General features: G+C 44.4%; 3 protein-coding genes across 3 annotated transcripts; 2 read left to right on the top strand and 1 right to left on the bottom strand.

The window, feature by feature from the left end:
- The first annotated feature begins 57,297 nt into the window (after nucleotides 1-57,297).
- Nucleotides 57,298-139,045, top strand: entpd6 (ectonucleoside triphosphate diphosphohydrolase 6). Its single transcript, XM_067989315.1, has 14 exons — nucleotides 57,298-57,384; nucleotides 76,796-77,087; nucleotides 90,034-90,110; nucleotides 97,263-97,406; nucleotides 109,930-110,005; nucleotides 112,308-112,343; nucleotides 113,760-113,848; nucleotides 119,260-119,339; nucleotides 124,352-124,416; nucleotides 125,731-125,832; nucleotides 130,531-130,671; nucleotides 132,059-132,115; nucleotides 136,370-136,482; nucleotides 136,573-139,045. Exons 2-14 carry the CDS (start codon nucleotides 76,820-76,822, stop codon nucleotides 136,654-136,656), a joined length of 1,332 nt encoding a protein of 443 aa, XP_067845416.1. The 5' UTR covers nucleotides 57,298-57,384; nucleotides 76,796-76,819; the 3' UTR covers nucleotides 136,657-139,045.
- Nucleotides 139,046-143,136: 4,091 nt separating this feature from the next.
- On the bottom strand, nucleotides 143,137-143,709 carry LOC137324230 (barrier-to-autointegration factor-like). The gene is made up of 2 exons (XM_067988374.1): nucleotides 143,571-143,709; nucleotides 143,137-143,371 (listed from the first exon to the last, which is right to left on the bottom strand). The coding sequence occupies exons 1-2, from the start codon at nucleotides 143,694-143,696 to the stop codon at nucleotides 143,225-143,227; spliced, it is 273 nt and encodes a 90-aa protein (XP_067844475.1). The 5' UTR covers nucleotides 143,697-143,709; the 3' UTR covers nucleotides 143,137-143,224.
- A 27,348-nt stretch (nucleotides 143,710-171,057) lies between these two features.
- On the top strand, nucleotides 171,058-286,858 carry pygb (phosphorylase, glycogen; brain). Its single transcript, XM_067989313.1, has 20 exons — nucleotides 171,058-171,444; nucleotides 195,639-195,740; nucleotides 199,998-200,076; nucleotides 201,417-201,520; nucleotides 219,115-219,246; nucleotides 220,648-220,759; nucleotides 231,850-231,932; nucleotides 233,602-233,745; nucleotides 235,946-236,038; nucleotides 238,328-238,474; nucleotides 241,570-241,733; nucleotides 252,820-252,934; nucleotides 255,139-255,240; nucleotides 255,815-255,962; nucleotides 261,603-261,661; nucleotides 262,827-262,968; nucleotides 271,473-271,680; nucleotides 274,284-274,418; nucleotides 278,001-278,067; nucleotides 286,088-286,858. Exons 1-20 carry the CDS (start codon nucleotides 171,202-171,204, stop codon nucleotides 286,238-286,240), a joined length of 2,532 nt encoding a protein of 843 aa, XP_067845414.1. The 5' UTR covers nucleotides 171,058-171,201; the 3' UTR covers nucleotides 286,241-286,858.
- Nucleotides 286,859-288,358: the final 1,500 nt, after the last annotated feature.

Raw genomic sequence — 288,358 nt, 5'->3', positions numbered from 1 at the left:
TTCTTCCAGTTCTGATGAAAGATCATCGACCTGAAAGGTTAACTCTGTTCCTCTCTCCACAGATGCTGCCTGACCTGCTGAGTATTTCCAGCATTTTGTGTTTTTCTTACAAGCTACTTTAATGTTGCATGAGATGTGTGTCAGGACTGCCACAGGTCTAGCACAGCAGTTGGTTACCCCAAAGGTTGACTCAGTGGTAGCACTCTTGCCTCTGAGGCAGAAGATAGTGGTTGAAGCCCAACTCCAGACACTTGAACACAAATATCTAGGTTGACACTTCAGTGAGGGAGTGCTGCATTGTTGGAGGTGCAGTCGCTCAGATAGGATGTTAAACCGAAGCCCCATCTCCAATATTTTGTATAACTAATAAATAAAAGTTTTCAAAGAAAATCACACAATTGCTTTATTAACACCCCGCGATTTTTCTCCCGGGTTTGCTCACAGCAATGTTCGGGAGAATAATTTTCAATTCCTGGAGTCTCCAGGACAATCCTGGAGGGTTGGCGTCCCTCAATGAGACTGGGCCAGCCTAATTCCACCAAAGTCAAATACAAGAGAATGGCACCATGGATATGAGTGGTCTATCCGAACTAATATTGTATGTGAGTTAAATTAAAATTTGATTCACATGGTCGATAAGCTGCAGTGCCCACCGGTCGCAGAAGGCTTGAACTATCCTGGTGGGCACCACGTGATCTCTTCCAGGGTCATGTGAGCACACACAAGTCCTCGGAAGAGTGGCAAGCAGTCAGAGCGACCCTCCCCACGGATCCTACACACTCTGAACCTGTGAATCAGATTCTCTCAGGCTCGCTAATGAGAGCCTTTTTTTTTAACCGGCTCTTCCTGGCAGCTGGCTGTAGCGAATCCGGCAATTCTCACCTTCACCGCTTGGGCACTAAACTGGTGGTAATGGATCGGCCCATCGTACACTCGGTCTGATTGGCCTTTCCGTTGATGTCAACGCTCTCCTCATAACTATAGGTTCTCATCCTTGAACACTATAGCCTTATTGTAATTTCTATATCAGTCAAAACTGCACACAGTACTCTAATAGCAACCTAACCAGCGTTTTATATACATTCACCATTGCTTCTTTACTCTTGTACTCTACGTCCTTATTTATAAAAGCCAAAATACTGTTAGCCTTTGTTATGGCTTTATCGACCAGCACTCACACTTTCAGTGAATGATGCATATGAAGCCCTAGGTCTCTGTGTTCCTCAACACCCTCTTTCCTGTGGGTCTTGTGCAGCTAGTTGCACACACAATGCCAACCAGCCAGCTTGACTAAGGCAGTTGCCCGGAAAACCAGTACAAATCACATCTACCCAGCCACTGACCTTGGGAAATCCAACAAGCATATTCATATGGCAGATGCCAGAGCCACTAGCCTAGTACTTAACCCAATATTACATAGAATTACACACAATTTGCAGTACATGAGTCTCCTCCCTCCTTACTTCATCTCACCCTATCAACATATCCTTCCATTCCTTTCTCTCTCATGTACTTATTCAGCTTCCCCTTAAATGCATCTATGCTAGTTGCCTCAACTGCTCCTTGTGGTAGCGAGTTCTACATTCTAACCACTCTCTGTAAAGAAGTTTCTCCTGAATTCCTTATTGGATTTATTAGTGACTATCTTATATTTATGGCCCCTGGTTTAGGACTCCCCCACATGTGGAAACACCTTCTCTACGTCTACCCTATCAAACCCCTTCATAATTTTAAAGACCTCTTTCAAGTTGCCTCTCATTCTCCTCTTTTCTGGAGAAAAAAACCCCAACCTGTTGAGTCTTTCCTGATAGTTATAACCTCTCAGTTAAAATATATAAGCACCTTGTTGTTCTGTATGAGAGAGAGAAAAGAAGGAAATTTCTACCTTTGAACAGATAAAGCCAGACTAATAATGAGGCATCGTGGCAAACTTTAATTATGTAATAATAGCCACTCCCTGTTCCTGAAGTATTTCTATTATAAAGACTGTTACACTTGCAATGACCATGCACCATAGCAATCTGAGTAATAAATAACAAGTGTGCTACTGACTGAGTCCAAAGTTACACTTCTCTGAAGTTGCGCTCAGAAACAAATTCACAAAATTTTCTGCTTGCTGAGGAACTCTTATGGATGTTTATTGATCACGGTTGCAGACACAATAATACAGACACACACACACACAAATGGAACAAGGCATTATAGAAGTGAATCTTTCCAGGCCTCGCTAACAAACCAACCATTGTGTGCATTGTTCTCTAACTCATCGCTCTGTGATCTGCATGACTAATGTTTAATGGTCGGTAATGAGACCAACAATTGACAGCTAATTCTGTATTCCTGGAAACCCCTGCAGGTCCACTTGTCAAACTATTTCACATCACAGATACATTATTGCAGGCCCATGAGCAGAAAATCAGAAAAGAATTATCACCGATTATTAGAACCATTCTATACCTTCGGGAATAATTAGAAAATTTTTGGTTACATAACCTGAATTCAGAAAAGCATCTTACGTGGACATTTTGGTCCTGGCACAGTTTACAAATGTTCTGTTGTAGTAATGTTCACAGTCTCCAGGTTTAGATAGTTCTAAGAACATGTGCATGCAGCATGTATATTATCGTTATGAACGATTGGTGAAATGCTTCATGGAGCCTGGAGTTCATAACACTCTCACTGAATTCAAATGATTTTTTTTTCCACTCTTCAGAGTCACTCAGAGTTACAATACTTAATAAAATGTTCGCCGTATTCGAAATTTGTGCTACTTTGTTCTCCAAAACATTTATTCGGTATGGAATACATGAAATGTGTTAATTAATGGGCAGTGTAATGGACAGTCCAGTAACTCATTAAAAGGTGCTGTAATGGACAGTCCAGTAACTCATTAAACGGTGCTGTAATGGACAGTCCAGTAACTCATTAAACGGTGCTGTAATGGACAGTCCAGTAACTCATTAAAAGGTGCTGTAATGGACAGTCCAGTAACTTATTAAAAGGTGCTGTAATGGACAGTCCAGTAACTCATTAAACGGTGCTGTAATCGACAGTCCAGTAGCACACTAAAGCGCTCTGTAATGGACAGTCCATTAGCTCACTGAAGGGCTCTGTAATGGACAGCTCAGTAACTCAATAAAGGATGCTATAATGGACAGTCCAGTAGTTCACTGAGGGCTCTGTAATGGACAGCCCAGTAGCTCATTAAAGGGTGCTGAAATGGACAGTCCAATAGCTCACTAAAGGGCTCTGTAATGGATAATCCAATAGCTCGCAAAAGGGCTCTGTAATGGACAGCTCAGTAGCTCATGAAAGGATGCTGTAATGGACTGTCCAATAGCACACTAAAGGGCTCTATAATTGGCAGCCCCATATCTCATTAAAGGGTGCTGTAATGGACAGTCCAATGGCTCACTAAAGGGCTCTGTAATGGACAGCCCAGTAACTCATTAAAGGGTGCTGCAATGGACAGTCCAATGGCTCACTAAAGGGCTCTGTAATGGACAGCCCAGTAACTCATTAAAGGGTGCTGCAATGGACAGTCCAATAACTCACTCAAGGGCTCTGTAATGGACAGCCCAGTAACTCATTAAAGGGTGCTGCAATGGACAGTCCAATAACTCACTAAAGGGCTCTGTAATGAACAGCCTAGTAACTCATTAAAGGGTGCTGCAATGGACAGTCTAGTAGCTCATTAAAGGGCTCTGAAATGGATAACCCAGTAGCTCATTAAATGCGCTGTAATGCATGGCCCAATTCCTCAATAAAGGACTCTGGAATGAACAGTCCAGTAACTTATTAAAGGGCATTGTAATGGATAGTCCAGTAGCTCACTAAAGGGCACTGCAATGAACAGTCCAATAACTCATTAAAGGGCAATGTAATGGACCACACAATAACTCATTAAAGGGCACTGTAATCGATAGTCCAGTAACTCATCATAGGACTCTGTAATGGTCAGTCCAGTAGCTCACTAAAGGGCTCTGTAATGGACAGCCCAGTTTCTCATTAAAGGGTGCTGTAATGGACAGTCCAGTAACTCATTAAAAGGTGCTGTAATGGACAGTCCAGTAACTTATTAAAAGGTGCTGTAATGGACAGTCCAGTAACTCATTAAACGGTGCTGTAATCGACAGTCCAGTAGCACACTAAAGCGCTCTGTAATGGACAGTCCATTAGCTCACTGAAGGGCTCTGTAATGGACAGCTCAGTAACTCAATAAAGGATGCTATAATGGACAGTCCAGTAGTTCACTGAGGGCTCTGTAATGGACAGCCCAGTAGCTCATTAAAGGGTGCTGAAATGGACAGTCCAATAGCTCACTAAAGGGCTCTGTAATGGATAATCCAATAGCTCGCAAAAGGGCTCTGTAATGGACAGCTCAGTAGCTCATGAAAGGATGCTGTAATGGACTGTCCAATAGCACACTAAAGGGCTCTATAATTGGCAGCCCCATATCTCATTAAAGGGTGCTGTAATGGACAGTCCAATGGCTCACTAAAGGGCTCTGTAATGGACAGCCCAGTAACTCATTAAAGGGTGCTGCAATGGACAGTCCAATGGCTCACTAAAGGGCTCTGTAATGGACAGCCCAGTAACTCATTAAAGGGTGCTGCAATGGACAGTCCAATAACTCACTCAAGGGCTCTGTAATGGACAGCCCAGTAACTCATTAAAGGGTGCTGCAATGGACAGTCCAATAACTCACTAAAGGGCTCTGTAATGAACAGCCTAGTAACTCATTAAAGGGTGCTGCAATGGACAGTCTAGTAGCTCATTAAAGGGCTCTGAAATGGATAACCCAGTAGCTCATTAAATGCGCTGTAATGCATGGCCCAATTCCTCAATAAAGGACTCTGGAATGAACAGTCCAGTAACTTATTAAAGGGCATTGTAATGGATAGTCCAGTAGCTCACTAAAGGGCACTGCAATGAACAGTCCAATAACTCATTAAAGGGCAATGTAATGGACCACACAATAACTCATTAAAGGGCACTGTAATCGATAGTCCAGTAACTCATCATAGGACTCTGTAATGGTCAGTCCAGTAGCTCACTAAAGGGCTCTGTAATGGACAGCCCAGTTTCTCATTAAAGGGTGCTGTAATGGACAGCCCAGTAGCTCTTTAAAAGATGCTGTAATGGACGGTCCAATAGCTCACTAAAGGGCTCTGTAATGGACACTCCAGTAACATTAAAGGACACTGTAATGGACAGTGCAGTAGCTCATTAAAGGGCTCTTAACGGACAGCTCAATAGCCCACCCAAGGGCTCTGTAATGGACAGCCCAGTAACTCATTAAAGGGTGCTGTAATCGACAGTCCAGTAACTCATTAAAGGGTGCTGTAATGTGCAGCTCAATAACTCACCCAAGGGCTCTGTAATGGACAGCCCAGTAACTCATTAAAGGGTGCTGTAATTGACAGCCCAGTAACTCATTAAAGGGCCCGGTAACGGACAGCCCAGTAGCTCATTAAAGGGTGGTGTAATGGTCATCACAGTAGCTCATTAAAGGGCGGTGTAATTGACAGTCCAATGGCACACTAAAGTGCTCTGTGTTGAGGAGCCCAGTAGCTCATTAAAGGGTGCTGTAACAGACGGCCCAGTTGCTCATTAAAGGTGCTGTAATTGACAGTCCAGTAACTCATTAAAGGGCACTGTAATGGACAACTCATTAACTCATTAAAGGTGCTGTAATGGATGTCCCAATAGATCATTAAAGGACTCTGTAATGGACAGTAGCTCATTAAATGTGCTGCAATGGATCGCCCAATAACTCATTAAACTCTGTAATGGACAGTAATTAGTTAATTAAAGAGCGCTGTAATGGACAGTCAAGTAGCTCACTAAAGGACACTGTAGTGAACAGCCCTACAGCTCATTAAAGAATGATGCAATGGACAGTTCAATTGCTCACTAAAGGGCTCTGTAATGGACAGCCCAGTAGCTCAATAAAGGGCACTGTAATGGTGGGCCCAGTAGCCCATTAATGGGTTGTGTAATAGACAGCCCAGTAGATCACTAAAGGGCATGGTAACGGACAGCCCAGTAGCTCATTAAAGGCCACAGTAACGGTGGGCCCAGTTCTCATTAAGGGCTGTGTAATGGACAGCCCAGTAGCTCATTAAAGGGCTCTGTAATGGACAGCCCAGTAGCTCACCATAGGGCTCTGTAATGGTCTGTCCAGTAATTCATTAAAGGGCTGTATAATGGTCAGCCCAGTGGCTCATTAAAGGGCTCTATAATGGACAGTCCAATAGCTCACTAAAGGGCTTTGTAATGGACAGCCCAGTAGCTCATTAAAGGGCACTGTAATGGACTGCCCAGTAGCTCATTAAAGGGATCTGTAATGGACAGTCTGTTAGCTCATTAAAGGGATCTGTAATGGACAGTCCATTAGCTCATTAAAGAGAGCTGTAATAGACAGTCAAGTAGCTCATTAAAGGACAATGTAATGGACTGCCCCATAGTTTATTAAAGAAAGCTGTAATGGACAGTCCAATAGCTCACTAATGGGCTCTGTAATGGACAGTCCAATAGCTCACTAATGGGCTCTGTAATGGACAGTCCAATAGCCCACTAAAGGGCTCTGTAATGGACATTCCAGTAGTTCAGTAGAGGGCACGCAAGGAACAGCCCAGTAGCTCATTAAAGGGCACTGTAATGGTGGGCCCAGTAGTTCATTAAAGAGCTGTGTAATGGACAGCCCAGTAGCTCATTAAAGGTCTATGTAATGAACAGCCCAGTAGCTCATTAAAGGGCACGGTAACAGACAGCCCAGTAGCTCATTAAAGGGCTGTGTAATGGACAGTTCAGTAGCTCAATAAAGGGTTCTGTAATGCACAGCCCAGTAGTTCATTAAAGGACTCTTCAATGGACAGCCCAGTAATTCATTAAAGGGCACTATATTGGACGGCCCAGTAGCTCGCTAAAGGGCATTATAATGGACAGCCCAGTCACTCATTAAATGGCGCTGTAACAGGATGGCCCAATAGCTCATTAAAGGACTCTGTAATGGACAGCCCAGTATCTCATTAAAGGGTGCTGTAATGGACAGTCCAATAGCTCATTGAAGGGCTCTGTAATGGACAGTTCAGTAGCTCACTAAATGGTGCTGTAATCAACAGTTCATTAACTCATGAAAGGGTGCTGTGATGGACACTCCACTAGCTCACTAAAGGGTGCACTAATGGACAGTCCAATAGCTCACTAAAGTGTTCTGTAATGAACAGTCCAGTAGCTCACTAAAGGGCGCTGTAATGGACATCCCAATAGCTCACCATTAAAAGGATGCTGTAATGGACAGTCCAGTAGTTCACTAAAGAGCTCCATAATGGACAGTCCAGTAACTCATTAAAGGGTGCTATAATCAGCTGTCCAGTAACTCATTAAATGGCGCTGTAACAGACAGTCCAGTAACTCGTTAAACAGCAATGTAATGGACATTCCAGTAGCTCATCATAGGGCTCTGTAGTGGACAGTCCAGTAATTCATTGAAGGGTGCTGTAATGGACAGTCCAGTAGCTCCATAAAGGGTGCTGTATTGGACCACCCAGTAACTAATTAAAGGGTACTGTAAGGGACGGCCCAGTAGCTCATTAAAGGGCTGTGTAATGAACAGCCCAGTAGCTTATTAAAGGTCTGTGTAATGGACAGCCCATTAGCTCATTAAGGGGCTCTGTAATGGACACTCCAATAGTTCATTAAAGGGCTCTGCAATGGCAGTCCAGTAGCTCATTAAAGAGCTCTGTAATGGGCAACCCAGTAGCTCATTAAATGGTGCTGTAATGGATGGCCCAATAGCTCATTAAGGGCTCTCTAATGCACTATCCAGTGACTCATTAAATGGCATTGTAATGGACAGTCCAATCGCTCACAAAGCAGCTCCATAATGGACAGCCCAGTAGCTCATTAAAGGATTCTGCAACGGACAGTAGTTTAATAGCTACTAAAGGGATCGGTAATGGACAATCCAGTAACTCACTAAAGGGCTCTGTAATGGACAGTCCAGTAACATTAAAGGACACTGTAATGGACAGCACAATAGCTCATTAAGGGGCTCAATAATGGACAGCCCTGTAACTCATTAAAGGGCTCTGTAATGGACAGTCCAGTAGCTCACTAAAGGGCTCTGTAATGGACAGTCCAGTAACATTAAAGGACACCGAAATGGACAGCACAATAGCTCATTAAAGGACTCTGTAATGGACAGCCCAGTAGCTCACCTAAGGGCTCTGTAATGCACAGTCCATTAACTCACTAAAGGGCTCTGTAATGGATAGTCCAGTAATATTAAAGGACACTGTAATGGACAGTCCAGTAACTCATTAATGGGCACTGTATTGGAGCACCCAGTAACTCATTAAAGACCACTGTAATGGACGGCCCAGTAGCTCATTAAAGGGCTATGTAATGGACAGCCCAGTAGCTCATTAAAGGGCTCTGTAACGGACAGTCCAATAGTTCACTAAAGGGATCTGTAACGGACAGTCCATTAGCTCATTAAATGGCTCCAAAATGGACAGCCCAGTAGCTCAATAAATGGCTCTGTGATGGATGACTTAGTAGCTCATTAAATTGCTCTGCAATGGACGGCCCAGTAACTCATTAAAAGGCTTTGTAATGGACAGTCCAGTAGCTCCTTAAATGGCGCTGTAATGCATAACCCAAAGCTCATTAAAGGGCTCTGTAACGGACAGCCACGTAATTCATTAAAGGGTGCTGTAATGGACAATCCAATAGCTCACTAAAGGGCGCTGTAATGGACAGTCTAGTAACTCATTAATGGGCACTGTAATGGTTTTATTTCCAGACCCTCTAGAACATTCCCATCATAGAATAACAAAGGCAATAGAAGAGAAGACCTTGGAGTGTAATTGCTATAAGGTGCTTATTCCTATCATGGGATTATTTACTGTTCTGGTAGCAATATGCAGGTATCATATATATCATCATCAATGTCAGTTATCAATATGAACTAAATGGTCATTTCCAGCATGGAGGTGGAAAAAAGATTAACTTTCCTTTTAAAACATTTATAATGGCACAAAGATTGTAAGTATCATAACGTGCTTTATAATGGCAAATAGGCTTTTGGTAATGTGCTTTATAGCTGTTTTCCTTCTCAATGAGTTAGTTTTTTCTATAAACCATTATGGAACAATGAATGTCTCCTGCTGCACTTCAAGTAACTCTACATTCATGCTGACCTTGTAATCAAATCTGTAATCCTCTGCTCCACTTTATTCAATGGAACATATTCATAATATAAAATGGGGAGAAGTGTAGGATGTGTGTGTTTTATTATACAAACTGCCAAGCCATGTCATATTCATTTCTTTGGGCTGTCATTTCTCTTTATTTCTAATAATATTTTTCTATCCTGCAGCAACTCGTTTGGCCATCCCATAATTAACCTGAATTAAGTTTACAAACATATTTAATTTTTCAGTTAGCCTACCCTAGTTAGTTCTGATTCGTCCAAATGCAAATGAGATAGATTTCTTTCAGAAAATAACTTTTCGGGATACAGTATACGAGTAATTTGTGACATGACATGTGATAAGCATAGCATGCTTGGGAGGAACAGGTGACTTTGGACCTATGGGCCCCGATATTAACTTGGTGCTGGGAAGAGAGCCGGGCAGAGGGGTTTGCAGATGGGAAACCCAAAAGTAAGGGTTTCCCGCAGGTCCTCTTGAATTTAATGGTAGGACCTGTTTTAAAATTTTTCAAAAGGTTTCCCGCATGATAGCCAGCTTGATTGACAGGCTGGCAGCCTATCGTGCGGGAAAGCAGTCGGGAGCGGATGGAAGATAAGTCGGAATTTGGATGGGAGGGTCGGGGAGCGATCGGGGTCTTCAGGGTTTGGATGGGGGGGGCAATTGTGGGGGGGGTGCGGGGGAAGTCGGACATTGTTGGGCGGGGTGAGCAGTTGGATATCATGGGGGGGTGAGCAGTCAGACATCATTGGAGGGGTGAGCAGTCAGAGATCACGGGGGAGGTTGGTGGGAGTCGGAGATCGCGGGGTGTGTAGAGAGGTTAACTTGGGGGTGCTGGGGGAAGCACTCCTGCTCCTTTTGGCCCACAAGCATTGATATAAATGCACTTACCTTAGGGATCCGGCCATTCTCACCTCCTTTTACCTGCCGGGAATCCCGCGGCCCAGGCAACCCAGCCTCCATCGGTTAAAAATAAATATTTTGGCAAAATGGAGGCACGCAGCCTTTTTAAAAGATTTCACTGACCGACCAGCCTCCTGAGAGCGGTTTGCTCGCCCACCCCCACCTCCGACCTGCCCCGCCCCCGTACCCATTAAAGGCGCTATATAAATGCAAGTTGTTGTTGTTGTCCCAATACGCTTTACAGCCAATGAAGCATCTTTGAAGTGTTGTCACTGTTGTAATGCAGGAAACATGACAACCAATTTGGGCACAACAAGGTCCCACAAACAGCAATGAGATGAATGACCATATAAAATGCTTTAGTGATGTTGGATAAGGGATAAATATTGGCCAGGACACCTGGAAGAACTCCCCTGCTCTTCTTCGAAATGGGATCTCATGGGATCCTTTACGTCCACCTGAGAGGACAGATGGGGCCTCGGCTTAATGTTTCATCCAAAAGATGGCACCTCCGACAGTGCAGCAGTCCCACAATACTGCACTAAAGTGTCAGCCTGGGTTATGTGCTCAAGTTTCTGGAATGTGACTTGAACCCACAACCAACTGACTCAGAGGCAAGAGTGCTACCACCGAGCCACGGCTGACACCTAAGCCGGCCTCATTGGTTTACTATGACTGAATAAGTCAGATTCTGTTTTAATTATGGATGATTCTGGGATGTTTACTCCTGGTTTGGGGATTGCGTTCCATAATTCTTTCATTTCCATGAAAACTACAAACTGGTGACATGGCTGCTAAGGCGTTTTGGGCAGTAAATGTGGGTTAATCATCTGTACTTAACCCTCCGATTTAATGCACTTATAAATGTTAATTTTATCATCGACGAAATGAGGACACATTAACAGTAATTGCTTTAAACTGCTTAATGAGCAATAAATTAGGCCGCTGGTACCTATAATTACTGAGGGATATACAGCCAGTGTTTATGTTGTACAGGATGACATCTCTGGCTAAAATAATTATAAAAAAACACAAGATTTACAGAGTAAGAAGTTGAACTGATTTTGAACGAGATACTCAGGAGGTAGGATTCCACTTTCAGAGCTGCCATGAATCCACCAAACCCTCGAATCCGTAGAAATAAAAAAAAACTAGAAACTGGACAACCAGAAGATCCATCAGAGTCCATTGGAAAGGGAAAAAAGTCAGGTTAACCTTTCCCGTCCTGGCCAATATTTATCCCTCAACCAACATCAACAAAAAAAACCAGATTATCTGGTCATTATCTCATTGCTGTTTGTGGGACCTTGCTGTTTGCAAATTGACTGCCGCATTTCCTACATTACAACAGTGACTACACTTCAAAAGTACTTCATTGGCTGTAAAGCATTTTGGGACATCCTGAGGTCGTGAAGTGGGGCTTGAACCAACAACCTTCTGACTCAGAGGCGAGAGTGCTATCACTGAGCCTCGGCTGACATGAGGGAACATCTAGCAGTTCATCTAAAATATTTGAAACAATTTAATTTGTTCCCAGGAAGGCACCATGACATTCAATTGAAATATAAGTATCCTGTGGATTTTCTAAAGTATATATTTGATTGGCAGCTTTATTTGGGTTTAAGAGATACATTTTTAATTTCCTTTCTTCCTGTCTATTTTCAAAAGATGTGAAAGGGCTGGTTTTCTCCAATGCCGCAGTCCTTCTGAAGATAGAAAGAGAGAGAGAGGTAGGTAGGAATGTCCATCCAGCAGATTAACAGCACAACAACCACATCAGGTTATGGTCAGGGTACAATCCACACTGAATTCTAGCACAGAAGATGCAACTGTTATTTTCTGTTTCCAAGCGGGAATAGTTAAGTCTGTAATTACTGTAAATCTACTGCTTGGCTTTGCTACTGCGTACTTATCTATTTACCGTTAATAAATCTGGTTGGTACTTTATACGCTAAGCCACAGTTTGATCGAATGTTTACCGCTTTCCAAAGTCAAGATCATGTGATATATTGAGTAAACCAAAATACAATGACAACTGTTTCTATTCAACACCTGGGCTCGCTACAATTACCCAGATATCAGGCAGACAAAGGCGCACTCCAGTTTTTAGGAACTTAGGGCTCGCTTACGACAGTTGCCTTTGTCATTGAGCACAACAATCATACCTGAGATAAAAGCCTAAAAATGCAACAGTAATAAGAGGTATAAAGATCAATTTGGCTGTCATATGAGCTGAGCTGTATTTATCATACGGGAACAAACCAGGGATGAGTCACATAGAGCTAGAAAAATATCATATGTCTAGGCAAATAAAAATAATAAAATTCAGGTATTTTCATTATATTACATTAGTTGCAAGGCACAAGTGTGCTATCTTTCATCAAAGTGCAATCAGTCCTGTAACACCACAGGGAGAAGTGGGATATAGCAGAATAAACAATTGAGATCTCACTGATGTGTGACTAATGGGTTGGTAATTTAGTTGTAATACTTTAACATCTGAATCATGACATTATGTAATGTAACAGTACTGGCAGATAACCAGTTGATAAAATGTAACTGGTTGACACAATAGTAAATCTAAGCGACAGGATTTGGACGATAAGTTCTAGTTGGCTTGGTGTGTTTGGTGCATTATGTACATTGGCCTCAATTTCCCGCAGAACCTCGTCCACTACCAGCCCATATCCAATGCATTGCCTGAGATCTACCATCCATTGACATCTAATGGATGAAAATGCTCCGTTTTCCCAGATATGTTGGCAGGAGATGAAATTCCTTACCTTCACCGCGTATTCAGAACATTTCCCCCATTGGTAGGAAGGATCAAACCAGTATACAGGGACACACATCTATATAATTATTTAATAGTCATTTCAAATGTCATACTATACGAACATATGAAAATAGCGGGCAGGAAAAGACCAGCTAGTTCATCAGGCCCGCCCCATACTCATGACGGCTGGAGCATCGTGACTAGACATTTCCCATCCCCTCACACTATATAATCTCCTGGGAGAGGCAAGAAAGAGAAAAAACCCATGGCCAAAAAGGGGAAAAGAACTGGAAAATTGCTCTCCAAACCCCTCAGGCAATCGAAACCAGTCCAGGAGATAACTTGGATCATGTGTTCGTTATCTGTTAATCCACTTACCTTATACATGATGTGATCTCGATCCCAGCCAAGAACCAGCCCAGCTCCCACTTGAAGGCGTGCAGAAAGTCAGCACACACAGCACTAGCCAGCAATGCATTCCAGAGACTCACTACTCTCTGGGAAAAGAAGAACTGTCTAACAACTAGCCTATTCCTACTCTAGCGTAGTTTAAATGCATGTCCTTTGGGTCTCCCCAATGCCAAACTGGAATAATCTATCAATAGGCACGCAATCCAGCCCTTTCATTATTTTATATCAGGTCGCCTCTACGTCTGTGCTGCCCTAAAGTAAATAGATCCAGCTCTTTGTGCCTATCTGAGCACCTGAGGTTCTTTAAGCTAGGAGTCATTCTTGTAGCCCTCCTCTGAACCTTTTCCATGGCCACTATATCACCCACCATGTGAGAGGACCAAAGCTGGGCGCAGTACTCTGGATGCAGTTTAACCAACGACCTGTATAATGACAGAATGATGTCCTTTTATTAATACAACCCAATATGCTGTTTGCTTTAGCTACAGCTTCTCTGCATTGGTCGTGAACCTTGAGTGATCTATGCACAATAACACCTAGATCCTTTTCTCTCTCAATTGTCATTTTCTGAGGTGACATGTGACTTCCTATTGAATCCTATTGATTTTCAGGACAGATACGAGCTTTGCTCCAGTAGAACTGAGTGCCCTTTGCAACTTTGATTTTCTGCAGATGGCTTATTCTAGATGAGTAAGTATAAAAACCTGAAACGGGGTGACAATTCTTAAGACTAATTGACTTGAAATTGATATAAATTGTTAGTGGTGTAATTCTGTTATTTAAAAGATCTAAAAATATATATGTATTTAGAATATTTGGTACATGTTTCTTGAAAGATAAAGGCTTAAACTTTATTTTTTTGAAGTAATAAAACAAAAATTAAAGCTGCTGATTGATATGTGTGTGATGACTTAAAATGTTTCCTTCAGAACAAAACAAAACAATCTTAATATCTTTTAAAAATGATTAGAACCATTTGCTCACATGGAGGGTGAATGTCGACCCATCTGGTTGGGTCCAATGATCTGTTTCGTTGTAACTTCTATGTATTTCAATGATTAGTCTGGAAATTACTGTAGAGACCTTAGTACATCAGTATCAAGTCTCCTGACTGCTATTTTAACAGAGAAGCTGACCCATTCGAAATTAACAGGGTAATAGCAGCCAGAGGAACTTAACCTGAACTTCCTAAACATAAATCAATAATATCGAATAGTGCAATTTTCAGGCTTTTGTACAAGTTTTTTTTTTAAAAAAGCTTCAATTTATGGTGTTTTATGATGTACAAAAAATAATTTTGCTTTAGGTTAATTTTCATGGAATAATGCTGCTGTAGTCTGCAAAGGGTTTTGTACAACTAGAATAAACCACATGTAAGGAATCTTACAATACCAGGTTATATTATATTAACCTGGTGTTGTAAGATTCCTTACATTTGTCCACCCCAGTCCATCACCGGCATCTCCACATCAAGAATAAACCACAGTAGTGATCCCTTTTTACTTCAGCATTTGCAATTCCAAGCTCGCTAGACGTGATAATACTGGATGGTTCATCTCCTGGAAGTGAATATGCAATGACAAGGGCAAAGTGGTGGAAGCAGATTCAATAATAACTTTCAAAAGGGAATTGGATAAATACTTGAAAAGGAAAAAATTGCAGGGCTGTGGGGAAGAACAGGGGATTGGTACTAATTGGATAGCTCTTTCAAAGAGCCGTGCAGGCCCGAACAGCCTCCTTCTGCACTGTATGATTCTATGAAGTGTCTTTGCACTAGAAAAGAGTTATAATCAATGGCCTCGGAGTTGCTTTCTGATAGGCAATGCTTCTGGCCCTCACTGGTTTTTCCAGCTCGTTAGGGCTAATTGATGCAAACAAGGTTGTTGCCTTGCTTTTGGAGGAGTCGAGGAAGTCCTGGGCACATGGGTGGACATGTCCGACTGTGAACAGGCACAGAGCTGCTGGGGGAATGTCCACATCGATTAGCTCCACAGAAAGGCTATTATTTCACTGCAGCATGTTTGTCTGCTTCACTTTGCTCGGTCGTTTGGAATAGCCTGGCCACAAGCGTGCTAATTAAACAGAAATCATCAAGTCAATTAGACCAACACTCATTAAGAAAAAGGAGGGGGAAAATAGCACAGGGGAGCTGTGTTTACTAATTTCAAAACCAAACTATTCGAGCAGCTATAATTTGACATTTGTGGCAAAATAAAGTATGCAAAACATTTTTGTATTTTTTTATATAGAAAATGGTCAAACAGTTCAATATTTCGATGCTGGAATGATTCCCAAGTCAATTAGGTGCCACAAATCCGGCACTGTTCAAACAAGCTGAAAGAGGTGAAGAATTTTACATTAACTTTTGAGGAATCTTTTGAACCAAGATTCAAAAAATAAACTGAACAGGATCTAAGGTTTTTTTTATGAAGTTCATTAAGAAAATGCTGCTAACTGAATGTTTTCTGGATTCGGATGAGACGTTAAACCAAGGCCCCATCTGCCCTCTCAGGTGGATGTAAAAGATCCCACGGCACTATTTCGAAGAAGAGCAGGGGACTCTCCCTGGTGTTCTGGCCAATATTTATCCCTCAATCAACAGCACTAAAAAAACAGATGATCAAGTCATTTATATGATTGCTGTTTGTGGGACCTTGCTGTGTGCAAATTGGCTGCCGTGTTTCCTACATTACAACAATGACTACACTTCAGAAGTACACCATTGGCTGTAAAAAGCTCTAGGACATCCTGAGGTCGTGAAGGGCTCTATATAAATGCAAATCTTTTCTTTCTTTCTCGACCTGCCTCCTCTTTCTACGTTGATGTAGCTGGTGCCAGATCCAGTTAAGTTCCTTTGGTCACCTGCCATCAAAAAGTTGAATCATGTTCAATAAAGCTGTTGCAGTAAAAAATGAGCAATAAACACATCAAATGGTTATCTATCGAATAGAGAAATGTAGCAGGTATTTTGCTACTTTAAAGTGAAAATCCTGTGGCAATAAATTACATCTGTAAACTGCCCAATGATTAGAAATAAGGCTAAATTTTGGACAATTTTTCAGGGTGAACCATATCAATTCATTTTCGTCTTATTCCTTAGCTCATTCTACTATTAGCTATTTAATGGCAGAGAAACCCATTAGACTGAAAGTCTATTCCCATCCAGCATTAGGTTATGTTAATGTTGATCTGCATTTCCCAGTGTTCTCTTTTTTTTTATTCGTTCACGGGATGTGGGCGTCGCTGGCAAGGCCAGCATTTATTGCCCATCCCTAATTGCCCTCAAGAAGGTGGTGGTGAGCCGCCTTCTTGAACCACTGCAGTCCGTGTGGTGACGGTTCTCCCACAGTGCTCCCACAGTAAGATAACATGAGCATGTTTGCACTGTGAATTATAAAGGACTTGCATTTATATAGTGCCTTTCATGATCTCAGGGTGTCCCAAAGCGCTTTATAGTCAATGAAGTACTTTTGAAGTGATGTCATGTTGAAATGTAGGAAACACGACAGCCGATATGGACACAGCAAGGTCCCACAAACTGCAATAAGATAAATGACCAGACAATCCATTTTTTTTAGTTTTGTTGGTTGAGAAATAAATATTGGCCTGGACACTGGGGAGAACTCCCCTGCTCTTCTTCGAATAGTGTCGTGGGATCTTTTATATTAACCTACGATGGCAGACAGGGCCTCAGTTTAACATCTCATCCGAAAGAGGGCATAGCCGACAGTGCAGCACTCCCTCAGTTGCTTGATACCCCATCCCACCCCCATAGCCAAATAGCCTGCTGACTCTCACTGTCCAATCTTAGACCTGGGGAACAGCCACTTGGGTGAAGTAGGAGGGCATCACCAGGCCCATGAAACCATATCCTAGCAGGCCGTCGCATCTTTTGAAGGAGATAAACTTGGGAGGAAAGGAATGTAAAAGGCAAAGGTGGTACCTCAGAACCAGAGAGGTTCTAACGTTCAAGTGAACTCTGATTGGACGTAACAATGTATCATTCTGTACCATCTCCCTTTGTTATCCTGGCACAGGATCAGCCCGAGTTTATTTCAAACTGCAGTAAGCCAACTATATTCGGAGCCTTCAGTTTCTGAGATATAATCAGTTTCATCCCAAGTTGACCTACTGAAAAGGCTTTTCTCTTTGGCGTTTATTGTTATTACAAACCGCAGTCATCATTTCGGGGGCCTTTTAATATCCTGGGTTTTAATCGGCTGTCAAATGCACAAGAAATTTGCATAGAGCTGCAATAAGCACTTCAACAGCAGTGCTCAGGACTTTTCCAAGTGATTGTAGGGTCCGAAATATGTTTTTTGTTGCGAGATCCATTGTAGTCTCAATCAGTGATTAGGACAGTGGCAGATGTCTCATGTTAACATTGAATGATTAAAACCCATCTCGCAAGCCACTCCTTCAGCCCTGTGACACTGTGCTCCCTCCTCCATACAATCTGTCTTCAATCTGTCCTTCTTGCTGAAAGCTTTCACTGTCGCTGATTCTAAGCAAGCTGCAGTAATTCACCAATCTGTACCCGCCCAGGCCAAATGTTCCAGTACCGCGAAAACTTTTAATGGAATTGGAGTGACTCACATGTAATCCGTGGGTAGCTTCCTTCACATAGCGGTGGAGAAAGTCTTAAGAATTACTTTTCTTTTTTCATGAAGCAAAGGTTATATTTGTGGAAAATTTTCTGGTCATTTATAATCTAATGTATTGCCATGTGGTAAATGGTACTCTAAGGATTAAAGTGTATTTAGGTGGTATTAACGCCAATTCGCAAATACATTGGGTTAACACATCACTTAACTTTCTATACCTGTAGATGAGAAAAAAGACTTGCATTCCAAACAGTGCCTTTCACAACCTCAGCCAATGAAGTAGTTTTGAAGTTTTTAAAAATTCTTTCATGGGATGTGGGCATCGCTGGCAAGGCCGGCATTTATTGCCCGTCCCTAATTGCCCTTGAGAAGGTGGTGGTGAGCCGCCTCCTTGAACCGCTGCAGTCCGTGTGGTGAAGGTTCTCCCACATAGCTGTTAGGTAGGGAGTTCCAGGATTTTGACCCAGCGACGATGAAGGAACGGCGATATATTTCCGAGTCGGGATGGTGCGTGACTTGGAGGGGAACGTGCAGGTGGTGTTGTTCCCATGTGCCTGCTGCCCTTGTCCTTCTGGGTGGTAGAGGTCGCGGGTTTGGGAGGTGCTGTCGAAGAAGCCTTGACGAGTTGCTGCAGTGCATCCTGTAGATGGGACACACTGCAGCCATGGTAGGGAGTGAATGTTTAGGGTGGTGGATGGGATGCCAATCAAGCGGGCTGCTTTGTCCTGGATGGTGTCGAGCTTCTTGAGTGTTGTTGGAGCTGCACTGATCCAGGCAAGTGGAGAGTATTCCATCACACTCCTGACTTGTGCCTTGTAGATGGTGGAAAGGCTTTGGGGAGTCAGGAGGTGAGTCACTCGCCACAGAATACCCAGCCTCTGACCTGTTCTTGTAGCCAGAGTATTTATGTGGCTGGTCCAGTTACGTTTCTGGTCAATGGTGACCCCCAGGATGTTGATGGCAGGGGATTCGGCGATGGTAATGCTGTTGAATGTCAAGGGGAGGTGGTTAGGCTCTCTTCTTGTTGGAAATGGTCATTGCCTGGCACTTGTCTGGCACGAATGTTACTTGCCACTTATCAGCCCAAGCCTGGATGTTATCCAGGTCTTGCTGCATCGGGCACGGACTGCCTCATTATCTGAGGGGTTGCAAATGGAACTGAACACAGGGCAATCATCAGCAAACATCCCCATTTCTGACCTTATGATGGAGAGAAGATCATTGATGTAGCAGCTGAAGATAGTTGGGCCTGGGACACTGCCCTGAGGAACTCCTGCAGTAATGTTCTGGGGCTGAGATGATTGGCCTCCAACAACCACTACCATCTTCCTTTGTGCCAGGTATGACTCCAGCCACTGGAGAGTTTTCCCCCTGATTCCCTGATTGACTTGAAATTTTACTAGGGCTCCTTGGTTCCACACTCGGTTAAATGCTGCCTTGATGTAAAGGGCAGTCTCTCTCACCTCACCTTTGGAATTCAGCTCTTTTGTCAATGTTTGGACCAAGGCTGTAATGAGTTCTAGAACCGAGTGGTCCTGGCGGAACCTAAACTGAACATCGGTGAGCTGGTTATTGGTGAGTAAGTGCAGCTTGATAGCACTGTCGACAGCACCTTCCATCACTTTGCTGATGATTGACTGAAGGGGCGGTAATTGGCCGGATTAGATTTGTCCTGTTTTTTGTGGACAGGACATACCTGGGCAATTTTCCACATTGTTGGGTAGATGCCGGGTGTTGCAGCTGTACTGGAACAGCTTGGCTAGAGGCGTGGCTAGTTCTGGAGTGATGTAAGAAACGTAAGCTTCCATAAACAGCAATGTGATAATGATCAGATAATCTGTTTTTAGTAAAGTTGGTAGAGGGATAAAAGGACACAAGGGTGAACTCCCCTGCTCTACTTTGAATAGTGTCGTGGGATCTTTTACATCCACCTGAGAGGGCAGACGGGGCCTCGGTTTAACATCTCATCCGAAAGATGGCACCTCCGACAGTGCAGCACTCCCTCTGTACTACACTAGAGTGTCAGCCTAGATTTTATGCTCAAGTCTCTGGAGTGGGACTTAAAACCACAATCTTCTCAGAGGCAAGAGTGCTGCCATTGAGCTACAGCTGACACCAGCCTAGTCAGTTACTGGAAGGGGGTTGTCAAATTTTGAGGTTTTTTACCTATTTCGCTTAGAAGGGATTTTTGGGTTAATTTGTATTATGATGTTGCTCTGAAATTAAGTTCAGTTCACAGGGGGTTAACTCCCAGAAACACACAAGCCATCTGCGATGTTGTTTAGGGCAAATTTACTGGGATACCGACCATCTCTGGATTGTGTCTCTCGCATACCAAATTAATTTGAGATACCTGTGATGTTAGAATAGTTTCTATTCATTGAGCATAGCAGGGATCTTAGCTAAACAGGCAATTTACATGTCATGCCTCTCACAGTGAGCCAAGCCAAGCAGAGTGAGCTGGGGGAGGGGCAGAGATTATCCTCTCTGCAGAAAAAATACAATTTATCATAGAATCTTACAGCATAGAAGGAGGCCATTCGGGCCATCATGCCTTTGCCGGCTCTTTGAAAGAGCTATCCATTTAGTCCCACTGCTCCATTCTTTCCCCATAGTCCTGCAAATTTTTCCTTTTCAAGCATTTGTCCAATTCCCTTTTGAAAGTTATGTTGAATCTGCTTCCACCACCCTTTCAGGCAGTGCATTCCAGATCATAACAACTCGCTGTATAAAAAATATTCTCCTCATCTCCCCTTTAGCTCTTTTGCCAATTATCTTGAATCTGTGTCCTCTGGTTACCGACCCTGCCGCCAATGAAAACAGTTTCTGTTTCTGTCGGAGTTTTAAATCCAGAATAACATGAGAGGCAAAAGGGTCTTGATTTCCAGCCACAGGAAGACTGTGAGAGACGTGTAGAGGCACGAACATGTGACCTGTAGTAGTGCCAGTTAGTTCAAGGATCGCTAACCTGTAAAGTGAGCTTAACCTGTTAACAGGAATGGATCAGTACACTTTATTTTCCACGTTACAAAGAGCAATATGAAATTTATGTAATTCATTAGAACTGGATTCTGTTCATGCATGTATTTTGTGTAAAATAAACCAGTTTGTCGGGTTAAAGCCGTGCTTTATCTCGCAAGAGTGCTCATCAGTCCATCTTCCGAAGGTTAAGAGAAACACAGGTGGGGGCATGTGTGAGGTCATGGTATAAAGTAAATACAAAGGGTCATTGTTACAGCCCCTGGGTCGCACTATCGTTCAACCAGATATCTGGCACTACTGCTACTCTGCAGACCATAAGGGATGCAAGGTCTGCTTATGGGAGAGATCGGTGACAAGGAACCGAAGAGAGTAAGTAGTGCAGACCCAAAATATGCAATAGATATTGAGTTATCATGCTGAAAATCCCTGTCTGTGTTGGTACTAGCTCCAGATTGAAGCTATTTATTCTGGTCTAATATCCTTGTTCTTTCCCTGTACACTTAATACTTTTCTTATTCAAGTGATTATCTAAGTCACTCCTAAATGTCACACTTGACTCAGTTTCAGCAGCTTGTAGAATCATAGAAGGTGCTAGAATATAGGGATAATCAGGCACACAAAGTGATGCAAACCCTCTGGATTCTTAAACAACAATTTCACTGTTTTTATTACTCAGGGGGGCTTTGTATTATGACCCATCCAAAGTGTGTTGCGTGCTGTGCAACCTTGTCATTCAGAGGTGCATCCACTAGTAACGCTAATGAGAAACAGTCCTATGCCATGGTAAAGGATGAGGATGAATTCGCACAGCTTGTGCCTGCAGAGGGTGAGTGGGCATCAACCAAGGAGGTTTGTGAACCTAACCTATTTCAGTTAAGAGCAAGTTAAGATTCTGGATATCTGAATTTACAGTACAGGAGGTAAGTGAAGCATTAGCTGCTGCTTAACTAGCCAGCGAACCTTTAAGATGTCAGTCTTGGCTCAGTGGTAGCACTCTCGCCTCTGAGTCAAAAGGTCGTTCCACTTCAAAGATTTGAGCACATAATCTAGGCTGCCACATCAGTGCAGAGTTGAGGGAGTGCTGCAATTTCGGAGGTGCAGTCTTTCGGATGAGATGTTAAACCAAGGCCGATGACTGCTCTCTCAGGTGGACGTAAGTCCCGTGGCACTATTTCAAATAAGTTTTCCCGGTGTCCCGGCCACTATTTATCCCTTAACCAACATCACAAAAAACAGATTTACTGGTCATTGTTAAACTGCTGTCTGTGGGACCTTGCTGTGTGTAAATTGGTTGACACGTTTCCTACATTACAACAGTAACTAGACTTCAAAAGTGCTTCATTGGCTGTAAAGTGCTTTGGGAAGTCCTGAGGTCATGAAAGGCATGATATAAAATGCAAGTTCTTTTCTGCAAGATCCTTGTAACTGTGATGCTGAAGAGCTGTTTAGCATTGAAATGCTGAGAAAATGCACAAGGAGACCAGCTACATCGAGTTACAATGAAACTACAGCACAGAAACAGGCCATTCAGCCCAACTGGTCTATGTCGGCATTTATGCTCCACACAAGCCTCCTCCCTCCCTACTTCATATAACCCTATCAGCATACCCTTCTATTCCTTTCTCCCTCATGTGCTTATCTAGCTTCCCCTTAAATGCATCTATACTATTCGCCTCAACTACCCCTTGTGGTAGTGCATTCCACATTCTTACCACTCTTTGGATAAAGAAGTTTCTGCTGAATTCCCGATTGAATTTATTAGTAACTATCTTATATTTATGACCTCTAGTTTTGGATTCCCACACAAGTGGAAACATTTTCTCTACATCTACCCTATCAAACCCTATCATTACCTTAAAGGGAGATGTACAGTGGTGTTCCCCAGGGGTCGGTGCTGGGACCACTGCTTTTCTTGATATATATTAATGACTTGGACTTGGGTGTACAGAGCACAGTTTCAAAATTTGCAGATGACACAAAACTTAGAAGGGTAGTAAACAGTGAGGAGGATAGTGAGAGACTTCAAGAGGATATATGAGGACAGGCTGGTGGCATGGGCTGACACGTTAAAAATTAAAAATACAAAGTGATACATTTTGGTAGAAAGAACGAGGAGAGGCAATATAAACTAGAGGGCACAATTCTAAAAGGAGTACAGGAACAGAGAGATCCGGGGGTATTTGTGCACAAATCGTTGAAGGTGGCAGCGCAGGTTGAGAAAGCGGTTAAAAAAACATTCGGGATCCTGGGCTTTATAAATAGAGGCATAGAGTACAAAATTATGTGAGTCATGATGAACCTTCATAAAACACTGGTTTGGCCACAGCTGGAATATTGGGCTCGATGTTACCAGGGCTGCGGGTTCGCGGCGGGGGGGCTATTGGGCGCGTGGGTAATGTGCCCGGTGAAATTAGTCTGCCCCCCGCGCGATCGCAGCCTAATTGGATCCACTTACCTTGTTTTCCGGGTTCCCCACTGCTGATCTGCACGTCGGGCAGACTGTGCATACGCAGTAAGGTCTGTCAGCTGGAGGAGCTCTATATAAAGGGGCAGTCCTCCACTGACTGATGCTGCAACAAATAGAAAAAATTACAGCATGGAGCAGCCCAGGGGGAAGGTTGCTCCCAGGTTTAATGAAGCCTCACTCCAGGTATCATTAGATGGGGTGAGGAGGAGAGGAAGGACAGAGATCTTCCCCCTGGCAGGCGGGAGGAAGCGGCCTGCCTCTGCCACCAGGAAGGCCCGGCTCGAGGTGGCAGAGGAGGTCACCTGCAGCACCAACATATCGCCCACCTGCATACAGTGCAGGAGGCGCTCCAATGACCTAAGTAGCCAGCCAAAGTGAGTACACTTACTCATTCCCCTACACTCCATCTGCCACATCACCACCCCCACCCCACATCTCCTTCTGCACTGCCAACACTACTCAGTCACATCACCCCTCATACCCACTCAAAGCTCATCCTCATCTTACCAGCACTTACTCACCTCGCCAGCACTCATCCTGCCACTACCGCTCAACCCAATCCTCATACAATCTCATGGCTCTATCTCATACTCACCCTCTCGTGCATCTCTTTCACAGTCAGCCTCACTCAACCTGCCACTACCTGTGCTGCAGCCACAGGGCATGCATCACATATGTGCAGTAGGCAGCGTAAGGCAAACGTGTCGTGAGCATGAAGGGGATGCACAAGGGTGTTTGAGGGTTTGTCATGGTTTTTACTTATGTTGAATTTCTGACCAACTCACATTACATATTATATTGGCACCACTACTGCCACGTCTTTGCGAATCTTGTCTGGTTTGTGCAATAATGTCCTTTCCTGAGGATCACAATGAAGACCCACACCTGATGCCACCCATTGTGTCACTGCAGAGTGGTGTAGGTGTATTTGCAGGGCAGAGACGTCGGCGATGTCCCCGGTGGCACCCTGGAAGGATGCGGAGGAGAAGTTGTTGAGGGCGGTGGTGACTTTGACAGCGACAGGTAAGAAGATGGTGCTCAGGCCAACCAGGAGCAGCTCAGCATGAAGGAGGCTGCAGATGTCCACGACTACATGTCAAGTGACTCTGAGCCTCCGTGTGCACTGCTGCTCAGAGAGGTCCAGGAAGCTGAGCCTCGGTCTGTGGACCCTATGGCGAGGGTAGTGCCCCCTGCGACGCATCTCTCTCTGCGGTAGCCCTCCCTCCTGCTGTACAGGTGGATGTGTCACAGCACTGTGTTGTGGAGCGCCACGTGTCAGAGGTGGACGGCGTGGCTGGCGAGGCTGGTGAGGCTGGTGATGCTGCTCGCCCTCCAAGGAAGTCATGACTGCAGCTAAGGCGGCCCCCATCTGGAAGATGTACATCTGAGGGGGTCCGCAAGGTCTCTGGATCCCGGGGTAAGTGTGCAAGTTGGTGAATTTTCTTGTCAGGAGGAGGGTGGTGGAGGCCAAACTTTGTGCCAAGTGACAAAGTGGCCTCCTGGAATGAGTGAGGGTCTCTCCCCACCACCTGTCAAATGGACCTTTACAGCTGCCACAGGCTGACAGCTGCAACACGTCCATTTCAACTGGGAGTGTTTCCCCCAGTATGGGAAACAGTCCCAGTTGTCTATAAAATCCCACCCCTCCTCACATATTCACTTAATCAGGTCAGTTAATGACCTGAAATACCTACGTAAATACTTTTAAGTGGCATCCCGCTGGCTTTAATTGCCTGCAGGATTCTCACCTGCGGGGGCTGCGCGCGCACGCCAGTGCGTCTGTGGGGAACCCGGAAGTGGGCGGGTTGGAGCCGGGCTCCGGACCCGCTCCGGGATTCCTCGATTAGCGGGTGCTAAAATGAAGCCCATTGTGTCCAGTTCTGGGCACCGCACTTTAAGAAAGATGTGAAGGCCTTAGAGAGAGTGCAGAAGAGATTTACTAGAATGATTCCAGGGATGAGGGACTTTAGTTACGTAGATAGACCGGAGAAGCTGGGGTTGTTCTCCTTGGTTGAGATAGAGGTATTCAAAATCATGAAGGGTCTAAATAGAGTAGATAGAGAGAAACTCTTCCCATTGACAGAAGGGTCAAGAACCAGAGGACATAGATTTAAGGTGATTGGCAAAAGAACCAAAGGTAACATGAGGAGAAACATTTTTACACAGCGAGTGGTTATGATCTGGAATGCACTGCCCGAGGGGGTGTTGGAGGCAGATTCAATCACGGCCTTCAAAAGGAAACTGGATAATTACTTGAAAGGAAAAAATGTGCAGGGCTACGGGGATAGGGTGGGGGAGTGGGACTAGCTGGATTGCTCTTGCATAGAGCCGGCGTGGACTCGTTGGGCCGAATAGCCTCCTTCCGTGCTGTAACCTTTCTATGATTCTATGATTCTATAAAGATCTCTGTCAGGTCACACCTCAGCCTACTCTTTTCTAGAGAAAAGACGCCAGCCTGTTCAGCCTTTCCTGAAAGGGATATCCTTTCAGTTCCGGTATCATCCTTGTGAATCTTTTTTGCACCCTCTCCAATACCTTTACATCCTATCTATAATATGGAGACCAGAACTGTGCACAATACCCCAAGTGTGGTCGAACCAAAGTTAACATAACTTCTTTGCTTGCTTGTTTTGCCTTTTTTGTGGCCTTATTAACCTGTGTCATTACTTTCAATGATTTGTGTACCTTACCCCAAAGTCCCTCTGATCTTCTATCCCGTTTAGACCCTTTTTATCCAAGCAGTACGTGGCCTCCTTATTCTTCCTACCAAAATTCATCACCTCACATTTATCTATATTGAAATTCGTTTGCCAATTACATGCCAATTCTACAAGTTTATTAATGTCCTCTTGCATTTTGACGCATTCTTCCTTTGTATTAACCACCTTCCCCCCACCCCCCCAATTTCATTGTCCGCAAATTTGGAAATTGTACTTCCGTTTCCCGAATCCAAGTCGTTAATGTAAATTGTGAACAATAGTGGTCCCAGCACCGATCCCTGGGGTACACCACTTCCCACCTTTTGCCAGTCTGAGTAGCTACCCTTAACTCCTACTCTCTGTTTTCTGTTTTGTAGCCAGCTTGTTATCCATTCTGCTACTTGTTCCCTGACTCCACATGCTCTGACCTTAGCCATGAGACTACAATGCAGTACCCATTTGCCTTTTGAAAATCCAAATATATTACCTCTACATTACCGTTGTCTACCCTTTCTGTTATGTCTTCAAAGAATTCAATAAGGTTGGTCAAACATGATTTTCCCTTCTGAAATCCGTGCTAACTATTCTTTATTATATTTTTGGTTTCTAGGTGTTTTTCTATTACATCTTTGAGTAAAGATTCCATTATCTTTCCTACCACCAACGTTAATTTAACTGGTCTATAGTTCTCTGAACTTGTTCAAGCTCCCTTTTTAAATATAGGAAGAACATTAGTTGTCTGCCAGCCCTCTGGCACTATTCCCTTTTCTAGTGAATTATATATATGTAATAATGCCTCTGCTAGCCTCTTTCTTTTAATATTGGTGGATGCAATCCATCCGGACCAGGGTCTTATCCTCCCTTAGTTTGATAAGTTTATCAATTATCTCCCCCCTTTCTATCTTAAATGTTTTAATATCTTTTTTGTTCTCTTCTTCTAATGTCCAGCCCAACTTGTTAGCCTTTCTGGTAAATATGGAGTCAAAGTAACTATTCAATATTTCTGCCATTTCGCTGTCATTACCTGTGAGTTTATCTTGTGTATCCCTTAGTGGCCCTATCCCTATTTTTATTTTTATTTTGTTATTTGTGTGTCTGTAGAATACTTTACTATTTCTTTTTATATTCCTTGATAATTTAATCTCGTAGTTCCTCTTTGCTTTCCTAATTTTTTTTTGACTTCTTTCCTAACCTCTTCGTATTCCATTTTGTCATCCTCTCCTTTATTGTCTATGTACTTAGAGTATGTCTTTTTCTTTACTTTAAATTTCACCCCTATCTCTTTATTCATCCATGGAGTTCCATTATTGGCTAGTTTGTTCTTGCTTTTTAGAGGAATGTATTTCTTCTGAACTCTATTGATCATCGTTTTGAATATTTCCCACTGCTGTTCTATTTCTTTGTGTGTCAAAGTGTTTTTCCAGTTTACCTGCCCTAGTTCCACTCTCATCCCCTCAAAATTAGTTCTTTTCCAATCTATTATTTTGGTCTTTGCCTTACTTCTGTCTTTCTCAATCATTATTTTGAACCTAGCGACTTTGTGTAGGTGACAGCTCCAGCACTATATTCCTATTTATTCTACACTAATGTTTAATCGTGTGTATGTGCTAACATCAAAAAGAAGAGGTCCTAAACAAGAATATTCATATCTTAATCATATTCACATTATGCAGAAATAAAAACAGAAAATGCTGGAAATACTCAGCAGGTCAGGCAGCATCTGTGGAGAAAGAAACAGAATTAACGGTTCAGGTCAATGATCCTTCGTCACATTATGCTGACTCATCAGTGAAAGTATTTTTTTCTGGAAAATTGAGGAAAGTAAATCTTAGAACCACAGATGTTTATAGTGCAGGTGAAAGCCATTCGGCCCATAGTGTATGTTGGCGCTTTGAAAGAGCAATCTAAACTAATCCCTCTGCCCTGCTCTTCCCATAGCCCTGTAAGTTCCTCTGGTTCAAATGTATATCTGCTTTCCCTTAAAAGATATAACGGTCTCTGCCTCAACCATTCCCTGTGGCAAAGCATTCCATGCTCCAACAACCCTCTGTGTCAAGAAATTTCTCCTAACCTCTCTCCTCACTCTCTTAATATCAAGTTTAAATTAATGATCCTCACCACTAACTCCCTAACCAGAGGAAATAATTGTTCCTTCTTCAGCGTATCAAAACCTTTCATGATTTTCAGAGCCTCTATTAAATGTCCTTACATAGAATGTACAGCACAGAAACAGGCCATTCAGCCCAATTGGTCTGTGCTGGTATTTGTGCTCCGCATGAGCTCCTCCCTCCTACTTCATCTGACCCTATCAGCATATCCTTCTATTCCTTTCTCCCTCATGTGTTTATCTAACTTCCCCTTAAATGCATCTATGCTAATCGCCCCAACTATTCCTTGTGGTAGCGAGTTCTACATTCTAACCACTCTCTGGATAAAGAATTTTCTCCTGAATTCCCTGTTGGATTTATTAGTGACTATCTTATATTTATGGCCACTAGTTCTGGTCTCTCCTGCAAGTGGAAACATCTTCTCTACATCTACCCCATCAAACCTCTTTGTAATCTTAAAGACCTCTATCAGGTCACCCTTCAGTCTTCTCTTTTCTAAAGAAAAAAGCCCCGGCCTGTTCAATCTTTCCTGATAGGTACAACCTCTCAGTTCTGGTATCATCCTAGTAATTCTTTTTTGCACCTTCCCCAGGGCCTCTATATCCTTTTTATAATATGGAGACCAGAACTGTTCACAGTACTCCAAGTGTGATCGAAACAAGGTTCTATACAAGTTTAACATAACTTCTCTGCTTTTCAATCTTATCCCTCTAGAAATTAATCTCAGTGGTTGGTTTGCTTTTTTACAGCCTTATTAACCTGCATCACTACTTTTAGTGATTTGTGTATCTTTACCCCCAGATCCTTCCGCTCCTCTACCTCATTTAGACTGTTATTATCCAAGCAGTATGTGGCCCTCATTCTTCCTACCAAAATGTAATACCTCACACTTATCTATATTGAAATTAATTTGCTAATTACACACCCATTTTGCAAGTTTATTAATGTCTTCCCATATTTTGTCACAGTCCTGCTTGGTATTAACTATATCCCCCAATTTGGTGTCGTCCGCAAATTTTGAAATTGTACTTCCGATTCCCGAGTCCAAATCATTTATGTATATGGTGAACAACAGTGGTCCCAGCACCGATCCTTATGGAACACTACTTCCCACCTTTTGCCAGTCTGAGTAACTCCCTTTAACACCTACTCTGTTTTCTATTTTGTAGCCAGCTTGCTATCCATTCTGCTGCTTGTCTCCTGACTCCACATGCTCTGACCGTAGTCATGAGTCTATTGTGCTGTACCTTATCGAAGGCCTTTTGAACATACAAATATATTATATCTACTACGTTACCCTTGTCTACCCATTCTGTTACTTCTTCAAAGAATTCAATAAGGTTGGACAAGCATGACCTTCCCTTTTGAAATCTGTGCTGACTATTTTTTATTATATTTTCCATTTCTAGATTTTTTTTCTATTACATCTTTGAATAAGGATTCCATTATCTTTCCTACCACCAATCTTAAGCTAATTGGTCTATGGTTCCCTGGACTGGTTTTATCTCCCTTCTTAGACTTCTCTGCCCCCATGGAAATAATCCCAGTGTCTCAAGCCTCCCCTCATGACTATGGTTTCTTATCCACAATATTATCTTGGTGAATCTAGGCTGTGCACTTTCTATGACTTTAATGTCCTATCTACAGTGGGATGCCCAAAACAGTACACAATACTGTAACTGTGGCCTAATCATTGCCTTGTACAATCCACAAAAGATTCATTTAGAAGCAGGATTGGTCTGATATAAAATATAATTTAATTAAAAAACGGGAACCAAAACTTTGAACATTCATTATTTAAAAAACACTTTTATTGAATGAAATTATTACTGGCATGCTTTTATAGTTTATTTATTACTCAATAATTTTTCAAAAATTATTAAACTTAAAAACCAAGGTTTAAAGGAATTTCCCATCTCTGGATACAATTTATTATCTTTCTTTTAATCCAAAAGAATCGTGTCATTGTTCTACATTGTTGATCCCATTTTTTCCTCCGAGTTATGATTAATTAAAGCCCTGTTCTAGGAGGTAGTGGGTATATGACTAGGAGTTGGCGATGACCCCTAACACATGGAGTGTTCCCCCATCCATGTCTAATATCTCTCTAACTGTGTGCCTTTCTCTCTCTAAACCTGTTTCTCTCTGATGTACACATAAATACTCTGTAGTGGACTTGCTGAGATTAATGAAAGCGTCAGTGTAAGTGTAAAGTGAGCGTTCCTGCCTCATGTACACGCTGCCTTTATTTGTTAACATTAAATAGAGGAAAATCTACGTGTGTGTGTGTGTGTGTGTGTGTGATTTTATCTATGTCTCTCTTACATGGAAGTCAGTGCTGTATATCCATGCAGGGCCTCCTGGGTAAATGGGGATTTCTGCAATTGCCATTGAGTCATTTAACAGAAAAAGTGCACCCTCCACAGCTGTGTTAATGAACCATGGGATATTTACAACAACAATAACTTGCATTTATATAGCACCTTTAATGTAATAAAACATCCCAAAGTGCTTCACAGGAGTGTAATCAGACAAAAAACAATTGACACCGAGCCAAAGAAGGAGACATTAGGACAAGTGACCAAAAGCTAGGTCAAAGAGGTAGGTTTTAAGGAGTGTCCGAAAGAAATAGGGAGAGAGGTGGTGAAGCAAAGAGGTTTAGAGAGGGAATTCCAGAGCTTAGGGCCTAGGCAGTTGAAAGCACGACCGCCAATGGTGGAGCGAAGGAACAGGGGGATCCACAAGAGTCTAGAGATGGAGGAACGCAGAGTTCTCAGAGGGTTGTAAGGCTGGAGGAGGTTGCAGAGATAGGGAGGGGCGAGGCCATGCAAGATTTCAACACAAGGATGAGAATTTTAAAATCAAGGCGTTCAGGGACCGGGAGCCATTGTAGGTCAGCGAGCACAAGGGGTGAAGGATGAAGGGGACTAAAGTGATTCAAAAGCTACTTGAGAAGCGTTAAAGGAAGGATCTTTATCACACATGCTTTGTAATTGACTGACATTTGGTCATTTCTGCTAACAAAATCTTTTCCTCAGGAATCACACATCTCAAAAACATGCATTTCCTCGATTTTCATTAGCAGTTTGTCAATGTATAATCAGGTGGGTGAAATCCAAGCCTTTAGATAACAAAACAATTGTCCAGGTTACTAATTCAAAACTTTTCTTTAAAGATCCATCATTCATCTACCTACCAGCTCCCAAATCGGTTCAAAAGCAACAGATGGCCTGGTAGCTCAAGTGGGCGCCTGCTTGACTCTCAAACAGGAATGAATGAGTTGAGGAGTCCCAGTGCTGTCTGTCATTTGAACTCGCTTGTTTCACTTGGCCGATTTTAATCAGCTCCAGCCTGGCTGCCGCACTCATTGGAAGACCAGGCGAGACAGGGCATAGCACCTCACTGGGGGCAGTGGAATGGAAGGAGAAACAAAATCATCCAACTGCCCCTTCCTTAAGTCAACAGCTCCTGGTGTCTGACTATAGCAGCTCACTGATACTACTCATAGTGGCCTCCAACTGTCCCAACCTATTGCAGAAACAAAATGTATATTGGGAGGTGGATTCCAGGAGGGAGACAATTAATCTAATCGTTAAACTCAGGCTCATCTTTCTATATGTTGGAATACTTGAGAAGGCCTATAAATGAAAATATAGATTACTGTTAATGAGATGCAAACAAGGACAGGAATCATTGGAATGAAAGCAGCACTAGAGTATGAAGAACAGAAAATGGGGCTGATTTTCCTGACCCATTGCCCCTGGGGCACAAACAAGGTCAGGAAAAAGAAGTGGGTTTTGCTGGATCTCCACTCACAATTTGCTCCAAAATTTCCATCACAGAGATATAACTGAGGCAGGTAAGGGCGGTCCTAACCTCCCACCTCATTTTCCTGTATTACAGCTGTGTCAGTCTTGGCTCAATGGTAGCACTCTCGCCTCTGAATCAGAAGGTCGTGGGTTCAAGTCCCACTCCAGAGACTTGAACAAAAAATCCAGGCTGACACTTCAGAGCAGTACTGAGTGAGTGCTGCACTATCGGAGGTGTCGTCTTTCAGAAGTGACGTTAAACCGAGGCACTATTCAAAGAAGTGCAGGGGAGTTCTCCCTTGTTTCCTGGCCAATATTTATCCCTCAACCAATATCACTAAAACAGATTATTTGGTCACTATCTCATTGCTGTTTGTGGGACCTTGCTGTGTGCTAATTGGCTGCCGCATTTCCTACATTACAACAATGACTACACTTAAAAAGCAATTAATTGGCTATAAAGCGCTTTGGGATGTCCCAAGATTGTACAAGGTGCTATATAAATGCAAGTCTTTATTTTTTCTTTCTCTCGGGACTCTGCTCGCTGGGCAAGCCAGCATGGGGCACCCAGTGAAACCTGGCACTGTGGCCTGCCTGGCTCCTGGAGCTCTGCCAACTGGAAGGTCTGTGGGAATCCCTGGCGTGGGTTGAAGACAGAAGGGTAAGTTTTTTAATTGAAGTTTAAGACCCCACCCCCGCCCTCCCAAGGGCCCTCTGGTTACTGCTGTCCATCATCACCCAAAAGGCTCTGATCTCAGAGGCCCAATGAACAAATGCAGGCCTGGAATTTGCATTTGAATTTGCTGCCATTTTTCAGGCAAAAGGCTCAGACGGGGGGGGAAAGTCTGCTCCGTGGATGTCCCCAGGCTATGCTAATAGGGCTGGCCAGGAAGCAGCTGCACCCCTGGGCCTAGACGGTCACAGTGCACTTTGAGTGCAGAGTAGACAAGGAAAATTGGCCCCAATGTATTTTGGAAGTTTGATGGGTTTAAGGGAACAACACTGGGGTAGATCTCAGATTGTTGTAGATTTGAAGCAGATTCTCAAATTGATACTTAATAGGGGGAGTGTTGGCATTTCCTACCTGGGCTATGAAATGGAACACTGCACTGTAGCACAATGCCTTATTAGGAAAGAAAGATCTTGCATTTATATAGCATCTTACATAACCGCAGGATGTCCCAAAATGCTTTACAACCAATAAAGTACTTTTGAAGTGTAGTCGCTGTTGTAATGTAGGAAACGCAGCAGCCAATTTGCGCACAGCAAGATCCCACAAGCAGTATTGAAATAATGATCAGATAATCTGTTTTAGTGATGTTGGTTGAGGGATAAAAATCGGCCAGGACACTGGAAAGGATTCCCTTGCTCTTCTTTGAAATAGTGCCGTGGGTCTTTTACCCCCTACCTGAGAGGGCACACGGGGCCTTGATTTCACGTCTCATCCAAAAGACGGCACCTCCAACAGTGAAACACCCCCTCAGTATTGCACTGGGAGTGTCCGACTAGATTCTGTGCTCAAGTCTCCAGAGTGGGACTTGAACCCACAACCTTCTGATTCAGGTGAGAGTGCTAACACTGAGGCACGGCTGACACTAGAGGGCGAAGGAGGAACTGGAAGGGCAGCCGAAACCCATGGCTCAGTTGATAAATGCACCATATGGTACACACTGAAAAAAGATTGATCCCCGAGTCTATGGTGAGTCAGGCGATCTCAGCTGGGGTACAGTAGAAGCTCACAATGGGCCTGGGTTAAAAGAACACTTCTATGGTTTCGCCTGAAGCATCAATCAGAGGAAATCTCCACTAACACATTTCTGATGCATTGTAACCAGAGGAGTTCTTGCCTCATTATTAGCAAATTACCCATAATATCAACCGCAATTGCACAACTACCACACTTTTGAGAACAGTACATTCGATGCCCTAATTCTTGATTCTCTCGGCTGGTACTGCAGGCAGTGACCTAGTCCTGTGCGTACTTGGCTTTTTGTAATCAGCTTTACCCCACTTTCATTCTAAGCTGATCGGAACAGATTTCCAACAAAATCTTTTATTATCATTATTATTAGTAAACAACGGCAAAACGGAGACCGGCTGCATTAGAGGGAAGGTATCGGCCGTGGAATATCGAGCATGAGTTGGGAATTCAGGCGGTGAGGAGAAATGGCAGTCAAAGGGAGATGGCCAGCACAAGCCTAGTTGTGCTGTTGAAATGATGCTTACTATCATAATGCAACCAAATGAGAGGAGAGCTGAGGAGAATTTTTTTAACGTAGAATGTTGTTTTGATCTGGATTGCACTGCCTCAAAGAATGGTGGCAGCAGATTCAACAGTAACTCTCAGAAAATAATAGGCCTCGATATTAACCCTGCCCCACGCAGGCGTGAGAGGGTTGGGGGGTGGTTTAAAGAGTTAAATATGAGGAACGTGACCCCAACACTGCCTTTTTTATGGCTGTGGATATTGGGCAGTCCTTGTGTCCCACCATGAAGAGACAGAACACTTAATTAACATATTTAAATTGGGAGCCCAATTTAACATTGACTGTTGCTGCACAGGTTTCACAGGAGTCGGGTAACCTGACGGTGAAAGGGAGGCGGGAGCTGGCAGCACCACAAGGTAAGTGCCTGTTTCAGCACTCCTTGTGGGCCAGGAGTATGCAGGCTTCCCCCTGGCCTTTGGCCTCCCCGAGCCCCGACTGCCAACCTCACCAGCCGTCCCGATCGCGGGCTCTCTCCCACCTCCCCAGTCGCGGGCTCTCTCACCCCTCCCCCCCCCCCCCACCGCGATCATGAGCTCTTTCCCCCTCCCAATCGCGAGCTCTCTCCCACTTCACAATCGTGAGCTCTTGATCCCTTCCCAATCACGGGCTCTCTCCCCTCCCCTGATCGCGGGCTCTCTCCCCCCTCCCAATCGTGGGCTCTTGACCCCTTCCCATTCACGGGCTCTCTCCCCCCTCCCCAATCACGGGCTCTCTCCCCCTTCCCAATCATGGGCTCTTTCCCCCATCCCAATCAGGGGCTCTCTCGCCCCTCCCCAATCGCGGGGTCTGAGCCCCCCTCCCCGATCATGGGCTCTTTCCCCCCTCCCAATCATGGGCTCTCTCCCTCCTCCCAATCAGGGCCTCTTTCCCCCCTCTCAATCAGGGGCTCTCTCCCCCCTCCTTCATCATGAGCTCTTTCCCCCTCCCAATCGCGAGCTCTCTCCCACTTCACAATCGTGAGCTCTTGATCCCTTCCCAATCACGGGGTCTCTCCCCCCTCCCAATCGTGGGCTCTCTCCCCCCTCCCAATCGCAGGCTCTATCCACCCTCTCAATCACGGGCTCTGTTCCCCCATTCCCAATCACGAGCTCTCTCTCCCCCCTTCCCCAATCATGAGGTCTCACCCCCCTTCTCGATCACGGGCTCTCATCCCCCCCTCCCCGATCGTGGGCTGTCACCCCCCTCCCCGATAGCGGGCTCTCACCCCCCTCCCCGATCGCGGGCTCTCACCCCCTCTCAATCATGGGCTATCTTACCCCTCCCCAATCGCGGGCTCTCTCCCCCCTCCCAAATGCGAGCTCTCTCCCCCTTCCCGATCGCGGGCTCTCGCCTCCTTCCCCCTCCCCACCGCCCTGATCACGGGCTCTCTCCTCCCTAACCGATCCCAGGATCTCACCCCCTTCCCAATCGCGGGCTCTCTCCCCCTTCCCGATCACAGGCTCTCTCCGCCCTTCCAATCGCGGGCTCTCATCCCCCTCTCCAACCTCCTGATTGCTCCTGTCCGCTGCCCAGGCTGTCTATTTGGCCTGCTGTTGGGCAGGAAACAGAGCTCAAAAATATTAATGAGGTCCTGCTGTTTTTTGGCCATATTCGACTTCCCCCACACCCTCCCTGCTCCCCATAATTATCGGGTCCATAGAATCATACAGGACAGAAGAAGGCCGTTTGGCCCATCATGCTTGTGCCGGCTCTTTGGAAGAGCTATCCCGTGAGTCCCACTCCCCTGCTCTGTCCCCATAGCCCTGCAAATTTTTTCCTTTTCAACTATATATCCAATTCCCTTTTGAAAGTTACTATTGAATCAGCTTTCACCAGCCTTCCAGGCAGCGCAATCCAGATCATAACAATTTGCTGTGTAAAAAAAAAATTCTCCTCATCTCCCCTCTGGTTCTTTTGCCAATTACCTTAAATCTGTGGTTATCGACCCTCCTGCCAGTAGAAACAGTTTTTAACTATCTGCTCTATCAAAACCGTTCATAATTTTAAACACCCTATTAAATCTCCCCTTAATCTTCTTTGCTCTAGGGGGATCAATCCCAGTTTCTCTACTCCCTCCACATTCCCTTTCAAAAGATGTGCACTAGACATCCGACTTTTCTACACATGAATGCATGTGGAGCTTCGAAAACTCAGTCTCAATCCCTTGCTCTGATTCTTCCATCTTTTCTTGTCCTTGGTTCATTAATTTCTCCTTTCCTCATTCAACCTGGCTCCTTCTCATGCCTTCTTTCCACATTTACTTACTCGCCAAGGGGACATCAGAGTTCTGCTATGACTGGCATTGCTTACATATGCCTCTTTGGGGTGGCAAAACACCCCTAAAATCTTATACAGCTAGCATCAAGGAATACTGATGTACCTTGTACATCAAGGGATATTGTTACATCCACTTCCCACAGCACAATCCTAATTCATTACCTGTCTAAGAATATAACAGACAATGGAACAAGAAAGGGCCACTTGGAGCCTTAAGCCTTCTCCTTCCAAAAGATGACATTAAATGTGGACTAATTTAACTGATCCCCTGAGGAAAGCAAAAAGAAATTTCTGTATTTTCTCCCTGATCTCTAAACGTAATAATTTTTTTTAAATCCTGGAATTTGCATTTATATAGAGCTTTATCACATTTCTGGGAAATGTCTCCAAGCACATCACACAAGTTACTTTTGAATTCAAATCACTGTTGTTACATAGGTAAATGTAGCAGCCACTTTGTGCACAGCAAGATCCCACAAACACTAAACCAGATGATTGACCAATCAATCCGCCAGTGGTGGTGTTGGTTGAAGGAAGAATTTTGGTCAGGACACCAGGAGAACTCCATGTTCTTCTCCATATTGCCATGGAATCTTTAATGTCTTTAATGTCCATCTAAATAGTCAAGAGGACCTTGGCTGATTGTTTCATCTGAAGGGCAGCACTTCTGACAATGAAGCACTCTCTCAGTGGTGCACTGAATTGTCAATCTCAGTTATGTTCTCAAGTCCAGGGTGGCATTATTTAACTTGGCCAGTTGAACATGCTTGATCTGATGGTCCATCCAAAACTAGGACCAAGTGTTCCACAGATATTTGATCGCATAAACTAGTACTTAACCCTACAACCTTCAACCCCATTTTATAGCCAGATTCACTAATTTAGTCGCCTCCACAAAGAATTCCAGTACATTTCCGCTATTGAATAGCGTTGCCCCTAAACTTTCTTCATGGCTTTTCTTATGTCTTCACCTGACTGCACCTGAAGAGGGTGTTAACAGTTTAAATTACAAGCAAACAAATGCCCGATTGGTTTGCACATGGATTTGCTCTAGTAACGCTGGATGTACGTCAGATGCAGAGTCCTGCTTTAAAAAACCTGGTGCTACAGCTTCCTGAACTGTCAGCATCGGTATTATCAAGAAGGGCTGATTGAAGCTGAGGGAAGGTTATTGTGAAATCGAGGTGTCCCAAAACATGCAAAAACAGCTGCAATCTCTTTCCTGGTTCCAGAATGGCACTAGAATCTAGCAGCCGCTGCACACGAAACCTTTGTATTTGATCATGACAGCTGACAATTTTAACTCCTTTGACAATGTACTGCCAGTAGCTGTAAGTAAAGAAAGAAGGAACTTGCATTTATATAGTGCCTTTCATGTCTTCAGGACGTCCCAAAGCGCTTCAAAGCCAATGAAGAACTTTTGAAGTGGAGTCACTGTAGCTATATAGGGAAAATAAGGACTGACTAGAAATGTTTTCTTTACCACTGCAGTATATGTTCCTTGCAGTTTGTTTGTAACATTGTACAAGTGTTGGAACATCCATTTCTGTGTGGGCATGCATCCTAAAGTTCACCCCCCCTTGTGCCCAATGCTTGCCTTCATTATTTCAATCAGGCTCGAGAGGAAGTTTGGACACTGAGCTTGTGGTCCGGTACGGTGCTCTGTCCAAATTGCACCTGGACAGGAAGGAAATTGGGGTTATTGCTTCTAATACCATGCTGAGTACCCTTTTATGTGTTCCATTCTCTTTACATGAATGCTGAACATAGGAACAGGAGATGGCCATGCAGCCCTTCAAGCCTGCTCCGCCATTCAATTAGATCATGGCTGATCTGTACCTCAACTCCATTTACCTCCCTTACCCAACAAAAATCGATCGATCTCAGTCTTTAAGGCTCCAATTGACCAGCATCCACAGACTTTTGGGGAGAGTGTTCCAGATTTCTACTACCCTTTATGTGAAAAAGTGCTTCCTGATTTTGCTCCTGAATGGCCTGGCTCTAATTTTAAGATTATGTCCCCTCGTTCTTCATTCCCCCACCAGAGAAAATAGTTTCTCCGTATCTACTCTATCAAATCCTTTTAACATTTTAAGCACCTCGATCTGATCAACCCTCAACCTTCTATATTCAGAGGAATACAAACCATGTTTTATGCTTCCTGTCCTCATAATTTCTCCTTCTAAGCCCCGGTATCATTCTGTTGAAAGCCTCCCATAAAATGATCTGGAGTATTTTCTGAACTACTGATGTTAGACTAGCTGTTTTATGGTTCACTTACTGTATTTATGCTGCAGCATCAGGCCATTAGCTGCTGTGTGGAATTGAGACAGGCAGTGTCCCACTTATATCAACTGGCTGGAACTGCAGTTCTCCACACAAGCGCAGAACTCCTCTCCCTGCCATTAACATTTAAATGTTTAGAGAGCACAAGGGACAATGCTCGCATGCTGTAAATATTTAAGTTAACTGCGGCCAGGTTTAAAAGGTGCCCAGGAAATTCAAGAGACCCGCTGAGCACTTTTTAATCCCATTTGAAACCAAAATGGAGTTTTAGACTCCATGTAGTATCAAAACCAAGTGATGAGACCACCTCCGCCAGAGTGTCTCACTCAGTTTCTCTAGGCTTAAATTGCAATTTTAGCCTGGATGCAACTTTGCAGTGACAATCAAGTTGCACCCTCTGATGTTAGCCATGGCTCAGTGGTAGCACTTTTGCCTCTGAGTCAGAAGGTCGTGGGTTCAATCCCCACTCCAGAGACTTGAGCACAAAATCTAGCCTGACACTTCAGTGTGGTATTGAAGGAGCGCTGCACTGTCAGAGGTGCCGTCTTTCAGATGAGACATTAAACCTTTCTGCCCTCTCAGTTGAACGTAAAAGATCCCATGATACTATTTCGAATAAGAGCGGGAGAGTTCTCCCTGGGGTCCTGGCCAATATTTATCCCTCAACCAATATCACTAAAAACAGATTATCTGGTCACTATCTCATTGCTGTATGTGGGATCTTGCTGTGCGCAACTTAGCTGCCACGTTTCTTACATTACAACAATGACTACATTTCAAAAGTACTTCATTAGCTGAAAGCGCTTTGGGACATCCCAAGGTTGTGAAAGGTGCTACATAAATGCAAGTCTTTCTTTTCAAGACTTTCTGATTAATTTCTCGTGAGCTTTTTGGAAGATTACAATTATTTGAACTATACTGCAGTCATCAGGTACTTTTTTTTTCATTCGTTCATGGAATGTGGGCGTCGCTGGCGAGGCCAGCATTTATTGCCCATCCCTAATTGCCCTTGAGAAGGTGGTGGTGAGCTGCCTTCTTAAACCGCTGCAGTCCGTCTGGTGAAGGTTCTCCCACAGTGCCAATCAAGCGGGCTGCTTTGTCCTGGATGGTGTCGAGCTTCTTGAGTGTTGTTGGAGCTGCACTCATCCAGGCAAGTGGAGAGTGGAGAGTATTCCATCACACTCTTGACTTGTGCCTTGTAGATGGTGGAAAGGCTTTGGGGAGTCAGGAGGTGAGTCATTCGCCACAGAATACCCAGCCTCTGACCTGCTCTTGTAGCCACAGTATTTACGTTACAGAGCTCCTGAAAATATTAACCAGCTCTTCGTCTGTGTTCTCACTCCTGCCGTGGAAGATGTCACTCCATCTGGTCCGGTGCCCTGTGGACTTTTTAATGCTTTGAGTTTCTTCATCACACATGCACGGCTGACCCCTACATATGTTATGGACTCCCAAGCCAGCTTGGCTGCATAGAGCAAGCAGAAGCTGAAACAGAATGCAAGAATCGGGAAGAGCGAGCCTAGAAGGTTAATATGTGTTTGGAGAAAAAGGGGCTGGAAGAGGCAGGACAGGAAGGCATTACACTTGCATTTTGATATTTGTATACAGCATAAGAATGCTTAGAGTTGATGTGGGGCAGGGGAGGCCAATAGTTAATGTCATGCTGAACATTATACATCTGGGGTCAGGGTGAGAACATCTGATACCATCCCCTAAGTACAATCAGTGCATTCTAGGGCTTTTGTTATATGGTCATGGGTCATTAATGAGTGATTAGGGAGCGAACAAAAAGGTATAGGGGCATCTCATGCTGCAATTTTACACCCTGTTTACTTTGCAGGGTTGCCTCCAATGGTAAGCATGCTGTCAGAGACAACCCTGCAAACAATGGCACCAATTCTCCTGGTCTGGACCTCTGGAGTCTGGTGGTGGCAAGAACAAACATCTCCAAGATCAACTCTGCACTTCTGGTCTAGCCTAGCCAGACACGCCCAACAGTGCACTTTTTGGCATTGCTGACCTGTATTGATCTACCCACCACACCGGGGAAAACCCTGCTGGACTGAGCAAGCAGCAAATACTACAGTAGTATAGAGGTTATGTTACTGGCTTAGTAATCCTGACACCTGGATTAATGATCCAGAGAATGAGAGTTCAAATCCCACCATGGCAATATGAGAATTTGAATTCAGCTAAAAAATAACTGGAAATAAAAAATATGAAGCTATCAGATTGTCATAAAAACCCAACTGGTTCACTAATGTCCTTTAAAGAAGGAAACCTGCTGTCCTTACCCAGTCTGGGCCTATAAGTGACTCCAGTCCCACATCAACGTGGTTGATTTTTAACTGCTAGGTGAAGTGGCCTAGCAAGCCATTCAGTTGTATCACCATCTTCTCAGAATAATTAGTGGATGGGTAATAAATGCCAACCTTGCCAGCGACACCCACATGCCAAAAATGGATGAGGTAATTTCTGTAATTTAACCCAATTTTAACTCAAGGTGTTCCATGATCAGAAAGAAAAATCCAATAATATGATACATCATGGACAAAAATGTTGGTCAACATTGCTCATGGGCTGATGTATTTTAACAAAAACACAAATGTTAAATGTTAAAGTACAACGATCCACGAGTAATGTTGACTAACCATGTGGGTCCATGATATACTTAATGAGCCCAGTGACAACAGTGTATTGAAAGCAAGTCTTCTTTAATAAATTTAAATTGCATGTCATCAATTAGGTGGTAAGAATTGCCCCATATTTAAGACTCAAAAAGTCAGAACATTTCCATACTGCACAATCCCAGCACGTTTTTTTCTACCCCCTCTTCAGGTTCCTGTTGTGCCATGAGCCAGCTCCCTAACAGAAAGCGCAGATAGGGGTCCTGCTCCTACACCTCTAGTAATGCAGGTGTACGATCCACAGGATGCACTGCAGTAACTTGCCAAGATGTCTTGGACGTCACCTCCCAAATCCACGACCTCTATCACCTATAATGACAAGGGAAGCAGGTGCATGGGAACACCATCACTTCCAAGTTCCCCTCCAAGTCACACACCATCCTGACTTGGACATACCATCGTCATTCCTAGGTCAAAATCCTGGAACTCCCTATCTAACAGCACCATAGGAGCACCTTCACCACAGGGACTGCACAATTCAAGAAAGCGGCTCACCACCACCTTCTTGAGGGCAACTAGGAATGGGCAATTTATTCCGGCCTTGCTAGCGACACCCATATCAGAGAATGAATTTTTAAAAATGCCACAGGTAAGTGTGTAGGAAGGGTCCAGCAACATAGACCATCTTTTCCCACTCCCTCCCTGTGACATTGTGAGTGTGAGCCCACATCCAAAGAGCAAATACACCATGCCAGTATATCAGGCATCTGACTCTATTACCCTGTACTCTCTGAAAATGAGGTCCTTGTAATACATTAATAAATGGCATTTAAGATATGGAGCTATTTTTCAAATCTTTAGACATAATTGAATTCAACCTGATCTAACCCTGAACAGATTTCTAAAAACTTAGCTCTGAATTTTAAACACACTCCAGAGGATTACGTTTATTACTAAAGGAACAATATGCAGGCACTAGCATTCCCAGATCATGATTCCACTTTTCTTGTACAATATATACTTCTTTCCTGTATTTTCATTTCTTATATATGTTCCTGTACACAAATCAATGGTTATGAATGGTTAGACTGCTCCAAAATATGTTGATTCAAGATGTGAGCAAATGAGAAAATCAACAAGGAAACATAGGTGACAAAGAATGGCAATTTACACACAACACATTTTATATATTGTGTAGCACTGCATGGTCCCTTTAAGAATCCCTGCTTTCATTATTTCTGAAATTCAAACGCTGTTCTTAGAATGCAGGATTTTGTCAGAGATTAATACCCGCTCAGTACCAATCGAATCACATTATTTATATAACCTATCCGCTAATAGAAAATATTTTTAGAAATGACTTTATCTCCTAAAGCTTTACAGGCTAGCGGAAACTGATTGTTAAAATGAAGAGGTACAAATTGAATTTTTGTTATTTAACGAATAAATCCAATAAGGAATTCAGAAGAAACTTCTTTGACCAGAGAGTGGTTAGAATGTGCAACTTGCTACCACATGGAGGGGTTGAGGCGAATGGCATAGATGCATTTAAGGGGAAGCTAGATAAGTATATGAGGGAGAAAGGAATAGAAGATTATACTGATAGGGTTAGATGAAGTAGGGTGGGAGGAGGCTCGTGTGGAGCATAAACACCACCAGTTGGGCCGAATAGCCTGTTTCTATGCTGTAAATTCTGTGTAATTCTATTTAAATAATGCCATGATTGGGGGGGGGGGGGGGTGCGGTTTGCTTGCTTTGACTCACTTGTTGGCACTGATGAAAATGATTACCCTTAAACCTTTTCAATTTACACGGAATGTTACTGCCTCACGCATGCAGAAAGTTGGAGCAAATCTTCGACTAAATTTTTGAGGCATTCGCGAAGCTATTCTCCAAATTGCATAACACTGACTTAATAGCAACAAATGTCATCTGCAAGCTTCCAGGTTTAGATATTAATTGCAGTCGACAGTATGCATTTAGGATTCCTTGTGCTTTGGAGCTGCAGCCCTTTCTTTCTCCATGTTTGCTATGACTGTTAATGAGCAGATGTAATGACCTGTAGGGGAACAATGGAATTACTCAAGTGTGCAGCTATTTAGGGGAGGCTGTCACGCCCACTGAGGGTGGCTACAGTTTGATTTCCCCCCAGCTGCTCCACACGGCCGCAGAGAATAGACAGGCCGTGAGGATCTGACAACTCACATTATAACCCAGCAGTACCATGTACCGGCAGCATATGGCACCTTCAGGCTTGTGATGCTCTATCCATTCAGTTTAAGGACACGTTGAGGGAAGAATTCTTTGTTTTGCTATCTTCCTGCTACTCCGTGGAATTCCCAAGACGCATCGATAAGGGGATATTAATTGGCTTGACCAATAAATATTCCACGCGCCCCAATCATACCTCTTCAAGAAACAGATTGGGCCCTGTGCAGGCCCCAGCGCTTGTTAACTGACATAATGAATAACAGGCTGATTGATCCAGACTGGTAAACGTTAACAAAACAATTCATAACCTGTAGCTCAGGCAGACGCAGAGAAAAAGGCAGTGTGTCTGACATTTGCCAGTCTTAGAGCAACCAGCTGGTGCCATATTGTCAAGGAGTACAAAGTGCTACTAATTACTGTTTTAGAGATAAACAGAAACGCTTCAATGTAACGAATGGAAATGTGATGGTCCAAACAGACACCCACCTAACTTTTCCATTTACCGGTCCACGCTACATAATTTAACAGAGTTTGGCCACAACAGAATCCTCCAGTCTTTCAGAAAGGCAAAAATATAATAATTAGAGGAGTTAAATAAGGGGGGGGAGGGATCAGTCATTTATTGACTAACCAGTTGTACCAGATAGCTTGCATCCATGTGAAGTGGTTTTGACTTTGAATTGGTACAAACTGTGTGATATGTCTTGGGTACAAAGTGGCCAAACTGAATTGAGGCCAGCAGAGTGAAATTAAGCCACATCAGCTGCAGTATAACTACAAACCGTGCACAGGCAACTTTTAAATGTTATTTTTAGCCTTTTCAATGTAAACAAAGGGCTGACTGTCCTGCTGGGTACTTAGGAACATAGGTTCAGAAGCAGGCCATTCAGCCCTTCGAGTCTGTTCCCCTGGGGCTAACTTCACTAAGATTAAAATTCAACCAGCATTGGATGCTTGTACGCTCCAATTCCAGCTGGCCAGTTACATTAGTAACTGACTACCACAAGGGTGCACGAGCTGAGGTTGGCTCATTCCCCAATCTTTCCAACCTGCTTGTGTTGAAGGGCCTTACCACAGGAACTGTGAAGGCTTAAACCTGCCTTCTCCTACCCGAGTGTGCCACTGTACTGAAGCGCAAATCCTGGCAATTCGCCATTTTTTGCCTTTATTAATTAATGAACTTAAACACTGACACTATTTAAGTCACCAAGACAGGTGGTAGACACAGATTTATCTGCTAATAGGACAACAGATTAAAATTATCTCCTTAAAGAAGGTATTATTAGAAGTGGAGAGAATTTAAAATCTTTACTTTCCATAAAATGTTGATCTCTGGGCATGGGATTAACCCGTTGTCTTACACCAAAGGAGATTGCCTTTTCAAACAGCAATTAGAACGATGAGGGCAAGGATTAGGTAAAACAAGGATAATGCCTATTGCAGTGTAGAAGTGAATTAACCGCATTGTGCTCACAAGTGAAGTAAAAACCAAATTTAACCTGCCAGTCACCTAGTTTTCTGTTCATTATCTCTAAATGAAATGTACAGGCCTGGATTTTCCAACCTGCCACACGCTGATAGATTTGTGACAAGAATGTGTCATTCAACACATTTTCCGTCATTAACATCTTAGCAACACTAGGCGTTAGGAATAGCCTTGCACTCCTGGCACCCAGGATTGCTAAGGTAGTAGAGGAGAGTTTAATAATTAAAGGGTTACCTTACCTAGTACAATCTATTGTAGAGAAGCGTGATCAACTGCATTAGACAAGGTGCGATTTTTTTAAAACAAGTTTAATTTTTTTTTAAAACAACCCCAGGGGCTGCTGGCCACACCATACACTACAACAGGTATCCCAACGGTTTCCCTCCTCCCCACCCCCTTGTAACAGGCAAGCCGGTGGCAGTGGAAATTAAATTTGCCTTGCCTCGGAAGATGGCCAGCCCTGGGCTCGTTACCCTTCACTAGATCTAGTATGGCCTGTTGCCTTGTCGGTTCTACATTTTGTTCCAACAAAACTGTCCAGAATACATTCTAGAAATTCGCTGCCATTACTACTTGAGCTATTCTGCTTCTCCCAGTCGATATGAAAATTATAATCACCCATTATTACCACATTGTTTTTGCTACATGCTTCTCTGATCTCCGTATTTATACATCTCACCGCTACTTCACTACTATCAGGTCTGTAGACGACTCCTACTGGAGTCTTGCATCCTTTGCTGTTCCTTAATTCTACCCAAAGTATCTGATCACCCTTACTGAAATCCCTTCTTTCTACTGCTGTAATTGTGTCTTTTATCAATATTGCTTCTCCTCCTCCTTTCCCAATTTCCCTGTCCTTTCTAAAGATCTTATAGCCTGGAATATTTAGCTCCCAGTCATTGCCAGCTTGTAGCCTAGTCTCTAATGGCTACTACATCATACCCTTTAAGCTGAATTTGTGCTTCTAACTCACTTGTTTTATTCCTTATGCTACATATATTCATGTACAGAACTCTTATTTGGATAACTGTCCCTACCATGTCCATATACCTCGGCAGTGCACTTTTTGACTTATTACATTTTTTGTTGCTGATGCTCTGTACATTACTGGCAATTTAATATGTTCTTATTTTTCATCTCTCCTGCTTTATTTTTAACAGATATTTTATTATTACTTCCTATAACCTTTTCTGTTTCCTGAGTGTTTATGTTATCTTTATCACTTTTTGTACTCTGACCTTTGCTCTCATCCATTCTTTTTCTTATCTTTAGGTTTCTATTAGAAAGCTATAGCACAGAAGGAAGCACAGAAGGAGGCCATTCGGCCTGTGCCGGCTCTGTGAAAGAGCTATCCAAGTACCAATCCCCTGCTCTTTCCTCAGTGCCCTGCAAATTTTTCCCCCTCAAGTATTTATCCAACTCCCTTTTGAAATTTATTACTGAATCTGATTCCACCACCCTTTCAGGCAGTGCATTCCAGATCATGACAAAAAAAATTCTCCTCATCTCGCCTCTAGTTCTTTGGCCAATTACTTTAAATCTGTGTGCTCTAATTACCAACCCTTCTGCCACTGGAAACAGTTTCTCCTTATTTACTCTATCAAAACCCTTCATGATTTTGAACACCTCTATTAAATCTCCCCTTAAGCTTCCCTGCTCTAAGAAGAATAAGTGCAGCTTCTCCAGACTCTCCACATAACTGAAGTCCCGCATCCCTGGTACCATTCTAGTAGTCCTTTGGTGTTGTAAAATTGTTTACAACCATTCTAGTAAGTCTAGGAATGGTGGGGGTTGGGGCTGGGTATCGTGGGGTCGAGGCTGGGAATCGTGGGGGCCAGGAATTGCAGCCGGGGATCGGGGGTCAGGCCAGGAGTGGCGGCAATGGGGTGGGGAGCGAAACGATGGGGGTAGGGGTCGGAAGCGGCGATCAGGTCCTTTAATGTGGGCTCCACATTCCGGAAAGTTACTTCCCTTCTTTGTTGCAGGCGATCCCTGCATTATTTCTACTATCATATCTATCTGAACCCTCCCCCACCTTTATTGGTTTAAAATCCTTTCTACAGCTCAATTTATCCTTTCCGCTAGGATCTTGGTCCTAGGCCGGTTCAGATGCAGGCAGTCCCAGCGGTACAGCTCCTTCCTGTCCCAGTACTGATGCCAGTGTTCCATGAAGTGGAATCCCTCCTTCCCACACCAGTCTTTCAGCCACGCATTCACTCTCCTGATCAGCTTGTCCCTATGCCAACTAGAACATGACTCAGGTAATAATCCTGAGATTACCACCCTTGAGGACCTGCTTTTTAATATACTCCTAGCTCCTGATACTCCCTCAGCAGAACCTCCTCTCTGTTCTTTCCTATGTCATTGGTTCCGACATGGATCAGGACAACTGGTTCTTCCCCCTCCCTTTGCAAGTTCCTTTCCAACCGCTTTTAGATATCCCTTCCCCTGGCATCGTGTAGGCAACACACCCTTTTGGACTCTCGATCGTGACTGCAGAGGATAACCTCGTTCCCCCTAATTATCAGAAGAAGAGCTGGGGAGTTCTCCTCGATGTCCTGGTGACTATTTTTTCCTAAACCCATATCACTAAAATAGATGATCTGGTCATTATCAAGTTGCTGTTTGTGGGACCTTGCTGCCGCGTTTCCTACATTACAACAGTGACTACACTTCAAAAAGTACTCCATTGGCTGTAAAGTGCTTTGGGACATCCTGAGATCATAGAATCATAGAAAGGTTACAGCACGGAAGGAGGCCATTCGGCCCATCGAGTCCGTGCCAGCTCTATGCAGGGGCAATCCGGCTAGTCCCACTCCCTCGTCCTATCTCCGTAGCCCTGCAATATTTTTCCTTTCAAGTACTTATCCAGTTCCCTTTTGAAAGCCACAATTGCCTCCACCACCCGTCCTGGCAGTGCATTCCAGATCCTAACCACTCGCTGCATAAAAAAGTTTTTCCTCATGTCACCTTTGGTTCTTTGCCAATCACCTTAAATCTATGTCCTCTGGTTCTTGACCCTTCCGCCAATGGGAACAGTTTCTCTCTATCTATTTTGATTAGCCCCTTCATGATTTTCAATGCCTCTATCAAATTTCCTCTCAACCTTCTCTGTTCCAAGGAGAATAACCCCCGTTTCTCCAGTCTATCCATGTAACTAAAGTTCCTCATCCTTGGAATCATTCTAGTAAATCTTTTCTGCACCCTCTCTAAGGCCTTCACATCTTTCCTAAAGTGCGGTGCCCAGAACTATGTTCGAACCAGTGTTTTATAAAGGTTCATCATGACTTCCTTGCTTTTGTACTCTATGCCTCGATTTATAAAGCCCAGGATCCCGTATGCTTTTTTAACTGCTTTCTCAACCTGCCCTGCCACTTTCAACGATTTGTGCACATATACCCCCAGATTTCTCTGTTCCTGTACCCCTTTTAGAATTGTGCTCTCTAGTTTATTTTGCCTCTCCTCGTTCTTCCAACCAAAATGTAACACTTCGCATTTTTCTGCGTTAAATTTCATCTGCCACGTGTCTGCCCATTCCAGCAGCCTGTCTATATCCTCTTGAAGTCTATCACTATCCTCCTCTCTGTTCACTACTCTTCCAAGTTTTGTGTCATCTGCAAATTTGGAAATTGTGGCCAGTACACCAAAGTCCAAGTCATTAATAGATATCAAAAAAGCAGTGGTCCTAGTACCGACCGCTGGGGAGCACCACTGTACACCTCCCTCCAATCCGAAAAACAACCGTTCACTACTACTCTCTGCTTTCTGTTACTTAGCCATCTTTGGATCCATGATGCTACTGCCCCCTTTATTCCCTGGGCTTCAATCTTGATGACAAGCTTATTATGCGGCACTTTATCAAACACCTTTTGAAAGTTCATATACACCACATTAACTGCATTGCCCTCATCCACCCTCTCTGTTACCTCATCAGAAAACTCTATCAAGCTAGTTAAACACGATTTGCCTTTAACAAATCCATGCTGGCTTTCCCTAATCAATCTGCACTTGTCCAAGTGACTGTTAATTCTGTCCTGGATTATCGTTTCTAAAGGTTTCCCCACCGCTGAGGTTAAACTGTAGCCTGTAGTTGCTGGGTTTATCCTTACACCCTTTTTTGCACAAGGGTGTAACATTTGCAATTCTCCAGTCCTCTGGCACCACCCCTGTATCTAGGGATGTTTGGAAGATTATGGCCAGTACCGCCACAATTTCCACCCGTACTTCCCTCAGCAACCTAGGATCCATCCCAACTAGGCCAGGTGACTTATCTACTTTAAGTACAGCTAGCCTTTCTAGTACCTCCTCTATCAATTATTAGCCCATCCAGTATCTCAATTACATCTTCCTTTACTGAGACTCTGGCAGCATCTTCGCCCTTGGTAAAGACAGATGCAAAGTACTCAATTAGTACCTCAGCCATGCCCACTGCCTCCACGAATAGATCTCCTTTTTGGTCCCTGATCGGCCGCACCCCTCCTCTTACTACCCATTTACTGTTTACATGCCTAATGAAGACTTTTGGATTCCCTTCTACGTTTGCCGCCAGTCTATTCTCATACTCTCTCTTTGCTCCTCTTATTTCCTTTTTCACTTCCCCTCTGAACTTTCTATATTCAGCCTGGTTCTCACTTGTGTTATCAACCTGACATCTGTCATATGCCCCTTTTTTCTGCTTCATCTTACTCTATCTCTTTTGTCATCCAGGGAGCTCTGGCTTTAATTGCCCTACCTTTCCCCCTCATGGGAATGTACCTAGACTGTACCTGAACCATCTCCTCCTTAAAGGCCGCCCATTGTTCAAATACAGTTTTGCCTGTCAATCTTTGATTCCAATTTACCCGGGCCAGATCTGTTCTCATCCCATTGAAATTGGCCCTCCTCCAATTGAGTATTTTTACTTTAGAGTGGTCCATGACCTTTTCCATAACTATTCTAAACCTTATGAAACTATGATCGCTGTTCCCTAAATGTTCCCCCACTGACACTTGCTCCACATGGCCCACCTCATTCCCCAGAATCAATTATCATGAAAGGCGCTATATAAATGCAAGTCATTTCTTTCATTGACTGCAGCTAGAAGTACATTGCTATGGAGACCAGCTATAGTTTGCCATTGCAGAAACAATCCTCAAATCTCAGTAAGGCTGATCAGTTTATTGTGTATCAGATTGAACTGTTTTCCTTTCTCACTATTTCAATCATAGAACCATAGAAAGTTACGGCACAGAAGGAGGCCATTCGGCCCATCGTGTCTGTGCTGGTGAAAAAGAACTATCCAGCTTAATCCCACTTTCCAGCACTTGGTCCATAGCCGTGTAGGTCATGACACTTCAAGTGCACATCCAAGTACTTTTTAAATGAGTTGAGGGTTTCTGCCTCTACCACCCTTTCAGGCAGTGAGTTCCAGACCCCCACCACCCTCTGAGTGAAAAAATTTCTCCTCAGCTCCCCTCTAATCCTTTTACCAATTACTTTAAATCTATGCCCCCTGGTCACTGACCCCTCTGCTAGGGGAAATAGGTCCTCCCTATCTGCTCTATCTAGTCCTGTCATAATTTTATATACCTCAATTAAATCTCCCCTCAGCCTCCTTTGTTCCAAAGAAAACAACCCCAGCCTATCCAATCTTTTCTCATAGCTAAAGTTCCCCACCCCTGGCATCATCCTCGTAAATCTCCTCTGTACCCTCTCTAGAGCAAACACATCTTTCCTGTAATGTGGTGACTAGAACTGTACACAGTATTCAAGCTGTGGCCTAATCAATGTTTTATTTTTGCTTATGTGAACTGATCGACTTAAAACATACTGGATTTCATTTACTACAGATCACGTTAGCCACTAGAGGTCAGCCTAGTAATGATTAAACCAAACAGATTCATCTAAATCACAAGTCAGATAACAATGCCCAGAATTTCCTGGAAACTTGCGCCATTAGAATGGCCCATCTACGGCATCAGGTCCAATTTCCAGTGCAATTGTTCCAAGAAATTATGGCATAAGTAAGTTATGACGATCTACACCCCATAACTTCCTGGGGCTTTTGCGCTGCTCCGCAGATACCCTCACTGGAATCGTGACAAGTTGATCATCATTAGCTCCGCTCCCCCAATTCAAGTCAATGGCGATCGCGAATTTCCTGGATTTACGATAGTTTTCAAGCCGCAGCCACTTAGATTGAAAAATAATGGTGCAGGTTGGCCCTTGATCACCTGCTATCGATGTGATTTATGGCTCCCATCTGATTCTGAGCCTGGGAGGACCATAAAAGTTGTGAAGCTTCATGTCTGCAGTTTGGAGTTAATCTCTCCAATTTTGTTCTCCACTTCTTTGTTATCGAGATCTTCCGTTTTGCCACCCAGGGTCCCATGAGGGTCTGAAGGCAATACTTTCAAGACCGGCATTCCTCTCAACGCATTCGAAAACAACGGCCTTTCCACTGGGCATTCCAATATTCTGCATTGATATGGATGACAGGGATGAAGGGCAGAGGCAAGAGGCCGGGTGCGTGAGGCACCATGATCGGAGAATGCACCAAACTCACTATTACCCCCCCCCCCCCACCCCAAGAGTCTACAGGAACAGAAATGCCCAACAAAACATCCTGCATGTAAACGCTGAACATCGGGGAAGCTGTCATGATAGCTTTGTCCTGCGCCACTCTTCCATCCATGACATATTCAGCACGGAGAGAAATGGAGGCATTCCCTTGAAATGTGTGCATGAGTATGACCATCATCTGGTTATAGAATCAATTATGTCAAGTTAGTGGCCATGGTTTGGGGTGCAGCTTTGCCTTTAGTAATCTATAACTTGTGTCCTTTTTGTTGGATGAACTTTGACTTTCAATGTCTGGAGCTGTAGTCACTTAAGATTTGCATTACCTGCACCATATTAATTACCTCCCATGCTGCAAACGCTTGTATTTGTAAGGATGTGGATTTCTCTTCCCCTTTTCCTTCATTTCAACAGTGACTGCACTTCAAAAAAGTACTTCATTGGCTATAAAGCACTTCGGGATGTCCTGAGGTCGTGAAAGGCGCTAAATAATTGCAAGTTCTTTCTTTTAGACTGTTCTCAAAATGAGCATTCTGCCTGGGCTTCTCTATTTGAAATGCAAACTTTCACTGTTTATTATATATCCACAAAATTAGATGCAAACTCATCTAGTGCCTTATCATGCTAGAGTCTGATCTATGGTTACTGTAATCTATAGTTTTGGACGTCAATTGCAACCTATTATGGACTGGATATCTGTGGGTGGTCCATGTCCATGGGTGGAAATAGTGCAGGCACTTTCCTCCTTTGTCCCCATTTCTCACCAACCTTTCTTTTTAGGCTCTTCAATTCCTGCAGCTGTTCATTCAGTCATTGGGACAATTGTGCTAACTTAGTGAGATATTTGTCCTTAGATTTTTAGTGGATTGTATAGAGGATACACTTATTTCCAGTTTTTTGCAATCTTACTGATACTGAGCTTGTGGTTGTGTGTGGTTGTGTGTATCAGAAAAGAGCACCGAAATGTCAGAAGAGGGAAGAGATCGGGTTGGCAGCACCGAAGATCTCAATTGGGGTTGAGGTTAGGATCAGATCAGCCATGATCTTATTGAATGGTGGAGCAGGCTCGAGGGGCCGTTTGGCCTACTCCTGCTCCTATTTCTTATGTTCTTATTAATAATCAGTTGCAAAAGGGACAATTTAAGCTCCTTTATCGCACTTATACTACACTAGCTTGAGTACACCGCTGCTACTCAGAGCTTTCTCAGTTATGTTGGATAGGTTGCAGAGGAATTAGTGTTCTCCCACATTTTTTTGACCTGCCATATAATCCAAAATTTCTGGGCTAAGATTCTAATGGAGATGAAGACCATCAAAGGATTTATAAATAATGCCAGCGTTCTTCACTGGGTGTTGGAGCTCCTGGTTGAAGTCTGCTTGGACTCTTCTCCAGGTCATTCTATTGATCTTCTCCTGTATTCAGCTAGGAGTTAGATCCCATTCCTTTATAGGAACATAGGAACAGGAGTAGGCCATTCAGCCCCTCGTGCCTGCTCCGCCATTTGATAAGATCATGGCTGATCTGTGATCTAACTCCATATACCTGCCTTTGGCCCATATCCCTTAATACCTTTGGTTGCCAAAAAGCTATCTATCGCACATTTAAATTTAGCAATTGAGCTAGTATCAATTGCCGTTTGCGGAAGAGAGTTCCAAACTTCTACCACCCTTTGTGTGTAGAAATGTTTTCTAATCTCACTCCTGAAAGGTCTGGCTCTAATTTTTAGACTATGCCCCCTACTCCTAGAATCCCCAACCAGCGGAAATAGTTTCTCTCTATCCACCCTATCTGTTCCCCTTAATATCTTATAAACTTCGATCAGATCACCCCATAACTTTCGAAACTCCAGCGAATATAACCCCAATTTGTGTAATCTCTCCTCGTAACTTAACCCTTGAAGTCCGGGTATCATTCTAGTAAACCTACGCTGCACTCCCTTCAAGGCCAATATGTCCTTCCGAAGGTGCGGTGCCCAGAACTGCTCACAGTACTCCAGGTGCGGTCTAACTTTAGCTTAGCGCATGGTTGCTTCATTGCTCTACCAGGATTGAAAGACTTTGGAAAATAGCACAGTCAGAGAGAATTATGATCTCTCTTTAGATGAACCAAGTAAATTTTTATCTTTTTTAGGGTATTGTTTTGGTTCTTTAGTTGTTGAAACCTGACCATGACCCTGTATTATTCCTTACTTGTTGTCGTGGACTTTTATCATGTGTGCTTTAAAAATGCTAAATTAATCTAATATAAAAATCTTGCACACACTTCAAACAACATAGTTCGGTGTTAAAAAAGAAAAATAAAGCTAGTAATTTGCTGCTTTTTTTCTAACCTTGATAACCAGGATTCTCTTGAATGACAGGAGCTAAGGATTTAGAAGCAGCTACTACCACCCTCTAATTAACCCCAGGTTTTGACCATTTGGATCACTTCCCTATAGTAACTCAGCAGAGGCCTTAAAGGGGTAGACCAGGTTAAACACAACTCTATCTTAGCAACTAATCATCGCAATCAGTTTCTGGACACCAGATTAAGGTTTGAGAAACTCCACGCGACATCAGCTAGTAGTTAAAAAAAGCTGGAAGGAAAAGAGTGACCAACACTTCAATTTTCTGTCACTAAGAGGTGCACTGTGGTCAGCCGTACCATGTACATATTTTCTACAAAGACAAACACTCTTCAATTTGGCAAATTTCAGTTTTCTTAATGATAGAACTGTGGTTAACCACAATTGCCACATACAGTACTGATATTGTCTTACAGAAAATTATGATTTGTGGATGTGGTGGCGAGGCTTAAAGCAAATTTGAAACGTTCTGACTGAGACTGTAGGAACAACAGCAACAACTTGCATTCATATCGCGCTTTTAACGTAGTAAAATGTCCCAAGGTACTTCACAGGAGAGTCAGCAAACAAAATTTGACACCGAGCCACATAAGGAGATATTAGAATAGGTGGTCAAAAGCTTGGTCTAAGAAGTGTCTTAATAGAGGAGAGAGAGATGGAGAGGTTTAGCAAGGAAATTTCAGAGCTTAGGGCCTAAGCAGCTGATGGCATGGCCACCAATTTTGGAGCGATAAAAATTGGGGATTCGCAAGAGCCAGAATTGGAGGAGCGCAGAGATCTCGGAGGGTTGTAGGGCTGGAGGAGGTTACAGAGATAGGGAGGGGCGAGGCCATGGAGGGATTTCAAAACAAGGATGAGAATTTTAAAATCAAGGCGTTGCTGGACCAGGAGCCAGAGTAGGTCAGTGAGCACAGGGGTAACGGGTGAATGGGACTTGGTACAAGTTAGGATACGGGCAGCGGAGTTTTAGATGAGCTCAAGTTTACGGAGGGTGCAACGTGGGAGTCCAGCCAGGAGAGCATTGGAATAGTCAAGTCTAGAGGAAACAAAGGCATGGATGAGGGTTTGAGCAGCAGATGAGCTGAGGCAGGGGCAGAGACAGGGGATATTATGGAGTTAGAAGCGGTCTAGGTGATGGAGAGGATATGGGGTCAGAAGCTCAGCTTAGGATCAAATAGGACACCAAGGTTGCGAACGGTCTGGTTCAGCCTCTGGTGACCAGCTCTGAGATGCCCAAGTCCTCTTGCTTAGACTAGGTAGAAACTACATAAAGTATGTTCTTCATGGTCATGATTTGCTATTTTAATCTAGTTACAGATTGAAATTTATCACTATGTTTTTATATTTCATGTTCACTAAGAAACTTATCAAATCTCGCTAATATGTCTGTTACAAATTTTGTTCTGTGCTAGATATTCTTTGAAATTCAGCATTATCTGTCACTCCCTACTTCAACCTGGCACCATTCCCTTCTTTTCCCAATTCAAGGTGACCCACTTCTTTCCTCTACCCCACCCCCCTCCAGTTCATACTGGTACTCTTTTGCCTCCCTCAATTATAGCTGGCCCTCATTTCCCCTCTTCGATCAGTTCATCCTTTCTCATCCCCAATTCACTCTCATTTCCCCAACACCACCCCCTTACCTGCCACCATCTTCTACTTCTTAAGGCTTCAGAGGACTGCCAGCCACTGCCAGCCATGCATGAGAATCCCTCATCTTATCCACATCATGAGGTCTATAATCTTTTGGAGCAATTGGCAGGAATTAGGGACCAAGAGCAGAGTTGGAGGGAGAAACTAAGGGGAAAAGAGCCAGGTATTGGTGCTGTAAGTGGGGTTGCCAACCATCCAGGATTGTCCTGGAATTTCCATGAATTAAAAATTAATCTCCAGGACGCTGCTGCGAGCAACCTGGGAGAAAAACCATAGGGGGCCTTAAAAAAGTTTTTTTTTCATTTTCTTTGAACACTTTTGTTTATTAGTTATAAAAATATTGGAGCTAGGAAAAAAATGTTGTTTGATTGGATGATTCTTGACTGTCAATCAGGTAACGAAGAGTCTGTTCGCCTTCCAATTGACATAAGAAGGTGGTGTACTGCGAGGATGGACGTGTCGGGCAACCAATGACTGGAGCGGGGTGGGGGGGAAGCAGTTGGAGGCGGGAGGTCATGTGATGAAATCTCCAGGAATAGGTCCAACCAGTGTTTTTCTTAACATAAAATAAAAATAGAAAATGTTGGAAATACTCAGCAAGTCAGGCAGCATCTGTGGAGAAAGAAACAGAGTTAACGTTTCAGGTCGATGACCCTTCATCAGAACTGGAGCTACGCTTACCCCAAGTCTCAGGCATAATGGTTATAATGGCCTTAAAGGGAAACTGCCTCTCCCCGAGTTGCTGTAGGTTACCGGGAGAGGGGCTTCCTTGCTTTTTGAATTAAATTAATCAGACTCTCAACAGAAAAGGAGAGCGAGAGGGAAGGGGAGGAGGGAGGTTGCAAGGGTGGGTTGCTGCAGAAGGAGGTGGAAGTGGGGTGGGGTTGCACCTTTCAGGTGATTCCTGGAGTTGATGGTGGTCTTCTTAAATGGGTAGGTAGGGGGAGGATCCAACCAGAATTGGCAACCCACGCTGAGAGGCTGGCAGTGAGTGGGAGCAGTTGATTTTTGACAGGGAACCAGGTGGCACTGCCCTGAAAAATAGGTGGCTGCCATAGACGGAGCCACAATAGAGGGCAAAGAGGAGTCACCGAGAAACAAGACCATTTTAGCGGCTTTCCATGAACCGTGGGCACCGCAGGGACTGAAGTGCATCGTCGATCTGAATAATAAAATTATTATTTGCATCTGGTTATTTTGATTTGTATTAAAAATAAAGATGACACCCAAACCACCCCACCCCATTTTGTTAAAGGGGCTTAAATTTTTTAAAAGACCATTTTAGCTGGAATAACTGAATTTAAAATGGGGGGGGGGTGGGAGGAAGGAGACACTGATTGCTGATTAGTTCAATGTTAAATTTGTTAATGAATTTCGTTAAAACACGCATTATAACACAAGTGGCGGTTATTTTAAATATTCAAACCGTTCCTATCCGTTGGTGGTCGCGCGTGCTGTGATGTCATGTATCCATGCAGCTGGTTCCATGGTTGGTGACGCAGGCGCTGTTGATGCACGCCCGGGGGGGGGGGGGGGATGAGCTGGCGGGAGCGCGGATTCCGGAAGCGCTGTCGCGCGTACGCGCACCGCAGTGTCGCTGAAGGGACGAGCGGCCGGGAGGCCGGGTTCGGTGTCACGTCCGATCGTGGAGAGTTTCGATCCCACCGCGCTGGGGGATTGCGGGAACCCGACCGACAACGGTGGGACGGTAAACGGTATGTTGTAAAGCCCGTGTGTGTTTTGACTTAACGGATTTAAGTAGGTGAGTGTGGGGAGTCCGGTTGCTGCTGATTGGTGCCCGTGTGACCAGGAATAACCGCCCCCTCCGGATTCATCCCCCTACAAAGTTTCCCCGAAATACATTCACTCCAGGTGTAACCCTTGATTCCCCCCCCCCCCCCCCCAACCCTAGATCCGCACCTTAACTTGATCCTCACCTTACTACAACAACAACTGTCATTTATATAGCGTCTTTAACGTAGTAAAACGTCCCAAGGCGCTTCACAGGAATGTTATCAAACAAAATTTGACACCGAGCCACATGGGGAGATATTTGGACAGGTGACCAAAAGCTTGGTCAAATATGTTATAAGGAGTGTCTTAAAGGAGGAGAGATAGGTTTAGGGAGAGCATTCCACAGCTTAGGGCCTAGGCAAGTGAAGGCATAGCTGCTAATGATGGAGCGATTAAAATCAGGGATTTCTTTTATTCATTCATGGGGTGTGGGCATTGCTGGCAAGGCCAGCATTTATTGCCCATCCCTAATTGCCCTTGAGAAGGTGGTGGTGAGCTGCCTTCTTGAACCGCTGCAGTCCATGTGGTGAAGGTTCTCCCATGGTGCTGTTAGGTAGGGAGTCCCAGGATTTTGACCCAGTGACGATGAAGGAACAGCGATATATTTCCAAGTTGGGATGGTGTGTGACTTGGAGGGGAACGGCAGGTTCCCTTGTTGTTGTTCCCTTGTGCTTGCTGTCCTTGTCCTTCTAGGTGGGAGAGATCGCAGGTTTGGGAGATGCTGTCGAAGAAGCCTTGGCGAGTTGCTGCAGTGCATCCTGTAGATGGTACACACTGCAGCTGCAGCGCGCTGGTGGTGAAGGGAGTGAATGTCTAGGGTGGTGGATGGGGTACCAATCAAGCAGGCTGCTTTGTCCTGGATGGTGTCGAGCTTTGAGTGTTATTGGAGCTGCACTGATCCAGGCAAGTGGAGAGTATTCCATCACACTCCTGACTTGTGCCTTGTAGATGGTGGAAAGGCTTTGGGGAGTCAGGAGGTGAGTCACTCGCTCAGCCTCTGACCTGCTCTTGTAGCCACAGTATTTATGTGGCTGGTCCAGTTAAGTTTCTGGTCAATGGTGACCCCCAGGATGTTGATGGTGGGGGAAACAATGATGGTAATGCCATTGAATGTCAAGGGGAGGTGGTTAGACACACTCTTGTTGGAGATGGTTATTGCCTGGCACTTGTCTGGTGCAAATGTTACTTGCCACTTATCAGCCCAAGCCTGGATGTTGTCCAGATCTTGCTGCGTGTGGGCACGGACTGCTTCATTATCTGAGGGGTTGCGAATGGAACAGAACACTGCAATTGTCAGCGAACACCCCCATTTCTTACCTTATGATGGAGGGAAGGTCATTAATGAAGCAGCTGAAGATGGATGGGCCAAGGACACTGCCCTGAGGAACTCTATGCTTCCTGCAGCAACGTCCTGGGGCTGAGGTGATTGGCCTCCAACAACCACTACCATCTTCCTTTGTGCTAGATATGACTCCAGCCGCTGGAGAGCTTTCCCCCTGATTCCCATTGATTTCACTTTTGCTAGAGCTCCTTGGTGCCACACTCGGTCAAATGCTGCCTTGATGTCAAGGGCAGTCACTCTCCCCTCACCTCCTGGAATTCAGCTCATTTGTCCATGTTTGGAGCAAGGCTGTAATGAGGTCTGGAACAGAGTGGTCCTGGCGAAACTCAAACTGAGCATCGGTGAGCAGGTTATTTGTGAGTAAGTGCCGCTTGATAGCACTGTTGACAACGTCTTCCATCACTTTGCTGATGATTGAGAGTAGACTGATGGGGCGGTAATTGGCCGGATTGGATTTGTCCAGCTTTTTGTGGACAGGACATACCTGGGCAATTTTCCACATTGTCGGGTAGATGCCATTGTTGTAGCTGTACTGAACAGTTTGGCTAGAGGCTTGTGACTAATTCTGGAGCACAAGCCTTCAGCACTACAGCCAGAATGCGCAAGAGGAAAGAATTGGAGGAGCACAGAGATCTCGGAGGGTTGTAGGGCTGGAGGAGGTTAGAGATAGGGAGGCCATGTCGGGATTTGAAAACAAGGATGAGAATTTTAAAATTGACCACACTGGGAGCCAATGTAGGTCAGCGAGCACAGGGGTGATGGGTGAACGGGACTTGGTGCAAGTTAAGTTATGGGCAGCAGAGTTTTGGATGAGCTCAAGTTTATGGAGGGTGGAAGATGGGAGGCCAGCCTGGAGAGCATTGGAATAGTCAAGTCTAGAGGTAACAAAGGCATGGATAAGGGTTTCAGCAGCAGATGAGCTGAGGTAGGGGCAGAGACGGGCAATATTATGGAGGTGGAAGTAGGCGGTCTTAGTGATGTAGCAGCTACGTGGCCAGAAGCTCATCCCCAGGTCAAATAGGATGCCAATGTTGCGAATGGTCTGGTTCAGCCTCAGACAGTGGCCAGGGAAAGGGATGGTGTCGGTGGCGGGGACTGAAGACAAAGGCCTCTATCTTCCAATCATTTAGTTGGAGGAAATTTTTGCTCATCTGGAGCTGGATGTCTGACCTGCAGTGTGACAAATCAGTGACTGGTGGGGTCGAGAGAGATGGTGGTGAGGTGGAGCTGAGTATCATCAGCGTACATGTGGAACCTGATGATGTGTTTTTGTATGATGTCACCTTAATGATAGCTCCTCTCCTCAACCCTAGATCGCCACCTTAATGCTAACTCCTCGTCTCAACTTTAGATCCACACTTTAATGCTAAATCTTCAACTTAACCCTATATCCTCATTGTAACCCTATTGACATTAATATAAGCGGCAATACAACATCCCAAGTCTTGCCAACCTCTCATACTGCCTTGATAACTCGCTGCTTAAGGATACTATTCAGGTGCTTGACCATCCCATCTGCCTGAAGGTTATATGGAATGTGAAATTTTTGCCTGATTCCTAAGTGCTTTAGTGTCTCTTTAATAACCTGACCAGTCAAAGGAGTCCCTTAATTGGACTCAATTGTCTTTGGCAGTCCCAAGGGAGTGAAACATGCTCAATAAGTACCTTTGTGGTTTGTGTAGCAGTGGCTCGTCTCTCAGGGATTGGCTCGTCTCTCAGGGATAGCCTCAACCCAGTTAGAAAAGCAATTATAACCAAGACTCGAAAAAGGGCCAATGTAATCATAGAATTATAGCAATTTACGGCACAGAAGGAAGCCATTCAGCCCATCATGTCTGTGCCAGCTGAAAAAAGCTATCCAGTCTAATCCCACTTTCCAGCACTTGATCCGTAGCCTTGAAGGTTATGACACTTCAAGTGCATATCCAAGTACTTTTTAAATGCGTTGAGTTTCTGCCTCTACCCCCCCTTTCAGGCAGTGAGTTCCAGACCCCCACCACCCTCTGGGTGAAAACATTTCTCCTCAGCTCCCCTCTAATCCTTCTACCAATTACTTTAAATCTATGCCCCCTGATTATTAACCCCTCTGCTAAGGGAAATAGGTCCTTCCTATCCACTCTATCTAGGCCCCTCATAATTTTATACACCTCAATTAAATCTCCCCTCAGCCTCCTGTTCCAAAGAAAACAACCCCAGCCTATCCAATCTTTCCTCATAGCTAAAATTCTCCAGTCCTGGCAACATCGTCGTAAATCTTCTCTGTATCCTCTTTAGTGCAATCACATCTTTCCTGTAATGTGGTGACCAGAACTGTATGCAGTACTCAAGCTGTGGCCTAACTAGTGTTTTATACAGTTCTAGCATAACCTTCCCGCTCTTATATTCTATGCCTTGGCTAATAAAGGAAAGTATACTGTATGCCTTTTTAACCATTTTATCTACCTGTCCAGTTACCTTCAGGGATCTGTGGACATGCACTCCAAGGTCCCTCTGTTCCTCTACACCTCTCAGTATCCTCCCATTTATTGTATAGTCCCTTTCCTTGTTTGCCCTCCCCAAATGCATTACCTCACACTTCTCCAGATTGAATTCTATTTGCCACTTTTCTGCCCACCTGACCAGTCCATTGATATCTTCCTGCAGTCCACAGCTTTCCTCCTCACTATCAAGCACACAGCCAATTTTTGTATCATCTGCAAACTTCTTAATCACGTCCTCTACATTTAAGTCTAAATCATTAATATATACCACAAAAAGTAAGGGACCTAGTACTGAGCCTTGCAGAACCCCTCTGGAAACAGCCTTCCAGTCACAAAAACACCCGTCGACCATTACCCTTTGCTTCCTGCCACTGAGCCAATTTTGGATCCAACTTGCCACTTTTCCTTGGATCCCATGGGCTTTTACTTTTTTGACCAGTCTGTCATGTGGGACCTTGTCAAAAGCCTTGCTAAAATCCATGTAGACTACATCAAATGCGCTACCCTCATCGACTCTCCTTGTTACCTCCTCAAAAAATTCAGTCAAGTTAGTCAGACACCATCTTTCCTTAACAAATCCATGGTGACTGTTCTTGATTAACCTGTGCCTTTCTAAATGACAATTTTTATACCGTCCCTCAGAATTGTTTCCAATAATTTGCCCACCACTGAGGTAAGGCTGAATGGCCTGTAATTACTCAGTATATCCTTTTCTCCCTTTTTAAACAATGGTACAACTTTAGCAGTCCTCCAATCCTCCGGCACCACACCTGTAGCCAGAGAAAATTGGAAAATGATGGTCAGAGCCTACGCTACTTCCTCCCTTGCTTCTCTTAACAGCCTTGGATACATTTCATCCGGACCTGGTGATTTTATTTACTTTCAAAGATGCTAATCCCCTTAATATTTCCTCCTTCGCAATGTTTACCCCGTCCAATATTTCACACTCCTCCTCCTAAACTACAATCTCTGCATCATCCCACTCTTGTTAAGACAGATGCAAAGTATTAATTATGAACCATGCCCACATCTTCTGCCTCCACACATAGGTTACCTTTTTGGTCTCTAACAGGCCCTTTTTTCTTAGTTATCCTCTTGCTCTATGTATTTATAAAACATCTTTGGGTATTCCTTGATTTTACTTACCAGTACTTTTTCATGCCCCCTCTTTGCTTTCCGAATCTTCTTAATTTCACCCCTGCACTTTCTATATTCCTCTAGGCTTTCTGCAGTATTAAGCTCTCGGTGTCTGACATAAGCTTCTCTTTTTTGCCTTATCTTACCCTGTATGCTGCTTGACATCGAGGGAGCTCTAGATTTGGCATTCCCACCTTTTCTTTGTGGGAACATATTTGCTCTGAACCCTCACTATCTCCCCCTTGAATGCTTCCCACTGTTCTGACACTGATTTACCTTCAAGTAGCTGTTTCCTCAGCTGAAGTGCTGTTCTTTGAGTTTCTGTTGAGCTTTATTGGAACAGAGTAGCAGGCTGGGGACAGAGGTCAGAGTGGGAGTGGAGTGGAGTGGAGCGGAGAATTAAAATGGCAAGCGACTGGAAGCTTGGGGTCACGCCTGCGGACTGAACGGATTTGTTGAACAAAGGGATCACCCAATCTGTGTTTGGTCTCCCCAAAGTAGAGGAGAACGCATTGTGAGCAGCGAATACAGTATTGAAAGAAGTACAAGTAAATCGCTGTTTCACCTGGAAAGGGCGTTTGGGGCCCTCGACGGTGGGAAGGGCAGGTTTTTTTTTATTCGTTCATGGGATGTGGGCGTCGCTGGCAAGGCCAGCATTTATTGCCCATCCCTAATTGCCCTTGAGAAGGTGGTGATGAGCCGCCTTCTTGAACCGCTGCAGTCCTTGTAGTGAAGGTTCTCCCACAGTGCTGTTTGGTAGGGAGTTCTAGGATTTTGACCGAGCGACATTGAAGGAACGGCGATATATTTCAAAGTCGTGATGGTGTGTGACTTGGAGGGGAACGTGCAGGTGGTGTTGTTCCCATGTGCCTGCTACCCTTGTCCTTCTAGGTGATAGAGGTCGTGGGTTTGGGAGGTGCTGTCGAAGAAGCCTTAGTGAGTTGCTGCAGTGCATCCTGTGGATGGTACACACTGCAGCCACGGTGCTCCGGTGGTGGAGGGAGTGAATGTTTAGGGTGGTGGATGGGGTGCCAATCAAGCTGGCTTCTTTGTCCTGGATGGTGTCGAGCTTCTTGAGTGTTGTTGGAGCTGCACTCATCCAGGCAAGTGGAGAGTATTCCATCATTCCATCACACTCCTGACTTGTGCCTTGTAGTTGGTGGAAAGGCTTTGGGGAGTCAGGAGGTGAGTCACTCGCTGCAGAATACCCAGCCTCTGACCTGCTCTTGTAGCAACAGCATTTATGTGGCTGGTCCAGTTAAGCTTCTGGTCAATGGTGACCCCCAGGATGTTGATGGTGGGGGATTCGGTGATGGTAATGCTGTTGAATGTCAAGGGGAGGTGGGTAGATTCTCTCTTGTTGGAGATGGTCATTGCCTGGCACGGTAGGCAGGTGTAGTATCTCCTGCGCCTGCATGGAAAGGTGCCTTGCGAAGGGGAGGGGGTGATGGAAGAGTGGACCAGGGTGTCGCAGAGGGATTGGTCCCTTCAGAATGCTGAAAGGGGATGGGAGGGGAAGATGTGTTTGGTGGTGGCATCGTGCTGGAGGTGACGGAAATAGCCGAGAATGATCCGTTGAATGTGGAGGTTCGTGGGGTGGGACGTGAGGACAAGGGGGACTCTATCATGGTTCTGGGAAGTAGAGGGAAGGGGTGAGGTCAGGCGTGCAGGAAATGGGACGGACACGATCGAGGGCCCTCAACCACAGTGAAGGGGAAATCCTCGGTTGAGGAAAAAGGACGCACTGTTGTGGACGGTGGCATCGTCGGAACAGATGCGATGGAGAAAGTGGGAGAATGGAATAGAGTCCTTACATGAAGCTGGGTGGGAGGAAGTGTAATCAAGGTAGCTATGGGAGTCGGTGGGCTTAGTTGATATTGGTTGACAGCCTATCCCCAGAAATGGAGATAGAGAAGTCGAGGAAGGGAAGAGTCGGAGATGGACCATGTGCAAGTGAGGTAGGGGTGGAAATTCGAAGCAGAGTTTTGAAATTTTCCCGTTGGGGGTGAAAACAGGAAGCAGCACCGATACAGTCATCAATGTACTGGAAAAAGAGGTGCGGGAGGAGACCTGAAACAAAATGTTCCACATATCCCACTAAAAGCCAGGCAGGCGTGACCCTGAGCTTCTGGGCGTTTGCCATTTTAATTCTCCGCCCCATTCCCACTCTGACCCCTCTGTCCTTGGCCTCCTACACTCTTCCATTGAAGCTCTGAATAGCACCTCATCTTTCGATGAGGCACTTTACAACCTTCCGGACGCAACATTGATTTCAATAACTTCAGATCATAACAACTGCTCCCATTTTTTTTCGGACTGCAGCTGCTGGTAATAGTTCTGCTGTTGCCATTTACAGCTCCTTTAGATCCATCTTTTGTTTCTTGTCCCATTATCACCTCATTTGCCTTGCACTATCATCCCTTTTGTCAAATAATCATTCATGCCCAACCACCCTATCACAGACCTTCCTGTTTGTTCTTCCCTCCCCTACCCTTTTCACTGGCTCTGTACTTGCTTAAAAACTACTAAATCTCTAATTTCTTCTAGTTCTGATGAAAGGTCATCGACCTGAAAAGTTAACTCTGTTTCTCTCGCCACAGATGCTGCCTGACTTGCTGAGTATTTCCAGCATTTTCTGTTTTTATTTCAAATTTCCAGCATCTGCAGTATTTTGCTTCCAATTAAAACAAAGTGCTTTGTGCTTTTAACAGTGGCATAATGTATATTTCAGTTGAAATAAATCCACACCAGCATCTTTAACTTAAAATGTAAAGCACAAGTGTTTTCCTCAAGTCTCCCATATTCTGGGGGCACAGTCTTAAATTGAAATGAACATACTCAACAACTACATTCACACTTTCATGCACCTTTAAAAATATTGATCCCTGTAATTAGTTATGAACTCAAAGTGCCAAATTTTATGTTGTAATCCCAAGTCTTGAGCCCAAGGAATATAGTTTAAATAACTGGTCTGTGCTGGCCACCAACAGAAAACCAGTTTCATAATTTGATAATTTAATGAAAGACTCAATCTGTCAATTACTCAAACAGTTCAAAACCAAAAACAGAAGGACTCAATATCTCAAAAATAATATGCTTATAGAAAACACACTGATTTAAAATTCTTAAAATACTCTCAACATCCAAGACAAGACAACAGAGGGTTAAACTGCTTTTAGCTCTGTGAAGAGAAGAGGCTGGAGCTGACACTAAAAACAAACATCATACCGATACATTTTTGAGACTTTCAAACAAAAGAAATGCTGTAGCTTGTTAAAACATTCGTAGCATTCTTGATGTTAAGCCATCAATAAACTTCCACACATTCACACACCCTTTCACACAATTTTTGCTGTGAGCTTTTAACTTCTTTCCCTTTTTCCTAATCCTTTTGTTACACTTCAAGTATCCAACCCAGGATTTTTTAATGCAACTCTTTCACAGCCTTTGTCTGCTGTGAAAGGACTGATATTAACCTCTCCTCCTCCTCCTGTGATTTATCTTTCAGAATCTTTTCCTCCTTAGTTAACTCTTTTATGTTATCCTGCACCTCACACAAGGTCTGACAGTTTTTAACTAATAAAGCACAAGATCCTAGTTTCTCCTGGATATATTTCTTTGTTTTATCTGCCAGGGTGTTCACTGGTGGTTCTCCCATCTTCTCGCAAATATCAACCTCCTTTGCCATGGCTAAACATACTCCTTGTTTTTGCAGGTAACATTTGCAACAGACAAGTGCCAGGCAATGACCATCTCCAACAATGATGTGGAGATGCGGTGATGGACTGGGGTGTACAAATGTAAGGAATCTTACAACACCAGGTTATAGTCCAACAGTTTTATTTGAAAATCACAAGCTTTCGGAGGCTTTCTCCTTCGTTAGGTGAGTGTCGGATTCCTTGAAAATTACCGCATATATAGTCAGAGAACAATGCCTGGTGATTACAGATAATCTTTCCAACTGCCCATTATCAAGGCAATCAAATGAATTGAATAGTGTTCAGACAGAGAAACATTGGAGGACGGACGGGCGGGCACGCACGCACGCGATCCCGGTGGAGGCTGCCCGCATGGGTGCAGAACGTGGCACCAACATCCGCCCGACGACTGTGCGTTGTCGCCCCACACGTAACCCCACCAGCGGGAACAACAAGCTATCTGTTTTGAATACAACTGGCCATGCTCTCCCTTTCTCCTCCGTTCGGATGTTTCTCTCTCGCGCTCTCTCTCTCTCTCTCCTTGGTTCTGGCCGTTTGTATATTCAGTAGTCTGGTATCTAATGTTTCTCTGTCTGAACACTATTCAATTCATTTGATTGCCTTGATAACGGGCATTTGGAAAGATTATCTGTAATCACCAGGCATTGTTCTCTGACTATATATGCGGTAATTGTCAAGGAATCCAACACTCACCTGACAAAGGAGAAAGCCTCCGAAAGCTTGTGAGTTTCAAATAAAACTGTTGGACTGTAACCTGGTGTTGTAAGATTCCTTACACATCTCCAACAAGAGAGAGTTTAACCACCTTCCCATGACATTCAACGGCATTACCATCGCCGAATTCCCTACCATCAACATCCTGGGGGTCACCATTGACCAGAAACTTAACTGGACCAGCCATATAAATACTGTGGCTATGAGAGCAGGTCAGAGGCTGGATATTCTGCAGCGAGTGACTCACCTCCTGACTCCCCAAAGCCTTTCCACCATCTACAAGGCACAAGTCAGGAGTGTGATGGAATACTCTCCATTTGCCTGGATGAGTGCAGCTCGACATTCGAGAAGCTCAACACCATCCAGGACAAAGCAGCCTGCTTGATTGGCACCCCATCCACCACCCTAAACATTCACTCCCTTCACCACCGACGCACCATGGCTGCAGTGTACACCATCCACAGGATGCACTGCAGCAACTCGCCAAGGCTTCTTCGACAGCACCTCCCAAACCTATGACCTCTACCATCTAGAAGGACAAGGGCAGCAGGCATATGGGAACAATACCACCTACACGTTCCCATCCAAGTCACACACCATCCCGACTTGGAAATATATCGCCGTTCCTTCATCGTCGCTCGGTCAAAATCCTGGAACTCCCTACCTAACAGCACTGTGGGAGAACCTTCACCCCCCCGGAATGCAGCGGTTCAAGAAGGCGGCTCACCACCACCTTCTCAAGGGCAATTAGGAATGGGCAACAAATGCTGGCCTCGTCAGCGATGCCCACATTCCATGAACAAATAAAAAAAAATTTGGGCGAGGATATAATCTCTTGCCACGTTAAACAACTCGCACTAGTACTGTCCCTGGACTCTTACACAGGTCTCTCACAACCAAAAACACGTAATCCCCACTTTTGCTCATCAAAAGGTACAATAACCCACATACTTGTAATTCGTACAAAGCTGCACCTCGCAGCCCCATGTTGGAGGGCCAAATGTAAGTTCTGTTTAATAGTTCGGTCTCTTATACCAAGAGGCTGCCAGTATGTCTTGTCCCAAGCAATGGTTTTATTACAGAAGTTTACAAGATAAATAGTAAAAGATGTTAAAATACAATAGTACAAGTTATAGCACACTAAGTAAGACGTTGCAATACAATCAGGCAAAAGGTTTACACCAACAAGGTTCCCGAAGTGATCAAACTCGAATGACCCTATGAGGACGATATTGAGCAGTCTAGTTGCTCTGAGATTATTTTAAATACGTTTTATGCTCCTACCTATATACCCGCAATCACACACCAAAATCAGCGGTATCCCAAACCTCCTTTGTGTTCACACGTCAAACAGTTTCTCTAAGCCAAATACCATCTGCTGATCCTTATACATTCCACAAGAAGATACTAACGGTCCCCATGCCATCGTGTTTATAAACATCGATAGTACTCGGAGACGCAAGAACATAAGAAATAAGACAAGGAGTAGGCCATATGCTCCCTCAAGCCTGCTCCGTCATTCAATAAGATCATGGCTGATCATCTACCTCAATTCCACTTTCCCGTCCTATCCCCATATCCTTTGATTCCCTTAGTGTCCAAAAATCTATCGATCTCAGTCTTGAATATACTCAATGACTGAGCATCCACAGCTCCCTGGGGTAGAGAATTCCAAAGATTCACATCCCTCTGAGGGAAGAAATTTTTCCTCATTGTGGTCCTAATTGGCTGACCCCTTATCTTGTGTCTATGACCCCTAGTTCTAGACTTTCCAGTCAGGGGAAACAGCCTCTTAGCATCTACCCTATTAAGCCCTCTAAGAATTTTATACATTTCAATGAGATCACCTCTCATTTTTCTAAACTCCAGAGAATATAGGCCCATTCTACTCGATCTCTCTTCACAGGGCAACACCATCATCCCAGGAATCAATCTAATGAACTTTCGTTGCACCCCCTCTAAGGCAGGTACATCCTTCCTTAGGTAAGGAGACCAAAACTGTACATAGTACTCCAGGTGTGGGTCTCACCAGAGCCCTATATAATTGCAGCAAGACCTCCAACCCCATTGCAATAAAGGCTAACATACCATTTGCCTTCCTAATTGCTTGCTGTACCTGCATGTTAACTTTCTGTGATTTGTGTACAAGGACACCCAAATCCCTCTGAATACCAACATTTCTAAGTCTTGCACCTTTTAATAAATATTCTGCTTTTCCATTCTTCCTACTAAAGAGGATATTTTCACATTCCCCCACACTATACTCCATCTGCCACCTTCTTGCCCAATCACTTAAACTGTCTATATCCCTTTGCAGCCTCTTTGCATCTTCCTCATAGTTTACTTTCTCACCTAGCTTTGTATCGTCAGCAAACTTGGATACATTACACTCTGTCCCCTCATCTAAGTCATTGATATATATTGTAAAAATGTAAGGAGTCGCACAACACCAGGTTATAGTCCAACAGCTTTATTTGAAATCACAAGCTTTCGGAGCTTTGCTCCTTCATCAGGTGAAGTGAAGAGTTACATAAAGGCACAGCATATATAGTCAAAGAACAATGCCTGGTGATTACAGATAATCTTTCTAACTGCCCTTTATCACACCTCAGCAGAGAGATAAATCACAGCAATCAAAGGAGTCAATGGTGTTCAAACAGGTTAGTCAGGGAAACATTACATCCAAGAATACTGAGGTGGGGTCACCAGGGGTCAAATGTAGCAGATGCTAGGGTTTGTATTAAAAACAGTTAACTTTTTTTTTGCAGCAAAAAACTAACCTGTTTGAACACCATTGACTCCTTTGATTGCTGTGATTATCTCTCTGCCGAGGTGTGATAAAGGGCAGTTAGAAAGATTATCTGTAATCATCAGGCATTGTTCTCTGACTATATATGCTGTGCCTTTATGTAACCCTTCACTTCACCTGACGAAGGAGCAAAGCTCCGAAAGCTTGTGATTTCAAATAAAGCTGTTGGACTATAACCTGGTGTTGTGCGACTCCTTACATTTGTCCACCCCAGTCCATCACCGGCATCTCCACATCATCATATATATTGTAAACAGCTGATGGCCAAGACACGGGGTCTCTTGACGTTATCAACCAAGGATCCTTTAGTCAATGAGGTTGGAACAATCTTGAATATATGCAAACAATATCCAACGAAGACCGGTGAATAAATACTGTTTCTTACATCCACCTTAATGCTAACTTGTCGCCTCAACCCGAGATCTTCACCTTAATGCTAACTCCTTGCCGCAAGCCTAGATCTTCGCCGCAACGCAAATCCTAAATGTTACCCTTATCCCATACGCCTAAATCGCACCGGAGGAGATTTACATAGAATATACAGCACAGAAACAGGCCATTCTGCCCAACAGGTCCATGCTGGTGTTTGTACGTCACATGAGCCTCGTCCCACCCTTTTTCATCTAACCCCATCAACATATCCTTTTATTCCTTTCTCCCTCGTACTTATCTAGCTTCCCTTTAAATGCATCTATGCTAGTCGCCTCAACTATTCCTTATGGTAGCGAGTTCCACATTCTAACCACACTCTGGGTAAAGAAGTTTCTCCTGAATTCCCTACTGGACTTATTAGTGACTGTCTGTCTTATATTTATGGCCCCTAGTTCTGGTCTCCCCCCTCAAGTGGCAAAATCTTCTCTACGTCTACTCTATCAAAACCTTTCATAATCTTAAAGACCTCTATCAGGTCACCGCTCAGTCTTTTTTCTAGAGAAAAGTGCCCCAGCCTGTTCACTCTTTCTTGATAGGCATAACCTCTCAGTTCTGGTATCATTATAGTAAAACTTTTTTGCAACTGCCTCTATATCCTTTCTTATAATAGAGACCAGAACTGTTCACGGTACTCCCAAGTGTGGTCTAACCAAGGTTCTATACAAATTTAACATAACTTCCCTGCTCTTCAATTATATCCCTCTAGAAATGAACCCCACTGCTTTGTTTGCTTTTTTAATGGCCTTATTAACCTGCATTGCTACTCTTAGTGATTTGTGCATCTGTACCCCCAGATCCCTTTGCTCCTCTACCCCATTTAGATTCTTATTTTCCAAGGATATGTGGCCTTCTTATTTTTCCGACCAAAATGTACCACCTCACATTTACCTATATTGAAATTCATTTGCCAATTACACTTACAATTACATTTTACTCAGAAATACAAGTGCCAGGGAGTGGATTTTATTTTGCATCACTTGAACCACTCTCAAGTCCTGTAAATTTTGTTTGGAAAAAATCTTTGGGTATTCATACTGTGTCACAGCAGCTTACAGCTGCATCTGTCTCTTAAGCAATTGACTGTAAAGCCATTCATAGGAATGCTGGGCCTCAGAAACCCCAAATAATTACTAAAAAGCCAGGAATTCTGTTACATTGCTTGGATACTTTTCACAGTCACTATTTTTTGGGATAGGATAACACTGTCAAATTGTCAAAATTTGCAATCCCAGCTGCAGAGAAACTCTGGAGGGAATAAACTCAATTAAATATATGTAACCTTTCAATGTTTCCTCACTTCATCTTTTTAATGTAAAGGAAACAATTGACAACATACTACAGGGGTTACAAATTTTACCCTGAACTGTTGTCGTACAATTAAAATATTTACTGTGAGGTTGACTATAAATCATGCCGTAGCTTTGCTTATGCAGATATTTTTCATGTTCAATGTTAAGCTGCTTCACGTTCTCCAGATTTTGTCCGTTGCAGCAGAATTCTATATTAATTCACGTTATTGCTCCAATTCCTTCTTGTTTTTAAAGTACCACTGCTTAGTTTAAAACCCCTTCTTTTATAATTGAACATGCATTATGTCATTATGCTAATATTATAAAATGGTGCATTCTCTGACTCACCATGAACAGGAAATACATTAGTATAATTCTTCCATAGTTCTGTGCATAATTTTCTGTCTTTGCACCATTATGTCAGCCGTGGTTCAGTAATAATACTCTGGCCTCTGAGTCAGAAGGTTGTGGGTTCAAGTCCCACTCCAGAGACTTGAGCATGTAATCGAGGCTGATACTCCAATACAGTACTAAGGGAGTGCTCCACTGTCGGGAGTGCTGCTTCTCGGGTGAGACATTAAACCGAGGCCCCGTCTGTCCTCTAAGGGGATGTAACAGATCCATGGCACTGTTCAAAAAAGAGTGGGGATGTTCTCCCCTGTGTCCTGACCAACAGTTAACCCTCAACCAACATCATTAAAAGAATTTATCTGGTTATTATCATATTGCTGTTTTGTGGGACCTTGTTGTGCGCACATTGCTGTGTTTCCTACATTACAACAGCAACTACACTTCAAAGGTATTTCGGAAGCTGTGAAACACTTCAGGACGTCCTGAGGTCATGAAAAGCACTATATAAATGTAAGTTCTTTCTTTCTGTTGTGTTGATTCTATCTTGTCTCCAAAATGTGGTTAACTGTTTGAAAAACCATTTTTTTTTATCTTGACTTCATAGTATTTTCTTTTTGCAGTAAGGTTACCTGTACTAATAAAGAATTCAGATACTGTATAAAATGTAGTAAGCTTTTCATGATTGCAGATGAAAGAAAGACTTGCATTTATACAGCGCCTTTCACAACCTCAGGACGTCCCAAAGTGCTTCACAGCCATTGAAGTACTTTTGAAGTGTGGTCACTATTGTAATGTAGGAAACACAGCAGTTAATTTGTGCACAGCAAAGTCCCACAACTGCATTGAGTTAATGACCAGATAATCTGTTTGTGATGTTGGTGGAGGGATAAATGTTAGCTAGGACACAGAGGAGAACTCCCCTGCTCTTTGACGAACATAGGAACAGGCCATTCAGCCCCTCGTGCCTGCTCCACCATTTGATAAGATCGTGGCTGATCTGTGATCCAGCTCCATATATCTGCCTTTGGCCCATATCCCTTAATACCTTTGGTTGCCAAAAAGCTATCTATCTCACATTTAAATTTAGCAATTGAGCTAGTATCAATTGCCGTTTGCGGAAGAGAGTTCCAAACTTCTACCACCCTTTGTGTGTAGAAATGTTTTCTAATCTCGCTCCTGAAAGTACTGGCTCTAATTTTTAGACTATGCCCCCTACTCCTAGAATCCCCAACCAGCGGAAATAGTTTCTCTCTATCCACCCTATCCGTTCCCCTTAATATCTTATAAACTTCGATCAGATCACCCCTTAACCTTCTAAACTCCAGAGAATACAACCCCAATTTGTGTAATCTCTCCTCATAACTTAACCCTTGAAGTCCGGGTATCATTCTAGTAAACCTACGCTGCACTCCCTCCAAGGCCAATATGTTCTTCCGAAGGTGTGGTGCCCAGAACTGCTCACAGTACTCCAGGTGCGGTCTAACCAGGGTTTTGTATAGCTGCAGCATTACTTCTGCCCCCTTGTACTCTAGTCCTCTAAATATAAAGGCCAGCATTCCATTAGCCTTCTTGATTATTTTCTGCACCTGTTCATGACACTTCAATGATCAATGTACCTGAACCCCTAAGTCCCTTTGAACATCCACTGTTTTTAACTTTTTACCATTTAGAAAGTACCCTGTTCTATCCTTTTTTGATCCAGAGTGGATGACCTCACATTTGTCTACATTGAATTCCATTTGCCACAATTTTGCCCGTTCACCTAGTCTATCAATATCCCTTTGTAATTTTATGTTTTCATCTACACTGCTTACAATGCCACCAATCTTTGTGTCATCAGCAAACTTAGATATAAGACTTTCTATGCCTTCATCTAAGTCGTTAATAAATATTGTGAATAATTGAGGCCCCAAGACACATCCCTGCAGGACTCCACTCGTCACATCCTGCCAATGTGAATACTTACCCATTATCCCTACTCTCTGTCGCCTTTCGCTCAGCCAATTTCCTAACCAAGTCCGTACTTTTCCCTCAATTCCATGGGCTTCTATCTTAGCTAACAGTCTCTTATGTGGGACCTTATCAAATGCCTTCTGGAAGTCCATATAAATAACATCCATTAACATTCCCCTGTCCACTACTTTAGTCACCTCTTCAAAAAATTCAATCAGGTTTGTCAGGCACGACCTACCTTTCACAAATCCGTGCTGGCTCTCCCTGATTAACTAACTGAAAATTCTCGAGGTGTTCAGTCACCCTATCCTTAATTATAGACTCCAGCAATTTCCCCACAACAGATGTTAGGCTAACTGGTCTATAATTCCCCGGTTTCCCTCTCTCTCCTTTCTTAAAAAGCGGAGTGACATGTGCAATTTTCCAATCTAGAGGGACAGTTCCTGAATCTAGAGAACTTTGAAAGATTATAGTTAGGGCATCTGCAATCTGCTCACCTACTTCCTTTAAAACCGTGGGATGGAAACCATCTGGTCCTGGGGATTTGTCACTCTTTAGTGCTATTATTTTCTTCATTACTGTTGCTTTACTTTGTTAATTTTATCGAGTCCCTGTCCCCGATTCAATATTAGTTTTCTTGGGATTTCCGGCATGCTATCCTCTTTTTCTACTGTAAATACTGATGCAAAGTAATTATTCAACATGTCTGCCATTTCCCCATTGTCAACAACAATAGCCCCACTTTCAGTTTTTAAGGGGCCAACACTGCTCCTGACCACCCTCTTTTTCAAATATAACTATAAAAGTTCTTTGTATTGGTTTTGATATCCCTTGCAAGTTTCTTTTCATACTCTCTTTTTGTAGCTCTTACTATCTGTTTTGTGACCCTTTGTTGATCTTTGTATCTTTCCCATTCGCCAGGATCTGTGCTATTTTTTGCCTTTTTGTATGCCCTTTCCTTACGTCTTATACTGTCCCTTAGCTCTTTAGTTGTCCATGGCTGTTTTTTTTGGCAAGTAGAGTTCTTGCCCCTCGGGTATAAACCAGTTCTGTATCTCATTAAAAGTTTCTTTAAACATTTCCCGCTGATCATCAGTCGTTTTACCCATTAACAGATTTGCCCAGTTTACTGTGGACAGTCTCTGTCTCATCCCATTGAAGTCGGCCTTACCCAAGTCTAGAATCTTAGTAGCTGACTCACTTTTTTCCCTTTCAAACACTACATTGAACTCGATCTTGTTATGATCGCTATTGGATAGATGTTCATGTACAGTTAAGCTGTTAACTAAATCTGGTTCATTACTCATTACTAAATCTAGTATGGCTTGCCCCCTTGTTGCCTCTAGGACATACTGCTATAGAAAACTATCCCGGACACACTCAAGAAATTCACTACCTTTCTGACAGTTGCTAGTCTGCTTTTCCCAATCTATATGAAGGTTAAAGTCCCCCATTAAGACCACTATGCCTTTCTTACACGCTTGTCTAATCTCTGCATTTATACAATCTAGCACTTCAGAACTGCTGCCAGGGGTCCTATACACAACTCCCACTATAGTCTTAGATCCTTTCCTATTTCTCAGTTCAACCCATAAGGTCTCTGTTGGCTGCTTACCTCTCATTATATCCTCCTTTATCATTGAAGTGATTTCATTTCGAATCACTAAGGCTACTCCTCCCCCTCTTCCATTTTCCCTATCTCTCCTGTAGACCTTATAACCCGGTATATTTAGTTCCCAATCCTGACCATCCTGCAGCCATGTCTCAGTGATAGCTATCATGTCATACCCTCCAATTTGAATTTGAACCTGTAGTTCATTTAATCTATTCCTTTATACTCTGTGCATTTGTATATAGAACTTTTAATTGGGCCACACACCCTAGCCTGACCTTCAGCTTTGATGCTGGGATAATCGCCTTACGCCTTCTAGTTTTCACTTTATCTGTAGTGTCTAAAGTACACTTTCTTTCTGCTGCTCTACGCTTTTCCCTTTCACTTGAACAACTGTTTCTACTATTTGTATTGTAAATTTCCACTGGGTCTTCCCCTCTCTTGCTGCTCTCAACTTTACTCCCTTCTGACTCCCCGCTAAGGTTCCCATCCCCCTGCCACTCTAGTTTAAACCTTCCCCAACAGCACTAGCAAACACCCCCGCGAGGACATTGGTCCCGGTCCTGCCCGGGTGTAACCCAAAATAACGGGATCTTTTACATCCGCCTGAGAGGGCAGACGGGACCTTGGTTTAATGTCTCATCTGAAAGACAGTGCCTCTTTCAGTGCAGCACTCCCTCACTACTGCACTGGAGTGTCAGCCTAGATTTTGTGCTTAAGTTGCTGTTGTGGGTCTTGAACCCACAACCTTCTGACTCTGAGGTGAGAGTGCTACCAACTGAGCCACAGCTAAGATAGTCATGTTAAATCTTTAGGTTGTTTGTCATTTAAATCTGCCTTATACTTTTGGTCTATACCAAACCAGATGGTTTAAATAGATTATCAATTTCCCCAAGATACTAATCAAAAGATCAAGAAATTGGCCATTCCCACTCACTACCACTTGCCAATGCTGAGTACACCCTGGGACATGCCTCATCAGTTTTGCCTATGCAGGGCCAAGTCTTTTTTTCTTCTTTATTCATTCTTGAGATATGGGCGTCGCTGGCAAGGCCGGCATTTATTGCCCATCCTGAGTTTCCCTTGTACAACTTGGTGACTTGCTAGACCACTTAAGTTAAGAATCAACCACATTGGTGTGGGACTGGAGTCACATTTCGGCCAGACTGGATAAGGACGGCAGGTCTGGTTCCCACAGAATCATTTTGGTCGGTTGCATTATTTTGCCTCAGCACTGCAGCACATTCTTCCACGGCTTAACTTTTAGTGCACATTACTGTTCATGTGTGGTCCAACACTGACTGTCTGGGACTATTGCCTCCTATGTATCTCAAGCTGCATTTAAAATGTTGTCATCTTGATGATGAACTTTGCAAAGATGCACTGTACTTTGTTATTTAAGAAAAAAAACAAAATCTGCTTTCCAGTTTGAGAAATTAAGTCTTTTCTATGTATGTGAAACTGGTTAATTGTTTAAACTGACTTTTATTACAGATTCCATACTGAGTTGCGCATACCATGCATGAATCTGCAGTAAAGAAAATATGTATTTTACCATTGGGAACCATGAAGGTACCAAAAATAGCATATGTGTTTGTCCTTTTCATATGCATATTCATATACTTGTATCAAAAGAAACCTTTTCAAAGAACACAAAATGGACTTGGATTCACCGAGCAGGCAGCACTCTTACAACCTGCGCCTCGAGGCTTCTATGGAATTATGTTTGATGCTGGCAGCACAGGGACGCGCATCCATGTCTTCAAGTTTACCCAAATGCCAAACGGTAGGTTTTCGTTTCTGGTTATTTTGAGAAATAGCTAAGATACGGACATTGATGATACTGAGAAACATAATCCCTCCTGTAATATTTGCCACTGCAATGAGGAACTGCAGTTTATGGTAATGATGCTGTATGTCTGTATGGGCTTTGTATTTTATCACCTTGGTCAGGTTAAGGTAATTTCCAAAAGAACCAGATGCGACATGAGGGAAGTTTTTTTAGGCATTGAGTTGTTATGATCTGGAATGCACTGCCTGAAAGGGTGGTGGAAGCAGATTCAGGAGTAACTTTCAAAAGGGAATTGGGTAAATACTAGAAGGCGAAAAATTTGCAGGGCTATAGGGAAAGAGCACGCAGGTGGGACTAATTGGGTAGCTCTTTCAAAGAGCAGGCATGATGGGCCAAATGGCCGCCTTCTGTGCTGTCTCATTCTATGATCAAGAACTTTGCAATGATGCACATGGTACAGTTTTAAAGAGGGTGCAGGGACAGAGAGACTTGGGGATTTACATGTACAAATCTTTGACAGTGGCAGGACAAATTGATACAGCTGTTTTTTTTCAAAAAAGCATACGGGATCCTGGGCTTTATAAATCGAGGCATAGAGTACAAAAGCCAGGAAGTTATGCTAAACCTTAATAAATCACTGGTGAGGCCTCAGCTGAAGTATTGTGTCCGATTCCAGGCACCATGCTTTAGGAAGGCTGTCAAGACCTTGGATAGGGTGTGGAGGAGATTTTCTTGAATGGTACCAGTTATGTGGAGAGACGAGAGAAGCTGGGATTGTTCTCCTTAGAGCAAAGAAGGTTAAGAGGAAATTTAATAGAGGTGATCAAAATTATAAGGGGTATAGATAGAGGAAATAATCATAGCATCATAATATGGTACAGCGCAGAAGGAGGCCTGTGCCGACTCGTTAAAAGAGCTATCCCAATTAGTCCCACTCCCCTGCTCTTTTTCCATAGCTCTGTAAATTTTTTCCCTTCAAGTATTTATCCAAATCCCTTTTGAAAATTACTGTTGAATCTGCTTCCACCACCCTTTCAGGTAGTGCATTCCAGATCATCATAACTCGTAGCATAAAAAAATGTTTCATGTTGCCTCTGGTTCTTTTGCTTATCACCTCAAATCTGTGTCCTCTGGTAACCGACCCTTCTGCCACTGGAAACAGTTACTCTATCAAAACTGTTCATAATTTTTAACGCCTCTATCAAATCTCCTCTTAACCTTCTCTGTTCCAAGGAGAACAACCCCAGCTTCTCCAGTCTCTCCACATAACTGAAGTCCATCATCCCTGGTTCCATTCTAGTAAATCTTTTCTGCATCCCCTCTAAGGCTAAAGTGTAGTGCCCAGAATTAAACACAATACTCCATCTGAAGCCTAACCAATGTTTTATAAAGGTTCAGCATAACTTCCTTGCTTTTGTACTCTATGCCTCTACTAATAAATGTAAGGAATCTTACAACACCAGGTTATAGTCCAACAAATTTATTTTAAAATCACAAGCTTTCGGAGATTATCTCCTTCGTCAGATGATTGAATGAAAAGGTTCTCAAATCGCATATCTTATACGATGTTGGGACAGCATCACACCAATCAAAAGGTGTCGTTGTTATTCAAACAGGCCAGTCACGGAGAACAGCACGTCCCAGTACACTCGATATACATTGTGTCTTTTACACAGGCAGGCAGAAAGAAACTTAAAATGGCAGAGAGAGAGAGAGAGAGAATTTTAAAAAACATATAAATTTTTTCCCCCTTTTTGCTGGTGGGGTTACGTGTAGCGTGACATGAACCCAAGATCCCGGTTGAGGCCGTCCTCATGGGTGCGGAACTTGGCTATCAACTTCTGCTCGACGATTTTGCGTTGTCGTGTGTCTCGAAGGCCGCCTTGGAGAACGCTTACCCGAAGATCGGTGGCTGAATGTCCTTGACTGTTAAAGTGTTCCCCGACTGGGAGGGAACCCTCCTGTTTGGCGATTGTTGCGCGGTGTCCGTTCATCCGTTGTCGCAGCGTCTGCATGGTCTCGCCAATGTACCATGCTCCGGGGCATCCTTTCCTGCAACGTATGAGGTAAACAACGTTGGCCGAGTCACAGGAGTATGAACCATGTACCTGGTGGGTGGTGTCCTCTCGTGTGATGGTGGTATCCGTGTCGATGATCTGGCATGTCTTGCAGAGGTTGCCGTGGCAGGGTTGTGTGGTGTCGTGGACGCTGTTCTCCTGAAAACTGGGTAACTTGCTGCGAACGATGGTCTGTTTGAGGTTGGGTGGCTGTTTAAAGGCGAGCAGTGGAGGCGTGGGGATGGCCTTAGCGAGGTGTTCGTCGTCATCGATGACATGTTGAAGGCTGCGGAGAACATGGTGTAGTTTCTCCGCTCCAGGGAAGTACTGGACGACGAAGGGTACTCTGTTGGTTGCGTCCCGTGTTTGTCTTCTGAGGAGGTCTATGCGATTCTTCGCTGTGGCCCGTCGGAACTGTCGATCGACAAGTCGAGCGTCATATCCCGTTCTTACGAGGGCGTCTTTCAGCGTCTGTAGGTGTCCATCGCGTTCCTCCTCGTCTGAGCAGATCCTGTGTATTCGTAGGGCCTGTCCATAGGGGATGGCCTCTTTGACGTGGTTGGGGTGGAAGCTGGAAAAGTGGAGCATCGTGAGGTTGTCCGTGGGCTTGCGGTAGAGTGAGGTGCTGAGGTGCCCGTCTTTGATGGAGATTTGTGTGTCCAAGAAAGAAACCGATTCTGAGGAGTAGTCCATGGTGAGTTTGATGGTGGGATGGAACTTGTTGATGTTATCGTGTAGTCTCTTCAGTGATTCTTCGCCGTGGGTCCATAGGAAGAAAATGTCGTCGATGTATCTGGTGTATAGTGTTGGTTGGAGGTCCTGTGTAGTGAAGAAGTCGTGCTCGAACTTGTGCATGAAAATGTTGGCGTATTGGGGTGCGAATTTGGTCCCCATGGCTGTTCCGTGTGTTTGGGTAAAGAACTGGTTATTGAAGGTGAAGACATTGTGATCCAGGATGAAGCGGATGAGTTGTAGGATGGCGTCTGGAGATTGGCTGTTGTTGGTGTTGAGTACTGAGGCTGTTGCAGCGATGCCGTCATCGTGGGGGATACTGGTGTATAGTGCCGAGACGTCCATCGTGGTGAGAAGTGTTCCTGGTTCAACTGGTCCGTGGGTGCTGAGTTTTTGTAGGAAGTCTGTAGTGTCGCGACAGAAGCTGGGGGTTCCCTGTACGATGGGTTTCAGGATGCCCTCGACGTATCCAGAGAGGTTCTCACACAGGGTTCCATTGCCTGATACGATAGGACGTCCGGGTGTGTTGGCTTTGTGTATCTTTGGGAGGCAGTAGAAGTCTCCCACGCGGGGAGTACGTGGGATGAGAGTGCGTAGGATGCTTTGAAGGTCTGGATCGAAGGTCTTGATCAGTTTGTTGAGCTGGTGGGTGTGTTCTTTGGTCGGATCTGCGGGTAACCGTCTGTAGTGTTCCTGGTTGTCCAGTTGTCGGTATGCAACCAACAGACGCAACCAACAGAGTACCCTTCGTCGTCCAGTACTTCCCTGGAGCGGAGAAACTACACCATGTTCTCCGCAGCCTTCAACATGTCATCGATGACGACGAACACCTCGCTAAGGCCATCCCCACGCCTCCACTGCTCGCCTTTAAACAGCCACCCAACCTCAAACAGACCATCGTTCGCAGCAAGTTACCCAGTTTTCAGGTGAACAGCGTCCACGACACCACACAACCCTGCCACGGCAACCTCTGCAAGACATGCCAGATCATCGACACGGATACCACCATCATACGAGAGGACACCACCCACCAGGTACATGGTTCATACTCCTGTGACTCGGCCAACGTTGTTTACCTCATACGTTGCAGGAAAGGATGCCCCGGAGCATGGTACATTGGCGAGACCATGCAGACGCTGCGACAACGGATGAACGGACACCGCGCAACAATCGCCAAACAGGAGGGTTCCCTCCCAGTCGGGGGAACACTTTAGCAGTCAAGGACATTCAGCCACCGATCTTCGGGTAAGCGTTCTCCAAGGCGGCCTTCGAGACACACGACAACGCAAAATCGTCGAGCAGAAGTTGATAGCCAAGTTCCGCACCCATGAGGACGGCCTCAACCGGGATCTTGGGTTCATGTCACGCTACACGTAACCCCACCAGCAAAAAGGGGGAAAAAATTTATATGTTTTTTAAAATTCTCTCTCTCTCTCTCTCTGCCATTTTAAGTTTCTTTCTGCCTGCCTGTGTAAAAGACACAATGTATATCGAGTGTACTGGGACGTGCTGTTCTCCGTGACTGGCCTGTTTGAATAACAACGACACCTTTTGATTGGTGTGATGCTGTCCCAACATCGTATAAGATATGCGATTTGAGAACCTTTTCATTCAATCATCTGACGAAGGAGATAATCTCCGAAAGCTTGTGATTTTAAAATAAATTTGTTGGACTATAACCTGGTGTTGTAAGATTCCTTACATTTGTCCACCCCAGTCCATCACCGGCATCTCCACATCATGTCTACTAATAAAGCCCAGGATCCCATATGCTTTTTTAACAACCTTCTCGACTTGTCCTGCCACCTTCAAAGATTTGTGTATGTGCACCCCTTTAAAAGTGTACTATTTAGTTAATATTGCCTCTCCTCATCCTTCCTACCAAAATGTATCACTTTACACTTCTCTGCGTTAAATTTCAACTACCATGTGTCTGCCCATTTCATCAGTCTGTCTATGTCCCCCTGAAGCGTGTTACTATCCTCCACATTGTTTACTATATTTCCGAGTTTCGTGTCATCTGCAAACTTTGGAAATTATACTCTCTATACCCAAGTCCAGCTCATTAATATATATCAAAAAGAGCAGTAGTCCTAATACTGACTCATAGAATCATAGAATCATAGAAGTTACAACATGGAAACAGGCCCTTCGGCCCAACATGTCCATGTCGCCCAGTTTATACCACCAAGCTAGTCCCAATTGCCTGCATTTGGCCCATATCCCTCTATACCCATCTTACCCATGTAACTGTCCAAATGCTTTTTAAAAGACAAAATTGTACCCGCCTCTACTACTGCCTCTGGCAGCTCGTTCCAGACACTCACCACCCTTTGAGTGAAAAAATTGCCCCTCTGGACCCTTTTGTATCTCTCCCCTCTCACCTTAAATCTATGCCCCCTCGTTATAGACTCCCCTACCTTTGGGAAAAGATTTTGACTATCGACCTTATCTATGCCCCTCATTATTTTATAGACTTCTATAAGATCACCCCTTAACCTCCTACTCTCCAGGGAAAAAAGTCCCAGTCTGTCTAATCTCTCCCTGTAAGTCAAACCATCAAGTCCCGGTAGCATCCTAGTAAATCTTTTCTGCACTCTTTCTAGTTTAATAATATCCTTTCTATAATAGGGTGACCAGAACTGTACACAGTACTCCAAGTGTGGCCTCACCAATGCCCTGTACAACTTCAACAAGACATCCCAACTCCTGCATTCAATGTTCTGACCAATGAAACCAAGCATGCCGAATGCCTTCTTCACCACCCTATCCACCTGTGACTCCACTTTCAAGGAGCTATGAATCTGTACTCCGAGATCTCTTTGTTCTATAACTCTCCCCAACGCCCTACCATTAACGGAGTAGGTCCTGGCCCGATTCGATCTACCAAAATGCATCACCTCACATTTATCTAAATTAAACTCCATCTGCCATTCATCGGCCCACTGGCCCAATTTATCAAGATCCCGTTGCAATCCTAGATAACCTTCTTCACTGTCCACAATGCCACCAATCTTGGTGTCATCTGCAAACTTACTAACCATGCCTCCTAAATTCTCATCCAAATCATTAATATAAATAACAAATAACAGCGAACCCAGCACCGATCCCTGAGGCACACCGCTGGACACAGGCATCCAGTTTGAAAAACAACCCTCAACAACCACCCTCTGTCTTCTGTCGTCAAGCCAATTTTGTATCCAATTGGCTACCTCACCTTGGATCCCATGAGATTTAACCTTATGCAACAACCTACCATGCGGTACCTTGTCAAAGGCTTTGCTGAAGTCCATGTAGACCACGTCCACTGCACAGCCCTCATCTATCTTCTTGGTTACCCCTTCAAAAAACTCAATCAAATTCGTGAGACATGATTTTCCTCTCACAAAACCATGCTGACTGTTCCTAATTAGTCCCTGCCTCTCCAAATGCCTGTAGATCCTGTCCCTCAGAATACCCTCTAACAACTTACCCACTACAGATGTCAGGCTCACCGGTCTGTAGTTCCCAGGCTTTTCCCTGCTGCCCTTCTTAAACAAAGGCACAACATTTGCTACCCTCCAATCTTCAGGCACCTCACCTGTAGCGGTGGATGATTCAAATATCTCTGCTAGGGGACCCGCAATTTCCTCCCTAACCTCCCATAACGTCCTGGGATACATTTCATCAGGTCCCGGAGATTTATCTACCTTGATGCGCCTTAAGACTTCCAGCACCTCCCTCTCTGTAATATGTACACTCCTCAAGACATCACTATTTATTTCCCCAAGTTCCCTAACATCCATGACTCCTGGGGAACACCGTTGTATACTTCCCTCCAGTCTGAAAAACAACCGTTCACCACTTCTCTCTGCTTTATGTCCTTTAGCCAATTTTGTATCCATGCTGGCATTGTCCCTTTAATCCTATGGACTTTAATTTTGCTAACAAATCTATTATGTGACACTTTATCAAATGCTTTTTTGAAAGTCCATATACACACTATCAACCACACAACCCTCATCAACCCTCTCCGTTACATCATCAAGGAACTTAATCAAGTTAGTCAAATACGATTTTCCTTTTTTTAAAAAAAAACCACGCTGACTTTCATTGATTAGTCCATACTTTTCCACGTGCCAATTAATTTTGTCCTGGATTTTGTCTCAAAGTTTCCCCACCACCGACATTAGGCTGACTGGCCTGTAATTGCCGGGTTTATCCCTCTCCCCTTTTTTGAACAGGGGTATAACATTTGCAGTCCTCCAGTCCTCTAAAGAGGATTGGAAGTTTGTGACCAGAGCCTCTGTAATTTCTACCCGTACTTCCCTCAGTAACCTAGGATGAACCCATCTGGACCAGGTGACTTGTCTACTTTGAGTACTGCCAATCTTTTAAGTACCTCCTCTTTATCTATTTTTATCCTATCCAATATCACGACTACCACCTCCTTTACTGCTCCAATGGCACCATCCTCTTCTCTAATGATGACGGATGTGAAGTACTCATTTAGTGCCTCAGCCATGTCCTTTGCCTCTACAAGATCTTTTTTATCCCTAATCAGTCCCACACTTCTTTTGACTACCCTTTTAGTATTTATATGTTTATAAAAGACTTTTGGGTTCCCTTTTATGTTCGCCACGAATCTATTCTCATACTCTCTCTTTTGCCCCTCTTATTTCCTTTTTTAGATCGCCTTAGTACTTTCTATATTCAGCTTGGTTCTCTGCTGTATTATGAACCTTCCATTTGTCATAAGTCTCATTTTTCTGTTTCATTTTATCTCTATATCTTTAGTCATCCTGGGAGCTCTAGCTTTGGATGCCCTTCCTTTCCCCCTCGTGGGAATGTGTCTACTCTCTACCTGAACCATCTCCTCCTTGAAGGCCTCCCATTATTCAATCACTGTTTTGCCTACCAACTTTTGATCAAATCCACTTGAGCAAGACCCCTTTTTAACTCACTGAAATTAGCCCTCTTCCAGTTAAGTATTTTTATGCATGATTGGTTCTTGTCCTTTTCCATAACTATTCTGAACCTAATGATATTATGATCACTGTTCCCCAAATGCACCCCCACTGAAACATGCATAAAGAGAAACAGTTATCACTGGCAGGAGGGTCAGTAACCGTAGAACTCAGATTTAAGATAATTGGCAAAAGAATCAGAGGGGAGGTGAGGAGAAATTATTTTTTGGCAGCAAGTTGTTGTGATTTGGAATGCACTGCATGAAAGGGTGGAATCAGGTTCAATAGTAACTTTCAAAAGGGAATTCGATATATACTTGAAAAGGAAAAATAATGCAGGGTTATGGGGAAAGAGCAGGGGAGTGGGACTAATTGGATAGCTTTCAAAGAGCTGGCACAGTGGGCTGAATTACATAGTATTTGCAGCACAGAAACAGGCCATTTTCGTGTATGCTGGCGTTTATGCTCTGCATGAGCCTCCTCCCACCCCTCTTCTAACCCTATCGGCATATCGTTCTATTGTTTTCTTCCTCATGTGTTTACCTAGATTCCCCTGTTTGCCTTAACTACTCCTTGTGGTAGCAAGTTCCACATTCTTACCACTCTGGGTAAAGAAGTTTCTTCTGAATTCCCTATTAGAATTATTTGTGACTATCTTTTATATTTATGGCACCTAGTTTTGGGTTCCCCCACAAGTGGAAACATACATGGCCTCCTTCTGTGCTGTATGAGTCTATGGTACTAAATTGGGCCCGTTGTTTCGGTGCCGGACGCCATCTTGGTATAGGAGTTCGCACAGGCGCAGATAACGAATGCTTGGAAGTATGTAAAGTAAGGAGAAAATGGATACAATCGGTGTGCAACACTGATTTAAAGTGATAGACACCATTTTGGGACTTAATGCACAACTCAACCCATCATCTTAACTCCGACCATCTGAACGTGGCAGAGTGCCTGGAGGATCACAACCAGCACTATTTAATGGGACCATGGAGGATTTACATGTTAATGGCTGGATTATTGCTTCTGGCTGCCGAGACATTTGTAACTGTTTCTGGAGGTCTCCTATACTTGAATACGAAGACGCGGGGAGATAGCCTAACATTTAGAGCCAGGACGAGCAGGAGTGAAGTTAGGAAATGCTTCCATATGCAAAGGGTGGGAGAAGTTTGGAACGTTCTTCTGCAAACAGCAATTGATGCTAGCTCAATTGTGAATTCTAAATCTGAGATTGATAGATTTGTGAACCAAGTGTATTAAGGGATATGGGGCTAAGGCGGGTATGTGGAGTTAGGTCACAGGTCCACCATGATCTCATTGAATGGCAGAACAGGCTCAAGGGGCTAAATGCCACTGCCACTTGCTGCCTCCTGATATGCACCACCTTCTCCTGCAAGAAAGCGAGACGTGTGTCTGGATGATGTGCATGTCATGGTTGAATAGCTGCCAATGTGTTTGGCCTGTGAGTTGTGGGTGGGCGGCTTGCAACAGTGGTAATGTGAAAGGATGAGAGGAAGCATCTGATTGAAAGAGTTGAGTACTGATGGAAAGAGTTTGTTGGTATGTGGGTGATAGGGGTGTAGTGCGTGGATCAGTGGATGCGGCTAGTGGTGTAGTTGGTAGGAGACACCACTTGACAGTTGACCTCACTCACCTTGACCACTCGTGTCAAAGCATTGAACTTCTTCCTGTACTGCATCCATATTCATGATGCTGTGTGCCTGGCATTGACTTTGTCCCCTGCTGCCTCCCACTGCCTTTTGAGTATATGTCTGGAGGGCCTCTTGACCCCACCCCCCTGCAGATACAGGATGTTGCTCCTTCTGTCCACCTCGTGCATCAGCAGAGAGCCTTGGTGCATGTACTCTCGCAGGCACGGTACCAACTCAGATCGGCAGATTGGTGAGGTCTGGCGTGCAGATTGGAGGATGTAGGATTTAGTAGTGCGCAACCTTTATCAATGTTTTAACATAACTCATCAGTTTTTTTTATTTATTCGTTCATGGGATGTGGGCGTCGCTGGCGAGGCCGGCATTTATTGCCCATCCCTAATTGCCCTTGAGAAGGTGGTGGTGAGCCGCCTTCTTGAACCGCTGCAGACCGTATGGTGACGGTTCACCCACAGTGCTGTTAGGAAGGGAGTTCCAGGATTTTGACCCAGCGACGATGAAGGAACGGCGATATATTTCCAAGTCGGGATGGTGAGTGACTTGGAGGAGAACGTGCACGTGCTGTTGTTCCCATGTGCCTGCTGCTCTTGTCCTTCTAGGTGGTAGAGGTCGCGGGTTTGGGAGGCGCTGTTGAAGAAGCCTTGGCGAGTTGCTACAGTGCATCCTGTGGATGGTACACACTGCAGCCACTGTGCCGGTGGTGAAGGGAGTGAATGTTTAGGGTGGTGGATGGAGTGCCAATCAAGCGGGCTGCTTTATCTTGGATGGTGTCGAGCTTCTTGAGTGTTGTTGGAGCTGCACTCATCCAAGCAAGTGGAGAGTATTCCATCACACTCCTGACTTGTGCCTTGTAGATGGTGGAAAGGCTTTGGAGAGTCAGGAGGTGAGTCACTCGCCGCAGAATACCCAGCCTCTGACCTGCTCTCGTAGCCACAGTATTTATATGGCTGGTCCAGTTAAGTTTCTGGTCAACGGTGACCCCCAGGATGTTGATGGTGGGGGATTCGGCGATGGTAATGCCGTTGAATGTCAAGGGGAGGTGGTTAGACTCTCTCTTGTTGGAGATGGTCATTGCCTGGCACTTATCTGGCACGAATGTTACTTGCCACTTATGAGCCCAAGCCTGGATGTTGCCCAGGTCTTGCTGCATGTGGGCTCGGACTGCTTCATTATTTGAGGGGTTGCGAATGGGACTGAACACTGTGCAATCATCAGTGAACTTCCCATTTCTGACCTTATGATGGAGGGAAGGTCATTGATGAAGCAGCTGAAAATGGTTGGGCCTAGGACTCTGCCTTGAGGAACTCCTGCAGCAATGTCCTGGGGCTGAGATGATTGGCCTCCAACAACCACTACCATCTTCCTTTGTGCTAGGTATGACTCCAGCCACTGGAGAGTTTTCCCCCGATTCCCATTGACTTCAATTTTACTAGGGCTCCTTGGTGCCACACTCGGTCAAATGCTGCTTTGATGTCAAGGGCAGTAACTCTCACCTCACCTCTGGAATTCAGCTCTTTTGTCCATGTTTGGACCAAGGCTGTAATGAGGTTTGGAGCCGAGTGGTCCTGGCAGAACCCAAACTGAGCACCAATGAGCAGGTTATTGGTGAGTAAGTGCTGTTTGATAGCACTGTCAACGACACCTTCCATCACTTTGCTGATGATTGAGAGTAGACTGATGGGGCGGTAATTGGCCGGATTGGATTTGTCCTGCTTTTTGTGGACAGGACATACCTGGGCAATTTTCCACATTGTCGGGTAGATGCCAGTGTTGTAGCTGTACTGGATCAGCTTGGCTAGAGGCGCAGCTAGTTCTGGAGCACAAATCTTCAGCACTACAGCTGGGATGTTGGCGGGGCCCATAGCCTTTGCTGCATCCAGTGCACTCAGCCATTTCTTGATATCACGTGGAGTGAATTGAATTGGCTGAAGACTGGCTTCTGTGATGGTGGGGATATCGGGAGGAGGCCGAGATGGATCATCCACTCGGCACTTCTGGCTGAAGATGGTTGTAAACATAGGAATGGGAGCTGCATCTGTGTTTTGTTTGTGCGATGTCTGATCTCCGTTCAGACTCCGTGCAGACAGCAGATTGTTATTTTCAGCAAATAACAGGTACCATCTACCTTTAAGAGGTTTTTAAGAGACAGCCTGCCTTTAAGAAATTGGAGCTCACCCTGCTGGTGGAAAGTGCGACTTGTTCAATGCTGATTTGCAACACAGATTGCAGGTAGGTTCTCAAACCTGATGAAAATCTCGTCCTGCCTGCACAGGGGTCATTGGGCACAGGGTAATAGCGGATCGCGCTACCCCTGCCCGATAACAGGCCCTGTCCAATTTTTTTCCCCCACTATCTGTTAATTCTGAGGTCAATAATTACTTAATTGTTTTATCAAATTGAACTCTAGGCTTCCCTTTTAAATGTTGTTATACTGGAACTAACTTGCCAAATCGGTAACTTTTTAAAGATGCTAGTTAAGGATGTTCAGACTTCATTAGCAGCTGCTTTAATGAAATCCTGTTTTGCGTGCTTTAGAAAAAACAAACGGGAAACTGTCATCCAGTGTGTATATCACGTTTCTTATTATTCAAATGCAATGATTTATTTAAATCTAGAGCTACTGTGTTTTTAGTTCAAGGTAATTTTTCAGGGTAAAACTGTCATATGTACATATGATTTAGTTTTCAAAATTTTGCTTCTCATTTGAAGTGTTTCCCCAATCGTGCTCAAAAGGTGTTCCATGTAAGGGGAAAAAGAATAAATAAACGTGCACCATACATCAGACAAGGATATCCCCTTGGAGCATTCCTGCTTCTCGGTGCATATTGTTAAATCAGTAGGAACTGAGTTTATATTAAAAAATACTACTCTAATTTACTCAAGGGCAAACCAGACTCCTTGACCTCCCTTGGGGTTTCTCACAGACAATAAAAAGTTCTCTCCCTCTCGTCCTTCCCTTTTAAATTAGCTTTTGTGGTATGTGTTTGTGAACTGTGTCTCCACTTCTCCCCCTCATTGCTGTTGTTCTGATGTATTCTCTCTTTCCTCATCTCAGACTTCATGGAGTCTACAGCACAGAAACATGCTATTCGGCCCAACTGATCCATGTCGGCATGTATGCTTCACTTGAACCTCCTCTTTCCCTACTTCATCTAACCCTATTAGCATACCCTTCTATTCTTTTCTCCCTCTCGTGCTTATCTAGCTTCCCTTTAAATGCATCTATGCTATTTGCCTCAACTACTCCTTGTGGTAGTGAGTTTCACATTCTTACTACTCTATGGGTAAAGAAGTTTCTCCTGAATTCCCTATTGGATTAAATAATGACTATCTTTTTTTGTGACCTCGAGTTTTGGACTCCCCCACAAGTGGTCTGTAATTCTATGATCAATTGACTAAACTTCTGTCTTTTTAAAGATATTCAAGTAAAGCAGTGGTTATTACATATTGCTGTATGTTCACATAATTGATATAGACTTTTCAAATTTACTGTTCATATCATTCAGTTTTCTAAATTTGTGTTTCCTTTCAACAGAATCTCCTAAACTTGCACATGAAACGTTCAAAGCCTTGAAGCCAGGATTGTCAGCATATTCTGACAAGCCCAACTTGGTATTACTTTTTCTGAATTTCTTATTTTTTCTTATTAGAATGAATATGATGTTACCAGCCACTCCTCTTTTGAAATAAAACAGAAAATGCTGGAAACACTTAGCAGGTCAGACAGCATCTGTTGAGAGAGAAACATGGTTAACGTTTCAGGTTGATGATCTTTCATCAGAACTGGAAGATGTTAGAGATGGACAGCTTTTAAGCAGCGCAGAGCCAGGGGAAGGTGGGGGGGGGGGTGTGCGGAAGGGAGAGGTCTGTGATAGGGTGGAAGGCAGGAGTGATTAAATGACAATGGTATAATGGTGCAAGGCAAGAGGGGGTGGTAATGGGACAATTAAAGAAACAAAAGATGGGTCCAGAAGAGGTGTAAATGGTTACTGTAGAATATCAGAGGGGGAGGGAAGCATAGAAAATATGATAAAGTGAAGGTTTCTGTGTCCCAGGAACATGGCAGAAGAAAGGTAAGTAGTCCCCATGGGTGCGGACAGTTCCACCCCAGGCACCAGTCCACACCTCCTCCATACCCAGAATCGCTGGTGCAGCATCCTCCATTACCAGCACCAGTTGTCTGAGAGAACATGGGAGTGGTGGTGAAGATTTTAAGTTGTTAAACTCAATGATAAGGCCAGAAGGCTGTAAAGTGCCTAATAGAAAGATGAGTGATGTTCCTCGAGCTTGTGTTGAGCTTCATTGGAACAGTGTAGGAGGTCAAGGACAGAGGTGTCAGAGTGGGATGGAGAATTAAAGTAACAAGTGACCGGAAGCTCAGGGTTGCATGTGCGGACTAAACAGAGGTGTTCAGCAAAGTGATGAATTTGGAGCTGTAAAATAGTGCATTTAGTGCAAAAATGCTGAGTAACTTCTAGATTGAGAAGTTTCTTTTCAGTTGAGAATCCAAAATCCATTGTGCAGAGCACCATAAAGGTCGAAGAGAGTGGAGAAGACTGAATACATCAGAAAGTAGTTGGGTTATGTCAAGTTTTGGCTGTAAACACCTGAAGATTATAGGATGAAGGAAAGACAGGGAGGCAAGGATTTCCAGAGTTTTGATTTCAACACTGGAGGTGTCGGGGGAAGTATAGATGGCGACAAGAACAACAACTTGGATTTATATAGCGCCTTTAACATAGTAAAATGTACCAACGCTTCACAGGAGCATAATGAGACAAAAGTTGACACCAAGCCAAAGAAGACATTAGGACAAGTGACCAAACGCTTGGTCAAAGAGGTAGGTTTTAAGCAGAGTCTTAAAGGAGAAAAGAGAGGTGGAGAGGCAAAGAGTTTTGGGGAGGGAATTCCAGAGCTTAGGGCTTAAACAGCTGATGGCACGGCCACCAGTGGTGGGGTGAAGGGAGTGGGGGATGCATAAGAGGCCAGAGATGGAGGAACATAGAGTTCTCGGAGGGTTGTAGGGCTGGAGGAGGTTACAGAGATAGGGAGGGACGAAGCCATGGACAGATTTATCACAAGGATGAGAATTTTAAAATCAAGGCGTTGGTGGACCTGGAGCCATTGAAGGTGAGCGAGTACAGGGGTGATGGGTGAATGAGAGTTGGTGCAAGTTAGGATACGGGCAGCAGAGTTTTGGATGAGCTCAGGTTTATGGAGGGTGGAAGATGGAAGACCTGCCAGGAGAGCATTGAATTGGAACTCAGAAGGAACAAAAAGTTCAAAGATGCACTGACGACAGTGGTACAGACAAAACAGAGAAAGACAAAAAGAAATATTGAGATGGGGATGGGGAGGAAGTGAGAAAAGTTGGGGGTTAGAGATGGGAGAGGAATTGCCTATTAGACAATGAGCTTTCTCTTCTATCTGTCCAAGGGTGTGATGAAGGTCCTGGAAGACCAGTACTCAAGTTTTGGACAGACTTGAGCTTTATAGAGGGTTGAGTTGTTGAAGGGGTGTTTTTAAAATACTGTTTTCTTTTTCAGTACTTGTACAATACTTCCAGGAAGCAAACCTTGTCCCTCTCAAGCTGCTCTGAAAGTTCACTTCTTAGCAACTCAGCCTTCACAGAGGCTGTCATGGTTGCATTAATTCAACTGTGGTAAAGTGCTTACTGAAATTTACATTGTGTCCTTTAATCTGTTTAGAATAGGAAAATACTACAGACACAATCAGAATTTTACAGGCTAAGCTGCTATTTTGTCACAAATGAAACAATGAAGCTTAAGGAAAAACAATAACCAGTAACAAAAGGGCACAAACTTAAGATAAATGTATAGAATAAGGAGAGGTAGATTTTTTTTTAACATTGAAGGTGGTTAGTGTGTGGAGCTCTCTGCCACAGACTAGTTGAAGTAGAAACCACAAATTCTTAAAAAGGGAATTAGGTAGTCACTTGAAAAAGAGGGATATGAAAGAGTACAGGGAGTGAGAAAGGTAGCCAGGTGGCTTTTTTCATGTTCTGACATCCTATGATTCTAACTCCGATTATGTTACTTCGGACCACAAGGTAGTATTCACTTACACACAACATTAAAAATCTATCAAAGCGCCAATCTGCTGAAAAGCCTTTTCTCCAGCAGAAAAATCTTCTTGGTTTTAAAACATACCCTCTGTTAGACAACTTGTTTTCAAAGATGTTTTCAGGAGATCTCTTCCCCCCCCATAAGCAGCAAAGCTTCCAGTATATAAACCATATTTCCATTTGAAGTCTGTATTCCAGCCAAACTTTGGCTAGATTAACTTGCAGTGTATACTTAACAGTAAATTAGATGATCAGGTGAACTTTGACAAGGTTACACAGTTGAAGGACAGCACTGTTAGCCTGCAACACAGAACACAGCTATAATCTTCTAACCATATAAAAATCAAATGAACTGAGCAAAAAGAGCATCAGCATAAAGGATGGCCAAGGGATAAATTGGTATTTTATACTTGACACAGATAGTGTGCCCCAACTGAGCTATGGTCGTATAATGTGCACTTTGACACTGTCATGCAATACATTGCCTGCATCAAAACAAAACTAGGTGCCTTCTTGAGTTGGATCAGCATGCATGCTGCAACATCTGTCAAAGTCTTTAACTGTTGGACAGAATTCAATAGCACTTTCATGATGGCTGACACTCAGGTCATTGTATAAAGTGCCGTCTTGAAAATTTGGCACTTGCCATCTTTGCATCAGGATCACTCAGGACCCCCATAACGAACAGCTGCAGCGTCTTGCCACATCATTCCAAACAAAATCAACAAGCACAGTAAACTTACAAAATCCAGCCATGCCCAGTTGCATATTGCTGAATGTTCATCAGCACTGGACTCAACAGTAACTGATATTGGTTTTTTCCAACGATGCACTGATACCAGTTAGCACCGAGGACCTTCAAATGCTACTCAGTGCTGAGGACCTGTTAGCAATGGTCAGCACAGAACAGCGTATAAGCCACAGTGTCTGATCCTTCCAAGGAGGGAACCATTGGTCTAGCAGCTCTGGACCTCTCTTGGATAAGGACACCCCAGCAAAAAGCTGTGGGTTATCAAGGAAGATATCACAGAAGCTGGCCCCAGCGACTTATCAGGTGCCTTTCACACTGTACTTCTGTTGGGATAGTCCAAGCACAATATAATAAAAACATCTCTCTGAGGAGGGAATTAGAGAGGCTGCCTAAATCATGTCCTGAGAAAGTATCACTTAAGCCAGCCTCTACTTTCAGACCCCCTTTGTTGGGTGGGTACTTCACCATTAACCACATGAACATGTTGGATTGTGGTGAAAAGTTATTTAAGAATGTTAATTCTGATAGCGCAACCTTTGTGGTCCTCGAACGCCAATCTGTTTGATATTTCAAGCACAGAGCTCTCCCTTTCCAACCAGTACACGTTAACGAGGTGTTGGCTTTGGATTTTGCATGATGGTGTCCTGCGGAGGAGTCCCTTGCAGTTGACAGGGGTAATGGATGTGTGTCTGACGAGGTGGGGTGCCCATCTGCAAAGAGACAGTAGAATGGTCCGCCTTTAGTTTTGGAATGTTTCTGGATAATGCTACAAGACAAATTGGTATGTGTGTAGCTGGGCAACATAGTTTATTATATTAACTGGTGAGGTGAGACTCATTCCTGCTTTTTGTACCAGGACATGGTCCTACTAGCATGCTGGTGTCTGATTCATGAGGTTATACTCCTGGCTCAGCACTTAGCTGAATTAGATAGCATAGCAGCAAACACTCTTGTTTCCTGAATCAGTATCAAGTGGGAAATCCTGTGGTTCATGTAATTTCAGGATTTGGGATGCCCTGTTTGGCTTGCTGGATAAGAACTGTTTCCCAAATTTCCAGTCCACGATGGGAGCCAAGTCAGCCAGATGGTATCCTTTTGCTGGACACAAAGCTTTCCTCTATTTTCACCAGCCCTGTGATCATTTCAAAAGATGATAAGCAGAAGGGCCAAAAGTTAGGAACTAATTTTCAGATATCCTGAAAATGAGCAGGGACTAGATCCCAGTGCCTCTCAGGAGAGATCTCTTCTAACAGTTGACCAAATGTTGCATACAGACCTGGAGATGTTCCAGCTGACTGTTCGAACAAGCCCTCCTGTAATCAACTGGTAGATACCTTAGGACACCCACTAACAGAACTTACAACATCAAGTAGAAAATCTTTGCACGTTGGAATGATACTGTCAATTACTCCTATTTTGTGTGATGTCCTGCACATTCTCGTGTGCCACTGACATTTGTTTGAAATGATTTTAAAATCTGGTTCTATCCAGGTTCATGATCCAGTTGCCTTTGAATCATTCAGCGATTATCCATTGGTGTCCCATTTTATGCAGGTTATTTGATTATTGTGCCCAGTTAGGTCCTCACTGTTTCATTTTGTTCTTCACAAATTAAAATGTCCACTGATCGAACCTCCTTGAGTAGGAGCTTAAATTTCTTGCACGAAAAGCTGCACTAATAGCATTAGATTAGACTTGGGGTTAATAAAGAAAGAAAGAAAGACATGCATTTATAGAGCACCTTTCATAACCTCAGGAGGTCCCAAAGTGCTTTACAGCCAATGAAGTATTTTTGAAATGTAGTCACTGTTGTAATGTAGGAAGCATGGCAGCCAATTTGCGCACAGCAAGGTCCCACAAACAGCAACGTGATAATGACCAGATCATCTGTTTTTTAATGATGTTGGTGGAGGGATAAATATTGGCCAGGACAAGGGAGAATTCCCCTGCTCTTCTTTGAAATAATGCCATCGACCAAAAGCCCTTATTGTAGATTAATCATATTTGATTTGACATTGTGATCACCTGAAGTTTTATCCTAAATTTGTTTTCCAGTTTTGTTTGGCCATATAATTTGTTAGAAGTGTACAATGACTGACCTTGTCAAAGGCTCTGGTAGTTCAAGGCAGTAACGAGTTGTTCTGATAGAGAAATACAGACTTCCTCTGAAGGACAGGTTACTGGTCACTTCACTTTCTCTCAGTGCAGAACAGACTGACTAGAAATGTTTCAGTAGTAAGATAGTCAGTCTATTGCTACTTATAGAATCATAGAATGGTTACAGCACAGAAGGAGGCCATTCGGCCCTTCGTGTCAATGTCGGCTGTCTGAAAGAGCGATCCAATTAGTCCATTTCCCCTGCTCTTTCCTTTATGGCCCTGTAAATTTTTTCCTGTCAAGTATTTACCCAATTTTCTGCTATTGAATCTGCTTCCACCACCCTTTCAGGCAGTGCATTCCAGATCATTACAACTCGCTGCCTAAAAAATGTTTCCTCATGTCACCTCTGGCTCTTTTGCCGATCACCTTAAATCTGAGTGCCCTGGTTACTGACCCTTCTACCACTGGAAACAGTTTCCCCTTATTTACTCTCAAAACCATTCATGACTTTGAACACCTCTATCAAATCTCCCCATAACCTTCCCTGTTCAAAGGAGAACAACCCCAGCTTCTCCATTGCTCCAGATGACTGCAGTCCCTCATCTCTGGTACCATTCTAGTAAATCTCTTCTGCACCCTCTCTAAGGACTTGACATCGTTCCTAAAATGTGGTGCCCAGAATTGAATACAATATTCCAGCTGAGGTGTACCAGTGTTTTATAAAAGTTTAGTATAACTTCCTTGCTTTTGTACTCTATGCCTCTAAATTAATAAAGCCCATGTAATGCACTGTTCTGTTTTTGCTTGCATTCAACTTTGCAGCGCCTTACTTGCTCACTGTCCATACTGGGACTGTCCCTTGTATAATGATTGCTCCTGTTGATGGGGGGTGCAGAATGGGGAAAATTTCATTGGGCTGGAATTTAGCACTCTGCTAGGGTTAAGCCGAGTTGAACAATCTGGCTTTGTGTGACATGCAACTGCATATTATGGTCAGGAGGCTGATGTAATCCTGTATGTAAAGAAGAATTTTCTAATTTATATATTTTTAATTTGGAGAATTTTTTTAGTAGTAGCTTTGAGTAATAAAAATACTGCTTCAGAAATTAATATTCTGGCATTTTTATCAAGTTCAGAATCTGAATTCAAAAGCATGCAAATACTGACAATGTTAAACTCCAGGTCCTGTCTGCTATGAGAAACTGCAGCAACAAGCCTTCTAAATCACCTCCAAGTCACACAACATCCCAACTTGGACATATATTACCGTTTCTTCATCCTCGCTGGGTCAAAAGTCCCTGAACTCCCTACTTAACAGCATTATTGAGAGCACCGTCACCACACAGACTACAACTGTTCAAGAAGGTGGCCCACCACCACCTTCTCAAGGGCAACAAAGGATGGGCAATAAATGCCACCTTTCTAGCAATGCCCACATCCCAAGAAATTTTTTTAAAATCGTGAAATATTAAAGCACTGTTTTAAAAAAATAACTACTGCAAGCTGATAATGGAAACTTACCCAGAGCCACAACACCCGATTGAAAAGCCAGCCCTGAACCACCAGAGTCTCTTTAGTCCCAAATGAAATACATACTAATTGAGGGAATGAAAGATGGTGAATGTCTAAGTACTCCATACGACTCCCGGAATTGGGATCTAATTTTTATACTAATTTACTAAATTTGATTGTTTACTCAATTAATAAGCACGGATAGTAGCTTCAGTGGTAATTCAATGTTTATAGATATTGAATTACCACTGAAGCTACTATCAGAATTACATTCCTTGTTTAATACAGTTGGATACATATGGTTAATGTGTTACAGAGCACAAAAGGCATTCAAGATCTGCTGTACATTGCCAAAGAGTCGGTTCCCAGTGACCGTTGGGCAAGCACACCTTTAGTACTAAAAGCTACTGCTGGTTTACGTCTGTTGCCAGGAGAAAAGGCCCAGCATTTGTTGGATAAGGTAACTCCAGCGAAGTAACCTTCTTAAAGTTTACTAACATTGAAACAAAATCATTGATTTGGAAAATTTACGTACTACACATTTATTATTGAATACAGTTTTCCAGCTGAGGTGTACCAGTATTTATAAAGGTTTAGCATAACTTCTTTGCTTTTGTACTCTATGCCTCTATATTAATAAAGCCCACGTAATGCACTGTTCTGTTTGCTTGCATTCAACTCTGCAGATCCTAACTTGCTTGTTGTCCAAACTGGGACTGGCCCTTGTATGATGATTGCTCCTGTTGATGGGGGGTGCAGAATGGGGAAAATTTAATTGGGCTGCTGTGGAGAAGTAAATGATGCGTGACCAGATCAGAGTGACTTTAGGGCTCGTAATCCTTAAGCATTGCTGCCACAAATGAGTTTTTTTCATAATTCACTGATTCCCAAATTGTGTATATAAAGTTTCCCACTGTTTTATAAAACATATTTTCCTCCCTTTTGGGTGCCCTGATTCCTGCCATCTACCTGTGGCCACAATTAAGCCGGCTGTGGGGATGTGTATGAGAACCGCCTGTGTGATTCACCCACTTGTTTTCTTCTCCCTGACCAAATGAAGCATGACATTTATACTCTGGATTTCTCTGATAATTTGGGCAAAACTGGTAACTTGGTGTATGGGAAATATGTGGGTAAAAGCCCACATCCTGTAACTGTGAAGCAGTGCCTTAGCACAACAACATACTGTGTGACTGTGCTGCCACTTCTTGCATCGTTCACGATGAGTCAAATGCAATGTTACTTTATGGCAGGAGAGTTACACTGTGCAATGATATCATTAATCACAAACAAAAGAGAGATCTCTTCCTGTTTTTGTGACTCTGCTTTCTTTTGTGTCACTCTCTCCATCTTTGCATTCCACTTTTTCCTGTCTCTCTGACCCACCCGTATTATTGTCCCACATTTTTCACATTGTGTCTATTGCACTCTGTCCAACTTTTTTTCCTCATTGTTTCCTGCTCACTCTGTAAGTCTCACCCTGCCCGCTGTCTCCATGTGGCTCTCACGAGTATTCCTTTTTCTGATTTACTCGCTATCTATCTCCTCCCTTTTTTAAAGCCCAGGGTATGCAGCAAGATGTGAGGTAACATGCTGGGCGGGGGAGAGACTCTCAGAGGTACCGTGACAAAGGTGATATGCTGGAGGGATTAACAGGTGTGGCCAGGAGGAAGCAAGGGGTTGGGAAGGGGTTACATCTGGAAGGAAGTGCGTGGAGGGTTGTACCTAGGAGTAATTATGTGGGAGAGCTACGGTCTGGGGACCCCAGTGGAATTATGGTCTGGGGCCTTGTAGGACCTTGGTGGTGGCTGGGTTGTAGCAGCATTTGGAGGGGGACATGGAAAGGCTTGTGAGTTGGCCAGGAGGTCTGGGAACACTGAGGACGATGTTAGTGTCTGAGAATATTTGGTGGGGTGGAACTACCCAGTGGGGAGTTAGAAGAATAAAGAGTAATAGGACTCGAGGTTGAGGATCTGGGGAACACTGGGCTTTGTGAGAAGTCTGGGAAGGGGTTAGTGGGGCTGGGTTGTGGGACCAGTGGGGGAGGCTCATGGAGACATAAAAAGAGGGCACTGGGAAGGGAATGATGTGCTGTAGTGTTGGAAGTACTGGGTGGGGCTGCACTGGAGGGGACTAGATTGTGACAACAATGAGGGATAAGGTCATCAGTCTTTTGTTTGCTGTGCACAAATTGACTGCCACGTCAGTCGGTATTACTAACTGCACTGTTTTAAAAGTAATCTATTGATCGTAAAAAGCTTTGGGATGTCCCAAAAACATGAAAAGTGTCACTTAAATACATTTTTTTCATTTCTGAAACAGTAAGTAAACATGGCTGCTTTAAAAACATAAATTGTATAAACAATCCACTGTGTATAGTTATATCAATATCAGTCAGATACAATCTAAAAGTTCATGATTTATGTTCTTTTTAGATGTTTATACAATAAAATTGAGCTTCTGGGCTTTTCCATCATTGGATAGAGGAGGATGGGGTGGGGCCTACAAACAAAATCTGGGCACGCTCTGTGAGTGGCTAGTCCTACTGTCAATGGCATTCATTAGTCTCAGACAGAAGAGAGCCTTAAGTTAAGGGCTTCTAGAAATTGGCTTTAGTCCATGTCAATCAATAGAAATCCAATGTCAGCACAGAGGTTGGGAAAGACAGAGAGTGAATCTCTAATGGAGTGAAATGCAAACAGAGTGAGGACTTTCAGCTGGGAATTTGGTGAGTGTGGGAATTAGGTGCAGAGGGGGAAGGAGGTGCTAAGTGATTTAAACCAAAGAACTATAGACTAAGACTGAGTGGAGCATAAAGGGAGCTGCACGAGGAATCAAAACCAGGCAAGGAGGAGCGCCGAACGTAAATCAGTAAGTATTTAGTTCATTGGTTAGTGTTTTTTAGTATCAGATAAACAGTGAAGTTCCTGAAAGGTAAACAAACAGTTTAAATAGCTGTTACCTAACATGGTAGGAGAGCTGGGGCCCTTGCATGCACATCCTGTGTCATGTGGGAACTCCAGAACACTTTGTGTGTCCTGGAAAACCACGTGTACATTAAGTGCCGTCAACTGCTCGAGCTCAAGCTCAAAGTTTCTGCCCTTGAGGGCAGCTGGCATCACTACAGTACATACGGGAAGCTGAGAGTTTTGTGGATGTCACGTTTCAGAAGGTGGTCACCCCGCAGCTGCAGAGAGTTCAGACTGAGGGGGAGTGGGTGACCAACAGACAGACTAGGAGGAACAGGCAGGCAGTGCAGGAGTCCCCTGGGAGTGTGGCACTCACAAACCAGTATTACCGGTGAGGGTGTTGACACCTCGGGGATGTGCAGTCAGGAGCAAATCCACGGTACCGTGGGAGATTCAGCTGCACAGGGGGCCAAAAGAAATGCAGTTGTTATAGGGGATTCGATAGCCGGGGGATAGACAAATGTGAGTCCCGCATGGTGCATTGGCTCCTTGGTGAGCATAAGAAATAGGAGCAGAAGTAGGCCATATGGCCCCTTGAGCCTGCTCCGCCATTCAATAAGATCATGGCTGATCTTCGACCTCAACTCCACTTTCCTGCCCGTTCCCACATCTCTTGATTCCCCTAGAGTCCAAAAATCTATCCATCTGTGGCTTGAACATATTCAACGACTCTGCATTCCACAGCCGTCTGGGGTAGAGAATATCAAAGATTCACAACTCTCTGAGTGAAGAAATTCCTCCTCATATCCGTCTTAAATGGTCGACCCCTCATCCTGAGACTATGCCCCCTAGTTCTAGACTCTCCGGCCATGAGAAACAACCACTCAGCTTCTACCCTGTCAAACCTGCTCAGAATCTTGTATGTTTCAATGAGATCACCTCTCATTCTTCTAAACACCAGAGAGTATAGGCCCATTCTACTCAATCTCTCCTCATAGGACAACCCTCTCATCCCAGGAATCAATCTAGTGAACCTTTGTTTCTTAGATAACGAGACCAAAACTGTACACAGTACTCCAGGTGAGGTCTCCCCAAAGCCCTATACAATTGTAGTAATACTTCCTTACTCTTGTACTCCAACCCCCTTGCAATAAAGGCCAACATGCTATTTGCCCTCCTTATTGCTTGCTACTTTTACCTGCATGCTAACTTCTTGTGTTTCTTGTACAAGGACACCTAAATCTCTCAACACCAATAGTTTCTCACCATTTAAGATATTTTGTTTTTCTACTCTTCCTACCAAAGTGAATAACCTCACATTTCCCCACACTATACTCCATCTGCCATCTTCTTGCCCACTCACTTAACCTGTCTATATCCCTTTGCAGACTATTCGCGTCCTCCTCACAGTGTACTTTCCCACCTAGCTTTGTATTGTCAGCAAACTTGAACACATTACATTCGATCCCTTCATCTGAGTCATTAATATAGATTATAAATAGCTGAGGCCCAAGCATTGATCCTCGTGGCACTCCACTAGTTACAGCCTGCCAACCTGAAAATGACCCATTTATCCCTACTCTCTGTTTTCTGTCCGTTAACCAATCCTCTATCCGTGCTAATATATTACCTCAACTCTATGAGCCCTTGTTTAACAACCTTTTATGTAGCACCTTATCGAATGCCTTTTGAAAATCTAAATATACTACATCCACTGGTTTCCCCTTATCTACCCTGCTAGTTACATCCTCAAAAAACTCTAATAAATTTGTCAAACATGATTTCCCTTTCATAAAATCATGTTGACTCTGCCTAATCATATTATGATTTTTTTAAGTGCCCTGTTACCACTTCCTTAATAATGGATTCCAGCATTTTCCTGATGACTGATGTCAGACTAACTGGTTTGTTGTTCCCCGTTTTCTCTCTCCCTCTTTTCTTGAATAGCGGGGTTACATTTGCTACCCTCCAATCCGTTGGGACCATTCTAGAATCTAGGGAATTTTGGAAGATCATAACCAACACATCCACTATCCCTGCAGCAACCTCTTTTAGAACCTTAAGATGTAGGCCATCAGATCCAGGGATTTATCGGCTTTTAGTCCCATTAGTTTCTCCAGTACTTTTTCTCTGCTGATATTAATTACTTTAAGTTCCTCACTCTCATTAGCCCCTTGTTTTCCCACTATTTCTGGTATGCTTTTTTGTATCTTCTACTGTGAAGACAGATATAAAATATTTGTTTAACATCTCTGCCATTTCCTTATTCCCCATTATAATTTCTCCTGTCTCAGCCTCTAAAGGACCAACGTTTACTTTTGCTACACTCTTTCGTTTTACATACTTGTAGAAGCTTACAATCCGTTTTTATATTTCTTGCAGGTGCCAGGGTAAAGGACATCACTGAGAGGGTGCAAAACATTTTGAGGGGAGAAGGGGAACAGCCAGAAGTCGTGATTCATGAGGGAATCAATGACATACGAAGGAAAAGGGTTGAGGTCCTGTAGTCAGAGTTTCAGGAGCTAGGGAGGAAGTTGAAAAGCAGGACCTCAAAGGTAGTAATCTGTAGATTACTCCCAGTGCCACGTGCTAGTGAATATAGGAATAGTAGGGTATGGCAGATTAATGCGTGGTTGGAGCAATGGTGCAGGAGAGTGGGCTTCACATTCCTGGGACAGGAGGGACCCGTTCAAGATGGTTGGGCAGCACCTCAACAGAGCTGGGACCTATGTCCTTGCGGGGAGGTCAACTAGTTGTGGGGGAGGGTTTAAACTAATTTGGCAGAGGGATGGGCACCAGGATGAAACATTAGAGAGGAGAAACAAGGTGCTTAGAGGACTTTGAGGGACAAGTAGCACTAGAGTAAAGAATAGTTCAGAAATAGGGGGAATCAGACAGGGGGCAAATGCGAGGCAGTCTAATATGAGATTGCAGTGCATATGTGTAATTGCACGTAGCGTGGTAAATAAGGTTGATGACCTATAGGCTCAAGTCGCCACATGGGACTATAGTGGCAATAACAGAGACCTGGCTCAAAGAAGGGGAAGATTGGGTACTTAATATTCCTGGCTATAAAGTATTCAGGCAAGATAGGGAAGGAAAGAAAGGAGGGGGAGGAGTGGCAGTATTGATCAAAGAAACTATAATAGCACTGGAAAGGGATGTTATAGTTGAGGAGGTCAAAGATAAAATCTATTTGGTTAGAATTAAGGTACAATAGAGGAGCTATTATGCTACTAGGTGTATACTATAGGCCACCAAATAGTGGGAAGGAGATAGAGGAGCAAATTTGCAGGCAAATTACAGAAAGATGCAAGAACTATAGAGTAGTGATAATGGGGGACTTCAATCATCCCAATATAGACTGGGACAGTAACAGTGTAAAGGGCAAAGAGGGGGAGGAATTCCTGATATGTGTTCGAGGACTTTCTGAAACAGTGTGTTTCCAGCCCAACCAGGAAGGAAACAGTGCTGGATCTTGTTCTGGGGAATGACGTGGGGCAGGTGGAGCATATTTCAGTTGGGGAGCATTTAGGGAACAGTGATCATAATATCATTAGGTTTAGAATAGTTATGGAAAAGGACAAGGAACAATCAAATGTGAAAATGCTTAACTGGAGGAGGGCAAATTTCAGTGAGTTAAAAAGGGATCTTGCCCAAGTGGATTAGAATCAAAAATTGGTCAACAGGAGGCCTTCAAGAAGCAGTTGGTTCAGGAACAGAGTAGACACATGCCGATGAGGGGGAAAGGAAGGGCATCCAAAGCTAGAGCTCCCAGGATAACTAAAGATATAGAGATAAAAATGAAAAAGAAAAAGGAGACTTATGACAAATGTAAGGTTCATAATACAATAGAGAACCAGGCTAAATACAGAAAGTACAGAGAAGATCTAAAAAATGAAATAAGAGGGACAAGTGTATGAGAATAGATTAGCGGCTAACATAAAAGGGAACCCAAAAGTATTTTATAAACATATAAATAGTAAAAGGGAAGTCAAAGGAAGCATGGGACTGATCAGGGACAAAAAAGGAGATCTTCTTGTGGAGACAGAGGGTATGGCTGAGGCACTAAATGAATACTTTGCATCTGTCTTCACTAGAGACGAGGATATTGCCATTGTAGCAGTAAAGGGGGAGGTAGTAGTGATAGTGGATAGGATAAAAATAGATGAAGAGGAGGTACTTAAAAGATTGGCAGTACTCAAAGTAGATAAGTCACTCGGTACAGATGGGATGCATCCTAGGCTAATGAGAGAAGTAAGGGTGGAAATTGTGGAGCTCTGGCCATAATCTTCATATCCTCCTTTGATATGGGGTTGATGCTGGAGGATTGCAAATGTTACACCCCTGTTCAAAAATGGGGACAGGGATAAATCCGGCAATTACAGGCCAGTCAGCCTAATGTCAGTAGTGGGGAAACTTTTAGAGACAATAATCCGGGACAAAATTAATTGGCACTTGGAAAAGTACAGGCTAATAAATGAAAGTCAGCACGGATTTGTTAAAAGAAAATCGTGTTTGACTAACTTGATTGAGTTCTTTGATGAAATAACGGAGAGGGTTGATGAGGGTAGTGAGGTTGACGTTGTGTGTATGGACTTTCAAAAGGCATTTGATAAAGTACCACATAATAGACTTATTGGCAAAATTAAAGCCCATGGGATTAAAGGGACAGTGGCAACGTAGATACAAAATTGGCCATGGGACAAAAAGCAGAGAATAGTGGTGAACGGTTGTTTTTCAGACTGGAGGGAAGTATATAGTGGTGTTCCCCAGGAGTCAGTATTAGGACCACTGCTCTTTTTGATATATATTAATGACCTGGGTATATAGGGTATAATTTCAAAGTTTGCGGATGACACGAAACTTGGAAATGTAGTAAACAATGTGGAGGATAGTAACATACTTCAGGCGGACGTAGACTGATGAAATGGGCAGACACATGGCAGTTGAAATTTAATGCAGAGAAGTGTAAAGTGGTACATTTTGGTAGGAAGAATGAGGAGAGGCAATATTAACTAAATGGTACAATTTTAAAGGGGGTGCAGGGACAGAGAGACCTGGGGGTGCACGTACACAAATCTTTGAAGGTGGCAGTACAAGTCGAGAAGGCTGTTAAAAAGCATATGGGATCCTGGGCTTTATTAATAGAGGCATAGAGTACAAAAGCAAGGAAGTTATGCTAAACCTTTTATAAAACATGAGTTAGGCCTCAGATGGAGGTGTGTTCAATTCTGGGCGCCACACTTTAGGAAGGTTGACAAGGCCCTAGAGAAGGTGCAGAAGAGAAATACTGGAATGGTACTAGGGATGAGGGACTTCAGTTATGTGGACAGCCTGGAGAAGCTGGGGTTGTTCTCCTTAGAACAGAGAAGGTTAAGAGGAGATTTGATAGAGGTGTTCAAAATCATGAACAGTTTTGATAGAGTAAATAAGGAGAAACTGTTCCAGTGGCAGAAGGGTCGGTAACCAGAGGACACAGATTTAAGGTGATCGGCAAAAGAGCCAGAGGCGACATGAGGAAACATTTTTTTAAGCAACGAATTGTAATGAACTTGAATTACTGCCTGGAAGGGTGGTGGAATCAGTTTCAATGGTAACTTTCAAAAGGGAATTGGATAAATACTTCAAGGGAAAAAATTTACAGGGCTATGGGGAAAGAGTAGTTGTATGGGGCTAATTGGATAGTGCTTTCAAAGAACCAGCACAGGCACGATTGGCTGAATGGCCTCCTCCTGTCCTGCACCTACAATGATACTATGATATACAAGAGGGAGACAGGAAGTGTGATGAGCAAACCATATAATAAATCACAAATCTGGCACTCCAGATGTCATAAGCAACTGCAAGACCATCATCTTTTTTTTTAAAAACAGAAAGTCAGTCACTGACCTGGAGCCTGATATTTACAGGGGTACGGTAGCATAGTGGTTATGTTACTGGACTAGTAATCCAGAGGCCTGGGCTAATAATCCGGAGTCATGAGTTCAAATCCTGTGACGGCAGCTGGGGAATTTAAATTCAATTCAATTAATTAATTAATGGCCATGAAACTACTGGATTGTCGTAAAAACCCATCTGGTTCACTAATGCCCTTTAGGGAAGGAAACTTGCCGTCCTTACCCGGTCTGGCCTATATGTGACTCCAGACCCACAGCAATGTGGTTGATTCTTAATTGCCCTCTGAAATGGTCCAGCAAGCCACTCAGTTGTAAAATCTCGCTTAAAAAAAGTCATAATAAGAATAAAACCAGACGGACCACCAGGCACCGGACACGACAAAGGCAAACCAAGCCCAGTCGACCCTGTAAAGTCCTCCTCACTAACATCTGGGGACTTGTGCCAAAATGAGGAGAGCTGTCCCACAAACTAATCAAGCAACAGCCTGACATAGCCATACTCACAGAATCATACCTTTCAGCAATAGTCCCAGACTCTTCCATCACCATCCCTGGGTATGTCCTCTCCCACTGGCAGGACAGACCAACCAGAGGTGGCGGTACAGTGATATACAGTCAGGAGGGAGAGGCCCTGGGAGTCCTCAACATTGACTCTGGACCCCATGAAATTTCATGGCATCAGGTCAAACATGGGCAAGGAAACCTCCTGCTGATTACCACCTACCACCCTCCCTCAGCTGATGAATCAGTCCTCCTCCATGTTGAGCACCACTTGGAGGAAGCACTGAGGGCAGCAAGGGTACTCTGGGCGGGGGACTTCAATGTCCATCACCAAGAGTGGCTCGGTAGCACCACTACTGACCGAGCTGGCCGAGTCCTGAAGAACATAGCTGCCAGACTGGGCCTGCGGCAGGTGGTGAGCGAACCAACACGAGGAGAAAAACTTACTTGACCTCGTCCTCACCAATCTACCTGTCGCAAATGCATCTGTCCATGACAGTGTTGGTAGGAGTGACCACCGCACAGTCCTCGTGGAGATGAAGTCACTTTTTCGCACTGAGGACACCATCCAACGTGTTGTGTGGCACTACCACCATGCTAAATGGGATAGATTCAGAACAGATCAACAGCTCAAAACTGGGCATCCATGAGGTGCTGTGGGCCATCAGTAGCAGCAGAATTATATTCCAGCACAATCTGTAACCTCATGGCCTGGCATATTCCTCAATCTGCCATTACCAACACGCCAGGGGATCAACCCTGGTTCAATGAAGAGTGTAGAAGAGCATGCCAGGAGCAGCACCAGACGTACCTAAAAATGAGGTGCCAACCTGGTGAAGCTACAACTCAGGACAACATGCATGCTAAACAGTGGAAGCAACATGCTAAAGACAGAGCTAAGCGATTCCACAACCAACGGATCAGATCAAAGCTCTGCAGTCCTGCCACGTCCAGTCGTGAATGGTGGTGGACAATTAAACAACTAACGGGAGGAGGAGGCTCCATAAACATCCCCATCCTCGATAATGGTGGAGTCCAGCACGTGAGTGCAAAAGATAAGGCTGAAGCATTTGCAACCATCTTCAGCCAGAAGTGCCGAGTGGATGATCCATCTCGGCCTCCTTCCGATATCCCCAACATCACAGAAGCCAGTCTTCAGCCAATTCAATTCACTCCATGTGATATCAAGAAACGGCTGAGTGCACTGGATACAGCAAAGGCTATGGGCCCCGACAACATCCTGGCTGTAGTGCTGAAGATTTGTGCTCCAGAACTAGCTGCGCCTCTAGCCAAGCTGTTCCAGTACAGCTACAACATTGGCATCTACCCGACAATGTGGAAAATTGCCCAGGTATGTCCTGTCCACAAAAAGCAGGACAAATCCAATCCGGCCAATTACCGCCCCATCAGTCTACTCTCAATCATCAGCAAAGTGATGGAAGGTGTCGTCGACAGTGCTATCAAGCGGCACTTACTCACCAACAACCTGCTCACCGATGCTCAGTTTGGGGTCCGCCAGGACCACTCGGCTCCAGACCTCATTACAGCCTTGGTCCAAACATGGACAAAAGAGCTGAATTCCAGAGTTGAGGTGAGAGTGACTGCCCTTGATATCAAGGCAGCATTTGACCGAGTGTGGCACCAAGGAGCCCTAGTAAAATTGAAGTCAATGGGAATCAGGGGGAAAACTCCAGTGGCTGGAGTCATACCTAGCACAAAGGAAGATGGTAGTGGTTGTTGGAGGCCAATCATTTCAGCCCCAAGGCATTGCTGCAGGAGTTCCTCATGGCAGTGTCCTAGGCCCAACTATCTTCAGCTGCTTCATCAATGACCTTCCCTCCATCATAAAGTCAGAAATGGGGATGTTCGCTGATGATTGCACAGTGTTCAGTTCCATTCGCAACCCCTCAAATAATGAAGCAGTTCAAGCCTGCATGCAGCAAGACCCTGGACAACATCCAGGCTTGGGCTCATAAGTGGCAAGTAACATTTGTGCCAGACAAGTGCCAGGCAATGACCATCTCCAACAAGAGAGTGTCTAACCACCTCCCCTTGACATTCAACGGCATTACCATCGCCGAATCCCTCACCATCAACATCCTGGGGGTCACCATTGACCAGAAAGTTAATTGGACCAGCCATATAAATACTGTGGCTACAAAAGCAGGTCACAGGCTGGGTATTCTGTGGCGAGTGACTCACCTCCTGACTCCCCAAAGCCTTTCCTCCATCTACAAGGCACAAGTCAAGAGTGTGATGGAATACTCTCCACTTGCCTGGATGAGTGCAGCTCCAACAACACTCAAGAAGCTCGACACCATCCAGGACAAAGCAGTCTGCTTGATTGGCACCCCATCCATCACCCTAACCATTCACTCCCTTCACCACCGGCGCACTGTGGCTGCAGTGTGTACCATCCACAGGATGCACTGCAGCAACTCGCCAAGGCTTCTTCGACAGCACCTCCCAAACCCACGACCTCTACCACCTAGAAGGACCAGAGCAGCAGGTACATGGGAACAACACCACCTGTATGTTCCCCTCCAAGTCACACACTATCCTGACATGGAAATATATCGCCGTTCCTTCATCATCGCTGGGTCAAAATCCTGGAACTCCCTAACAGCATTGTGGGAGAACCTTCACCACACGGACTGCGGCAGTTCAAGAAGGCGGCTTACCACCACCTTCTCAAGGGCAATTAGGGATGGGCAATAAATGCTGGCCTCGCCAGCGACGCCCACATCCCATGAACGAATTTGTTTAAAAGCTGCCCTTGAGCCCTAACAGTTTCTAAGTAGGTGCAATTAACTGGATTTGCTTATGTAGAGAAGTGGCCTATAAAGCCCCCCGGCAGCTTTGCTGCTAAAAGTCATAGCCATGCTGAATGTAAGACTACCTGTGAGCAACATCATCGGAGGTCTAGTATTTTTAAATTGTAGGATTTATTTAAAGGCTGCATTTTTTTAGGTTGTTGCATAATGCTGTAAAACACCATTTACAGGAATATTGCAGTCGTAAAAGAGGTAGTTGTAGCTATCTCCAAACCTTTAGATGTTGAGTGTGCAGGAATTTCTCCTACAGATGACTCTTTGTATATTATATTCTGTGTGTTTCTGACACCATGTGCATCTATTTTTGATATCGAAATTCGGTGACATGCTGAGATTTCAAATGATTTTTTTTGTATATGCACTGATGCCGTGTCACATTTGAGTCTGACTATATTCAAGTTTTTTTTGCTTATCTTGACCTCGTGTGTCTCAAGACTCCACTGTATTTAAAATATTAAACCATATGTATCTATACATATTGTTTTTTTTTAAAATGCAGAAAATCCTACATAGTTCTGCGCGAAATACCGGGTACTTGAATCCTTAAAACTGTTAGAACTCCTTATTACTACAGACCAGAATGCACAGATTTAATTTCTGACACTACTGTCTTATTGGCATGCTACTATCTAAATGTGTGTGTATATTGGGGAAAATGTAATGTGGTTAGTTGCTATCTGTTAACTCTTTGGGTTAGAGTGTTTTTGAGTTGACTATAATTTGGTGTACACAATACTGACTTTATTTTCTGTTAATCATATGCAAAAAAGCTGGGACCAAAGTTAGCAGAAAAGATTGTTAAATTAAGTACTGTGAATTTACTGAATCCTTTCTTCTAGGTAAAAGAAGTCTTCCAATCGAGCCCTTTCCTAGTGACGGATGATTGTGTTAGTATCATGGATGGGACTGATGAAGGTAGGGTACTGGCTCTTATTTATATTCGATGCATTTGTACCTAGATGCAAGTCATGTCTGTGTTACATACTCCTGAGGTCAGGTATTGCTGCTTTAAGGTGTTTTCTCCACTTGCCCTTCATGCCTCCCAGAAGTGTGCACCTCAAACGTCACACAGTAATGTGTGCCACATTAACAAATTATCTGGCTTCTCTCCTATTATCCAAACTGTGATATTACGCATCATCTTCAAGAGGGCTCTCGTTGGCTGTTTAGTCTGCTGGCAGTACTAATTCAGTAATCCATGGTGTGGAAAATGTTAAAATCAATTACGCCATGTAGAAAGTAACAAGTGATTCCTACTGCTGAGTTCAGGCGATCGCAAGATAATTACAGATGAAGAATGCCATTCAACTCACTTAGCTCATTCATCAGTTAATTCAAAGTCCTTCCATTGCCATCCAAATGATTCTTAAATGGTTCCACGATTTTTGTCTCCACAACCCTATCTGGAAGTCAATTCCATGAATTGATCATTCTTCAGGTGGAATAACTCCTAATATAAGTCCGAAATTTACCTTTTACTAATAGGATCCGGTGTCCCCTTGTCCTACCCTTGCAATTTAGGTTAAAGTAATTTTCCAGATTTATCTATCTCTTACCGTTTTCAAGTATATCTAGCTTGTATATCTCTAAGATCACCTCTCAAACCCCTCTTTCCAAGGCTGAAAAGCCCAAGTTTCTTCAATCTTTCCTCATAACTCTTTGTTCACTCTCATCCCCAGGCCCTGGCCCTGGTTTGTCTTTCATCTGCAGGTGGTTGCAGCAACTCAGAGACAGAACTTCCCTACTTATCCCTGCTCCACTTTTCTCAGTGCCCTCAGTTTCTCCCTGTTCTCCTTCGTGTCCACCTCCAAACAATTATATGTTGGCTATCATCTACTGACTTTTTTTAAAAAGATGAAAAAAATAATAGGTTACTCCATAAAGAAAAGTGAAAGAGAGACATACAGAAAAGACAGGACACAGAGGTAAGGAGAGACCTGCACTGGGGAAGAATGAGAGTGTTGGACACATACCAAGACAACAGTGATAGCAGGTTTGCAAGAGGGAGACAATGGAAAAGAAAGAGATGGAAAGAATTCCAGAGTCGGAGAGAAGTAGAGAGGAAGTTACAGGAAGACAGTTTTTTTTTTAAAAACTGGTTAGTGCTCTGTTGTGGGCTGCTTTTATATTGTCATGTTAGAAGCTTACAGCACAGAATACGGCCATTCAACCCAGCTTGTCTGTGACAGTTCTTTGTGAGGACAAACCAAAAGTAATCCCACTGCCCCACTCTTTCCTTATATCTTACTCTGATTCAAATATTTATCAACTTTCCCCTCAAAGATAGTGATCTCTGCCTCAATCACTTCCTGTGGCAAAGGATACAGATTTATGGTAATTGGCAAAAGTACCAGACGGGCGATGAGGAGAATTTTTTTTAAACAGCGAGTTGTTATGATCTGCAATGCCCTGCCTGAAAGGGTGGTGGAAGCAGATGCAATTGTAACTTTCAAAAGGGAATTGGATAAATACTTGAAAAGGAAAAAAATTGCAGGACTATGGGGAAAGAGCAGGGGAGTGGGACTAATTGGACATCTCTTTCAAAGAGCCGGCACAGGCACGATGGGCCGAATAGCCTCCTTCTGTGCTATATGGTTCTACGAGACTTGTATCCCATCAGAGTGTATCCAAAGCTGCATTTACCATGGCTGAAAGGGCAGTGATGTAATGCAATGTACTGTCCAGTCCCTAACTTCCTTATTTATTTTAGTGCCTGGGAGGGTGAGCTTTATTAAAATCTTATAAGACGGCACCCCATTCAAGCAGTGCTTTCTGTTCCAGTGTTCAAACAGTTGTGCAAAGTATGGTCTACTGTTAATTCAGATTCTATTGAGCTCAAAAAACAATAGTTCAAATTAAGCAATTTTAACAAAACAGCAGAGTAAGTGACTTTTTTTGTCAGACTTCAATTTGAATTAATCAACTTTGAATTAACTGTACATCAGATTTGATATAAAGCCTAAGATGGTGTGAGATAACTTGAACATTGATATTTAAATGCAGTGGGAGCTTTTTGATCTGTATGTATAGCTCATGTTTCCAACCCTTAAAACTTTGCTTATAGAATTTGTCATCTAGTGTAAGTTAGTCACTTTTTCAGTGTTTTGCTAACAAACCTCAGTCTGACGTTAGACACTGAGGGTCTCCATATCAGTAAGCGCTATTCTCTTTCTGATTCTTTGTCTGTTTTCCCATAACTAATGCTTTGTAATTACAGGTATTTCTGCATGGATTACTATCAACTTTTTAATAGGTAAGCAACAGTATATAGAGTTTCTAGTGGATAATGATACTAATATTTGTACGTTCTACAGAATTGAAATGTACTGAAATATTAGTTTTAATGGATTAATTGGTGGCAGGATTTAATTTTGATTTGTACAAGTAGCTTCTGTTCAATTTTACAATAATAATTTACCCAGCTACTTCCAACTGAGAGTCCCACAAGGGAGTACCCGAGCAGTGGCCTTAAAGGGACAGGTCAGATTAGCAGCTCAACATTGTAACAAGTCCCCAGACTGCCTGTGAGCACTACCACGAGAGATCCCCTTGTCTTCTATCCATCATATATTAAATTTTCTATGTACATTGTGCACTCTTTATTTGGGCAGCACCATTCCTGTCATACCTCGCTACATGGCACCTTGTTGAGATTTCATATTATTAAGAAAGCAGCTCCAAGCAGTTGCAGTCGTGCCTGTAGCAGCACTGCTCTACCGCTAGATGGAGCTTCGTGAGCTGCAGATCCCCATACCTACAGCACCATTATTCAGACAGCCTCACTGCTGAGGAGACTGCCAACATTACTAACCTTCCTCCTTGATAACAGAACAACTACTCACCATTTTCTTCTTCCCTTGCTTCGGTTTCCCCCCTTTCTATTTTTAAGTAAATGATTTTCTTGAAACTTTTCCAGGCCCTCCCGTCTGCATTTTTAGACCTTTCCCCAGTATATTATTATTTTCCATAGCGGTTCCTCCAAGGCCACCTCCCACTTCCCCCTCCAACCTCTTGAGTGCCTGCCATCGTGCTTACGGTTTTAGGCAGTCAGTTCCCTGAGACAGAGATGAGGCCACCCCTATATTCCTGCAAACCCTCCTTCCCCACCTGGCAGGAGCCCGAGTTCGACCCTCCAGGGACCCATTCAGTCTCGGTATGCCCGCAACAATGGTTCTCATCTGAATGTTTCGCTGAATGAAATTGTACAGATGGTTTGCCGGTCTTTCGGGTTCAGAGTTGGCATGTGTAAGTTTAGTAGACCTGCAGTTTGCGGGAAGGAGGGGCCCTTCTCTCTCTTTCATTTCTGTGCTTTCAAATGCACTCTGAGGGAAATTTGACTTTTTTTTGGACTGGAGGAGTCAAACAGCTACAAATCTAGAGAAATGTCCAACAACTATAATCGATCTCTATTTGACCCCAAATACATTCCCCCCCCCCCCCCCCAAAAGAAGTATGTGAGCATCATCCTTCTAGGGACAGGCCTGGTTAACAGCTACACATACGACTGTGCTTCAGCCTTCAAACTACCCGAGAGCAATGCCATTGCTGGTTTTTAAAGAAATGTGAAGTAGAAATTGTGTAATGTATTGAAAGGCAATTTACCTAACCATTTCAATACCTTCCTCCGTCTGGTGAATTTTCAGTGTTGATTGTAGTGCATTCTTTTTAGATAGCTTACAAGGATCAAAGCACAATACTGCAGGAATGCTTGATCTTGGAGGTGGTTCTACCCAGATCACATTTTTGCCTCATAGCGAGGTAAGTTTTTTTTCATAAATGAAGTAGTAGTCAGAAGATTAATTTATCTTTTTTATTTAAAAAAAAATTCTGCCAATTTTTTCCCCTACCCCTCCTGCAGGGATCAATTCCACTGGCATTGATTGCTATTTGGTACCTCATCTTAAATGACTCTTGATGATGGCTGTGGAAAATGATTTGACCACAGAGGCATCGCACCCATGCCTGAGTCTATTCTACCCAGGTGTCAATACAGATGTACTTCCAGCAGTGGTCACTGGATGGTGACCAGCACCACCACTGATTCATGACTCAGTAAATTAAATTCTGCCGTCGTTACTCGGGATTGAGTGCATTGGGGGATCGAGTTCCATAGTTGCATCCATTTACAGTTAAGGCCATTGATTTGCAATGACTAAAGGAGTCAAATTCCGCTTTCCTTGCATGGAATTCATGGCTTTTTACTGGCATTTTATGTACTGAATTCTGTCCACTCTTCTGTGAAAACCGTTATTCAATAGTCCCAGCAATCAGGAATGGGAATCTGCCCCAACCAAAAGGCAAGAAGGCCGATTGTAGCATCCTTACCTCCAACCCAACTGAGGTCAGCTAACTCCACAGAGAGTAAGAACCAAATCTGTGATCTGCCTGATTTGGATGCGTCAGATGTTGGTTTCAGCTACTCATTGTTCAACTATTTTGGGAGCTATACTAATTTATCTATAATAAAAAAAATACACATTACGGTACGTTTATCCCAACTATTTCAAAGGCAGGATTTCAATTAACTGTTAAACTCAAGGTACGGTATGCAAAATGGAGTTGATGGTCAACAAAATGCATCAGTGGAATGGTTTATCTCTGTTTGTGAAAACGTGGTTTTTAGCATCCAACTGTGCCTCACTTTCCAGTGCCAGCACTCCTCTCTGCCTTTTGTTTTCCATAAAATTGTAAAAACATTAAAATCATCTGAAGAAACAGAAAAGATGAGCTGGAGAGTTTCAAGTGCGTAACCTGTTTTACTGGAATCTAATTGCTATCCTTTGTTTACTGTTGTATGATCTGAAACTCCTTCACCTGCTGGTTCTTCCTGTTTTCTCTATTACAACTCCAGAAAATGCACAACTCACAGCATCCTGTGCACAGTTTTAAGGAACTCTTTCATTTGCTGCTTCTGTAGTTTGAAGAAGAGGCATGATTTTGACCTCAAGCTGAAGGACGAGGGGGTGGGGGGGATGATTTTCGGGTGCAAAACCTGGAAGGTTAAGATCTGCAATCGTGACTTTAATAAGGTCAGCAAATTTTACTTCCAGGCTTCGCGCCTGGCAACCAGCCTGATCGACAGACTGGTTGACTGTGGGGTGGCAAGGCCGGGGATCGAAGAAGAGGCCGGAGGGGATTGTGGGCTGCGGAGGACATGGCGGGGGGCGCGGGGTGATGCTGGGCTAATGTCGGGTAGAGATCGGAGCGCTGACGTTGAGCAGAGATCGGGGTTCACTCGAAGAGAAACCGGAAGACGAAATCGGAGGTTGGGTGAAGAGATGGAGGGGCCACCATCGGATGGGGTCCACAACCGGGGTGGTGGGGGGGAGGTCGGCCAATCACATGGGCCCTGTCGTCCAGGTGAGCTTGTTGGGCCTGGATGAAGCATTCCTGCTCCTCCAGGCCCACAAGCAGTGCAATAAAGGCACTCACGTCATGGATCTGGCCCTTCCCGCCTGCTTTCACCTGACGGGAATGGGAAGCGATGGGAAACACGAAAAGGTAAGGTTAATTTAATTTTACTTTTGTAATTCACGAAATATAAAGTACCTCAATTATTTCAATCAGGTACATTTAAGTATCGGCCAGCCGGCTTTATGTGGGGGCGGGACTTCCGGGTGTCTGTTGTCCACACGCAAACAATCCTGCTTGGATTGCCTGCACGGTCCCGCTCCAAAAAGCTGTTATTCAAGTGTGAAAACGGGAAGCACTTTTCACACAAAGGGTAGTGGAAATCTGGAACTCTCTTCCCACAAAAAGCTGTGGATGTTGGGGGGTCAATTGAAATTTCCAAGACTGAGATCGATAGATTTTTGTTAGGTAAGGGTATCAAGGGAAATGGATCAATGGCGAATAAGTGGAGTTGAGGTACAGATCAGCCATGATCTAACTGAATGGTGGAACAGGCTCAAGGGGCTGAATGGCCTACTCCTGTTTCTATGTTCCCATTATGACCAGTTTCCTTATCCACATAGTTTTGACACCTAATCTTTCAAGAAGCATCTTTTATTTCCCAATTTAAATCTCGCCTGAACACACGAGTGGCATGGAGAATAATGGATGCTGAGCAGTGGTTCAGATTAATAATGAAGTTAAGGGGGGTGATTTTAAACCCCAAGAGCGGGTGGGTTGGGGGCGGGTGAGAGTTGAAAATAGTTGGTTTTTTGGGTCGCAACTGCAAAATTTTTGGACTTTGCATTCCCAGTGAGAAGCTTGTACTTTTACGCACCGACATTAAACCCAGAAATAAAGCTGGGTTGCGGTCCCGATCCAAAAAACAACTATTTTCAACTCCCACCCACCCCCAACCCACCCGTTCTTGGGGTTTAAAATCACCCCAAGGGGTTTAGATGATGTGACACACTTTCAAGCTTAAAGCTATAACTGAACCCGGATATTAACTTGCAAATGTAGGAGGCTGGGTATGCTGGCTGTGCATTCTGTCCTTTAGCCTCTGAACTGATTCAAATCCAGCCCAGATTGTCAGAATAAAAGTTTCCTTCTGCTCCTATGTGTAAGGATGCTAAGTGAATTGACTCTGGACAATCTGATGCAGTGGGAGGGTGTTTTCATAAAGTTGGGTTTAAGACACATTGTTGGGACAAAGTCAAGAGAGCTACACTTTGCATTTGTTCTTATTCTACCTGCTGTGAGATTACCTGATGCTGATGTTAAAAATGGGGAGGTGATCCAGTCCCCAACATTTAAATTCCTGAGCAGAAGATTTTAAAAAAACACTGAAAAGGAAAATCAGTTAAACCTTAATTCCTCCTTGGTGTTTTTTTAAGAATTTGAGGAGTTTAATTGGTTTCAGTTCTGGGTTTGTGCTGATAATACCTGACAACATGTACCTGAGGAATAAGCACATTCATGTTTCACAACAAGTGCGAGTTACTTTCACTGCAATTAAGGGATCACATTCTGTATAGTTCATTGGGATTCCACAGGATTGCTTTGAATATTGAATTGACACAAAAATGGTTCAAGTTCTGCTTGTTTTGTGGTCAGTGCCCCGACAAATTTTTCAACATGGGCCCTTTACCTCAAAGATGAAACTCAGCATCGGTTGCCATGTCAACTGAGACATTTTCTAGTATCTTGGGCCAGGATCGAAGAACAGAAGAATTTTTGTGAACAGAAGACGATAAGATTCTACAAGCTTATCTCTTTTGATTTTTGTTATTCCTCAAGATTTGAGTTTTCCAGCCGATTGTAGGTGACTTGCCCTAAATATACTGAAATTGGAGAGAGCCCAGTGAAGCAGCACATTGAGGCGTTTCACTGCAGAGTGGTAGAATGCAGGATCTCTTCCAGGATTCCCACACAATGGGGTAAATTTTAACTGAGAGCCAGGAAGGGGGTGGGGAAGGGAGATTTCCAGATGTGAAACCTGGAAGGTAAGTGGGCTGGTCGCGACCGAATGAGGCCAATCAATGGCACATCCGGGTTTTGCGCCCGGCAGCCAGCCTGATTGACAGGCTAGCTGCCTGTCGGCAGTGAAAGGAGCTGCATGTCAGAGAGGGGGACGGGAGGGAGAAAGATCAACGGGCTTGGAAAAACATCAGAGGTGGGGGAATGTGGATGACATTGGGAATCGGGGGTGGGGGGTCAGCAAGCATCCTGGGGAGGAGCGAGGGGGTGCAGCCAGCGACGACATCGGTGTGGGGGGGGGGGGGGGGGGTCAGCCAATTGCTGATTGGGGTTCCTGTCAGCCAAATGAGCTTGTTGGGCCTGGATGAAGCACTCCTGCTCTTCCAGGCCACAAGCAGTGCAATAGAGGCACTTGCCTCTTGGATCCAGCCCTTTCCACCTGCTTTCACCTGACGTGAATGGGAAACTGGAACAGGTATGGTTAAATTTGTTTTAATTGTACAATACACAAAATATTAAGTACCTCAAGTATCGCAATGATGTACATTGCCTTTTTAAGTATCGGCCCAACGGCTTTAAGTGGTGGCAGGACTTCCTGGTGTCTGCTCCCCAGAGGCATCTAAATCTGCCTGGGTTAAACCCTTAAGTAGGTGTGTTGGAGCCGGGATGCGGTCCCACTCCGAAAACTTAGCATTTTCACTGCCTACCCGCCCCCAACCCACCCGTTCTTGTGGGTTAAAATTTACCCCAATGAGTTTCCATTCTCAGCTGGACCTTCAAAGAAAAGTGCATTGTACCATGGTGCTGTCACTGGCCTTCTAATGCTGCTATGGGCTGGTGGCCTGACTGCTTTCAGTAATGGAATCATGCTTGTGAGAAGAAGAAACATTAATTTTTTTTTTGCAAATTAGTTAATATCACAATCCAATAAAACTTTATTTTACATATCGACACATTTGCACTTTTTACTGCTGCCTTAAATGTACACTTCCTTTAGATGCTAAAGGTTACAGAAAGACATAACTGCTAGGTATCATAGCTGGAAATGTCACATTGCTCATTTGTTTATGTCTGGATTTCAATGTAATTGCCTTAAATAAAATATTTTCCCCCCTAAAAAATATTTTATTCTGGGAATAACGCTTCTTTACATTAGTTAGGTGTCAGTTTGGCTCAGTTGGTTGCATTGCCAACTCAAGACCCACTCCAGGACTTGAGCACATAATTTAATGCCATCACTTTAGTTCAGCGCTGAGCGAAATGCTGCATCGTTAAAGGTGCCATCTTTTATATGAGATGTTGAATTGGGGCCCTGTATGTTCAACTGGATGTAAAAGATCCCATGGTACTATTCAAAAAAGAGCGGAGAGTACTCCTGGACATCATCAGCAAAAATAGTAATAACAGTTTATTCATCTATTTGTGGGCCCCTACCATGCACAAATTGCTTTGTTTGCTTGCATAACAGTGAATGCACTTCAAAAATAATTTATTGGCCTTGATAGGGGCTACATAAATGCTTCTCTCTCTCTCATATTTAACTGGTTCCAGTCAATGGATGTCATACTAAGAATTGTATTCAGAAGAGATCTAATTAATTTTAAGTGTGTATCATGCAATATGGTGAATTTATATGTACCCTATAATATTTTTAGCCGTAGTTGTAAGTGTGAGTCGTTTGATTTTATATCATGTGTCTATTGGTACTTTAAGATATTGTATGGTATAGTGCTTCTGTTTTTAGTCTTATCCTTTGGAACAGCAATGACTTTGAGTATACCTTTCTGCTTTCCCCACAGATGACACTCCAGACCTCTCCTATTGACTGTATTACCTCAATTCAGATGTTCAATAGCACTTACACACTCTACTCACACAGGTTAGTAGGATTTCTTTCTCTGGTTCTACTGGACAGAGCCATGATTGTACTGAAACTTAAAGCTATATACTGTATAGAACAAACTTTTAAATCTGAGCAGTTAGAAAGTGAATCAGGTTAAATTAACCTTTTTAAATCAGTAATATATTTATACAGAATTTTAGGTGTGGTTAGTACATCTTCATTTGTTCTCCCCTAGCTTTGGAGTCAGTTTAGAGTGTTTAGAATGCTGGAATCTATTATGAAGGAAGGAGTAACAGGACACTTAGATAATCATATGATTAGGCAGAGTCAACATGGTTTTATGAAAGGGAAATCGTGTTTGACAAATCTATTGGAGTTTTTTGAGGATGTAACTAGCAGGGTAGATAAAGGGGAACCAGTGGATGTAGTATATTTGGATTTTCAAAAGGCACACGATAAGGTGCCACACAAGAGGCTGTTACACAAGATAAGGGCTCATGGAGTTGGGGATAATATATTAGCATGGATAGATAATTGGTTAACGGACAGAAAACAGAGTAGGAATAAACGGGTCATTTTCAGGTTGGCAGGCTGTAACTAGTGGGGTGCCACAAGGATCAGTGCTTGGGCCTCAGGTATTTACAATCTATATTAATGACTTGGATGAAAGAACCGAGTGTAGTGTATCCAAATTTGCTGACGATACAAAGCTAGGTGGGAAAGTAAGCTGCGAGGAGGACACAGAGTCTGCAATGGGATATAGGCAGGTTAAGTGATTGGGCAAGAAGGTGGCAGATGGAGTAAAATGTGCAGAAATGTGAGGTTATTCAATTTGGTAGGAAGAATAGAAAAACAGAATATTTTTGAAATGGTGTGAAACTATTAAATGTCGCTGTTCAGAGGGATTTGGGTGTCCTTGTACACAAAACACAGAATGTTAACATTTAAGTACAGCAAGCAATTAGGAAGGCAAATGGCATGTTGGCCTTTATTGCAAGGGGGTTGGAGTACAAAAGTAAGGCAGTCTTGCTGCAATTGTACAGGGCTTTGGTGAGACCACATCAGGAGTACAGTTTTGGTCTCTTACCTAAGGAAAGATATACTCGCCTTAGAGGCGGTGCAACAAAGGTTTACTAGGTTGATTCTTAGGATGAGAGGGTTGTCCTATGAGGAGAGATTGAATAGAATGGGCCTATACTCTGGAGTTTAGAAGAATGAGAGATGATCTCATTGAAACATATAAGATTCTGAGAGGGCTTGACAGGGTAGATGCTGAGAGGCTGTTTCCCCTGGCTGGAGAGCCTAGATCTGGGAGCATAGTTTAGGATAAGGGATCGGCCATTTAGGACTGAGATGAATCATGGAAAGGTTACAGCACGGAAGGAGGCCATTTGGCCCATCAAGTCCGTGCCAGCTCTACGCAAGAGCAATCCAGCTAGTCCCGCTCCCCCGCCCTATCCCCGTAGCCCTGCAAATTTTTTCCTTTCAAGTCCTTATCCAGTTCCCTTTTGAAGGCCATGATTAAATCTGCCTCATCCACCACCTCTGGCAGTGCATTCCAGATCCTAACCACTCGCTGTGTAAAAAAGTTTTTTCTCATGTCACCTTTGGTTCTTTTGCCAATCACCTTAAATCTATGCCCTCTGGTTCTTGACCCTTCTGCCAATGAGCCCAGAGTGCAGCCGGGGATGCTTATCCTTGCTGGGTTTATCCTTGCACCCCTTTTTGGAGAAGGAGAAATTTCTTCACTCAGAGGGTTGTGAATCTTTGGAATTCTCTATCCCAAAGGACTGGATGCTCAGTCATTGAGTATATTCAAAGCTGAGATCGATAGATATTTGGACTCTAAGAGCATCAAGGGATATGGGAATCGGCCGGGAAAGTGGAGTTGACGTCGAAGATCAGTCATGATCTTGTTGAATGGCGGAGCAGGCTCGAGGGGCAGTATGGCCTACTCCTGCTCCTATTCCTTACATTCTTATGTTAGCAGTGCAAAAATCAATATTCCCTTTATGAAACAAGTACCAGTAAAGTTCAAAGTCATGTTTGGGGTTTTATGGTATTGTGGATGTCCCGATATCCATGTGAAACACTGTCTAAACCCCTGCCGTAAGTTAATCCCTAGTTTTTTTGCAATTCATCAGTCCTATTGTACACATTTCCACATCGGAAAGAGTCCTGTCGGAGATTCTCTGACCAGTCCGATTACTTGTTTGAACATCAAAACCAGTTTGTCAACAAGGTTTTAGCCTTTTTACTTCCTTCTGCAAGGTTTTGTCATGTGTACACTTTTCTTTATTTATTCGTTCACTGGATGTGGGCGTCACTGGCAAGGCCAGCATTTATTGCCCATCCCTAATTGCCCTTGAGAAGGTGGTGGTGAGCCGCCTTCTTGAATCACTGCAGTTGATGAGGTGAAGGTTCTCCCACAGTGCTGTTAGGAAGGATGTTCCAGGATTTTGACTCAGCGACGTTGAAGGAATGGCAATATATTTCCAAGTCGGGATGGTGTGTGACTTGGAGGGGAACGTACAGGTGGTGGTGTTCCATGTGCCTGCTGCCCTTGTCCTTCTAGGTGGTAGAGGTCGTGGGTTTGCGAGGTGCTGTCGAAGAAGCCTTGATGAGTTGCTGTAGTGCATCCTGTAGACGGTACACACTACAGCCACGGTGCGCAGGTGGTGAAGGGAGTGAATGTTTAGGGTAGTGAATGGGGTGCCAATCAAGCGGGCTGCTTTGTCCTGGGTGGTGTCAAGCTTCTTGAGTGTTGTTGGAGCTGCACTCATCCAGGCAAGTGGGGAGTATTCCATCACACTCCTCACTTGTGCTTTGTGGACTCCAAGCATTTCAGTCCTTGCATGCTTACAGACCTCATTTTGCAGTTTTTCCCAATTTGTGCCAGTTTCAAATGTCTTTGCCATAGTTTTCGGCCCTGAAGCAAGAATCGACGAATGTTGTCTGTGACCATTGGTCATACTTGCTGCTTGAAGCAACTGCCTGCAGGGCAAGATTTCACCAATTGCCTCAATATGTGTAGGATTCTCCAGCCAGCTCCTCAAAATTCAACCTAAACAACCTAAAATCACGGAGAACAGATTGTTGGGTCTTGACCAGAGAAACTGACCCAAGGACAAAACTTGAGGTATTACAAAAGCGCTCCAGTTTAGATTTAAGGAGTGGAGAAATGTTGATCAGGGTGATTTATGCTGAATCTCATACGTTCAAAGTTGATTTCTTCATGTTCAAGATTGATCCATCGTGTTTATTTCAAGATCTGATGATCATTGGTCTGGCATCCTTGGCCCAGCTTCTGCTGCTTCAACATAGGTGTATTCCAAAGAGTCAGTTATCTTCAGCAACAAGAGATGCCACTAAAGGTCCGAGATGCTTTTGGGATTTTTCACACCACTTTGATAATATCCATTCTCCATCTGAAGTCTAGCTGTAACATTTGAGCATTAAGATTTGCAAACTTAATTTTTTTAAATTCATTCTTGGGATATGGACATCACTAGCAAGACCAGCAATTATTGCACATCCCTAATTGCCCTTGAGAAGGTGGTGGCAGGCTGCCTTCTTGAACCTTGTGGTGAAGGTGCTCCCACAATGCTGTTAGGTAGGGAGTTCTAGGATTTTTACCCAGCGACAATGAAGGAATGACATATGTCCAAGTCAGGATGGTGTGTGACTTGGAGATGATGGTGATCTTATGCGCTTGTTGCCCTTGTCCTTCTAGGTAGTAGATGTCACAGATTTGGGAGGTGCTGTCAAAGATGCCTTGGCAAGCTGCTGCAATGCATCCTGCACATTGTACACACTGCAGCCACAGTATGCCAGTAGTGGAGGTAGTGAATGTTTAAGGTGGTGGATGGGCTACCGATCAAGCAGACTGCTTTGTCAATATACTAATTAAAATTCTGGTTCCAAGCATGAAGTATTGAAAATGCAGAATTACTATAATAGTTGCAAGCAGATTTGTGAATTTAATTTTGGGAAATCCTGACCATGTACCATTCTCTGTTGAGTTAACCAATTAATCAGTATGCTCACCGTACTTATTTAATACAATAGTTCTGATCCATATCTTTTTTTTAAAGAATTCTTAAATACCGTGACACTTTTTTCATATGATAAAATCTTAAATTTAAAAAAGAAACAAAATTTACAAGGGGTAAAGAATAAACTAACTGTACCAAATAGTATCGTACCTTACAACACATTTTTCATAAGTACAACAGGGTGAAAAGAGTACAACAAAGTAGCAGGAAACCAGCTACAGAGTCTGAATCTATGTTCTGGAAGACAGGAAGTTAAGATGGACGTCTGGTGCAATGGTAGCCTGTCCCAGCTATCTGGATCATCCTACTGCATCTGGGGAGAAGCAGCAGAGGAAAAATGGGTTCTAGGAACCCCAAGCTTGTTGGATCACAGGCCAAGGCAGAGTTTGTCTAATAGCTATTAGGTGAAGGGAAACGTATAAACTTCTATAATTTCATTGTAGATTCAAATATTAATTAATTTTCAGCTGGAAACGGTGCTTGGTGTAAGTAGAATCCATAATAGCTTTTACATGGGAAATGAATTAATATTTGAAATGTCAGGGGAATGGAACTAAGTGGATAGCTGTTCCAGCAAGCTAGTACAAGCATGCTAGGCTGAATGGTCGACGACTCTGCTGTAAAATGTTATTATTTTAAGTTTTCTTTAATTTTGGTTTTACTTTTCATGTGCTTTGATAATCTTGATAGTAATCATTAGACATTTTCTCAACTGCTAATTTTCCTACTAACACTTATTTTCAAATCGTTTTGTTTCTAATTAATATAAATGCACACTCGTTTCTTTGGACTGACAACAGCAGAGCACAGTCTAATTTTAAATGATTGAAATCTGTTCAAATATATGAGATTCATGGGATTCATCCAAACTCCATAATTATGTACCTGCCTTATAACTCATTAGAGATAGCTAATAGTGTAAGAATAACTGATTTTTATTTTGTTGACCAGTTCAGTGTCCTACATTTCAATAATGTTGCTTTCGATTTTCAGTTACCTAGGACTCGGTTTGATGTCGGCGAGACTGGCAATTTTAGGAGGAACTGAAGGTAGACCACGTAAGTTAGGATAATGGATCATTAATTTCTTCTACTTCGCGGTGCATACCAAGTGTCCTGGAATCGAGTGAGACCACTTAAGCCTGTTATATTCTGTTATGTAAAGTACTCGGCACTGGTACAATCAAAGGCAACAAAACACTCCTTTAGTGGGAGTGGTGGCAGCTGCAAAGTTAAATAACTTTGCCTCTTTCTTCCCCACCCCCCTCCCCCAGCAGCACTTGCCATCAATCTGGTGCAGTCCTCTCCACCTTCCATTCTCTCTCCCCCCTCCCCCGACATTATGGAAGAGCCTGGGACACATGTATTGCACATGCATAAAGTTAGTTCATTTACACTAGCGCATGGGAATCCCACCACCTCCAAGTCACCTACCATCCTGACTTGGACATATATCGCCATTCCTTCATCACCACTTGGTCAAAATCCTGGAATCCCTTACCTAACAGCACTGTAGGAGCACCTTCACCACACAAACTGCAAAGGTTCAAGAAGGCCCACCACTACCTTCTCAAGGACAACTAGGGATGGGTAATAAATGTCGGTCTTGCAGTCGACGCCCACATCCCGAGAATTAATATTTAAAAAGTTGCTTTTGAATCACATTTGCAATCAGTGTGCAAACCTTGTGCATGCACACTTCTGTTATTGCCATACCTGCCCCAAAGTGTAAATGGGCAATGTGGCAGCAATGCGAACCAACTTGTTTGCAGAATCTCTTCAGTGGGAGGGGTTCTGTATTATAAAGCAGCTATTACAAAGACAATGGAAATAGATTGTATTATTTGTATCTGAGGTGATATGAACCAGAGGCAACGGTAACATGGGTAGATTACGCATGAATTTGATAAAGGAAGGGTTGGCGACATTGTACTATTGTAGGTCACAATCTATCATTCAGAATATAATGGAACGAGGTTTGTATTCAGGTCACCTGTTCCCTTTTAATTTTTTCACTTTGAACAGTTAGTGGAAGAAAAATTCTTTTAAAATTGTCAAAGGGCATTGCTGCCTGGAGCAGAAAACCTCTGCGTGCACTTATCTTACTTGCAAGGGAATTAGAACATTGTTCTACAGGGGTCTACAAAAGCGGTGGATCTTTGCCCTAACCACCCTGACTCCTCTCTTTTAATGAACAGATTGAATTTAAAAAAAGTCTGGAGAAATTAAATGTTTAAGATATTTTCATTCTATGTTCCAGAAAGATTTAGCAACGATTTTAACTCTGAAATGATCTGTGAAGAAAATGACAGTTCAGTTCTAACATTCTGATTTTGTAATTATGCTGTCATTGTATTGTTCACTCACTCGCAGTTGAGAAAGGACAAGAGCTAGTAAGTTGCTGCTTATCACCAGACTACAAAGCAGAGTGGGAGCATGCTGACATTGCTTACAGCATCAAAGGACAGAAAGCAGGTACTGTACCTTTTTTAAATACATTTGCTTCTAACTTATCAACCTCCTGATACAATGGTAGACTACTCTAACAAATAACAAACTGTACAGAATCATAGAATCTTACAGCACAGAAAAGGCCCATCATGCCTGTGCCGGCTCTTTGGACAAGCTATCCCAATTAGTCCCACTCCCCTGCTCTTTCCCCATAGCCCTTCAATTTTCTCCCCTTCAAATATTTATCCAATTCCCTTTGAAAGTTACTAATGAATCTGCTTCCACCGCCCTTTCAATTAGTGTATTCCAGATCATAACTTGCTGCGTAAAATAATTTCTCCTCATCTCACCTCTGGTTCTTTTGCTAATTATCTCAAATCCGTGTCCTCTGATTACCGACTCTCCTGCCAGTTACAAAAACCCATTCTGAACACCTCTATTAAATCTCCCCTTAACCTTCTCTGCTCTAAGGTGCACAACCCCAGTTTCTCTAGTCTCTCCACATAACTCGCTGCATAAAAAAAATTCTCCTCATCTCACCTGTGGCTTTTTTGTCAGTTACCTCAAATCTATGCCCTCTGGTTATTGACCCTTCTGCCAATGGGAACAGTTTCTCTCTATCTACTCTGCCTAGACCCTTCATGATTTTGAATACCTCTATCAAATCTCCTCACAACCTTCTCTGTTCCCAGGAGAACAACCCCTGCTTCCCCAGTCTATCCATGTAACTAAAGCCCCTCATCCCTGGAATCATTCTAGTAAATCTCTTCTGCACCCTCTCTAAGGCCTTCACATCTTTCCTGAAGCACGGTGCCCAGAACTGGACACAATACTCCAGTTGTGGCCCTGGGAGTCCTCAACATTGACTCTGGACCCCATGAAATCTCATGGCATCAGGTCAAACATGGGCATGGAAACCTCCTGCTGATTACCACCTACCGTCCTCCCTCAGCTGATGAATCAGTCCTCCTCCATGTTGAGCACCACTTGGAGGAAGCACTGAGGGTAGCAAGGGCACAGAATGTACTCTGGGTGGGGGACTTCAATGTCCATCACCAAGAGTGGCTCGGTAGCACCACTACTGACCGAGCTGGCCGAGTCCTGAAGGACATAGCTGCTAGACTGGGCCTGCGGCAGGTGGTGAGCGAACCAACACGAGGGAAAAACTTACTTGACCTTGTCCTCACCAATCTCCCTGTCGCAAATGCATCTGTCCATGACAGTATTGGTAGGAGTGACCACCGCACAGTCCTCGTGGAGATGAAGTCCCGTCTTCGCACTGAGGACACCATCCAACGTGTTGTGTGGCACTACCACCGTGCTAAATGGGATAGATTCAGAACGGATCTAGCAGCTCAAAATTGGGCATCCATGAGGCGCTGTGGGCCATCAGCAGCAGCAGAATTGTATTCCACCACAATCTGTAACCTCATGGCCCGGCATATTCCTCACTCTACCATTACCAACAAGCCAGGGGATCAACCCTGGTTCAATGAGGAGTGTAGAAGAGCATGCCAGGAGCAGCACCAGGCGTACCTAAAAATGAGGTACCAACCTGGTGAAGCTACAACTCAGGACTACATGCATGCTAAACAGCGGAAGCAACATGCTATAGACAGAGCTAAGCGATTCCACAACCAACGGATCAGATCAAAGCTCTGCAGTCCTGCCACATCCAGTCGTGAATGGTGGTGGACAATAAAACAACTAACGGGAGGAGGAGGCTCTGCAAACATCCCCATTCTCAATGATGGCGGAGTCCAGCACGTGAGTGCAAAAGACAAGGCTGAAGCGTTTGCAACCATCTTCAGCCAGAAGTGCCGAGTGGATGATCCATCTCAGCCTCCTCCCGATATCCCCACCATCACGGAAGCCAGTCTTCGGCCAATTCGATTCACTCCACGTGATATCAAGAAACGGCTGAGTGCACTGGATACAGCAAAGGCTATGGGCCCCGACAACATCCCAGCTGTAGTGCTGAAGACTTGTGCTCCAGAACTAGCTGCGCCTCTAGCCAAGCTGTTCCAGTACAGCTACAACACTGGCATCTACCCGACAATGTGGAAAATTGCCCAGGTATGTCCTGTCCACAAAAAGCAGGACAAATCCAATCTGGCCAATTACCGCCCCATCAGTCTACTCTCAATCATCAGCAAAGTGATGGAAGGTGTCGTCGACAGTGCTATCAAGCGGCACTTACTCACCAATAACCTGCTCACCGATGCTCAGTTTGGGTTCCGCCAGGACCACTCTGCTCCAGACCTCATTACAGCCTTGGTCCAAACATGGACAAAAGAGCTGAATTCCAGAGTTGAGGTGAGAGTGACTGCCCTTGACATCAAGGCAGCATTTGACCGAGTGTGGCACCAAGGAGCCCTAGTAAAATTGAAGTCCATGGGAATCAGGGGGAAAACTCTCCAGTGGCTGGAGTCATACCTAGCACAAAGGAAGATGGTAGTGGTAGTTGGAGGCCAATCATCTCAGCCCCAGGGCATTGCTGCAGGAGTTCCTCAGGGCAGTGTCCTCGGCCCAACCATCTTCAGCTGCTTCATCAATGACCTTCCCTCCATCATAAGGTCAGAAATGGCGTTGTTCGCTGATGACTGCAGTGTTCAGTTCCATTCGCAACCCCTCAGATAATGATGCAGTCCGAGCCCGCATGCAGCAAGACCTGGACAACATCCAGGCTTGGGCTCATAAGTGGCAAGTAACATTCACGCCAGATAAGTGCCAGGCAATGACCATCTCCAACAAGAGAAAGTCTAACCACCTCCCCTTGACATTCAACGGCATTACCATCGCCGAATCCCCCACCATCAACATCCTGGGGGTCACCATTGACCAGAAACTGAACTGGACCAGCCATATAAATACTGTGGCTACGAGAGCAGGTCAGAGGCTGGGTGTTCTGCGGCGAGTGACTCACCTCCTGACTCCCCAAAGCCTTTCCACCATCTACAAGGCACAAGTCAGGAGTGTGATGGAATACTCTCCACTTGCCTGGATGAGTGCAGCTCCAACAACACTCAAGAAGCTCGACACCATCCAAGATAAAGCAGCCCGCTTGATTGGCACCCCATCCATCACCCTAAACATTCACTCCCTTCACCACCGGCGCACTGTGGCTGCAGTGTGCACCATCCACAGGATGCACTGCAGCAACTCGCCAAGGCTTCTTCGACAGCACCTCCCAAACCCGCGACCTCTACCACCTAGAAGGACAAGAGCAGCAGGCACATGGGAACAACACCACCTGCACGTTCCCCTCCAAGTCACACACCATCCCGACTTGGAAATATATCGCCGTTCCTTCATCGTCGCTGGGTCAAAATCCTGGAACTCCCTTCCTAACAGCACTGTGGGAGAACCGTCACCACACGGACTGCAGCGGTTCAAGAAGGCGGCTCACCACCACCTTCTCGAGGGCAATTAGGGATGGGCAATAAATGCTGGCCTCGCCAGCGACGCCCACATCCCGTGAACGAATAAAAAAAAAAAACAGTATTTTATAAAGGTTCATCATGACTTCCATACTTTTGTACTCTATGCCTTTATAAAGCCCAGGATCCCATAAGCTTTTTTAACCTCTTTCGCAACCTGCCCTGCCACCTTCAACGATTTGTGCACATTTATCCCCCATATCTCCCTGTTCCTGTACTCCATTTAGAGTTGTGCCCTCTAGTTTATTTCCCAAACCAAACCAAACCAGACTCACGCTCAAATGTGGATTGAGCATGTGCGGGACTGAACAGAACACAATGGATGCTGTGGTATGGATACGGAACCAAGGCGGGTAAATGTAGTTAAAATACAGATCAGCCATGATCTAATTGAATGGCAGAACAGGCTCGAGGGTCTGAATGGCCTACTCCTGTTCCTATGTTCTCGTGAATGCATCAAGAGATATTTAATGTGCCTCACTCTCACTGATCCCCGTGTAAAAAAGTTATGCATTTCCTAGCTGGTGGTGAGTTTTGTTTCTATCACGTGCTTATCTGTTTCCAGACCACACATTTACAGCCCTCCTCCCAGGTATGAGGGAGGGGCAGCATGGGCCAACAAATTATCCCCATAATTGTCACGTTGTGATTGGTTGGTAGGAGCACAGAAGGAGAGTGAAGTAGTGTCCATTTTTTCTCTGTCCACAAGGATGGTGCTGCACAGCACTTCACCTGGCAATCGTCCTAGGATTGATTAAGCTCACCCAGTAAAGCAAATGTACTTGATTGGTGTGCAGCCATAGAACACCAATCGCAGCCTTCTGCTAGAGCTCCAGGCTTAGTGACGTGTTTAATAATAACTGAATCTCGGACACAAACATCCTTTTCACTAACTGGTTGCAATACAATTTTGTGAACTAGACTAACTAGATAGAGAAAGAAGTAGTGATGCTAATCTGAATTTTATAGCTTTTTTTTAAACCTCCTTCATCCTCTTCTAATTTGGAACATATTGACCATTCTCCAGTCAAAGCTGATTTTGCTCATTACTTGTTCCTAAGGAAAGTGAATGTGATTTATTCCTTTCTCCTGCTCCAGCCTGACTACTATTAATTTTGTGAGTAAGTGGTTGTCTAATGGTTGAAATGTTTGACCATCAATTTTTGCTACACCTGCATTAAACTACATAAGTAGAAGTATTTGTACATTCTTAGTTTTACATAAAAACCTGAAGTTGATGAACAGCTGAGCTCTTTTTTTTCTCTGTTTGCTTGTATTCTAGGAGAACCTCTCTATGATTCCTGTTATGCACGAATAGAAAAAATACTCTACAAAAAAGTGCATAAGCCTGAAGAAGTGGCGAACTTGTCGTTTTATGCATTTTCCTACTACTATGACAGAGCAGTTGATGTTGGACTTATTGGTAAGTGTTTGATGGGACTAATTGAACTCTAGTCCCCTTGATGGTCTAGTATGAGTAAAGTCATCATCCAGTGAAGAAGCAATACAGGTGCGAATGTTCCAATGCTGAATTGTTCCAATGCTGAATTAGATGATCTCAACCAGAGCAGTAGTTCAGGTGCTACATTTGGGGGTTGATATTAACCCCCCCATGATGGGTGGGAGGGGTTAAAAATAAAAAATTGCAAAACACGATCCCAACCCACCGCGTAGGCGCCTGCTACCATTTTTACAGCGGTGGATTGCATGGCGTGACTGTGTCCCGTCTTGGAGAGGCGGGACACTTCATTATAACATTTAAATAAGGCTCCCACAGTGCAGTTGGGAGCCTAATGTAAATTTAACGGTTGCCGGCCAAGGCTCCCTCCCTCCCAAACGCCAGTCCGACCCCCACCACCACTTCAACCCGTGATCTTTCCCTCCCTCCCGATTGCCTGTCCGACACCACCGCCCCCTCCCCACAACCCGCGATTCTTTCCCAATTGCCAGGAAACGTCCCAATGGTCTCCGGCTGCGGCCTTCTGCCGCTGGCATCACCACCCAGCAGCCAGCCAGCATGTTAATCTGGCCGGCTACCAGGCTGGAAATGGAATCAAAAGATGATTATCAGGTCCTGCCATTAAATTTGGCAGGACCTCCACATCCCCGGGATTTCCCCCCCGCAAACAATCGCGCTCCCCCGTTCCCTCCCTGCCACCCCGTAAATATTGGAGCTGTGGCCTTGGTGCCCCTGAACTTGGAAGGAGAGAGATTAGTGAAGGACTGTGCACCTGAGGGCTATCCAGAGACTTCTACTAAAAAATGAGAATATTTGGGCATTGGATGAGAGCGGGGTTGGCTGTGATTGAGTAGCCTACCAGCACTCACATCAAGAAGAGTCACTTGATTGAGACACCAAATGGGATGTCAATGTGTGTGGACTGATTTTTTTCCCCCCACCCAGCAAGAGATAGCACCTTCAGGGAGTGGAGAGAATAAGTACTATTTCTCCCCTCCTGAAGACCTAGGTGATGTTGGAGGTAGGGAACTCACTTGCTTTACATCAGCACATACCATTAACATCAATCAAGCAAAGTAAAAACACTTTAAGGGAGTTAACAGCTGTCTCTGCGCCAGTCCCAGGGAAGTACAGCACCCTTGGGTTAATCGAGGTGTGGAACTGATTGAGTCTGGAGCAGTCCGCGAGGCACACTGTCCACTTCTCCCACATGGAGGAGGAAATGTGGCAATGGTGGCTAAGGGAGGGGCAGGAATGTGAGTTAAAATTCTAAATATAAATAAATACATTTTAAACCCTAACCTCAGTGTTATATAGACTTCCTAATTTAATAAAATCCTCTTATTTTCAGATGAAGAGAAAGGAGGCACTTTAAAAGTTGAGGATTATGGAATAGCAGCTAAACGTGGTAAGAACTGTTTTTAAAAAAAAATGTAGCAATATGAGCTATTCAGTTACTGCAATAAAGACCTAAATCATGTGTATCCTTGAACTTGAAGTGTTTAAACCTCCACCTGGGCATCAGCAAGCTACTTTTCTAAGCACATTTAAGTACCAGAATCTCATCTATGCCGTTAAAATACAAATTCTAGATACAACAAAACATTATTCTAGCTCATTCAGTAAAGGTGAATTTTTGTTCACTCCATTCACACATGTCCACTCCCACGTATTATTGGCATAAATCTGCTATCGCATTTGCTAAATTTTTTCCTTGTTTTTTGAAACTCAAGCTAATGATCTTTATCATTAGAACTGTAGCATTTGAAAGCTGGCTCAGTGGGTAGGTCCTCCCAGCACGTGTCATGGAGTGATGAGATAATGGTTTTATACATTCAGTTTCCAAATGGCTAGTTCCCAATTTTAGCTGCACTTTTGGAGAAGGTGATTCGCAGAGGCTTGGTGATTTTTTTTTAATTGTCTTTCTTTCCCATCCCTTCTCACACTGAAGAAGCAATTGACAGGCCACCCTGAGCCCTTCCTGGCCATTTAGCACTCTCATCATCAAGGATGTGGTGTGTTTGATCTAAAGAGTGGAAGAAATTAATTATTCACATGTTCAAGGGAAGAAAACGCAAGTGTTATGTAAGACTATGCAGTGTACATAGGTTCTTGTATATTAGAAGAATTTACAGTGCATTTCGTGAGTTATTGAGTCTAAGTGGTCCCTGCCACCTTAATAAGAAAATTAAAGTTGTACATCATGGTATTGTAAAATAGGCGTTGTCCTGGGTCAGTAGATTATCAGTTAAAAGGGAAAGTTTTTATCCAGGAATAAGGCTAGATTATGTGCATCTGTTTTGATTGTCATTTTGTAGTTCTGAATTACTTAATTTGGAGGGAAGGAAGGAAAAGAGAGAGGTGAATCATAAATGCATTGCTTCCATTATTATATTTCCTCAGTTCTTTTATTATAACCAGTTTTGTATTTGCCTTTAATATGGTCCGTAATATGAATTTATTTTGGCCTGCGCCTAATTACTTCCCCAATAGTTCATTGAACTTATTCAGTGAATAGCTGACCCATATTGACCCATGATGCATCCTAGGTTGCTGAGGGAAGTAAGGGTGGGAATTGCAGCAATGCTGGCCATAATATTCCAATCTTCCTTAGATACAGGGGTGGTGCCAGAGGACTGGAGAATTGCAAATGTTACACCCTTTTCAAAAGAGTGTAAGGATAAACCTGACAACTACAGGCCAGTCAGTTTAACCTCAGCGGTGGGAAAGCTTTTAGAAACGATAATCCGGGACAAAATTAATAGTCACATAGGCACAAGTGTGGATTAATTAAGGAAAGCCAGCACGGATGGTTGTTAAAGGCAAATTGTGTTTAACTAACTTGATCGAGTTTCTTGATGCGATAACAGAGAGAGTTGATGAGGGCAATGCTGTTGATGGTGTCTATATGGACTTTCAAAAGGCGTTTGATAAAGTGCCACATAATAGGCTTGTCAGCAAAATTGAAGCCCATGGAATAAAAGGGGCAGTGGCAGCATGGATACGAAATTGGCTAAGTGACAGGAAACAGGGAGTAGTGGTAAATGGTTGTTTTACGAGCTGGAGGAAGGTATACAGTGATGTTCCCCTGAGGCCGGTACTAGGACTGTTGCTTTTTTGATATGGATTAATGACTTGGGTGTACAGGGCACAATTTCCATATGTGCAGATGATACAAAACTTGGGAGTGTAGTAAACAGTGAGGAGGATAGTAATAGACTTCAGGAGGACATAGACAGGCTGGTGGAATGGGTGGACACATGGCAGATGAAATTTAAGGCAGAGAAGTGCGAAGTGATACATTTTGGTAGGAAGAGGAGAGGCAATATAAACTAAATGGTACAATTCTAAAGGAGGTGCAGGAACAAAGAGACCTGGAGGTATATGTGCACAAATCTTTGAAGGTGGCAGGACAGGTTGAGAAAGCAGTTTTAAAAAAAGCATACAGAATCACGGGCTTTATAAACAGAGGCATAGAGTACAAAAGCAAGGAGGTTATGTTGAACCTTTATAAAACACTGGTTCAGCCACAACTAGAGTATTGTGTCCAGTTCTGGGCACCGCACTTTAGGAAGGACGTGAAGGCCTTGGAGAGAGTGCAGAAAAGATTTACTAGGGTGGTTTCAGGGATGAGGGACTTCAGTTATGTGGATAGACTGGAGAAGCTGGGTTTGTTCTCCTTAGAGCAGAGAAGGTTGAGAGGAGATTTGATTGAAGTGTTCAAAATCATGAAGGGTTTAGATAAAGTAAATAAAGAGAAACTGTTCCCATTGGCGGCAGGGTCGAGAACCAGAGGACACAGATTTAAGGTGTTTGGCAAAAGAACCAAAGGCGACGCGAGGAAAAACTTCCCGCAGCGAGAGGTTATGATCTGGAAGGCACTGCCTGAAAGGGTGGTGGATGCAGATTTAATCGTGGCTTTCAAAAAAGAATTGGATAAATATTTGAAGGGAAAAAATTTGCAGGGTTACGGGGAAAGAGCGGGGGAATGGGACTAACTACATTGCTCTTACAAAGAGCTGGCACAAGCTCCATGGGCCGAATGGCCTCCTTTAGAACTGTAACAATTCTATGATTCCATACAAATTAGTATGGTCCTATTTTTCATCCTCAGTCTGAGTTGAGTTAGCTGAACTTGGCCAGGGTGCTTGAATTGGCCTTGGTACCCTGCAGGTTAAGGAGGGGAAAATCTTCCAGGGTTCGCACTCCTGATCCCCGTGCAGCAACCCCCTGCTGGAAGTACACGTATGCGGATGTCCATGGAGGATAGGTTTGGGCTCTGCTGTCATAGAGTCATAGAGTTATACAGCACGGATAGAGGCCTTTCAGCCCATCGTGTCCGTGCCGGCCATCAAGCCCTGTCTAATCTAATCCCATATTCCAGCATTTGGTCTGTAGCCTTGTATGCTATGGCATTTCAAGTGCTCATCCAAATGCTTCTTGAATGTTGTGAGGGTTCCTGCCTCCACAACCCTTTCAGGCAGTGAGTTCCAGACTCCAACCACCCTCTGGGTGAAAAAGTTCTTTCTCAAATCCCCTCTAAACCTACCGCCTTTTACCTTGAATATATGCCCCCTTGTTATAGAACCCTCAACGAAGGGAAAAAGCTCCTTAGTATCCATCCTATCTGTGCCCCTCATAATTTTGTACACCTCAATCAAGTCCCCCCTCAGCCTCCTCTGCTCCAAGGAAAACAAACCCAATCTTCCCAGTCTCTCATCATAGCTGAAGCGCTCCAGCCCTGGTAGCATCCTGGTGAATCTCCTCTGCACCCTCTCCAAAGTGATCACATCCTTCCTGTAGTGTGGCGACCAGAACTGCACACAGTACTCCAGCTGTGGCCTAACCAGTGTTTTATACAGCTCCATCATAACCTCCTTGCTCTTATATTCTATGCTTCGGCTAATAAAGGCAAGTATCCCATATGCCTTCTTTACCACCTTATCTACCTGTTCCGCCGCCTTCAGGGATCTGTGAACTTGCACACCAAGTCATGCCCTCTGTGGTTGAATAGCCCACTGACCATTGTTGCTGTGGTTTAGACATGTATAATTGTGAGGAAGCACCCAGTGCCCATGAGGGGAAAAGAATTGACAAAAAGAGGGGAAAACCAAGAATTTCCATTTTTTTTTTCTTGAAATATATGATAATGAATTACTGTTAAATTGACCAGAGAGGAAGGAGCATCAGAACTTTCACCTGCACCCGTTTAATCTGTAAAGAGCAAAAGCAAAGATTTTTTTTGGTGAATTACTCAGCATATATACAGTTCATTTTTCTGCCTTAATTATATGCAGCTTTAAGTCCTACTATCATCTCTAAAATGCCAGCTTAATCTTGCCCTCGTGATACTCCTATAACATGGATCCCATTTCAGTTATTAGGAGGGGAGGGATGTTGAATTTTTTTTCAGTGCCACCTCCTTTTATATTAGTCTGCCGTTGAATTTAATACTATGATCTAGTGTAAATTTTGTGCCTGTTTTATTGGAAGTGAGATGTTTGTGCATGTACATAAAAGGAATTGATGATTGGCTGCTGATGCACTTTGATTATGTGACAGTTCTGAAAGCTGCCAGGTATATAATTCAACTTAACAAGTTATGTCCTTTTTCAGAGAGTTTTACCAGATATGAAAACCAGTTCTTTTTATTTTGATTTAGTATGTCAGAATATGGAATCTGAATCAACAGATAAACCTTTTCTTTGCATGGATCTTGTATACATAACTGTGCTGCTACAAGAACTTGGTTTCCAGAAAGATGCAGTTTTCAAGGTAATTTTGGACATCTTGATAAAATTGGCAACTTTTGTTTAGCGTAATTCACGGTGTCTTATCTAAAATGATGTGTGATTCTCATTACAGCTTGCCAGGAAGATTAATGGTGTCGAAAGCAGTTGGGCGCTGGGAGCTACATTCCATTATATTGACTCCCTTCACAGAAACTAATGTGAAAAACTGACTAATGTTTACATTATAGAGCAACACAATCAGGGTTGAACTCATTGCCTTATACAAAATGTTGCTTTCACTGCTTGGGGAACTGGGAGATCTCAAAATGTGGGTTTGGGCTTTGTGGATTGTAATACTTTTAAGGTCTGTCCACAATGTTAAATTTTGGCATTTTAACCTAATAGGTCATCAGGTTACTAATTGATGCTATTCTCCAACATATTGGCAGTTATTTTGCACGACTCCACCAAACAAAATGGGTGGCGAGAATTGTTTTCCAGGTGCAATATCTCGAGCCCCGATTTTAATTGGGAAAATGTTTGTAGGAGACATAACTAACTGAATTGTAAGAGATTATTGGATGGCTTGTTTTGCTTGAATAGTCCCACCATTTGTATATGGGAGGACCTACACTGCAAGCTGTTCCATGCTCAAAGACTAATTTCCACAAAATAGAATTTCAGTTAGAGTTACTTTTCACGAGCCCCCTTTCCAAACAATGAAGGTAATACTCTCTTGTTTTTGAGGAAACATGCATAGTCGATTATTTTGTACTCCGTAGCATGTAGATAAAAGCTAGCTGGCTGTAAGACATCATTAACAACTGTGATTCAACACTCCATCTACAGTAGCTGAGACATCTGTGTGAAGGTTTTGTTTTTAGATTCTGGGTTAAAGGAATATTCCACAGTTGCTGACCGAGAAATAGCATTTGGCACTGGGCATTTATTAGTTGCAATGAACTTACCTCATCAACTGTTCCTATTTGTAACAGATAACAGCATGTAGTGACATATTACATATCTATGTAATATTCCTTATCCTTTGTGTACCAAAAAGAGCAGCTGAAAGAGCCATAGCAGTCTGTATTTGTGTGACTTGATGGTAGGTACAGCTTTCTTTGTGTCTGATGTTGAACCATCCTCATTTGGAAGTGTCCCCCAACAGTATATCTTTCTACGTTACTGCTCTAAACATTTCTAAAGGGAACAAAGTTGTGGGGCTTTTTAAGAGTGACTTACCATGCTTTGTCTAAATCCTCCTGCAGGAAGTGTGCTGAATTGGTCTACAGTGGGTGGGACTAGGAACAATTATCCAAGCCCCTTCTGTGTTCATGAGATAGAAGCCCAAAACTCAGTTTAGAGGACAATGAGTTTAGAATTAATATTGGGCCTTTCCCCAGTGTAGGGTTCATAGGATAGATGCCAGCTGGCCGTAATATTTGGACAATTCCCTATAGGCAAACTAGTTGGCACCTAACACTTGCTGCCAGATCAGTCCTTCCTATTCGCCATTTTGAAGTTACTCTGATCAAGAGGGCTTTTTGGGATTAAAGCAGCTGATGCTAAGATGCTGACTGTCTCTTAAATGCATGTTTACATTGAGCTCGAGGTCTAATCTTAAGGTCAAAGTTTGGTTGAATTTCCCATCTTCTCAATTTCAATGTGCTAGACTCAGGCAGAAAGATATGAGACAGGTGATGCATTCCGCAGACCTACCATATTCTGGGAACTCTGTCTTAATTAATCATGATTGGAATAGCTGCCTTTATGGTATCTAAATTAATTTGGGGGGGTGGGGTGGGCATAAAGTCTCCATTATCTGGGAGAGTGGGGGGAAGATGTTGAGTCCTGGTTGCCCCTGGTCTCTGCCCCATTATTGGATTGTCCAAAGTCCTGCTGGATGTGGGAGAGGATGCTTCTTGAACCCGCTGCCCGTGCCCCCAACATTGTGTGCCTGCATGAAGACCTGATCCTGGCACAAAGGGAACCTGTTTTCCAGTCAAAGGCTGACTACCCTACGGCAGTCAATTGCAGAATTTACCACTTTCCCAATGACATTGATGGATGTCATTTGGGAAAGTGTCAGATTTGAAATTGAAGGGTTTTGTAATTTGTAATTTTTTTTTTCATATCTTTATCTGCAACAGTCGACCCACTTATACTGCGGCAAGATGCAGCAGCAATATCCCCCAGCTGTCATGTGAGGTGGGTGCCCCAGTAGCACTGAAAAAGGCATAGGTGCCCACTAAAGATATGCTAACGCCCCTGGGATTTGAGACGGAGTTAGGGCTGCATCCATACGATGGACGGAAATTCCGCTCTTCCCCGGATCTCTCCCGAGAGCTGCCCAACAATTTCTATGGTCTATAAACGATTCATTCAGTCTAGTTCATCCGATATCAAATTTAAACAGCCATTCTTCCTTTGCCCGCTGATTACAAGTGGATTACCTATTTGTACTATTTTTTTTCCCTTAAAAACTGTTATGGCACACATGCAAGATGTTCAAACTTTAGTTCAATTGGAAAATAGAAGCATCTACAGTTGGAAATGCGCATTGACTCCCAAAAATGATGTAAATAAATTTAATTTTTGGTGTACAACTTGCAGGTTTAGTTTTTTTAAGCACACTGAAGTTTATTTCATATGCTTTATTGCTGATGTTGCACTTTTGGGCAGAAGGCTGAAGCATTTGTCACTTGTTATTGGGCTTCTAATGAAGAACCTGTGTGGGTCAGGTTTTCTTGGAGAATTAACTTTTTTGCAACATTCATGTATGTCTGGTATGTCGGCCATGAAGCAACATTAATGGAGCTTGAAGGAGCATAGTAATAACTTGGAGGGTCAACTTGAGTTGAAGTTTTTTGTTTTATTGTGCAAATATAGCATTTTTGGTTATTTTGAGAATTTGTAGCACATCATATTGACTTTATTGGCTAGTCTCCTCCCTAAGTTTTTGATCAAATATTTTGGATTTTTTAAACTCTTTGGACTTTCCAAAAGAAGCTATCTATGGATTGTGTGTAATCTTGGTTGACTTTATTTTTTTTTAAACTTTTTAAATGGTTTTATGGAAAATACTACATACAGATCATCAAGTCATTTTGCAGAATATAGGCCCAGACCATTTTATTTTTTTTCCACTTTTTCCTGATTTCTCAGGGCTACATGCATGGAGTGAGGTCAGGCAACTAAGCATTAGGCGGTGTGTAAGAGTGGTGCAGCAATAACTTTGCTGCTTACTGAACATCAAGAACAAGTGGCCGTAGATTCAAGATTAAATCCAAGAGATTTGGAACAGAGGGCAGGAGAAACTTCTTCACACAGAGAGTTGTGAGGCTATTTTGCAGAATATAGGCCCAAATAACGATGTGCTTTATGTGTATAAAACCCAGCAACTTGTGGCGAGGAAGAGATATCCCATGTGTTGCAATTCGCCACAAATTGCTGGACGATTTGCACCACTCCTCCGTTAGCCTTACGAAAATGGCAGCTCGCCCTCAACCGTTTCAGAAATTGCTGCATTTGCGCCGTGAATACGAATTAAACTCGCCGCAGAAAGTTAGGGCTGGGACTTAACAGCAAAAGGACCCTTTTAATGATGAGATTAAAGTTCCTGCAATACCACTCAACCTCTTAGCCCAGAATGGGAACAACTGAAACTGGGGTCTCATTCCTGCAGGTAATAAATTGCTCTTATAGAGGTTTTTAAAATGTAACATTTTTTCTTACTTTTTCTGTCGTTTTTCTTTCTTAACCCAATCTTTCCTTCGCTTTCTGTACCTAATTTGACTCTAATTCACCCTAATTCCTTCTCCGTCGTTCCCGTTTCGTTCCCAATCCTTAATTCTCATTAGTTAAGGAGATGCACTGTTGGTCCTGCCGTTCATCAAGGTCCCAAATGCCCCGTTGTCCTCGTAACACCATTATCAGCTCGCACTTCCAGCAAAAAAAATTTCAAGCTAAAGGGTGAAGAAAAAAATCTAACTTAATGGGGCATACCACGAGATGCCCCGCTCCAGCAAAATCTGGGCCATAACAGTTTGGTTGGGTGTAAGTCACACTTCAGTACAAGTTTTCAAAACCAAGCCTGAATATTACATACTGAAGACAGAGAAGAGTATTTGGAATCATTCAAACTACAGGATATTTTCTACCACTTTGTGAAATATGAGCTCCTTTCATAAATGACTGCTGCATTGAATTATGTTTGTGAAGCAAAAGAGAGGGTTAAAAAAGATTAACTGTTCAGGGAAAAAAAACATTTTAAACCATTTCTAATGGTATCTGTGCTGTACTTATTTCCACTGCAGAATGTGTATTTTTAATTAATTCCCTCTATCAGCTGTAGTATGGTACAAGACCTCGGTCTACATAACTGCACTGCACAGTCATAATAGGGGAGAAATCGTCCCCCGTCGCATCCAATTTCTGGATGAAGAATAGGAGTTGGGGGGGGGGGCAATTTCCATGCCAGATTTCCCCCCTCCCCCCCCCCCCCCCCCCCCCCACCTCCCACCAAAATTGGCAACCTGTGACTTCCAAGAGCCCGGGGAACCTGCCTACAACAGGTGTTGGGTCCTTGGAATATGCTATTCAGAGGCCCAACGCCTGTTTTAGGACCCTGTGCCAAACTCAGCAAAAACTGGGTGGAGCTTGTGTCGTGCGAGCTCGGCTCAGTTTTTCCGGGTCTGCAACGGCCTAACCAGTAATCCTTAAAGAACACCTGGAGACTGCCAAACAGGTAAGCTTTTTTTTCCACTTGCCTTAATATGGAGCCAGGAGGAGCAGGAGTGCTTTTCCTAGCTCCAAAGCAATACTGCAGGCTGCTGCCGGCCCATGCTTGCCGTACTCCGTCTGCCTCCTCCCCGCCCCATTGCAGGCCTGCTGGCCACTTTGTGCTGGTTTCCGCCGCAGGTCCAATTTCCCAGCCATTGTGTTTTATAAAAGTAAACCGCTACTGTGTTCACTTTTACATCTAGCACATTTTGTTTGATGGAACCAAAGAAGTTCCAGCATACATTGAAACATAGAAAATAGGAGCAAGAGTTAGCCATTCAGCCCTGCTCCGCCATTCAAAATGATCATGGCTGATTGTCTAACTCAGTACCCTGTTCCCGCTTTTTCCCCATTAACCTTGATCCCTTTAGCATTAAGAAATATATCTATCTCTTTCTTGAATACATTTAATGACTTGGCCTCCACTGCCATCTGTGGCAGAGAATTCCACAGGTTCACCACCCTCTGAGTGAAGAAATTTCTCCTCATCTCGGTTCTAAATGGCATTCCCTGTATCCTGCGACTGGGACCCCTGGTTCTGGGACCCCCAGCCATCGGGAACATCCTCTCTGCATCTAGTCTGTCTAGTTACTTCTCTATTTCATAGACGTGGAAGAAGTAACAGCGACATCTACGTTTAAATCTGAAAATAATCATCCTGTGCATAATATATGCAAATCCCTTTAGGAATCAAATGTTGTGCAGCAAGGTGGCTACTTAGATTTCTTGGCTGGCCAGGAACGGCTTAGTCACAAATATTTACTGCTGTTGTATAGAAACATTTCAATCTCCTGAGAAGGGATTATTTCCACAACACACACCACTGTGCAGAGCTCTCTGTTCTTTGCCCTTCCTCAAGATTGGAATTTCCAGGGCCACTGCAACACTCAATATAAAACACATCACTTTTTAGAAAGAATTTATATGCTGAGTATCCAAAATATAATCAGTGCTGAGGGATGGAATATTTTCCCCACTGCCAGAGTGCACCTTGAGCATTTGGGCGGTTCGCACCTGTTGAACTAAGCCCAGCTTGAATCTGCCCCTTTGGTTGGGCTGCAGTACAAATAAATATAATGGGTACCCTTTTGCAATATGCTGTACTGAAAACTTTCCTAAGTGCCGTATCTAAAGGCAGTCGTCTTTGTACGGAGGAACCCCCCCCCCCCACCAACCTGCAAATACTGACACTCCTAGAGAATTATTGCCCTAATTTGAGAAAGACAATGCAATCATTGCAGAAAATGTATTTTTATTAGTTAACAGCAAAAGATGTAATGTGCTAAGTCAACAACCACAAGAAAGAGTACATAAAATTCTTGAGTACACATCTCCAGGCAAACTCAAATCTCTGACCCACCCCCCACCCCCCCCCCCCCCCAATTCCTGCAACATTCTTGGCTCTGTGGACCCATTAAAAAACCTATGATTTAAGATCAAACTTTGATGCTAGATGTAAAGCTAGGGCCAAATTCTAAATTTTAAACCCCTTGTATATTGACTTTTTTTAAAAAAAGGATTCCGTCCATAAATAAACACTTAAAATACATCAATGATGGTCAAAAGTCAATACTTCCTATTGGAAAACAGAAGATTTTCATTTACTATTTCTCACTTTTTCCTTAACATACTATTTTCTTTAAGATTACTAGTTTTGCTGCTACTTTAGCCCTGGGCTTTTTTCTTCCTTTTGTCCCATAAGAGCATGGAGACACAGACACAGACCATAACAGTTTACAGCAGCTTGTATCAGAAAGCGGCAATGTATTTAAATGTGATGCCCATCTCTTTACAAAAGGAATTGATGCTGCATGTAAAATTGATATTAGTCTACAACACAATTATTTAAACTGGATCATAAGTAGTGAACTTCATACATGCTTAAGACAAGCTTTTTACATGCTTTAGACGAGCATAGGAAAATTGGTATTAGTCTACAACACATTTATTTAAACTAGATGATAAGTAGTGAACTTCATACATGCTTTAGACAAGAATATTAACTACAGGAAGGCATTGCACCATTCTTGTAAACAGGTGACGCATTGTCCAGCTTGTTTGCTGTTGGCCCCACAGATGTCTTTCAACCAATCCTTAAACAATTCATCATCCTTTCTCAGAACAAGAAATTGGCCTAACACTACGTATGCCTGAAACACAGAAAAAAACACAAGTTAACATGAAAGTGCATGTACTACTGTGATTTTCTTTTGGTAAGCACATTAGATTTGGTTTATAAAGGGCTCACTCAGTGTGTATAAAAGGTACAGACAAAAACCTATGCTTATCACTCACTGGCATAGCAAGTTGCAATTACACTGTCACCATGAAGAACTCAGTAGGTGTTACCTTATCAAAGCCTTGCTCTTCCAGTTTTCTTCCAAGTGTTGTTCCAATACCAGCCAAGGCAGATACTGACTTGTTCCCCATTGGTTCGGAAACAAAATTCCTGTGCTTGTGTGATGTCGAAATCATTGTGCAGAGGTGTTAAATCTGTTGACAACAATAAGCGAAAGATATATTTAGTTATCTGGGAGAAGCTGTACAAGTTTTGAACTACAAAAGGCCCCTCTGCATCTTCACTGTTCGGATCATTCTACAAATTGGAAAATTATAGATGAATTGTGCAGGAACAGGTTATGTATTAGTGCTCCAATCCAAGGGTCGGAAATTCAGGCATGGAGGGCAACATTTCCCACCCAAGTTTCCATTAAGTTTTATGTCCTACCACTAATCATTGCATATTTTCATCCTAAATACCATGCAATTTTATGTAAAGAGTGATTACGGTGAAGCTACATCAAAACAACATGTACTCACTAACGAACAATAACAATAAATCGAGTGTAGAACTTGTTCAGTGTTTAAAAAATGGATTAGCTAGGACCATAAAGCACAACTGGACAATCCTCACAAGAACTTAAGTTTAGAGGTATCCAATCATCTTATCCCTAATAAAAAGGGCTCTATTCTAACCCTTCACTTGTAAAGATCGAAAATTCACTCTTCATATATTGAAAGTACAGCACAGAAACAGGCCATTCGGCCAACTGGCCCACACCAGTATTAATGCTCCACACAAGCCTTCCCCCTTCCCCTATTTCATCTAACCCTATCAACATATCCTTCTAATCCTTTCTCCCTCATGGGTTAATCTAGCTTCCCCTTAATTGCATCTATGCTATTCACCTCAACTTCTCCTTGGGGTAGCAAGTTCCACATCCTCACCACTCTCTGGATAAAGAATATTCTCCTGAATTCTCTATTGGATTAATTGGTGACTATCTTATTTATGGCCCCTAGTTTTGATCTCCCCCACAAGTGAAAATATCTCTACATCTATCCTATCAAACCCTTTCATAATCTTGAAGACCTCTTAAATCACTCCTCAGCCTTCTCTTTTCTAGAGAAAAGAACCCCAGCCTGTTCAATCTTTGGTATAACCTCTCAGTTCTGGTATCATCCTTGTAAATCTTTCTTGCACTTTCTCTAGTGCCTCTATATCCTTTAGAATCATAGAAAGGTTACAGCACAGACGGAGGCCATTCGGCCCATCGAGTCCGCACCAGCTCTATGCAAGAGCAATCCAGCTAGTCCCACTCTCCCGCCCTATCCCCGTAATCCTGCAAATATTTTCCTTTAAGTACTTATCCAGTTCCCTTTTGAAGGCCATGATTGAATCTGCCTCCACCACCCCCTCTGGCAGTGTATTCCAGATCCTAACCACTCTTTATATAATATGGAGACCAGAACTGTGCACAGTACTCCAAGTAAATCAATGCCTAAAAAAGTAACATTTGAAGATTAACCTCTTGTCAGAAATGGTACAGTCTAGCTGGAGAAGCCTGTTAACTGGAAGCACAATGTCCTTTAAACTTTCAATGGACCATCACACCCGTTAGCAGCCTCGATGAACACAGATTTGAATCTTCACCGGTTCTCTGCTCCCTGAGCGTATCTGGGCTTTTCCTTGTAGTCCAATTTATGAGGCTTTCTCCAGCTTGACCAGGCCAGTTTTGATGAAGAATCAGACCCAAAATATCTTCCTATTTCCAGAAGATGACTTAGCTGTTGTGCATTTTAAGTGCTTTCTGTTTTTAATTTTGGAATTGCAGCATGTGAGGGTGGATGTGTGTGTGTGTTTTTAACACATCTACCCTCTCAATATAGCTCATTATTTCTTTGCCCTTTCCATCAGTTCTTTCCCCCCTCTCCTAACAATCTTGATTCCTTGCTGGGCAAGGTTAACAAAGCCATAAAAAGTACAAACAAAGCACTGGGGCTCATTTATAGAGGAATATAATTCAAGAGCAAAGAAATTATGTTCAACTTATATAGAACCTTGGTTAGACCACACTTAGAGTACTAAGCACAGTTCTGGTCTCCATTTTACATATAGAAGCACTGGAGAAAGTGCAAAAAAGATTTACAAGGATGATACCAGAACTGAGAGGAAAGGCTGGGGCTCTTTTATCTGCAAAACAGAAGGCTAAGAGGTGTCCTGATAGAGATCTTTAAAATTATGAAGGGGTTTGATAGGGTAGACGTAGAGAAGATATTTCCACTTGTGGAGGAGTCCAAAACTAGGGGCCATAAATATAAGATAGTCACTAATAAATCCAATAAGGAATTCAGGAGAAACTTCTTTACTAAGAGAGTGGTGAGAATGTGGAATGAGACGAATACCATAGATGCATTTAAAGGGAAGCTAGATAAGTACATGAGGGAGAAATGAATAGAAGGATATGTTGATCGTGTGAGATGAAGTAAGGTGGGACGAGGCTCGAGTGCAGCATAAACATCGGAATAGACCTGTTGGGTTGAATGGCTGGTTTCTGTGCTGTAAAACTATTTAAGTCCACAGGCACTGTCTAAGATCTTGTCCAAGCAGCCATTCTTTATGTATAGGCCTTCACAATCTCCTGACTATAAACTGGATCAGTGATGTTATGGAAGGGGAATGCCCCTGTGCATTCAAAAATGGCTCCACACAAATGGCAGTAACTAGCCTGAGGTCTCAGGATCCAGGAAATGTTGCAGATTAGGAATTCTGCACACCAAGCCTGTAATGTGGCTTGCTATAGTTCCACAACTCCAGAGCATCTCTTGGGCGATTGCAAAGTCACTGCTCCTGTTGTTTCCTAGGAAGCTGCACGGAGGTGGCCTAGCAGGGGGAGAGATCCAACCCAAGGATCTTTGTGCAAGTCAGAAAACTGATGTTTGACAAAACACCAAATCAGATTTTTGAGTGTATATTTTCTCTCTAAATTGGGGAATTACTTTAGATAAAATGTACTCCTCCCCACCACCCCAAATCCTGCCTCCCCATGAAGCAATTTTTAAAAGTATTTCTCCCATGCCCTTGCATCATTAGCAAGGCTTCAGTAAAACAAAACTCCATTATATTCTGCTTAGTCTTAGCAAATGCTTGGATCAGTTAGAAGTCAGACCTTTTTTTTCCCAAGTGTGATTCTTAAATTTGAGGCTACAACCTTTCTGGCTCCAGGATCAGTAAGATATTTTATGTGGCTAGGGAAGTTTTTCTCAAGTATGATACAATATTTGCAATAAGGTAATATGCCGAGGTAAAAGGGAAGTGCTGAGGCTAAGTTGAAATCGCAGTGGTTGAATAAGGAAGTTCTTAGGATATGAAATTCCAAAGCAGAAGCTTATTTCCCGAACAGCACTTTGCAGTTCTGTGCTGCTATTTAATTTTCACTGCTTTTGCTAATCAGTTTGAAGAGGACATCAATAGTATTAAACTTATTAGTAATACAAAAAGGTGCCCATGGGTTGGCAATAAGATGGAGATCAGTAGGACAAAAGCTAATTTAGATAAGTTGTGAATGGGTTTGTAAATGGCAAATATAATTTAATGTGAAGTCCTGTGTTATGCACATGGAGCCAAGAAACTCAGGGTATGTTTATTTCATGAATGGGTGCCCATTAAAAGTAATATCACAGGGAAAGGGTTTGGGGTAGTCACTAACTATTTACCAAAGGTTCACAAGCAATGGGAGATGACAATAGGGAAAGCAAAATTAAGATCACTATACTTGGGTTATGTAAAGCTATGGTTTGTCCGCACTTGTTGCATTGTATCCAGTTCTGATCCTCACGTCTGGTGATGGATATCGAGGCTCTACAGAGAGTGCAGAGGAGGAGGTTGAGTCTCTTAGTTACAAGAATCCATTCAAAGCATTAGGGTTATTTGTGTTGGAGAAATGTAGACTCATGGGATATGATCGAGCTTTTAAAATTATGAAAGGATTGGATACAGTAGATTTAGTAAAATATTTGAAATGGATTCAGCTGGTTGGACTCGAGGGCATGTCTATAAAATATATAGGCAGAGTCAGGTAAGATGACAGGTAATATTTATTTTCCCAGAAGGTTGTTGGCCCTCTGGAACAGGTTACTGATGGAACTGGAAAATACAGGTATGGCAATTTCCTGAAGGAGAATGCCATTTTGGTGTATCAGGGATGTGTGGGTTAGTTAAGTTCTGTCGCATCACAGGGAATCATGGTCTCCTACTTGCTTATCAAATTGGCATGGAAATTTACCAGATTTTCCTGAAATTGGGCACAGCTTTTTTTTCTCTCTCCCAGAGAGTGATAAGCGAGGTTGCACTGTCTGATGGAGGATTACTATCTTTGGGCCTCAAGTTCTTTTTTTGCTGTCCTTTTTTATGTTTATGCAATTAGAGCTGGGAAAATCTAGGCTGATGGGAGCTCCGCCCTTCAGGACCAAAAGTGAGGCATTTCCTTGATGTCAAAATATAAGTTTCAAAATTTGTCAGTCATCTTTTCCCCCAAAGTTAGGACATTGTAATGGTGACACTGACTCCTAGTTATGAAATGATTTTTAAAATAATTATTCAATGAAATAAAGCTTCTAAAATACTCTCTACAAATGGATGCAGTAACCACCATACTGTGTCAGCATTTGACTTTGTAGTATTCCTGGCAAATATTTGTGTGAGCTTTAGACATAGGAACAGGAATGGGCCATTCAGGATATGTATACTATGCACGCATTTATGTATTGGCATAACATTTCAGGAATTTTTGGTCATTTTTCCCCAGAAAGGATTTGAAAATAAGTTACTTTTAATATTTTTTTAAGCAAAGTGTACTCTCCCAAGTTTAAAAAAAAAGGCACCCAGACAAAAGGGTTAATATGCTAAATGGAAGTTGTTTCCCCAGAGACTAAACAATGAGCAATTTGTTAGCTTGTCTGTGTAATCGAATAAACCGCTTCACATCCATTGTGTTTGAAAGCCCTTTTGATCCGTCTGTCTGTGAGGAGGGAAATAGAAAGATAGAAACAAAAAGGCGTCAAGGGCAATCAGGCTTTTGAATCAGCCAAGATCTAATTGAATGACGAACAGGCCCGAGGGGCTGAATGGCCTACTCCTGTTCCTATGAATAGAGAACCGTGAAAGCTTTAACCAAGCTCAGATAGTCAGAAATGGTGATGGAACAATTAGAAAACATCTTGTTTAAGTTGAGTAAGATGACTCATTGATATGGAGAAGCATGGCGTGTTCTTTATTTTGTACCATTATATAAGGATAAATTCTACTGATTGAACTAGATGAGTCTGATCGTAACTGTTGCTCTCTATGTTAACTTGCCTCACCAATTGTTTGCTCGTTCCGCCTTCAAAGAGATTGAAGAACGACATGAATGTACGGTCCAGGTCACAAGGGTGTACTTCTGTTACACCCCAGGATTACACTATCGTACAATTAGATCTAGGACAGTGTGAGTCAACTCCCATAAAAGGGGCTCAGACCGCTTATGGGAGTGACTGACACCACTGAGCCCGAGGAGATGCCAACAGCAGAGCCGAATTTGTGACAATCAGAAAAAATAAGCCCAAGAACGACTACTCTCAACAGTGAAAATAACAATTACAACAGATGGCTCATCTAAGGTACTTTCCCCTGTGCCAGCAGTCGCTCCCCAGTGACTAGTTTCATCAAGGCTTTGATTCACAGCATTTTGTTCAATGCTACCAAGGATTAACTAACACAGATTATCCAATTACCTAACTGCAACAGATGGCAGGTTTGACACAGCATAAAGGAAGATGGTAGTGGTTGTTGGAGGCCAATCATCTCAGCCCCAGGACATTGCTGCAGGAGTTCCTCAGGGCAGTGTCCTAGGCCCAACCATCTTAAGCTGCTTCATCAATAACCTTCCCTCCATCATAAGGTCAGAAATGGGGATGTTCGCTGATGATTGCACAGTGTTCAGTTCCATTCGCAGTCCCTCAGATAATGAAACAGTCCGTGCCCGCATGCAGCAAGATCTGGACAACATCCAAGCTTGGGCTGATAAGTGGCAAGTATCATTCGCGCCAGACAAGTGCCAGGTAATGACAATCTCCAACAAGAGAGAGTCTAACCACCTCCCCTTGACATTCAACGGCATTACTATCGCCGAATACCCCACCATCAACATCCTGGGGGTCACCACTGACCAGAATCTTAACTGGACCAGACACGTAAATACTGTGGCTACAAGAGCAGGTCAGAGGCTGGGTATTCTGCGGCGAGTGACTCACCTCCTGACTCCCCAGAGCCTTTCCACCATCTACAAGGCACAAGTCAGGAGTGTGATAGAATACTCTCCACTTGCCTGGATGAGTACAGCTCCAATAACACTCAAGAAGCTCAACACCATCCAGGACAAAGCAGCCCGCTTGATTGGCACCCCATCCACCACCCTAAACATTCACTCCCTTCACCGGCGCACCGTGACTGCAGTGTGTACCATCCACAGGATGCACTGCAGCAACTCGCCAAGGCTTCTTCGACAGCATCTCCCAAACCCGCGACCTCTACCACCTAGAAGGACAAGAGCAGCAGGCACATGGGAACAACACCACCTGCATGTTCCCCTCCAAATCACACACCATCCCGACTTGGAAATATATCGCCGTTCCTTCATCATCGCTGGGTCAAAATCCTGGAACTCCCTACCTTACAGTACTGTGGGAGAACCTTCGCCTCATGGACTGCAGCGGGTTCAAGGCGGCTCACCACCACCTTCTCAAGGGCAATTAGGGATGGGCAATAAATGCTGGCCTTGCCAGCGCCGCCCACATCCCTTGAACGAATAAAAAAAAATCCCGGGTTATGCTCGGTCATGAATAAATTATCACTTTCTATGGGGAATGGGTTTCTAAACAAGGTCTGTACAGAGATTCACAAAGGTTTACCAGTCATGGCTGTTCCTTGTCTCCCTCCCTCTCCTCTTACCCTCCTGCTCTCTTCCTGTTTCACCCCCCCCTTTCCCCCCGCTTCCCCAGCCCTTTTCCTCCCCTCCCCCATTTCCTCCTTCCATCACACCCTCCTCCACCACCCCTCCCCCATCCTCCTCCACCACCCATCCTCCTCCACCACCCATCCTCCTCCACCACCCATCCTCCTCCACCACCCCTCCCCCATCCTCCTCCACCACCCCTCCCCCATCCTCCTCCACCACCCCTCCCCCATCCTCCTCCACCACCCCTCCCCCATCCTCCTCCACCACCCCTCCCCCATCCTCCTCCACCACCCCTCCCCCATCCTCCTCCACCACCCCTCCCCCATCCTCCTCCACCACCCCTCCCCCATCCTCCTCCACCACCCCTCCCCCATCCTCCTCCACCACCCCTCCCCCATCCTCCTCCACCACCCCTCCCCCATCCTCCTCCACCACCCCTCCCCCATCCTCCTCCACCACCCCTCCCCCATCCTCCTCCACCACCCCTCCCCCATCCTCCTCCACCACCCCTCCCCCATCCTCCTCCTCCACCACCCCTCCCCCATCCTCCTCCACCACCCCTCCCCCATCCTCCTCCACCACCCCTCCCCCATCCTCCTCCACCACCCCTCCCCCATCCTCCTCCACCCCTCCCCCATCCTCCTCCACCACCCCTCCCCCATCCTCCTCCACCACCCCTCCCCCATCCTCCTCCTCCTCCCCCATCCTCCTCCTCCCCCATCCTCCTCCTCCCCCATCCTCCTCCTCCACCCCTCCCCCTCCCCCACCCCTCCCCCTCCCCCATCCTCCTCCCCCATCCTCCTCCCCCACCCCTCCCCCATCCTCCTCCCCCACCCCTCCCCCATCCTCCTCCCCCACCCCTCCCCCATCCTCCTCCCCCATCCTCCTCCCCCACCCCTCCCCCATCCTCCTCCCCCATCCTCCTCCCCCACCCCTCCCCCATCCTCCACTACTACCCGTTCCCCCCCATCCTCCTCCACCACCCCTCTCCCCATCCTCCACTACTACCCCTTCCCCCCCATCCTCCACTACCACCACCCCTCCCCATCCTCCTCCTCCTCCACCACTCTGTTATTCATTATCCCTCCTCCACCACCTCTCCCTCGTCCTCCAGCACCCCTCCCTCCATCCTCCACTACCATCCCTCCCTCATCCTGCCTTTCCCATTGCCCCTCTCATCCCCTCCCCCTCATTTCCATCCCCTTCTCACATCTCTTTCCCCACCCCTCCTTCCACCCCCATATCCCATTTCCCTCATCCCCCTCCCGCTTTACCCTTCCCCCCACCCACCCCAAATCTTGTGCCACCCTCAGGACTCAGGGGTAGAACTACTCGGGCCCTCAGAGAACCGACAAGGCCGTCGCCGCGATTCACACCATACCGTGGGGGTGCGTGGAGGGAGGGGAAGGTATCGGTCAGGCCAAAGGCGATGCCACTCTGCACGTGAGCAGACGACGTGGGCCGGGTAAGGGCGCTGCTCTCACCGCTATCGCGCAGCTTGCGGCTCCCGCTTCCCGCCTAACAGACGCGGCCCAGCCTTCTCGCACCGGTGACCTCGCGGGGCCACGTGACCCGCCCTCCCGCCAACCGCCGCCACGTGCTTCCCACCGTCAGCTGGTCCCTCTTGTGACGTCACACGCAGAAGACCCCCGCCTCCCCCCACCCAACATATGCCAGATTTTGGTGAGAACAAAAGCGGGATTGGGAAGAAATTTGGCTTTTAATGTGTGAATTTAACAACCGTGACTGCAATAGGAACAAAAGTTATATATCCCTATCTCTGTAAGCCCCTGCAGCCCTACAACCCTCCGAGATCTCTGGCCTCTTGTGCATCCCCCACTCCCTTTGCCCCACCATTGGCAGCCCCTAAACTCTGGAATTCCCTCCCTAATCTCTCCTCTCTCCTCCTTTAAGACCCTCCTTAAAACCTACCTCTGACCAAGCTTTTGCTCACCTGTCCTAAAGTCTCCTTCTTTGGCTGGGTGTCAATTTTTTGTCTGATTACGCACCAGTGAAGCATCTTGATATGTTTCCCTCAATTTAAAGGTGTTATATAAATGCAAGTTATTATTTTATTCTTGAAATGTTTACTACCTGATTGTTAACATTTCATTTACTTGGACCAAGACTCACCCATTTAGACTAATGAAAAATATGTTTTGAAACCCTTTGGGTATGGGTCCTAATTAATTTGCAAGTAATGCAATGACATGTTTCAATGTGATTTCAACGTGTGCCACCTTTGACAAGTGTACTTTGATAGGTCATATGTTTAGTGTACATAGTATTGTTGCTTAAGAGAAACAATTGCCTTGAAATAGTCATGTCAGAACTAATGAAGAGTTATTAATGAAAGGCTGGTGGAAGTAGATTCAAAAGGGGAATTGGATATATACTTGAAAAGGAAAAAGTTGCAGGGCATTGGGGGAAGAGCTCTTTCAAAGAGCCGGCACAGGCACAATAGGCTGAATGGCCTCCTTCTGTGCTGGAAGATTCAATCTGTAAAATTTCCTTCAGGTAAAAAATTTGCAAGAGTCCAATGTGAAACTGTAATCTCATTGGAACAGGAATAGGCCATTCGACCCCTCCAGCCTGTTCCACCAATTAAATCATGGCTGATCTGTATCTTTACTCCATTAACATGCCTTTCACGTAGCAGAGATCTGCTCGTTTGTGTACTGAATTCAGATTGTGCATGTGTGTTTTTTGCCTGCAGGATTCCTGGTCACAAGGCAGCACAGGATCCGAGGTGGTGGAAGCTGTAGTAGCCTCAGACTGGCAGTAGTAGGGACGGGATTAAATAGCAGCTTAAAAAGTGCTAACAAAGAAAAGACCAGCACTGATTATTATTTTCATTCGGGGTGTGGGGAAATTAAGCACAGTTCCAGAACAGGAGGACTCGCCTCAGCCAGGCTGGACCAGCTTGAAACAGAGTGGATGAAGGTGAGGGAGGCAAAGGAAGAAAAAAGTGCAATCTGCACTCCATTTGGCAGTGCTTCAAAAACTCCTCAGGCTTTTGATGCAAGGTAATGCTGTGCATGTATGACTGACTTGCAGAGACAAATCTCACATCCAGCACAGTGCCAGCCGTGACTCAGTTGGTAGCACTCTTGCCTCTGAGTTAGAAGGTTGTGGGTTGAAGTCCCACCTTTGAGCACTTGAGCACATAATCCTGGCTGACACTTCAGTGCATTACTGAGGGAGCGCTGCACTGTCGGAGGTGTCGTCTTTCGGATGATACGTTTAACCGAGGCCCCATCTGTTCTCTCAGGTGGACATAAAAGATCCTGCGGCACTATTTCGAAGAAGAGCAGGGGAGTTCTCCTCGGTGTCCTGGCCAATATTTATTCCTCAACCAACAGCTAATAAAACAGTTTATCTGGCCAGAATCTCATTGCTGTTTGTGGAACCTTGCTGTGCGCAAATTGGCTGCCGCGTTTCCTACATTCCAACAGTAATTACACTTCAAAAGTACTTCAATGTTTGTAAAGCACTTTTGGACATCCTGAGGTTGTGAAATACAAGTCCTTTCTTTCTTTCTATTTGTCCATTGTTGACAGCCCTGATCAGTATGCGTGACCTGGTATCATCCAGCTCGTTCAATGGTGCTTCTCAGTTTGACATGGGAAATTCCCTTAACTGAAGTGGGTGCCGGTCAGATTTTCCTTAACCTCCTGCAAAATGATAACAATAGCACAATTTTGCTGACCTCTTGCTGAGACTGCTGAATTTTTTAGCCTGTTAACGACACCACTAATCTTAATTTATAGCCAAATGTGTGCAGGCAACTTCAGTATTTGGAAGCTGTAGCATGGTTAAAATTAATTGGATTTGCCCACACAATATTGACCTTAACTCCTGATCTCCTGATGCAGTAGTGGTGTAAAAGATGAGTGTGCACCTCTAAGCTCACCCGCATTTACTTAAATGATTGCAAAGCAATAATTTGTTCAGTTGCTTCCAAGTTGCTGTCTATTAGTTATTCAGCCTGTTGGAGAGTATTCCTCCCAGCACATAATGGAGACTTCAAATTATATTGCTGATTGCTGCACTGAATCTTGATGGCTCCGAAAAGAAAAAGAGAGACTTGCATTTATATACGCCTTTCGTGACCTCAGGACCTCCCAAAGCACTTCACAGCCAATGAAGTACTTTTTTGAAGTGTAGTCACTGTTATAGCGTAGGAAACGAATTTGCCCACAGCAAGATCCCACAAACAGCAGTGAGATAAATGACCAGATAATCTGTTTTAGTGATAAATATTGGCCAGGACCTCAGGGAGAACTCCCCTGGTCATCTTCGAAATAGTGCCATGGGATCTTTTACATCTGAGGGGGCAGGAGGGGCCTCAGTTTAATGTCTCATCTGAAAGACAGCATCTCCGACAGTGTGGCACTCCCTCGATACTGCACTGGAATGTCAGCCTAGATTTTGCGCTCAAGTCTCTGGAGTAGGATTTGAACCCTTGACTTTCTGACTCAGAAGCATAGGTGCTACCAACTGAGCCACAGCTGCCACCTCTGCCTCTCCCTACCCGCCCATTTCAGTCCTTCCCCAGCAGAACTCAACTTTATTATTGCAGCCTGCAAGATCAGTTTGCACTCCCAACAGCTGGTCCATCAGCTCATCTATTGGACCCACCACAGTTTCTAGACCAGTGTCATGCAATACATTAGCCACGAGCCAGATGTGGCAAATCGGGATTAGTAAATAAAAAATGAGTACTAGCCACTGTCATTGAGCATGTGACCTCAATACTCATATTTGCAAACTTTAACCTTTTTGAGTGTTTGTTTGTAAAATGATAAGATGAAATGTGAGTGCCTTACTTCATTGCTTACTGAATGGTGGCAGATGTTTGTTAAGTAAATATACGCGTGAAGTACATTTCCTGTATTGTGTGTGAGAGTGTGTACGGCCTTTTCTACTAAAATTGGTGCATGTGGCTAAAATGGTGTCACCGTAGCCATACCATAGAAACATTGAAAATAGGAGCAGGAGTAGGCCATTCGGCCCTTCAAGCCTGCTCCGCCATTCAGTATGATCATGGCTGATCCTCTATCTCAATACCATATTCCCGCTCTCTCCCCATTCCCTTGATGCCTTTTGTGTCTGGAAATCTGTCTAGCTCCTTCTTAATATATTCAGTGACTTGGCCTCCACAGCTGTCTGTGGTAGAGAATTCCAGAGGTTCACCACCCTCTGAGTGACGAAATTTCTCCTCATCTCAGTCCTAAATGTCCTACTCCATATCCTGAGACTGTGACCCCTTGTTCTGGACCCCCCCCAGCCAGGGGAAACATCCTCCCTGCATCCAGTCTGTCTAGCCCTGTCAGAATTTTATATGTTTCGATGAGATCCCCTCTCATACTTCTAACCTCGAGTGAATACAGGCCGAGATGACCCAATCTCTCCTCATACGACAGACCTGCCATCCCAGGAATCAGTCTGGTGAACCTTCGCTGCACTCCCTCTATGGCAAGTATATCCTTTCTTAAGTAAGGAGACCACAATACTCCAGGTGTGGTCTCACCAAGGCCCTGTATAACTGCAGTAACCTGTGGCTAGTAAGTGATTTCTATTGGACAGCACTGCCATAGACAGCTGACCACCCAAAAAACATCCCCCCTCCCCCAACACCAACCATGTGCTCCCCAGCTACAGAGCTCAGGTACAATGAGCTCACCTTCAAGTAGCCTGTCGAAGCCTCAGTTCTAATTTCAGCAGAACTGAAAATGGGATTGCTCATGGTCAGCGCATACTATCCTATAGGTATGGTATGATAGTGTAGTTGTTATTTTACTGGACTAGTAATTCAGAGGCCTGGACTAATAATCCAGAGAACATTGTTAGGATCTGGAATTCACTGCCTGAAAAGGTGGTGGAAGCAGATTCAACAGTAACTTTCAAAAGGGAATTGGATAAATACTTGAAAAGGAAAAATTTGCAGAATTATGGGGAAAGAGAAGGGAGTGGGTCTAATTGAATAGCTCTTTCAAAGAGCCACACAGGCACGATAGGCCAAATGGCCTCTTTCTGTACTATATCATTCTATGATCAAGAACTTTGCAAGGATGCAAATGGTACAATTTTAAAGGGAGTGCAGGAACAGAGAGACCTGGAGATTCACATACATAAATCTTTGATAGTGGCAGGACAAACTGATACAGCTGCTTAAAAAAGCGCCAGCTTGGGCCTGATGGGCCGAATGGCCTCCTTCTGTGCTGTATGATTCTATGAGAACGTGAGTTCAAATCTCACCATGACAGTTTGAGAATCTGAACTCAGTTTTAAAAAAATCTGGAAATAAAAAGCTGGTATCAGTAAAAGTGACCGTGGAGCTGTTGGATTGTCATAAAATCCCAACTTGTTCACCAATGTCCTTTAGGGAAGGAAACCTGCTGTCCTTACCCGGTCTGGTATATATGTGACTCCAGTCCCATACCAAAGTGGTTGACTCTTAACTGCCCTCTGAAGTGGCCAAGCAAACCACTTAGTTGTATCCAACTCAGAACAACAAGGGATGGGCAATAAATGTCGGCCTGGCCAACAATGCCCACATCCCGCAAATGAATTTTAAAAAAAGATACTACATTTAGCGCTAATTTTTGCAGCGGGAGCTCGTGGTCGACATTAGGAAAATTTCTACTGGCTCTTGAGGGTTAGTGGGATGCAGTCGCAAGCAGATGCATGGGGGAGGGGGAGGTCGTGAGCTGGGAGACAGCAGCTCAGCTGTGCAGCACCTACTGATCTTGCTGGCAGGAGAATTGTTAGTCTGAACACTTCAAAAAATAATATTGCTGGCAGCTCCATCTCCTGCTAAATTTCTCATAGATAATTGAGAATGTGGATAACAGGAGTATAAATAATCAAGGCTGTACTATACCACCAGGAATACCCACAAAAACAAAAACAAGACTTAAAATTTGCTCTGCAGTAGAATAATATCCCCCCCCCACCCCACCGCCCCAATACGAGCTCCAGGTTAGTCTTATCTCGATAGATGAGATCATGTCAACTCAGGCATGCAGCTGGGGGTAGAGTGGTGTTTCTCAGTATAACTAAACTGAATAATAATTGGCTAGAAAGAGGCTGAATTTATTATTTCCAATAATTCCCTTCTTAAGCTGTACTTAGTTTTCACGATACAGAAAACTGGAGGAAGGTGTTTACAACAAAAGGAAAGGAAAGAACTTGAATTTATATAGCGCCTTTCACAACCTCAGGACGTCCCAAACCATTTTACAGTGAATGAAGTACTTTTGATGTGTAATCATTGTTGTAATGTAGGAAAATGCGGCAGGCAATTGGGGGTGCAATCTGTCTCATTATTTACATGGGGGTGCAATCTACCTCACTATGTGGGTTTGCAATCTGTGTCACTATTTATATAGGGGTGCAATCTGTCTCACTATATAGGGAGAGCAATCTGGCTCACTATTATGAATTTGGAATCAGTCTCACTATTTATATAGAGGATGCAATCGATGTCACTCTATTTATATAGGGGTACAATCTATCTCACATTTTATATGGGCTTGCAATCTACTTCACTATATGGGATGTAATCTATCTCATTCTTGATATGGGTGTGCAATCTGTCTCACTCGTTATATGAGGGTGTAATCTGTCTCAGTCTTTTTATGGGAGTGCAATCCATCTCTATTTATATGGGGGTGCAATCTGTGACACTATACAGGGGTGCAATCTGCCTCACTATATGGGGATGCAATTTGTCTCACTAGTTATATGGGGGTTCAGCTGTCTCACTCTTTATATGTGGGTGCAATCTGTCTATTTATATGGGGGTACAACCTATCTCACTATATGGGGGTGCAATCTATCTCACAATTTATACAGGGGTGCAATCTATCTCACTTTATATGTGGGTGCAATCCACCTCACTGTTATATGAGGGTGCAATCTATCTCACAATTTCTGTGGGTTTGCAATCTATCTCACAATTTATATGGGGGTGCATCTATCTCATTATATGGGGTGAAATCCACCTCATTCTTGATATAAGAATACAATCTATCTCACTCTTTATATGGGGTGCAATCTGTCTCACTATTTATAATGGAGAGCAATCTAAATTACTATTTATATTTGTGATGCAATCTATCTCACTATATAGATGGGGGTGCAATCTGTCTCACTCTTTATATGGGGGTATAATCTGTTTCAGTCATTATATCGGTGTGCAATCCATCTCACTATTTATTTGGGGGTTCAATCTGTTACACTATTTATATGAGGGTGTTATCTCTATCAATTTTTATATGGACGAGCAATCTGTCTCACTGTTTATATGGGAGAGCAATCTGTCTCACTATTTATATGGGGTGCAATCTGTGTCAGTCTTTATATAGGGATGCAATCTGCCTCACTATATGTGGGTGCAATCGATCTCACGATTTATATTGGTTGCAATCTGTCTCACTATTTATATGGGGGTGCAATCTCTCTCTGTATTTATATGGGGGTGCATTCTGTGTCGCTCTTTATATGGTGGTGCAGTCTATCTCATGATTTATACGGGTTGCAATCTGTCTCACTATTTATAAGGGGGTGCAATCTGTCTCATTCTTTATATGGTGGTGCATTCCGTGTCACTCTTCATATGGCAGTGCAATCTATTTCACTCTTTATATGGGAGAGCAATCTATCTCTATTTATACGGGGATGCAAACAATCTCACTATTTATATGGGAGAGCCACCTATCTCACTATTTATATGGGGCTGTAGCCAGTCTCACTCTGTATATATGTGTGCAGTCTGTCTCAATATTTATATGGGGGTGCAATCTGTGTCACTCTTTATATGGAGGTGCAATCCATCTCACTATTTATATGGGGTGCAATCTGTCTTACTATTTATATTGGGGTGCTATCTATCTCAATTTTAAAATTTGAGAGCAATCTGTCTCACTATTTGTATAGGAGAGCAATCTGTCTCACAATTTATATGCGAATGTAATCTGTGTCAGACTTTATATGGTGGTGCAGTCTGTCTCACTATTTATATGGGGGTGCTGTCTGTCTCACTATTTATATGGGGGTGCAATCTGTCTCAGTATGTAAATGGGGGTGCATTCTGTGTCACTCTTTATATGGCGATGTAATCTGTTACACTCTTTATATGGGGCTACAATCTATATCACAATTTATTTGGGGGTGCAATCTATCTCACTATATCGGGTGCAATCTATCTCATTCTTGATATGGGTGTGCAATCTGTCTCACTCTATATGGGGTGTAATCTGTCTCATTCTTTATATGGGAGTGCAATCCATCTCTTTTTATATGGGGGTGCTATCTATCGCACAATATGGAAAAGAAATCTGTCGCTTTATTTATATGGGGGTGCTATATATCTCAATTTTTATATGGGAGAGCAATCTATCCCACTATTTATACGGGAGAGCAATCTGTCTCACTATTTTTATGCGGGTGCAATCTATCTTGCTCTATATGTGGGATGCAATCTGCCCAACTCTTTATATGGGTGTGCGTTCTGTGTCACTCTTTATATGCCACTGCAATCTATTTCACTGTTTATATGGGGTGCAATCTGTCTCACTATTTATATGGGGGTCCAATCTGTGTCACTCTTTATTAATGGGTGCAGTCTATCTCACTCTTTATATGGGGTGAAATCTGTCTCACTATTTATATAGGGTTGCAATCTATGTCGCTGTTTATATGGGATGCAATCTGTTCGACTCTTTATTTGGGGGTGCAATCTGCCTCACCATTTATATGGCTGTGCAATCTGTCACATTCTTTATATGTGGGTGCAATCTATCTCTATTTATATGGGGCTGCAATCTGTATCACTCTTTTTATGGGCATGCAGTCTACCTCACTCTTTATATGGGATGCAATCTATCTCACTTTATATGTGGGTGTAATCCGTCTCACTTTTATATGGGGTCGCAATCTATCTCACTATATGGGGCTGCAATCTGTCTCACAATTTATATGGGGGTGCAATCTATCTCACTATATGGGGCTGCAATTTGTCTCACAATTTATATGGGGGTGCAATCTATCTCACAATTTATATATGGGAGCAATCCGTCTCACTTTTATATCGGGGTGCAATCTATCTCACTATTTGGGGGTGCAATCTATCTCGCTATATGGAGTGCAATCTATCTCATTCTTGATATGTTGTGCAACCTGTCTCACTCTATATGGGGTATAATCTGTCTCATTCTTTATATGGGAGTGCAATCCATCTCTTTTTATATGGGGGTGCAATCTGTTACACTATATGGGGATGCTATCTATCGCACAATATGGGAGAGCAATCTGTCACTTTATTTATAAGGGGGTGCTATATATCTCAATTTTTATATGGGAGAGCAATCTGTCTCACTATTCTTATGCTGGTGCAATCTGTGTCAGTCTTTATATGTGGGTGCAATCTGTCTCAGTATATATATGGGGTTGCAGTCTATTTCACTCTTTATATGGGTTGCCATCTGTCTCACTATTTATGTAGGGGTCCAATCTATCTCGCTCCTTATATGGAGTGCAATCTGTCCAACACTTTATATGACAGTGCAATCTATTTCACTCTTCATATGGGTTGCAATCTGTCTTACTTTATATGGGGGAGCAATCTGTCTCTCTTTATATGGGGGTGCAAGCTTTTGCATTTTAAATGTGGGTGCAATCTGTCTTCCTCTTATATGGGGGTGCAATGTGCCTCACACTTTATATGGGGGTGCGATCTGCCTCAATCTTTATATGGGAGTACAATGAAATTCACAGTTTATATGGGGGTGCAATTTGTTTCTCTATATGGGGGTGCAATCGGTTTCACTATTTATATGGGGGTGCAGTCTGTCTATTTATATGGGGGTGCAGTCTGTCTATTTATATGGGGGTGCAGTCTGTCTATTTATATGGGGGTGTAATCATATTCACAATTTAAATGGGATGCAATCTATCTCACTTCATATGTGGGTGCAATCTGTCTCACTATATGGGGTGTATAATCTGTCTCACTATTTATATGGGGATGCAATCTGTCTTACTCTTTATATGCGTGTACAATCTGACACACTCTTTATATGGGCGTGCAACTTGTCTCATCATTTATATGGGGGTGCAATCTGTTTCACTATTTATATGGGGGTGTGATTGGTTTCACTATTTCTTTGGGGCTGCAATCTGTCTCACTATGTGGGGTGTACAATCTGTCTCACTCTTTATATGGAGATGCAATCCATATTGCTACTTGTATGGAGGTGCAATCTATCTCAGTATTTATTTGGCGGATGCAATCTTTCTTGGTCTTTATATGGGGGTGCAGTTTGTCTCTATTTATTTGGGGGTGCAATCTGTCTCACTCTTTGTATGGGGGTGCAAACCATTTCACTACTTGTATGGGGTGCAATCTGTCACACGATATAGAGGTGCAATCTGTCCCACTGTTTATATGGGAGAAACATCTATCTCAATGTTTATATGGGGGGGGGGGCGCAATCTATCACTATTTATATGGAATGCAGTCTGTCTCACTCTTTATATGGGGTGCGATCTGTCTCACAATGTGGGGGTGCAATCTGTCTAACTCTTTATAAAGGGTGCTATTTATCTCATTCTTTATATGAGTTGCAATCTGTCTCACTATTTATATGGGGGTGCAATCTATGTCACTCTTTATGTGGGTTGCAATCTGTCTTATTTATATGGGGGTGCAATCCAATTCACTACTTATATGGGGGTGCAATATGTCGCATAATTTATATGGGGGTGCAGTCTATGTTACTCTTTATATGCGAGAGCAGCATGTCCCCCTATTTGTACAGAATCATCGAAAATTTACGGCACAGACGGAGGCCATTCGGCCCATCATGTCCGCGCCGGCTGAGAAACGAGCCACCCAGCCTAATCCCACTTTCCCACATTTGGTCCGTAGCCCTGCAGGTCATGGCTCTTCAGTTGCACATCCAGGTATTTTTTTTAATGAGTTGAGGGTTTCTGCCTCTACCACCCTTTCAGGCAGTGAGTTCCAGACCCCCCACCACCCTTTGGGTGAAAAAGATTTTCCTCATTTTCACTCTAATCCTTCTACCAATCACTTTAAATCTATGCCCCCTGATTATTGACCCCTCTGCTAAGGGAAATAGGTCCTTCCTATCCACTCTATCTAGGCCCCTCATAATTTTGTACACCTCAATTAAAACACCCCTCAGCCTCCTCTGTTCCAAGGAAAACAACCCCAGCCTATCCAATCTGTCATCATAGCTAAAATTCTCCAGTCCCAGCAACATCCTCGTAAATCTCCTCTGCACCCACTCTAGTGTAATTACATCCTTCCTGTAATGTGGTGACCAGAACTGTGCAGAGTACTCAAGCTGTGGCCTAACTAGTATTTTATACCGTTCCAGCATAACATCCCTGCTTTTATATTTTATGCCTCGGCTAATAAAGGAAAGTATCCCGTATGCCTTCTTAACCTCCTTATCTACCTGTCCTGCTACGATGTGGAGATGCCGGTGATGGACTGGGGTTGACAAATGTAAGGAATCTTACAACACCAGGTTATAGTCCAACTGTTTTATTTGAAAATCACAAGCTTTCGGAGGCTTTCTCCTTCGTCAGGTGAGTGTGGGATTCGGATTCCATGGAAGGTTACCGCATTTATAGTCAGAGAACAATACCTGGTGATTACAGATAATCTTTCCAACTGCCCGTTGTCAAGGCAATCAAAGTGTTCAGACAGAGAGATGTTACCTACAGGACCACCGAATACACAAACGACCAGAACAAAAGACAGAGAGAGAGAGAGAGAGAGAGAAACATCCGAAAGGAAGAGAAAGACAGAGAATGACCCGTTGTATTAAAAACAAACAACTTTTTTTCGCTGGTGGGGTTACGTGTAGCGTGACATGAACCCAAGATCCCGGTTTAGGCCGTCCTCATGGGTGCGGAACTTGGCTATCAATTTCTGCTCGACGATTTTGCGTTGTCATAAGAACATAAGAAATAGGAGCAGGAGTAGGCCAATCGGCCCCTCGAGCCTGCTCCGCCATTCAATAAGATCATGGCTGATCTGATCCCAACCACAAATCTAAAGAACACAAGAAGTAGGAGCAGGACCCGGCCACTCAGCCCCTGGGCCCTCTCCGCCATCCACAGGGCATTGACCAATCCGAACTCAGCTTCATGTCCAATTTCCTGCCCGCTCCCCATAACCCCGAATTCCCTTTACTTCTAGAAAACTGTCTATTTCTGTTTTAAATTTATCTAATGATGTAGCTTCCACAGCTTCCTGGGGCAGCAAATTCCACAGACCTACCACCCTCTGAGTGAAGAAGTTTCTCCTCATCTCAGCTTTGAAAGAGCAGCCCCTTATTCTAAGATTATGCCCCCTAGTTCTAGTTTCACCCATCTTTGGGAACATCCTTACCGCATCCACCCGATCAAGCCCCTTCACAATCTTATATGTTTCAATAAGATCGCCTCTCATTCTTCTGAACTCCAATGAGTAGAGTCCCAATCTACTAACCCTCTCCTCATATGTCCACCCCCTCATCCCCAGGATTAACCGAGTGAACCTTCTTTGTACTGCCTCGAGAGCAAGTATGTCTTTTCTTAAGTGTGGACACCAAAACTGTATGTAGTATTCCAGGTGCGGTCTCACCAATACCTTATATAACTGCAGCAATACCTCCCTGTTTTTATATTCTATCCCCCTAGCAATGAAAGCCAACATTCCATTGGCTTTCTTGATCACCTGCTGCACCTGCATACCAACTTTTTGATTTTCTTGCACTAGGACCCCCAGATCCCTTTGTACTGCAGTACTTTCCAGTCTCTCGCCATTAAGAAAATAACTTGCTCTCTGATTTTTCCTGCCAAAGTGCATAACCTCACATTTTCCAATATTATATTGCATCTGCCAAATCTCCGCCCACTCACCCAGCCTGTCTATATCCCCTTGCAGGTTCTCTATGTCCTCCTCACTCTCTACTTTCCCTCCCATCTTTGTATCATCTGTCGTGTGTCTCGAAGGCCGCCTTGGAGAACGCTTACCCGAAGATCGGTGGCTGAATGTCCTTGACTGCTGAAGTGTTCCCCGACTTGGAGGGAACCCTCCTGTCTGGCGATTGTTGCGCGGTGTCCGTTCATCCGTTGTCGCAGTGTCTGCATGGTCTCGCCAATGTACCATGCTCCGGGGCATCCTTTCCTGCAACATATGAGGTAGACAACGTTGGCCGAGTCACAGGAGTATGAACCATGTACCTGGTGGGTGGTGTCCTCTCGTGTGATGGTGGTATCTGTGTCGATGATCTGGCATGTCTTGCAGAGGTTGCCATGGCAGGGTTATGTGGTGTCGTGGACGCTGTTCTCCTGAAAGCTGGGTAATTTGCTGCAAACGATGGTCTGTTTGAGGTTGGGTAGCTGTTTGAAGGCGAGTAGTGGAGGTGTGGGGATGGCCTTAGTGAGGTGTTCGTCGTCATCGATGACATGTTGAAGGCTGCGGAGAACATGGCGTAGTTTCTCCGCTCCGGGGAAGTACTGGACGACGAAGGGTACTCTGTTGGTTGTGTCCCGTGTTAGTCTTCTGAGGAGGTCTATGCGATTTTTCGCTGTGGCCCGTCGGAACTGTCGATCGACGAGTTGAGCGTCATATCCCGTTCTTACGAAGGCGTCTTTCAGTGTCTGTAGGTGTCCATCGCGTTCCTCCTCGTCTGAGTAGATCCTGTGTATTCGCAGGGCCTGTCCATAGGGGATGGCCTCTTTGACGTGGTTAGGGTGGGAGCTGGAAAAGTGGAGCATCATGAGGTTGTCCGTGGGCTTGCGGTAGAGTGAGGTGCTGAGGTGCCCGTCTTTGATGGAGATTCGTGTGTCCAAGATAGAAACCGATTCTGAGGAGTAGTCCATGGTGAGCTTGATGGTGGGATGGAACTTGTTGATGTTATCGTGCAGTCTCTTCAGTGATTCTTCGCCATGGGTCCATAGGAAGAAAATGTCGTCGATGTATCTGGTGTATAGCGTTGGTTGGAGGTCCTGTGTAGTGAAGAAGTCGTGCTCGAACTTGTGCATGAAAATGTTGGCTCCCACCCTAACCACGTCAAAGAGGCCATCCTGTATTGGGGTGCGAATTTGGTCCCCATGGCTGTTCCGTGTGTTTGGGTAAAGAACTGGTTGGCGAAGGTGAAGATATTGTGATCCAGGATGAAGCAGATGAGGTGCAGGATGGTGTCTGGAGATTGGCTGTTGTTGGTGTTGAGTATTGATGCTGTCGCAGCGATGCCGTCATCGTGGGGAATACTGGTGTAGAGTGCCGAGACGTCCATCGTGGTGAGAAATGTTCCTGGTTCAACTGGTCCGTGGGTGCTGAGTTTTTGTAGGAAGTCTGTAGTGTCGCGACAGAAGCTGGGGGTTCCCTGTACGATGGGTTTCAGGATGCCCTTGATGTATCCAGAGAGGTTCTCACACAGGGTTCCGTTGCCTGATACGATAGGACGTCCGGGTGTGTTGGCTTTGTGTATCTTAGGGAGGCAGTAGAAGTCTCCCACGCGGGGAGTACGTGGGATGAGAGTGCGTAGGATGCTTTGAAGGTCTGGATCGAAGGTCTTGATCAGTTTGTTGAGCTGGTGGGTGTGTTCTTTGGTCGGATCTGCGGGTAACCGTCTGTAGTGTTCCTGGTTGTCCAGTTGTCGGTATGCTTCTTTGCAATAGTCCGTTCTGTTCTGTGCGACTATGGCTCCTCCTTTGTCCGCTGGTTTGATGACGATGTTGCGGTTGGTCTTGAGAGCGTTGATGGCGTTGCGTTGCGCTCGGGTGACATTCTGGACTGTCTTGTGAGTGCAGCTGATGAATCTGGCATTGACGCAACAGCATCAGTACTCAACACCAACAACAGCCAATCCCCAGATGCCATCCTACAACTCATCCGCTTCATCCTGGATCACAATGTCTTCACCTTCGACAACCAGTTCTTTACCCAAACACACGGAACAGCCATGGGGACCAAATTCGCACCCCAATACGCCAACATTTTCATGCACAAGTTCGAGCAGGACTTCTTCACTGCACAGGACCTCCAACCAACGCTATACACCAGATACATCGACGACATTTTCTTCCTATGGACCCACGGCGAAGAATCACTGAAGAGACTGCACGATAACATCAACAAGTTCCATCCCACCATCAAGCTCACCATGGACTACTCCTCAGAATCGGTTTCTTTCTTGGACACACGAATCTCCATCAAAGACGGGCACCTCAGCACCTCACTCTACCGCAAGCCCACGGACAACCTCATGATGCTCCACTTTTCCAGCTCCCACCCTAACCACGTCAAAGAGGCCATCCTGTATGGACAGGCCCTGCGAATACACAGGATCTGCTCAGACGAGGAGGAATGCGATGGACACCTACAGACACTGAAAGACGCCCTCGTAAGAATGGGATATGACGCTCGACTCGTCGATCGACAGTTCCGACGGGCCACAGCGAAAAATCGCATAGACCTCCTCAGAAGACTAACATGGGACGCAACCAACAGAGCACCCTTCGTCGTCCAGTACTTCCCCGGAGCGGAGAAACTACGCCATGTTCTCCGCAGCCTTCAACATGTCATCGATGACGACGAACACCTCGCTAAGGCCATCCCCACACCTCCACTACTCGCCTTCAAACAACCACCCAACCTCAAACAGACCATCGTTCGCAGTAAATTACCCAGCTTTCAGGAGAACAGCGTCCACGACACCACACAACCCTGCCACAGCAACCTCTGCAAGACATGCCAGATCATCGACACAGATACCACCATCACACGAGAGGACACCACCCACCAGGTACATGGTTCATACTCCTGTGACTCGGCCAACGTTGTCTACCTCATACGTTGCAGGAAAGGATGCCCCGGAGCATGGTACATTGGCGAGACCATGCAGACACTGCAACAACGGAAGAACGGACACCGCGCAACAATCGCCAGACAGGAGGGTTCCCTCCCAGTCGGGGAACACTTCAGCAGTCAAGGACATTCAGCCACCGATCTTCGGGTAAGCGTTCTCCAAGGCGGCCTTCGAGACGCACGACAACGCAAAATCGTGGAGCAGAAATTGATAGCCAAGTTCCGCACCCATGAGGACGGCCTCAACCGGGATCTTGGGTTCATGTCACGCTACACGTAACCCCACCAGCAAAAAAAAGTTAGCTGTTTTTAATATAACGGGTCATTCTCTGTCTTTCTCTTCCTTTCGGATGTTTCTCTCTCTCTCTCTCTCTCTGTCTTTTGTTCTGGCCGTTTGTGTATTCGGTGGTCCTGTAGGTAACATCTCTCTGTCTGAACACTTTGATTGCCTTGACAACGGGCAGTTGGAAAATTATCTGTAATCACCAGGTATTGTTCTCTGACTATAAATATGGTAAGCGTCCATGGAATCCGAATCCCACACTCACCTGACGAAGGAGAAAGCCTCCGAAAGCTTGCGATTTTCAAATAAAACAGTTGGACTATAACCTGGTGTTGTAAGATTCCTTACATTTGTCCTGCTACCTTCAGGGATCTGTGGACATGCACTCCAAGGTTCCTTTGTTCCTCTACACCTCTCAGTATCCTCCCATTTATTATGTATTCCCTTGCCTTGTTTGCTCTCCCCAAATGCATCACCTCACACTTCTCCAGATTGAACTCCATTTGCCATTTTTCTGCCCATCTGACCAGTCTATTGATATCTTCCTGCAGTCTACAGCTTTCCTCCTCACTATCAACCACACGGTCTATCTTTGTGTCATCCGCAAATTTCTTAATCATGCCCCCTACGTTTAAGTCCAAATCGTTAATGTATACCACAAAAAGCAAAGGACCTAGTACCGAGCCCTGTGGCACCCCACTGGAAACAGCCTTTCGGTCGCAAAAACACCTATCGACCATTACCCTTTGCTTCCTGCCACTGAGCCACCAATTTTGGATCCAATTTGCCACATTCCTTTGGATCACATGAGCCTTTACTTTTTTGACCGCTCTGCCATGTGGGACCTTGTCAAAAGCCTTGCTAAAATCCATGTCTTCTTCCCTTTGGCAGTCCCTCAGGGTCGAGGATGACTTGCTTCCACTCCGGGAGGGTGGGTTCTGCGGTGGCTGAATAGTCCAATCCTGGAGCCGCAGACTCTGCTACAGGTGGGGCAGGTAGTGTTTAATAAGGCGGGTGGGTGAGACGCTCAGGATTCTGCGCGCTCTTTCCGCTGCTTACGCTTGGCCTCCACGTGCTCCATTCGGTGATGCTCGAGGTGATTGGCACCTTCGCGGATGCTTCTTCTCCAGTTTGGGTGTTCTAAGGCAAGCGATTCCCACATGTTGGTGGGGATGTTGCATTTTTTTAGGGAGGCTTTGAGAGTGTCCTAATAGCGTTTCCTCTGCCCTCCTAGTGATCGCCTACCATTGCGGAGCTTGAAGTAGAGCACTTGTTTAGGGAATCTTGTGTCGGGCATGCGGACAACGTGGCCCACCCATCACAGCTGGTTGAGCGTGACCAGTGCCTCGATACTGGGGATGTTAGCCTGGGAGAGAACGCCTATTCTGCCAGTGGATTTGCAGGATTTTGCGGAGGCAACGTTGATGATATCTCTCCAGGGATTTGAGGTGTCCGCTGTACATTGTCCATGTTTCTTATGCATACAGAAGGGCGGGGACTACGGCTGCTCTGTCGACCATGGTAGAGCTTGGTGCTGGATTTGAGGTCTCGGTCTTTGAACGCTCTGTTCCTCAAGCGTCCGAAGGCTACACTAGCGCATTGGAGTCGATGTTGAATTTCATCATCGATGTCTGCTCATGCCGAGAGGAGGCTCCTGCGGTATGGGAAATGATCCACGCCGTCCAGAGGCTCACCATGGATCTTGATGATGTGGAGATGCCGGTGATGGACTGGGGTGGACAAATGTAAGGAGTCTTACAACACCAGGTTATAGTCCAACAGCTTTATTGGAATCATAAGCTTTCGGAGCTTTCCTCACCTGACGAAGGAGGAAAGCTCCGAAAGCTTGTGATTCCAATAAAGCTGTTGGACTATAACTTGGTGTTGTAAGACTCCTTACAGTGGATCTTGATGGTCGGGGGGGGCAGTGTTGTGTGGCAGGAGCGGGCTGGTAGAGGACCTTTGTTTTCCGGATGTTTAGCCTGAGGCCCATTCTCTCATACGCCTCGGTGAATGCATCGACGATGGTTTGTAGCTCGGCCTCTGAGTGTGCGTACATGCAGGCGTCGTCTGCATACTGCAGCTCGATGCCAGAAGTTGGGGTGGTCTTGGTTCTGGCCTGGAGGTGTCGAAGGTTGAACCGTTTCCCGCTTGTCCTGTAGATTAGCTCCACTCCAGCAGGGAGCTTCATGGTGATGAGGTGGAGTGTTGCAGCGAGGAAGATGGAGAAGAGCATTGGTGCGATGATGCAGACCAGCTTGACACCAGTTTGCACTCGTATTGGGTCTGTGGTGGATCCGTTGGTGAGGATCATGCTTTGCATGTCATCATGGAGCAGGCGGAGAATGGTGACGAATTTCTGCAGGCAGCCGAATTTGAGGAGGATGCTCCACAATCTCTCACGGTTGACAAAGTCGAAGGCCTTTGCGAGATCGAAGAAGGCCATGTACAGAGGTTGATGCTGCTCCCCCCCTAAAATCCATGTAGACTACATCAATTACGCTTCCCTCATTGATCCTCCTTGTCACCTCCTCGAAAAATTCTATCAAGTTAGTCAGACACGACCTCCTCTGAACAAATCCATGCTGACTGTCCTTGATTAGTCCATGCCTTTCTAAGTGACAGTTTATCCTGTCTCTCAGAATTGATTCCAATAATTTGCCCACCACCGAGGTTAGGCTGACTGGCCTGTAATTACTTGGTCTATCCTTTGCTCCCTTTTTAAACACCAGTACAACGTTAGCAGTCCTCCAATCCTCCGGCACTATGCCTGTATCCAGTGAAGTTTGGAAAATGATCGTTAAAGCCCCTGCTATTTCCTCCCTGGTTTCTTTTAACAGCCTGGGATACATTTCATCCATATGGGAGGGCAATCTGTCTCAATCTTTATATCAGAGTGCAATCTGTCTCAATTTATATGGGGGAGCAATCTGTCTGTCTTTATATGGGGGTGCAAGCTTTTGCACTTTATATGGGGGTGCAATCTGTCCCCCTCTTTATATGGGGGTGCAATCTATTTCACTTGATATGGAGTAGCAATCTGTCCCCCTCTTTATATGGGGGTGCAATCTATTTCACATGATACAGGGGAACAATCGGTCTCAGTCTTTATAAGGGGGTGCAGTCTGTCTCAATCTTTATATGGGGGTGCAATCTATTTCACTTGATATGGGGGTGCAACCTGTAATCTGGTGCTCTCTTTATGATCATTCACCTGGATACGAATCACTCCTGGCATTTCCTGGATGTACCCAGCCATGTTTGGTGCAGTTACGATGCAGCTTTCCGTGTGGCGTGATCTGCAGTGGGGAGGCTGGCTTGTTTTGCATGTTCAGCCTTCCTCCCTCGGCTTGTGTACAATGCGCTACGTACGAAGCACGTCTTCATAGCAGGAAGGACGAGAGCCAACCAACCAACCACCAACCCTGTCGGCTGTCAGTCGGACTTGAGCCAGAGTCCCGTGCACCTCTTTGCTTTTCCAACCTCTGTCCTTAGACCCATCTCCCCACCCGAGGGAACATCATGGCCACCCCATTGACAGACTTCGAGAGGAGGAAGCAGATCAGCGTGAGGGGGATCGCCGAGCTTGGGGACGTGGTGGAGTTGAAGAAAAGCTTCAACAGACATCTGCATTTCACACTGGTCAAGGACAGGAATGTCGCCACCCCCCGGGACTACTACTTCGCGCTGGCTCACACCATCCGCGACCACCTGGTCGGACGGTGGATCCGCACCCAGCAGTATTACTATGAGAAAGATCCCAAGGTGGGTAATGAACCGCAATCCCCCAGCCCCAGCCCAGCCCCGTCCCCTTCCTTCCCGGTCAGGGATCAATAACTCTTCCGCTTATCAACCGTTGGCGGAAACTGCTTGCATAACATTGCATTGGACATTAACTCCTCCATTGCAATTGAAGTATGCAAGAGGAACTTTATATCCTGGTTAATGCAGAAACGTCCTGACATTCATGGTCAAATCAGTTTTAAAACCGTTGAATGTTAATCTAACATAACCCAATTTTTTTGAATGTTTTTATGCATTTTTTACGTTCCGCTTAAACGTGTTCTGTGGCTTGTTTATTCCTTAGATATTGCAATGCAAATAAAATGGTTTATATCACTTGGAGAGTTATAGCGAAATCTATTTTGAAAAATAACACGTTTAAGCAAAGCTGTCAACTTTCTTATTGTCTAAACAAGTATTTCCGCTATAGTCCAGTCTGTGCAGCCCTTAATGTTTTGAAGTTGCCTTGTCGCAGTTAAGGGGTTAGTTAACTCGGGGCTCGGTTAGGTTTGGCCGTATCACTCGTGCAGCTTGAGTTTGCAGTGTGTGTGGCTTTGGTCTAATTTAGCTATGTAGTAAAATCTTTAAGGAAATGTCCCTCAATATACATGTACTTTTTTAAACTTCATTTAATTTGCTCATGTCTGATTATATCTTTAACATTTTTTGTTTTAGGCAGTTCACTTGGTGTTATAGGATGAATGTGTGATACCCATGGAATGAGGATTAGGATTGGTTTTGTGCCCTTCGATTACTCTTGCGCGCACCCCCCCCCCATAAAAAATGCTGAGTTTTCAAATTCAGTCATGAGTAGGTTAATGTGATGAACGGAAAATAAGTGCTTACCCCTTGGGAGATTCAGTCATAGAAAGACATAGAAGTTACAAGTTGGAAACAGGCCATTCGGCCCAGTCAGTCCGTGTGGCTTTCACCCTCCACGTGAGCAAATAGTCCAAATCACATCAATCTGCCCTGTTCCTATATCCCTTAAACCCCTTTTTTCTTCCACTTATCCAAGCTAATCTTGACAGTTTCTATTAATGTTGGTGGCTCCTCGGTACGGCAATGCCTCAGTTTTAAAATTCTCATCCTTGTGTTCAAATCCCTCCATTGCCTCACCCCTCCCCATCTCTGTGACCACCTCTGGCCCTACAACCCTCCGAGATCTCTGTGCTCCTCCAATTCTGGCCTCTTGCAGCATCCCCGATTTCCTTCGCTCCATCGTTGGCAGCCGTGCCTTCAGCTGTCTAGGCCCTAAGCTCTGGAAATCCCTCCCTAAACCTCTCCTTTTAAGTCGCCCCTTAAAACCTACCTCTGACTAAACTTTTGGTCACCTGTCCTAATATCTCTTTATGTGACTCGGCCTCAAATTTTGTTTGATAACACTTTGGTGAAGCTCCTAGGTACGTTTTTACTACGTTAAAGGAGCTATCTAAATGCAAGTTGTCATTGTTTTTGCCTCAACCATTGAATTTCACAGCCTCACAACTCTCTGTGTGAAGAAGTTTCTCCTGCCCTCTGTTCCAAATCTCTTGGATTTAATCTTGTGTCTACGGCCACTTGTTCTTGATGTTCAGCAAGCAGCAAAGTTATTGCTGCACCACTCTCGCACACCGCCTAATGCTTAGTTGCCTGCCCTCACTCCTTGCACGTAGCCCCGAGAAATCAGGAAAAAGTGGGAAAAAAATAAGTAAAGTGGTCTGTGCTGAGTTAGCTGTGATCAGTTTGGGTGGAAATGGAAACCAGCCAGGACTCCTACTGCTGATTCAATTACCTCTTCTGGAAGAATGTACACATATGGATGTTGGGTAAGGACCAGATCAGGTTTGGATCTGATACTTGGGTACAGTCACATTGGCTGCAAGTACTTCCTCTCTGAGCTCCTGGGTGAAGACTGGCCATTTGGGTGAGCTTAAAAAGAGCTTTGGGTGCCCATTGGATGTACCTCAACAACAACAACTTGCATTTATATAGCGCCTTTAATCAAGTAAAACATTCCAAGGAGCTTCACAGGAGGGTTATCAAACAAAATTTGACACCGAGCCACATAAGGAGATATTATGACAGGTGACCAAAAGCTTAGTCAAAGAAGTTTCAAGGAGCGTCTTAATGGAGAATAGAGAGGCGGAGAGGTTTAGGGAGGGAATTCCAGAGCTTAGGGCTAGGCATCTGAAGGCACGGCCGCCAGTGGTGGAGCGATGAAAATTGGGGATGTGCAAACATGACTTGGCACCTTCAGGAGTGGAGGGTAGGCAAATATATTTATTTAAACAGTAAATGCTGAGGGCGTTGATTGGAACTGACTTGTGGTGATGGAAATTTGTACAGCCCGAATGTAAGGAAGTGAATATAATTAGCCCAGGACACTTCTGAAAATGGGTTGCTTCCTTCCTTTGCATTGTCAGATTCACGAATCCCTCTAAACAGTTCTGCATTTACATGTTAAAAATATGCAGGCAGAAGCAAATAAAAGGATAATGATGGTGAAAACTTTGGGGGAAAAAAAATCTGGAATCTTACTATCGGTATTTCGATCACTTTTTGTTTTGCAGTTCTGCTGAGATTCTTTTTGGTGGTGGGGGGAGGGGTGGTGATCCTGTTGTGCGCTATCTCTGGCAGAGAGACAACCGTCAAGAGGTCAGCTCCTACGCCTCTAGCAATGTTGCTGAGATACCAGCCCTAAAGAGGAGGCTATGAATGGCCTGAGGTGACTTGATTCCCCCTCACCCTCCCTCCCCCCCCTCACCCTCCCTCCCCCCCCCTCACCCTCCTTCCCCCCCCTCACCCTCCTTCCCCCCCCTCACCCTCCTACCCCCCCTCACCCTCCTTCCCCCCTCACCCTCCTTCCCCCCCTCACCCTCCTTCCCCCCCTCACCCTCCTTCCCCCCCTCACCCTCCTTCCCCCCCTCACCCTCCTTCCCCCCCTCACCCTCCTTCCCCCCTCACCCTCCTTCCCCCCTCACCCTCCTTCCCCCCCTCACCCTCCTTCCCCCCCTCACCCTCCTTCCCCCCCTCACCCTCCTTCCCCCCCTCACCCTCCTTCCCCCCCTCACCCTCCTTCCCCCCCTCACCCTCCTTCCCCCCCTCACCCTCCTTCCCCCCTCACCCTCCTTCCCCCCCTCACCCTCCTTCCCCCCCTTCCCCCCCCTTCGCCCTCCCTTCCCCCCCCCTTCGCCCTCCCTTCCCCCCCCTTCGCCCTCCCTTCCCCCCCCCTTCGCCCTCCCTTCCCCCCCCCTTCGCCCTCCCTTCCCCCCCCTTCGCCCTCCCTTCCCCCCCCCTTCGCCCTCCCTTCCCCCCCCCTTCGCCCTCCCTTCCCCCCCTTCGCCCTCCCTTCCCCCCCCCTTCGCCCTCCCTTCCCCCCCCTTCGCCCTCCCTTCCCCCCCCTTCGCCCTCCCTTCCCCCCCCTTCGCCCTCCCTTCCCCCCCCCTTCGCCCTCCCTTCCCCCCCCCTTCGCCCTCCCTTCCCCCCCCCTTCGCCCTCCCTTCCCCCCCCCTTCGCCCTCCCTTCCCCCCCCCCTTCGCCCCCCCTTCCCCCCCCCCCTTCGCCCTCCCTTCCCCCCCCCTTCGCCCTCCCTTCCCCCCCCCTTCGCCCTCCCTTCCCCCCCCCCTTCGCCCTCCCTTCCCCCCCCCTTCGCCCTCCCTTCCCCCCCCCCTTCGCCCTCCCTTCCCCCCCCCCTTCGCCCTCCCTTCCCCCCCCCCTTCGCCCTCCCTTCCCCCCCCCTTCGCCCTCCCTTCCCCCCCCCTTCGCCCTCCCTTCCCCCCCCCTTCGCCCTCCCTTCCCCCCCCCCTTCGCCCTCCCTTCCCCCCCCCTTCGCCCTCCCTCCCCCCCCCCTTCGCCCTCCCTCCCCCCCCCTTCGCCCTCCCTCCCCCCCCCCTTCGCCCTCCCTTCCCCCCCCTTTGGCCTCCCTTCCCCCCCTTTGGCCTCCCTTCCCCCCCCCTTTGGCCTCCCTTCCCCCCCCTTTGCCCTCCCTTCCCCCCCTTTGCCCTCCCTTCCCCCCCTTTGCCCTCCCTTCCCCCCCTTTGCCCTCCCTTCCCCCCCTTTGCCCTCCCTTCCCCCCCTTTGCCCTCCCTTCCCCCCCTTTGCCCTCCCTTCCCCCCCTTTGCCCTCCCTTCCCCCCCTTTGCCCTCCCTTCCCCCCCTTTGCCCTCCCTTCCCCCCCTTTGCCCTCCCTTCCCCCCCCTTTGCCCTCCCTTCCCCCCCCTTTGCCCTCCCTTCCCCCCCCTTTGCCCTCCCTTCCCCCCCCTTTGCCCTCCCTTCCCCCCCCTTTGCCCTCCCTTCCCCCCCCCTTTGCCCTCCCTTCCCCCCCCCTTTGCCCTCCCTTCCCCCCCCTTTGCCCTCCCTTCCCCCCCCTTTGCCCTCCCTTCCCCCCCCTTTGCCCTCCCTTCCCCCCCCTTTGCCCTCCCTTCCCCCCCCCTTTGCCCTCCCTTCCCCCCCCCTTTGCCCTCCCTTCCCCCCCCCTTTGCCCTCCCTTCCCCCCCCTTTGCCCTCCCTTCCCCCCCCATTTGCCCTCCCTTCCCCCCCCATTTGCCCTCCCTTCCCCCCCATTTGCCCTCCCTTCCCCCCCATTTGCCCTCCCTTCCCCCCCCATTTGCCCTCCCTTCCCCCCCCATTTGCCCTCCCTTCCCCCCCCATTTGCCCTTCCTTCCCCCCCCATTTGCCCTCCCTTCCCCCCCCATTTGCCCTTCCTTCCCCCCCCATTTGCCCTTCCTTCCCCCCCCATTTGCCCTCCCTTCCCCCCTCCCTTTGCCCTTCCTTCCCCCCCCATTTGCCCTCCCTTCCCCCCCCCTTTGCCCTCCCTTCCCCCCCCTTCGCCCTCCCCCTCACCCCCTTCACCCTCCCTCCCCCCCCGCTCTCCCTGCCCCCCCTCCGCCCTCCCTCCCCCCCCCCTCCGCCCTCCCTCCCCCCCCCCCCCCGCCCTCCCTCCCCCCCCCTCCGCCCGCCCTCCCCCCCCCCCTCGCCCGCCCTCCCCCCCCCCCCTTCGCCCGCCCTCCCCCCCCCCCCCTTCGCCCGCCCTCCCCCCCCCCCCTTCGCCCGCCCTCCCCCCCCCCCTTCGCCCGCCCTCCCCCCCCCCTTCGCCCGCCCTCCCCCCCCCCCCCCTTCGCCCGCCCTCCCCCCCCCCTTCGCTCGCCCTCCCCCCCCTTCGCCCTCCCCTCCCCCCCTCCCCCCCTCCCCCCCCCCTTCGCCCCCCCCTCCCCCCCCCTTCGCCCCCCCCTCCCCCCCCTTCGTCCCCCCCTCCCCCCCCCTTCGTCCCCCCCTCCCCCCCCCTTCGCCCTCCCCTCCCTCCCCCTCCCCTCCCTCCCCCTCCCCTCCCTCCCCCTCCCCTCCCTCCCCCTCCCCTCCCTCCCCCTCCCCCCCTTCGCCCTCCCTCCCCCTCCCCCCCCTTCGCCCTCCCTTCCCCCCCCCCCTTCGCCCTCCCTTCCCCCCCCCTTCGCCCTCCCTTCCCCCCCCCCTTCGCCCTCCCTTCCCCCCCCCTTCGCCCTCCCTTCCCCCCCCCTTCGCCCTCCCTTCCCCCCCCCCTTCGCCCTCCCTTCCCCCCCCCCTTCGCCCTCCCTTCCCCCCCCCCTTCGCCCTCCCTTCCCCCCCCTTCGCCCTCCCTTCCCCCCCCTTCGCCCTCCCTTCCCCCCCCTTTGCCCTCCCTTCCCCCCCCTTTGCCCTCCCTTCCCCCCCCTTTGCCCTCCCTTCCCCCCCCCTTTGCCCTCCCTTCCCCCCCCTTTGCCCTCCCTTCCCCCCCCTTTGCCCTCCCTTCCCCCCCCTTTGCCCTCCCTTCCCCCCCCTTTGCCCTCCCTTCCCCCCCTTTGCCCTCCCTTCCCCCCCTTTGCCCTCCCTTCCCCCCCCCTTTGCCCTCCCTTCCCCCCCCCTTTGCCCTCCCTTCCCCCCCCCCTTTGCCCTCCCTTCCCCCCCCTTTGCCCTCCCTTCCCCCCCCATTTGCCCTCCCTTCCCCCCCCATTTGCCCTCCCTTCCCCCCCCCTTTGCCCTCCCTTCCCCCCCCCTTTGCCCTCCCTTCCCCCCCCTTTGCCCTCCCTTCCCCCCCCCTTTGCCCTCCCTTCCCCCCCCTTTGCCCTCCCTTCCCCCCCCTTTGCCCTCCCTTCCCCCCCCTTTGCCCTCCCTTCCCCCCCCCTTTGCCCTCCCTTCCCCCCCCCTTTGCCCTCCCTTCCCCCCCCTTTGCCCTCCCTTCCCCCCCCTTTGCCCTCCCTTCCCCCCCTTCGCCCTCCCTCCCCCCTCCCTCGCCCTCCCCCCCCCTTCGCCCTCCCCCCCTCCCCCCCTTCGCCCTCCCCCCCTCCCCCCCCTTCGCCCTCCCCCCCTCCCCCCCCTTCGCCCTCCCCCCCTCCCCCCCCTTCGCCCTCCCCCCCTCCCCCCCCTTCGCCCTCCCCCCCCTTCGCCCTCCCTTCCCCCCCTTCGCCCTCCCTTCCCCCCCCTTCGCCCTCCCTTCGCCCCCCTCCCCCCCCTTCGCCCTCCCCCCCTCCCCCCCCTTCGCCCTCCCCCCCTCCCCCCCCTTCGCCCTCCCCCCCCTTCGCCCTCCCCCCCCTTCGCCCTCCCCCCCCTTCGCCCTCCCTTCCCCCCCCCTTCGCCCTCCCTTCCCCCCCCCCTTCGCCCTCCCTTCCCCCCCCCCTTCGCCCTCCCTTCCCCCCCCCCTTCGCCCTCCCTTCCCCCCCCCCTTCGCCCTCCCTTCGCCCTCCCTTCCCCCCCTTCGCCCTCCCTTCCCCCCCCTTCGCCCTCCCTTCCCCCCCCTTCGCCCTCCCTTCCCCCCCCTTCGCCCTCCCTTCCCCCCCCTTCGCCCTCCCTTCTCCCTCCCCCCCCTTCGCCCTCCCTTCTCCCTCCCCCCCCTTCGCCCTCCCTTCTCCCTCCCCCCCCTTTGCCCTCCCTTCTCCCTCCCCCCCCTTTGCCCTCCCTTCTCCCTCCCCCCCCTTTGCCCTCCCTTCTCCCTCCCCCCCCTTTGCCCTCCCTTCTCCCTCCCCCCCCTTTGCCCTCCCTTCCTTCCCCCCCCCTTTGCCCTCCCTTCCTTCCCCCCCCCTTCCCCCCCCCTTTGCCCTCCCTTCCCCCCCCCTTTCCCCCCCCCCTTTCCCCCCCCCTTTCCCTTTGCCCTCCCTCCCCTCCCCCCCTTTGCCCTCCCCCCCTCCCCCCCCTTTGCCCTCCCCCCCTCCCCCCCCTTCGCCCTCCCCTCCCTCCCCCCCTTCGCCCTCCCCTCCCTCCCCCCCCTTCGCCCTCCCCTCCCTCCCCCCCTTCGCCCTCCCCTCCCTCCCCCCCCTTCGCCCTCCCTCCCCCTCCCCCCCCTCGCCCTCCCCCCCCTCCCCCTCCCCCCCCTTCGCCCTCCCTCCCCCTCCCCCCCCTTCGCCCTCCCTCCCCCTCCCCCCCCCTTCGCCCTCCCTCCCCCTCCCCCCCCCTTCGCCTTCCCTCCCCCTCCCCCCCCTTCGCCCTCCCTCCCCCTCCCCCTCCCCCCCCTTCGCCCTCCCTCCCTCCCCCTCCCCCCCCCCCTCCCCCCCCCCCTATTTTTTTTAGTGATGTTGGTTAAAGGATAAATATTGGCCAGGACACCAGGAGAACTCCCCTGTTCTTCAAATAGTCACCTGAGAGGGCAGACATGGCCTCTGTTTAACATCTCATCTAAAGGAACATGGCCTCTGTTTAACATCTCATCTAAAGGACCGCACCTTCGACAGTGCAGCACTCCCTCAGTACTGCACTGGGCGATGATTTTGTGCTCAAGGCTCTGCAGTGGGGCTTGAACTCACAACCCTCTGACCGCGAGGCGAGAGTGCTACCCACTGAGCCGAGGCTGACACCTGATTTGTTATTGCAGCTGTTGCTGAATCATTGTGGAATGGAAGGAGAACAAAAATATTTTCCTTAAATGGTCTTGAACTAAGGGTTCTAGCCCTAAAACTAACCAAATGAGATTTAATCCGGCTGCATTGCAGAGACTGGAAATGGTTATATGCATGAGAGAAATTGATGTTGAGACAGAATTAATTATTTAAGTAGTCTGCTGTATTCATCATGTGTTTCTCATCCTTGAACTGATTAACAAAGCCTTCTATCTCTGAATGTTTGTCTGTCGTTTGCTGCAGAATGCACATGCACTGTTAGATAAACGCCACCTTTGCACTAATTGACCAGTATCCTCATGTAAACATTTTGAAATGTTGAACCTCGAATCCTGGCACTTGACTCTAGTTTTGCAAGCTATGAAACATAGAACTCAAAAATGATTTTCTTTTTCATCCTGAAATCACTTGCTGCTTTCTCAACATTCTGAGGTCACCAGTTCAATGTGTCAAGTTAACGTAATGAATGAAGACACTTTCTCAGAAATGTGACTTGATCCCAGTTTTAAATACAAAGCTTCCTCTTCCATTTGAAAATGTCTCACTTTATGAATGTGCTGCATTATGCATTTCTGAATTTTGGAAACTCAACTTTAACCAAGTTATTAGAATGATAAGACACTTTGGGAGTTTGTTAGATTCAAGTTGACAGGAACCGAGCTGGATCTGTGTTCATTTTCAGTCAATAGAAAAGGTATTAGCCAGGGTTTTGAGCTCATGAGACCCGGCCCATGCCGATGTAATTGCTGTCAATCAGTGTGTTGCTACAATTGGTCTCAGCACCTCTGGGTGAATATGAGAGAAGAGTCAGTTAGGATTTCTAGAAAGAAAGACTTGCATTTATATAGTGCCTTTCACAACCTCAGGACGTCCCAAAGTGCTTCACGGCTAATGAAGTACTTTTGAAGTGTAGTCACTGTTGTAATGTAGGAAATACAGCAGCCAATTTGTGCACAGCAAGATCCCATAAATAGCAATGAGATAATGACCAGATAACCTGACACTGGTCAGGACTCCAGGGAGAACTACCCTGCGCTTCTTCAAATAGTGCCATGGGATCGTTTACGTCCACCTGAGAAGACAGACTGTTTAATGTCTCATCCGAAAGACGCACTTCTGACAGTGCAGCACTCCCTCAGTACTGCACTGGAGTGTCAGCCTGGGTTATGTGCTCCAGTCTCTGGAGTGGAACTTTGAACCCACGACCTTCAGACTTGGAGGCCAGAGTGCTACCATTGAGCCAAAGCTGACACAATACTCAAATGATTTACGTGATTTTTTTTTATTCTGTTGAGCTGATACTAGATCAAGGCTTGTCAGTACAGTTCCACAAGTGTATTCAGAAAAAGGACATATTCAAAGAGGAACTAAGTGGTGCAATCACCCTGTTACTTAATTTCCAAACCTGAGAACCGAGGCTTGTTTCTTTGTCCATTTTGCTCAGCGCACACTCTGTTCTGCTTCGCTGAGACTATGGGTTTATCTTTGCATGCTGTAACATTATGGTATGTAATGTTACTGAGTCAAGCTGGAAAATGTTTTTTAGGTTACAATGTGACGTGGTTTGGGCATTTGTTAAAAATGTTTCACTCAAATGTCTTTTTATTCACAAAGATGTTTTATTTGAATTTAAAAGAGAGCAACAGGACTGGAATGAGTATCTTTTGTACAAATCAACACATAAAGGAATATAGGAATATAAGAACGGGAATAGGCAATTCAGCTCCTCGAGCCTGTTCCGCCGTTCAATGAGATCATGGCTGATCTGTATCTTAACTCCATCGACCTGCCTTGGTTCCGTAATGCTTAATACCCTTACCTAACAAAAATCTATCAATCTCAATATTGAAATTTTCAATTGACCCCCAGCCTCAACATCTTTTTGGGGGAGAGAGTTCCAGATTTCCACTACCCTTTATGTGAAGAAGTGCTTTCTGACATCACCCCTGAATGGCCTAGCTCTAATTTTAAGGTTTGCCCCCTTGTTCTGAAATCCCCCACCAGAGGAAACAGTTTCTATCTACCCTAGCAAATTCTTTAATCATCTTAAACACCTTAAATAGATCACCCCTTAATCTTCTTACTCAAGGGAATACAAACCTAGTCTGTGCGACCTGCCCTCATAATTTAACCCTTTTAGTCCTGGTATCATTCTGGTGAATCTGAGCTGCACTCCCTCCAAGGCCAATATCCCCTTCCTGAGGTGCAGTGCCCAGAACTGAATGCAACACTCCAGTGTTCTGCGAAGTAAAGGCAAAATACCGCGGATGCTAGAAATTTGAAATAAAGACAAAATGCTGGAAGCACTCAGTAGGTCAATGCTCAGTTTGGGTTCCGCCAGGACCACTCGGCTCCAGACCTCATTACAGCCTTGGTCCAAACATGGACAAAAGAGCTGAATTCCAGAGGTGAGGTGAGAGTGACTGCCCTTGACATCAAGGCAGCATTTGACCGAGTGTGGCACCAAGGAGCCCTAGTAAAATTGAAGTCAATGGGAATCAGGGGGAAAACTCTCCAGTGGCTGGAGTTATACCTAGCACAAAGGAAGATGGTAGTGGTTGTTGGAGGCCAATCATCTCAGCCCCAGGGCATTGCTGCAGGAGTTCCTCAGGGCAGTGTCCTAGGCCCAACCATCTTCAGCTGCTTCATCAATGACCTTCCCTCCATCATAAGGTCAGAAATGGGGATGTTCGCTGATGACTGCACAGTGTTCAGTTCCATTCGCAACCCCTCAGATAATGAAGCAGTCCGAGCCCGCATGCAGCAAGACCTGGACAACATCCAGGCTTGGGCTGATAAGTGGCAAGTAACATTCGCGCCAGATAAGTGCCAGGCAATGACCATCTCCAACAAGAGAGAGTCTAACCACCTCCCCTTGACATTCAACGGCATTACCATCACCGAATCCCCCACCATCAACATCCTGGGGGTCACCATTGACCAGAAACTTAACTGGACCAGCCATATAAATACTGTGGCTACGAGAGCAGGTCAGAGGCTGGGTATTCTGCGGCGAGTGACTCACCTCCTGACTCCCCAAAGCCTTTCCACCATCTACAAGGCACAAGTCAGGAGTGTGATGGAATACTCTCCACTTGCCTGGATGAGTGCAGCTCCAACAACACTCAAGAAGCTCGACACCATCCAAGATAAAGCAGCCCGCTTGATTGGCACCCCATCCACCACCCTAAACATTCACTCCCTTCACCACCGGCGCACTGTGGCTGCAGTGTGCACCATCCACAGGATGCACTGCAGCAACTCGCCAAGGCTTCTTCGACAGCACCTCCCAAACCCGCGACCTCTACCACCTAGAAGGACAAGGGCAGCAGGCGCATGGGAACAACACCACCTGCACGTTCCCCTCCAAGTCACACACCATCCCGACTTGGAAATATATCGCCGTTCCTTCATTGTCGCTGGGTCAAAATCCTGGAACTCCCTTCCTAACAGCACTGTGGGAGAACCGTCACCACACGGACTGCAGCGGTTCAAGAAGGCGGCTCACCACCACCTTCTCAAGGGCAATTAGGGATGGGCAATAAATGCCGGCCTTGCCAGCGACGCCCACATCCCGTGAACGAATAAAAAAAAGGTCAGGCAGCATCTGTGGAGAGAAACAGTTAATGTTTCAGTTCGATGACCTTCCATCAGAACCGAATAAAGCAGACTTATTTTGTCGAACCCAAGACTGACAGCACCTTAGTGTGATATTTGCTGAGGGGCATTTGATTGACCAGTTAGCCAGTACGAAAACCAGCTGCTTTAGTGCAGCTTTTCTCATGTAGCATGGCACAATAAAAGCAGATCCCGTTATGTTTGTGTCTCTGACAGAGTGACAAGATAACTTGACACTTCATAGAGTGAAGAACAAAGGGGTTTTAACATGTACAGGATGCAGTAATGATCTATCTGTTTTAGGTGATGTTTGAGGGATAAATGTGGCCAGAAGACCGGGAGAATGCCCCTGCTCTTCTTCAAAATAGTGCCGTGGGATCTTTTACGACCACCTGAGGGGGCAGATGAGGCCTCGGTTTAACGTCTCGTCTGAAAGATTGCACCTCCAACAATGCAGTACTGCCTGAGCACAGTACTGGAGTGTCAGCCTGGATTATGTGCTCAAGTCTCTGGAATGGGACTTGAACCCACAGCCTTCTGACTCAGAGGCGAGAGTGCTACCAATTGAGCCAAGGTTGGTTGTGAAACTCCTATTTGAAAAATAGACCTTTTTGAAGTAGTTTGATTTGGACGAGTAAAGCTCGTATCCAACCCCATCCCCATCTGCCTGCCCCCGAAAACAAAAATCCCACTTAGGCCACTGCTTAACACACATTCCAAAGACTGTAGGGAGTTTGATCAGGATTTAAATTCTCCGTAAATATAGTAAACTTTTTTAACGGTGAAAATGTCCTGAATTTGTGGTTGATCTTTCAGTGGGAGGGGGCAAAGGAAGTACCGTAGCAGGTCATGAGAAGAATCACCTACGAAACGTGGAATGGACACGCAAATACTCACACGTTGTTCACAAAGCAGTAGGGGCTGCTTTTTTTGGTTTTGTATTGGAGATTCCCCAAAAGCCAGAAAGAAATTCAGCCCTGATAGGTGAGTTGGTAAGTATCAGCCGTGGCTCAATGGTAGCACTCTTGCCTCTGAGTCCAAAGTTTGTGGGTTGACGTCCCACTCCAGAGACTTGAGCACAAAATCTACGTTAACACTCCAGTGCTGCACTGTCAGAGATGTCGTCTTTCAGAGGAGACTTTAAACCGAGGCTCCATCTGCTGTCTCAGGTGGATGTAAAAGACCCCATGGCATTATGTCAAAGAAGAGCAGGGGAGTTCTCTCTGGTGTCCTGGCTAATATTTATTCCTCATCCAACATCACTAAAACAGATTACCAGGCCATTATCACATTGCTGTTTATGGGTTCTTGCCATGCACAAATTGGCTGCTGTGTTTTCCCATATTACAACTCTGACTACACTTCAAAAGTGCTTAATTGGCTGTAAAGCGCTTTGGGACGTCCTGAGGTTGTGAAAGGCGCTATATAAATGCAAGTTCCTTCCTTCTTTCTGGTACAGCTGCTTTTACATTGGTTCAAATGTTGCTCCTGACATAAAAAAAGCAGCTGCATTTTTCAGCTCTGCAGTGAGCACAAGTACCACATATGTAAATCACAACCACCCCAACCACAACTATATGTTCACTACTTTAATGAGGCCAAAGTCAGTGGTGGATGAGCATTACACAGGAATTCATACTGTTTAGAGGGGGAAGTGTAACAGCACCTGTGCAAGAACTTTGCCATTGGAAAATGGTAGAGCACTCCATGGCTTTTTAGTAGTGTTCTAAAGACATGCACCAAGTACAGCACTGAGCAAGCCTGTGCATTTTATCTACGGCCTTGAGTGGTCCATTACTGGTAAATGCAGTCAACAAAGCATCAAGTAGAAGCGGATAAGGCAATTTCAAAGCTCAGTGGCGATTCCCCTCCCTCCCCCTCATTTTTCTATCCTAACAACACTGAGTCATGCAGGGATACAATTCCAAAGCAGCTGGCCATCCTCCAGTACCTTCCCCAAATGGCTATTTATGGCAGAGGCTGGAGAGCGAGTGTTAACAGACTGTTGACTTTGGAGAGATGTCACAGCTGGCCGGCCTCCCACCTTCCACCCTCCATACACTTAAAGCTTGTCCAAAACTCTGCAGCCCGTATCCTAACTCAAACCATTCACCCATCACCCCTGTGCTCGCTGACCAACACCTCGATTTTAAAATTCTCATCCTCTTGTTAAAATCCCTCCATGGCCTTGTTCCTCCCTATCTCTGTAACCTCCAACAACCCTCCTAGAACTCTGCGTTTTTCCAATTCTAGCCTCTTGTCCATACCCACGTTCTTCGCCCCACCATTGGCGGCTGTGCCTTCAGCCATCTAGGCCCTAAGCTCTGGAATTCTCTCCCTAAACCTCTCCACCTCTCTCTCCTCCTTTTAAGACCGTCCTTAACACCTACAACTTTGACCATGTTTTTGGTCACCTGCACTCATATCTCCTTATGTGGCTCGGTGTCAGTTTTTGTCTGATAACATTCCTGTGAAGTGCCTTGGGATGTTTTACTATGTTAAAGGTGCTGTATAAACGCAAGTTGTTAATGAGCCCTGTCTTGTCCTCACCCAACCCCGATACACATGCAATGTATAACGATGTTCAGGAGCAGGCACCTAAGTAAATACTTTTCCTCTTGCTAGCTGCCTGTGGCACTGAGGCCAATTTTAGTGTCTTGTCACGAGAGAACAATTTTTTTCACCTGCAGTTTATTTCAAGAAGCTAAACGTTACAAATGTTACGAATTGAAATAGGAAAACTGGGAAAGATTTTAAAGGTATATTCGCGCGCTGATATGGTACCGGTGTATATTCGCGCGCTGATATGGTACCGGTGTATATTCGCGCGCTGATATGGTACCGGTGTATATTCACGCGCTGATATGGTACCGGTGTATATTCGCGCGCTGATATGGTACCGGTGTATATTCGCGCGCTGATATGGTACCGGTGTATATTCGCGCGCTGATATGGTACCGGTGTATATTCGCGCGCTGATATGGTACCGGTGTATATTCGCACGCTGATATGGTACCGGTGTATATTCGCGCGCTGATATGGTACCGGTGTATATTCACGCGCTGATATGGTACCGGTGTATATTCGCGCGCTGATATGGTACCGGTGTATATTCGCGCGCTGATATGGTACCGGTGTATATTCGCGCGCTGATATGGTACCGGTGTATATTCGCGCGCTGATATGGTACCGGTGTATATTCGCGCGCTGATATGGTACCGGTGTATATTCACGCGCTGATATGGTACCGGTGTATATTCGCGCGCTGATATGGTACCTGTGTATATTTTTAAAAATTTGTTCACGGGATGTGGGCGTCGCTGACAAGGCCAGCATTTATTGCCCATCCCTAATTGCCCTTGAGAAGGTGGTGGTGAGCCGCTTTCTTAAACCGCTGCAGTCCGTGTGGTGAAGGTTCTCCCAAAGTGCTGTTATGTAGGGAGTTCCAGGATTTTGACCCAGCGATGATGAAGGAATGGCATATGTCCAAGTTAGGATGGTGTGTGACTTGGAGGGGAACATGCAGGTGGTGTTCCCATGTGCCTGGTGCCCTTGTCCTTCTAGGTGGTAGAGGTCGTGGGTTTGGGAGGTGCTGTGGAAGAAGCCTTGGCGAGTTGCTGCAGTGCATCCTGTGGATGGTACACACTGCAGCCACTGTGCGCAGGTGGTGAAGGGAGTGAGTGGATGGGGTGCCAATCAAGCGGACTGCATTGTCCTGGATGGTGTCGAGGTTCTTGAGTGTTGTTGGAGTTGCACTCATCCAGGCAAGTGGAGAGTATTCCATCACAATCCTGACTTGTGCCTTGTAGATGGTGGAAAGGCTTTGGGGAGTCAGGAGGTGAGTCACTTGCCGCACCATACCCAGCCTCTGACCTGCTCTTGTAGCCACAGGATTTATGTGGCTGGTCCAGTTAAGTTTCTGGTCAATGGTGACCCCCAGGATGTTGATGGTGGGGGATTCGGTGATGGTATTGCCGTTTGAATGTCAAGGGGACGTAGTTAGACTCTCTCTTGTTGGAGATGGTCATTGCCTGGCACTTGTCTGGCGCGAATGTTACTTGCCACTTATCAGCCCAAGCCTGGATGTTGTCCAGGTCTTGCTGCATGCGGGCACAGACTGCTTCATTATCTGAGGGATAATATTCATGCAGTGATATGGTACCGGAGTATACTCACGCACTAATATGGTATGGGTGTATATTTATGCGCTGATATGGTACTAGTGTACATTTGAGTCCAATACAAAACTACCACCATCTCCACCAAACATGTATACAAAACTGATGAGCATACTCTAGTTGTGAAGTAATGAATAAGAAAGGAGCAACATTTCCTGTTGTGTTACTCTGGCAATCATTTGATCTAACCAAAGAATGCTTTTGGTCTTAAAAATAAGTAAGAGCATTGAACTGGTTGACAGCTTAACAAAAGAGACAATGAAATGACAGTTTTAGGAGGTTGGTTTAAATGGGTAGCAAAGCTTTTATCTGTGTACAGGAAAATAATTGAATTGGGAAAGCTAATTCCTAGTGAATCAATTGAGAAAAGCTCCCTCTGGACAGGCCAGTTTATTGATAAAACATCTTGAAGCTCTTTTCCCCAAACAAGGAGGGAGTCAAGCTGTGACGATCTGGGAAATGGTCCCCCCAGTGTCCTGTAACAGAAAGGCATTGACAGAGTACCTGCAACATTCCCCGTCTGTCTGTAGAGGCTCTGCATTCCCCAGTTCTCCCAAACCTGTGACCTCTACCACCGAGAAGAACAAGGGCAGCAGGCGCATGGTAACACCGTTACCTTCAAGATCCCCTCCAAGTCACACACCATCCCAACTTGGACATATATCACCGTTCCTTCATTGTCGCTGGGTCAAAATCCTGGAGCTCTCTACATAACAGCATTGTGGGAGCACCTTCATCACACGGACTCCAACGGTTCAAGAAGGCAGCTCGTCACCATCTTCTCAAGGGATGGAAGGCAACTAGGGATGGGCAATTAATGCTGGCCTTGCCAGGGACACCCATAATCCAAGATTGAAAAATAAATGAAGAAGTTGACAGTCTGTTCCCAGATTTGATCAGTTGGACTTTGCAACTCACCATTCTCTATTGTGCCTCATGATCCACTCAGCTAAGATTGGAAGTTCACTGCATAGGGAATCATGAGAATGAGCTGGTGTCTTGCCACGATGTGGTTTACTGAGATTTACTTTCTAAAAATTAATTATCCGGAAAAGAAGAGGATGCTGCCAATGTTGCAGCAAAGGAGAAGGAGATAGAAAAATTGGATCGGATAAACCAGCTAAAGAGGAGCTAAAACAGTTGGCAGTGTTCAACAACAACTTGTATTTATGTTGTGCCTTTAATGTAGTAAAATATCCCAAGGCGCTTCACAGCAGCGATTATCTAACGAAATTTGATACCGAGTCACATATGGAGATATTAAAATAGGTGACCAAAAGCTTGGTCAAAGGGATAGGTTTTAAGGAGCATCTTAAAGGTGGAGAGAGAGGTAGAGAGGCAGAGAGGTTCAGGGAGGGAATTTCAGAGCTTGGGGTCTAGGCAGCTGAAGGCACGACTGCCAATGGTGGAGCGATTAAAATCGGGAATGCGCAAGAGGCAAGAATTGGAGGAGCACAGAGATCTCGGAGGGTTGTAGGACTGGAGGAGGTTACAGAGATAGGGAGGGGAGAGGCCATGGAGGGATTTAAAAACAAGCATGAGAATTTTAAAATCGAGGTGTTCATGGATTGGGAGCCAATGAAGGTCAGTGGGCACAGAGGTGATGGGTGAACGGGACTTGATGCGAGTTAGGATACGGACAGCAGAGTTTTGGATGAGCTCAAGTTTATGGAGGATGGGAGGCCACCAGGAGAGCATTGGAATAGTTGAGTCTGGAGGTAACAAAGGCTTGGATGAGGGTATCAGCAGCAGATGAGCTGAGACGGGGGCGGAGATGGGTGATGTTATGGAGGTGGAAGTAGGCGCAGAAGGTAGAAACGTCACCCGGTCCAGATGCAATGCATCCTAGTTTACTGAGGGAAGTAAGGGTGGAAATAGCAGAGGCTCTAGCCACAATCTTTCAATCCTCCTTAGATATGGAAGTGATGCCAGAGGACTGGAGGGTTGCAAATGTTACACCCCTGTTCAAAAAAGTGGAGAGGGGTGAACCCAGTAACTACAAGCCAGTCAGCCTAACGTCTTTAGAAGTTTCCCCACCAACGACAATAATCCGAGACAAACTTAGTTGTCACTTGGAAGAACACAGGTTAATAAATGGCATCTCCCTGACAATGTGGTAAATTGCCCAGGTATGTCCTGTCCACAAAAAGCAGGACAAATCCAATCCGGCCAATTACCGCCCCATCAGTCTGCTCTCAATCATCAGCAAAGTGATGGAAGGTGTCGTCGACAGTGCTATCAAGCGGCACATACTCACCAATAACCTGCTCACCGATGCTCAGTTTGGGTTCCGCCAGGACCATTCGGCTCCAGACCTCATTACAGCCTCGGTCCAAACATGGACAAAAGAGCTGAATTCCAGAGTTGAGGTGAGAGTGACTGCCCTTGACATCAAGGCAGCATTTGACCGAGTGTGGCACCAAGGAGCCCTAGTAAAATTGAAGTCCATGGGAATCAGGGGGAAAACTCTCCAGTGGCTGGAGTCATACCTAGCACAAAGGAAGATGGTAGTGGATGTTGGAGGCCAATCATCTCAGCCCCAGGACATTGCTGCAGGAGTTCCTCAGGGCAGTGTCCTCGGCCCAACCATCTTCAGCTGCTTCATCAATAACCTTCCCTCCATCATAAGGTCAGAAATGGGGATGTTTGCTGATGATTGCACAGTGCTCAGTTCCATTCGCAACCCCTCAAATAATGAAGCAGTCCAAGCCCGCATGCAGCAAGACCTGGACAACATCCAGGCTTGGGCTCGTAAGTGGCAAGTAACATTCGTGCCAGGCAATGACCATCTCCAACAAGAGAGAGTCTAACCACCTCCCTTTGACATTCAACAGCATTACCATCGCCGAATCCCCCACCATCAACATCCTGGGGGTCACTATTGACTAGCAACTTAACAGGACCAGCCATATAAATACTGTGGCTACAAGAGCAGGTCAGAGGCTGGGTATTCTGCGGCGAGTGACTCACCTCCTGACTCCCCAAAGCCTTTCCACCATCTACAAGGCACAAGTCAGGAGTGTGATAGAATACTCTCCACTTGCCTGGATGAGTGCAGCTCCAACAACACTCAAGAAGCTCGACACCATCCAGGACAAAGCAGCCCGCTTGATTGGCACCCCATCAGCCACCCTAAACATTCACTCCCTTCACCACCGGCGCACTGTGGCTGCAGTGTGTACCGTCCACAGGATGCACTGCAGCAACTCGCCAAGGCTTCTTTGACAGCACCTCCCAAACCCGCGACCTCTACCACCTGGAAGGACAAGAGCAGCAGGTACATGGGAACAACACCACCTGCACGTTCCCCTCCAAGTCACACACCATCCCGACTTGGAAATATATCGCCGTTCCTTCATCGTCGCTGGGTCAAAATCCTGGAACTCCCTTCCTAACAGCACTGTGGGAGAACCTTCACCAGACGGACTGCAGCGGTTCAAGAAGGCGGCTCACCACCACCTTCTCAAGGGCAATTTGGGATGGGCAATAAATGCCGGCCTCGCCAGTGACGCCCACATCCCATGAACGAATAAAAAATAAATAAATGGCAGCCAACATGGATTTGTTAAAGGCAAATCGTGTCTGACTAATTTGATTGATGTGGAGATGCCGGTGATGGACTGGGGTTAACAATTGTAAACAAATTTACAACACCAAGTTATAGTCCAACAATTTTATTTTTAATCCCACAAGCTTTCGGGGGCTTTCCCCTTCCTCAGGCGGTGTGGAAATGACAATTTTGAATCCTTCGCATTTTAAGATCACATAACAAAGCCTGGTGATTGCTGCCCGTTGCCAAGGCAATCACAGTGAGCAGACAGAAAGGTGTCATCTAAAAGGCCACTGAATATACAACCCCCCAAAAAAAAAAAGAGAGAGAGACAGAACGAAGACAGTCAATGACCCGTTATATTAAAAACAGATAACATTTGTTCGCTGGTGGGGTTACGTGTAGTGTGACATGAACCCAAGATCCCGGTTGAGGCCGTCCTCATGGGTGCGGAACTTGGCTATTAATTTCTGCTCGACGATTTTGCGTTGTTGTGTGTCTTGAAGGCCGCCTTGGAGTATGTTTACCCGAAGGTCGGTGGCTGAATGTCCATGACTGCTGAAGTGTTCCCCGACAGGGAGAGAACCCTCCTGTTTGGCGATTGTTGCGCGGTGTCCGTTCATCCGTTGTCGCAGCGTCTGCATGGTCTCGCCAATGTACCATGCTCTGGGGCATCCTTTCCTGCAACGTATGAGGTAGACAACGTTGGCCGAGTCACAGGAGTATGAACCGTGCACCTGGTGGGCGCTGTTCTCCTGAAGGCTGGGTAACCTTCAACATGTCATCAATGATGACGAACACCTCGCTATGGCTATCCCCACACCTCCACTACTCGCCTTTAAACAACCACCCAACCTCAAACAAACCATCGTTCGCAGCAAATTACCCAGCCTTCAGGAGAACAGCGTCCACGACACCACACAACCCTGCCACGGTAACCTCTGCAAGACATGCCAGATCATCGACACAGATACCACCATCACACGAGAGGACACCACCCACCAGGTGCACGGTTCATACTCCTGTGACTCGGCCAACGTTGTCTACCTCATACGTTGCAGGAAAGGATGCCCCAGAGCATGGTACATTGGCGAGACCATGCAGACGCTGCGACAACGGATGAACGGACACCGCGCAACAATCGCCAAACAGGAGGGTTCTCTCCCTGTCGGGGAACACTTCAGCAGTCATGGACATTCAGCCACCGACCTTCGGGTAAACATACTCCAAGGCGGCCTTCAAGACACACGACAACGCAAAATCGTCGAGCAGAAATTAATAGCCAAGTTCCGCACCCATGAGGACGGCCTCAACCGGGATCTTGGGTTCATGTCACACTACACGTAACCCCACCAGCGAACAAATGTTATCTGTTTTTAATATAACGGGTCATTGACTGTCTTCGTTCTGTCTCTCTTTTTTGGGGGGTTGTATATTCAGTGGCCTTTTAGATGACACCTTTCTGTCTGCTCACTGTGATTGCCTTGGCAACGGGCAGTAATCACCAGGCTTTGTTATGTGATCTTAAAATGCGAAGGATTCGAAATTGTCATTTCCACACCGCCTGAGGAAGGGGAAAGCCCCCGAAAGCTTGTGGGATTAAAAATAAAATCGTTGGACTATAACTTGGTGTTGTAAATTTGTTTATAATTTGATTGAGTTCTTTGATGAAATAACGGAGAAGGTTGATGAAGGTAGTGTAGTTGATGTTGTGTATATGGACTTTCAAAACGCATTTGATAAAGTGCCGTATAATAGACTTGTTAGCAGTGGCAGCGTGGATATGAAATTCGCTGAAAGACAAAGCAGAGAATAGTAGTGAACACTTGTTTTTCAGACTGGGGGGGGGAATATACAGTGGTGTCCCCCAGGGGACGGTGGTGGGACCACTGCCCTTTTTGATATATATTAATGACCTGGACTTGGATATACAGGACATATTTTCAAAGTTTGCGGATGACACAAAGCTTGGAAATGTAGTGAACAGTGAGAAGGATTGTAGCAGGCTTCAGGAGGACTTGGACGGACTGGTGAAATGGGCAGACACATGGCAGATGAAATTTAATGCAGTGAAGTGATGCATTTTGGAAGGAAAAATGAGAAGTGGCAGTATAAACTAAATGGTACAATTTTAAAGGGGGTGCAGGAACAAAGACCCAGGAGTTCACATACACAAATCTTTGAAGGTGGCAGGACAAGTTGATAAAACTTACAAAAAGCATATTGGATCTTTGGCGTTAGAAATAGATGCATAGAGAACAAAAGCAAGGAAGTTATGCTAAACCTTTATAAATCACTGGTTAAACCTCAGCTATAGAGTATTGTGTCCAATTCTGGGCACCAGATTTTAGAAAGGATGTCAAAGCCTTGGAGAGGGTGCAGAGGAGATTTACCAGAATGGGGAATTTCAGATATGTGGAGAGACTGGAGAAGCTGGGATTACTCTCCTTAGAGCAAGGAAGGTTAAGGGGAGATTTAATAGAGGTGTTCAAAATTGTGAGGGGTTTTGATAAAGTAGATAGGGAGAAACTTTTTCCACTGGCAGGAAGGACAGTAACCAGAGGACACAGATTTAAGATAATTAGCATAAAATCCAGAGGGGAGATGAGGAGAAATTTTTTTACATAGCAAGTTGTTATGTTCTGGAATGCACTGCCTGAAAGGGTGATGGAAGCAGATTTAATAGTAACTTTCAAAAGGGAAATAGGTATATACTTAAAAATTAAAAATTTGTAGGGCTACGGGGAAAGAGCAGGGTTATGGGACTAATTGGATAGCTCTTTCAAAAAGCCGGCACAGGAATGAATGGCTTCCTCTGTGCTGTATGACTGTCTGTGGGTGTAGCTGGCAAGGCCAGCATTTATTGCCCATCACTAGTTGCCCTGAGTAGATGGTGGTGGGCTTTCTTGAAGTGGTTTGATACAATTGAGTGGCTTACAGGCCACTTCACAGGGCAGTTATGAGTCAACCTGTGTGGGACTGGACCAGGTAAGGACAGCAAGTTTCCTTCCCTAAAGGGCATCAGTGAACTAGTTGGGTTTTTTACGACAATCCAACAGCTTTATGGTCACTTTTACTGATACCAGCTTTTTATTTGCAGATTTTTATTTTCTCAAACTGCCCTGGTGGGATTTAAACTCACGTTCTCTCGATTATTAGTCTAGGTCTCTAGATTACAGTAACATAACCACTACGCTACTGTAACCCGTGCTGTGTGAGTGATCGCTTCTTGGAGTCCAATACCATTGTCATTTGAAGTTTTGAAAGCCATTAAATGTTCCTGAAATGAATTTCACATAGCCACGAGTCTGCTACAGGTGTCCTTAAAACCTCAACCAACATCACTAAAAAACAGATTATCTGGCCATTATCTCAGGCTGTTTGTGGGACCTTGCTGTGCACAAATTGACTGCCACATTTCCCTACATTGCAACAGTGACTACACTTTAAAAGTACTTAATTGGCTGTAAAGCGCTTTGGGACATCCTGAGGTCGTGAAAGGCGCTGTATAAATGCGAGTCGTCTTCTTTTTCATTCTGTTTTACATAGAATTACATGGAATGTACAGCACAGAAACAAGCCATTCAGCTCAACAGGCCCATGCTTGTGATTATGCTCCACATGAGCCTCCTCCCTCGCTACTTATCTAACCCTATCAGCATATCCTTCTATTCCTTTCTCCCTCAAGTATTTATCCAGCTTCCTCTTAAATACATCTATGCTAGTCACCTCAACTACTTGTGGTAGCGAGTTCTACATTCTAACCACTCTCAGGGTAAAGACATTTCTCCTGAATTCCCAATTGGATTTATTAGTGACTATCTTATTTATGGCCCCGAGTTCTCACCCCCTCCTCCCTCACCCCGCAAATGGAAACATCTTCTCTACGTCTACTCTATCAAACCCTTTCATAATTTTAAAGACCTCTATCAGGTCACCCCTCAGTCTTTGCTTTTCTAAAGTAAAGAGCCCCAGCCCACTCAATCGTTCCTGATAGGTATAACTTCTCAGTTCTGGTATCATCTGAGTAAATGTTTTTGTACTTTCTCCAGTGCCTCTATATCCTTTTTATAATATGGTGACCAAGTGTGGTCTCACCAAGGTTCTGTACAAGTTTAACATAATTTCTCTGCTTTTCAATCTTATCCCTCTAGAAATGAACCCCAGTGCTTGGTTTGCTTTTTTTTATGGCCTTATTAACCTGCATCACTACTTTTAGTGATTTGTGTATCTGTACCCCCAGATCCTTCTGCTCCTCTACCCCATTTAGATTCTTATTATCCAAGCAGTATGTGGCCCCTTATTCTTCCTACCAAAATGTAATACCTCATACTTATCTGTATTGAAATTCATTTGCAAATTACATGCCCATTCTGCAAGTTTATTAATGTCTTCCTGTATTTTGTCACAGTCCTCCTCGGCATTAACTACACTCCCCAATTTGGTGTCATCCACAAATTTTGAAATTGTACTTCCGATTCCCGAGTCCAAATCATTTATATAAATGGTGAACAACAGTGGTCCCAACACCGATCCTTGTGGAATACCACTTCTCCCCTTTTGAAAGTCTGAGTAACTACCTTTAACCCCTACTCTCTGTTTTCTGTTTTGTAGCCAGCTTGCTTTCCATTCTCCCCTGACTCCATGTGCTCTGATGTTAGTCATCAGTCTACTATTACTTTATCGAAGGCCTTTTGAAAATCCAATTATATTACATCTATTGCATTACCTTGTCTACCCTTTCTGTTACTTCTTCAAAGAATTCAGTATGGTTGGTCAAGCATGACCATCCATTTTGAAATCCGTGCTGACTATTCTTCATTATATTTTCGGTTTCTAGATGTTTTTCTATTACATCTTTAAGTAAGGATTCGATTATCTTTCCTACCACTGACGTTAAGCTAATTGGTCTATAGTTCCCTGGACTGGTTCTATCTCCCTTATTAAATATAGGAATCACTTTATCTTCCCTGTTGTAATAAACTGTGTTTCCCTGTGTGTGTTGCAGCGTATCTACTACCTGTCTCTGGAGTTCTACATGGGCCGGACACTGCAGAACACTATGGTGAACCTGGGGCTGGAGAATGCCAGTGATGAGGCCATATATCAGGTATGGTGCCTGACAACAGTGACTGCAGTTGACTGGACTGCAGTATTATATTGTGTAGGTCACACTCAGCAATTTGATGCATAGACATGATGGGCAAGAAACTAGAAACGTGTAATTATAACGGTCTATTATTGGTTAGGTTGAGGAATATTTGAGCTACCTTTGGATTATATAGTGAAGGATGATGGTGCTGTAAGTTTTTTTTGCCATGTCAGTTCTTTATCATATTGTCAAACAGTTTTAGTTCCACTGCTTAGGCTAGGGTCTTAGGAATACTTCATGCAATCAACCTAACCAACTGTGATCTGGAATAAAACCCCTTTTTATTTGAAAATGAACCTATTCTGTTGAATTTTGTCTTTGACAGTATTGGTTTGTGAGGAAGGCAGGAAGAAGAGCATTGTACCCTTAGTTTGATCGATTGCGTTAGGTTGAAGATGAGATTTCTTTCTTTCCATCCCTTCCTCCACCACCAATTTTTCTGTGTATCTTCTCATTTTCTTTTTCTCTCTTGATCTCTGCTCTCTTCTGTTGAACTCTTGAGCTGAGTTTCAAACCCCATGCTTCACTGTGACCGTTTTTAATTTCATCTCTGCAACATCTGCCCTTACCTCGCTGCCAAAACTCTTGTTCAGGCTTTTGACCTCCTGACTTCACTGTTCCAAAGCACCCCCCCCACCCAATGTCCACTCAAGCCGCACCCGACACAAACTCTGACTTGTTCGAAACTCTTGCTGTCCATATTGTGCCCCACACTATGTCCTGCTCACCTATGCTCCCTGCTCCCAATACATTGAATTGGAAATTTCCACCTTCAGTTTACACGTCATCATCCTGCCTTCCTCTGTGATCAACATCCAGTGCCCCAACCATTGCCCTCAGGCCCTCTCTCCTCTTGTGTACCCCCCACCATTGGTGGTAAATCCTTCAGCCATCATGGCTTGACTCTTTGGAACTCTCTTTCTGAACCCTTCCTCCTTTGTTACTTCTCTCCCCATCTTTAAAAACCTCCTCAAAACCTATTCTTTCCCCGGACCATACTATTGGTCATCAACCTTTTCGATTACCGCTCAGCATCCATTTCTCTTCTGTGAAGTGACTGGGATGCCTTCTACATTAACAACAACAACTTGTATTGTGCCTTTAACATAGTAAAACATCCCAAGCCACTGCACAGGAGCATAAATCAGACAAAAATTGACACCGAGCCAAGGAAGAAGACATTAGGACAGATAATCAAAAACTCTGTGAAAGTCGTAGGTTTTAAAGAGCGACTTAAAGGAGGAGAGAGAGGTGGAGATGTTTAAGGAGGGAAATCCAGAGCTTAGAGCCTAGACAGCTGAAGGCACGGCCACCAATGATGGAGCGAAGGAAGTGAGGGATGCACAAGAGGCCAGAGTCAGAGCAACTCGGAGGGTTGTAGGGCTGAAGGAGGTTGCAGAGATAGGGAGGAGTGAGGCCATGAAGGGATTTGAACATGAGGGTAAGAATTTTAAAATCGAGGCTTTACTGAAATGCGGGCAGCAGGGTTTTGGATGAGCTCAAGTTTATGGAGGGTGGAAAATGGGAGGCCCGCCACTCTGTTCCTGCTGTGTGGGTTAGATTAAAATCGCAAATGAATTTTTAAAATTCTGCTTATAGGTTTTTATTGCTGCTAATGACTTAATAAAATTAGTTCACAATTTACTTTAAATGGAGTTGGAAAGAACACTCACCTCCCTTTTACCTTCCTTTAACCATAGTGCTACAAAAGTCCCATTTCAAAGCACACTGAACCAATAAATGATGCGGCAACTTCACATAACCTCCAGTTGTACAGACAGTACTCGTCTTTCTGTCCCACACTTTATTAGGGCCTGCAGTGTTATTACTTCAGGCGTTCTTCAATATTTACTTGGAGTGCGCAGTTTCCTGGCAGCAATGAACACACCACTTCAACCTAAAGAGGATTTTATTGCTGCACCATATGTTCGTTACTTAGGAGGTTATATTGATTTATCCAACGTCCAGAACATTGAGATTCAGCACATGGTTTCATCACTAGAAAGGCTGGTAGTACTTAAAGTACATAAGTCACCCGGTCCAGATGGGATGCATCCTAGGTTGCTGAGGACAGTAAGGGTGGAAAATGCAGAGGTACTGGCCATAATCTTCCAATCCTCCTTAGACAGGGAGTGGTGCCAGAGGACTGGACAATTGAAAATGTTACAACCTTGTTCAAAAAAGGATGTAAGGATGGACCCGGCAACTACAACTACAGTTTAACTTTGGCGGTAGGGATGCTTTTAGAAACAATAATCCGGGACAAAATTAATAGTCACTTGGACAAGTGTGGATTAATAAAGGAAAGCCAGCATGGATTTGTTAAAGGCAAGTCATGTTTAACTAAATTGGTTTGAGTTTTTTGATGAGGTAACAGAGAGGGTGGATGAGGGCAATGCTGTTGATGATGTGTATATGGACTTTCAAAAGGTGTTTGATAAAGTGCCATATAATAGGCTTGTCAGCAAAATTGAAGCCCCTGGAATAAAATGGGCAGTGGTAGCATGGATACAAAATTGGCTAAGTGACAGGAAACAGAGAATAGTGGTGAACAGTTGTTTTTCGGACTGGAGGGAGGTGTACAGTGATGGTCCCTATGGGTCGGTACTAGGACAACTGCTTTTTGTGATATATATCAATGACTTGGAGTTAGGTATGCAGAGTACAATTTCCAAATTTGCAAATGACACAAAACTTGGAAGTGTAGTAAACTGTGAGGAGGATAGTAATAAACTTCAAGAGGACATAGACAGGCAGGTGGAATGGGCAAACACATGGCAGATGAAATTTAATGCAGAGAAGTGCGAAGTGATACATCTTGGCAGGAAGAACGAGGAGAGGCAATACAAACTAAATGGTGCAATTCTAAAGGGGGTGCAGGAACAGAGAGACCTGGGGATATACGTACACAAATCTTTGAAGATGGCAGGACAGGTTGAGAAAGTGATTAAAAAAGCATATGGGATCCTGGGCTTTATAAATAGAGGCATAGAGTACAAAAGCAAGGAAGTTATGTTGAACCTTTATAAAACACAGGTTCGGCCACAACTAGAGCATTGTGTCCAACTCTGGCCACCACACTTAAGGAAGGATGTGAAGGCCTTGGAGAGGGTGCAGAAAAGATTTACTAGGGTGGTTTCAGGGATGAGGGACTTTAGTTACATGGATAGACTGGAGAAGCTGGGGTTGTTCTCCTTAGAGCAGAGAAAGTTGAGAGGAGATTTGATAGAAGTGTTCAAAATCATGAAGGGTTTAGAGAAAGTAAATAAATAGAAACTGTTCCCATTGTCGGAAGGGTCGAGAACCAGAGGACGGTGATTGGTAAAAGAACCAACGGCGACATGAGGAAACATTTTTTTACACAGCGAGTAGTTACAATTTGGAATGCACTGCCTGAAAGGGTGGTGGAAACAGCTTCAATCGTGGCTCTCAAAAAGGAATTGGATAAATAGCTGAAGGGAAAGAATTTGCAGGGTTACGGGGAAAGTGTGGGGAAATGGGACTAACTGGATTGCTCTAACAAAGAGCTGGCATGGGCTTCAGCAAAGGGCTGAATGGCCTCCTTCTGTGCTGTAACCATTCTATGATCAGCCAAGTGGAGTCATTTCCAGCTAATGGGACAAAAAGGCAGCACTGGACTGCATTTCCAATAGAACCATAGAATCTTACAGCACAGAAGGAGGCCCTTTTCAAACTTACTATTGAATCTGCTTCCACCACCCTTTCAGGCAGCACATTCCAGATCATAACAACTCACTGCATTAAAAAAATTCTCCTCATCTCCCTCCGGTTCTTTTGCCAATTATCTTAAATCTGTGTCCTCGTTACCGACCCTCTTGCCAGTGGAAACAGTTTCTCCCTATATACTCTATCAAAACCCTTCATAATTTTGAGCATCCCTACTAAATTTTCCTGTCAAAGAGCCAGCACAAGCACGATGGGCCAAATGGTCTCCTGTGCTGTAAGATTCTATGAATGGGGGCGGGGGGGTGGAATAGCAATGTGCACAGTATCATCTTGTGAGCTAAAGTAGCAAAATTGTCTGTATGCAGTGATTTTGTATAAATTGGGTCAGAGAGGCTTAGTCATAAGGTTCCTTTTACCCTCAACCAATGTAATGCAAATTGCACAGCGAAAGGGGAGCTTATTGTAGCAAAGATCTAAATATTGAATCCTTGATGGGTGAAACTTTTATTTCTCCCCCACAACTTCTAGTTGGGTTTAGACATCGAAGAACTGGAAGAAATCGAAGAAGACGCTGGACTTGGCAATGGAGGCCTTGGTCGATTGGCAGGTAATCAAAGTTCTCCTTTTTAAAGGAGTCTTTTTGATCTATTTCCACCCCATCTCTGCGCACGCACACACAGCAAAATGTTTTAGAATGGAGTTTAGGGTGGTTATCTATTTGGATTCTGATCCTTCCTCTCCTTTATATTTGTGGTAAGTAGAGTTCTTGGAGTTGTGCTCAAACCCAACGTGGAGTTTGCTTTAATACTATGACTCACTGATCTTAGCTGTGTTTCTATTTGTGGGTGGGGGGGGGGGTGGGGGTGGTGACAGCAAGGTTGGGAGTCGAGCAGAGGTTGTGCTTCCCCACCAAGGTAAAACAACAACAGCTTGCATTTATCTAGCACCTTTAACGTAGTAAAAACGTCCCAAGGTACTTCACAGCAGTGATATCAGACAAAATTTGACATCGAGCCACATAAGGAGATATTAGTACAGGTGACCAAAAGCTTGGTCAAAGAGGCAGGTTTTAAGGAATGACTTAAATGATGAGAGAGAAATGGAGAGGGAATTTCAGAGCTTGGGGCCTAGGCAGCTGAAAGGAAAGATCAAAGGAAGGGACGTTCATGCTACTCTTGATCAACTCCCATCATTGTGTCCCTCTCAGCAAAAGCCAGTGTGTAATTGAGTGGGTTCAAGCCCCAGTGTGTAATTGAGTGGGTTCAAGCCCCACTGACCTCAGGACATCCCAAAGCACTTTACAGCCAATGAAGTACTTTTGAAGTGTAGTCATTGTTGTAGGAAATGCGGCAGCCAATTTGCACACAGCAAGGTCCCACAAACAGCAATGTGATAATGACCAGATAATCTGTTTTAGTGATGTTGGTTGAGGGATAAATATTGGTTAGGACAACAAGGAGAACTCACTTGCTTTTCTTCAAAATAGTGCCACGGGATCTTTTACGTCCACCTGAGAAGGCAGATGGGGCCTCGGTTTAACGTCTCATCTGAAAGGTGAAAAATACAAAAGGCATCAAAGGGTATGGGGAGAGAGCGGGAATATGGTATTAAGATAGAGGATCAGCCATGATCATATTGAACGGCAGAGCTGGCTCGAAGGGCCGAATGGCCTACTCATGCTCCTATTCTCTATGTTTCTATGAAGGACGGCAGCTCCGATAGTATAGCACTCCCTCAGTACTGCACTGGTGTCAGCTTAGATTTTGTGCTCAAGTTCCTGGAGTGGGACTTGAGCCCACAATCTTCTGACTCAAAGGCGGGAACTCTACCCACTGAGCTACAGCTGATACCTCATGTTTTAACATGGCGACCCACCACTGAACAAGGCGAATATACAAATAAAACAATACTGGCATTTCTGCTAATTACATTTATTCTTGATTTTAGCCTGTTTCCTTGATTCATTGGCCACACTGGGTTTGGCAGCATACGGCTATGGAATTCGCTATGAATTTGGTATTTTTAATCAGAAGATTCATAATGGCTGGCAGGTGAGTTTGCTGGAATTATTAAGTTTCCTAATGATCTATTATTGAAGGCAAAAACAAACATATTTGTTATTACTGTTGGACACTTTCACATACAGCCATCTGCCAACTTACAAACTCCATCTCGCAGACTGACTTGCTTCAGTCTAGACCACTGGATAGGTTTGAATTATGAAGGTCCTTCTGCCCATTTGATCTCATCTTTCCAGAATTACAGAGAATTACATAGGATTTACAGCACAGAAACAGGCCATTCGGCCCAACTGGCCTATGCTGGCATTTATGCTCCACGTGAGCCTCCTCCCACCCTACTTCATCTCACTTTATCAGCATTTTGTTCTATTCCTTCCTCCCTCATGTACTTATGTAGATTCCCCTTAAATACTAGTCCATACTGTCTTCCCATTATAGTGTCTAGCTGAATCCAGTGTTGTGACCAGGCCTATTTAACTAATGTATTGGCAGCGCTACACTACAGAAAAAATGAATTGCCCTTAAGCCAATACACCTTAATGTGTCAATACATTTTTTTTTGGTAATGGTCTTAACTCTTCATTCCAATGAAGGAGAAAGGAATAGAAGGGTATGCTGATAGATGAAGTAGGGTAAGAGGAGGCTCCTGCGGAGCATAAACACCAAATGGCCCGTTTCTGTGCTGTAAATTCCATGTAAAGATTCTCTTTGCTTCTCTCGTCAAACAAAAGTTTGGGGCAAAGTCCTCAAGCTTTCTACACTTGTAAATTGCATTAGACTGGCGTAAGTGATGACTGTATCTTAACCAGGTTATCTTTTCGAGGGCTAGCATACAAAAGAAAGAAAACAGTGCTCTTTAGGTTATGTGATAAGAGCAGCGACTATGGTGGCCATGTAGAGAGAAAGTAAAGTAGGCAAAAAAAAACACGCATGGGAATAAGAAAAGCAAAGAAAGACTTGCATTTATATAGCACCTTTCACGACCTCAGGATGTCCCAAAGCGCTTTACGGCCAGTGAAGTACTTTTGATGTGCAGTCATTGTTGTAATGTAGGACAAATTGGAACCTTTATACTCAGCACAGAGTGTCTGTCCCATCTGGGTTATGATCATACAGGATGTCCTTTGGCACTGATCCCTGCTAATAATAGGGAAGTGAAGTAGAGTCAGTGGATTGTACTCATCCAAAAGGTCAGACAGTTGCACATATATTATTTAAAAGAAAGAACTTGCCTTTCACGATCTCAGGACGTCCCAAAACGCTTTATAGCCAATGAAGTACTTTTAAAGTGTAGTCGCTGTTGTAGTGTAGGAAACGTGGCAGCCAATTTGCGCACAGCAAGGTCCCATAAACAACAATGAGATAAATGACCACATACATGTTAGAAGAAAAAGGGTAGTCAAGGGTAATGTGGGACCTTTAAAAACAGATGTGGGTAATGTTGCAAATGAAAATAAGGAAATGGCAGATTTGTTGAATGATTTACTTTGTGTCAGTCCTCACAGTAGAGGAAGAGGATAATATACCTGACATTCCAGGGAAACTAATAATGAATCAAGGAATGGAACTCACTAAAGTTAACGTAAGCAAGAAAACAGTATTGGGAAAAAATAATGGCACTAAAGACTAACAAATCCCCAGGACCTGATGGTTTCCACCCCAGGGTTTTAAAGGAAGTAGGTGAGGAAATTGCAGATGCTTTAGCCATAATCTTCCAAAGCTCTCTCGATTTAGGAATTGTCCCTTTTAGATTGGAAAATTGCAAATGTAACTCCATTATTTAAGAAACATGAGAGAGAGAAACCAGGAAATTATAGACCTGTTAGTCTAACATCTGTTGTGGGGAAATTATTGGAATTTATGATTAAGGACAGAGTGACTGAGCACTTGGAGAAATTTGAGCTGATTAGAGAGAGCCAACATAGATTTGTAGTGTGTAGCTCATGTCTAACGAACCTAATTGAATTTTTTGAGGAGGTAACTAAAGTAGTAGACAGGGAAATGTCTATGGATGTAGTTTCAATGGACTTCCAGAAGGCATTCGATATGGTTCCACATAAGAGACTGTTAGCTAAAATTAGAGCTCATGGAATTGAAGGCAAATTATTGACCTGGTCAGGAGATTGGTTAGGCGGTAGAAGACAGAGAGGAGGGATAAATGGGTATGTACTCGAATTGGAAGGATGTGACTAGTGGTGTCCCACAAGGATCTGTGCTGAGGTCTTAACTATTCACTATATTTATTAGTGACTTAGATAACACAATAGAGAGCCATATATCCAAGTTTGCTGATGACACAAAGATTGGTGGCATAGTAAGTAGTGTAGGCGGGACCATAAAATTACAAAGCAACATTGATAGATTAAGTGAGTGGGCAAAACTGTAGCGGATGGATTTCACGCAAGCGTGAGGTCATCCATTTTGGACTTAAAAAGGATCGATCCGAGTATTTTTTAAATAGTGAAAAGCTAGGAACAGTGGAGGTCCAAAGAGATTTAGGGGTCTATGTACACAGATCACTAAATTGTAGTGGTCAGCCACAAAAAATAATCAAAAAGGCTAATGGAGTGTTAGCCTTTATGTCTAGAGGGCTAGAATATAAAGGGGAGGAAGTTTTGCTACAGTTATACAAAGCCCTGGTTAGACCACATCTGGAGTACTGTGTACAGTTCAGAGTGCAGCACCTTAGAAAGGATATACTGGCCTTGGAAGGAGTACAGCAGACTCGCGAACCCTCTGAGAGAAAAAAATTCTCATCTCCGTCTTAACCGGGAGATCCCTTATTTTTAAACGGTGGCCCCTAGTTCTAGTCTCCCACAAGGGGAAACATCCCCTCAGCATCTATCCCTTCCAGTCCCCTCAGGATCTTATATATTTCAATAAGATCACCTCTCATTCTTCTAAATTCCAGTGTATACAGGCCCAACTTGTCCAACCTTTCCTCATAAGATAACCTCCTCTTCCCAGGAATCAGTTGAGTCAACCTTCTCTGAACCACCTCTAAAGCAATTGTGTCCTTTCTTAAATAAGGAGACCAAAACTGCACACAGTAGTCTAGATGTGGTCTCACCATTGCCCTGTACAACTGTAGCAAAACATCCCTACTTTTATATTCCATTCCCCTTGCAATAAATGACAACATTCCATTTGCCTTCCTAATCACTTGCTGTCCCTGCATACTAACTTTTTGTGATTCATGTACTAGGACACCCAGATCCCTCTGTACCTCAGAGTTCTGCAATCTCTTTCCATTTAAATAATATACTGCTTTTCTATTCCTCCTGCCAAAGTTGACAAATTCACATTTTCCCACATTATACTCCATCTGCCAAATTTTTGCCCACTCACTTAACCTATCTATATCCCTTTGCAGACATCGAAACTACAGCACAGAAACAGGCCTTTCTGCTCAGCTAGTCTATGCCAGTGTTTATGCTGCACACAAGCCTCCTACCTTCCTACTTCATCCAACTATATCAGGATTCCCTTCAATTCCTTTCTCCCTCATATGCTTATCTAGCTTCCCCTTAAATGCATCTAAGCTATTTGCCTCAACTACTCCTTATGGTAGCGTGTTCCACATTCTTACCACTCTTTGGGCAAAGAAGATTCTCCTGAATTCCCTGTTGGATTTATTAGTGACTATTTTATATTTATGCCTCTAGTTTTGGTCTCCCTAACAAGTGGAAACATTTCCTCTACCTCTACCCTATCAAATCCTATCATTATCTTAAAGACCCCTATCAGGTCACCCCTCAGCCTTCTCTTTTCTAGAGATAAGAGTCCCAACCTGTTCAGCCTTTCCGGATAAGGATATCTTCTCAGTTGAGGCGATTAGCATAGATGCATTTAAGGGGAAGCTAGAAAAACACATGAGGGAGAAAGGAACAGAAGGCTATGTTGATAGGGTTGGATAAAGTAGGGTGGGAGGAGGCTCGTGTGGAGCATAAACACCAGAATAGACCAGTTGGGCCAAATGGCCTGTTTCTGCGACGTACATTCTATGTAAGCTGTCTGAGTATGTAGGGTGCGTTCCTACAGGGAGAGGGTGTACACTGCATAGCAGGCAAATAGAAACTCTGCCGGTGTGAATATCTCGGTGGATTAGTTTGGAGACTCTTAAACGCCCCTAGGTTTCTCCTAAACACTTGGTTGACTCAAAAAATCCTACATGAAAAGGAAGTAAGTGCCTCCATAGTTGGATCAGCATGTCAGCACTGATGGCTACCAAAGGCTTTAAATGTGCAAAGCGCAACCGTCCATTCATGGTCACTCATGCTGGGGGATTGTTAAATAAAACATGTATTGCTTAAAAATGAAAAAAAATAACTCACCAAATTTGCCTCTGATTCATAAGGAACCGTTGTCTATATTTCCTGCATTATTCAGAACAATCAGACTTACACAGAAAGCTAAGAAATGCAAACTAGTTACGTGTTCATAGAATCATGCAGCACAGAAGGAGGCCATTCGGCTCATCATGCCTGTGCCGGCTCTTTGAAAGAACTATCAAATTGGTTCCACTCCCCTGCTCTTTCCCCATAGTCCTGCACGTTTATCATGAGTGCTTAACAGAGCCACATAATCTAGACGACTTGATGACGTCAGCTGAAGCTAAGGACGCGCTGGTATTGGGCACTGCAAGACAGATGCTTTTATGCCCTCGGTGCCAAGAGACTTACCCCTCATAAGCACCAACCAGCATTGAGAACACTGGGATACAAACATACGAATTAAGAGCAGGAGTAGGCCATTCAGCCCCTCAAGCCTGCTCCGCCATTTGATAAGATCATAGCTGATCTGATTGTGACCTCAACCCTACTTTCCCGTCTACCTACTATAACCTTTGACTCCCTTGTTATTCAGGAATCTATCTAACTCAGCCTTAAAAATATTCAATGACCCTGCCTCCACCGCTCTGTGGGGAAGGGAGTTCCACAGACTCACGACCCTCTGAGAGAAAAAAATTCTCCTCATCTGCGTCTTAAATGGGAGAACCCTTATTTTTAAACTGTGGCCCCTAGTTCTAGTTTCCCACAAGGGGAAACATCCTCTCAGCATCGACCCCTTCAAGTCCCCTCAGGATCTTATATATTTCAATAAGATCACCTCTCATTCTTCTAAACTCCAGTGTATACTGGCCCAACTTGTCCAACCTTTCCTCATAAGATAACCCTCTCATCCCAGGAATCAGTCGAGTCAACCTTCTCTGAACCGTCTCTAAAGCAATTATGTCCTTTCTTAAATAAGGAGACCAAAACTGCACACAGTATTCTAGATGTGGTCTCACCAATGCCCTGTACAACTGTAGCAAAACATCTCTACTTTTATATTCTACTTGCAACAAATGACAAAATTCCTTTTGCCTTCCTAATCACTTGCTGTCCCTGCATACTAACTTTTTGTGATTCATGTACTAGGACACCCAGATCCCTCTGTACCTCAGAGTTCTGCATTCTCTCCCCTTAAATAATATACAGCTTTTCTATTCCTCCTGCCAAAGTGAGTAAGTTCACATTTTCCCACATTATACTCCATCTGCCAAATTTTTGCCCACTCACTTAGCCTATCTATATCCCTTTGCAAACTCCTTATGTCCTCTTCACAACTTACTTTCCTACCTACCTTTGTGTCATCAGCAAATTTAGCAACCATACATTTGGTCCCTTCATCCAAGTCATCGATATAGATTGTAAATAGTTGAGGCCCCTGCATTGATCCCTGTGGCACTCCACTCGTTACATCTTGCCAACCTGAAAATGACCCATTTATGCCTACTCTGTTTCCTGTTAGCTAACCAATCAATGGGATTGTCCTTGCTAATTAAAAAAAAGTAATTGGAACCAAAACATCATTAGCACTCACTGGCACCAAATCCTATGTAAATTAAGGGCAGATTACACTGGATCCTGCCAAGGAGTTAACTGTTACTACCAAGGAAGTAATTGGTAAAAGAACCAGAAGGGAGATGAGAATTTTTTTACCCAGCAAGTTATGATCTGGAATGCACTGCCTGAAAGGGTGGTGGAAGCAGATTCAATAGTAACTTTCAAAGGGGAATTGGATATATACTTTAAAAGTATAACATAAAAGGGAACCCAAAAATCTTCTATCGGCATATAATTAGTAAACGGGTAGTAAGAAGAGGGGTGGGGCTGATTAGGAACCAAAAAGGAGATCTATGCATGGAAGGGCAAGGCTGAGATACTAAATAAATACTTTGCATCTGTCTTTACTAAGGAAGAAGATGCTGCCAGAATCTCAGTAAAGGAAGATGTAGTTGAGATACTGGATTGGCTAATAATTGATAAAGAGGAGGTACTAGAAAGGCTGGCTGTACTTAAAGTAGATAAGTCACCCGGTCTGGATGAGATGCGTCCTCGGTTGCTGAGGGAAGTAAGGGTGGAAATTGCAGAGGTGCTGGCCAAAATCTTTCAAACACCCTTAGATAGGGGGGTGCTGCCAGAATGACTGGAGAATTACAAATGTTACATCCTTGTTCAAAAAAGGATATAAGGATAAACCTGGCAAGTACAGACCAGTCAGTTTAACTTCGGTGGTGGGGAAGCTTTTTGAAACGATAATCCGGGACAAAATTAATAGTCACTTGGACAAGTGTGGATTAATAAAGGAAAGCCAGCATGGATTTGTTAAAGCCAAATCGTGTTTAACTAACTTGATTGAGTTTTTTGATGAGGTAACAGAGAGGGTTGATGAGGGCAATGTGGTTGATGTGTATATGAACTTTCAAAAGGAGTTGATAAAGTGCCACATAATAGGCTTATCAGCAAAATTGAAACCCATGGAATAAAAGGGGCAGTAGCAGCATGGATACAGAATTGGCTAAGTGACAGGAAACAGAGAGCAGTGGTGAACGGTTGTTTTTCGGACTGGAGGGAGGTATGCAGTGGTGTTCCCCAGGGATCAGTACTAGGACCGCTGCTTTTTTTGATATGTATTAATGACTTAGACTTGGGTGTACAGGGCACAATTTCCAAATTTGCAGATGACACAAAACTTGGAAGTGTAGTAAACAGTGAGGAGGATAGTGATAGACTTCAAGAGGACATAGACAGGTTGGTGGAATGAGCAGACATGTGGCTGATGAAATTTAATGCAGAGAAGTGTGAAGTGATATATTTTGGCAGGAAGAATGAGGAGAGGCAATATAAATTAAATGGTACAATTCTAAAGGGGGTGCAGGAACAGAGAGACTTGGAGTATATGTACACAAATCTTTGAAGGTGGCAGGACACGTTGAGAAAGCTGTCGGGATCCTGGGCTTTATAAATAGAGGCACAGAGTACAAAAGCAAGGAAGTTATGTTGAACCTTTATAAAACACTGATTCGGCCACATCTGGAGTATTGTGACCAGTTCTGGGCACTGCACTTTAGGAAGGATATGAAGGCCTTAGAGAGGGTGCAGAAAAGATTTACCAGAATGGTTCCAGAGATGAGGGACATCAGTTACACAGATAGACTAGAGAAGCTGGGGTTTTTCTCCTTAGAGCAGAGAAGGTTGAGAGGAGATTTGATTGGAGCGTTCAAAATCATGAAGGGTTTAGAGAAAGTAAATAAAGAGAAACTGTTCCCATTGGCAGAAGGTTCGAGAACCAGAGGACACAGATTTAAGGTGACTGGCAAAAGAACCAAAGACAACATGAGGAAAAGCTTTTTCACGCAGCGAGTAGTTATGATCTGGAATGCGCTGCCTGAAAGGGTGGTGGAAGCAGATTCAATCATGGCTTTCAAAAAGGAATTGGACAAATACTTGAAGAGAAAGAATTTACAGGGTTGTGGGTGAATGGGACTAACTGGATTGCTCTTACAAAGAACCGGCATAGGCTCGATGGGCCGAATGGCCTCCTCCTGTGCTGTAACCATTCTATGATTCTATGAAAATGAAAAATTTGCAGGGCTATGGGGAAGAAAGCAGGGAAATGGGACTAATTGGATACCTCAAAGAGCTAGCACAGATATGATGGGCAGATGATTGTATCTATGATTGGGCTAATAACATGGATCTGCTTCATTCAGGGTCCCATCAACTAACAGGTTCTTAGGGACAGTATCACTGAAGCAATCCCTTATACAGTGCACCAGTCACAAACTTATACTTCAAGTCCTCTCCTGGCATGGTAAACCCTTGCATGGATGAGCCCTCAGCCTCTCAACTAAGAGTCTCAGTGGATTAACACTCAGCTGATGAATTTACCAACAAATGTTGAATCTGATGAGGATAACACGCCATCACGAAATGACCTGACAATTTCAGGCAGTCGCTGAAACAAATTGGCAATGACAGTGTCCCTTTGGACAGGAAGGTGTTTTAGGGGAACAAAGGGGCTCTTAGAACGTCTGAAGAAAAGTCAGCAGGACATACAAGCTATGGCCAAAATTTAGTCCTGTTCCATCTGCTTGTTAACCTATGTGATTGGGATAGGGGGTGGGGGGGAAGAGAATGAATAAATAATTTAGAGTTCTTCTCCATTACCTTTTGGCAGTCAGGAGTACAACAATGACTACACCTGAAAAGTTCTTCACACAGTCCCACAGACAGCAAAACATGATCAATTGTACTGTTTTTAGTGATGTTGGTTGAGGGATAAATGTTGGCCAGGATACTGGGGAGAACTCCCCTGCTCCTCTTCGAAATAATGCCATAGGATCTTTTACATCCGCCTGAGAGGTGGACGGGGCTTTGGTTTAACGTCTCATCCAAAAGACAGCACTCCAACGGTACAGCACTCCCTCAGTGCTACACTGGAGTGTCTGCCTGGATTATGTACCTGTGTCCCTGGAGTGGGGCTTGAGCCCATGACCTTCCAACTCAGAGGCAAGAGTGCTACCAACTGAGCCAAGGATGACACAATGTTAGTAACACTGACATACATGTACTTCAACACCAAAGGCTTCTTCAAAACACTACTGTATTGAAAGTTTCTCTTCCCCTGCACTTGTTATTCCTTTCAAGAGTCTGAAAGTAAATACAATCTCCAATTATTTATGGACAGTCCATTAGTAAAAGAAGTACAATTGGCTAGTCAAGTTTGCCTACATTCTGACTTCTTTGTACAATAAATGCTTTGTTGCTGCCACTGACATAGTCATCAGAAGGGGCTACATTCCAAACTAAGGCAGTGACGTACTGCATTATTTGAACCTAATATATATTCAACGTCAATCGGTAAACAATTCTTAGCCTTTATCACTTCTTTTTCCTCGCCAACTTTCTGCCAGTTCTTTCCTTCCTCCTCCCCTCCTATTAGGCATGGACTCCTTGCTGGAGTATAGCTCTCCTTATTCTGCCTCACTAAGGTGCCCGTTACTTAATTGTGTGTGTTGACAAGCTATTTGACTGCAGGGACATTGCAGTTGTGACTGAACCTTGTCCTCACCTGGGACCCACGCATGCCCGTTTACAGCAAAGGTTGATGCATGGTGATCAGAAACGGGAACCCTGGCCGATGGTCCTCTCTCTAGCCGGGGACTCTGAGGCCAATCATAGAGCACAGGAGGATGCAAAAGGCCAATCGTGCCTGTGCCGGCTCTTTAAAAGAGTCATCCAATTCGTTCCACTCCCCTGCTCTTTCCCCATAGCCGTGCAATTTTTTTTCCTCTTCAAGTATTTATCTAATTCTCTTTCGAAAGTTACTATTGAATCTGCTTCCACCATCCTTTCAGGCAGTGCATTCCGGACTGCCACTAATGTCAGAGAGCTAACAATTGTAAACAATTTTACAACACCAAGTTATAGTCCAGCAATTTTATTTTAAATTCACAAGCTTTCGGAGGCTTCCTCCTTCGTCAGGTGAACGATGTGAAAATGTGAACGATTTTCACATCGTTCACCTGACGAAGGAGGAAGCCTCCGAAAGCTTGTGAATTTAAAATAAAATTGCTGGACTATAACTTGGTGTTGTAAAATTGTTTACAATTGTTAACCCCAGTCCATCACCGGCATCTCCACATCATGACTACCAGAGAGCTAACAGGCAGTGGACCTACTCTCGTGCAGTTGCCATGCAGGGAGTAGCCAAAGGATGATGTTAAAGATAAACCCTTATCCTTTTTAATAACAGATTCAAAAAGCTAGAGACAGTAATATGACTGACAATTAACTTAATTTAGTATTGTTTCAAAACATTCATCTTAAGATTACATACAGGGCAGTACACACAGTCCTACGTCTAGAAACTCAAGTGTAAAGAACTCCCCGAGGACATTGAGCGATTTCCTGTCCAGGCCATTCACGGTTCCTCTCTTTGAAGGTAGCCAAAGTTCCTACTGAGTGAAGATTTGTATCTCTTTTATACCATTTTAAAAACAAGCTTCCATTGTCCAAATCTTGCTGAGGTTAACTTTGTTGGGTGTTTTATTACCCTTAGGTCATTGAACATACAACAATAGAGGCTTCATGTACTGGTCAATAGCTTGCTACATTGTCATCTCAGCAACCTTTGCTTCCTATCTTTGTTCTTCCCGAACTATTGTCCTGGGGTGTCTTTGTGATCAAGAGATAAGATCTGCCAACACACAGGTCAAACCAATTTTGATTTACTCATGTGGGTTAGCCATAATTGCTTGATTAGCTGTGCTGTCTTCTTTCTGTATTAAAATGATGTAAATATCTATATTCCTACAGAGTTATGGTACCTCTTTCCTCTCCTTCCTCTCCCTGTGGGGAAATGCCTGACTCAGTGCCTCACCAGTGTCGTGGCAAGTTCCCAATCTTGGCCACAGGGGTGAAATTTGTCTCGGGCGGCAGCACGGAGCAGACAATAGCAGATTGTCGGCCCGTTTTACACACCACACGATTTTTTCTTTTCCACTGACTTCAATAGAAAGAAAGAACTTGCATTTATATAGCACCTTTCACGACCTCAGGACACCCTAAAGAGCTTTACAGCCAATGAAGCTCTTTTGCAGTGTAGTCACTGTTTTAATGCAGGAAACACGGCAGCCAATTTGCACACAGCAAGATCCCACAAACAGCAATGAGATAATGACCAGATAATCTCTTTTGGTGATGTTGGTTGAGGGATAACGGGGAGAATTCCCCTGCTCTTCTTTGAAATAGTGCCATTGGATCTTTTACATCCAACTGAGAAGGCAGATGGGGCCTCAGTTTAGAAAATGGAAATGGAGAAGAAAATTGGACTAAGTTTGAAACAGACTGCTGACTTGCTATCACCTGCTTTGTTCTGGCACCCAAGATGAATTTCACCCCCTGCCCCGCACATCTATAACCTACCACCCTACGGTACAACATGCTGGGGCTCAGCAGAGAGAAACCCTCAAATCCTACCAGCACAAGACGGAAGTGCTAGCAACCTGTATACACTCAGACAGTCCTTTGAAATGTATGAAGGATGTCCACACAGGTAGCTAAGCCAGAATAGAACTATTTACTTGGAATGGCTCTTCAATGGCCCAGTAGCAAAGCCTGGGTTCTTAGGGAAAGTGATATATAGAATTACACAGAATTTACAGCACAGGAACAGGCCATTTGGCCCAACTATTTTGTGCTAATGTTTATGCTCCACACAAGCCTCATCCCACTCTACTTCATCTCATCCTATCTGCATATCCTTCTATTCCTTTCTCCCTCATGCGCTTATCTAGCTTCCCCTTAAAGGCATCTATGCTATTCGCCTCAACTACTCCTTGTGGTAGCGAGTTTCACATTCTAACCACTCTCTGGGTAAAGAAGTTTCTCCTGAATTCTTTATTGGATTATTAGTGACTATCTTATATTTATGGCCCCTGGTTTTTGTTTCCTCCCACAAATGGAAACTCTACTTCTACTCTATCAAACTCCTTCATAATTTTAAACATCTCTATCAGGTCACCTCTCAGCCTTCCCTTTTGTAGAAAAATAAGCCCTAACGTGTTCAGCCTTTCCTTATATCATCCTTGTAAATCATTTTTGCACCTTCTCTAGTGCCTCTATAGCTTTTTGTATCTGGAGACCAGAACTGTACACAGTACTCCAAGTATTGTCTAACCAAGGTTCTACATAAGTTCTATACATTTTTTTATGGCCTTGTTAAGTTGTATTGCCACTTTTAATGATTTGTGAATGTGTACCCCTAGATCCCTTTGCTCCTCTACCCCATTTAGACTTATTTTCCAAGGTGTATGTGGCCTCCTTATTCCTCCTACCAAAATGCACCACCTCACACTTACCTATATTGAAATTAATTTGCCATGTACACGTCCATTCTGCAAGTTTCTTAACGTCTTCTTGTATTTTGTCGCAGTCTTCCTCAGTATTAACTGTACCCCCAAGTTGGTGTCATCTGCAAATTTTGAAATTGTACTTCCGATTCCCGAGTCCAAATTGTTTATGTAAATAGTGAACAACAGTGGTCCCAGCACTGATCTTTGTGGAACACCACTTCCCACCTTCCGTCAGTCTGAGTAACTACCTTTAACCCCTACTCGCTGTTTTCTGTTTTGTAGCTAGCTTGCTATTCATTCTGCTACTTGTCCCCTGTCTCCACATGCGCTGACCTTAGTCATGAATAGTTCTCATTTCCTTGCATGGCAGATCACTACACTCTGCAAGTAATTCATTGTGTAAGGCACTTTGAGGCATTTTGACAATGTGTTTAGGTACAACAGCAACTTGAATTTATTTTGCGTCTTTAACGTGGTAAAATGTCCCAAGGTGCTTCACAGGAACGTAAATCAGATAAAAATTGACACTGAGCCAAAGAACTAGATATTAGGACAGCTGACCAAAAGTTTGGTCAAAGAGGTAGGTTTTAAGGAGTGTCTTAAAGTGAAAATGCAAGTAGAATTGTATATCTATCTATCTATCTATCTATCCGATGTGGGGTGCACAGCTTGTCTTATTTGTGTTGTTCTGGAGGCACTAGAAGTGACCCAAAGGTTACTCATTTAAGTTTAGTTTTGCCATTAATATGGGGAGTGTTTGCTTCAGTTGAAATTTGCTGTTTGTTTGTCTGGTGGGAAGGGAATATTTGTTCCCCTTTTCATTAGTTGAAAAGATGGATGGGCCTGTTCTCAGCCTCCACTGTGCGAGAGTGACTGAACGAACAGACACACTTCCAATTCGCACAGTGGTGTGGCACACCTACAGTTAAATGGTGCTTCGTTCTGCACTATTTATTTTAGAGCAGACTGAAACAGGTTTAACTAGCTTGATGCAACGAGGTAGGCTGCAAGAAGTTGCTCCTGTGCTGATCGCCTGTTTAAAACCAGCACAGCCCTACAAACCTGCAACACAACAGTGTTAAACTGATATAGATGGGTTTATCTGTCACACCAACACCCTGCCTCATCCCAGACACGATCCCCTTCCCCCAGCCAAACATTTCAAACTTGCTTTCCGTAAATGACACAGTGAAACACCCGATTATACGACTAAATATGTATCTCTACGTAGATTATAGTTAAGCAATGAAGTTTTCCCATTTGCTTAACCAGACTTCAATTTAATCTGCAGTTGCTTCCTTGGGCTCAAACAAAGGTTACTTTCTGCTCGAAATACTTTCAGACAATGTTGTTGCCACACTTCCTCTTTCATTTGTAACAGATATTTGGCATCTTAGCGTTGTGTTTTCACCCGTCCACACCACCTCCACCCAGATTTTTTTTAAATATGGATTATCTTCCCCCAATCCACTCGAAATTTCCCTAATGTGCTTCTCTCTTATCCTCCATCCCCAACTCTTCCTACTTGGTTGCACTTTAGTAATAATTGATTTTTGTTTGGGAATAGGGTTGCCAGCTGGTGGATTGTGCTCATTTCCATTGTTTGTTATTACATGACCTCCCACCTCCAACTGCCCCACCCGGTCAAACAGCCTCCCCCCTTCCAATATTTTTATAACTAGTAAATGAAAGTGTTCAAAGAAAATGAAAAAAAAACACAATTTTTTTAATGCCCCTATGATTTTTCTCCCGGGTCGCTCACAGCAGCGTTCAGGAGATTGGTCTATAATTCCTGGAAACTCCAGGACAATCCTGGAGGGTTGACAACCCTATTTGGGAATTCGTCTTTTCACGGTCTTTCTGCTTATCCTCACTTGCGACTGGAATTCCTGTAGGCCGGGCAGTGCCTTGTCCAATGGGTCCAGTGACCCACGAGCACCTCTGCAGGGAGCTCATTGTCGTGTACCGATTCAGCAGGTCAAGTGGGTTGCAGCGGTTGCAATAGGGTGGCCCATCTCTCTGCTGGAGAGCAGAAGACATGGGTGAGCAGCCTGCTCTAAGACCACGGCCCACAGCGCTTTGACCAAACTGACTCTCCCCTTCCAGATTTTTTTTTTGGCTTCACTTCCACTCGGTGCCTCCTCGCACAGACCAGACACTCGGCTGAGTTGGGAATCAAACCTGCACCCCTTCACTCTGTGGCACTGCATTGGTCCATCAACTACATTGGCACTGTGACGCCCTAAGCCAGTGTTGCCCAGTAGAAATTGCTGACTAGCCACAGGTGTGGCTACGGCGATACCGTTTTAGTCGCATGCACTAATTTTAGTAGAAAAGGCCTCACACACACACAATACAGGTAAATGTACTTCATATGTGTATATTCACATAACAAACATCTACCACCATCCAGTAACCAAGGAAATAAAGAACTCACAACGATCAAAAAACACTTGCACACTCTGCTTTTCTTCATAGTATCAAAGTTTGTTACAGCACAGAAGGAGGCCATTCAGCCCATCGTGCCTGTGCCAGCTCTTCCAGCTCTTTGAAAGAGCTATCCAATTAGTCCCTCTCCCCTGCTCTTTCCCCATAACCCTGTAAATTTTTTCCTTTCAAGTATTTATCCAATTCCCTTTTGAAAGTTATTATTGAATCTGTTTCCATCACCTTTTCAGGCAGTGCATTCCAGATCATAACAACTCTCTGCGTAAAAAAATGTTTCCTCATGTCACCTCTGGTCCTTTTGCCAATCGCCTTAAACATGTGTCATCTGGTTACCGACCCTTCTGCCACTGGAAACAGTTTCTTCTATTTACTCTGTCAAAACCGTTCATGATTTTGAACCCCTCTGTCAAATCTCCTCTTAACCTTCTCTGCTCTAAGCTTCTCCAGTCTCTCCCCATAACTGATGTCCCTCATCCCTGATACCATTCTAGTAAATCTCTTCTGCAGTCCCTCTAAGGCCGTGACATCCCTCCTAAAGTGTGGTGCTCAAAATTGAACACAGTACTCCAGCTGAGGCCTAACCAGGGTTTTCTAAAGGTTTAGCATAACTTCCTTGCGTTTACACTCTATGCCTCTATTAATAAAGCCTAGGATCCCTTATGCTTTTTTAACAGCCTGCTCAATTTGTCCTGCCTCAGGTCTCTTTGTTCCTTTTAACATTGTACCATTTAGTTTATATTACCTCTCCTCATTCTTCCTACCAAAATGTATCACTTCACACTTCAGTGTTAAGTTTCACCTGCCATGTGTCTGCCCATTTCACTAGTCTGTCTATGTCCTCCTGAAATCCATTACTATCCTCCACATTGTTTTCTACATTCCTGAGTTTCGTGTCATCTGCAAACTTAGAAATTATACCCTATACAACCAAGTCCAGGTCATTAATGTATATCATAAAGAGCAATGGTTCTTATAGTGACCCCTGGGGAACACCACTGTATACTTCCCTTCAGTTTGAAAAACGACCGTTCACCACTACTCACTGTTTTCTGTCCCTTAGCCAATTTTGTATCCATGCTGCCGCTGTCCCTTTAATCCCATAGGCTTTAATTTTACTTACAAGCCTATTTTGGGATACTTTACCAAATGCCTTTTGAAAGTCGATATACACACCATCAACTGCACTACCCTCATCAACCCTCTCTCCTTCATCAAAGAACTCAATTGAGTTAGTCAATCACGATTTTCCTTTAACAAATCCGTGCTGACTTTCATTGATTAGCCCATACTTTTCCAAGTGCCAATTAATTTTGTCCTGGATTATTGTCTCTCAAAGTTTCCCCACCACTGACGTTAGGCTGACTGGCCTGTAATTACCATTTTACCAAGAAACCCACAAAAAGGTTAAAGTCCACATGCATACGTCATACAAATGACTATTGAGATCACGCGACCAATGGTGGTGCCTATTACTTAATTTTTTTTTTAACTAATCAGACATGCAATTAGCCACATCTGGATTCCAGTTAGCCACACGTATTGGACAACACTGCCCTAAGCCAACATTATACTCTATTCATTCTGAAAGGTAACTGGTCCCTTATTACAACCCAGAGTTGGCAAGTATCAAGCATGTGATGTATTCTCAAAATGTTACATCTTCCATTGGTGATATAAGAATTGAACAGAAAAGACAAAGAACATGACTGCAATTCAACACGTCTTCCCCTCATTCAATCCTTGATGCGTCAGACCATTTGGCAACTCAAAAAGAAGGCAGGCAAGCTGTTTCTGGACTTTTTCTGATGTTACTAAGAGTATGCCAGGGTGGTTTGGTTTGACTATCCCATCTATACCTGGTGAGGTAATGTTTCTCTTCCACACAGTCCAGCTCCATGTACGGAATGAAGTAACAAACAGAGAAAAATGGTGGAGCACATTAGAATATCAACTTGCTGTGTCACTAAGTACATAGAAAGACATAGAAGTTACAACATGGAAACAGGACATTCTGCCCAACTAGTCCGTGTCGGTGTTTACCCTCCATGTGAGCAAATAGTCCTGATCACATTGACCTGTCCTTTTCCCATATCCCTTCAACCCCCTTTCCTTCATCCACCTATCCAATCTAATTTTGAATGTTGACATAGTTTCTGCCTCAACCAGTAACCCTGGAAGTGAATTCCACAACCTCACAACTCTTTGTGTGAAGAGTGGTAAACAAAAGTTCAGACTCACCATTTCCCCCTTCCCCCAAGGCAATGTCCAATCTCAGCATGGTGTTCTGAAGGCATTAAGCTTCCCCATACAGAGGGAGAAAAAAATCCAAGGATGAGTCACTCATGGCTGCTCTTGCAAAACTCGTAGAAAGAGAAAAAAAAGAAGGAAATTGCATTTATATAGCGCCTGTCGTGAACTCAGGACCTCCCTAAGCGCTTTACAACCAATGAAGTATTTCTGAAGTGTAGTCACTATTGTAATGTAGCAAACGCAGCAGCCAATTTGCACACAGCAAGGTCCCACATTGGTCCCAGTGTGATAATGACCAGTGACGTTGGTTGAGGGATAAATATTAGCCAGGACACCGCTCAGGTCTCAGGGAGTGGGACTTGAACCCATGGCCTTCTGACTCAGAGGCGAGAGAATGCAACCATTGAGCCATGGCTAACACTCAAAGCAACCAATTGCACTGCACATTTACAAAGATCTGAAATAGACTATCTTCCCCCCTGTCCCCAATATGTGACAAGTGAGACCTAAAATATAGAAGAACTTATCAAGAACATAATAGGCATGTAACTCTCCCTAGTTCATGTAGTATATGAACCTGCTCTCACTCGTTTGTACCCTTGCCTCAGTTTTGTCACAAAGATAACCATTTGCACTATTTTATATTTTTGTATATGTTTTGATCTTTATTTAAAATAAAAACAAATTCAGCAAGAGATTATAAATTGCGGCCATTACAATCCATTTGTTTGTTCATTTGCAGGTAGAAGAAGCTGATGATTGGCTGCGCTATGGTAACCCTTGGGAAAAAGCACGGCCGGAATACATGCTTCCTGTTCACTTCTATGGACGGGTGGAGCAAGGGGCGGATGGTGTCAGCTGGGTTGATACTCAGGTACGTACTGCTTAACCCGCAATGTGTAGGACCAGTGGGAGGGACCACAGCTTTCTGTCGAACCAGCAAACCAGCTGACTCTGCCGGTATAGGAATCTTCTGTCAGAGGAACAGGAGTCGGCCATTTTAGTCCCTCAAGCCTCCACTACTTTTTGGGAGAGTTCCAGATTTCCACTACCCTTTGTGTGAAGAAGTGGCCAGGAAAAGTATTCATAGAATCATTCAGCATAGAAAAAGGCCATTTGGCCCATCATGCCTGTGCCGGCTCTCTGAAGGAGCTATCCAGTTAGTCCCACTCCCCCTGCTCTTTCCCCATATCCCTGCAAATTTTTCCTTTTCAAGTATTTATCCAATTCCCTTTTGAAAGTTACTATTGAATCTGCTTCCACCACCCTTTCAGGATGGTTACTTCTTTCAAACACTTTCTGGCGGGAGGGGGAGGGGGAAGGGGAAGGCAAAGGCAATGTGTTGGGATGGAACAGCGGAATGGTAAGGTAGCAGTTTGTGCCTGTGATTTCGTCAGGTGAATGATCTCCATATGCCGCTAGAGAAGGCAACGAGAGGAAGTGAGGTACTTTCTGTCGAATGGGGAAAATGGAGGTGAATTTCACCCCCCACAAACCCATAACCCACCACTCTATGGTACAACATGTTGGGGCTCAACAGAGAGAAACCCTCAAATCGTAATGGCAAGAGATGGCAGTGCTAGCCATGTGTACATTCAATCAGTCCTTTGAAATGTATCAAGGGTGTCCATAACTTACACAGGTAGCTGAGCCTTGGAAGTCTGAAGAGGAAGATAATTTTTTTCTTTAATTGGTAGTGGTGGAAGGAAAAGATGCAGTTACATTAAAATTACATTTTTGGAAAAGAGAAACAATGTTGTACCATAGGCCACTTCCTAACAAACAGGTACAAAAAGTAATTAATATGGCTAATGGAATGTTGGCCTTTACCTCAAGGCGGGGGCTGGAATACAAAGGGGAAGAAGTTATGCTACAATTGTATAGAGCCTTGGTCGACCCCACCTGGAGTACTGCGTTCTGGAATTCTCTCCCCAAAAGGCTGTGGATGCTTGTGGACAATTGGCACTTTCAAGACTGAGATCGATAGATTTTTGTTAGGTAAGGGTATGAAGGGATATGGAGCAAAGGCTGGTAAATGGAGTTAAGATGCAAATCAGCCATGATCTAATTGAATGGCTCGAGGGGCTGAATGGCCTACTCCTGTTCCTATGGAAAGTAACTTTAACACCCTGCACTAATCAAAAAAAGATCTTCATTGCAGCAAGACAAAAAGGTGCAGTATTACCTTAAATCATTGGTGATGGGAAGTATTACATCTTTGCAGCTGGTGATGAGTCTGATGTAACAAATAATGACCTTGTGTTAATGAAAACAGGTTGTCCTTGCCATGCCCTACGACACTCCAGTGCCGGGATTCAAGAACAACACTGTCAACACCATGAGGCTGTGGTCTGCCAAGGCTCCCAATGACTTCAACCTGAAAGACTGTAAGTGGTCAGGAAATTCCTCTGCACTTGTGAAAATCTTGTCCATGGTATCATTGCATAACTATTGTATGTATTCTACAATGAATGGCCTGCTGATGTCATCATATATTTATTTGTGAGAGAATGTCTCTGAGCGCCTAGCAAGGAGGAGGACAAACCGTGAGCAGGAAGTGAAGAGTTTTGGGAGGGAAGATCAAAGACATGGTTGCGGAGGTAAGGTTGTAGGACGTTTTTGAAGGGGAGGGAGAGAAGTTCCAGAGGGATGGCTTGTAATGGCTGAAAGATCAGGCCCCGATGATGGAGCAGTAGTGAGGGATAAGCAAGAGGAATAAAGGACACTGGTTAGAGAAGATTCCCTAAGTGTTAGTTGTGGCACTCTTGCCTATGAGTCAGAAAGTTGTAGGTTCAAGTCCTACTCCAGAGACTTGAGCACAAAACCTGGGCTGAGAATCCCCAGTGCAGTACTGAGGGAGTGCTGCACTGTCAGATGTGCCGCCTTTCGGATGAAACATTAAATCGAGGCCCTGTCTGCCCTCTCTGGTGGAAGTAAAAGATCCCACGGTGCTATTTTAAAGAACAGCAGGCAAGTTCTCCCCAGCGTCCTGGCCAATATTTATACATGCCTAAAAGGGTGGTAGAGGCAGAAACCCTCAACTCATTTATAAAGTAGTTGGATGAGCACTTGAAGTGCTGTAACCTACAGAACCACGGACCAAATACTGGAAAGTGGGTTTAAGCTGGATAGCTCTTTTTCGGCTGGCACGGACATGATGGGCCGAATGGCCTCCTTCTGTGCCGTAACTTTCTATGACCAGCCAACATCACTAAAATCAACGATCTGGTCATTATCACATTGCTGTTTGTGGGACCTTGCTGTGCGCAAATTGGCTGCCAGGTTTCCTACATTACATAAGAACATAAGAAATAGGAGCAGGAGTAGGCCAATCGGCCCTTCGAGCCTGCTCCGCCATTCAATAAGATCATGGCTGATCTGATCCTAACCTCAAATCTAAATTCATGTCCACTTTCCTGCCCGCTCCCCTACAATAGTGACTACACTTCAAAAGTACTTCATTGGCTGTGAAGTGCTTTGAGTCGTTCTGAGGTTGTGAAAGTTGCTGTATAAATACAAGTCTTCTAAGCAGAGTGGGACGATTTAAAAGTGAGTGTGCTTTTTTTTTGGAGTTTGGTGAGGACGGGTGTGGGAGAACTTTGTGTAGAAGAGGACAGTGGCCACAGAGTTCTGGATTAGCTGAAATTTGTGAAGTGTGGAGTCAGGGAGCCAGTGAGGAAGTTGTTAGTGCAGTCGATCCTTGAGGTGACGAAGGCGTGGGTGAGGATTTCAGCATCTTTGGGGGCGAGGTCGGGCCTTAAGCAGACCATGTTCCAGAGTGAAGAAGGCAGACCAACCTGACATGGATTGAAACCTGTGCTCAGAGTTGAACAGAAAATGAAAGATTGCACACCACAGGGTTCAGCTTGAGGAGACAGCCAGGGAGGTTCATGAAGTGGGTGCTAGAGGGTGTTGGTAGAAACCAAATAGGGTGGCTTCAGTTTTGATCAGTAGAAAGTGTCACCTGATCCAGCACTTGATCTCAGATACTGAATCAGATAGTACAGGAGCAGTCTTTTGTTTCAGTCAGCATTGGCTGAGAGGTAGTGTTGGGTGTCACATACATACTTACAGGAGCTGAGCACGTGCTTGCAGATGATATCACCAAGGAGTAATATGTAGATAATGAATAGGAGAGAGACAGCAACAACAACAACTTGCATTTATATACCACTTCAGTGCAGACTAACGATCAAACCTGGGACAATCCTGGTCTGAATGGCTGTGTTATTCTTTGGATAAATGTGCCGAGTGATTGGAGGGTGCTCAGTTTGCAATTTTTAATCTATAATGTTAAAATGGCAAATAAATGTTAAAATTCAAAACCTCCATTTCCTACTTTACATAAAAATTGCAACTTGGAACCTATGTAAGTAGAAAGAAAGAAAGAACTTGCATTTTTACAGCGCCTTTCATGAAATCAGGACATCCCAAAGCGCTTTACAACCAATGAAGTACTTTTGAAGTGTAGTCACTGTTGTAATGTAGGAAACATGTCAGCCAATTTGTGCACAGCAAGGTCCCACAAACAGCAATGAGTTAATGATCAGATAATCTGTTTTTTAATGATGTTGGTTGAGGGATAAATATTGGCCAGGGCATAGTACATATAGCCTTTGTGCTAGTTTTCTGGAGAATGCTGTGGTTCTTTGCTATTGCTATCAGGCTAGACTTTCACTGTATGCAGTTAAATGAAAGGAGACTTGTTTTGTTTTTAATTGAGTCCCTTACAGATTGCAACAGTCAGGCCTCCATTCATTGGCTAACCAGCCTTGTATAGTGTCTTCATTTTTTTCTTCTTCTCCTGAGAACCGATGTGGAAGTGTAATAAATTATAGGTGCCAGTATTAACATTCCCTTGTTTGAATGATAAACGTCTATTATTGGAGAGCAGTGAAAAAGAACGTGAGCTGCATGGAATAGCAATTGGCCCAGTACTAAAAAGCACAAATACCTCCAGCTAGTACAGAGACAATAACTGTTGTTTTTGTTCATTTGTATTCAGGCTGCAACTCACCAACTTAAAGCAAAGGCTCGGTTTGTCTGTGTCTCTGGTTCTGTTCTGTATAGTTTACCTGGCATTTAGCCAAACTGAAGATGGAATTCTGAAAGGGGTTCATTTAAAAAAAAATCTGGCTATGTGCGCTCAGGAGCGAATCCGATGTGCGTGTGTTTTTTTTCCCCTTGTTTGTAATTCTTAAATGTGGCCAAAGCGAGACTTTTTTTAAACCGTACGATCCACTGCAATACTCACATGGAGCATTTCCCAGAGTCCGAATCCATTTTGCCAGTGGTGTTATCCTGAATGTACCACTGGGTATCCTCGCTGCTTGGGAATTCTGTTTCCATATGGGAGTCCTTGCAATGCTCACGAGCTGAAGAGATTTAGTTTTGAAGGACTAAACTTCAGTTTTTAACGAAAAAGATAGTTCTGCACAAAGTAAGGAGATCTATGATGGGATATCCAGATTTGCAGTAATTTTGCAGCCCATTTAGCTGATAGATAAGTCACTTTCAGGCCACTGTCTCCAGTCTGCATGTTCCAACAAGGATTACGAACATACGAAATCAACGGGCAGGAAAAGACTGGCTGGTCCATGAAACCTGCCCAACACACCATGACACCTGGAGCATCATGACCAGATACACTTCCCCACCCCCCCATCACCTGAAGCCATGTAATCTCCTGAGAGAAGCAGGGCCAATAAGGGAAAGAAATATTCTGGAAAATTCCTCTCTGCCCCCCTCAGGTGATCAAAACCAATCCAGGAGATTACATGGACCATGTGATATCTATACAGCATTTACCTTCTAAATGATGCGATCTCTGCCCCAGTCAAGAACCGGCCCAGCTCCCTCTTGAAGGTGTGCAGAGAGTCAGCGCGCACAGCACCAACCAGCAACACATTCCATTGATTCAACTCAAAATATCACTGAAGCCAATTATTAGGAGACACATCTTGTTATTGTTGGGTTTTAATCCTAGCTCCCCTGCATTGCTCGGTGTTAGCTCCAGAGTGTGCTTTAATTACTGCCATTACTGGAGTCAAGCACTCCGTGTATCTCAGCGATGCAGACTTAAAGATGCTTCTGTGTGTGCTTCATGCATTGTTGCAAGCTGCTGCCAATAATGTTGCCAATCCTCCAGGATTGTCCTGGATTCTCCCGGACACTGCTACACGCAACCCAGGAAAAAATCACAGGGGGAGTTTTAAAAAATAGTGTTTTTGTTTTTCATTTTCTTTGACCACTTTTGTTTATTAGTTATAAAAAATATTGGGGCAAGGGAGGGCAAAGGCTGTTTGGCTGACAGTCAAGAATCATCCAATTGGGTAAGGAAGAGTCTGTTCACTTTCCAATTGGCATGAGAAGGTGGGGCGCCATGCGGCTGGATGTGTCGGGCGACCAATGGTGGGAGTGTGGAGGGGCGGTGATCAGAGCCAGAAGGTCATATGGTGAAACCTCCAGGAATACATCCAACCAGAATTGGCCACCCGATCTAGAGCCGCAGCTATCATGGTGTCTGATGGTGAATTTAAGATGTGTGTGAGGAGGGTGAGAGTCGCTAAAGGCTGTTTAAACTATCTGAGAAACATAGAAACTAGGAGCAGGAGTAGGCCATTCGGCCCTTCGAGCCTGCTCCATCATTCAATATAATCGTGGCTGATCCTCTATCTCAATACCATATTCCTGCTCTCTCCCCATACTCCTTGATGTCTTTTGTGTCAAGAAATCTATCTAGCTCCTTCTTAAATATATTCAGTGACTTGGCCTCCATAGCCTTCTGTGGTAGAGAATTCCACAGGTTCACCACCCTCTGAGTGAAGTAATTTCTCTTCATCTCAGTCCTAAATGTCCTACCCCGTATCCTGAGACTCTGATCCCTCGTTCTGGACCCCTCAGCTGAGGGAAACATCCTCCCTGCATCCAGTCTGTCTAGCCCGGTCAGAATTTTATATGTTTCAATGAGATCCCCTCTCATTCTTCTAAACTCAAGTGAATACAGGCCTAGTCGACCCAATCTCTCCTCATATGACAGTCCTGCCATCCCAGGAATCAGTCTGGTGAACCTTCGCAGCACTCCCTCCATGGCAAGTATATCCTTTCCTAGGTAAGGAGACCAAAACTGCACACAATACTCCAGGTGCGGTCTCACCAAGGCCCTGTATAACTGCAGAAAGACATCCTTGCTCCTGTACTCAAATCCTCTTGCAGTGAAGGCCAACATACCATTTGCCTTTCTAACTGCTTGCTGCACCTGCATGTTTGCTTTCAGTGACTAGTGTACAAGGACACCCAGGTCCCTTTGTACATCAACATTTCCCAATCTGTCACCATTTAAATAATACTCTGCCTTTCTGTTTTTCCTTCCGAAGTGGATAACTTCACATTTATCCACATTATACTGCATCTGCCATGTATTTGCCCACTCACTGAACTTGTCTAAATCGCCCTGAAGCCTCTTTGCATCCTCCTCACAACTCACAATCCCACCTAACTTTGTGTCATCAGCAAACTTGGAAATATTACATTTGGTTCCCTCATCCAAATCATTGATAAATATTGTGACTAGCTGGGACCCCAGCACTGATCCCTGTGGTACCCCACTAGTCACTGCCTGCCGTCCCGAAAAAGACCCATTTATTCCTACTCTCGGTTTCCTGTCCGTTAACCAATTTTCAATCCATGCCAGTATATTACCCCCCAATCCATGTGCTTTAATTTTGCACACTAACCTCTTATGTGGGACTTTATCAAAGGCCTTCTGAAAATCCAAATAAACCACATCCACTGGTTCTCCCTTATCTATTCTACCAGTTATATCCTCAAAAAACTCCAGTAGGTTTGTCAAACATGATTTCCCTTTCATAAATCCATGTTGACTTTGTCTAATCACATTGATATTTTCTAAATGTCCTGTTATCATATCCTTTATAATAGACTCTAGCATTTTCCCTACTACTGATGTTAGGCTAACCAGTCTGTAGTTCCCTGTTTTCCCTCTCCCTCCTTTTTTAACTAGTGGGGTTACATTTGCCACCCTCCAATCTGCAGGAACTGTTCCAATATCTATAGAATTTTGGAAGATGACAACCAATGCATCCACTATTTCCATGGCTACTTCTTTTAGTACACTGGGATGCAGATTATCAGGCCCTGGGGATTTATCGGCTTTCAGTCCCATTAATTTCTCCAGCATTATTGTTTTACTAATACTAATTTCCTTTAATTCCTCCTTCTCACTAGTCCCTTGGTTCCCTAGCATTTCTGGGAAGTTATTTGTGTCCTCTTCCGTGAAGACAGAACCAAAGTATTTGTTTAATTGCTCTGCCATTTCCTTGTTCCCCATAAGGGACCTACATTTGTCTTCCCTAATCTTTTCTTTCTACATACTTGTAGAAGCTTTTACAGAACACTTTTATGTTCCTTGCAAGTTTACTCTCATACTCTATTTTTCCCCTCTTAATCAATCTCTTGGTCCTTTTTTGTTGAATTCTAAACTGCTCCCAATCCTCAGGCTTGCTACTTTTTCTGGCAACTTTATATGACTCCTCTTTGGATCTAATACTAACCTTAATTTCTTTTGTTAGCCATGGTTGGGCCGCTTTTCCTTTTGTGTTTTTGCGCCAGAAAGGAATGTATAATTGTTGCAATTCATGCATTCGTTCCTTAAACGTTAGCCATTGCCTATCCACCGTCGTGCCTTTTAATGAAGCTTCCCAATCTATCATAGCTTCTCACTCCTCATACCTTCGTAGTTTCCTTTGTTTAGATTTAGGACCCTAGTTTCAGATTGGACTACTTCACTTTCCATTTTAATGAAGAATTCTATCATGTTATGGTCACTCTTTCCTAAAGGACCTGCACAACAAGATTATTAATTAACCCCTTCTCATTGCACAATACCCATGGGCGAATAACATGCTCTCAAGAAGTGGGTGAATTAATTCAATATTTTAATGAGGCTGCGGGCCTTAAATTTTACCAGAGTTTTAGATTTCACCTCCACAATCGCCCCCGACCTCCCCGGTGTCCCTCCCCTCCACCTCCACGATCTCCCACCCCCCCCCCCCCCGACCACCCCGGTGTCCCTTTCCCTCCTCTCTGCTCCCCGGCAGTGGCCTACCAGCGCAGGCCTTCCTGCCCGACAGCGAGCCAGCCTCTCCGTCTGGCTCATGCCGGCTGGGAATCGGAAAAAAAATTGAAATGAGGTCATGCCGTTAAATTCGGCAGGACCTCCGCATTACCGGGTCTCCCGGCCGCTACGACCCCTGCTCCCTCCCCGTAAATAACTGGCCCACTCTGTCAGGGGGGGAAGGGTCGCTATAGACTGTTTGAACTATCTGAGGCACTGTGTGTAAGGAGGGAGGGGGTCGCTGTAGACTGTTTGAACTATCTGAGGCACTGTGTGTAAGGAGGGAGGGGGTCGCTGTAGACTGTTTGAACTATCTGAGGCACAGTATGTAAGGATGGGGAGGTCAACCAGGGGTGGAAATATGGCAGATGCTGGGTGTAGATTTGGGGCATGTCGTGGAGTCTCCCACCAATTGCCAGTTGGTATAAAAATGACTAGTCTTCGCCTGGATAAAAATTTATGACTACGGAAGTAGTGTTCAAGGAACCTTGTTTATTTGCATTCAGCAGGTGGTGAAAGACCAGTACCATACAGCTGCAAGTTTCAGATTTTTCTTTAAAAGTAGTGAAGAGAAACAGTTGACTATGCACCAAACCCTTTATGCTGCAACTCACTTTCCCAGCCCTGGCGAGCGGGAGAACAGAGCTCCAGCCTCTGAATACTGGGTTGACATCCAGCGCCCAATGAGAGTGGAATGGTGACCTTCTAGTTATGCTACAGCTATACAAAGCCCTGGTTAGACCACACCTGGAGTACTGTGTTCAGTTCTGGGCACCGCACCTTAGGAAAGATATATTGGCCATGGAGGGAGTGCAGCGTAGATCTACTAGAATGATACCTGAACTCCAAAGATTAAATTACGAGGAGAGATTACACAAACTAGGGTTGTATTCCCTGGAATTTAGTAGATTAAGGGGTGATTTGATCGAAGTTTTCAAGATATTAAGGGGAACTGATAGGGTAGAGAGAGAGAGAAACTATTTCTGCTGGTTGGGGAGTCTAGGACTAGGGGACAGAGCCTAAAAATTAGAGCCAGGACTTTCAGGAGTGAAGTTAGGAAACACTTCTACACACAAAGGGTGGTAGAAGTTTGGAACTCCCTTCCCCAAATGGCAGTTGATGCTAGCTCGACTGTTAATTTTTAAATCTGAGATTGATAGATTTTTGTTAGCTCCGTATCCCTTAATATCTTTTGGTTAAGGCAGGTATATGGAGTTAGGTCACAGTCCAGCCATGATCTCATTGAATGTCAGAACAGGCTCGAGGGGCTAATTAGCCTACTCCTGTTCCTATGTTTAAGACGCTCTTTAAAACGTACCTCTTTGACCAAGCTTTTGGTCACCTGTCCTAAAATCTCCTTTTGTGGCTCTGTGTCATATTTTGTTTGATAACGTTCCTATGAAGCACTTTGGGACGTTTTGCTGTTTTAAAGGCACTATATAAATGCAAGTTGATGTTGTTGTAGAGCTCCAGTGTGACCATGGAGAGGTATTAGTTAGTCTTACACATACAACTGCAGGGGCTTCCAATATCTCCACTTGCAGGCTGTCTGTGTTGCCCAGAACATTCTCCAGGCGACTGCAAAATTCCATTGGGCAACACATGACTCCTTCATCCTTGTGACTGGTTTATTCAAACAGGATAGCCGATTGCAATATCTGTGGCACGTTGGCAAATTGGGGTATGGCCTGAAAACCTGTTTTTCCATCCCTGCCCGCCACCCCCAAGTGCCATCTGAGTGCAGGTGCAACCAGGTGCGTAATTGAATGTGTTCCATCATTGAAAGAATTTCTGGTTTGTTGAAGCAGTAACTTCAGTGTTGCCAACTCTGGTTGGATGTGTTCCTGGAGGTTTCATCACATGACCTCCAACCGCCCCACCCAGCCAAACATCCATTTTACCCCAACTCCAGTATTTTTTATAATTGATAAACGTAAGTGTTAAAAATGAATGAAAAAAGCAAAATTTTCTTTAACGTCCCAATGATGTTTCTCCTCGGTTGCTCGCAGCAGTGTCCAGGAGATTAGTCTTTAATTCCTGGAGACTCCAGGACAATCCTGGAGGGTTGGCACCCCTAGTTGCCTTGCAGTGCAAACTGCTTGGATTTGTAAATTCTTTTTTGTGTACTGCGTAATATATAACCTAGCTCTAGGTGGACGAGGTCCCACAGTTTGTGCCAGACGAGGATCCACGATCATTGACGAGCCAAGTCTAAAAAAAAATAAAGAACTTGCTTTTATATAGTGCCTTTCACGACCACAGGACGTTCCAAAGTACTTTACAGCCAATTAAGCACTTCTGAAGTGTAGTCACGTAGGAAACACAGCTGCCAATTTGCGCACAGCAAGGTCCCACTAACAGCAATGAGCTAATGATTAGATAATCTGTTTTTAGTGATGTTGGTTGAGGGATAAATATTGGCCAGGACATCAGGGAGAACTCCCCCTGCTCTTTTTCAAAATAGTGTCATGGAATCTTTTACGTCCATCTGAGGGGGGAGATGGGGCCTTGGTTTAACATCTCATCCTAAAGACAGCACCTCCGTCAATGCAGCGTTCTCTCGGTACTGGCACTGGAGTGTCAGCCGCCAACATCTACTGGTGTTTGAGGTCGCCATCAAACTGCAAACTGCTGACTGAGGCCTGTGACAATCCCAAGCATTGCCCATTGTGTCTTGCGAATGATGAAGGCCAACTGCTGGATTGATACCAGTCTGAACAGCATCCCTAACTTCTTAAAAAGCCTTCCCCAGTCACTGGCTGCAGTCTCTCACCAAGATCTGCAGACGCTGTCCACAGAATTGTTTGGAGAGTTAAGACCAAGACAGTTGCAGCCTCAAGAGCAGATTGCACTCTGCTAAACAAACCCAACGTAGATGGGCGTTGGCGTAGGACCAGCAGTGCTGCTTAAACAAACAGCGGGGGCAGATTCCAATCCTGTTACTCAGTCCTGGTTTGTATCAGAGCAGATTCTATTTCAGGCCCTGTGCTCTCTTCATAATCGCTAAATCGAGGCCAGTTTAGAGTTCAAGGCAACAATCAATCAAACTTGGTGATAAAGCTGTGGAAGTTCTCCACACTGGGCACTACAGGCTGCTATATGGTTGCCAACTCTGATTGGATGTATTCCAGGAGGTGTTATCACATGACCTCCAACCACCCTGCCCACACGCTCCCCCGCCATTGGTTGCTCAACACGTCCATCCTCGTGGCTCCCCGCCCTCCCATGCCAATTGGAAAGCGAACAGACTCTTCATTACCTGATTGGATGATTCCTGACTGTCAGTCAAACAGTCTTTTTTCCCATCTCCAATATTTTTATAATTAACAAATGAAAGTGTTCAAAGAAAATGAAATAAAACACAGTTTTTCTCCTGGGGTTGCTCTCAACAGTATCCAGGAGATTAATCTTTAATTCCTGGAGACTCCAGGACAATCCTGGAGGGTTAGCATCCTAGAGTTGCCATGATTTACTAATTTAGATTTCCCGCTGTTGTGCCAGTAGTCTTGCCTTGAAGGTGTTGCCAGTGGCCTCCTGTCTCTGCTTGCTTTCTCTTGAGGCTGAGGGCAAGTGATCTAAAATGGATCTAGCCAACTGCAGCCTTCCCTCACCGGTGCTGCTGCTTCCTGTGTGCTAGGTAAGTGCAGGCATGGTTGCAGCAGGCGCCAAATTCCCTGCTGGTACTCATGGCGATGTTGCAGCTCTGTCTGGTGTTGGTTGACACCCATCAGCTTATGTAGGCTCATCTGTGGGGAGAAAGAAAGAACTTGCATTTACAAGGTGCCTTTCACGACCTCAGGACATCCCAAAGAGTGTTACAGCCAATTAAGTACTTTTGAAATGTGGTCATTGTTGTAATGTAGGAAACGCAGCAGCCGATTTGTACACAGCAAGGCTCCACAAACAGTAATGAGATAAAATGAGCAGATAATCTGTTTTAGTGATGTTGGTTGAGGGATAAATATTGGCCAGGACACGGGGGAGAACTCGCCTGCTCTTCTTCCAATAGTGCCGTGGGATCTTTTATGTCCTTCTGAGAGGGGAGATGGGGGTCTCGGTTTAATGTCTCATCCGAAAGACGGTACCTTCGACAGTGTAGCACTACTTCAGTGCTGCACTGTGAGTGTCAGCCTAGATTATGTGCTCAAGCCTCTGGAGTGGGACTTGAACCCACAAACTTCTGCCTCAGAGGCGAGAGTGCTACCAACTGAACCAAGGCTAACACGGGAGACAGGCAGGGGCAGGTCACAGCACTGACGAGAGTTTTGCTTTCCCTGTGTTGAAATTATGATCGATTTCTGCTGATCTTAAATGAAGAAATTGTGTGTTTTGTTTTAATAGTTAACATTGGTGATTATATCCAGGCTGTTTTGGATCGAAACCTGGCTGAGAATATATCCAGAGTACTGTACCCCAATGACAATGTAAGTGTGCCATCCACTGTCGCTACTAAACTGCTGCTTTCAACCAGGCACTTCCAAACTTTTCTGTGAGAGATTCAGCGTCCCCCCGCCCCCAGACATTGACATGTTCCCATTGACCCTCCACAAACACCGACACGCTCCCAACAGCCCGTTGTGCTAATTCCTTCCTCAAGATGGTGCCAGCTACCCGAAGGGATACCACTGTTGCTGCGGGGAATGTTTTAGTACGAGGGGAAGCTCCTGTGCCCTTGCTTAACGCTGAGTTCAGAGGTCGTGAGGGAAGGAGGGCTGGGGAGTGGTACCCATGGCTGCTGAAAGAAATTTGACAAATTGTATTCAGAGATAATGAAGTAAGTCATAGAACTTTACAGCACTAAGGAGGCCATTGTGCCTGTGCCAGCTTTCTGAAAGAGCTATCCAATTAGTCCCACTCCCCTGCTCTTTCACCATTGCCCTGCAATTGTTTTCCCCTTCAAGTGTTTAGTTTTTTTGATTGTTTCCTGTGTCTCAAATTTTCTCTAGAAAAGAGGAGGCTGAGGGGTGACTTAATAGATGTCTTTAAATTTATGAAAGGGCTTGATAGGGTAGACATAGAGAAGATGTTTCCACTTGTGGGGGAGACCAAAACTAGGAGCCATGAATATAAGATAGTCACTAATTAATCAAATAGAGAATTCAGGAGAAACTTCTTTACACAAAGAGTGGTAAGAATGTGGAACTCTGTACTACAAGGAGTAATTGAGACGTATAGCATAGATGCATTTAAGGGGAAGCTAGATAAACACGCGAGGGAGGAAGGAATAGAACAATATGCTGATAGGATTAGATGAAGTAGGGTGAGAGGAGGCTCCTGTGGAGCATAGACCAGCTGGGCTGAATATCTTGTTTGCTGTAAATCCTATGTAATTTCCCAGGAACTGAGGGGACATTTAGTGATGGCCACTCCAGGTGTGCAAGGAACACACACTAGCTGATCTTCTGTGGTGGTCCTCTTGGATAGTCTGGCCTTCAGGGTGTCAAAATAAGTGCACCCTGAAGGTCAGTTATCATGGGCACGGTAGTGTAGTATATTATTGGATTAGTGATCCAGAGGTCTAGATTAACATCGGGAACAATTTCAGGATTTAGAGATGGGGAGACAAAAGGAACGTAACCTTTTCACTTGAAAAAAGGATTGAGAGGGGATATGATAGAAGTGTTTAATATTATAAAAGGTTTGGCCAACTTGGATACAAGTAAGCTTTTCTGCTGTGTACAGAATTTAAGCACAGGGTTAAAATGTTTAAAAATTAAGGACAACAAAAGAAAATAGGAAATGCAGGAGGAACTTTTTTTTTAAACCAATAAGGTGGTAAGTATGTGGAACAGATTACTGGCCCAGGAGATGGAACAAGAAACCCCAATGGGTTTCAAGAAGGAACCGGACAGGTCTTGTCACAAATGGGATTCAGGGTTATTAGAAATATGTGGATACGAGGGCGAGATGGGCCAACGGTCTTCTGCTACCTGAAATGGTTACTCTGGGGATGCCACATTGCCCTCACCCCCTCCGCCACATTCCCCCCTCCCCACTGATTGGACTGTCTCGTTTCTTGGGTGCATTTGTCTCAAGATTGTCATTATCTTTGTGACAGAAAGTTACGGCACTAACTATCATCAAACCGTTCAGTTCTTTGAAGGTAAAGAGCTCCGTTTAAAGCAAGAATACTTTGTGGTAGCTGCCACACTCCAGGACATCATCCGCCGCTTCAAGTCTTCAAAGTTTGGCTGTCGAGATCCAGTCCGAACATCATTTGAAACGTTCCCAGACAAGGTAAGCTTCCCGAGGATTATAATTTAGCAGGAATTATCTTAGCCGGAATGCAATTGAATATACTGCGCAGTGCAGTGATTTGGGGCTGAAGATCCCACGGCACTATTTCGAAGAAGAGCAGGGGAGTTCTCCCTGGTGTCCTGGCCAATATTTATCCCTCAACCAACATTACTAAAACAGATGCTCTGGCCATCATCACGTTGCTGTTTGTGGGACCTTGCTGTGCGCAAATTAGCTGCCACGTTTCCTATGTTACAACAGTGACCACACTTCAAGCGTACTTAATTGGCTGTAAAGCACTTTGGGATGTCCTGAGGTCATGAAAGGCGCTATATAAATGCAAGTTTTTTTTAACACAAACTTTTCTACTGAACCACGATTAGTGCAGTTTCCTGGCCGGACACTGTGGTTTTGTATTTAGAGTCTGAAAGTGCTGGTTTCTGAGTGGATCTCCGCTATAACCAGTCACTTGCTCCAACAATGCTCAGATACAGTCCGGTAGAATTGATGTTGTCTGGGGGAGGAGTGCCCAATCTTTTGGAGCCGGGAGCCAGATACACATGTTAAACCTGTCATTACACGGCAAAACAAGCCCTGTACACAAATGTGGGCGGCCCCCATCCTCCCTCTTCTCTTCCCCCCCCCCCCCCACCCCCACCCCTAACTAGTCCTTTTCCCTCTATATATCCCATTTATCAATCTTTGTTTCTTTTTTCTTTTCTTTTTCTCTTTCTCTCTTTTTCCCTTTCTCTGCTGTTCTTTCTGCCTCTTTCATTCGTTCTCTCTTGTTCTCTCTCTGCCTCTCTTGTTCTCTCTCTCTCTGCCTTTCTCATTTTTTCTCTCTCTCTCTGCCTCTTTCTCGTTCTTTCTCTCTGCCTCTCTCCTGTCTGTCCTTCTCCTCCAGCTCTCTCCCCCGCCCCGCCCTCCTCCGCCGAATGCTGGAATGTATTAACAGGAATTTTGGACCTGTCATCTAGTCCTGTGAGTTTGATAGAGAACATTCCTGATGAACTTATCTGCCTGTCAGTCTTTCTCTCTCTCTTTGTCTCTCTTTCTCTTTCTCCTCTGCCTGTCTTTCTCTCTCTCTTTCCTGTCTGTCTGTCTGTCTTTCTCCTCTATCTATCTGTCTCTCTCTTTCTGCTCTGTTTGTCTCTCTCTTTCTCCTCTGTCTGACTTTGACTCTCTCCCCTCTGTCTGTCTGTCTCTGTCATTCTCTCTTGTTTCTCCCCATCTCTCTCAGTGGAGCTGGTTTTATTACTGATATTAAAAACAGCTGCATTGGTGCAGTGATGACTCTGCAGGACGAACAGAACGCATAAATAAGCAATTGTTTTGAAGCCACAATCAATGGGCTCCGGTTGCTGATGCGGCTGATGGCTCTGTGCCATGCAGGAAGTGCAGATCAGATTACTGTGAATTGTGAGAAGTGTGCCTGCAGTTGACTCGCAAGTTTCTGCTCACAGCAGTAAGGCACAATCCATGATGGAGACAGCTTGTGCAGTAAAGTGAAAGAAAGAAAGAACTTGCATTTATATAGCACCTTTCACAACCTCAGGACGCCCCAAAGTGCTTTGCAGTGAAGTACTTTTGAAGTGGTGTCATTGTTGTAATGTAGGAATGCGGCAGCCAATTTGTGCACAGCAAGGTCCCACAAACAGCAATGTGATAATGACCAAATAATCTTTTTTTAGTGATGTTGGTTGAAGGATAAATATTGGCCAGGACATTGGGGAGAACTCCCGTGCTCTTCTTCGAAATAGTGCCGTGGGATCTTTTACATGCACCTGAGAGGGCAGATGGGGCATCGATTTAACATCTCATCCGAAAGACGGCACCTCCGACAGTGCAGCACTCCCTGCACTGGGACTCTCTGGAGTGGGACTTGAATCCTCGACCTTCTGACACAGAGGCAGGATTGCTACCACTGAGCCACAGGTGACACCTAAATGACCCGCATACAAGTAGAGGAAAGAAAGCTGGCAACCTACAAGAGAGAGAATGAACATCTATATCCTGGTGTCCAAATAATGGACAGACCTGGGATCAAACTTGGAATCACCAGTTGCCTTTACGAACTGTGTGTGGGGTTGCTAATAGTCTCTGTACACTTCCCATTTCACTCTTCAGTGAAACTGATGGGTAGGTAGACGTCTTATCGATATATCAAAAGGTATTAAAGTTGACATTCCTTTGTTCACAGGTCGCCATTCAGCTCAACGACACCCATCCTGCCCTGGCCATTCCTGAGCTGATGAGAATCCTGGTGGATGTGGAGAAGCTGGATTGGGAAAAAGTATGGGTTTGACAAGTCATTTTCATTCTTCATTTTCAAACAAAAAGCACCATCCTGGGCACTTTACAATAACAACTTACATTCATAAAGCACCTTTACTCAAGATGTTTCACAGGAGCGTTATTAAACAAAATTTGACACCAAACTGCATAAAGGGATATTAGGACAGGTGAAAGAGGTAGGTTTTTAACGAGCGTTTTAAAGAAGGAAAGAGAGGTTTAGGGTGGGAATTCCAGAAATTAGAACCTAGGCAGCTAAAGGCACGGCCACCAGTGGTGGAGCGAAGGAAATCAGGGATGCGCAAGAGGCCAGAATTGAAGCAACGCAGAGATCTCGGAGGGTTGTGCGGCTTGAGGTTACAGAGATAGGGAGGGGTGAGACCATGGAGGGATTTGAACACAAGGATGAGAATTTTAAAATCAAGGCATTGCCGGACTGGGAGCCAATGTAGGTCAGCAAGCACAGAGGTGCTGTTTATCTCCATTCTGTGAATGACTGTCCACCTTTGACCAACGTGGGAAGGTTCTTTGACCAGGCCAGATGCTGAACAGTGCAGGTGAATAGAAGAGTTCCAAGAGAGGTAGTCAGGCCTATTTAACATTTCATGAGCTACAGGTTTAATTCAGATTTGAGGAGCTGACCGTGTATCCTATACATGCCATAATTAATGTTCTGAGCTGGAATCTTAAAAGCAAAATTTTAGTTAACATGAGTGAATATTTTCTTGATGGACCCGGTCTGGCTGTGACCTAGCCTGTTGCTAGGAATCCAGTGCACAGTCTGTTCTGGCAGATGACCGTTCACTTTGCCTGAATCCACAGCAGGGAGGCTGCCTCTCAGTTGTGCTTTTGCATCAAAGGCCTACCTGCCTTAAGCAGCCGGTTTTGGGCCAGTAAAACCTAACTGGTTCACTAATGTCCTTTGGGGAAGGAAACCTGCCGTTCTTACTTGGTCTGGCGTTTGTGTCACTCCAATCCAGCGTCAAGGTGGTTGACTCTTAACTGCCCTCTGAACTGGCCTAGCAAGCCACTCAGTTGTATTAAACTTTATCAAGGCAACTAGGGATGGGCAATAAATGCTGGCCTTGCCAGTGATGCCCACATCCCGAGATTGAATAATTAAAAGCAGCCATTCAAAACAAAAGACTTAAATTCATTTGAAATTTAAAAGGGTGCTGCCATCATTAACATATGTTTCTGGTGGTGAATCTGTTTTTGATTGAGAAGGAAGAAGAGAAAGTCAGTGTCACAGTGAGGAAACACAGTGTTACGATATGTGTCGGACACAGTTTGCGTCCTCCTTTTTCAGACACTTTAATTGAATTGGCAGGGGAGGAGGGAAAGCAATCCAGCAATCGTTATATCTCAGAGTTTTTGGGTTAGAAGTCTATTTGAACATTGCCTGTTCCTATTCTATAATGGTTTCTCGCATTTTTTATTCATTCTTGGGATGTGAGCATCACTAGCAAGGCCAACATTTATTGTCTATCCCTAGTTGTCCTGAGAAGGTGGTGGGGGGTCGCCTTCTTGAACCGCTGCAGTCCTTGTTGGGTAGTGGTTTGATACAACTGAGTGGCTTGCTAGGCCACTTCAGAGGGCAATTAAAAGTCAACCACATTAGTGTGGGATTGGAGTCACAGATAAGCTAGACAAGGTAAGGACGGCAGGTTTCCTTCCCTAAAGGACATTAGTGAACCAGTTGGGTTTAACTAGCCCAAAACCGGCTGCTTAAAGCTGGTAGGCCTTTTCATTCAAGTGAAAGATACTGAAATGATACAAACTCAACTTCACTTGAGAGATGAGTTTATGCAGTGATTGCACTAACAAGTACAGGCTCCGTTCAGTCCATCTGTGACCAGCTGTATCTGCCAATTAGAAGATGGTAGAAGCCTTGTTCAATACTGCTAGCTTTTTTTTTGTTTAAGAAAGGATTACTTAAGATTGGAGTCTATTCAGTCAGGATGGCCAGAAGATTGCCTAAAGTACCATTAAAATAAGACCTCTGTGTGTGTGTACATAGACCAAGGTCCATCTAGTTCACCTTCTACCATGCTGGTAGTCGCATGATACAAGGATAATGGAGTTGTTGACTAATCATAGCAATTAATCTCTATCAATTAGTCTACAATAGACCCAGACATGAGGCGAGGAAAACCCCAGTGATGGAGAGCTTTGAGAACCATTGGTCCAAAGTCACCTGTTCCTCCCTAGCCTGTTACACTTACCACATGTCATGCCTCAAATTACTCTTGTACTGTATGATTGATTTTTCTTTTCTTCTCCTTGAAAGGCTTGGGACATAACAATCCGGACCTGTGCTTATACCAACCACACAGTGCTACCTGAGGCTCTGGAACGTTGGCCAGTTCAGATGTTTGAGCATCTTCTGCCGAGACACCTGCAGATCATCTATGCAATCAACCATAAACATTTGGAAGTAAGAAATATCATAAGAATTTCCATACGCTCTCCTCCTGTTTCCCTTGTTTCCCTTGCTTCCCTCACGGAGCTCTTTATCTCGCTCAGTTTTCCATTCCCTCTGCAGTCTTCAGGCTTATAAAATCCAGGCTTGACTTCAACTGATCATTGTCTCCCTGATTTATCTACTCTCTTCAACCTTGGAGGTATCCTACGCTTTGAGCCTTCACCTTATTTTCTAGGAACAAAGGAACAGGAGGAGGCCATTCAGCGCCTCGAGCCTGTTCTACCATTCAGTTAGATCATGGCTGATCTGTACCTCAACTCCATTTACCCATCTTTGCTCCATATCTCTTGATACCCTTACCCAACAAAAATCTACCAATCTTACTGTTGAAAATTTCAAGTGACCCCCAACATCCACAGCCTTTTGGGGGAAGAGAGTTCCAGATTCTCAATTTTTTTTTAAAAAGCAGAAAAGGAAGAAATCATTTAGGGCTTTACACAGACTTCACCTTTTTTGTTTCATATTTGAGGTTCTTAAAACAAATAAATACTGCAGGAAAGGCTCACGGAAAACTTTATTTCTAAAAGCACTCCAGAAGTCCGCACTGGAGAGCACCAAGAAGAGGCCAAAGCATCGCCCCAAGTGGAAAGGGGAAATTGGATGGAGTGCTCTCCTTCGGCCCATCACCCCCAACAGAGCCAAAGGGGCTATTGGCGGAGGCCTGAGAGCTTCCCGCCTGCCTTCTCATGGCACAAACTCATAGGGGGTCATTTTAACCTAACTTGCTAGGTGGAACGCCGGTTTCACACCCCGCCCAATATTACTCTCCATTGACTTCAACGGGGTATAAAACCAGCATTGCACCCAATCCCGTCCGTTTCCCAACGGGTGGGTTAAGTTAAAATTACCCCCGTAGCTTGACAGCTTCAAGTTCAACGTGGAAAGGAAATTCAAAGGTGTGCACTCTTCACTGGAGGATATGTGGAAGCTGGAACTATCAGTTTACCTTTAAAATTGTTACATGTGTTCACAGTGAACTTATTAGGAACAGGAGGAGGCCATTCAGCCCATCGAGCCTGTTCTGCCATTCAGTTAGCTCATGGCTGATCTGTATCTTAGCTCCATTTACTGCCTTAGTTCCGTAACCCTTAATACACTCACCAAACAAAAAGATCTCAGTCTTGAAATTTTCATTTGACCTAGTCTCAATAGCTTTTTGGGGCAGGGAATTCCAGATTTCCACTACGCAGTGTGTGAAGAAGTGCTTCCTGACATCACCCCTGAACGGCCGAGCTCTAATTTTATGGTTATGCGTCCTTGTTCAGGACTCCCCCACCAGAGGAAATAGTTTCCCTCTATCTACCCTATCAAATCCTTTAATCATCTTAAACACCTCAATTGATCAACCCATAGTCTTTTATACTCAAGGGAATGCAAGCTTTAAACATCCTTTCTGTTGTGTTTTGTCAATTCTTAGCATGTATAGATGCCATTATTTGAGGTTTGAAAGCTACAGAGCCGGGCCGCGTGAGTTGATTTAACGCATGTAGTTAACACTTACTGGCTGTAAATTAATGACTGTATCTCCACCAATTGTAATCCAACACCCTCGAGGGTAACTCAGTAGCTCATTCAGGCTATTGTCCCGATGATATCATCACGCACCGTTTAAACAAACACCCAGAAATCAACAGAAGTGGCCAAAATGAACAAAAAGGTTAATGTTAGTCCTAATTCTCTATCTGCTTGGATTTTAAAATAAATCCTGGTGGTGAGACTCCCACTTGAAGTTAACATCTGTGTTTATAGTTCCAGTTTCCACTGCTGTCCTGATTGCCCAGGTGAGTGTGACTCCTAAGGTCTCTGTGTGCTCTCTTTTCGAAGCAGGACGTCACTCAGAAATGAGACTGGGAAGGGGGAGGGTGTAAATTTTCATCTTCACCCCAGGACCGTTAATCTGGCAGAGCAGATCGCCCAACTGTTGCAGAATCCGCCCACTTCTCTTTCAGATGCAGGTGTCAGCCTTGGCTCAGTGGTAGCACTCTTGCCTGAGTCAGAAGGTTGATGGTTCAAGCCCCACTCCAGAGACTTGAGCACAGAATCCAGTCTGACACTCTCGGTGCCAATACTGAGGGAGTGCTGCACTGTCGGAGATACCATCTTTCAGATGAGAGGTTAAACCGAGGTCTCGTCTGCCCTCTCAGGTGAACGTACAAGATCCCACAGCATGAATTCGAAGAAGAGCACGGAAGATCTCCCCTTGTCCTGGCCAATATTTACCCCTCAACCAACTCACTAAAACATGATCTGGTCATTATTAGATGATCTTGCTGTGCGAAAATTGGCTGCTGCGTTTTCTACATTACAACAGTAACTACCCTTCAAAATACTTGTTGGCTGTAAAGCGCTTTGGGACATCCTGAGGTTGTGAAAGGCGCTATATAAATGCACGTTCTTTCTTTCTATCAATGTCAATAGAATGATAGTTGGACTTAGATTGCCAGCCATGCGATGAAGATGAAGATTTACTCCAGGATATGGGAGAGCAGTGCTGGATGCTGTGTCCTTGCTCCCACGGCATCAGTGCTGAGCTAGTACAGCAGCCCCTACCCACCCCTGAAAATCAATAACACCGGGGCTTTGTTCACAGCTCTGCTGTATTTTGAACACTTCCTGTTCGAAACATGGCGGGTTTGAAGACGTTCAGTAGGAAATGTAACTGTTTATAGCTTTTTGCTAAAAGATAGTTCAAGCCAGCAAAGCTTGCACCCACGTTATAATTGTTAAAAGATCAAAGTCAGTTCACATTGTACTGGATCCTGGTTGTCTTACTAAAGTTGACTCCTCTCCAGAATTGGGCAAATTGGGGTTTTTTTAGGTTTGTGGAGGGAGGGGGAGATTTAATCTTGCCCACGTTACTTGTCCACTTTAAGCAAGGGACCGCTTATAGGGCTCAGCCTAAGGTTGTGCTCCATCCCCTACTCACTGCTGTTAAATGTCCCTTATTACCCACTCATCTAGCTCCTCCATTAGGAGAAAGTACTAAAAGAGTCTTGATATATCGCTTACTAGCCCAGCCTGACCCAAGTACCCACTTTTGGTTCTAGAACATTGCTGCCCTGTATCCCGGCGACATGGACCGCCTGAAACGCATGTCGCTGATCGAGGAGGGGGATCCCAAGAGGATCAACATGGCGCACCTGAGTGTCGTTGGATCGCACGCTGTCAACGGGGTTGCACAAATTCACTCGGAAATCGTGAAAAGCACAGTGTAAGTGGTGTCCCGGCAACAGATAAACGTTGTCCTTGTGTAAGGAAAGGCTTAATTCTTTATATTACCTTTAGCTTTTAAGTGAGTTTCTGTTAGAAATGTTCAGTTAATAAAAGAGATTCCAGTCAGACATTGTTTTAGCTGATAAGGAGATTCAGCAGAAGCCACAACTGTCTTTGTTCGCTCCGCCTTGAGAGCTACCATAGATCTCTCAGCAGTGAGGAACATAGGAACAGGAGTAGGCCATCCAGCCCCTCGAGCCTGTTCCGCCATTCAGTTAGATCTTGGCTGATCTGTATCTTAACTCCATCTACCCACCTTGGTTCCGTGACCCTTAATACCCATGCCTAACAAAAATCTATCAAGCTCAGTTTTGAAATTTTCAGCCTCAACAGCTTTTTGGGGGAGAGAGTTCCCCCTTGGCATGGGGGCAGAAAGCAGAGTAGTGGTGAATGGTTGTTTTTCAGACTGGGGGAGGAAGTATTCAGTGGTGTTCCCCAGTGGTCAGTATTAGGACCATGGCTCTTTTTGATATATATTGATGACCTGGACTTGGGTATAGAGGGTATAATTTCAAAGTTTGCAGATGACACGAAACTTGGAAATGTAGTAAACAATGTGAAGGACAGTAACAGACTTCAGGAGGACGTAGACAGACTGGTGAAATGGGCAGACACATGGCAGATGAAATTTAACACAGAGAAGTATGAAGTGATTCATTTTGGTAGGAAGAATGAGGAGAGGCAATATAAACTAAATGGTACAATTTTAAAGGGGGGTGCAGGAACAGAGAGATCTGGGGGTGCACGTACACAAATCTTTGAAGGTGGCAGGACAAGTTGAGAAGGCTGTTAAAAAGGCATACGGGATCCTGGGCTTTATTAATAGAGGCCTAGAGTACAAAAGCAAGGAAGTTTTGCTAAACCTTTATAAAACACTGGTTAGGCCTCAGCTGGAGTATTGTGTTCAATACTAGGCACCATACTTTAGGAAGGATGCCAAGGCCTTAGAGAGGGTGCAGAGGAGATTTACTAGAATGGTGCCAGGGATGAGGGACTCCAGTTCCATAGAGAGACTGGGGAAGCTGGGGTTGTTCTCCTTAGAACAGAGAAGGTTCAAGGAAGATTTGATAGAGGTGTTCAAAATCATGAATGGTTTTGACAGAGTAAATAAGGAGAAACTGTTTCCAGTGGCAGAAGGGTCGGTGACCAGAGGACACAGATTTAAGGTGATCAGCAAAAGAGCCAGAGGCGACGTGAGGAAACATTTTTTTACGCAGCGAGTTGTAATGATCTGAAATGCACTGCCTGAAAGGGTGGTGGAAGCAGATTCAATAGTAACTTTCAAAAGGGAATTGGATAAATACTTGAAAGGAAAAAAATTACGGGGCCAAGAGGAAAGAGCAGATAAATGGGACTAATTGGATAGCTCTTTCAAAGAGCTGGCACGATGGGCCAAATGGCCTCCTCCTGTGATGTACCTACTATGATTTCCACTACTCTTTGTGTGAAGAAGTGCTTCCTGACATCACCTCTGAATGGCCTAGCTCTAATTTTAGGGGTATGCCCCCTTGCTCTGGACTCCCCCACTGGAGGAAATAGTTTCTCTCTATCTACTCTATCAAATCTTTTGATCATCCTAAATAGAGGAATTGTGATTGACTAATTTATTAGAGTTTTTTGAGGAAGTAACAAGCAATGATGATAAAGGGGATCCTGTAGATGTGGTGTACTTTGATTTCCAGAAGACTTTTGACAAGGTGCCACATCAAAGGCTACTACACAAAATAAGAGCTCATGGTGTAGGGGGTAACATATTAGCATGGATAAAGGATTGGTTAGCTAACAGGAAACAGAGAGTAGGCATAAATGGGTCATTTTCAGGTCGGCAAGATGTAATGAATGGAGTACCACAGGGATCAATGCAGGGGCCTCAACTATTTACAATCTATATCGATGACTTGGATGAAGGGACCGAATGTATAGTTGCTAAATTTGCCGATGACACAAAGGTAGGTAGGAAAGTAAGTTGTGAAGAGGAATAAGGAGTCTGCAAAGGGATATAGATAGGTTAAGTGAGTGGGCAAAAATTTGGCAGATGGAGTGTAATGTGGGAAAATGTGAGCTTGTCCATTTTGGCAGGAGGGATAGAAAAGCAGTATATTATTTAAGGGGAGAGAATGCAGAACTCTGAGGTACAGAGGGATTTGGGTGTCCTAGTACATGAATCACAAAAAGTTAGTATGCAGGTACAGCAAGTGATTAGGAAGGCAAGTAGCATGTTGTCATTTATTGCAAGGGGAATGGAATATAAAAGTAGAGATGTTTTGCTACAGTTGTACAGGGCATTGGTGAGACCACATCTAGAATACTGTGTGCAGTTTTGGTCTCCTTAGTGAAGAAAGGACACAATTGCTTTAGAGGCGATTCAGAGAAGGTTGACTCGACTGATTCTTGGGATGAGAGGATTATCTTATGAGGAAAGGTTGGACAAGTTGGGCCTGTATACACTGGAGTTTAGAAGATTGAGAGGTGATCTTATTGAAACATATAAGATCCTGAGGGGACTTGAAGGGGTAGATGCTGAGGGGATGTTTCCCCTTGTGGGAGAGACTAGAACTAGCGGCCACCATTTGAAAATAAGGGGTCTCCCATTTAAGACGGAGATGAGGAGAAATTTTTTCTCTTGGAGGGTCGTGAGTCTGTGGAACTCCCTTCCCCACAGAGCAGTGGAGGAAGAGTCATTGAATATTTTTAAGGCTGAGTTAGATAGATTCTTGATTAACAAGGAGTCAAAGGTTATAGTAGGTAGATGGAAAAGTAGGGTTGAGGTCGCAATCAGATCAGCCATGATGTTATCAAATGGCAGAGCAGGCTCGAGGGGCTGAATGGCCTACTCCTGCTCTTAATTCGTATGTTCCTACATATGTATGTACCTCATTTAGATCACCCCTTAATTTTCTATACACAAGGGAATGCAATATGCAACCTGTCCTCATAATTAAACCCTTTTAGCCCCCGTATCATTCTGAGATATCTCTGGACATGTTTCAACCATCAAGTCGAGAAGATATGGCTTCAGATAGTGACTCCTCCGAGGACAGCTGTGTAACGTTCCTGTAGAGGGCCTTTGTTTTCTGTAACTGTCTCCAGTTGAATGGCTTGATTAACAATTCAGCCCAGATGAAGCCTTGGGGAGTGATTCTTGTTAAAACTGGAGTTATGGCAGCTAATTGGATGAGGTGATGTGAAAGCATGCAGATTCTCACTGGCAGAGTGAAAGAAAGGTTAAAAGGTGGGTGATTAGAATAGATACTTCCGAATTTGACAAGGCCTGTGGACGTAGTGTATTTAGACTTCCAGAAGGCATTCGACAAGGCGCCACATAAAAGATTATTGCTCAAGATAAAGAATCACTGGATTGGGGGTAATATTCTGGCATGGGTGGAGGATTGGTTATCTAACAGGAAGCAGAGAGTTGGGATAAATGGTTCATTCTCGGACTGGCAACCAGTGGCCAGTGGTGTTCCGCAGGGGTCGGTGCTGGGTCCCCAACTCTTTACGATCTATATTAACGATTTGGAGGAGGGGACCGAGTGCAACATATCGAAGTTTGCAGATGATACAAAGATGGGAGGGAAAGTAGAGAGTGAGGAGGACATAAAAAGCCTGCAGCGGGATAGAGACAGGCTGGGTGAGTGGGCAGAGATTTGGCAGATGAAGTACAATATTGGAAAATGTGAGGTTATGCACTTTGGCAGGAAAAACCAGAGAGCAAGTTATTTTCTTGATGGCAAGAGACTGGAAAGTACTGCAGTACAAAGGGATCTGGGGGTCCTAGTGCAAGAAAATCAAAAAGTTAGTATGCAGGTGCAGCAGGTGATCAAGAAGGCCAACGGAATGTTGGCGTTTATCGCTAGGGGGATAGAATATAAAAACAGGGAGGTATTGCTGCAGTTATATAAGGTATTGGTGAGACCGCACCTGGAATACTGCATACAGTTTTGGTGTCCACACTTAAGAAAAGACATACTTGCTCTCGAGGCAGTACAAAGAAGGTTCACTCGGTTAATCCCGGGGATGAGGGGGCGGACATATGAGGAGAGGTTGAGTAGATTGGGACTCTACTCGTTGGAGTTCAGAAGAATGAGAGGCGATCTTGTTGAAACATATAAGATTGTGAAGGGGCTTGATCGGGTGGATGCGGTGAGGATGTTCCCAAGGTTGGGTGAAACTAGAACTAGGGGGCATAATCTTAGAATAAGGGGCTGCTCTTTCAAAACTGAGATGAGGGGAAACTTCTTCACTCAGAGGGTGGTAGGTCTGTGGAATTTGCTGCCCCAGGAAGCTGTGGAAGCTACATCATTGAATAAATTCAAAGCAGAAATAGACAGTTTCCTAGAAGTGAAGGGAATTAGGGGTTACGGGGAGCGGGCAGGAAATTGGACATGAATTTAGATTTGAGGTTAGGATCAGATCAGCCATGATCTTATTAAATGGCGGAGCAGGCTCGAAGGGCCGATTGGCCTACTCCTGCTCCCATTTCTTATGTTCTTATGTTCTTATGATCATCCGGTAACCCTTTGAGCTCAAAACCTGTAACTTGGGAATTCTCCGGTAACTTGTATCGTAAGTATACGTGTAATTATTATTAATAATAGCTATCATTGTATGCTTAATTCCGACGAAAGCCAATAAATGCCTTTGAACCCTATTATCTTGAGGAATTACTTATAAACTTATAAGTAAGAACATCCATTCCTTAACACTTGCTCTGAATGTATTGGTATGTCTTGCCAACCATTTAATTAACGTTGGAACGCGAGTGATGGTTAAGACTAGTGATCGGTTGCAAGAAATTTAACCAAAAAGATCATGGAACAGTTGCAGATAAAACCTGGAAAATCGCAGAGTTAGGGGATTGATTTAAAATTACTCATAGTAACCTTAGGACCAGGAGTGCGCCATTCTGTTGAGAGCTCTGTTGACTGGCAGAGATTGGGATAGAAACTCAATCAACACTGAATTGTTCTGAAAGTACCTTCAATGATTACACAGAGTCCGATCCAAAGGTTGTAGTGAATTTGAGGGGGAGGGAGATATTCTAGGAACATACAAATATTAGGAACAGGAGGAGGCCATTCGGCCTCTCGGGCCTGCTCCGCCATTTAATCAGATCATGCTGATCTGCACCTTAACTTCATTTTCTGCCTTTGCTCCATATCCCTTGATACCCTTACCCAAGAAAAATCTATCGATCTCAATCTTGAAAGCTCCAGTGTCCCCCAGCATCCACAGTCTTTTGGGGTAGAGAATTCCAGATTTCTACTATCCTTTGTGTGAAAAAGTGCGTCCTGATTTTGCTCCTGAATGGCCTAGCTCTAATTTTAAGATTGTGCCCCCTTGTTCTTGATTTCCGCCCACCAGAGGAAATAGTTTCTCTGTATCTGCCCCCTCAAATCCTTTTCCCATTTTAAACACCTCGATCAGATCACCCCTCAATCTCCTACAATCAAGGGAATACAAGTCACGTTTGTGCAACCTGACCTCATAATTTAACCCTTTTAGCCCTGGTGTCATTCTGGTGAATTTGTACAGCACCTCCTCCAAGGCCAATAAATCCTTCCTGAGGCACGGTGCCCAAAACTTCAAGTATGAAGACCAATTTCTCCAGTCAGCAGAAACGTAAGAGTATACGTGACTAGGAACAATGACCAGAAGAAATCTTTCCTTCTCCCGGCCCCCTTCTCTATCTCCCACTGTATTGTCTAATCAAAGTTCATATTAAGTCCACTCGGACTTATTATAAAATGCTTTAGTCATTTATATTGACTCGAAGTAGGATATCCTTTTATTAATCTGGGCTGAACATCCCTAAAGTGTTTTAGAGCTAAAGGCTTCCTCAGAATGTTTCTTTTTGTGTCACACATTCCGTTTATGAAAAGGGAAACTGTTTTCTTCTTGTTTAAAGTATTTAGAAGATGTTGCAGTTGCAATTCGATTTGAACTTCTGTTATAAACTAAAGTCTTTTGTTAAATTTTGTTGTTTTAAACTTTCCACTGTGAATGACTGTTGTCGATTGGGAGACACTGTGCAAACATTGATAACGCTGCATGTGTATCAAACATTGATAATGTTGCTTAGAATCATAGAAGGGTTAGAGCACGGAAGGAGGCCATTCTGCTCATCGAGTTCGAGCTGTCTCTATGCAAGAGCAACCAGCTAGTCCCACTCCCCCGCCCTATCCCTGTAGCCCTGCAAATGTTTTCCTTTCCGGTACTTATCCAGTTCCCCTTTGAAAGCCTTGATTGAATCTGCCTCCACCACTCCCTCAGACAGTGCATTCCAGATCCTAACCACTCGCTGTGTAAAAAAGTTTTTCCTCATGTCACCTTTGGTTCTTTTGCCAATCACCTTAAATCTATGTCCTCTGGTTCCTGACCCTTCCGCCAATGGGAACAGTTTCTCTCTATCTATTCTGTCTAGACCCTTCATGATTTTGAATACCTCTATCAAATTTCTTCTCAACCTTCTCTGTTCCAAGGAGAACAACCCCAGCTTCTCCAGTCTATCCATGTAACTAACGTCCCTCGTCCCTGGAATCATTCTAGTAAATTTCTTCTGCACCCTCTCTAAGGCCTTCACGTCTTCCCTAAAGTATGGTGCCAGAACTGGACACAATACACCAGCTGTGTTTTATAAAGGTTCATCATGACTTCCTTACTTTTGTACTCTTTGCCTCTAATATAAAGCCCAGGATCCCGTACGTTTTTTTAGCCGCTTTCTCAACCTGCCCTGCCACCTTCAACAATTTGAGTACATATACCCCAGATCTCTCTATTCCTTTACCCCTTTTAGAATTGTGCCCTTTAGTTTATATTGCCTCTCCTCATTCTTCCTACCGAAATGCATCACCTCGCATTTTTCTGCATTAAATTTCATCTGCCACATGTCCGCCCATGCCACCAGCCTGTCTATATTCTCTTGAAGTCTATCACTATCCTCCTCACTGTTCATTACCTTTCCAAGTTTTGTGTCATCTGCAAATTTGGAAATTGTGCCCTGTACTCCCAAGTCCAAGTCATTAATATATATCAAGAAAAGCAGTGGTCCCAGCACCGACCCCTAGGGAACATCACTATACACCTCCCTCCAGTCTGAAAAACAACCATTCACTACTACTCTCTGTTTCCTGTTACTTAGTCAATTCTGTATCCATGTTGCCACTGCCTCCTTTATTCCATGGGCCACAATCTTGATGACAAGCCTACCATGCGGCACTTTATCAAACGCCTTTTGAAAGTCCATATACACCACATCAACTGCATTGCCCTCATCTACCCTCTCGGTTACCGCATCAAAAAACTCTGTCAGGTCAGTTAAACACGATTTGCCTTTAATAAATCCGTGCTGGCTTTCCCTAATCAATCCACACTTGTCCAAGTGACTGCTAATTCTGTCCTGGATTATCATTTCTAAAAGTTTCCCCATCACCGAGGTTAAACTGACTGGCCCATAGTTGCTGGATTTATCCTTACACTCTTTTTGAACAAGGATGTAACATTTGCAATTCTCCAGTCCTCTGGCACCAGGCCTGTATCTACAAATGTTTGGAAGATTATGGCCAGTACCTCCGCAATTTCTACCCTTACTTCCCTCAGCAACCTAGGATGCATCCCTTCCGGACCGGGTGACTTATCTACTTTAAGTACAGCCAGCCTTTCGAGTACCTCTTCTTTATCAATCTTTAGCCCATCCAGTATCTCAACTACATCTTCCTTTACTGAGACTCTGGCAGCATCTTGGTAAAGACAGATGCAAAGTATTCATTTAGTACCTTGACCATCCCCTCTGCCTCCATGAGTAGATCTCCTTTATGGTCCCTAATCGGCCCCACCCCTCTTACTACCCGTTTACTATTTACATGCCTATAGAGGACTTTTGGATTCCTTTTTATGTTGGCCGACTGTCTATTCTCATACTCTCTCTTTGCCCCTCTTATTTCCTTTTTCACTTCCCCTCTGAACTTTCTATATTCAGCCTGGTTCTCACTTGTGTTATCAACCTGACATCTGTCATATGCCCCTTTTTTCCACTTCATCTTATCCTCTGTCTCTTTTGTCACCCAGAGAGCTCTGGATTTAGTTGCCCTCCCTTTTTCCTTCGTGGGAATGTACCTGGACTGTGCCCAAACCATCTCCTCTTTATATGTCACCCACTGTTAAATTACAGTTTTGCCTGCCAATCTTTGATTCCAATTTACCCGGGCCAGATCTGTTCTCATCCCACTGAAATTGACCCTCCTCCAATTGAGTATTTATACTTTAGAGTGGTGTGTGTCCTTTTCCATAGCTACTCTAAACCTTATGATACAATGATCGCTGTTCCCTAAATGCTCCCCCACTGACACTTGCTCCACTTGGCCCACCTCATTCCCCAGAGCCAAGTCCAACAATGCCTCCTTCCTCGTTGGGCTGGAAACGTACTGGTCAAGTAGGTTCTGCTCAACACATTTCAAAAATTCCTCCCCCTCTTTGCCCCTTACATTATTATTATTATCCCAGTCTATATTGTTTATCAAGAGTTACTTGATTGGTGCAAAATTGTTGCAATGCAACAGTCATTTAAAGGCACATAGTTTCAAAAAACAATCCAAAAGTAATTATTAAAATCAAACTTTCAGCACAATTTGACGTACCCATTAAGAAAAAAGTCAATTTTTTTTAAATCATGCCATTTGAGGCAAAAATCACAAAAGGGTGCCAAAAAAATCCTGAGGTTTGTCACAGGTTGTCAATCCGTAACAAATCACTAACCTTCAGTGATAGTGTCATAGCTAAAATATGATGATCTGGACATTGGCTGATCAGTCACCATGTAAACTGGTTTGCACGATTGCAGGATCTGTGGGGTACTTGAACAAGTGTGTCAGGTTAAAGGGATGGTTTTGTGAAGGGGATGCATCTTCTAGCATGCTTAACCCTGCACCTCCCAAACCATGACCCTCACCACCTAGAAGGACAAGGACAGCAGGTGCATGGGAACACCATCACCTCCCAATTCCCCTGCAAGTCACACACCTTTCCTACATTGTCGCTGGGTCAAAATTCTGGAACTCCCTACCTAACAGCACTGTGGGAGCAGCTTCACTACATGGACTGCAATGGTTAAAGAAGAATGCTCACTACCATCTTTTCAAGGGCAACTAGGGATGGGCCTTGCCAGTGACACCCACATCACGAGAATTTTTAAAAAAGGGCACAGCAACAAGGCCCCTCGGGAAATGGTGAAAATCTTCCTGCGGTATAAAATAAGCCCTTTTGTACCAGGACAAAGAAAATAGTCCTTCTGACCACGTCATGTATGAATTATATGGATATATAATTATATGAATGTGTGTGTATATTTGTTTATTTTTAGTCTCACTTATTAGTAAACTTTCAGTATAATTGCAGGGTATTGCACTTCAGTTTGATTAATCGGGCATACGTCAACGCAAAAGTATACAGCATAAATTAAAGTAATATTCGCCATTGATTTCAATCAGAATCATAGAATGATACAGCACAGAAGGAGACCGTTTGGCCCATTGTACCTGTGCCAGCTCTTTGGAAGAGTTATCCAATTAGTCCCACTCCCATGCTCTGTCCCCATAGCCCTGCAAAAGTTTTCCCCTTCAAATATTTATCCAATTCCCTTTTGAAAGTTATTATTGAATCTGGTCCCACCACCCTTTTAGGTAGTGCATTCCAGATGATAAGAACTCGCCGAGTAAGAAAATGTCTTCTCATCTCGCCTCTGGCTCTTTTGCCAATCACCTTAAATCTGTGTCCTCTAGTTATCAACCCATCTGCCACTGGAAACAGTTTCTCCTTATTTACTCTGTCAAAACGCTTCATGATTTTGAACACTTCTATTAAATCTCCCCTTAACCTTCTCTGCTCCAAGGAGAATAACCCCAGCTTCTCCAGTCTCTCCACATAACTGAAGTCCCTCATCCCTGGTACCATTCTAGCAAATTTCCTCTGCACCCTCTCTAAGGCCTAGATGTCCTTCCTAAAGTGTGGTGCCCAGAATTGGACGCAATACTCCAGCTGGAGCCTAACCAGTGATTTATAAAGGTTTAGCATAACTTCCTTGCTTTTGTACTTTGTGCGTTTGTTTATAAACCAAGGATACCGTCTGCTTTTTTAACAGTCTTTTCAACTTGTCCTGCCACCTTCAAAGATTTATGTATGTACACCCCCAGGTCTCTCTGTTCCTGCATCCCCTTTTAAAATTGTACCATTAATTTATATTGCCTCTCCCCATTCTTCCTACCAAAATGCATTCAAGGTAACATTCACAAATTTACTTTAGGAAATCATTGTACTTGTTAAACATAAAAATGCTGTAACTTCACAGGATTCTTATGGCTATTATGGCCCTTATTTAAATCCAGTTTTTACAAATCATGAATTGACGCTACATTGTACCGTCAATGTTAAGTTGCGACCCTCTTTTTCAAATGGACTGTTCCACAGGATGATGTCACTGGTTGAACAGGTAATGTGAAAAGCATGGCTCAGATTCAACCCGTGATAGTCCATTTAAAAACAATTGTTAGGTTTGGGGGGCGGGGGAGAGATATATATTAAAAAAATTATCTGGTACTGTAAATTGGGGATTAACCTGTGCCATTATATAATGTCCTCATTCCAATTTGCATATGCATGATTGTCAATGAAGTAATCTTCAAATAGAATACAGGTTTTGAAAAGATATATATTACTGCCCAATTATCGTCACCATTTTTGCCCTGAATTTAGCGCCATTTTAGCCCTACATTATAACAGTGACTGCATTTCAAAAGTACTTTATTGACTGTGAAGCACTTTGGGATGTCCTCAGGTCATGAAAGGCGCTATATAAATGCAAATCTTTCTTTTTGAATAAAATACCAAAATAACCTGTGCGACTGGAAGCAAATTATTTCTAATCATTGTTTTTATAATGTCTTCTCTCCCCAACTCTGTCACCACAAAATCAAGGTAGCATCCAAACCTGAAAATAAAACCCTTTCCTTATTGTATATTTTTATTTCCAGTTTTAAGGATTTCTACGAAGTTGAGCCAACCAAATTCCAGAATAAGACGAATGGAATCACTCCAAGACGTTGGCTATTGCTGTGTAACCCAGGCCTTGCAGATGTCATAGCTGAGGTGAGAGAGCTCTGTTGACTGGCAGAGATTGGGATAGAAACTCAATCAACAGTGAATTGTTCTGAAAGGACCTTCGCTGACTGCACAGTATCCAATCCAAAGGTTGCAGTGAATTGGAGGAGGAGAGAGATACTCTAAGAACATACAAACATTAGGAACAGGAGTAGGCCAGTCAGCCCCTCTGGCCTGCTCTGCCATTCAGTTAGATCACGGCTGATCTGTACCTCAGTCCCATTTTACCCACCTAACAAAAAATCTGTTGTTCCCAGTCTTGAAATTCAATTGCCTCCCAACATCCACAGCCTTTTGGGGAGTGAGTTCCAGATTTCCACCACCCTTTGTTTGAAAAGGTACTTCCTGATTTTGTTCCTGAGCGGCCTAGCTCTAATTTGAAGATTGCCCCCCTCCCGTTCTGGATTTCCCCCACCTGATGAAATAGTTTCTCTGTGTCTACCCTATCGAATCCTTTTGTCATTTTATACACCTAATTTATGCAACCTGCCCTCATAATTTAACCCACTAAGCCCCTTAACTTAATTTTCTGTACAGGATATGTTTCCAATCAAGGCTTAGGTTCTATCTCCCAAAACTGGGAGTACACTGGGAGCAATGGCAGTTCTCTGCTCTCTTGCATTCATTTATTGCACAGATCATGCTACAACAACTAGAGATTTGCAGAGCTTGAAGATGTCTGAGTCATTTTACAAAGACCCATGGATTGATTGACTTGGCCTTGTGATTTTAGGCAGCCGTGCCTTCAGCCATCTAGACCCTAAGCTCTGAAATTCCCTCCCTAAACTTCTCCACCTCTGTACCTCTCTCTCCTCCTTTAAGACACCCCTTAAAACCTACCTCTTTGACCAAGCTTTTGTTCACTTGTCCTAATATCTCCTTATGTGGCTTGGTGTCAAACTTTGTTTGATAACGCTCCGGTGAAGCTCCATGGGACGTTTTACTACGTTAAATGCAAATTGTTGTTGTTTGCCCCACCTCTTCCTCCATTCACTGGATTGTTCAATGAATCCGTCACTAGGGGGAGAACCTAAAACTGGTGAGAAAAGGACGAAGGAATGAGAGAGACAAATCTTTTTTTTAATCATCCACAATAGTTTTAAGCACTGGCCGTTTGCTGCTGTTCACTCATTAAACTTAAGGATTGTTAAGCGATCCGACATTGGCATTTACAAGCTAACACAATGTAAGAGCCACTGTTGTAATAGTTGCCTTTCTCTTAATGGATTAGCAGCAGTCCATCAGGAGCACCAGAGAACTTTGTGCTCCCTAATCAGCCGTTCTTTCATAGAATCTTACAGCACAGAAGGAGGCCATTCAGCCCCTCAAGCCTGTGCTAGCTCTTTGAAAGAGCTATCCAATTAGTCACACTCCCCCGCACCCACCCCCCGCACCGCCGCTCTTTCCCCATAGCCCTGCAAATTTCTCCTTTTCAAGTATATATCCAACTCCCTTTTCAAAGTTACTATCTAATCTGCCATCACCACCCTTTCAGGCAGTGCATTCCAGATCATGACAACTTGCTGCTTAAAAAAAGATTCTCTTCATCTCCCCTCTGGTTCTTTTGCCAATTATCTTAAATTATCTTTCTCCCAAGGATTTCAAGTCACACTATGACACTGAAAGATCCATTAATAATATTAGTGAGATATTAGTAGCTTTTCTACTTTAAATATAGAGGTTAAATTCAAAATAAAATTTTTTTTAAAAAAAGCAAACTATTATTCTTCCCATCATATTTGTTTCTTCCTCTTATCCTGTCTGCTCTCTCCCTCCCCCACGTGCTTTAATACCTTTTGAGTTTAACTTTTGTTCTCGGTTCCAGCCTTGCCTCAGTGGTAGCACTCCCTCCTCTGAGTCAGAAGGTTGTGAGTTCAAGTCCCACTCCAGAGACTTGAATGCATAATCCAGACTGACGCTCCCAGTGCAGTACTGAGGGAGTGCTGCACTGTTGGAAGGTGCCGCCTTTCGGATGAAACCGAGGCCCCGTCTGCCCTCTTAGGAGGATATAAAAGGCCCCATGGCACTATTTAGTGGTGCACCATGGGACTTTTTCCTACGTTAAGGGTGCTATATAAATGCAAATTGTATTTATTATAAAGTGAGGAAGTGAGCCCTTCGCAAATGCCCTTGCTTTGGCTCAACCTACTTCATACAAAACCAGTGAGAACGCTTTCATGTTTTCCCCGTAGAGGATCGGAGACGCTTTCTTCACAGACCTGTACCAGCTGAAGAAACTGCTAGACTATGTCGACAATGAAGCTTTCATTAGAGATGTGGCCAACGTTAAACAGGTACAATAAACAATTCAGATGTACGCTGCTTCTGTAGTCTGTCATGTGAAACTAAAGACCACGCATGTTGTAAGGTAACATCTCCGCAGCCTTAGGTGTCAGCCGTGGCTCAGTGGTAGCACTCCCTCCTCCTCCTCACTGCAGACACTTGAGTCCCATAATCCAGGCCGACACTCCATTGTAATACTGAGGGAGTGCTGCACTGTCGGAGTTGTCGTCTTTCGGATGAGACGTGAAACCGAAGCCCTGTCTGTCCTCTCAGGTGGACGTAAAAGATCCCACGGCATTTTTTGGAAGAAGAACAGAGGAGTTCTCCCAGTGTCCTGGCCAATATTTATCCTCTAACCAGCATCACTAAAACAGATTATCTGGTCATTATCACATGCTGTTTGTGGGACCTTGCTGTACGCAAATTGGCTGCCACGTTTCCTACATTACAACAGTGACTACACTTCAAGTGTACTTCATTTTGTAACATTAAGTGTGTAATAAATGTAAATTTCAATGGAGGACTAATGAATCCTCTCGGCAGTCTTCGCTGTCTTAACGTTGGGACGACACTCTTTTGTTACAGGAGAACAAACTGAAATTTGCCGCTTATTTGGAAAATGAGTACAGGGTCAAAATAAACCCTTCCTCCATCTTCGATGTCCACGTAAAGCGGATCCATGAGTACAAGAGGCAGCTATTGAACTGTTTACATGTTATCACTCTATACAACCGTAAGTCACAATCTGCAAATTGTTCATATTGCGTCACACCCATCATGCGTTTCATTGTCAGTGACTGTACATTAGATTGCTAAGAGGAGACTAAAGGCTTCACATTCAAATCAACCATTTATCTGCACTAACTACTGCTAGTTATCTACTGTTTACACATAAGCAGGTGGCATGGGGTGAACTGTATAGTACAGTGAGTTCATATGCATTCCTTTCACATCTGGGAAGTCGGTTTCAGTTCTGACTGGCTGTAAAGGTCTTATGAGTTTAATCTTTCTCAACCTAGTTGTAATGGGCCTAGATTGTGTTTAATTTAGTGGGAATGGACTACGGGCGCTAAATTGGACCGTGTAGCACCGAAACAGCGGGCGCTACACGGTCTCGCCGACATCCAAGATGGCGTCTTGGATGCGCACGCACGTTTCCTGCGTGATGTGCACCAGACGCCATCTTGATATAGGAGTTTGCACAGGCGCAGATAACAAACGCTGGAATCATGTAAAGTAGGAAGAAAATGGCTTCAATCAGTGTGCAACGCTGATTTAAAGTGATAAGTCCCAAAATGGTATCTAACGCTCAACTCAACGTACAGTCTTAATCCCGATCATCTGAACGTGTCTTAGAGTGCCTGGAGGACCCCCACCGGTGCTATTTAAAAGTACCATGCAGGATTTACAGGTTAGTGGTTGGATTATTGCCTCCTACACTTGAATACTAGGACGCGGGGACATAGCCTAACATTTAGAGCTAGGACATGCAGGAGTGAAATTAGGAAATGCTTCTACACGCAAAGGGTGGGAGATGTTTGGAACGCTCTTCTACAGACGGCAGTTGCTGCTAGCTCGCTTGTGAATGTTAAATCTGAAATTGATAGATTTCTGTGAACCAAGGGTGTTGAGGGATATGGGGCTAAGGCAGGTATATGGAGTTAGGTCACAGGTCCACCATGATCTCATTGAATGGTGGAACAGGCTCGAGGGGCTAAATGCCACTGCCACTTGCTGCCTCTTGATATGCGCCACCTTCTCCTGCAAGAAAGTGGGACGTGTGCCTGGGTGATGTGCCTGTCATGGTTGAATAGTTGCCAGTGTGTGTGGCCTGAGAGTTGTGGGCAGGCGGCTTGAAACAGTGGTAATGTGTAAGGGTGAGAGGAAGCATCTGATTGGAAGAGTTGAGTACTGATGGAAAGAGTTTGTTGGTATGTGGGGGATGGGGGGTGTAGTGCATGGAGCAGTTGGTAGGAGACGCCACTTGACAGTTGACTTCACTCACCTTGACCACTCATGTCAAAGCATTGAACTTCTTCCAGCATTGCATCCATGTTCATGATGCTGTGGGCCTGGCATTGACTACGTCCCCCGCTGCCTCCCACTGTCTTTTGAGTATTTGTCTGGAGGGCTTCTTGCCCCCCCCCCCCGTCACTGTGGATATAGGGTGTCCCTCCTTCTGTCCTCCTCTTGCACCCAAGGTCTCTGGTGCATTAGCAGAGAACCTTGGGGTGCATGCACACTCGCAGGCCTGGTACCAACTCAGATCGGCAGATTGATGAGGTCTGGTGTGCAGATTGGAGGATGTGGGATTTAATAGTGCGCAACCTTTATTCAACCTTTAACATAACTCATCAGTGTGTAAGCGTAGGGATGGGATCTGCATCTATGTTTTACGTGTCCGATGTATGATCTCTGTTCAGACTCCATGCAGTCAGTAGACAGTTATTTTCAGCAAATAACAGGTACCAACTACCTTTAAGAGATTTCTAAGAAACAGCCTCCCTTTAAGAGATTGAGATCCCTCTGGTGGTGGAAAGTGCAAATTGCATTGATTCCACGTGCAAGGCCTGGAAAGGAACGCTGATTGCAGGTAAGTGCTCCCTTGGGTCCAAACATGCATCTTGCCTGCCCAGGGTCCGTCAGGCGCGGGGATGGTACGCCGCCCAAAACGGACACTTGTTGAATTTCTCCCCCCTAGAGTTTACTTAACCTAATGGGAATGGACCGAGAGTGGATTTAACCTAGAGGTAATGGACCTAGAGTATACTTAACCTAGTGGGAATGGTCCTAAAGTGCTTGGTGCAAACGGGCTATAGTGTAAAACTGGTCCCAATCTGGCATCTCACTCTGGCCATGGGAATAGCTAGTGCAGGAAATGGAAAATGTCACAATGGCGCAGTACATTGTGTCGTTTTGAGGTTGGAAGCTGATGCACATTGTTGAGGCAGAGGAGAGGGCGCTTCACTCTGCAGCGGTCTGTGCTGTACCTGACCCTGGGAGTATCTGGTGCTGGCACAGGGTAATTAAATAACAGTTCTATCCTCCATAACTAATATGTCTTGACAAACGCCAATTCATCAATGAAAAAAAGAAAATTAAATACAACTACACTCTTTACAAAGAGATGGGGGAGCAGATGAGGGGTGTGGGGGGGGAATGGGAACCTGAGTGTAGATTCAGAAGGGAGAGAAGCAGAGCTGGAAATGGAAGGCAGAAAATCAGTAAGTGTGTTTGGAAGGCAGAGGAAACAAAGGTTAGAAAATAGACAACAAAGGAGTTTGGCATGGACATGATGGGCCGAATGGCCTTCTATGCCGTAACTTTTTATGATTCCAAGACACTGCATTGTAGACCCAAAGAAAGAGCCTCCTACCCTAGGCCGCTCGTGCCCAAGTCCTGTTTCAGAATTTTCACCTCTTGCTCTTTGCCAGCTCCCCAACGCAGAATTCTTTTTCTATCTAGAAAAACGGGCTGGAGACATGTCCTCAGCCCTCCACTATAAACAGGGCGTGGTCCAGAGTTACATATTGAGCTGGATAATTTAGCAACTCAATTTGTAACGTTAAGCGTGCATAATTTCTAAAGGGGTCAGAGAAGAATCTTCCAGATTTATTTTCCGCCCTCTTGGCCTGGGTTTGTTTTTAAAAAAATTTTTTTAACCTCTCCCAGATTACATGGAGTGTCTGGATCGTGTTGCGCAAAACATCACAACTGTATAGGACAGGCTGGCTGGACCAGTAGATCTTTTCCTGTCTGTCATTGTTTGTATGTTTCCTCAAATTGTAAAGTTCAATGGAGGGCTAATTAATCCTTTCAGGACTAGGATTAAAATATGTGCAAATGCCTCAATGGACCTAAAGGGACACTGCAGGATAATGCCCTACAAAGGCCATATGTTGACTATTGATCTCAAAAAGTACTGGCTTGTGAGAAGTTCAATAAAATGTATCATGGGGTGGCTGACCTTCTGACTGGGAGTGATGAGTTTATGGTGCTTTCATTGTATGCTAGTAGGTGATGGGAGGATTCACTGAGGAATTGGTGGGGGAGAGTGGGAGGTGTGCTGGGTCCCGAGGCTAAGAGACAGAATGCCGGGTTTCATGGTCTATATGAGGTTGCTTACAAACTGTGCTTTTCCTTCCTATTGGCGGCTTTGCCTTCAACTGCCTAGGCACTAAGCACTGGAATTCCCTCTCTAAACCTCTCTACCTCTCTCTCCTCCTTTAAGACACTCCTTAAAACCTACCTCTTTAACCTGGCTTTTGGTCACCTGTCCTAATACCTCCTTATGTGGCTCGGTGTCATACTTTGTTTGATAACCCTCCCAAGGCGCTCCGCTGGACGTTTCACTACATTAAAGACGCTATATAAATGCAAGTTGTTGTTGTTGTTGTTCCTTGATTGTCCTTATCCAGTTCACGATAAACCAAAGAACAAAGTACATGTGTTAGTGGGTGGAGGACAAGCCCCATTGCTTGATTTTATTTCTACTTGCACTTGGCTCACCATGAGGCCTCCGTTACAAAAAAAATGATCTGTTTGTTCAGTAACAGGATACTGTTTGAGCACAAAAGTTTTTCATCAACCTGAGCCGTTTTGGTAAGCTGCAGTTGGGGATAAGAGCTAAATGCAAATGCATCTCCATTGTACCATTCTGATTCATTCAACAGCCCTGAACTTAACCTGAGTTTGAATTCACTGATTATTTTATTTTCAAAAAAGGCTAATGTGTGCAGGGTTCATTCTGCGATGTTGATATGAGGACAGTTGCTTCAGCGTTTCATTTTTTTTTACATCTTGTATGACACAAATAGTGAGTGTGGTAGCATCATGTATGCTCTCCTGGCCGGGCTCCCATCTTCCACCCTCCGCAAACTTGAGTAAAATGGGAGGGGGTTGAGGGGACTACTAAGAAAGGGAAGGAATCTAGAGTGGGGGGGGGTCTGTGACCCTTGCCAGCTTAATTGGCCTGAGGCAGTTCATGTTAACGAGCGAAAGATGCTAACAGCAGAGATGAGTTGATTGAGTGGAATACTGGGAGTATCCGAGATGCAAAGAATCAAGAATGATATAATAAGAACATTGCATGGACTAGAAACAACACTTATACAGAAAATCCAAGGAAGACGACTGTGATGGTTTGGGGCACGTTTCAAGAATGGAAACATCTAGAATACCTTTCATGGCCCTACACACAGAGGTACATGGAACAAGAAGCCGAGGAACAAAAGCAAAATACTGCGCATGCTGGAAACGCTCAGCAGATCAGGCAGCATCTATGGATAGAGTTAACGTTTCAGGTCAATGACCTATCATTCGAACTGCAAGAAGTTAGAGATTTAACATTTTTTAAACAAGTGCAGTGCCAAGGAAAAAGTGGGGGAGGGGTGAAAAGAAGAAAGGGGAAGGTCTGTGATAGGGTGGAGGACAGGAGTGATTGAATGACAAAATGGATGATGGTGCAAGGCAAAAGGGGGATGGTATTGGGACAAGTAAAGAAACAAAAGATGGGTCCAGAGGAGTTGTAAATGGTTACAGGAGAACCATTACCAGTACCTGCTGTCTGAGAAAATGGGAGCGGTGGTTCTGATCTAAAGTTGTTGAACTCTATTTTGAGGCTGGAAGGCTGAAAAGTGCTTCATCGAAAGATGAGGTGCTGTTCCTCGAACTTGCATTGAGCTAAGAAGCCGAGGAAGACCACTGAAGCGCTGGGTAGACAATGTCAAGAGTGACTTGTCACAGAAAGCGATACAGATGACTGATGCGGCCAGGCTAATTCAGAACCGACAGCAGTGGAGTGAATTTAAACATCCTCACCCTCCACCATCGGCGCACTGTGACTGCAGTGTGTACCATCGACAGGATGCACTGCAGCAATTCGCCAAGGCTTCTTCGACAGCACCGCCCAAACCCACGAGTTTTACCATCTAGAAGCACAAGGGCAGCAGGCGCATGGGAACGCCATCACCTCAAAGTTCCCCTCCAAGTCAAATCCCATCCCATCTGGAAATATATCACCGTTCCTTCATCGTCACTGGTTCAAAATCCTGGAACTCCCACCCTAACAGCACTGTTGGGAGCACCTTCACCTCATGGACTGCAGCAGTTCAAGAAGGTGGTTCACCACCATCTTCTCAAGGGCAACTATTGATGGGCAATAAATGTTTGCCTTGCCAGCGACGCCCACATCCCAAGAATGAAATTTTAAAAATTAATTCGGCCCCTTCGTCGATGCTGAGCTGATGGATGGGAATTTAGTACTAACAGTAGTAGTAATAGTAGATGTTTACACAGCAATTGCAAAAATTAAAATCAAAGGTACCAGCAATGCGCAGTGTTTTATTTTAAAAAGATCTCCTGTCTCTTTCAGGTATCAAAAAGGAACCAAACAAAGCCTTTATGCCAAGGACGGTCTTGATCGGAGGGAAGGTAAGGAACAGCAATGAACCGTGATGAGATCTCATTTCAGCAGCTGGACACGTTCTGTTAGAGAAGCAAATGTTTCTGGTCATAGAAGATTGTTTTTGCAGCTGCCTGAATGATGCGCTTTGTCCTTGTTTTCAGAAGCAGAGTAACACGAAAACAATGGCTCAGTTTTAAAATTCTCATCCTTGTGTTCAAATCCCGTCTTGACCTTGCCCCTCCTTATCTCTGTAACCTCCTACAACCCTCCGAGATCTCTGTGCACCTTCATTTCTGCCCTTTTGTGCATCCCCACTCCCTTTGCCAAACCATTGGCGGCCGTGCCTTCAGCTGCCTAAACTTCTCCACCTCTCTCTCCTTTTAGAGCCTCTTTAAAACCTACCTCTTTGACCAAGCTTTTGGTCACCTGTCCTAATATCTCCTTATGTGGCTCGGTGTCAAATTTTGTTTGGTAATCGCTCCTGTGAAGCGCCTTGGGACATTTTACTATGTTAAAGGTGCTATATGAATGCAAGTTATTGTTGTAGCGTCCCAGTAATCCAACCGCAGGGCTCAGGTTAACACCTGTGGAGTTCAACCCCTTTTCCATGCAAAACCGTATTAATCCCCTGAAAGATATCTACAGTTATAGAGATGGAAGATGCAATTGAATTAACCAGTGATCAGGTTTCTTGCTGTTGCACTGAGATCTTGCAGTCCACTTTGTTTATCAGATGCCATTTTGAAGATGAAAGTGCTGTGTGTTATAGGACAAAGTGTATTAAACGATGTTACAAGATAGCAGTTGAAGGTTTATTGGTGCGCGCCTCAGATCCTGTAGTGTAATTAGGATACGTTTAACAGGGTATTACAGAAGAGTTCACCGTACTTGAAGATATTATTGTAATTAAGTGTGTAGTCACAAAATAAGTGATAGCTGAAAGAATCAGAAAGTTCTCGGAATCGATGGTAACTTTGCTTATATTTACCTCAAAGTGGATAAACATAGTTTGTGATATATATGTATATTATGGCTTGAAAACATATTGCTTTATAACGTCAATATATCGTGACAATTTACCAACTGACCTATTTATTTTCATATATCCATCTCGGCAGTAAAACTACAGGATGTCTCTTGTACAGTTGGACTGTGCTGCCTATTCATTGTGTTTTCCCTGGTCATTTACAGGCAGCTCCAGGCTACCACATGGCCAAGATGATCATCAAACTCATCACCTCTGTGGGAAATGTCGTCAACAATGATCCCATCGTGGGTGACAGACTGAAGGTCATTTTCCTGGAGAACTACCGGGTGTCTCTGGCTGAGAAAGGTACCACAGAGAAGAATCTAACCCTCTCCTGTGTTTGTTTAAACTTGTTGGCTATTGAGAGAGAGAAAACGAAAACCATCAGAAGCAGATCTGATCAGTTAGATTTTCAGAAACTGTTAGCTGTAAATTTCTGTAACAAAATCGTAGAAGAACATAGGAACAGGAGAAAGCCATTCAGTCCCTAGAGCCTGATAAGCCATTCACTTCGATCATGACTGATCTGTATCTTAACTCCATCTACCCGTAACCCAAAATCTATCTCAGTTTTGACATTTTTAATTGCCCTAGCCTCAACAGCTTTTTGGGGAGGGAGTTCCAGATTTACGTAGCAAGCCCAACAAGAGAGGGGGGACAGTTCTGGATTTAGTTTAAGGGAATGAAGCTGGGCAAGAGGAAGGAGTATCAGTGGGAGAGCATTTTGGTGGTAGTGATCATACTTCAGTTAGATTCAGCATAGTTATGGATAAGGACAAAGATAGAACAGGAGTAAAAGTTCTAAATTGGGGAAAGACCAATTTTACTAAGCTGAGAAGTGATTTAGCAAAAGTGGACTGGAAACAGCTACTTGAAGGTAAATCAGTGTCAGAGCAGTGGGAGGCATTCAAGGGGGAGATTCAAGGGGTTCAGAGTAAACATATTCCCACAAAGAAAAAGGGTGGGACTGCCAAATCTGGAACCCCTTGGATGACAAGGAGCATACAGGGTAAGATAAGGCATAAAAGGGAAGCTTATGTCAGACACCAAGAGCTCAATACTGCAGAAAGCCTAGAGGAGCATAGAAAATGCAGGGGTGAAATTAAAAAGGAAATTAGGAAAACAAAGAGAGGGCATGAAAAAAATACTGGCAAGAGAAATTAAGGAAAACCCAAAAATGTTTTATAAATCTATAAAGAGCAAGAGGATAACTAAGGAAAGAGTCGGGCCTATTAGAGACCAAAAAGGTAACCTATGTGTGGAGGTGGAAGATGTGGGTATGGTTCTTAATGAATACTTTGCGTTTGTCTTCACAATAGAGGGGGACGATGCAGAGATTGTAGTTGAGGAGGAGGAGGAGGAGTGTGAAATCTTGGATGGGATAAACATAGTGAGAGAGGAAATATTAAGGGGTTTAGCGTCTTTGAAAGTAGATAAGTCGCCAGGCCCGGATGAAATGTATCCCAGGCTTTTAAGAGAAGCAAGGGAGGAAATAGCAGAGGCTCTGACCATTATTTTCCAATTATCCCTGGCTACAGGCATGGTGCCGGAGGATTGGTGGACTGCTAACGGCGTACCGTTGCTTTAAAAGGGAGAAAGAGATAGACTGAGTAATTATAGGTCAGTCAGTCTAACCTCGGTGGTGGGCAAATTATTGGAATCAATCCTGAGGGACAGCATAAATCATCATTTAGAAAGGCACGGCTTAATCAAGGACAGTCAGCGTGGAATTGTTACAGGAAGGTCGTGTCTGACTAACTTGATTGAATTTTTTGAGCAGGTAACAAGGAGGGTCGATGAGGGTAACGCGTTTGATGTAGTGTACATAGATTTTAGCAAGGCTTTGACAAGTTCGCACATGGCAGACTGGTCAAAAAGTAAAAGTGCACAGCGGCTAGTTGGATCCCAAATTGGCTCAGTGGTAGGAAGCAAAGGGTAATGGTCGACGGGTGTTTTTGCGACTGGAAGGCTGTTTCCAGTGGGGTCCCACAATGCTCAGTACTAGGTCCCTTGCTTTTTGTGGTATATATTAATGATTTGGACTTGAATGTGGGGGGCTTGATCAAGAAGTTTGCAGATGATACAAAAATTGGCCTTGTGGTTGATAGTGAGGAGGAAAGTTGTAGACTGCAGGAAGGTATCAATGGACTGGTCAGGTGGGCAGAAAAGTGGCAAATGGAATTCAATCCAGAGAAATGTGAGGTAATGCATTTGGGGAGTGCAAACAAGGTAAAGGACTACACAATAAATGGGAGGATACTGAGAGGTGTAGAGGAACAAAGGGACCTTGGAGCACATGTCCACAGATCCCTGAAGGTAGCAGGACAGGTGAATAAGGTGGTTAAGAAGACATATGGGATACTTTCCTTTATTAGCCGAGGCATAGAATATAAGAGCAGGGAGGTTTTGCTAGAACTGTATAAAACATTGGCTAGGCCACAGCTTGAGTACTGCGTACAGTTCTGGTCACCAAATTACAGGAAAGATGTAATTGCACTAGAAAGGGTACAGAGGAGATTTACAAGGATGTTGCCAGGGCTGGAGAATTTTAGCTATGAAAAAAGATTGGATAGGCTGGGGTTGTTTTGTTTGGAACAAAGGAAGTTGAGGGGAGATTTAATTGAGGTGTATAAAATTATGATGGGATTAGATAGAGTGAATAGGGAGGACCTATTTCCTTTAGCAGAGGGGTCAGTGACCAAGGGCATAGATTTAGAGTAATTGGTAGAAGGAGTAGAGGGGAGCTAAGGAGAAATTTTTTCACCCAGAGGGTGGTGGGGGTCTGGAACTCACTGCCTGAAAGGGTGACAGAGGCAGAATCCCTCAACTCATTTTAAAAAGCACTTGGATGTGCTCTTGAAGTGCTGTAACCTATAGGGCAATGGACCAAGTGCTGGAAAGTGGGATTGAGCTGAATAGTTCTTTTTTGGCCGGCGCGGCCATGATGGGCCGTAACTTTCTATGATTCTATTCTATGATTTCCACTTCCCTTTGTGTGAAGAAGTACTTCCTGTCAACACCCTTGAACGGCCTAGCTCTATTTTTAAGGTTATGCCCCCCTGTTCTGGATTCACCCACCAGAGGAAATAGTTTCTCAAGTGAAATGAAGACTTCTGATATTGAAGAGTGGGCTGAGAGAACTTCAACCCTCAAGAGTAAAGTACGAATGAGCAAAGACCTTTGATGCTCTTTCCACAGACTAACTACAACGTATCCTATCGTGGACCCTACTCCGTCTATTTAATCTCCTGAGCCAAAGTTCTATATAAATACTCCCTGATCCCAGGGACAAATCAAGGACAGACCATTCATCCATCCTCACTTCTCCACTATTTAACCTCAGCCTACTTCCTTCAAAAGATAACGTTAACCCACCCCCACTGTCTCTTTTGCGGTAATATGGAGCTATGTGTGGGTACAGTAGTGTCGTTGTTATGGTTACTGGGCTAGTAATCCAGAAGCCTGGACTAATAATCAGGAGAACAGGAGTTCAAATCCTACCATGGCGGTTTGAGAATTGAGTGCAGTTTTAAAAAAAAAAAATCTGAAAATAAAAAGCTTGTATCCGTAAACGTGGCCATGAAATTGTCAGATTGTCGTGAAAACCCACCTGGTTCACGAATGTCCTTTAGGGAAGGAAACCTGCCATCCTTACGCAGTCTGGCCTATTTGTAACTCCAATCCCACGCCAACGTGGTTGACTCTTAACTGCCCTCTGAAGTGGCCTAGCAAGCCATTCAGTTGTGCCAAACCTCTAGAAGTCCCACCGTCACCTTCTCAGGGCAGCTAGGGATGGGCAATAACTACCAGCCTTGCCAACGCGCCCACATCCCGAGATTGAATATTAAAAATGTGCACCATTATTTATGATCACAGACCATACCTATCTTTAATCACTGATCCTATCCAACCAGATATTTAACAGCTCCATTTTTGAAGGTGGTAATGAACATAGGATCAAATAGTGTTTGCAAGGGATGGGGAGGTGGCAAGTTAGTGTGGAATTTTTAATCTTGCCTGAGGCTTGCTAACCTCAAATCTGTGTTCTTTGTTCACAACTCTTGAGTGAATTGGTCCATTTGCATCTACATGATCTAATCCAGTCCATGAAAGCAATTTCAGTTCTTCAGATTCTTTTGTAATTTAGAGGCCTAAATCTGGAATCATTCTTGTCAGTGTTCTCAAAGCATTCTCGAGTGTATCAATGTCATTTGAAGGTAGGGTGTCCAAAACTGTACACAGCATTCCAAATCAGACCTCGCCAGTGATCGGTAGAAAGTTAGAATAACCTGTTAGGCCCTCCTGTCAAATGCCCTTGAGAGATTTCTAGTATTTGAGTGTGAACAGCTTCACATTGACTGGAAACTTGCAACAACGGCAACTTGCATTTATATAGTGCCTTTTAATGTAGTAAAACGTCCCAAGCCACCTCACAGGAGCATTATCAAACAAAAAATGCATGAGCCCCATAAGGAGATATTAGGACAGGTGACCAAAAGTTTGGTCAAAGAGGTAGATTTTAAGTAGGGTCTTAAAGGAGGAGAGAGAGGCGGAGAGGTTTAAGGAGTGAATTCCAGAGGTTAGAGCCTAGGGAGCTGAAGGCACAGCCGCCAATGATGGAACGATGAAAATCGTTTTTGCGCAAGAGACAAGAATTGGAGGAGCGCAGAGATATCTGAGGACTGTAGGGCTGGAGGAGGTTACAGAGATAGGGAGGGGTGAAGCCATGGAGGGATTTGAAAACAAAGATGAAAATTTTAAAATCTGGGTGTTACCGGACCGGGAGTCAATGTAGGTCAGCGAGCATAGGGGTGATTGGTGAACTGGACTCTGTGCGAGTTAGGATACGGGCAGCAGAGTTTCAGTGAATAATCAACAATCTCTCAAACCATTTTCTTTCTCCACTTGTGCTACTAGACATCGTTTCATTTTGTACACATCTGCTGTTTCCTTATCCAATATACATTATCTTATGTATCTCATACATTTGAGTTTATTGGACTTTCTTGACCCATCAGTTTGATTGATTCCAGTCTCTCTGAGTGTAGTTTATTCCCCTATCGTTTGTCACCTGGCCATAAAGCTTGATATCCTCATCAAATTTTATAACATTATTACAAGAAGTACATCCCTCCTGGATCATATATGACTCCCGCAGTGCTTTGCTACTTGCTGCTCTCCATCCCCCCCACTGCACCCCCGACAAAGCCTTTTACCATTTATCATCTGCTTCCTATTTCTAAGCTAGATTTCAATCCAGCTATCCAATTTGCCATCAATCCAAGAGATTCTCACAGTCTCACACGTAGACCCTTATCAAATGCCTTCCTGGATCCTGGTAAATGTTGTCCACTTGACAGACTTTGTCCACTATTTTAGTTCTGTCCTTGAAGAACCCCCAATAAGAGTGTGATCTAAAAGGTAGTTTCTTGTTCTCCATTTTTGGATGCCTTGACTGGAATCCATTCTTCATTGAATTAGGGTGGGACTATATTAGCTGCCTCAGATCTGGTGATGTGATTGTGTAATGGTTGCTGTGCTTGTGAAGCCCAATTCACAATTTGGAGAAATGCTTGTGCAAGTTCCTGTCTAGTTGTTTTATTATCACCTCAGATTAAGAAAGAAAGACTTGCATTTATGTAGCACCTTTCACAACATCAAGATTTCCCAAAGCACTTTGCAACCAATGAAGTACTATTGAAGTGTAGTCACTGTTGTAATGTAGGAAACAGCAATTTGTGCACTGCAAGGTCCCAAAACCAGCCATGAGATAAGTGACTAGATAATCTGTTTTAGTGATGTTGGTTGAGGGATAAATATGGTTCCGGAAACCGGGGAGAACTCCCCTGCTCTTCTTTGAAATAGTGCCGGGGGATCTTTTATGTCCACCTGAGAGGGCAGGTTTAACACTCATCCAAAAGATGGTACCTCCGACAGTGCAGCTCTCCCTCAGGACTGCACTGAGCGTCAGCCTAGATTTTGTGCACAAATCTCTGGATTTGAACCCACAACTTTCTGACTCAGAGGTGAGAATGTTACCACTGAGCCACAGCTGAACCCTGAGATAAATATAGAATAGTTTTAATGCTCTTTTTCTGGCATCGACTTGAGTAAAAAAAGTATTGACACCATTGAGTGAAAGTCACAGTTCAGTTTGTCTATAATTGTACTTAAAGTAGTTTATTCTTCAACAGTACCAGAAGAAGTGAACAACACTATATATGTGTTTTGTTGATCGAGTGGTTAGATATATTTCTCCTTAAAAGTGAAGGAAAATCATGGAAAGTATTTTGTGTTCAAAGTACTTCCTCGTTGACGGCCGAGGAAAAAAAATTAAGAAGAGTTGTTATGATCTGGAACGCACTACCTGAAAGGATGGTGGAAGCAGATTCAATAGTAACTTTCAAAAGGGTACTGGATAGTACTTGAATAGGAAAAATGTGCAGGGCTGTGGGGAAAGAGCAGAGGATAGCTCTTTTTAAGAGCCGGCACAGGCACGATGAGCCGAATGGCCTCCTCCTGTGCTGTTTGATTCTAAATCAACTTTGCTACTCCATGGAAACTGCCTCCTACCCTGCAGGTTTGTCCCATGATGTCACTGATAGGGAGGAGCCCTCTCTATCCAACAGCAAACAATATTTGTTTTTAATGGCCTGCAACTTGGTATCAACCTGTGAACTGACGCAGAGCCACCCGACCACAGGACAACACAGCACCAGCTGGGTGTGCACTGTGCCTTGGCAGCACTCTTTCCCAGGGTCCAGCAACTTCAGCTTTAGGGATACCACCCGTCTCTGCCTCTGCCTCAGCCCATCTGCTGCTGTTAAACCCTCATCCGTGCTTTTGTTACCTCAACTATTCCAATTGTTGACCGGAGGTCACCGGTTACAGTTATTGGCTTAGTATGAAGAGAAGAGTCAATTCTCTTTTAATTCTCAATTCGCTTTATTAACGTTATTAGATCATGTACATACTGCTTATACGTCTGGTTAGATATAGGCATGCAGTTTACAGCAGGTTATACAGTTTTATACTTAAACTAGGATTTAAACGCACGCCCACTAGATTTCTCTGACTAACACTCCGAGTGGTCACAGAATAGAAAGGATATTATATTACCCAGAAAGGAGATCTGGCGCTGGCCAGGCGTTCCGTTCTCTCTCTCTTGACATTGTCTCTACGTCCCTGACGTAGGGTCTCCCACTTTCGCGATGATTAGTCTCCGGAGTTTCGCACACAATGCCACCAAGCCTGCAATTCTCCAGTTTTAACTCCAAGCCTGTCTTTTCGAATGATGCTGTCTTTCTCCTGTTGGCTTAAAGTTCCTCGAGTGGTCGGTGTTATCCCCTGATTGGCTCTGTTCCAAGGGGTTAGGTAGCACCACCTCATTACTCCTTTTCTAAATAAGGACTGGTGTCTCATCACATCTCCTTTGTCCCTTAGAAGCGTAACTAATTCAAACCGGTTCCGGCCAGCTCAGACCAGTGACTGAACTCCAGGTCACTTCAGTTCAAAAGTTAGTCTCTTTGCCTGAATGTGGAGATGCCGGTGATGGACTGGGGTTGACAATTGTAAACAATTTTACAACACCAAGTTATAGTCCAACAATTTTATTTGAAAATCACAAGCTTTCGGAGACTTCCTCCTTCCTCAGGTGAATGTCAAGAAATCCTCGAACCTTTCGCATTTATAAATCACAGAACAATACCTGGTGATTACAGATAATCTTTCCAACTGCCCGTTGCCAAGGCAATCAAAGTGTTCAGACAGAGAGGTGTTACCTACAGTACCACCGAATATACAAACAACCAAAAAAAAACAAACAGAGAGAGGCAGAACCATGCTCTGGGGCATCCTTTCCTGCAACGTATGAGGTAGACAACGTTGGCCGAGTCACAGGAGTATGAGCCATGTACCTGGTGGGTGGTGTCCTCTCGTGTGATGGTGGTATCTGTGTCGATGATCTGGCATGTCTTGCAGAATGTTAGCAATTCGAAATAAACTCAGTAGTTTTCTGCAGCCCCTGGCCAACACAATGCTCTCTTCACCAGCCTCCCATCCTCCACCATCCATAAACTTCAGCTAATCCAAAACTCTGTTGCCCGTATCCTATCTCACTAAGTCCCGTTCGCCCATTACCCCTGTGCTTGCTGACCTACATTGGATCCCGGTCCTGCAACGCTTCGATTTTAAAATTCTCTTTCTTGTGTTCAAATCCATCCATGGCCTCGCCCCTCCCTTTGTAACCTCCTCCAGCCCTACAACCCTCCAAGAACTCTGCGTCCCTCCAATTCTGGCCTCTTGTGCTTCCCCCACTTCCTTCACCCCACCATTGGCGGCCGTACCTTCAGCCATCTAGGCCCCAAGCTCTAGAATGCCCTCCCTAAACCTCTTCACCTCTCCTCTTTTAAAACCCTCCTTATAACCTGCCTCTTTGACCAAGCATTTGGTCATCTGTCCTAATATCTCCTTATGTGTCTCGGTGTCAGTTTGTGTCTGATAACACTCCTGTGAAGTTAAAATAAAATTGCTGGACTATAACTTGGTGTTGTAAAATTGTTTACAATTGTCAACCCCAGTCCATCACCGGCATCTCCACATCATGACTCCTGTGAAGTGCCTTGGGACGTTTTACTATGTTAAAGGCGCTGTATAAATGCAAGTTGTTGTTGTAGGGCGGAGCTAGAACTTGAAAGTACCAATCCAGCCAGGGAGAGTTGAGTCATTGAAAACGAGGCATTTTCCAACATTGCAAAACAATAGAACTGAGCTGTTGCTTTTTTTCCCCCTCCCCCCTTTTCTCGTAACAGTGATCCCTGCGTCCGACTTGTCCGAACAGATTTCAACGGCTGGTACAGAGGCCTCGGGCACAGGGAATATGAAGTTTATGCTGAACGGAGCCCTGACAATAGGGACCATGGACGGCGCTAATGTAGAAATGGCGGAAGAGGCAGGAGAGGAGAACCTCTTCATCTTCGGGATGAGAGTGGACGAGGTTGACGCACTTGATAGAAAGGGGTTGGTATTAAATTAACAGATAACGATTTGCTGCAAGACACATTCGAGATCCCGTTGTCTTTATATAATGTCAGCTGTGCTTCATTAGTAGCACTCTTGCCTCTGAGTTAAAAGATTGTGGGTTCAAGCCCCACTCCAGAGATTTAAGCACAAAATCCAGGCTGACACTCCAGTGCAGTACTGAAGGAGTGCTGCATTGTCAGAGGCACCGTCTTTCAGATGAGACGTCAAACAGAGGCCCCGTCTGCCCTTCTCAGGTGGATGTAAAAGATCCCACGGCACTAATCGAAGAAGAACAGGGGAGTTCTCCGCAGTGTCCTGGCCAACAATTATCCCTCGACCAACACCACTAAAAACAGACGACCTGGTCATTATCACATTGCTGTTTATGGGATCTTGCTGTGTGCAAATTGACTGCCACATTTCCTACATTATAACAGTGACTACACTTCAAAATTACTTCATTGATTGTAAAGCGCTTTGGGACATCCTGAGATTGTGAAAAGTGCCATATGAATGCAAGACCTTCTTTCCTTCCTTCCTTCTCCCTCCTCTTCCTCTTTTCAAATTGCCCAGCTTGTCTGTCAGTTCGATTACCATTTTACTAAGCGACAGTAATTGTGAATTGTAAATCACATTTGCCACTTGCATTTGTTGATAACTAGTTCCCACAGACACCTTCCAAATCTTGTCACGTCATTATTCTTCTTGTAAGATGCAGGGCGGAGCATTTCTGTGAATGTCGCTCGCTGTTCTTGCGTAACTCAATCGATGGTGTTTCTAGTTCGACGCCTGTTTGGAATGGCCCGTAACAGAGCGCTTGACTGCCCAGGAGATGTGTTACCTGCTCATGTCCCAGGGATGCCTGTTAATGGCACTCGCTTTCCTCAGTTGGGTGAAGTGAGGCATTTTTACTTCAGGAAGAGGAAAAACTCATCTTACCTGATCCAGCCAAATGGAACCTATTGGGGAAAAATGGTGAAGCTGTATTGATCAGAGTGGTGCAGGAATCTGCAGTCAAAGAAGCAAGAAAGAACTTGCATTTATATAGCGCCTTTCACAACTTCATGACATCCCAAAGCTCTTTACAGCCAATTATATGCTTTTGAAGTGTAATTATTGTCGTAGCAGCTAATTTGCGCACAGCATTGAGATGAATGACCTGGTAATCTGTTCTGGTGATGTTGTTTGAGGGATCAGTATTGTCCAGCAGGACATCAGGGGGAACTCCCCTGTTCTTTTTCGAAATAGCTCCGTGGGATCTTTTACCTCCAAATGAGAGGGCAGACGGGGCCTCAGTTTAACATCTTATCCGCAAGAAGGTACCTCCGACAGTGCAGCACTCCCTCAATATTGCACTGCAGTGTCAGTGTGGATTATGTGCTCAAGTCTCTGGAGTGGGACTTGAACCCACGACCTCCTGACTCTGAGGCGCGAGTGCTACCAACTGAGCCATGCTGACACCGCATTGCTCCTTTTGCAGGAGATTGGTGAGGAAAGGATTGTGAAGAAAGAAAAGTACATATATACAAACATTCGAAAATGTCGGAGAGGAAAAGACCGACTGGTCCATCCAGCCTGGCCCATGTAGTTATGATGTCTTGTGCATCACGATTCAGACAGTTTCCACCCATCCAGAGCCATGTAATCTCCTGGGAGAGACGAAAAAACAGATTGAAAACCCAGGCCAATTAGGGGGGGGAGAACTAGAAATTTCCTCTCTAACCCCTTTAGGCAATCGAAACTAGTCCAGGAGATTACATTGGCCCTGATTTATATTACTGGATACCTACCTTTTGTATGAGGTGATCTCCGCCCCAGAAACAGGTCCAGCTCTCTCTTGAAGGAACTTAGCCAATCAGCATTCACCACACGAGCCGGTAGCCTGATCCAGAGGTCCACTATTCTCTGGGAAAAGAAGAACTGCCTGACATTCAATCTAATTCTTCCCTAAAGTAACTTGTTAGCCCGATCCCAGATCCCTCCAGTTGAAATAATTCATCCACATAAACACAATCTAGTCCCTTCATTATTTTATACACCTTGATCAAATCGCCCAAGTCTACACTTTTCTAAAGTATACAGACCCAGTTCAGTGCACTGTGTCAGTGTACCACCTTGTGCTCTGTACTTTTTAAACTGAGAGGTCATTCAAACGTTGTTTGCTGTCGTATTTTGAATTTCCCTACAGATCTGTTGTTGTACAGCTGAAGTGCTTTCAAAGATTTTGATTCATCTGTTTTACAATATCCTATGTACATGCTAACCTCCCAGAGTTCCTAAGTTACTGTGTAACTGAGCTAAATGGTCATGTTAGTTAAAACTGTAATCATTGTATTTCATGCACCAGTGGGGAATCAGTCCTGTAGCTGTTAACCTGAGAACAAATATTACCAGAAACTTTTGTTATCGGAACAAGAGTAGACCATATAGGATATGGCACAAAGGCAGGTAAATGGAGTTGAGGTGCAGATCAGCAATGATCTGATTGAATGTTGGAGCAAGCTCGAGGGGCCGATTGGCCTGTTCCTAATGTTCTTTAATTGCGCCCATGGAAGAACGGCTAGTGTACAACTTACTCTTTGACTTTGTGTCCCGTGCAGGTACAATGCCAGAGACTACTTCGACAAGCTGCCAGAGCTGAGGCAAGCCATGAATCAGATCAGCAATGGATATTTCTCCCCTAAAGAACCAGAGCTGTTTAAGGATGTGGTTAACATGTTGATGCACCATGACAGGTAACTAGCATCAGACAGATACACCCACTGATGGATAACCCACTGACATATACGGCGTGGTGCTTATATTACTGGACGAGTAATCCAGAGAATGTGAGTTCAAATCCCACCATGGCAGTTGGAGAATCTGAATTCAGTTTTTTTTAAAAATCTGGTAAAAGTGACCATGAAGCTGTCAGTTTGTCGTAAAAACCTAATTGGCTCATTAATGTCCTTTTAAGGAAGGAAATCTGTCGTCCTTACTCAGTCTGGCCTATATGTGACTCCAGTCCCACACCAACGTGGGTGACTCTTTACTGCCGTCTGAAGTGGTTCAGCAAGCAACTCAGTTGAATCAAACTTGTGCAACTAGTGATGGGCAATAAATGCTGGCCTTGCCAGTAATGCCCACATCCCGAGAATTATTTTTTTAAAAGTGTCATAGTAAAGTCCTACTTTTGGATGCAGTACACTAATATATTTTACTGTGGATGCAGTACACTAATATATTTTACTGTTGGATGCAGTACACTATATATTTTACTGTGGATGCAGTACACTAATATATTTTACTGTGGATGCAGTACACTAATATATTTTACTGTTGGATGCAGTACACTATATATTTTACTGTTGGATGCAGTACACTAATATATTTTACTGTTGGATGCAGTACACTAATATATTTTACTGTGGATGCAGTACACTAATATATTTTACTGTTGGATGCAGTACACTAATATATTTTACTGTGGATGCAGTACACTAATATATTTTACTGTTGGATGCAGTACACTATATATTTTACTGTTGGATGCAGTACACTAATATATTTTACTGTTGGATGCAGTACACTAATATATTTTACTGTTGGATGCAGTACACTAATATATTTTACTGTGGATGCAGTACACTAATATATTTTACTGTTGGATGCAGTACACTAATATATTTTACTGTGGATGCAGTACACTAATATATTTAACTGTGGATGCAGTACACTAATATATTTTACTGTTGGATGCAGTACACTAATATATTTTACTGTTGGATGCAGTACACTAATATATTTTACTGTTGGATGCAGTACACTATATATTTTACTGTTGGATGCAGTACACTATATATTTTACTGTTGGATGCAGTACACTAATATATTTTACTGTTGGATGCAGTACACTAATATATTTTACTGTGGATGCAGTACACTAATATATTTTACTGTTGGATGCAGTACACTAATATATTTTACTGTGGATGCAGTACACTAATATATTTTACTGTGGATGCAGTACACTAATATATTTTACTGTGGATGCAGTACACTATATATTTTACTGTTGGATGCAGTACACTAATATATTTTACTGTTGGATGCAGTACACTAATATATTTTACTGTTGGATGCAGTACACTATATATTTTACTGTTGGATGCAGTACACTAATATATTTTACTGTTGGATGCAGTACACTAATATATTTGGTGTTTTCCCAGCTTTTATCCCTCCCTGCTCTGTATTGAAATTCACACGTATCTTATAAGCTGCATCTTCAGAATGGAGGATAATGTGGGGAAATGTGAAATTATCCACTTTGGTAGGAAGAATAGAAAAGCAGAATATTTATTAAAAGGTGCGAGACTAAGAAATGTTGCTATTCAGAGGGATTTGGGTGTCCTTGTACACAAATCACAGAAAGTTAATGCGCAGATACAGCGAGCAATTAGGAAGGCAAATGGTATGTTAGCCTTTATTGCAAGGGGGTTGGAGTACAAGGTAAGGAGGTCTTGCTGCAATCATATGGGCTCTGGTGAGACCACACCTGGAGTACTGTGTACAGTTTTGGTCTCCTTACCTAAGGAAGGATATACTCGCCTTAGAAGTGGTTGCAATGAAGGTTCACTAGACTGATTCTTGGGATGAGTGGGTTGTCCTATGAGTAGAGATTGAGTAGAATGGGCCTATTATTCTCGAGTTTAGAAAAATGAGAGGTGATCTCATTGAAACGTATAAAATTCTTAGAAGGCATGACTGGGTAAATGCTGAGAGGCTGTCTCCCCTGGATGGAGAGTTTAGAACTAGGGGTTATAATCTCAAGATAAGGGGTCGGCCATTTAGGACCGAGATGAGGAAAGATTTCTTCACTCAGAGGGTTGTGAATCTTTGGAATTCTCTACCCCAGAGGGCTGTGGATACTCAGTCATTGAGTATATTCAAGACAGAGATCGATAGATTTTTGGACACTAAGGGAATCAAGGGATATGGGGATAGGGCGGGAAAGTGGAGTTGAGGTAGAAGATCAGCCGTGATCTTTTTGAATGGCGGAGCAGGCTCGAGGGGCCGCATGACCCAATCCTGCTCCTATTTCTTATGTTAATTCTGCAGCAATCCCAGGTTTCACGACATCTCAATCTCAGAATAATAGTTTTAAAAATACTGTTTTATAAAGTGTTAACCTGGTGACTTTTGTTGAAAGATTTATTTAATAGGAGTATATCGTGCTCGATCTCAGTTGTTGTTTAGCTGTTAATAATGATAGCTACCACTTCACACCAAGCTATCACCTAGCCAGGTCAGATAGGTGTTAAGTGGCAGCTAATTGTTGAGTAGTAGGTAACTAATACCTGGTGTACCAATAACTTGGGTTCAGAATTGATTTGATACTTGATACTAGGTCCTGCCCAGATAGGGCCCCATGTCCGTGGCTGAGATTAGAAACCAAGCACAATAGGCCGATCAAAACTACAGCGTGCTACTCCATGACACTGAGTCTTGGTGCTCCGAAGCTCAATGCCGTTGAGCTGCCCGAGAGTGAAAGTACCTCTCGTCACCCCCTCAATAATTCCTGCCATTGTTTCTTTAAGTTATGTTTATAAGATAAATTCACAGTGATCCGTGGCACTTGCCTCCATTTCTGCACTAGGCTCAGCCACACGACCAGTTCTGTCACTTGACACAAGCGAAATGAGAAGCTTTGACCGGCATCAAGATACAAGTTTCATCTTATTTTTCTAAGTTATTTTACACAGAGTAATTGTACAATGACTACAATATATTTATAGCAGTAATTCTTCTGGATGTTCCTATCTATCTTCTCCCCTCACGCCCACTCCTCCCCCAGAATGGATTCTTCCAGATATGATTGGTTGAATGTTGGTTGCTAACATCCGTCTGAACTATGATCTTTTCCCTTGAAGGTCAAAGGGCAGGTGAGGTCCTTGTGTCCACACGTGGGTCGCCCAATAACTGTTGCACAGTCCATGTTAATTCAGGACCGTGTATTCTGCAAACTATTTTGCTAATAGATGTTCCTGTAAGAAGATTATGACATCCATGAGCAACATCAGTCAGATATTAATTTGGCTGAGTTTCAAAAGGCAAAACTTACCAAATACTCTTTGACACTTTTTAAAAAATTGTTATCTTTTGAAACTCTGGCCATACATCACGAGCTGAATTGTTTAGTCCAATTAACTGCAAGCTTCTATCTGATAACAGTCCAATTGTGTTTAAGCATTGGTATATTTAATCCGTTCTTTCTGGGCTGGCTGTTTGCAGGATCTTTGTACTGGGCACTTAATCTTGGTTTTCATTTCTTTCAGGTTTAAAGTGTTTGCTGACTTTGAGTCGTACATCAAAAGTCAAGAGAAAGTTAGTGAGCTTTATAAGGTGAGGCTCCTACAGGGCTTACTGTGTTAATGCGGTCTCCAAATCATCCCATGAGTTGCCAATTCTGGTTGGACCGTATTCTGGGGGGTTTCATCACATGACCTTCCACGTTCAATCGCCCCCCCCCTCCACCCTCCTGTCATTGGTTGCCCAACATGTCTGTCATTTGATAATGGTGGCTACAATACCCACAGTTGTCAGTGCTCTAGAAACCACTCTATCCATTGCATGAGTTTTACCGGAGTGCTAGGGTTGCGATGCATCCTGGGATCATCGCAGCCCTGCTCTTTGTCGCGAGTCCAGGCGGAACGAAGCAGGAAAAGAAAATGCCCTTATTGTATTTTTCTCCTGGATTGCTCGCAGGCGTGTCCGGAAGATTAATCTTTGACTCCAGGACAATCCAGGAGGGTTGGCAACGTGACCATATACAGTTCACATCACCTCGCTTTAAGTAGAAAGTACAGGTCCCACCACTGGCACTGTCCTTGCTTATCACGGGCAGCTGCCTATATCAGGCAAATGGCGCTAATAATTTACCATTACAATGAACTTGCATTTATATAGCGCCTTTCACGAGCTCATAAGGTCCCAAAGCGCTTTACAGCCAATTAGTACTTTTGAAGTGCCGTTACTGTTGTAATGTAGGAAGCCCGCCAGCCAATTTGCGCACAGCAAGATCCCATAAACAGCAATGAGATAATGACCAGATCATCTATTTTCAACGATGTTGGTTGAGGATAAATATTGGCCAAGTACACCGAGGAGAACTCCCCTGCTCTTCTTCGAATAGTGCCGTGGGATCTTTTACCTCCACCTGAGAGGGTAGAGGGGGCCTTGGTTTAACGTCTCATCTGAAAGACAGCACCTCCTACAGTTCAGCACTCACTCAGTACTGCACGGAAGTAGCCTAGATTATGTGCTCAGGTCACTGGAGTGGGGCTTGAACCACGACCTTCTGACCAGAGGAGTCAATTACAAGGCACCGCTTATAACATGTTAAACACACCAGCTATTTCGGGCAGTTCATTAAGTTCTTGGCACCTCATTATCATATTTGTATTTAAATCCCTCCATGGATCATTCTGTGTCTGTCTCAAGCCCATGATCTCTCTCATTCTGAATCATCCATTCTGAACTAGAACTCAACTACCAGTAACCGGAAAAGGAATCCCATCCCTCCTACATTTCACCAGCTCCCGATTCTACAATAGGTTAATTGGGGAATTTTGGAAAAATCCTCGGTTTAAATCCTGGACAAACCATCTACTGATCCCAAATGGAATTGAAGCAGGCAGCAGAGAATTGGAATCCAGTCAGCTGTTCATTTCCTTCAACCGTTCCCATTCTCTCTCGATGTCTCTAAAAGACGATATCCCACCGTGTGTAGCGGGCTAATCATGTTACATAGAAACATAGAAAATTGGAGCAAGAGTAGGCCATTCGGCCCTTCAGGCCTGCTCCGCCATTCAAAATGATCACGGCTGATCGTCTAACTCAGTACCCTGTTACCGCTTTTTCCCCATATCCCTTGATCCCTTTAGCATTAATATATCTATCTCCTTCTTGAATATATTTAATGACTTCTGTGGTAGAGAATTCCACAGGTTCACCACCCTCTGAGTGAAGAAATTTCTCCTCATCTCGGTTCTAAATAGCATACCCCGTATCCTGTGATCCCTGGTTCTGGACTCCCCAGCCATCGGGAACATCCTCCCTGCATCTAGTCTGTCTAGTCCTGTTAGAATTTTATATGTTTCGATGCAATGACCTGTCATTCTTCTAAACTCTAGTGAATATAGGCCTAGTCGACCTAATCCCTCCTCATACGTCAGTCCTGCCATCCCAGGAATCAGTCTGGTAAACCTTCGTTGCACTCCCTCCATGGCAAGGACATCCTTCCTCAGATAAGGAGACCAAAACTGCACACAATACTCCAGATGTGGTCTCACCAAGGCCCTGTATAACTGCAGTAAGACATCCCTGCTCCTGTACTCAAATCCTCTTGCAATGAACGCCAACATACCATTCGCCTTCCTAACTGCTTGCTGCACCTGAATGCTCGCTTTCAGTGACTGGTGTACAAGGACACCCAGATCTCATTGAACCTCCCCTTTTCCCAATCTATCACCATTCAGATAATAATCTGCCTTTCTGTTTTTACAACCAAAATGGATAGCCTCACATTTATCCACGTTATACTGCATCTGCCATGTTCTTGCCCACTCACCCAACTTGTCTAAATCACATTGGAGCCTCTTTGCATCCTCCTCACAGCTCACATTCCCACCCCAGCTTTTTGTTGTCTGCAAACTTAGAAATGTTACATTTAGTTCCCTCATCCAAATCATTGATATATATTGTGAATAGCTGGGGCCCAAGCACTGATCCCTGCGGTACCCCACTAGTCACTGCCTGCCACCCAGAAAAAGTCCCATTTATTCCTACTCTCTGTTTCCTGTCTGTCAACCAATTCTCAATCCATGCCAGTACATTCCCCCCGATCCCATGTGCTTTAATTTTGCACACTAACCTCTTGTGTGGGACCTTATCAAAAGCCTTCTGAAAATCCAAGTACACCATATCCACTGATTCTCCCCTATCTATTCTACTAGCTACATTCTCTAAAAACTCCAGTAGATTTGTTAAGCATGATTTACCTTTCATAAACTCATGCTAACTTTGTCCAATCCTGTTAATGCCCTCCAAGTGTTCTGTTATCACATCTTTTATAATAGACTCTAGCATTTCCCCCACTACTGATGTTAGGCTAACTGGTCTGTAATTCCCTGTTTTTTCTCTCCCTCCTTTTTTAAATAGTGGGGTTACATTTGCCACCCTCCAATCTGTAGGAACTATTCCAGAGTCTATAGAATTTTAGAAAATGATCACCAATGCATCCACTATTTCCAGGGCCACTTCCTTTAGTACTCTGGGATGTAGATTATCAGGCCCTGGGGATTTGTCAGCCTTTAGCCCCATTAATTTCCATAGCACTATTTTTTTGCTAATACTGGTTTCCTTCAGTTCCTCCCTCTCACTAGACCCTTGGTTCCCTAACATTTCTGGCAGGTTATTTGTGTCCTCCTTTGTGAAGACAGAACCAAAGTATGTGTTTAATTGTTCTGCCATTTCTTTGTGCCCCATTATAATTTCCCCCATTTCTGACTGTAAGGGACCTACATTTGTCTTCACTAATCTTTTTCTTTTGATATATTTATAGAAGCTTTTACAGTCAGTTTTTATGTTCCCTGCTAGTTTACTCTCATACTCTATTTTTCCCCCCTTAATCAATCTCTTTGCCCTCCTTTGCTGAATTCTAAACTGCTCCCAATCCTCAGGTTTGCCGCTTTTTCTGACAATTTTATATGTCTCCTCTTTGGATCTAATACTATCCCTAATTTCTTTTGTAAGCCACGGTCGAGCCACCTTTCCTGTTTTATTTTTGCGCCAGGCAGGAATGAATAATTGTTGTAATTCCTGCACACGTTCTTTAAATATTAGCCATTGCCTATCCACCGTCATCCCTTTTAGTAAAGTTCCCCAATCTATCATAGCCAACTCGCACCTCATACTTTCGTAATTTTCTTTATTTAGATTCAGGACCCTAGTTTAAGATTCAACTACTTCACTCTCCATCTTAATGAGGAATTCCATCATGTTATGGTCGCTCTTCCCTAAGGGACCCTGCACAACAAGATTGTTAATTAATCCTTTCTCATTGCACAATACCCAGTCTAGGATCGCCTGTTCTCTAGTTGGTTCCTCAACGTATTGGTCTAGAAAACCATCACGTACACAATCCAGGAATTCCTCCCCCACAGTATTATTGCTAATTTGGTTTGATCAATCTATATGTAGATTCAAGTCACCCATGATTATAGTTGTACCCTTCTTGCATGCGTCTCTAATTTCCTGTTTAATGCCCTCCCCTACATCTCCACTACTGTTTGGGGGCCTATAGACAACCCCCACCAACGTTTTCTGCCCCTTGGTGTTTCTTAGCTCCACCCATACAGATTCCACATTGTGATTTTCCGAGCCAATATCCTTCCTCACTATTGCATTGATTTCCTCCTTTACTAACAATGCTACCCCACCTCCTTTCCCTTTTTGCCTGTCCTTCCTAAATATTGAATACCCCTGGATATTCAGTTCCCATCCTTGGCCACCCTGCAGCCATGTCTCCGTAATCGCAACTATATCATAACCGTTAATATCTATCTGCGCTGTTAATTCATCTAGCTTATTGTGAATGCTCCGCGCATTAAGACACAATGCCTTTAGACTTGTCTTTTTAAGATTGCTAGTCATCTTAGTTTTATTTTGCACCATGGCCCTATTTGTTTTTCGCCCTTGTTTTCTCCGCCTTCCACTATTGCTTCTTCCCTTTCTGTCTTTTATTTCTATCCTTGTTTTCCCATCCTCTATCTCCCTGCTCAGGTTCCCATCCCCTGCCATTCAAGTTTAAACCTTCCCCAAGAGCACTAGCAAACACCCCCGCGAGGACATCGGTCCCGGTCCTGCTCAGGTGTAACCCGTCTCGCTTGTACAGGTCCCACCTTCCCCAGAACCAGTCCCAATGTCCCAGGAATCTAAATCCTTCCCTCCTACACCATCCCTGCAGCCACACATTCATCTGGTCTATTCTCCTGTTCCTATGCTCACTAGCACGTGGCACTGGTAGAAATCCTGAGATCACTACCTTTGAGGTCCTGCTTTTTAATTTATCTCCTAACTCCTTAAATTCACCTTGCAGGATCTCATCCCTTTTTTTTAACCTATGTCGTTGGTACCAATATGGACCATGACTACTGGCTGTTCACCCTCCCCCTCCAGAATGCCATGCAGCCGCTCCATGACATCCTTGACCCGAGCATCAGGGAGGCAACATACCATCCTGGAGTCACATTTGCGGCCGCAGAAACACCTTTCTGTTCCCCTTACAATTGAAGCCCTTGCCTTAGACTTACACTGCTCTCACATCTCGGACTCTCCTTTTACACTGCGCTCACCTCTCAGACCCTCCTCCCGCTCTCGGACCCCCCTTTTACACTGCGCTCACCTCTCGGACCCTCCTCCCCCTCTCGGACCCTCCTTTTGCACTGCGCTCACTTCTGGGACTCTCCTCCCGCTCTCGGACTCTCCTTTTACACTGCGCTCGCCTCACATGTTAACACCAAAATGCTCACTGGGGGCTGCAATGTTTGCTGAGATGTATTTTTGGGGTAAATTCATTGAAAGGAACCCTAGGGCTCGGTATCATACGTTTGCCCCACCCAGAGAGGATCCACGAGGGTTCAGTATCACAGGTGTTGCCCCACCCAGCAGGAAAGGCACAACATCATCCTAAGTGAGTAACTAAATGTGAATGTGGGTGGAGATGGGGAATGGGGTGGGGGGGGGGCGGTGGGGAAGAGAGTGAAATGAGTCTACAGGAAGAGAATGTATAATGGTGGGCAGTCAGAGAGAAAGAATTAAGCAATTTTCAAGCAGAGAAAGAGAGAGAGAGACAAATTAGAAGTCCCTAAACCAAGCAGCTAATCGGGCCTAGTCCTAAGGGCTGACAGGAAGCCAGTTGAATGCCCTGGGATCAGGCATTTGATTTGCATCAATCAGTATGTTTTGTGCTTGTCACAGAGAGAATTGTTGGTGCTGGAGCTCGGAACACTTTATCAGGGACAGCCTATGAACTGAATTCAAACGGCACAGATTAATTTCATGTAAAATCTTGACAGTTAATTAACGGAGGTGACTTTTCTTCAGGTCAGTTGGTGCTAGATTTGAACCCATTTTCCAGGGTCAGTGCCTAACCCATTGCGCCACCCAATATCCTGATTATCTCTGGGAAAAATGTAAAACTTGGATTTCTCAATGTGGAGTTGAATGTCCTTGTTTACATTTCTTTCATTCCAACCAGGCTCTGATATAAAGCTACCTAAACAACTGCAGCAAACACAAAACAATAACATAGGAACAAATGATTATTACATGGCCTCGGAGGGAGGACTGATCAGGGAGGAATTAGACTCGGTGAAGAAACAATACTGGCACAGATCTGATGGACTAAATGGTCTACTTCTGTGCTGTAACATTCAATGATTTTATGACATGAGAACAGATGGGTTGTGACTCAGTATACTGATTTTGATCATTCTATTGGGATTGATCGACATAAACAGCGATCAATAAGTCTATATCCCTCCCTGTATAAAATCTCCACAGTACCTCATTTCATAAGAAATAGGAGCAGGAGCAGGCCGTCCGGCCCCTCGAGCCTGCTCCGCCATTCAACAAGATCATGGCTGATCTTCTACCTCAACGCCATTTTCCTGCACCATCCCCATATCCCTTGATATTCATTGAGTAGTCACATGTATGAGCTGCAACATTGAGATTTGCCTAAAGTTTGGAACTTTGATCGTTTAGTAAATAGAAGGAAATCCTTGCACCTTATCAGATTGAAATGTTGACCAGCTCCACACAATGAATCACTTCTGGACTCCGTGACTGTTCTGTGGGCCATTATATGGAACAAGTCAGTCATTGGTAAAATGTCTGTGCTTCAGAAATTCATCAGAATTGTGTGTGTATGACAGAGAGAGACAAAGTGTGTGTGTGTGTGTGTGTGTGTGTGTGTGTATATCTGTGTATAAATAGTATTAGAGTAGGTACAGCACAGGAGAAGCCCATTCACCCCATCGTGCCTGTGCCGGCTCTTTGAAAGAGCTATCCAATTAATCCCACTCTCCTGCTCTTTCTCCAGAGCCCTGTAAATGTTTTCCCTTCAAGTATTTATCCAATTCCCTTTTGAAGTTACTATTGAATCTGCTTCCACCACCCTTTCAGGCAGTGCATTCCAGATCATAACAACTTGCTGCGTAAAAAAATGTTTCCTCTGGTTCTTTTGCCGATCACCTTAAATCTGTGTCCTCTGGTTACCAACCCTTCTGCCACTTGAATCAGTTTCTCCTTATTTACTCTATCAAAACCATTCATGATGTTAAATACCTCTATCAAATCTCCTCTTAACCTTCTCTGCTCTAAGGAGAACAACCCCAGTTTCTCCAGTCTCTCCACATAATTGAAGTCCCTCATCCCTGACACCATTCCAGTAAATCTCTTCTGCACCCTCTCTAAGGCCTTGACATCTTTCCTAAAGTGTGGTGCCCAGAATTGAACACAATACTCCAGCTGCGGCCTAACCAGTGTTTTATAAAGGTTTAGCATAACTTCCTTGCTTTTGTACTCTATGCCTCTATTAATAAAGCCCAGGATCCCATATGCATTTTTAACAGTCTTCTCAACTTGTCCTGCCACCTTCATGATGTTACACCCCCGGGTCTCTCTGTTTCTGCACTCCCTATAAAATTGTACCATTTAGTTTATATTGCCTCTCCACATTCTTCCTACCAAAATCTATCATTTCACACTTCTTTACATTAAATTTCATCTGCTATGTGTCTGCCCATTTCACCAGTCTGTATGTCCTCCTGAAGACTGTTACTATCCTTCACATTGTTTACTACATTTCCGAGTTTTGTGTTATCTGCACACTTTGAAATTATACCCTCTATACCCAAGTCCAGGTCACTAATATATATCAAAAAGATCAGTGGTTCTAATACTGACCCCTGGGAAACACCACTGTATACTTCCCTCCAGTCTGAAAAACAACCGTTCATCACTACTCTCTGCTTTCTGTCCCATGGCCAATTTTGTATCCACACTGTCACTGTCCCTTTAGTCCCATGGGCTTTAATTTTGCTAACAAGTCTATTATGTGATTCTTTATCAAACTCCTTTTGAAAGTCCATATACACAACATCAACCGCACTACCCTCATCAACCCTCTCCATTACTTCATCAAAGAACTCAATCAAGTTAGTCAAACACAATTTTCCTTTAACAAATCCATGCTGACTTTCATTTATTAGCCCATACTTTTCCAAGTATTTCACACAGTCTTATTTTCTGGCCATGTCTTGCAAATCAATGAGTGACGTCCTTTATCTATTCACAGAATCCAAAGGATTGGACTAAGAAAGTAATTAAAAACATCGCAAATTCTGGCAAGTTCTCAAGTGATAGAACCATCACGCAGTACGCCAGAGAGATCTGGGGGGTGGAGCCCTCAGACGTGAAGATTCCTCCTCCGAATGAACCCAAAGATTAGTACATTAAGTGCCTATCAGTTGTCAAGACGGGCAGTGTGTGCACTGTAGGTGATGTGTTTTTGTCCCACACCTCTGCCCATGTATCAGATTAGTGTTTCTCACTGAAATGGCCTTGCATCAGTCTTTGTCTTTATAAAACACACTTGCTGTGCACCTTATTAAAACACGTGTTTCAGTGAAAGGATGTTTATTGTCTTCATGATGTCTGTTACCTAGATCATTTTTTAAAATGTAGATTTCTATAATAGAATTATAAATCTGCCTGTTCTTCGAAGAAAGGATTAACCTTCTGAGTCTGAACTTTTATTTGTTTGCGCTAGACATTCAGTATCTTGGTTGTGTCCATTGGGTGGAGCTGGGTTTGGAACTGTAGCCTGTCTTATTATTTCTTTCACATAAAGCCTTTAACGGGAGTGTCTGTACTGTTTAATTTGATGCTTGTTCTCTTGAGTGCACTACCTGTAATTACAAGTAAACTAGTCCAAGATTTATTTTCCAATGTCTCCTTGTGCATGAGTGGTGGGACAACCTTTACAGAAGTTACCAGCAGTCAAGTCATGAATGCTTGAAACAAAACCTGAGAGAAGATTTAAGAATAAATTAAAACATTCTCTTGACACGTGTGGCGATTCCCTCATTCAAAGTCACAGCCTGGCCTATTTTTACTATTGATTTTTTTGGACATTTGAACTGACTTTGCATTTCAGAGTCGCCTCTTTAGTGAAGCAAGCGGAGGGGAACAGTCAGTAGAACAATGACCTGCTGGATGTTCTCGGTTAGTTATTGATGCCTCCTCATTCCATTGTTCTGCGATTTCAAGGGACCCGACCTGGTCTGTCGATGAACTGAAGAATGTTTTGTTTACACAATGTTATTTATCAGTTTCCTAAAATTGTAATTGTGTCAAACCTGGATGTGGTTAAAGTCTGGAGCCAGCAAAGATCAATAGAAACAAAGAGAAAATACAAAATAATGGTTAAAAAATGGGAGGAGAGAAACCTTTATCCATAATTTATTACTAAAAGAAAAAAAGGCATGCATTTATATAGCGCCTTTCACGACCTCAGGATGTCCCAGAGCTCTTTACGGCCAATGAAGTACTTTTGAAGTGTAGTCACTGTCGTAATGTATGAAACGCGGCAGCCAATTTGCGCACAGCAAGATCCCACAAACAGCAATGTGATAATGACCAAATCATCTGTTTTAGTGATGTTGGTTGAGGAATAAATATTGGCCAGGACACCGGGAAGAACTCCCCTGCTCTTCTTCTGAATGGTGGGCCATAATTTGCTGTGGCAGGACATCTAACAGCGTCTGCCGTTATTTAGACTTACCCTTGCATGTTTAGGTTTTTAAAATTTTTTGAGTGGCAAGTTGCTGAAAGTGTGAGCTGATAATGTCACAGTGAAAGAAACTGGACATCTGGGACCTGAGTGAGCAGGGTAAGCAACTGTGTATCTCCTTAACCAATCAGATTGAAGGATTGTGAAACCAACAGTGCAAGGGCTGAGAAGGAAGTGTAAATTAGAGTGGATGAGTTCAATGTCAAATCAGGTACCGAAAGAAAAATAAAGAGGGAAAGAAAGATTGGATTGAGAGAGAGAAAAAGAGACAGAAAGGAAAAGTAACATTTTTAATTTTACATTTTTAAGATCTCCAACAACAATTAATACCTGAAGGAATGAGACTCCACACTTGTAATAGTTAATTTTCAGTGTCAGAGAGATTGACTGGCAGTGATTAACACGTATCAAGTTGTTAAAAGAGTACTTAGACTGAAATGGCTGGACTTAACTTTCTGTGGTGAGTTTAGTTAGAATCTACTCACAAATACAGCAACTTCACTTTGTTCAATGCTTTTCAATGGTGAGGCCGACAGCAAGATCCCGTTTTCGCAAAGCTAATGGTGGTGCAGAGCGGCGCAACGCGAACAGAAACTTTTGGATATTCATGTCTAACCACGCATCTGCCCTCACCTGAAGTTGCTATGCCATTTATGCATAAATAACAGCGAGCACCATTAGCATTCCTGCTATTTTGACAGTAAATTCTTGCCCATTGTTACGGCATCTGTTACGTCCACCTGAGAAGTCAGTATAACGTCTCATCCGAAAGAC

Source organism: Heptranchias perlo, chromosome 8, assembly GCF_035084215.1.
Source record: "Heptranchias perlo isolate sHepPer1 chromosome 8, sHepPer1.hap1, whole genome shotgun sequence".
Classification (NCBI taxonomy): Eukaryota; Metazoa; Chordata; class Chondrichthyes; order Hexanchiformes; family Hexanchidae; genus Heptranchias; species Heptranchias perlo.
Note: the sequence above shows the minus strand (reverse complement) of the source record. Positions and strands in the feature narration are given on the sequence as shown.

Excerpts from the sequence above, each read along its gene's own strand:
- entpd6 (XM_067989315.1), top strand. The coding sequence starts at position 76,820 with ATGCATGAATCTGCAGTAAAGAAAATATGTATTTTACCATTGGGAACC. Across the intron at positions 77,088-90,033 it reads GTTTACCCAAATGCCAAACG|AATCTCCTAAACTTGCACAT; the intron begins GTAGGTTTTCGT and ends TCCTTTCAACAG. Across the intron at positions 132,116-136,369 it reads TGGAATAGCAGCTAAACGTG|TATGTCAGAATATGGAATCT; the intron begins GTAAGAACTGTT and ends ATTTTGATTTAG.
- LOC137324230 (XM_067988374.1), bottom strand. The coding sequence starts at position 143,696 with ATGATTTCGACATCACACAAGCACAGGAATTTTGTTTCCGAACCAATG. Across the intron at positions 143,372-143,570 it reads AAGAGCAAGGCTTTGATAAG|GCATACGTAGTGTTAGGCCA; the intron begins GTAACACCTACT and ends TCTGTGTTTCAG.
- pygb (XM_067989313.1), top strand. The coding sequence starts at position 171,202 with ATGGCCACCCCATTGACAGACTTCGAGAGGAGGAAGCAGATCAGCGTG. Across the intron at positions 171,445-195,638 it reads ACTATGAGAAAGATCCCAAG|CGTATCTACTACCTGTCTCT; the intron begins GTGGGTAATGAA and ends TGTGTGTTGCAG. Across the intron at positions 271,681-274,283 it reads GACGCACTTGATAGAAAGGG|GTACAATGCCAGAGACTACT; the intron begins GTTGGTATTAAA and ends TGTCCCGTGCAG.